Source organism: Eucyclogobius newberryi, unplaced genomic scaffold (genome assembly GCF_026437365.1).
Source record: "Eucyclogobius newberryi isolate DKJ021-1_F unplaced genomic scaffold, fEucNew1.0.hap1 SCAF_22, whole genome shotgun sequence".
NCBI lineage: Eukaryota > Metazoa > Chordata > Actinopteri > Gobiiformes > Gobiidae > Eucyclogobius > Eucyclogobius newberryi.
In genome coordinates, this window is record NW_027315857.1 from 15,625,004 (window position 1) to 15,913,361 (window position 288,358).

The 288,358-nt window shown below is 40.9% G+C and overlaps 7 protein-coding genes, 2 long non-coding RNA genes and 1 other non-coding gene across 24 annotated transcripts in view; 2 read left to right on the forward strand and 8 right to left on the reverse strand.

Annotated features, from left to right (window-relative positions):
* Window positions 1-7,343: 7,343 nt before the first annotated feature.
* Window positions 7,344-27,011, reverse strand: LOC140371908 (transmembrane protein 151A-like). Of its 2 annotated transcripts, none has more exons than XM_072459143.1 (6): window positions 26,765-27,011; window positions 10,940-11,275; window positions 10,481-10,615; window positions 10,077-10,216; window positions 9,962-10,005; window positions 7,344-8,837 (listed from the first exon to the last, which is right to left on the reverse strand). In XM_072459143.1, the coding sequence occupies exons 1-6, from the start codon at window positions 26,831-26,833 to the stop codon at window positions 7,684-7,686; spliced, it is 1,878 nt and encodes a 625-aa protein (XP_072315244.1). In that variant the 5' UTR covers window positions 26,834-27,011; the 3' UTR covers window positions 7,344-7,683. The 2 variants fall into 2 exon arrangements, with proteins under 2 accessions (XP_072315244.1, XP_072315245.1); XM_072459144.1 differs by having other exon boundaries at window positions 7,346-8,841; window positions 9,966-10,005.
* Window positions 27,012-32,062: 5,051 nt separating this feature from the next.
* spag17 (sperm associated antigen 17) lies at window positions 32,063-49,356 on the reverse strand. Its single transcript, XM_072459448.1, has 49 exons — window positions 49,156-49,356; window positions 48,310-48,450; window positions 48,176-48,235; window positions 47,966-48,107; window positions 47,748-47,879; window positions 47,456-47,659; window positions 46,766-46,947; window positions 46,548-46,691; window positions 46,399-46,468; window positions 46,224-46,330; window positions 45,951-46,148; window positions 45,231-45,329; window positions 45,006-45,153; window positions 44,717-44,926; window positions 44,595-44,632; window positions 44,401-44,514; window positions 44,175-44,329; window positions 43,998-44,101; window positions 43,860-43,915; window positions 43,535-43,768; window positions 43,337-43,451; window positions 42,265-42,375; window positions 42,070-42,174; window positions 41,874-41,986; window positions 41,517-41,607; window positions 41,221-41,384; window positions 40,754-40,844; window positions 40,498-40,655; window positions 40,292-40,415; window positions 39,279-39,592; window positions 38,263-38,445; window positions 37,225-37,334; window positions 36,501-36,631; window positions 35,614-35,747; window positions 35,298-35,501; window positions 35,098-35,211; window positions 34,975-35,026; window positions 34,814-34,898; window positions 34,692-34,742; window positions 34,523-34,616; window positions 34,334-34,433; window positions 34,220-34,259; window positions 34,063-34,121; window positions 33,494-33,630; window positions 33,250-33,428; window positions 32,814-32,874; window positions 32,576-32,738; window positions 32,257-32,361; window positions 32,063-32,151 (listed from the first exon to the last, which is right to left on the reverse strand). Exons 1-49 carry the CDS (start codon window positions 49,243-49,245, stop codon window positions 32,126-32,128), a joined length of 6,042 nt encoding a protein of 2,013 aa, XP_072315549.1. The 5' UTR covers window positions 49,246-49,356; the 3' UTR covers window positions 32,063-32,125.
* trnag-gcc (transfer RNA glycine (anticodon GCC)) lies at window positions 45,816-45,886 on the reverse strand. The gene has a single exon. It is a non-coding gene; the product is annotated as a tRNA-Gly (tRNA).
* Window positions 49,357-51,905: 2,549 nt separating the features above from the next.
* On the reverse strand, window positions 51,906-53,756 carry LOC140372001 (DNA damage-inducible transcript 4-like protein). The gene is made up of 3 exons (XM_072459243.1): window positions 53,586-53,756; window positions 53,348-53,467; window positions 51,906-53,071 (listed from the first exon to the last, which is right to left on the reverse strand). Exons 2-3 carry the CDS (start codon window positions 53,436-53,438, stop codon window positions 52,581-52,583), a joined length of 582 nt encoding a protein of 193 aa, XP_072315344.1. The 5' UTR covers window positions 53,439-53,467; window positions 53,586-53,756; the 3' UTR covers window positions 51,906-52,580.
* A 10,104-nt stretch (window positions 53,757-63,860) lies between these two features.
* Window positions 63,861-72,098, reverse strand: LOC140372168 (uncharacterized). The gene is made up of 11 exons (XM_072459449.1): window positions 72,029-72,098; window positions 71,174-71,203; window positions 69,230-69,316; window positions 69,073-69,159; window positions 68,764-68,958; window positions 68,293-68,346; window positions 67,956-68,003; window positions 67,783-67,881; window positions 67,412-67,436; window positions 67,246-67,328; window positions 63,861-64,146 (listed from the first exon to the last, which is right to left on the reverse strand). Exons 1-11 carry the CDS (start codon window positions 72,096-72,098, stop codon window positions 64,133-64,135), a joined length of 792 nt encoding a protein of 263 aa, XP_072315550.1. The 3' UTR covers window positions 63,861-64,132.
* Window positions 72,099-75,832: 3,734 nt separating this feature from the next.
* Window positions 75,833-177,492, reverse strand: LOC140371761 (protein phosphatase 3 catalytic subunit alpha). 4 transcript variants are annotated; one of them, XM_072458969.1, is made up of 16 exons: window positions 177,155-177,492; window positions 128,073-128,273; window positions 112,407-112,531; window positions 110,711-110,822; window positions 109,618-109,763; window positions 107,613-107,752; window positions 103,554-103,631; window positions 98,426-98,520; window positions 86,375-86,500; window positions 85,210-85,281; window positions 83,331-83,357; window positions 81,596-81,680; window positions 80,660-80,757; window positions 79,508-79,537; window positions 77,248-77,455; window positions 75,833-77,191 (listed from the first exon to the last, which is right to left on the reverse strand). In XM_072458969.1, the coding sequence occupies exons 1-15, from the start codon at window positions 177,213-177,215 to the stop codon at window positions 77,253-77,255; spliced, it is 1,599 nt and encodes a 532-aa protein (XP_072315070.1). In that variant the 5' UTR covers window positions 177,216-177,492; the 3' UTR covers window positions 75,833-77,191; window positions 77,248-77,252. The 4 variants fall into 4 exon arrangements, with proteins under 4 accessions (XP_072315070.1, XP_072315071.1, XP_072315072.1 ...); XM_072458970.1 differs by lacking the exon at window positions 83,331-83,357 and having other exon boundaries at window positions 177,155-177,491; XM_072458971.1 differs by lacking the exon at window positions 79,508-79,537 and having other exon boundaries at window positions 177,155-177,491.
* A 2,260-nt stretch (window positions 177,493-179,752) lies between these two features.
* On the forward strand, window positions 179,753-229,339 carry LOC140372169 (B-cell scaffold protein with ankyrin repeats-like). Its single transcript, XM_072459450.1, has 13 exons — window positions 179,753-179,797; window positions 180,316-180,705; window positions 182,092-182,258; window positions 182,343-182,481; window positions 182,556-182,698; window positions 183,687-183,801; window positions 185,921-186,117; window positions 195,442-195,505; window positions 195,690-195,896; window positions 226,219-226,379; window positions 226,447-226,593; window positions 228,329-228,368; window positions 229,248-229,339. The coding sequence occupies exons 1-13, from the start codon at window positions 179,779-179,781 to the stop codon at window positions 229,337-229,339; spliced, it is 1,881 nt and encodes a 626-aa protein (XP_072315551.1). The 5' UTR covers window positions 179,753-179,778.
* A 311-nt stretch (window positions 229,340-229,650) lies between these two features.
* On the forward strand, window positions 229,651-230,403 carry LOC140372092 (uncharacterized). Its single transcript, XR_011928519.1, has 3 exons — window positions 229,651-229,868; window positions 230,102-230,181; window positions 230,279-230,403. It is a non-coding gene; the product is annotated as an uncharacterized lncRNA (long non-coding RNA).
* Window positions 230,404-279,843: 49,440 nt separating this feature from the next.
* Window positions 279,844-286,049, reverse strand: LOC140372086 (uncharacterized). The gene is made up of 3 exons (XR_011928518.1): window positions 285,871-286,049; window positions 284,191-284,413; window positions 279,844-279,979 (listed from the first exon to the last, which is right to left on the reverse strand). It is a non-coding gene; the product is annotated as an uncharacterized lncRNA (long non-coding RNA).
* A 1,617-nt stretch (window positions 286,050-287,666) lies between these two features.
* Window positions 287,667-288,358, reverse strand: part of LOC140371727 (nuclear factor 1 B-type-like) — an 80,617-nt gene continuing 79,925 nt past the window's right edge. For all 11 annotated transcript variants that reach the window (XM_072458926.1, XM_072458933.1, XM_072458925.1 and 8 more), the window contains one exon: window positions 287,667-288,358. This exon is cut by the window's right edge. The gene's annotated coding sequence lies outside the window, so the exon portion shown is untranslated.

The following is a 288,358-nucleotide window of genomic DNA, read 5'->3' on the forward strand; positions in this document are numbered from 1 at the left end:
ACGTGCACCTGCAGCCTGACGTGCACCTGCAGCCTGACGTGCACCTGCAGCCTGATGTGCACTTGCAGCCTGTTGTGCACCTGCAGCCTGACGTGCACCTGCAGCCTGTTGTGCACCTGCAGCCTGACGTGCACCTGCAGCCTGATGTGCAGCCTGATGTGTGCACCTGCAGCCTGACGTGCACCTGCAGCCTGATGTGCAGCCTGATGTGTGCACCTGCAGCCTGTTGTGCACCTGCAGCCTGACGTGCACCTGCAGCCTGTTGTGCACCTGCAGCCTGACGTGCACCTGCAGCCTGATGTGCAGCCTGATGTGTGCACCTGCAGCCTGATGTGTGCACCTGCAGCCTGATGTGTGCACCTGCAGAAGGCCACGTGGACAGAACGCCTACAGCGCCCTCTAGTGGACAATTTAAACATGTTTGAAAAGGCCTCCAATAGTTTTTTTCCCCATAAATCTCATGTTATTTCTCTTTTGTAAGCTTTTATTTCATGTTATAGTAAGTAAAAGCGGCATATGTGTGTCTAGTTTTACTGTGATGCATCTACAAACAGTGATGCACAAACTGACATAAATAAAGCAAAGTAAAGGTGTTCTCATGGAGGTATTTTCATCATAGTAAATGGGTTATCTATCAAACAAGATGAATGTAAAGGCATAGCATACTTTAAATGCTGACGATTCATTTGGCTTCACTTGGGAAAAAATTACAAGACCACAAATGATTTAAGCAGCGATGGCAATGCACAATATACTTCTAAAACATTCACGCGTTTTGAAAGACCTCGAGTCATCAGTGGTGCACAGCTTCTGAACGTCTGCGTAAGATTGATGGAGTGGAAGCTGAAAAATGTCTGAATAGTTGGACAAGGACACAGATGGTTCACTATTGGATTGCACTGGATATAAGCTCAAACTGAAGCCTTTTGGGCATTTTATTAGACATGACAAGGAGTTATGTGGCTAAAGTGAACAAAAATAGGTAACAGATCATGGTGTACTGTATGCCCCAGTAAGTGACTATAGCCGCGGGCTGTTTATGTGTTATGGGGGTCAAAGGTGCATTATGTCACTTTTCCAATACATATATCGGCTCTGAAATAGATACAGATCTCTACGGAAGCTGCTTTACCTGGAACTTACCAAATTAAATGTGTTTTATTGCTAAAAAATGTCCTGGCAATTGTGTAACGGTGTTTGCCTCTCCACAGATCTGACCTGTAACTTGGCCTTCACCCGCTTGTCTCCATGGAGCTGAATACGTTTAATGCCATACGGGGGAACATTAAGTAAAAGTACAGATGTTTTTTGAAGTACGTGTTTAAAAATATACTTTAAGAGTAAAAAGTAAAATTATTTCAGATTTTGAGAACTGTTAAAGCGTCAAATGAGGTCATTTAATAAATAATAGTGTTGCTTTTTAGTCAAAAGTAGCAATTCAAATCAGTTTCTCAATATTTCTAACAAATTTAATATATTTTTGTTTGTTTGTTCAAAGCCAGGACTTGAAATCCTATGTGCAGAATGTCACCATGAATGTGCCAACCAATAACCCCTTTATTCATACAAAAGTACTTCTACTTTTCAGTCCGGTTGAAAAGTAGTGGAGTAGAAAGTAGATACCTGCTCTCAAATGTAGTGTAGTGGCAAAAGCAAAAAGTATCCACTGTAAAAAATGACTTAAAGTACAGACTCCTAAAAATTTTACTTAAATACTTTCCACCAGTCTGATCCTATGAATGTTTTTTATTATTTTTATTATGACACAAATGAAATAGTCTTCTGGCAAATTCTGTCTTCTAAATGTTTAATCGTGTGTTTTGTAAAAGTGCTCCGCCCCCTTTCAAAAGAATAAATATATATTTAGCACTGCATAATAGATCAAGTACAAAGCCACAAAGTCCACAAAATAATATACCAAGCATTTTGACTTTATTTGTGGATAATTAATTGTCATCATCATAGCCAGGACGAGCCTCTGTGACACTGACAATCGCATTTCACTTTACATAGTAGTATTCAGCTTAAATATTGAGGATGTTTTGCTCGAAAAAAGGTGCTTTTAACAGAGAAGCCCATTCCCGGCTTGTACACACGGTAAAATAATGTACCATCGTCACGTGACATTATCATGTGATCCCAAAGGCTGAGCAGAATGACGACACTGTGACCGAGGGAAGTCCAGCCGCGTCGTTTTTGAAAATATACTGCATATACTGGTCGGGTAAAACATTCTGAAGCAAGAAAAGTGGACAAAATATGATCTACACAGGATGTCCAAAAAGTGCAGCTCTCGGAGGGTGTTATATGCTATAGGTGTGAGTTATATTCTAGTGAAATGCAGCTGGACTTCGCTCACAGTGTCCGTCACGACTGTTAAAACAAGCCAATGACCACAAGAGACAACAATGCGCGTGTCTTATATTGTGTAGTGTCAAGTATGAGCAGAAACCGTCACATAATTACAAAGTCCACAGAGAATTAGCTCTTGATGTGAAGGAACAAAAGAAAAACAAACAATAAAAGTGAAATGGTTGTGGTCAGAAATGTATAAATAAGTGGTTGGTCTGTGTGAGGTTAATGTTGTATTGCTTTTCAGACTACAAACTGGACTGTGGTCAGATGGGTTCGGTGCTAAGAATGAAACTACGCTGCCCCCTAATGTTCAACTAAAACGACAGCGGAGACAGAGCTGGGGTCGTTGAGATGTGAGCCGTCAATAATCGAAATGGTTTGTTCCTGAGTATTGCTGTTTTGAGTTCCACGGTTCACTGACACAAAGCAAACAGAGATCATTAGAGGGACTGACTTTGTGTAGATGTCTTTATAGGGGTGAGAATCATTTTTGGTTTTGAATGTAAAATGTGCTGTAAATGCATGGAATAGAAAGTGTGGCACAGGAATGTAGCATTAACTTAAATCCTGAGAACTGAAGTGGGCAAAGTGGGATGCGAAGGCAACATTTCATGCTCCAGCGAGTTTGGAGACAGACATTATGTTCATTTAAGTCTAGTCTAAAATCAGCTCTTTAGCACTGCAAAACCTAAACATTTAGCCTTGGTTTAAGTGACTTGAATTCAGAATAAGTATTTTAATTAGAGTAGTTATCACTAGCTTTGTAGTAATTGCTTGAATAGAGCAGCAACATTTCTGACTGCTTCCAGTAGTAGTCTGAAAAAGTGCAGGAAGTGCAATATTCTTACTTCATTAACAAATTATTGCCATTATTATTATTGAATTAAGAAGAAACGTATTAAAATAAGTCAAATCGTCAAGTACATATCCAATATCAAATACATAACTAGTCAGAACTACTCAAATTAAGATGTATATATTGTATAAAAGTCACTAGAGCTAAGAGATCTTTGCAGTGTGGCTGTTCTGTAGCTGCTGTAAGTGGAAGAACATGCAAAAGCACATCATATGTATCTGTGTAAGACATCATGGCCATGGAGTTTTCTTGGCACACTCGAAGCAGCTGAAGACACAAGTGAAACAATCAAACAATGTAGATGTATAAAGCAGTGGACTGTGCAGAGTCTGTGGGTCCAAACCACACATTTCACTTAAATGATTTAAGAATCTATTGCCTCTGGACCAGTACTGATCTTTCCTCTGCAGCCTGTTTTACACCACCTCTGCAGCCTGTTTTACACCACCTCTGCAGCCTGTTTTACACCACCTCTGCAGCCTGTTTTACAGTTTTACACCTGTGCAGCCTGTTTTACACCACCTCTGCAGCCTGTTTTACACCACCTCTGCAGCCTGTTTTACACCACCTCTGCAGCCTGTTTTACAGTTTTACACCTGTGCAGCCTGTTTTACAGTTTTACACCTGTGCAGCCTGTTTTACACCACCTCTGCAGCGTGTTTTACAGTTTTACACCTGTGCAGCCTGTTTTACACCACCTCTGCAGCCTGTTTTACACCACCTCTGCAGCCTGTTTTACAGTTTTACACCTGTGCAGCCTGTTTTACACCACCTCTGCAGCCTGTTTTACACCACCTCTGCAGCCTGTTTTACACCACCTCTGCAGCCTGTTTTACACAGTTTTACACCTGTGCAGCCTGTTTTACACCACCTCTGCAGCCTGTTTTACACCACCTCTGCAGCCTGTTTTACACAGTTTTACACCTGTGCAGCCTGTTTTACACCACCTCTGCAGCCTGTTTTACACCACCTCTGCAGCCTGTTTTACACAGTTTTACACCTGTGCAGCCTGTTTTACACCACCTCTGCAGCCTGTTTTACACCACCTCTGCAGCCTGTTTTACACCACCTCTGCAGCCTGTTTTACAGTTTTACACCTGTGCAGCCTGTTTTACACCACCTCTGCAGCCTGTTTTACACCACCTCTGCAGCCTGTTTTACAGTTTTACACCTGTGCAGCCTGTTTTACACCACCTCTGCAGCCTGTTTTACACCACCTCTGCAGCCTGTTTTACACCACCTCTGCAGCCTGTTTTACACAGTTTTACACCTGTGCAGCCTGTTTTACACCACCTCTGCAGCCTCTTTTACACCACCTCTGCAGCCTGTTTTACACCACCTCTGCAGCCTGTTTTACACAGTTTTACACCTGTGCAGCCTGTTTTACACCACCTCTGCAGCCTGTTTTACACCACCTCTGCAGCCTGTTTTACACAGTTTTACACCTGTGCAGCCTGTTTTACACCACCTCTGCAGCCTGTTTTACACAGTTTTACACCTGTGCAGCCTGTTTTACACCTCTGCAGCCTGTTTTACACCACCTCTGCAGCCTGTTTTACACAGTTTTACACCTCTGCAGCCTGTTTTACAGTTTTACACCACCTCTGCAGCCTGTTTTACACCACCTCTGCAGCCTGTTTTACACAGTTTTACACCTCTGCAGCCTGTTTTACAGTTTTACACCACCTCTGCAGCCTGTTTTACACCTCAGCAGCCTCTGCACAGTCGTGCACATGGTGCTTCAAACAAGAGTGAAATTCATTCACAAATGTGTAAACATGTCAGAATTCACCAACTGAATAGCAATAAATGAATGTGGTAGTGGTTTATACAGACACAAGCGAAATGAGGAGAATGTGAGCAGTTTGGTGTTTCAGTCTAAAAGAACGATGCGCAGGTCGAGATGAACAGTTCTAAAAGTAAAAAATAAGTCTTTGTCCGTTACATTTGTCCTGTTTTGCTTTCAGCTCTTCAGACTACAGTTGTCCTTGTTGTGGTGGGTTTTTCCATCCTCTGAACGTGTTTGTCCTGCGTTTCCTTTGTACCGGGCTCTGCCTCTGCTCAGATGAGACTCATTACACTGTGTGTGGTGAAGTCTGAGTCCTGTACAAACTGGGCCAGGGTCCTGTTCTACTTTTCTTTGCCACAGTTGCATTTCTGGAGCGTCCTGCGTTCCTGCTGAATCCAGTTTAGCTGCATGTTGTTAAGGCCGTGCATTCACTGCACTGTGCTTTTTAGTGTTGGGTTAAACATATGTATTTATTTGTTTATGTTTAATCAAAAGGGCAAAGTGGCTCAGTTTACTTGGAGCAATGCTGGAAATCCAATTGCCTTCTGTTAGAATAATACATCTACAGTCAAATACAATTGATTTGACAGTAAAAGAATGGTAACTACACATTTACAGCCACAAATACCAGTACAGTATAAATCCCCATCAGGAACTCATTTGATTACAGTAAAATACCAGTAAATGGTTAGTTGATCAGAGACCAGGCTCACAAACATCTTGCATTATTCCCACAGCAGGTTTCCTCTGCTTCAGTAAGACTCTGATCAGCTGTTACAGGGAGCGACTGTGGAAACATATTTTACAGTGTAATTCTTGCAACAACAGTTGGCAGTAGTTCACCGTGTGACGTACGTATCTGATGTAGCGCACATGCACAGAAGCACACTGGAACCGTTCTTAGTCCTCAGCTCATCAGTTGTGAAGTGAAACGCCCCTTAGTGGTGAGCTAACACTTGATGTCAGCTCCTAATGCATGGGCTTGTTCCTGGGGCGCTCCATTTATCTAATGGCATCACATTTGCTACATTGGGCTGCTATGATTAGCTGGTGCTCTGCACCTACAGGAAGTAGCATGCACTCAGTGTCAGCGCAGGCTCGACTACATAAGGCCTCGTCTCAGAGCTCGGGTCTGTTTGCAGTGAGAGGAGCCAGTGGTCACTTTGGATCTTCTGCAGCCATTATTGATCTCTGCTCTATGTGACATCATGAGCTTGAATGATACTAAAGTATTTGTCACACAGTAACAGCCATGATTCAGTAAACGCACAGCATGTAAACTACAGTAAAACTACAGAGGCAGATAGTGTAAAAACACATTTGAAACAGCCAGTGTTGGCAACCTCTTGATCCAAGTCTAGTCCAGTCGTAAATATAGCTGTCCTTTCTTGGCCTAAATAGCACATATTCTCATATATCTCTGTTTGTGTTTAAGGGGCAGACATGTCGGAGCTGCAGTGTGTGGAGTGAAATCTGAGCCTGCGTCTTCTCGTTCAACAGTAACAGCCAGGATCTGATCGGCTGCACTCTAAAAGCAGGAAGTGAAGGGCGGAGCTCAATGGTCAAACATTAAGGATTATTGATTATCAACAACTTATTACAGTCTGCCAGGATTTCACAGGCAGAGTCTTAGAAACACTACAGATTCACACATATAAATGTAAACCAAACAAATGTCACTCATCAATTGTGTGTATTTTGGAAAAGCAGCCAGGAAATTAACCAAAAAATGAGCTGCAACTAATGGCTAAAAGCACTGCACGTCACAATGTGCTGATGTTTGGTGATATTAGAAACTATGCTGCAATACCAGCACCAGACTGCATCCTCCAGAGGTGTGCATCCTCCAGAGGTGTGCATCCTCCAGAGGTGTGCATCCTCCAGAGGTGTGCATCCTCCAGAGGTGTGCATCCTCCAGAGGTGTGCATCCTCCAGAAGTGTGCATCCTCCAGAGGTGTTTGTTTCACTTCTGCTGTGTGTGGTGCATTAAGTACTTTGTGTAGCTATAAGGGTCCCATTTAAATCCAATATATTAGTATTAATTGTAGGATCAAAAGGTTGCTTTTCACTGGTTGTTCATCACCTCTCCTCAGTGTCTTTGCTTTGGGAAATCCTCTTTCAAACTATAATCTAACCCTATCACACTTTATTGTTGATTTGATCTACTTCATTTGTTTTAGCACATTCAAAGCCCTTTTTAGTCACTTCAGAATCGATGGTATTCTGCCTTAGCGTGCTGGTTTCCTGTGGTTCTTTATGCATGGGAAATGACATTTGCCCATGTTATCACATTGGACTCATTGCAGCAGTGCTTTATCCAGTCTGAAGTCCTTCTGTGCACACTTGGATCACCTGGTCCCTCTCTGCAGCAGTGCCTCACACCACTGCTCTTTTAACCACTCCTCCCACTCATTGACTTGCATAGATTTGTCAAGAAACAGTTTTCTTTCATTTCTCCTCGTCTTTTCCTTTCATCTAAATCTTCGGACATTCTTTCTGTGAGCCGCCTCTGCTTTTCTCTCCAGTGCTTGCAGTTCCATAGACTCTTCTCACAGCCTTAGAGTCAACACGACTTACTCCATGATCTCGTTAAACCTGTGCGTTTTAACTCACTGATGTGTGGTGTGCAGTCTTCCTGCTGCTTCCCCCTTCTCCGCTCACACGTGCTCCTGGCTGCGCTGAATCACATGTCGTCTGCGTGGCAGCTCTCCTCTCCATGGATGATGAGCACAGGGAAGAAGAAGGCCTCCTGATAGGACGGAGGACGCTCTCTGTCTCCGTCTCGTCTGTCTGAACTGTCCTGCTCCGTCTCCTCCTCTCTCTCCTGACCTGTCCTCCCTCTGTCCTCTCTCATGCGCACCTCTTCCTCTGGCTGCTCCTCCTCCTCCTCTCCGTCTGCCTCCAGAACTCCTCTGGTCTCCTCGTTGTCCTGTCCCTGTCTGGAGCCTAAGCCTAAAAATCCGCTGCCCGCTCCGTCCTCCCTGCTGCCGGCCAGTCCTCCGCCCATGCTCCTAGAGTGGAACAGGTTGTTTTGTCGGCCGCCGCCCAGACGTCCCAGAGAGAAGCCGCTGCGACTGAGCACCAGCCTGCCTGCGGGGCCCGCGGGGCCCGCGGGGCCTGTGCCCCCCTGTCCCGCCGCCCGTATGCCTGCCACAGTAGCGTTGAGCAGGGCTGTGGTGCCCATAGGAGCGCGCAGCCTGGAGGGCAGACTGGAGCTGGAGGTGGTCCTGCGGCAGCGCGGGCAGCTCTGCAGGAGGTAGGCCGAGTTGAAGAGCACAGGCAGGGCCAGCGCTGGGGCGTGGCTGGGCTGGATGGGGGTGGTCCCGGGGCCTGAGAGAGGGGTGCTAGCTGTGGGGTTGGTGCCCGTGCTGGACTCCAAGTCCATGAGCAGAGCCTCAGAGTAACTAGGCACCAGCTGCTGGTTACAGCGGATGTGCCACTCTAGCTCTGTCATGTCCACAGTGTTGACCCGTGAGATGGCTCTGTAGCTGTTCCCGTTCAGGCCCATCCCGATGGACACACCCCCGTTCTCTGTGTCCGCCCCGTCCCGCACACCTCCCCCCAGCCCCCCTCCACCCACAGAGTCCTCGTCCTCTCCGAACAGTTTCTCCACGTGGTAGTGCACATAGGCCGTGCGGTACTCCGACACCACGCGCAGAGGCCATGACAGCAGGAAGGCCGAGGCCAGCCAGAACACTCTGTGCCGCGAGAACCAGGGCGGGTGAGCTGGGTCCGGGAACGCCAGGATGTGCTCCCGGAAGTCCACGTTCTTCAGGTGCATGCCCTCACGCGCCTCCATGTAGTCGTCCAAGCCCTCGTTCTCTCCAAAAAAGCGCGCTCTCTGAAACAGCACATTATGGGGATTCAATTATTTTACTTCCTGTTACTTTTGGACCTTTTCCATTAGTACCTACATGACTCCACTGTACTTCAACTTACTCAGCCCTGCTTTAGTCAATGCTTTGTAATGACCCTCTGCCCCTTTGGGCCAAATCAAGTCAAGCAGGGACTCAAAGTGAGGTCCACAGACCGTCAGACACTGATTAGGTAAAAGGCTAAAATTTCTTGTGAGTGACTTCAGTGTGGAGCAAGATTTTTTAAACATTAGACAAAAAATGCAGAACAAACATATGAAGAAAGTCTTATAAGATTCTCGTGATCCTCAGGAGCAAAGACTAAAAAATCATGGTGAAAAAAGACCACACTTTATTACAATAATAAACAAAAGTTGAGCTAACATCAGCTATTTCTTCTTCAGAGTAAAACCACTCGCTTCAAGACAAAGTCTTCAAAACAATCAGAGCATTGCGTTCCAAATCCAAACTGTATTATCATTTTTGAAATGTGGTGCAGTGGTGCAGATAAAAGCTTTTAATGGACAGAATGTTGATGACGATTAACTGTACAGGAAGTGAGTTTACTGTGGCTATAACCTGCATCAGCTTTGCAGACTCTTCCAGCGCGGAGTTATAAACACACTCACTCGCCTAATGTTTTATTTTTGTAAAGAACACTTCAAACTGGATAAATGGTGATGTTTTGTGGACCGAGTGTCATTGAATTGGGGAGGAAAATACAACAAAGACATGGAGGAGAACGCTGTAGTTCAACTTGTGTTTGAATCCTTCCTGTTTTAGTCATTCCTTAATGGTTTATTGGCTTTATTGGCGGTTGCTGTAGCAGTATTGCTGATACTTCATAGTTACGAGATCGTACTGTGTAGCAGTTGTCATGTGTTTTGGTGTTAGTCTGTGTAGCAGTTGTCATGTGTTTTGGTGTTCGTCTAACGAGCAGACATCCTTTTGAGTCACAAATCATTTGCACTGTTTCCATGCCCACTTTTACACAGCACCGCTGAGCCCCAGTTGTAATGGAAATGTAACCAGGGCTGAGCGGGGCCACGAGCACAGAGTAAAGTAGAGTAGAGCTGAGGGTACTAATTGAAAAGCTACATTTGTTACTTGCCTGAGTGAGGTAGGCCGCTTCAGCGCGAGCACTGGAGAAGCTGCACAAGCACAAACACTTCTTATTGTTACGCATTAATAGTTACGTCTGTAGAGTCTGCGTTAATCTGACCTGAAACACTTGGTGAAGCGCAGGCGCACGGCCGGGTGCAGCGGCAGGTCCAGCAGCTCTTTGGACACGTCTTTGACTCCGTATCGAGCGTAGTCAAACTCAGAGCTGGAGGCGTGAGTGTTGACGCGCTCGTGGTAAACCTGAGGCACAGAGGGAGCGGTTTGGGAAGAGTACTGTTATACAATGTACTGCCAGTAGGTGAGTACTTCTAAAAGCATGATGTCTAAAGAGAATGGTATTTGTCTTACTGCGCACAGCTGTTTGCACACAGCCCCGCAAAACTTCACTATGGGAGAAATTAAAAACATGCATAACACATTATCAAAGCATGCAAAATCATAAATTAAGTGCTACAGAAAAGGTCATGACTACATGTACAGGCGTGTGGCTCCGGGTGGTGGCACCTGTGTGGTTGTGTAAGCGTCTCCGTTTCGGTAGCGCGTCACTTGTCTGGTCCTCCTCACATAGTGATAACTAATGGCCTTCCACCAGATACACGGAGTGGCCTGCTGGAGGCGCTGCACTCGCTCATACACCTCCTACAAGGGCACAATGTGGGAAAAGGTTTCAGAATCACTGAAATATCAGCTATGCTTTTTGTTTCACGATGCTTAATGACTTCAACAAAAGTATTCAAATATTCTTTTTAACTAAGAGTCTGGAAACACAGACCTTTGGGCCGCATAAATAAAGTCAAATAAATGTGGAGGTGGAAAATGGCCTGAAAAGTGAAATATTTATTCTGAGAAAAGCTCATAATGAGCAAAGACAGAGGGCAGTCACTCATTACAGAAATGTAAACACTGTGCTCCTCTGTGCGCTCAGCAACAGCTTTCACTAAGATTCTCAGTTTTGTGTTATACCTGAAACTCGGCGTGGGCCAGCATGGCAGTCTTGGAGAAGCAGTGCCAGCACTCCACCAGGTAAACCACGTAGAGCATGGCAAGGAAGGCCAGTGGGATGTAGACATAGCCACTGGAGCAGGGGCTCTCCAGGTGCACAATGTCGCTGTAGTAAGCGGCAGCAGCAGGGTCATCATCGGCCCCCAGAGGCAGAGAGGAGCCCAGCACCGGCACACGGCACAGAGCGCACCAGGCCAGTGTGGCAAAGCAGCCGTACATGAGCAGAGTGAGCAGCAGACACTTCCAGTGGGACTCACGACACAGCGACAAGGCCAAGGACTGCTGCTGCGGCCGCTGCTGTGGACCAGACACACGCAGCACATTAGAGGGATTAAAGACTTATTATTATTCACATTCTTATGTTACATTTGTATTTCAGAAGTGAGTGACGCATGTACACTGCTATTGAGTTAAAGGAAGTAGCTCCACTTTCCCTGCACTGCCCTGGTGCGTTTGAACCATATAAACTGCTTGTTAAACAAGTGTGTAGTGTTCCATGTTTAGCAGAGGAAAGCATTACTCTGTCCAGCTGAAGCCGAGATCCTCTGGAGCGGCCGTCCCGGAAGTGCAACTGATCTCACACACACACACGCACACACACACACATACCCGCACGCACGCACACACACACACGTGCACACACCCACCCGCATGCACGCACACACACACACACACACGCACACATACACGCGCACACACGTGCACATACACACACACCCGCATGCACACACACAGACATACACACGCACACACACACACACGGGCACACACGCGCACGCACACGCGCACACATACACGCGCACGCACACACACACACACACACACACGCGCACACACACACGCGCACGCACACACACGCGCACACACACACACACGCGCACACACACGCACACACACACACACACACAGAGTTGAGGCCTCTCTAAGTGCAGCCTCCTCCTGCCTCACACTACATCATATTAGAGCTCTCAGGCTGAGCAGACGCCGCCTCTATCTCGACTCTGCAGCCAGGAGCAGCTCAATTATTTACAAGAGCAGCAACTTCTCCACTCTTCTACGCTGAGGAAGCCACAGTGTAGGCAGTCACAGAGGGCACAGAGCAGGTCAAACTGGATCACACCATGTCCAGCGAAGGACCTAAACCAACACAAGAATGAAAACTATCCCTAATATGATTAAACTTTTAAATGCACCAGGAAAATGTGTGTAGTATGTACATTGATAAATCATTCACCAAATAATAGTTGAAATAACGCTGACAAATCTAATCAAACAATATACCGTACTTTTCAGACTTGCTGCTACTTTTTTCCCACGCTTTGAGCCCTGCGGCCCATAAAACGGTGCATCTAATTTATAGATTTTTACTGGCTAACTGCCACCGGGGGGCACTTTAACAGGAAGCGCAAGCATTTGACACATTGTAGAAGACGACGTCAGTGGACAGTGGTCACTGTCCAGAGGAAACGTCGTGTTCTCTGTATTTTAAGATTCCAAACGCTGTGTGTTGTATTCACAGAGAAATGAGTCTAATGAGGAAGTGAATCTAGACGCGGCAAAACCCAAAGACGCGGAGTGTGGACGTGTGATATACGGCGCTCTGCAGTTTACAACCTGCCGCATTGAAATTAGACTTTCTTGGCTATACCTGACCCACAAGTCAAAAGACCCGTGCATCACGACTGTGGACCATATTTCTGTGCAAATATCTCATGTTACAATGTAACACTCGCTCGATAAGTACGAGCTCAGGAGCAGATGAACCAGATGTGAAGACACAGACACAGGTAAATCAGCTCAAACAGTCATCAAGGACAGAGGGGACAGTTGGGGCAGCTGTGATGTATATTCACTCAGAAATTAGTATAATAAGACCCACGCCGTGAGACCCCAGTTCAAAAGTCAACCAGCACATCACTACCATGTTTATTTATGTGTAAATATCTCATGTTACAAAGTGGGCACCTTCGGCTTATGGACAGGTCCGGCCCATATATGTACAATTTCTTGGTTTTTTTGTAATAAGGATAGCTTTCATTCAGGAGCGCTTTATAGCCCAAAAAATACGGCACACAAAAAAAGCATGTGTGGAGAGAAGAACTTTTGATGTGTGTTTTTGACTGAAAAAATATTTTGTTTATCCATGGCTTTCAGAATGATGAGAAATGATGACCTTCACCAAAGCAATGAACACATTCAAACTCAAATATGTTATCTTTTGAAAGGGCAAACGTCCTCAAAATGTCAGAAACAAGGCTTTACAAACCGTCAGATAAAACGCAGAAAAGACTAACTCCATAAGCTGATGACAAAACTCTTGGCTGACACCGATGTCCTCTCTCTCCTCCAGTGGGCCTGTGCAGTCAGCAGTCACACACACGCACAACACACACACACACACACATACACACACACAGGCACACACACACACACAGCACACACACACAGGCACAGCACACACACAAATACACGCACACACACACGCACAGCACACACAGGCACAACACAACACACACACAACACACACACGCTCAACACACACACACAGAACACACACACGCACAGCACACACAGAACACACGCACAGCACAACACACACACAGAACACACACACGCTCAACACACACACACACGCACAGAACACACACATGCACAACACACACACACACACGCACAGCACACACAGAACACTGATGATTTATCTGATAGGTACCACTTTGTTAATGTAAACAAGAGCTCCTCACGATGCTCTAAAGTAATTTACGGTGTGCCACAGGGTTCGGTACTCGGTCCAATTCTGTTTACTCTTTATATGCTGCCATTAGGCAACATTATCAGAAAGCATGGCATTAACTTCCACTGCTATGCAGATGACACTCAGCTGTATTTATCAATGAAACCTGATCAGAGCGATCAAGTAGACAGACTTAGTGCTTGTGTGAAGGAGATAAAAACCTGGATGACACTTAACTACCTGCTTCTTAACCCTGAAAAAACCGAGGTCATTGTGCTTGGCCCTAAGCATCTACGAGACGCTCTATCTGAGCAGATAGTCACACTGGACAATGTTAGTGTAGCCTCTAGTTCTACTGTAAGAAATCTTGGAGTCTTATTTGACCGGGAGCTCTCATTTAAAGCTCATATAAATCAAGTCTGTAAAACAGCCTATTTCCATTTGTACAACATAGCCAAAATCAGAAGAATCCTGCCTAAAAGCGATGCTGAAAAACTTATCCATGCATTTGTAACGAGTAGATTAGACTACTGTAACTCCCTGCTTGCAGCGTGTCCTAAAAGCTCCATAAAAATCTTTCAACTGGTTCAAAATGCAGCAGCAAGATTACTAACAGGAACAAAAAGAAGAGAGCACATTACGCCAGTGCTGAAGTCTCTTCACTGGCTCCCCGTCGAGTTTAGAATCAAATTTAAAATTCTACTCTTGACCTACAAAGCCATAAATGACATGGCCCCATCCTACCTCAAAGATGCTATAGAACCATACCATCCAAACAGAGCTCTTCGCTCTCAGAATGCCGGCCTTCTGGTGGTCCCAAGAGTCTCTAAAAGTACTGTAGGAGGTAGAGCGTTTAGCTACCAAGCTCCTGTGTTATGGAATCAGCTCCCGACCCATGTTAAATATGCTGACACAGTCTCTTCATTTAAGTCCAGGCTTAAAACGTTCCTCTTCGAAATCGCTTATGGTCAGACTAGTTAGGAACAGAAACAGAAACCCACAGCTTTAGCTACGCTGCCCTAGGAGTAACTGTGCTGGGGGAAGTATGACAGCTTGAGCACTATCCTCTTCTTCTTCTGACTACTTATGCTATCAAACAATATTTATTTTTTAATTCCACTTGCAAACTGTTCACCGCCTTCTTTTTCTTTCTCTCACTCCTGAGGACCTGTGGACCCAGCTGTCCCTCTCCTGGTCCCTGCCCTGTGTGGACGGTCCCTCATCTGCCTGAAGAGTGGGTCCAGCTTGCCTCCGACGGTCCCTCATCTGCCTGAAGAGTGGGTCCAGCTCGCCTCAGTCGGTCCCTCATCTGCCTGAAGAGTGGGTCCAGTTCGCCTCAGTCGGTCCCTCATCTGCCTGAAGAGTGGGTCCAGTTCGCCTCAGTCGGTCCCTCATCTGCCTGAAGAGTGGGTCCAGTTCGCCTCAGTCGGTCCCTCATCTGCCTGAAGAGTGGGTCCAGTTCGCCTCAGTCGGTCCCTCATCTGCCTGAAGAGTGGGTCCAGTTCGCCTCAGTCGGTCCCTCATCTGCCTGAAGAGTGGGTCCAGTTCGCCTCAGTCGGTCCCTCATCTGCCTGAAGAGTGGGTCCAGCTCCAGTCTCCCTCGTGTCCGTCTGTCCGTCTGTGAGAGTCGGATCTCTCCTTCACTGGAACTCCTCCAGGTTTCTACGCTTTTTTCCCAAAGAGGTTTTTTTTGTAGTTTTTCCTGGCCGAGAAGGAGAGTCTAAGGACAGAGGACCCTGGGACATCGTCCCTCGCCACCACAGACATTGTCTGACTCCCTCGCCACCACAGACATTGTCTGACTTCATCGCCACCACAGACATTGTTGATTCATTTCTCCCTGTGGCCCTCAGAGGCAACTGTTGTTGTGATTTTGGGCCTTACAAAAATAAATTGATTTGATTTGAACACACACATGCACAACACACACGCACAACACACACACGCACACACGCACAACACACACACATGCACAACACACACGCACAACACACACACACACGCATAACACACACACGCATAGCACACACATGCACAACACACACACACACGCACAGCACACACACATGCACAACACACACACACAGAACACACACATGCACAACACACACACACAACACACAGAACACACACATGCACAACACACACACACAACACACGCACAGCACACACACACGCACACGCACAGCACACACGCACAGCACACACACACACACACGCACAACACACACGCACACACACACACACCCACACACACACACACACGCATAACACACACACACTCTCCCCTCTCTCACTATGCAGTTGTAATTGTGTGTGGTGTCTGAGCACAGTCCCTGACACACACACTACGTCCTCTTCACTACAGTCACAGGACGAGGAAGAAGGATGTCTCATGGGGGACACTGATATCCACCAAATGTCTCACTGAGACAGATAACCGTTATTTGCCGATACTGATATTATGATTTTAAAATGAACAGCAAAGTCTACGAATGTACATTAAAGTGCGCATGACAGGTTTTTATGATTTTACAATTTTGACTTTTGTTGTAAATATAAATTATACTTTTACGCCGATCGAGTAGTTGTTCGTGGGGAAAAGTTGAAAAATGACACAGATCACACAAGAGACACCTAAAGTTTGTGTATAATTTACAAAAATAAGAAACAACTTGTTTGACCTTCTAAACATTATGTTTATTTGTCAGATGAGTTTTGTCTCAGTGGTTGCTGGGTAATTTCCTAGTGTGACATCATCAATTACATACAGGAAGTGAAATTACAAACCTAAACAAATTTCTATTCTGGGATAAAATTTGTACAACAATAAGCACAATTTTAAATATATTTATCTTAACTGGATTTTAGTTCAATGATTAGTCCAGTCACGGTGAAGCAGGCAGTAGTATCATTACACAATATCATTCTAAACCTGATTCAATAAGAGGGAAAATATATGTAGTTAACATTACATGCAGATGAAAAGATCTTTGATAAACATAGATAAAAACTACAACAAACTGATCATAAACAGTGTATGTAGAAGTCACAAATGTTTCCTCTCAGACTATTTCAGAGGCAAACGCCCGCTCCAGGATCTCCTCACAAAATCTATCACTACAATGTCTTTTGCCAAATGTTCTGTCTCTGCTCGAACTGTCTCTGAATAAATGAAGCCAAAAAGGAAAACACAAACTACACGGTGCAAAAGTGTGAAATGGCTCATTCCCTTCCAGCTCCGGCTCTGGTCCAAGACTCATTTCTCCAACACAAAGGAACCATTAGAGAAGAGGGCCACGGGCTCAGGGCACAGTTTAACTCCACATATTGTCAAAGAAGAAACACAGACGACTTGGCCAAACTGTTTTAGGCAAACAATGGGATTTGTCTGCGTGGGCTCCAGTGTGGAAGCGCTCAGAGTAAATACACAGCATCAGACAGAACACCGAGCAGCTGAGAGTCCAGTCCATGTTCAGTGTGAGGCGCCAACTTCAACTAAGACGTTTACGAGCATTTAGGAGTTTATCAGACCAAATGTTAAGATCAAGGTTTGGTTAAAGTTAGAATCAGCATGGTGTGTGTGTGTGTGTGTGTGTGTGTGGATGGGTGTGTGTGTGTGTGTGGATGGATGGGTGTGTGCGTGGATGGATGTGTGTGTGTGTGTGTGTGTGTGGATGGGTGTGTGTGTGTGTGTGTGTGTGTGTGTGGATGGGTGTGTGCGTGGATGGATGTGTGTGTGTGTGTGTGTGTGTGTGTGGATGGGTGTGTGTGTGTGTGTGGATGGGTGTGTGTGTGTGTGTGTGGATGGGTGTGTGCGTGGATGGATGTGTGTGTGTGTGTGTGTGTGTGGATGGGGGTGTGTGTGTGTGTGTGTGTGTGGATGGGTGTGTGCGTGGATGGATGTGTGTGTGTGTGTGTGTGTGTGGATGGGTGTGTGTGTGTGTGTGGATGGGTGTGTGTGTGTGTGTGTGGATGGGTGTGTGCGTGGATGGATGTGTGTGTGTGTGGATGGGTGTGTGTGTGTGTGTGGATGGGTGTGTGTGTGTGTGTGTGGATGGGTGTGTGCGTGGATGGATGTGTGTGTGTGTGGATGGGTGTGTGTGTGTGTGTGGATGGGTGTGTGTGTGTGTGGGTGCGCGTGTGTGTGGATGGGTGTGTGTGTGTGTGTGTGTGTGTGTGTGTGTGTGTGGGTGCGTGGATGGATGGGTGTGTGTGTGTGTGTGCACGCGTGTGTGTGGATGGATGGGTGTGTGTGTGTGTGTGTGTGTGGATGTGTGTGTGTGTGTGTGTGTGTGTGTGTGGATGGGTGTGTGTGTGTGTGTGGGTGCGTGGATGGATGGGTGTGTGTGTGTGTGTGTGTGCGTGGGTGCGTGGGTGGATGGGTGGGTGTGTGTGTGTGTGTGTGTGCACGCGCGTGTGTGGATGGATGGGTGTGTGTGTGCGTTTGTATGTGTGTGTGTGTGGCAGACTCTACAAAAAAACAGCTGATGGCAGATCTGAAGTGGTGTCTAAGGTTTACAGAGGAGGAGGAGGATGCCAGAGGTCAGAGGAAGACCACCAGACAGTTTGAGATGATACTGTTCAAAGTCTCACTTACTTCATTTTGGTGCCAGACTTTGAAGCGGTTACTTTTATTTACAAGGGGAAATTATTTTTGCAGCAGTCTGAAAGAGGAAACAAGTTCGTTTGTGATCTTAATATCGGTATTGGCAAATATCAGTTATCGGCCACAGTAAGACATATATCAGATATTGGTATTGACTGAAAAAAAGTCATACAGAACCATCCCTAATTCGATGCACACACTGAATAATATGGCCTGTGCATGTTTAAAACACATTTTTTTTTTTTTTTTCAGATTTAGACAATTTTGTGCTAAAATATTGAAAAATCAATATAAGAGGAAGGATACTAAATTTGGTGATTTATGTGATATTAGAATTGATATTGAGGGCTGGTGTATCAATATATTGTCAATTGACACATGAATTGTTTTGATGATTAAAAATCAGGTTCAGGTAACTTTATTTATACCCACAGATACAGTTGGTTTGCAGTTAGACTTGGCTTCCATACATAAGTTTTACAAACAATAAGTAGGTCATAAAAAATGAAAGAATGCATCAAAATAGACTAAAGACAAAAACATTACAATTATCAACAAAAGGAATTACACAGATACACAACTAGGGTGCAGATTAGCTTTTTAAGCAAAAAACTAGTGCTGTAACGGACCGAGGTAAGTGAGAGAGAGGTCCAAACAAAGGTGTGGGAAGCCCCCTCATATACAGGTACACCGGGCAATGGACATGTGCACTACAGACTCTTTAGTCGGTTACAGTACTAAGTCATGTACTCAATTCTCCATACCAATTTTGCAACCACAATGATTTAAAAATGTATTTTTAGACAATAAAAACTGACATTTTCCCACACAAAATAATAATAGATAGTCTTATCGATACTTGCTCAAGTTTGTATATATTTTTTCTATACTAGTTTTAGTATTGATTAGTATTAGATTTTCTATACTAGACAATCCTAAAACAAACTGCTGCAGGGATGAAACTGTTTCTGAAGCACGTTGTTTTCCATCTTGTGATCAGGTACATTTGTCCAGAGGTTTGTGCTTAAACAATGGCCATGGTACTAAAGCTGCCTCGAGTACAAGGACTTAGGGTTCAGCTGGGTTTCTCCCATCTCCAACCATGTCCAATCATGTCCAAGCATGTCCAATCATGTCCAACCATGTCCAACCATGTCCAGCTGCATCTTGTATTAAGTTTGTGCAGGTAGTGGCTTGACAAAGAAATACTGTTATTCAAATGCATTAAACTACACAAGACTGGCCAAATACTCATGTCCTAGACCTGATTTAAACTACTCTGAAGGAACCTTCATCTGTGGTGGTGACTTTAACCTCCACTTTCAGCCAAATACATCAGTGGGCTAAATTAACAGCTCAATCTGAAACATGTTCTTTACTCATGGTTATAAATCAGGTACAGGCTTCTCAGTGTAAATCTCCTGGCTCCTATTAGTCCTACTAAGTGTTTAGGCTTGTGGCATAGAGAAAACACTAACACAACTGTGACTTTTCACTCACTATCCCAGTCTCTCTTCCCCTTGGGACCTATTAAAATGTCCAGCACTATCCATCCATCCATCCATCTTCTGCCGCTTTATCCGGGGCCGGGTCGCGGGGGCAGCAGTCTGAGCAGGGACTCCCAGACCTCCTTCTCTCCAGACACTTCCTCTAACTCCTCCGGGGGGATCCCGAGGCGTTCCCAGGCCAGCCGAGAGACATAGTCTCTCCAGCGTGTCCTGGGTCTTCCCCGGGGCCTCTTCCCGGTGGGACATGCCTGAAACACCTCCCGAGGGAGGCGCCCAGGAGGCATCCGGAACAGATGCCCGAGCCACCTCAGCTAGCTCCTCTCGACGTGGAGGAGCAGCGGCTCTACTCCGAGCTCCCCCCGTGTGGCCGAGCTCCTCACCTTATCTCTAAGGGAGCGCCCAGCCACACGGCGGAGGAAACTCATTTCGACCGCTTGTATCCGCGATCTTGTCCAGCACTAATTAAATAATATTACTGAGCCTAGTCCAGTTCATTTTCTCGGTCACAATTGAATAATTCCTTTAATGAGAGGAAAGAAGGTCTTGGATAAGTCCGATGATGGGCTGTGAGGAAGAGACTTTCCTGCTTTCAACAGCCTCACTAAGAGAAGCTTTAGAGCTCAAATATAGCTTAAACAGCTGGTCCCATCCTAATAACACAGATAGTCTCCAAGCCCCACAGATCTAAATGACCTCCTCTAGGTAAAGTTTTATCACATGCCATTTGCTCAAAGTCACACAAGGGGAGACAGAGCAGGAGGCTTATGGCTCTGTTTGTGACGCTGGGGGCGCAGGGACATTTGTTTAGAATGATCCAAATAACTGTAGTTCAGTAGAAGACATTAGACTAGCTATAGGCTACATGCTGCAAATAGATGAGCAACTTATTATCAACGGCAGACGTGCTGGTAATACTTCAGTACACAATACTCAGACTGTATTAGAAGTAGTACACTATATACTAGAACACTATAACTACAACGTTCTTACTTATGGCTCCAACACATCTTTCCAAAAACAACCATTATAGCTGTTAGATCTGCACTCCTTCAAGTAGTCTGGTCTAGTAGTGTTGAATATTGAAAATGTATCCGATATTAGGCACAAATATTTTTTCTGCACTGAAAATATCAGTTATTGGCCACAACAGTAAGACATTTCGGATATTTTATCGGCCTTAAGAATTCACAGGACCATCCCTAGTATTTAGAATCAAAGACCACAGCGACACAGGAGTTCATGCAAAAACAACTGTACAAAGTGTATCAGTAAAGAGTGTAATGATATGTTTGTGATACATAAATTAGATTAAACTCACGGGTCACTCCAACATCTTTGGCTAACTCATATCTACAACATATCTTCTCCTCTTTGCTGCTGTCCGTATAAATCATTTGAATCTAAATTATAGTCGACTAATAAAAATGTTGGTCAACTAAAACAGGATAAACCGATTCATCGTCTAAAGCAGGGGTCCCCAATCACCGGACCACTGGAAATAATCTATCAGTGACAGCATCTTCTCTGAAGTAACTTTCGCCTGTTACTCATGACACGCTAATAAGCTCGTCTGTGGATTTATAATGAAAAGCCTTATAGGAAATTGACAATGAAATCCATTAAATATAATGGCAAGTATATTATATCTCTGCTCTTGTTCTGCGTGATAACATAACTGATACGTGCATTAAACATGATACGTCATCGCGGATGCGTCGCATCAAACACGCTGCCCAAAAGTAGACCCACAAGCCAGCGAAAATGAGTGAAAAACAAAAGTCTTGGAGAGCATTTTTGAAAAGGGGAAAAGGCTAAGTGAGGAGCAGACGAGGAGCCAGCGGGGAGGTTGGAGGACTTGTCTCCTGGGCCAACATTCTGCAACTGCTACGCGATCACCTGTTTTTACTTTTACAAGAGTTTGAGCACTACTTCCCGTGTCGTGACGGCAACAAGACAAAACTACGGAGCAGACTTAAACACACTGTGGGTGTCATTGTCTCCCATCACTCCAAGATGGGACCACCTCATTGCACAGAAACACACGCAGGGCTCCCACTGATTCAGCGTGAGGTCATTTTTATGCACTCATTTTTGCCATATTCAGTCAGAAGAACAGTGAGGACACGTGTAACTGTACGTTATGTTACTCCAATTCGAATCTTTTGGTATGGTACACTTAATAATGTACAAACGCGCCTTCCGAGCTGAATCGAATGGAAGCCTAAGCCCCGCCCACTTCCGCGCAAGTTAACCTGACCGCGACTTAACCTGGCACACCGATCCGTGAAAATAAAACCTACCGTACATTATTCCGGTCCGTGGGGCAAAAAGGTTGGGGACCCCTGGTCTAAAGGACTAAAGGATTACAGCCTTAATACGTAGATTGTTATTTTACATGTTCATTATAAAACGCAAAATTTTAAATGGCTTAAAGGCGCAATGGACGATTTTTCGGCGATTTGAGAACTCAGGCGGAAGTGCACATGCGCACTCCCCCGTGCGGACTGATACAACACACACGTGCGTTTGTTTATTAGCGCGACGGATCGCATCACATCTCTCGTCTCCGTAGATTTTTGTCTTCTTCTGAGTCAGCTCGAACAGTCTTTCTCCGTCTTCATTTTGCCCCGTACACTGAGGGAACTATATTATGATAGATCAATGCGCTTAGACACGCGGAAACGTGGGGACAAACCGCACGCGGCTGCAGGTGAGCGGTAGGTGCGTTTTATGATTGATACGTGGCAGGACTAATCGGCAGTCCACGCCACGAGGAAATAAGACTCAGATTTGGGCCAAAAAAATCGTCCATTCAACCTTTAAAAGTAGAAATAGGACCACTGACTTAGTGTTAAAAAGTGCAGCGCTGATGACCTTCACACAAAATCCACTGCTTAACTCAACAACTTGGATTTTATTGTACATGTTTTTATTTTTGTAATATAAAGCACAATATAGATTTACTCAAACATGCATGAATCAATCAAAATACAACTTTGAGTAAACTAATGGTGAGGGAACACAATAATTCAATCAAATAAAAGTTTATTTGACATATGTCCTTTTTAATGTAAAGAGCTGTTCCATGACTTTATCAGAATACAATCTGAACAAAATAATAAAGACCTAAACTTTGCGGAGATTTGGATTCTGCTTTGTACTGTATTTGTTTGTTGCTGGGCCATGATACATTTTTCAGCCTGTGTTGCTTTTAATGTCGCTGTCAGGCTCAGAAGAACAGAAAGAAAAATGTCCCTTACTGACCATCTATCTCTGAAGTCACACATCGGTTCACCTGCGCCACATCTTTTCCGCTAACAGCTCTTTAGATCATTACTGTAAATGTGTTTTGTGTTCTTTTTCTCACAGTTTCCTTTTGATTCAGATGACTAGGTGTGCCTGGAGTGTCTATAATTAGCACTCGGAGCATGTGGGAGGCAAATGAAGTGAGAGAAGAGGAGTGAAGGCTCGCAACACGCAGAAAAACACCAATTGTAGATACTATTCATTCTGCAGGCAGGTATCTATTAGCCCCGTCATCACAATTATCCAGTTCAGCATATCCATTAGCATTTGGAGGCCTCGGCAAACAGTTATTGTATGTGGGCAAATGTGTGTTTACGACAAATCACTTGGATCACTTTATTCATCTCCACGTCTTTTGTGTTTGTGTTTGGTACAACGTAAACTCATAAAGTCCACGTTTGCTTCAGCAGTTGTTGAACAGTGGGTGGTAAAATGTGTAACACTTTATAATAACTACACTTATTCCTGCCTATATAAAGCATGAACAAACAATTAAGGTAAAGATATTATAAAGTGGTACCTTGAAATTAATGGATTGTTTTCCCCACGGAGGGCGTTTCCGCAGATACCGACCGTATCCATGATCGGTATTGACAGGGCAACAAGGGAAAATGTAAGGCAGGATGACAAGGTGAGATGGAAGCAAATGCAGCAACCCTAGCTTCACTTAACTCCACCATGAGCTGATGCCCTGAACTGCTGTGCGAAGCGACAGCTATTAGTTGTTTTATTTTGGACTTTTTCAAAAGGTCTTCAGTCATCCTCTGTCAAACTTAACTTATAAATTCAGATAAAAGGAGAATGCTTACGTCAGGAAGGGCCTCCACAGCAATTTTTGACTGACTTGCCTGACATTTAAAGGTCCAGGCAATGCGGCTGGTACTAATCAATTTATTTTAGCGTCAGTTTTATTTTGTGTCATTTAAAACTAGATTGTACTTTAATAATTACACTTGTATAACCTTTAATTACCAAATAATGAAATGATAATTACCAAATGATGAAATGATAATGAACAAATAAGAAGGGGTGGTTTGAAAGACGTCTGAAGGTGGTGATTACGAGCCAAAAAAATCAGAAAAAAAGGAGAACTGGTAGATTTAATGTACCATCTACCCTCTGTTTACAACGCTTCCCAAAACCATTGTAGAAATCAAGCCAATCACAGTCCAATCCGTCAACTGCCAAGGGGAGTACAGCACAATAGCTGTTAACGACCCGAGACTGGACAGGTAATCAGCAGTGGGGCGGCCGGCGTACAATAGGTGGATAACGAGTGGTTTCAGGCTTTAGCTACTCACTTTGGGCAGGACTAATCCAGCTGAAAACACATGCGTTTGCGGTGACGTCATACAGCCGGGACTTCCCCATAGCGGCCATTTTAAAAGGGGCACGCCATATATTAAAAACCAACACGACTGTGTCCTTTTCTACGGCATAATGAGCTACGAATACTTCGATAACGGCAAACTAAGGTACACGACAAAGCTATCATTTCTTGGTCAGTCAACAGAGCAATGTCCTAACAGATTAAGCAGGTTTTTGGCATTTTGGCCTCATATTTCCTGGATTTCGTATGTAGTAGACGTGCTGTTGTGCCCCTTTCAAAATGGCGGACTCGGTTGCCACTGCACAAGTTCCCGGATGTGTGAAAGCATGTATTGTAAACATTCTAGAGTCTCAGATCAGTGCCTTCAGTGCCAGGATGACTGCCATTGAAACGTATAATCAACAAATAGTTTACTAAGAATGATTCACGCTTTGTAACTACTTAAGTCGGTAGCGTGCTGGGACTTTTACGGATGGGCAAAAAGACTTGGGGTGTTCATCAATATTTAGTGGTTGTGCACAAAAGTGAAAAGAAAAACCTCCATACAAAGGTCAAGTATGGAAGCCTGCTCTCCTGCGTGAAGGGCAAACGCTCGTCCTACTGAGCTAAACCATCTTGCCTGTCTAATACGGGATAGATTGAATAGTTTCGCATCACCGATCAATTAATTACACAAATTAGATCACTTTATTATTAAAATGATTGCGAATGAAATGAAATGTATTTCTATCCAACGTCTAATCATGAGAAAAGTGAAGAGAGCAGTAACAACTAAAAGCTAGTTTATAAGTAAGTTTGTTGTTGTTGCTTCGCTCTCCTCTGCACATGCTCAGTTCGTACAACCATCCAAGAGTCCCACACACGTTTATTTAGAGTGGTTTGAGGCTGTGTGGTCCTCAGAGCGCATACACAGACCTCTAAAAGAAGCCGCTGTCCGTTCTGGCTCTAAAAGCTCATGTTGCAGCGTGGGAGAAGAAGAACCAAGCTTTCCATGCAGTACTGCTCAGTGGCCTGTAGTGGCCACCGCAAAACACACTGTGCCTTCCAGCCAAGCTTCAGCAGCCGAAGCGAGGGTAAAACAGGCTTATTTGGATGTATTTCGGAACAATTTTTGTATTAATCTTATTAGTTAATCACTGCTTACACCAACTGCACACCACTGACTTAATTAATACACTAATCCTAACTCCTTACCACTCAATAAAGTAGTTATTAAGACAGAATTATCTTTAATAAAATGTATTATTCATCTGTAATGAACAAATACTTTAACAAAATAAACTATGGTGACTGGAGGATTCAATGGGAGAATTTGCTGTGTCAGAGCGGGCACAACTTTGTTTTATGGGTGTGAGCGCAAAGTATTGTGTGCTGTAAATATTAATAATGAAGCTTCGCCTGCTCATTTATTCCTACAATGAATGCGGACAGACTTATGTCACAAGACAGGAGATATGTGATATTAATATACAAAACGAACACAAAGAACATGGCAAAATGAAACCTTTTGTTATATTTCTGCATTTTTGAAACCGACAATGGACAATTTACTGATCAAGTGTATACATATTGCACACTTTTGCCCCACATGTGCTGACAAGGGTATGTACAGTGCGATTATGACCAGGCAAGCCCACACCCCGATTAACTATGATTATTATCTCCTTTCTACTACTCTTATCATGTCATATTCTGCTACATAAATATCATTCAGCAGCAGTGGGTCGTGTGTTATGTGTGTTATTCATTATAAATAAGTGATGGCGCTACTCACATGTTAAAGGTGCCACTCACATGTTAAAGGTGCCACTCACATGTTAAAGATGCATGTGATGAGACAGACACTACCATTGCAACTACAACATCCAGCTATTCCTGAAGATTAAGAAGGCAGTTTGAACATATATTTGAAAGAGAAAGCCAGAGAAATGCATGTGCTTTGGTGAAAACGGTGTAGTAAGCATGTCATTCATCACGTTATAGTCCGTGAACACTGGTCTCGGGTCTAAATTGGCCAAAGTCCGGAGTGTCCTTGCTCTCGCCGCGGAGGCAGCGCGAGGGGGAAACGTGACTGTGTTTTGACAGCACCGAGCCGCGCAGACGAGGCACTTTTTTATTTTTTTTTCTGCCTCTGGAAATCCACACAATAACTGAGAAATGTCAAACGCAACGGTTAAAAAAAATAAAAATAATAAAATAAAAAAGGACTAGTGTTGGTCATTGGCGGAACGCGCGCGCCTGCAACTGTCGGCGCGAGGCACCGGACGCGCACGAGTCTGATTAAAAATGCCCTTCGTACCTGCTCTCGTCCTGACCCTTCCTCCAAAATGGGCTCTTCTGCGGCGGCCGTGTCCTCGTCCGTCTGCATCTTTCCGCTGCCTCTCCTTCCCTCCCGAGCAGCGAGCTGAGGCGGCTCCCTCCCCGGCGTGCACAGGGACCTCCCCGGCGGAGTGGCGGCGGCGGGCTCGGTCACCCCATCCGCCGCAAGTTGCTCTCCGGTTTCAGCGTGGCCATGGCGGGGCCTGCGGCAAACAAGCCTCGTCCTCTCGCGGCGCTTCTATTGTTGTTCGGTTGTTCGGTGCGTCAGCGTTTCTCCCGCTTCTCCATCGCGTCCTCGCCTCGCTAAAACACCCCCAAAAAACGAGCCTCCGGTGTCGAAGCGCGTGTCCTCCGCTTCACGCCGCGTCCATCCGCCGCCGCCGCTCCGGATGCAGCGCGTGTGCAGGTGCACGTGCGTCGCTCCGCGCGTGCCCGACAGAAGGAAACCCGCTGACGTACAGAGCCCCACAGACACCTGCGGTTACCTGCTGAGGCTGACTTCAGGGCGAGAGCAGGGACTGGAGAGAGGAACAAACATGGCTGTCTCTTTTCTATATTTTGTCATTCAACTTGGCGATGTCCGCATTTCAGTCCTGCTAGTGACGTCACATACCAACACGCCGCGAGCACGCGCACGCGCGTAGGCACGACTCTTTCCCTTCATATTCATACAGGAGTCATGATGCAGGAGTCATGATGCAGGAGTCATGATGCAGGAGTCAGAGTCATGATGCAGGAGTCATGATGCAGGAGTCAGAGTCATGATGCAGGAGTCATGATGCAGGAGTCAGTCATGATGCAGGAGTCAGAGTCATGATGCAGGAGTCATGATGCAGGAGTCAGAGTCATGATGCAGGAGTCATGATGCAGGAGTCAGAGTCATGATGCAGGAGTCATGATGCAGGAGTCATGATGCAGGAGTCAGAGTCATGATGCAGGAGTCATGATGCAGGAGTCAGTCATGATGCAGGAGTCAGAGTCATGATGCAGGAGTCATGATGCAGGAGTCAGAGTCATGATGCAGGAGTCATGATGCAGGAGTCAGTCATGATGCAGGAGTCAGAGTCATGATGCAGGAGTCATGATGCAGGAGTCAGAGTCATGATGCAGGAGTCATGATGCAGGAGTCAGAGTCATGATGCAGGAGTCATGATGCAGGAGTCATGATGCAGGAGTCATGATGCAGGAGTCAGAGTCATGATGCAGGAGTCATGATGCAGGAGTCAGAGTCATGATGCAGGAGTCATGATGCAGGAGTCAGTCATGATGCAGGAGTCAGAGTCATGATGCAGGAGTCATGATGCAGGAGTCAGAGTCATGATGCAGGAGTCATGATGCAGGAGTCAGAGTCATGATGCAGGAGTCATGATGCAGGAGTCATGATGCAGGAGTCAGAGTCATGATGCAGGAGTCATGATGCAGGAGTCAGTCATGATGCAGGAGTCAGAGTCATGATGCAGGAGTCATGATGCAGGAGTCAGAGTCATGATGCAGGAGTCATGATGCAGGAGTCAGTCATGATACAGGAGTCAGAGTCATGATGCAGGAGTCATGATGCAGGAGTCAGAGTCATGATGCAGGAGTCATGATGCAGGAGTCAGAGTCATGATGCAGGAGTCATGATGCAGGAGTCATGATGCAGGAGTCACGATGCAGGAGTCAGAGTCATGATGCAGGAGTCATGATGCAGGAGTCAGAGTCATGATGCAGGAGTCATGATGCAGGAGTCAGAGTCATGATGCAGGAGTCATGATGCAGGAGTCAGTCATGATGCAGGAGTCAGAGTCATGATGCAGGAGTCATGATGCAGGAGTCAGAGTCATGATGCAGGAGTCAGAGTCATGATGCAGGAGTCATGATGCAGGAGTCAGAGTCATGATGCAGGAGTCATGATGCAGGAGTCAGTCATGATGCAGGAGTCAGAGTCATGATGCAGGAGTCATGATGCAGGAGTCAGAGTCATGATGCAGGAGTCAGAGTCATGATGCAGGAGTCATGATGCAGGAGTCAGTCATGATGCAGGAGTCATGATGCAGGAGTCATGATGCAGGAGTCAGAGTCATGATGCAGGAGTCATGATGCAGGAGTCAGAGTCATGATGCAGGAGTCATGATGCAGGAGTCAGAGTCATGATGCAGGAGTCATGATGCAGGAGTCAGAGTCATGATGCAGGAGTCAGAGTCATGATGCAGGAGTCATGATGCAGGAGTCAGAGTCATGATGCAGGAGTCATGATGCAGGAGTCAGTCATGATGCAGGAGTCAGAGTCATGATGCAGGAGTCATGATGCAGGAGTCAGAGTCATGATGCAGGAGTCAGAGTCATGATGCAGGAGTCATGATGCAGGAGTCAGAGTCATGATGCAGGAGTCATGATGCAGGAGTCAGAGTCATGATGCAGGAGTCATGATGCAGGAGTCAGAGTCATGATGCAGGAGTCAGAGTCATGATGCAGGAGTCATGATGCAGGAGTCAGTCATGATGCAGGAGTCATGATGCAGGAGTCATGATGCAGGAGTCAGAGTCATGATGCAGGAGTCAGAGTCATGATGCAGGAGTCATGATGCAGGAGTCAGAGTCATGATGCAGGAGTCATGATGCAGGAGTCAGTCATGATGCAGGAGTCAGAGTCATGATGCAGGAGTCATGATGCAGGAGTCAGAGTCATGATGCAGGAGTCATGATGCAGGAGTCAGTCATGATGCAGGAGTCAAGAGTCATGATGCAGGAGTCATGATGCAGGAGTCAGAGTCATGATGCAGGAGTCATGATGCAGGAGTCAGAGTCATGATGCAGGAGTCAGTCATGATGCAGGAGTCAGAGTCATGATGCAGGAGTCATGATGCAGGAGTCAGAGTCATGATGCAGGAGTCAGAGTCATGATGCAGGAGTCATGATGCAGGAGTCAGAGTCATGATGCAGGAGTCATGATGCAGGAGTCAGTCATGATGCAGGAGTCAGAGTCATGATGCAGGAGTCATGATGCAGGAGTCAGAGTCATGATGCAGGAGTCATGATGCAGGAGTCAGTCATGATGCAGGAGTCAGAGTCATGATGCAGGAGTCATGATGCAGGAGTCATGATGCAGGAGTCAGAGTCATGATGCAGGAGTCATGATGCAGGAGTCAGTCATGATGCAGGAGTCAGAGTCATGATGCAGGAGTCATGATGCAGGAGTCAGAGTCATGATGCAGGAGTCATGATGCAGGAGTCAGTCATGATACAGGAGTCAGAGTCATGATGCAGGAGTCATGATGCAGGAGTCAGAGTCATGATGCAGGAGTCATGATGCAGGAGTCAGAGTCATGATGCAGGAGTCATGATGCAGGAGTCATGATGCAGGAGTCACGATGCAGGAGTCAGAGTCATGATGCAGGAGTCATGATGCAGGAGTCAGAGTCATGATGCAGGAGTCATGATGCAGGAGTCAGAGTCATGATGCAGGAGTCATGATGCAGGAGTCAGTCATGATGCAGGAGTCAGAGTCATGATGCAGGAGTCATGATGCAGGAGTCAGAGTCATGATGCAGGAGTCAGAGTCATGATGCAGGAGTCATGATGCAGGAGTCAGAGTCATGATGCAGGAGTCATGATGCAGGAGTCAGTCATGATGCAGGAGTCAGAGTCATGATGCAGGAGTCATGATGCAGGAGTCAGAGTCATGATGCAGGAGTCAGAGTCATGATGCAGGAGTCATGATGCAGGAGTCATGATGCAGGAGTCATGATGCAGGAGTCAGAGTCATGATGCAGGAGTCATGATGCAGGAGTCAGAGTCATGATGCAGGAGTCATGATGCAGGAGTCAGAGTCATGATGCAGGAGTCATGATGCAGGAGTCAGAGTCATGATGCAGGAGTCAGAGTCATGATGCAGGAGTCATGATGCAGGAGTCAGAGTCATGATGCAGGAGTCATGATGCAGGAGTCAGAGTCATGATGCAGGAGTCATGATGCAGGAGTCAGAGTCATGATGCAGGAGTCAGAGTCATGATGCAGGAGTCATGATGCAGGAGTCAGTCATGATGCAGGAGTCATGATGCAGGAGTCATGATGCAGGAGTCAGAGTCATGATGCAGGAGTCATGATGCAGGAGTCAGAGTCATGATGCAGGAGTCATGATGCAGGAGTCAGAGTCATGATGCAGGAGTCAGAGTCATGATGCAGGAGTCATGATGCAGGAGTCAGAGTCATGATGCAGGAGTCATGATGCAGGAGTCAGAGTCATGATGCAGGAGTCATGATGCAGGAGTCAGTCATGATGCAGGAGTCAAGAGTCATGATGCAGGAGTCATGATGCAGGAGTCAGAGTCATGATGCAGGAGTCATGATGCAGGAGTCAGAGTCATGATGCAGGAGTCAGTCATGATGCAGGAGTCAGAGTCATGATGCAGGAGTCATGATGCAGGAGTCAGAGTCATGATGCAGGAGTCAGAGTCATGATGCAGGAGTCATGATGCAGGAGTCAGAGTCATGATGCAGGAGTCATGATGCAGGAGTCAGAGTCATGATGCAGGAGTCATGATGCAGGAGTCAGAGTCATGATGCAGGAGTCATGATGCAGGAGTCAGAGTCATGATGCAGGAGTCAGAGTCATGATGCAGGAGTCATGATGCAGGAGTCAGAGTCATGATGCAGGAGTCATGATGCAGGAGTCAGAGTCATGATGCAGGAGTCATGATGCAGGAGTCAGAGTCATGATGCAGGAGTCATGATGCAGGAGTCAGAGTCATGATGCAGGAGTCAGAGTCATGATGCAGGAGTCATGATGCAGGAGTCAGAGTCATGATGCAGGAGTCATGATGCAGGAGTCAGAGTCATGATGCAGGAGTCATGATGGGATGTACAGGGGAGACAGCCCCGGACAAACGACTGGAAAATGACAATGTCAAACATACAAAAACTCATTGTCATTTATGTTTTGTTTTATTTTATTGCATTATTGTAGGTCAGTGTAGTCCGAGTTTCGTTGTAGATAAAGATTCAGTTGTAGTCATCATGTTTTGACTATCATCCAAGGGTCATTCTCAATCTGCGGATAATGTCTGAGAGATATTTATTCTACCCTGAGTAGGCCCTGCACACCGGGCGGAACCTCCTGATAAAGGCTGTTTACAGTTGCACTAGATCTGAATGTCGGTGTAATCCCTCATTCGTCCAGGCGTGTTCCATAGTAGAAAAAGCTTCAGTTGTAGTCATCTGGACTCAGTTAGAAAAAATAATATATATAATATTTTTTCTAACTGAGTCCAGATGACTACAACTGAAGCTTTTTCTACTAGATCTGAATGACTCTTGGCATCATTGTAGTTCATTTGAAACAAATCTTGAACAATGACGACTCCTCAAGGACTGAGTTTGGTATTCAAATCTAAAAAAAACAAAAACAATATAATGAACAAAAGTGGACAACCAGGTGGACGACCTGTATAAAAACAGTTGTAAAGAAAAGAAACGTATGACTTCCAAAAGTTACCTGGTTGTGTCGGGGGCTGTAGTGTGACCCTGTTAGAGGGTTTAGATGCTCTGGAAGCTCTTTTGTTGTGCTCTTTGTGGTCCTGTAGCCAAACATCAGAGAGCCGTTCAGAAAGGATGAGTACATTTATTTAAGGAACATAAAATATATGTTTTAACCTCTGCCAGTAAAGACTATCAAATTAGGAGCATCAGCCCATTGTAGGGACTATTTTACTTACCGAGAATTTCAATTGAATTACAACAAATATATAGACATTTGTGATTGGTTTATAATGCGATACATATTATTTAGTTGTTACTGTTGGTTAAGCCTTTAGTTCTAGAGAGGATATTAGCAGTGACAGGCAGGTAGATGATGTCTGTCTCAGTGTGGATGGTGATATCTTGCGTGAGCGGTTTTCCAGTCTCAGTTTCTCCAGGTTGGGCTGAGTACAAGGCGAGCAACTGAATGTGTAGCTCAATGTGTAAACCGGCTGCCACCTGAGAAGGAAATGAACAATAACACGCAGAAAGGAAACAAGCAGATGAAGGAATTAGCATTTAGAGAAGACTTACAGGCCCAGGATTGTAGAGCACACGTAGACCTGTAGAAGGAGGAGGCTGTTTGATATTGAATCTTAGAAGAAAAACAAAAAAACATTTGTGTTAGTTCTAGGACAGGGGTGGGCCATATTCAAATCCAGGCAAGTAACGGAGGGCCGGCCCGAGATCATTGGTGTGAAAAAAATACAATTAAATCACATTAAATATCACTTTTCTGTCAAATATAGGCTATTGAATCTATTATTTAATTCATTCCAGGTCATCTTTATTAAGAATACAAGTGCAGACAGATGTTATAGGGGCCGGATTAAAACATGCCGAGGGCCACATCTTGCCCCTGGGGCCACAAATGCCCAGGTCTGTTCTAGGAAGAACAATAACATCTCCATCGGACACGAGCAGAACCACCAGAAACGTGACATAGTGCACCTTTAAATCTAATACTCACCTGCATGTGTCCACACCCACATTCTTCATGACCACAGTGACAGAGGAGGTCGTTCCCTCCAGCACGGGGCCAAACTCTACACTGGGCGGGTGGAGGTGGAAGCCCCTCACTGTGTAATCTGGGTTTATGAGAGAAATGGTGCGACACCTTCTCCTCACTGGCTCCTCCACAGACCAAAACTAGAAGGAGACGTTCATCATGAGCGAGAGAGGCTTTTACATATTTATTGAAATGAGTGCTGTACCTGGTGATTGGGCACACTACAAGGCTTAGTGGTCTTGATGCACGTGGGCAGTTTGACTTTGGATTTTCTGGGTTGGCCGGTCACATCGACGTTGACAGATTTGTACGGCGCAGATGGAGTCTTTGAAGTGCTTTCCGCTGAAGAGAACACACGGGACATATTCAACATCATATATATCATATTGTGTCATCAAAACATGGAGCTAATTAAAGGTGGTGGGAAGTTAAGAATTCTATGGTCATTATTATTGCTGTAACCGTGTTAAAATGTGAATGTTTTTACCTGGTTTATTGTAATTATCTGTCATTACTGGGCCTATTTATAGCGAAATATAATGTATGTTAGAAAATCTGACATAAATGTGAACCCAACTTATGCCAAATTCAAATTAAGCGTAGCTACTTGATCTATATACATGCATGTAATTGGCTGGCGTGTGCACAGCTTGACTCCGGCTTGTTTGTCCTAAAAATAGCACTTAGAGCGTGTCCTTCAGTGTTTTCAGATGGATTAAAAGACGTGGTCGGAGGTTAATTACAGCGAGAGCAATTCTTCAGTTCAGAACTCACCTGCAGACTGATGAAGAGGGTCAGTGGGGCTTTTAGCAGCGACTTTGAACGCCGTTCGGCTGTAGAAAGAACAGACGTAGGAGCTGTTTAATGAGCTAAAACAGGAGGGATTGTGTTTACAGAAACCTTATTGTCCATTATGAACTGTATATAGTACCTTGGTGACAAAGAGGTTCTTGACTTTGTGGGTTTTGGGGCTATAGTTAAAAAGATACAAAAAGTGTGACGTTAAAGTGGATTGGAGAGTGTGCTCTATTACATTTAAACTTACATGGTATTTTTTTAGGCTTTTCTTTTCTTTCTACTTTAGGTTTTTGCAACACTGGGGAAACTTGATTCCTTGTGTCAGATATTTCTTGATGTAGCAGAGTCTAGAGGGCACAACAAACAAAACAACGTGAAAAACATGTTAATTAAAAACCTTAAAAATTGTATGCAATGCCTTTTAAATACAAATCACCTCATAAAGTGGCAGATTCTCTAAATGGAAATAAGGAACAACAGTGTTCTTTCTCAAAGCGTCTCGGCACGCTTTTTCCTCACACAGCTCCCGTCTGGAAAAATACATTAAAGAGGACACCATTCATCACTTAAACTCCAATAGCATACTGATGAGGCCATTTTTTTACCTATACAGTGCGAGTCTCCCTGTCCATTGTGAATCGCTTCCAATGGCAAAACTACACGACAAAGCAACAACATTACATTTATGTTCTAAAATATACAGCTGTACATTTGCTGTGACCTTTACCTCACACATTCTGGAGTGATTGTGGCTTCAGAAGCTCCAGATTCAACTGGGCCTCCAATCCCTTGCATGTAAAGACTACTTATGTCTAAAAAGAACATCGATTACTATATTATGTTGAACGTTTGGTACACTGAAACATATAAGTGCAAACCTTCACTGACCTGAGATCTGCTTTTCAGTGCTGCACGATGACTCTTCCTCTTCTGCAAAAGACTAAACAATTCACGGTATTTAAGCACATTGTAAGCCTGTAATTTAAAGGTTTTTTTTTGCTCCGTGCTCACCAGAACTAGATTGAGCAGATCACTGGCATGGCCGCTTTCCTTCTCTGAACGAGGGTCTTTAATCCTCATCTGTTCAGATCGTTGCTCCTTTTCCATCAAACGTTCAATGTATTCCTATAGTCACAGTCGCACCAACAATCTAAACATTCGGTGCTCCCAATATGAGTCGACAATATATATTCTCATGTATTTGTCCTAACCTTGAGCTGTGTGTCCAGAGTGTCGCTGAGTGGAGACGTGAACGGCCGGTGCTGCTGCAGTTCCCTCATCTCCAGCACTTTGGGACAACTCCTCAAGGGCAGATTCTGTGTCACTGAACCACCACACCTGGGAGTGAACGACAGAGCCCTACACTGTACCAACACGCATCTGTCTGTGCCAAAAGGAGGGCCGGCAGTCACTTTCTAGGTTGGGGAAATAAATAAATGAAGAGATAAAAATAGGAAAAAGTGTGTAAATGGGTTGGTAGGTTGGTAAGCGCGTGAGATTTGGGGGCGTGTTTGTGGCGAGCTGCACCTCTGCTCTGGGGAAGTCGTTCAAGCTGCGGTTTCTGAGGTGCGGGGGAGTGATGTCGGCCTTTTGTTTTGCTAAAAACCACTGCGACCACATGCTCTCGTGACAAGGCCTCAGGATGGTGATGCCATACTCGTCTGCAATAAGACAATAGCAACGTGTTACCGCCTGACTAAACTTATTCATCTATTTATTATAAGTTCAATACAATCCACTTTTGGTGTCTGTAATCCATAAAGAAAGAGTTAAAGGGAATATGTCGGTGTAATCCCTCATTCGTCCAGGCGTGTTCCATAGTAGAAAAAGCTTCAGTTGTAGTCATCTGGACTCAGTTAGAAAAAAAATAGACGTTTCGACTCTCATCCAAGAGTCATTGTCAATAACAGAATTTAGGTCGGAACTCCGATATCAGAATATCGGAGTTCCCGACCTAAATTCTGTATATTCACTTCCTGTCATTTTTGTACACTCATTCCAGTCAAAGCTTAATTTACACCAAGAAACATTACATTCTAAACCTCAATTCAACAAAATAAATATATCATATATTTTCATTTGTCAAATAAAAAAAATGGTGACATCAGATGAGTTTTTGCCCAGCGTTTGCTGGGTAATTTCCTTGTGTGATGTCATCAATTACAAACAGGAAGTGACGTTTTAAACCAAAATTCTAAACATATTTAACTGCATTTTAGTTTGATGAGTCGTCCGACCTGTCAGAGGCACTTTAATTAATATAGTTTATTAAGCACCATTGAAGATTAGGTTTAGGAATTACGATTTGTTGAGTGATTATTAAGCCTCTATTTGTTCACTTTGAATCATGCTTTACAAAGGCAGGAATCAGTGTAGTTATTATAAAGTGTTAGTTGACAAAGCTGTGTTTGTACCTTCTGTGTCGGGCAGTGGTTCCTTCATGATTGCCACAGTGGGTTCAGAGTAAGCCTGAAAAAGCAGCTCCTCCACCGTCTGAGTGAGGAGCAGTTCAGTCCCCGAGCCGTTTTCATGGGCAATAAAAAGCCTGGAACACATGATATTTATGACATATGTTCTAAAATACTTCTGAACAGCCAATGATTGCAGGACTTTTTTTTTTACTGTAAATAGGCTCAGACTATTGTAGGTGGTAATATAATTCATTAATTTAAAGTGCATATGACAGGTTTTTACCATTCTTTGACTATATGGTGTCTTTCTACCTGTTGTACATAAAAATTATAGTTTTACACCAATCGAGAAGGTATTTGGGGGGAAAAGTCGAAGATTCTGTAGGCAATGACAGGAAGTGACACTCTAGGGACTCGTTCCAGTTAAAGTTTAATTTACACAAAGAAACTACTAAATATTAATTCAACAAAGTAAAGGTGCTCTCATATATTTCTATTTGACAATTTTTTGCCTGAATAATTTCCTAGTGTGATGTCATGGATTACAAACAGGAAGTGGAATTCTAAACCTAAAAAATGTGCGATTCTGTGCTAATTTTTTTGGCAAAATTTTAAGTACATACATTTTAACAGTATTTTAATTGAATGAATAGTCCAACTTGTCATAGGCACTTTAACTAGTAAGTCATTATACAGTTAAGTTGTATAAACAGCTTGGACGTATCACCTTGGGCTGTGTTCATAGCGTTTTTCAGATCCAGTTCTGTCCCCTTCGCCGTCTTTTACACATCGACTTGAAGCTGGACTTAAAAAAGATATTGTCCCGTCCTCCATCACCTGTAGTGAGAAAAACAGACTGAGAGGTTAGAAACTGCGATGTGACACAGCGTGTACTCTTGTAATTTGCTTTTTTTTTGTTGGCGGCGGCGCAAACAAGCTGACACAACCCGCCCCCGTCCTCGAGCTGCCTGCCCCAATCTTTAAATAGAAGTTTTATTACAGCTCTGACAAAGATGCTCGTCAGTATGCAAGTCTTATACTATTGTGCCTCTTGGACAATCGTTTTTTTCAATGAAAGGCGTCTCAGTATGTGATCTGCATTATAGATTTGTTGTGTAGACTGTTTATTTATATGTCTAGCTTTTAATGGTGTTTGGTGTATTTTTCTCCAAATGTATTATGGATATATTGGCGTAAATAAAAATACCAAATTGTTATTTACGTTTTAATGTTTTAATTTGTGCATAGGACTTGTTGATTTATATGTTTTATATGAATAGATTTGGATTGGACATTATAATTTTTCCATTATTATTAGTATTATCTTTATTTTATTTTATCTTTATTTTTCCCTTCCATTCCTTATTAGGAAATGAGAGGTTTTGTCTGTAGGAGTTTTTGTTTATAAGAGTTTTGTTTATAAGAGTTCTTCTATTAAGACTTCCTATAAGTTATCTGTCCTTTTCCTCTGTATCTACCTGCGTTGCAACAATGAAATTTCCCCATGTGTGAACAATAAAGGAATATCTTATCTTATCTTAATTTGAAAATGTCATTATTATAATTTGTTTATATTAGACATTTGTGTTGCACCTCCAGTATATCATATTTAGGAGAATATAAAACAATAAACCACTGAAATACAGGCTGAGTCTATGGTTATATCTATGATTCTGTCTCCTTCTGCTGACGATACGTATGATGGCGTTTTTATGGTCCCATTACGCGCATGAGCTAATGCCGACCTCTCGCTCTCGGCACCGACCTGAAAGAGGTTACCGTCCGGATCCGTCACGTCGCAGGCCACGCCGTCGCAGTGACTCATGGTGTACGTCCCACACCGGCTTATGGCGGCGCCTCCTGGTCGGGGCGTGTCGAGCGGGTCGGACATGTACACGCACTTTCCGTCGCTGTGGATCTGGAGTAAGCCCACACTAGAAGGAAACACCTAGAATGGCAGAAACTACTTTATCTATACATCAAAAACATGTCCATTGAAAGCAAAAATCAATAATATGTAGGTTGTGCAATACTGACTTAACCATGTGCAATACCGTCGTATTCATGTGCAATTACTGTCGTACTCACACGCAATGTCACATTCATGTGCATATAACTGATGTAAATAGAGTGTTTACTTTACCATTATTATTATTAGTATTATCTTCTTACGCTAGCCGTTTTTATTTTATTATTTTATTTTTTATCTGTATTTTTCCCTTCCATTCCTTATTAGGAAATGAGAGGTTTTGTTTATAAGAGTTTTGTTTATAAGAGTTTTGTTTATAAGAGTTCTTCTATTAAGAGTGTTTTTATCTGTTATCTGTCTTTTTCCTCTGTATCTACCTGTGTTGCAACAATGGAATTTCCCCATGTGTGGACAATAAAGGAATATCTTATCTTATCTTATTTTGGTTATAGTCAAATGTAATAACAGTTTATTCTGGGAGTTTAATCTTTACTGCGATTGGTTAAACTTGCTTGTCATATCTTACACTTTGAGATGACCAATAATAGAGAAGCAGATTAACCACAAGAAATCACAAGAAATACCCTTCTTCTCGGCAAAGAAAAAGTACAAAATACCCTGTTTACTGAGAAGCCCTGAATGACTATATAACATCAAAATTGACATATCATCACAGAGTCAGATCACAATTTGATTAGATGTTTTACGGCCCCGCCCGAGCACAAAGCTGTAACTTGGCAGTGAGAGAAACACAATAGCGTGCATCTTCTGCTGCATATAAACTCTCATGTGATGGCAGCGTCTTCTCTCACCTGAAACGCCCCGTCGGTGTTCCCTGTGATGACGGTGCCATCTGCCAGGAAGACATGAGCCATTCGCCGATCCGGATACATGACCACAGTGGCACAGCCCTCCTTCTCCACGAGAACTACTTTCTCTTTGATCGGCACGCCCTCGTTTTCACTGCTTATTCGGCTCCCGGACAAACTTGCGCTGCTGTTTTCGGAAGTGGTCGGAGCTCTTTCCTTATTGCCGGGCTCCAAATCGGTGTCGTCCCCGCGGTCGTCCTCCAGGCTCAGTGGACACTCTGGAGAGGACTTATGAGGTGTACTGGAAGGCCGCTCTCCTAGAAGCCAGAAGATATTATAACATTTTCCCAAAAAATATGAATTATAAAATGTGAATCTGTATTTTGTCTTAAGCTTCTTATACATTTACATTACCCAGCTTATACGGTGCCTATTTACAGTAGATTTTCACTAATATTTGGTTGGTCCTTTAAAAATAAGTGTAAATCTTCTGTAATATGCTGCTTTGTTTAATTACGCACATGTGGTCTATATATATATATATATAAGTGTATAAATGAACATTGTCTCTGTTGGTCCATACTATACATGCGCTCGCACATCCGGGAACTTGCGCAGTGGCAACAGAGTCCGCCATTTTGAAAGGGGCACAACAGCACGTCTACTACATACAAAATCCAGGAAATATGAGGCCAAAATGCCCAAAACCTGCTTAATCTGTTAGGACATTGCTCTGTTGACTGAGCAAGAAATTATAGCTTTGTCGTGTACCTTAGTTTGCCGTTATCGTCTGAAGAATCAAAGTATTCGTAGCTCATTATGCCGTAGAAAAGGATGCAGTCGTGTTGGTTTTTAATATATCGCGTGCCCCTTTTAAAATGGCTGCTATGGGGAAGTCCCAGCTGTATGACGTCCCAGCGAACGCATGTATTTGAGATTTTGCCTGCGAACATTTAACCGCTTGCATGTTATAATTGCTTTACAGTTTATGATAAATGCAGTCAGTTGCGTTCCACCTCTGTGTATGACCAGAGAGTCTTCGTAGAGAGTAGTGATTCTGGTCCCGTCTGTGTGCTCCACCGTCATTGACCCATCGGGGCTTTGCACGGACACCACTCGATCCTCCCTGGTCTGCATCACCTGAGGTCAGTAAGTCAAGGTTATCCGAGAGCTGGAACTCGCTTTGTTCGAGAAATAGGCCTCAAACTGAAGACACATTCACCTCTTTGGTCACTGGGTCTGTGGCTTTAAAAACTAGGAGTCGTGGAGCGGTGGGTGAACGCTTGTGGCTGGTCCCGACGGTGGAAAAGCGGACTCCAGATGGCGTTGTTGTTGACCAAATTCCTCTCTCCGTTTCTTCATTTTCTGCGGGGCTTTGTTCTGTGCGGACGATCAGAATGACACAGAGGTACAGCACTGAATGCAAATGAATTGACACAGTGCAATGATCAAATTGTCATTCTTATTGTAAGTTGAACCTTTTGAGTCATCGTCTTGAGTCGTGTCATCAGTGCCAGAGACGGGCCCCGAATCCTGACTGGAACTCACAGCTCCATCCGCAAACAGCACCTGAGAGACAGAAAGGTAAGAAAGCCTTCAGTTTTAGTTGGAATACTGTACTATTTGTTGTATTTGAAGATTTTGAAGGTTTTGCTGTCCGTAGATACATTTGTTCACTGTATTAAAAAGAAATGTTACACTTGATTTGACCCGTTTTACTTGCATCGCATATATCAAGTCTACAAACTATTTTTAATCTTACGGAAGTGAAGTAGCGCGAGAGAAGAGCCCACCCAAGACACAAAAACATAGATTATAAGTATATATTTTAGTATCTGTAACCAAAACAATGATTAGACCTGAAATAAGTCAAACAATTAAACTCCTTTACCCTCACATTTGGGCCTTTACCCAGCATTTAGTACTCCCTTGCATGTATTTGTACCATTGTGGAACCGTCTTTCATATTCCGGACTACAGCCCCTTGACTCGTGACCAGGCGAGACACTTCTTTAGACAGAGACACATCAGGAATCTCGGCTGTGTTTCCTTCTCCGTGCAAAGGGAAGCTCTGCCGGACGAGCATGCCCAGCTCTTCAGACGGCACACCTAAGACAGGAAGTACGGAGCTAATGTATGAAGTCATTAAGTACACGTCTGTCCCGGCATAACTCTGCGTCGAGGGCACTTTAAACTGACTACCGGTGGTTTAATCTCTAAAAGACAGACACAGACACTGACCTTGTGAATCCTCGCGTAGCAACTGCAACAGGAGGCCATTGGGGAGAGACAGGCTGAGGCTGTTAAAAGGGACTAACCCAGTTTTAACCTCCTAAAATGTACAAAAAACACACAGTTTAAATTAAAAGCAGAGGGGAATTGAGTCATGCAAGTACAGTAGAGTGAAGGTGAAGCGTAGAATACCTTTTTATTTAACAGCGGATGTCAAGAAAATGAATAAATATGATGATTGTGACCATTTTGGAAACGTAATTAAGTTATTTCCAATTCGATATTTACTCCAAAAACGTACAGTGCTGCTTGACTTACATTTGAGTCACATACAGTACTGTTGTCATACGTGCGTGTGTCCCAAACCTGAGCTACTGGCGGTTCTGTCGGACTCGATGGATTCTCGGGCTTGTTTTGTAACTTTGCTTGTGTTTCCTTGACGTTATCGGGGATTTTGCTCGCCGCTGCTTTAACATTCTCTGAAAACAAACAAACAAAAGCAGCCAGTTATCGTCTCTGGCACAGTATCCGAGTACGGAGGAAGTTCAGACGGTGTTAAAACCTGTGTGTTGTCCCGTTGGGCCGTAGCAACTGTACGCAAGGCGGATCCCATTGTCCAGCGCGGCGGTCAGAGAGCCCTGCCTCACTCGAACTGTTCCTGCAGACACTGACACGGAAAAGAAAAGCAGACCGGTCGTTTCAGTTCAAGGTCAAATATAAAGGACGTCCTGTTTCGTACAGAAGTAATACACGAGACACATACCTTTGTTTCCCTCTTTAGGCGTCGTATTCGGTGCGACACTGTGGTTTACATGTGTGTGGAAACTATGGCCGTCCTTTTTAACAACGACTTTCACTAGACTGGAACCTACAGTCAAAAAAGAAAATAAAATAAATTGACAAGCTATTTTTATTCACTATTTACAACAAGCATTACAGTGAATATCAGCTCGTTTCATTCAATGGCTGAAACTATTTATCGTATTAATCACAACCGGTGTTTAAATGGGATAATGTGCGACTAATTTAGTTATCAAATAAGCATTTTCAGGCTTCAAGCGGTTTTGTGACTCGGGCAAACAATTAGCAAATGAAAAACATCACTTTTATTTAATCTGGGTCAAATTTGGAACACATTTCATATTCACAGCCCTTTAAAGACCACTCATTCCACTAAACATAATTACTAAACATAATTATAGTTAAGATTTGACTGAACATCATGCGTAGTTTGTACTTTCTGGATGGACGTGGGCATCAAACACAACACTGAGGATTTGAAAAGACCGAAAAGAAAAATCACATGTATAATAACTCTATAATTGAGATTGGCGGCTACTTAACCTAAATTATTTCACCAAATCAATTTAAGAAATGTCACAAAATACTAAGTTATTGAGTGTCTGCATAATGACACTATATGTTTTTTATTTTTATATTTTCCATATCAAAACTTCGGTAAGTTTCAACTTAACACTAACCGATTTCAACATTCAACAACTTGTACGTTTTGCAGTATTTTCAAAAGCATTAGTACTTTTTCCCCATAGAAATGAATGGGGCATTCAAATTATTATTCTTTAGGCTTTATTCTTTAGACTTTATTCTTTCTGCCACAACTCGGGTATTTTTGACCCCCTGAACATCAAAGAAAAGTCACGGGTCACCAAGTTTATAGACATATTTATTGTTCATTTCACCCATTCATTTCGCTGGTATCCAAATGTTATATTACCGCAATACTGTACTTTTACGCTAGCACGCAGACACTCGCAATGACTTCAGCCATTGCAAATGTTCTAGTTATCAACCATTGCCACTTTTCACACCTTTCACGTAGCTGGCTGTCTCCACGGCGACGCACCCTCCGTCTGAAGGGTAAAGGTGGTGACGCTGACCCGACACGTGGATGAACTCTCCGTCCATGTTGTAACCTGTGAACGCCTGCGGATTGAAACGCACTCATTCTAGGGTCACCTATGAAAAAACACTGTGATCACCGGCAATATTCATCGACGACGTCTCACATATAACTCTTCTTCTTCTTTGCTTTGCTCGATTTCCTTGGTTTTCCCGGAGCGGTCGGTGAGCGTCTTGTCTGAACTGGCCGTGTTGGCTCTGTTCTTCTTCGCACTCGGCTTCGCTTTCTCTTCCTTCTTGTCCTTAGGAGATGTTTTTGCCGGTTTGCCCTTCCCCATCTCTTTCTTGGATTTTTTGGCTAACTCCTCTTCTTTTAGCTTTTCCTGTGCCAGTTTCCATGCCTGTTTTTAATAATAATACGAGTGTCGTCAAATTAAAGTTAGCAGTTCCGCGGAGCGCTTTTTAAATGTGGTTTTGTTCCTCGATACAGACTTTGAGCGACTCTTTCCTGATCACTGGCTCTGGCTCCTTCTCGCTTGTGTCCTCCTCTGGCAAAATAAAAGTATTGCTTGAATACGCGTCAAAATAATTCACTGTTTACAAAAGCTTTAAACGAGCAGCCTTTAGTACCTTTTGGCGTTTCGACAGAAGGAACTTTATTCATTTCCTCCCTGTTAGACTCCTCCTCTTTTGTCCATTCCGAAATTTTATCTGCAACATTTTCTAAATATTTCCTAAAAAAAACACATAAAGAAACAAAATAAAGATTTGATTGTACGATAAAGAAAACGCTGGCCAAATTCCAACCTGAACTTGACGTTTGAGTGCAGCACTACAGCCCAAGACTCTTTGCAATGGCGATCCTCATCCATCAGATTGTGGCAATAAATGTAGAGAACCTGTTTTTTACTTCCTCTGAAAGTGTCCAAGCAGCGGTATTGCTCTGCGGCTTCTTGAAGAACCTACACAAAGACATATTGATGGGTTATTTTCAATCGTTCGGTCAAAAAGGTGTAGAAGCTGCACTCGTCACCTGTGGAAATGTGGCCGGGTTGTGGTGTTCGGTATAGTGCCAGTCAGAAAGGGATCTCTGTCTGCAACTTTGCATCGCTGATAACTCCAAATGAATGGGAACGTTCTTATTGACCTACGTGACGGCAACAAAAACACAAAATAAGGACAAATAAATAAGATATTAAAACATAAAACATATCAACAATACAATACTTTTGTGTTCGTGGCGTCTTCAGTCAGAAATGTTGGACCTTGAAGACAACAGATGTATGAAAATGACAAAATATGACATTATTTCATGCTGTGTTTAGTTAAATTATCATGTTTAATAACACCTTGGTTTTGCAGATGCCAAAGCTGTTGTTTAGCAAAAGACACGGGGTCGTCCCAGGGAATTGTGGTTGTTGTGACCGGAGTGGATCCTAAAGAGTCCAGTGGTTCAGTGGGTTTCAGCAGAACTCCCTCATGGTCCAGCTGAGTCAGGGGCATGCTCTCGAACACACTCTGATCAAGCCAACGCTCCACCTCAGGCCACGAGGCTGTATCTGTGTGGAGTCCATGCATCATACACGATTATAATTAAGGAAGACAACAAGGGGAAATACAGAAATCCATTATGACAACCATTGTAGCAGTAGTATTTTAGCTGCTGTTTGATGGCCATCCAGCAGGAGGCGTTCTTCTGCAGAGCAACAGAATGGATCAGGTCACACACTGGAGACAACCTCAGCATGTTCTTCTCCACCTCCGCAGGATTCAACTCCTCCACTGTCTAAGATGAAACATGAAATGTCAGTCACTTTAATGAGTGTGCCTGTATTTAAAAAAACAACAACAAAAACAGAATACTTTGCTGTTTCTTAAGCGTATTGCCCTTTCATCGTGATGCCTGAAGACCTGAGGGTCTGTAGTTTTCTCTTCCTTTGGTCCATACCTTTCCAAAAGTGTCTAAGAAAGAAAAAAAAACATTATCAAGACGTGAGTATTAATGCAATATTTTCATTGTTTATAGCACCATCTGGTGGGCATTTCTTTAAGTGTCACATAAACAAACCTCAAAAACATTCTATGACATTCATTCTATAACAGTAACTTTACTGTACACATATAGAATGGTGTATTGCGGTGTTGAGTTTGGAGTTGCTGTTTAAAATGTATATGGCATTTAAATTTTGTCACCAGAGTGATTTAAGCCCAGTGCTCACCCCTCCCCCTCCAGGTCATGTGATCTGCAAAAGGCGGCGTGGCCCCACCTCACACGCCACATCCCCCGCTCTGCTTTCTAGCTCATCTCCTCTGTGTTGAAACAGCTCTAGACTTTTCACACTGTTGCTGTTCAACCATTCTGTCCACATGTGTCTAAAGTTTACTCTGCATTCCAGGAAAAGTGACGTGCGAGCGTGCGGCCGGACGCCGCCGGGGAAAAAGGAAATGTGCATTGGCCGGGAATCGAACCCGGGCCTCCCGCGTGGCAGGCGAGAATTCTACCACTGAACCACCAATGCTACAAGAACATGCTGATGGCATATTACCCATAATTCCTTACTGCGGGAAATGCTGCGCTCTTACCTTTTTATCCTCTGGAGACACCATGGCGTTCAAACCGTCCAGCAAGTGCGTTTTCTCATCTTCTGTGTAAACCAGAGGAAGAAAGTGGTGGAGCAGATAGTTGACCAACTGCTGGTCTAAGAATGGGCCGGTGTCTGTAGATTCTTCGGGCTCACTAGGGGGAGCAGGAGGAACAGGCGGCTCTAAAGTCAGAACAACCTAAAAGAACAAATCAAATGAATGAAAATACTGCAAATAAAACATACTCAAGCTTCTATTAAACTGCATACAGACCTGTTCTAGCATGCAGTGCAACATAAGAGGGACAGAGCACGCTTCAGGTGGAACTGTGTCTAGTAGTTTGTTGTAGTGAGACATGTTCACATCAGTCGTGAGTGTTTCTAGACAAAAAACAGACACTTACTGAAGTAGGCTGTGTCATATAAGTTGTATAAGTATATCATTTTACCTTGTGTTGACTGGCTTTCTTCGGGTGCTTGTTTCTTTTTAGAGCGGTTGAGAGGAGCAGACACCACTGGCTAAAACAGAACAATATTTGAATATAAAAGGCAAGAATGAAAGATATACTGTATTATCTGAATGGATGGTGACGTGTACTTCAACAACAGGCTCCGGCGCACTCAGTTTGGGCACATCAATCAGTTTTATTCTGTCCAGATAGTGCTGATGCTGCCGACGCCAGTCCAGAGTATCATAGATGATGCACGCGATGCCTTCGAAAATACTGCTCCCCAATGTTAGCTGTGCGGAGGAGCAAAACTGTGGTCAATTCTGACACACAAAACCGATAGCGTCACAACGTTAGGCGCTCTTACCATATCTTCTGGTTCTTGTACGTTGACAGAAGGTTGACTAACGCTGTAGTTGAGTTCGACCACATCGTGGAGCTGTGAGTCTGGGGGGCCACTGTCCAAATGAGAGCGCAGACACGACCAGAAGACGTCCAACTGCTTAGTCCGAGCGGCAAGTCTCAACATGCGATCTTCATATTCCTCTTCTATGGGACACAACAAATGAGTTCAAACAATGCAGGTTCGTTTATCAAACCACGGCATGTATTTTCTCTTTTCATCTCATTTTATTAGCACATTCTTAATTTATGCATGCCACATTTGACTCTATAGATCAGGGGTGTCCAAACTTTTTTCACCAAGGGCCGCATTTTGACACTTAAACGGGGCAGAGGGCCACAAACAACTTGACAAATGTCGAATTTGTTGAATGACAAAGTGAATCATTCGAAATTTTGCATTTGACGTAATTGCAATGAGCCTCCACACCTTTAATTAGACATAGAACATTAATATTAGGTTTGTATAACAATTTTCCCAATTTCACAGTAAAAAGTACTAGTTTTTGTTGTTTGGGTCGACATAGCAGGAAGCTGGAGGGCCAACACAAATTGGTCTGAGGGCCGCATTTGGCCCCCAGGCCCTAGTTTGGACATGCCTGCTATAGATGTTGCTATCATTATTATTTCATCGTTCATTGTTTTGATGTTGCACCTATCGCCGAGACAAGCGTGCCCTTGTCGGAGATGGTTTCAGTCTCATCGCTGCTCTCAGTGTTTGGTTGTTCTCTCGTCTCCGGTGATAGTTTAATCACGTTGCATACCCGAACGCCGACGGAATCGAGCTCAGAAAATAAATCTGCTTGGTAAAATCCCACCATCAGGACGTAGTGCTGGGGCCCGTCATCTGGCTCGTCATCTTTAGTCGAAAAAAGCAAAAAAAGACAAGGGATATCAATCGTGAATGGTGTCGTTTCATGCACAGTATGTTGTCTATTTCCTGTTACCAATATAGTCAGGAGGGTCCACTTCATCTCTGCGTTTTAGCGAGGTAACCTTCTCCAGCACAGGGGAGGATACCTTTCCCTTCTTGTCTTTAGCTCCACCTTTACCTTTAGCAGCCGGCTTGGCCTTCACCGCTGCAGAATTAACCTTGAAGAAACAAAAGAAAATGCTGTTAACGTTGTTCTCCGACTACATTTACAGTGAATATAGGGTCGTGTACTCGCCAGCTTGTCCTGCTCGGCATCTCGTCTCTGCTTATCGTTGTTTTTTATTTGCAGTAATTGAAATTTGATGAGTTTTGCCAGGAGATTAAGAGGAATCTCGTCCCCGGCGTCGAGCAGCACCTTCGCAGGCTCTGTAACCTGGGAACACAAACGCACCAAAGTTAACTAAATAATACAAATAGAGAACGTATCAAAGGGAGATATACCTCAGAGAACATGGGGACGTTATCGTACTTCTTGTTCTTAGTGTTTCCATATTCATGAATCTGTAATTTCGCAATAATAGACATGTAAGTAACAGCATGATAATATGGAAAGACAATACGGTACGAAAGAGAACCTTAGCTTGGGTGTTGTCCCAGGACAACACGGAGAAAAGTTTGCGGGCTGGTTTCTGCACAGCTGCCACGAGCGCCTGGATCAACGCTTCGTCTTCAGGACAAGCCTCCACCACCAGGGACACGCAGGCCTTCCACGAATCCTGGAACCAACGTGATTATGTTGTTTCAAAATGTGATAACGTTACATCGATCACAAAGTGCATCAGTGGCCCGTCAAATCTGATACCAAGAATAATCAGATAACTCAATAATTAGGTCTTAAAGAAATAGGAAAATCACAAACATATGTAAGTGAATTTAAAACTGCTTTTGGAAGACAATTAATTTTCCCTTTTTTCGTCATCATTATACTTGCCCAAACCCTGCACAGATGTGAACAATCAGAGATAAATCAGATTACTCACATCAGATGTAACTGTTTGCATTATCAATAATCCGATAACTCCAGAAATCAGATATTGATCAGATTTGGGGATTTTGTGCACGTAAATATAGTGACAGTCAACAAAGTGCAGGAAACCATCTTACCACTAGATGTCGTTGTTTTTTATTTCAAGTGTAGTGAAGTTCTACATTTGATATATTTTGAGGAAATGCAACAAATAATGTTTCAAACTATTCATAACACTTATCTTATGATGATGTTGCTAACGTTAGCTACAGCAACTTGCTAATAATACATGTTATTTAAGCTAGCGAGAGTTAATTGGCACGTGTTTTCCACCGTAAGCGAGTCAAAACACGCGGAAATACACGATAATTAGTCAATATTGTAATAAAATAATTAACTGCAAAATGACAACATAGCTACAAAGTATGTGAAGTTGAGATAAAGCCGAACAAACCTCTTCAAACAGTTCATTAGTCAGAGCAGCTTCCCAGTTCTTGTTTCCCGCATCCTTTTTGGCCGAGTTCTTCGCTCGCTTTGGCGCCATTGCAGTTTTATTTTTTATTTTATTTTAATTCACAAAACAATAGTATTTTAACATATAAAGGCATAAACCTCGTCCTGGGTTTGTTTTTGTAATTTCACCTCCGCCTGCACAGCCTGGCTTTGTGCAGTGCGTTACCATAGCGACAACCGAACACAAAAGATGGGCCATCCGAGCCACCGTAAACAACTTTACGTACGATACAACAAAAAGGTGACGTAATAAAGCATTCGCCTTTAGTTATCGTAGATATTTATTCTAGAGTGACGGTGCAATAAAATAACGACACAGTCACTATTAGTTACCGTAGCTCTTTATTATCAATCTTTATATTAACCACGTGTCACAGGGCGCAGCTTTTGTCCGATTTTAGTCATTCAAATTTCGTTTTGTTGCCATTGCACAGCATCTAGTATTTTATATTAAATCAAAAGACTGAACTTGTTGACTAGTTTCACAGATTCATTTTTTGTATAGGTTATGACGTTTTAAAAAAATATTTCGTGTTTCGCAACTAGATGACAGTATTGAGTCCAAAAGCATGTCAGTCACTGCTTTCATATGAAGGTTATTTTGTGTCTTTATAACGATTTTTTTTTTGACATCGAATTTTTTTTACATCGAGTTTAAAAAAAAATTAATCGTATTTATATACAATTAATATTTTTACTAGATACGAAAAAAATCGATGTAAAAAAAAATCGATATAAAAAAAATGTGTAATATAATACAAAAATACAAAAAAAATACAAAAAAAACACAAAAAAAATAAAAAATACCAAATAACCTTCATACTTTCATCAATAACAATCTTTGTAACTTTTATCTCACTGTGAAAAGGCAGAGTACTTAATTCTAATACAAATAAAACGCATTGAGATGGCCACATCCAACACATTAATATATCTGAGAAGTCTTCAAAATGTTGGAAAAACATGACGAAATTGCTTGAAATCTTCATGAAAAGGCAAATATAGGCCTTCTCAGTAATAATGTGAAAAACACCATCTTGTAATGGAAACAGGCTGGTAACAAAATCACAATAAGCTGCAGAAGGCCGTTCCTCCCACACACAAAAAACACAAAAACAAGGCAGTCTGAGTGATCTGAAGTGTTTCTGTCAAGTTTTACAACACTGCTGCAATTGACCTACTTGTGTTTTATTCGCCATTATTTATAGGAGGCTTTGACCAGTTTGGATCGCATTCTGCAAACCCCAAAACAGACAAACGGAAGTGCCAGAGAAACCACAAATCTGACTGAAAATGCCCCTGCAAGGTCATCTCCAGTAAGAGGATAACGTTCATCTGGGATTAGTAACACTGCTGCTGCATTTAGCATAGCAACGTCTCAAAATACCTCTTATTTTAGGGATTACACTGCTGCTGATAAATATGTGCGTGTGACTCTGAGATTTACTTACAAGTGTTTTTTAAAGTAACAAAATGCAAAGTGTTCATAGTTATAACAGGACTGAGCGCTAAGTACAGTAACAAGGCAGTTTATAGCTGTAGTAGTAGTTTAATTCTTATTTTTTATCATTAGTTCATGGTGGTAGGCCAAAGGAAATTAGTTGTTGCAGGTATGGCTCTAATCTGAGGACTGCCAGAACCTTTCGCAATCACAAACAGCCTGTGGAAAATCACTAATGCATCTCCTCACTCTGTTCCTCTGTGGTATCTGTTCGCGTTATATTACCATGTTGTGACAGAATTGAAAAAAACATCTGTACAAAACACATTTCTTTTCCAATATTGACATCCGTTTGCCATTTCCACTGCAAAAAACAGGGTCGTTGCTGCTCCTTTTCTGGCGCCTTCATCAGATTTCCTCGTTCCCAGAGAGAGTTGGGTTCTCAGGTCGAGAGGAAAACAAGTTAAGAGTTAAAAGACACATTACAGAAGCGTCTGGCATTAAAATAAAAAGTGATTTAATGTGAAATGACAGCTCGACCGGCTCCATTTGCAGTACAGTGTTGGTACAGGTGCTGCGACTGCTCTTTGGAGTCAGAGTCATGTTGACGGAGGTCTCAAGTCTCAAGCGATGGTGGCCAAGGAGGTCAGGGTCACTCCAAACCCTCTGGTACTTTTCTCGTGTCAGGGTACAGAGTTACAGGCTGTGTGACCTTTGAGAAAACTTGATACAATCCCTTGGTGCCGTTCTCAGTGGCGTTTTGAGGAGGAAAAGCAGACGAGGGAGTGACACGACACCGCGGCTTTGTCTCTGCACAATGATCATCACATGAGCCACTGTATCTGTGTCGGTCTGAGCGTGAATGACACGGCTGTGCCACGAGTAAACAGCAGTGAGACTTCTGCGCTTACGATGATTTGTACTTGGAAATAGTGGATTTGAGATTTGGCGTAGAGCTGCAAATTGGCAGCGGGGTTATTTGTTTGGCGGATGAAAAATCACCTGGAGACGTGTTCATTAAAAGATGGTGAGAAATGCCACACAAACTGTAGAGCTCACACTTGCTCCTCACTCTCCAAAGGTCATGACCTCTGCAGTCTGCACACAGGTTTGGTGCGTTCAATTAGGAATGCAAATATGACACGTTTGGTCAAATGAACAGAAAGTATTGCAGGGTCTGACCTAAACAAAATGTAGAAGTTGCTGCGTATGAATATATTCAGAGGGTAAAAAAGTACAAATCACATGAGTTAAGGTTTTCATATTTTATTGTCAAGGAGACAAAAACTGGTTTACGGTGAAAAAGTTTGCAAAATTGTGACGATACAAGAACCACAAACAACCTGGACATCCAATCATTGCTTTGATAAAACCTTTTGTTTAAGGCAGTCCATTTAATTGTGTCATAAAGGTGCAAATGAAGGGTATAAAAATAAAATAATCTGTACATGCATAATCTCAAAGTTTAAAGTGTTTCTATCAGTTTATAAGGCATTCCCCATACAAAAAAGGGACAGGCCCCACCTCAGCCCTGTCACTGCTAAATATGTAAATACATATGGCCCCATGACTGCTGCCAGATCAGCCAGATCACCTACGACAGCGTGCGTCACATCCACGTAAAACAAAGTGGATCGTGTGTAAAGTGTCCCCACTAAAGGCAAATCCCTTCCAAACAAATACAAACCTGCATCGACATTAATCTGCTAAATGTACCAGTTAAAATGTGGAGACAATCTGAAGTCAATACAATCTGCTCATACAATTGCACTTGAGCAAAGCCACAGACGTCAGGCTCAAGAGCACAAGGTTCTGACATCACAGGTTCTGACATCACAGGTTCTGACATCACAGAGGAGCCGCTGAAAAGCACATGATATAAAAAAGACACAGTAGAAAAGGAGACAGTGGGAAAAGTGTAGAGTTCAGCCCTCCTCGATCACGGTGCCGGCCGCGGAGGAGTACAGCTTCTTTTTGATCAGTCTGAATCCCGGACTCAGTTTGAGTACGTGCCTAAACGACGGGGCGAAGCAGGACCCCATGAAGAGGAAGTCTCTGAGGCTGGGCCAGGCCGTGCCGTCTTGTTTGAACACCAGTGTCAGCTCAAAGGTGGGCACCACAGAGGCGTCGTACACGATGCGTTCGAGCGGCTTCACGCCTTTGTCAAGCTCCAGGTGGACGAAGAGCACACAGCCCCTCAGACCACAGGGCTCGCAGGAGGCCAGCCTCAGCACCTCGCGGGCGATTCTCCACGTCAGCCGCTCGGGCACCAGCACCGACGAGCAGTGCAGCGCGGTCTTTTTGGAGCGAGACAAACAGGTCTCAAACAACCTGGCCAGCTGCTGACAGGCCCTGTCCTCAGTCACACCTGCACTTCTCTCTGGCTCCACTAGGCTGCGCTCCCAGAAGTCCAGCTCTGTACAAGGGACATAAGGACACAACTGTCAGACCTACTTTACATCATATGGAGCAGGCTAGACTCACTGTAAACAGGGACGTGTCATTCATATAAAACGTGCCATAATGAGGTGATGGTGGATGCTGTGCAGAGGCTGAAGTATGACATCACCCTGAGCCGCGCGCCCCCTCCGTCCTGTTCTGCAGCCGTGCAAGGACGTAAACAAGTGTCCAGCCCATGTCCAGCACAAACACTAGTCCTTTTGTGTCCCTTTGTGTCCCTTTGTGTCCTCACCTTTCTCAATGCACGCCTGGTCATAGCGCCGCTCCACCAGCTCCGAGATGCTCTCCCCGCTCTTGGTCTTCAGTGTGCTCGTGGCGACCATTGTGCTTCTTCACCACCAACACTCTTTTACTGTGGACAAAAGTAACAGCACTTGTGTCAATAAAGACCCAACTCTGACAGAGGGACAGGGGTCTACACGGGACCACTGCTGGCGGCTAATCACTAGCACCAGAACTTTCCAACGTACCTTAAATATTATTTAGTGCTTTAGTTGAGTCTGGTTTCCATAAATAAAAGTACACACACACGTCCCTCTTCCTCAGACACACGTTCCTCTTCCTCAGACACACACAGACACACACAGACTCACACAGACTCACACAATCACACACAAACACACGCACAAACACGCGCTCCGGGTCAGACTCCGGTGCGGGGTCTTTATACTCTGCCTCTCAGCTGACTGGAGGGTTGGACCAATCACAGCGCTCCTCCGGCCCGCCATCCTGATTGGCCAGAACCGGACCTTTAAATAAAATAATGGACCAATCTGGTGAGGCGTGAGCTGCTGTTGCTACGTGTTCTGAGCGAGACCCGCAGTTTGCCCAGTAACCTTTGGAATGAGATGTTTTTTTGGGGAACAAAAGTTGAAATAAAAGGGAAATAAAGTGGCTAAATCTGGCACAGAAGAGAATAAAACCTTCAATGGGTGAATAAATGTACATGCTGATGGGAAGGATAAAATAAATGCTTGCTGACAAAAAAAAATGAAGGTCTGAAGTTTATTTTGAGACACTTTACACTATCAGCAGATTTGGTGTATTCATGCTCAAGGTACAAACATTAAGTGCAATGCGATAACACGGAATATTAGTCTCAGCAAAATATGTTCTCCTTGAGGAATAACTTTATGTATTGTTATAGTTGAAAGCTGCTTTTAAAGTTTAGAATCACTGTAACTGAAAGTAGATGAGGACTAACTTTAATGGATACTTATACATTTAGGGTATTTAGTAGTACGTCATCTTGATAGCAGAAGTAGTAAGTTTCCTTTTAAGCTGGTACTTCATAATAAGCCTCCAATGTTTCACTTTTACCACGGCTAGTATTGCGCCAACTTTAACAACTTTCATGAGCTTTGAACCCGGTTACGACAGCGTTTCCTCATTATTTGTTTATTCAAAGTTGTATTTTCGACTAATTTCTACATGTTTGAATAGTCTGCAACGGAGGCTGGAGTGCTCAGAAAATTCCTGTTTTCACCTATCCCCTATCCCCGCCCACATCCCTGTACTTCGCTGTGATTATTTGTAAAATGTAAAACTGAGTGACACACGTAGGATTTGAAAAAATGAATTAAAAGAAACTGTAAGAACATGTGAATGACAATCCGCAGCTTGTTACGGTGAAATGCCACTGTGAAGAGGCGGGGCTTATCAGTTCTGCAGTTTTCAACAGGAAGTGAATGGAACTGTCGCTCTCACTCAGCCGTTTTGGATCAATTTTGTGATTTGAAATGAACAAAATGTCAAATTACGATCGACTTATGTCACATTTCAACACAAAGGACCTGGAGAATAGTGGTCACATGTCTCCTTTAAGACGATGAAATACTATACTGTAATGTAAATACTGTAAATACTGCAAATGTGAAAAATTGTGACTTGATAGTGCAGGTGGGGCATCGAAAACAGTTGTCGTCCCACTCACTCGGGCCGTCAACACACACTTTTCCCCCCGTGAGTAACAGGATCGGCCCCGTTCTTGCCCTCGGCCGCTCGTCCCACCGGGTGTAACGGGATCCAGTGAACGAGAGTGTTTGTCCCGTCACGTGGGCCGAAGCGACACAGAATCCTCCTCACAGAGCCACACGCATTACTACTGCTGTCCAGGTCCAAATGAGACTGAAGAAATGGCCTCGTAAGCAGTCGTTTGGCTCGGAAAAGACCCAAAAGTAACTAAAGGAGTGAATAAAGTACTTATAATACAGCTAAATGCTACTAATATTGTGTTGTTGTTGTTGTTGTTGTTGCTGCAAGTTGAGATGCATTGAGAACATTCTAGGAGATCGATTGCAGGTAACGCCACGGCGACAATAATGTATATCTCACCTTACAAGTCAGAAAATAAAATATTAACTTAGCATTGCGAGATAGGGTCAGTGCCTGAATGTGAACCAGGCCAAGTCACGGTAACGCAGTGCACATTTTCAACCTCAACGTGCACTATGTAAGCTGCTCTTCTTCTGCTTGTTTCCATGGTGAGGTTATTTCTTTTCTTCGAATGGCGTGGAGTTACAGGTCAGATCTATGGAGCGGTGATGATGGCGCAGGCAGTAAAAATGCAAAGTATTTTAAGGTGTTTTGAGTAATAAAAATGGAAAAAAACATGCAAAATAGGTATGTTTGTTTTGAACACTTATTTCTGGTCTTCAGACAGAGCGGCTGCAGCGCGAAATGGGGCGAGAGAGTGGGTGCAGACATTCGGCAAACAGTCGAGGGGCAGCGACCGCACATGTGCAACTCGCAGTGCCACCAGCGAGCACACAAGGTCGACACGTTTACTGCAATACTGAGGGGATATTCCTTGATACAAGCGATACAATCTCCATGGAGACGAGCAGGAGGCGGATCCATCCCAGAAAAGTGACACAGCGCTTTACATTACGAGCATTAAACGAGCAACGACAGAACATTTAAATAAGTTTTGGGTGAAGTAAAATTCTTGAAGTACACGCCAAAGTATTTCAACATGATATTTGATGTGGATGTAGTATGACATATGGGCTGTAGGGGTAAATATAGGAGCTGGTGTAGGTTTAATCAGGTCATGACCCACATTTGTGTCAATTCTCTCCAAGGCCACTGGACTTTATGAGACTCTGACAGACTTTAGACCCAGAGGCACATTTCACCCTCTCATAAAAACACTTAACAGCCTTTAATACATGTCAAGGGCAAATCGCACGCTCAAACTCTCTTTCTGCCGCTGCCATGACTTCTGTAACTGGAGCCGTCTCCGCTCAGGCCTGTGCAATAAATCATGTCAGAGCTGAACTGTGAACGCTTCAAATCCTTTTAATCGAGACGTTTCAAGACAAAGTGTGTTGTTTGCAGTCTGGACTTTGGTACAATGTTGTGGAAATACTGTTTATACGTATGTCTGTGTTAAATGTGCATTAAGCTTATTGTTAAAAGAAATAGCTTACTTTATTGTTTTTTAATGAGAATAAAATGTAGAATAAAATAGAGATAAATCATTAAACAGGTATAGAAATAATAAAATAAATGAACAATAAAAATATTTTATTTTAATAAATACATTAGAGTCTTTAGTTTTGACATTTTGATGATACAGTTAAAATGTCTAAAACTAGATCTACTTTTCAAATGACTACAACACTCACAATACTTTCTGCTGCAGATACTACAACTTCTGCTATATCCACAGAACTCTGAATACTACTAAGGTTCAAAACTAGTTTCAGTCTTTAGTTTTATGTATTGCTTTAAGTGTATTTGTATATTTGTATTTGTTTAATCCTTTTAATCCATTGTAAAGAGTCCTTAAGTCTTTAGAAAGGAGCTGGTAAATCAAACGAATCATTATTATTATAATAAAGTCAGCTGTTTTTGTTGCTGCTGCTGCTGCTAATGTGACTTTGTGAATTCTGAAAAGTGCTGTGCTTTACTTCACTACATCTGAGAGTAGTAACTTTACTTTCTACAGTAAAGGACTGGAAAGTAAAAAGGACTTTTAATGGTTTGAGGGATTATATTTGTGACATTCTGCCTAAAGGTTTTTAGTTCAAGATCTAGCTTTGAACACACAAGAATAATAGAGACAATAAACACTAAGAATGTGATGATAACATGATCACAATCTCCACACTTTACAGTAAAAGTAAAACGTGCTTAAGTAGACTTGTATATGTGATACTTTTTTGTGAATTTTTCCTCCTGTATCTGTACTTTTACTGTGTAACAAAATGCAGTACTTCCTCCATCACTACTACTACTACTACTAGCATTACTACCATTACCACTACCACTACTGCAACAACCACAACTACAGCCCCTACACCTACAACTACAGCCCCTACACCTACAACTACAGCTACTACACCTACAACTACAGCTACTACACCTACAACTACATCTACTACTTCTACTACTACCACTGCTACTACTACTACTACTACTACTACTACTTCAACATTTTATCTCCTGTATCTGTAGTTTACTTTGTAGCAAAAAGCAATTCTTCTTCCTCCACTGCTACTACTACTACTACTCCTACTACTACTACTCAGAGTTAACCCTTTGACCTTTGACCTTCCCCCTGCTTGTGAATGCACTTGTGATTGGCAGAGGGCAAACGTGCCGTGGCTGATGTTACTGCCGGGCTCTTGAGCTGATCCTCTGCCGTGCCCCACTGGGACGTCAGGTATGTGGAATGGTTCTGCTGACTCGAGCGTGAGCACGAGTGTTAGCTTCCAGCTCACGTCTGCAGGTGACACACATGTGCAACAAGAAGATCTATAGGAGAAGAGTATCTGCTGCAGCGTCAGATGTATGTGTTTGTACCCAATAAACACCACGGACTCTTTCATTTGCCGTTTGAATTTGACATCATGTTATGCATATTTGACATACATTTCTGTCCCAGTGTGATAACGACCCATGAACTGTGGGGAAAGTTCTGCAGCGGAGCACGTGCCAAACAGAAATAAATATTGGGTACAAACACATACAAGACCGTCTGCACTTTGCTTTGGAATTTGTCTGATGTGCATTTATTCTTCTGATATGAAACTGCAGATTATGGACACAACAATGCACAAAAGCAACAGTCTGGAGTTAAAATGACTGAGTGACTCCATCTCCACTATTGGTTTACTAAAATGACTTTAAAGCTGTTTCGTTTGTACAAAAGGGTCATGTGCACTTTTTAATCACATGACCCACGAGTTTGAAACTAGGTCAAATCAGTAAAGAAATATAAACTTGTTGAAACGGCAAAATTAAGGTTATGAACATCATAATCTCTTTTTTTTACACATAAATTATGATGGATGAATTACTTCTCGAGTGCCCTGTACAAGATAAACTGATGCACAAAACATATGCAACATTCAAACCATAAAAACAGGTGCAATTGATGACAATAAATCTGGATCTCCAAATGATTAAACTGAGATGGTGTCGACTCCTGTTTCAGCTCCAGTGCCAACAGCTTTAGAAGTATGAAGAGAGCCAACGTTAAAGTTCAACAGACGAGTGCGATAAGCAGGCGGTGTATCCAGAAGTCCTTTAGAAATACATTTATTACTTTTATATTGTCTGAAATATAACAAACAAGTGAGAAGTCTGGGCACCTCAAGCCTCTTCTGTCCAAACATTTACACCTGCAGTTTGCACGGGTTCCATTCTGAAGAGGCAGTTTTACTCTGAGTGTGAATTTCGTGTGAATATTGTGTAAATATTGTGTGAATATTGCGTGAATATGAATATCATGTGAATATTGTGTGAATATCGTGTGAATTTCGTGTGAATATCGTGTGAATTTCGTGTGAATATCGTGTGCATATTGTGTGAATATCGTGTGAATATTGTGTGAATATTGTGTGAATATCGTGTGAATATCGTGTGAATATTGTGTGAATATTGTGTGAATTTCGTGTGAATATCGTGTGAATATTGTGTGAATATTGTGTGAATATCGTGTGAATATTGTGTGAATATTGCGTGAATATCGTGTGAATATCGGGTGAATATTGTGTGAATATTGTGTGAATATGAATATCATGTGAATATTGTGTGAATATCGTGTGAATATTGTGTGAATATCGTGTGAATATTGTGTGAATATTGTGTTAATATCGTGTGAATATTGTGTGAATATTGTGTGAATATTGTGTTAATATTGTGTGAATATTGCGTGAATTTCGTGTGAATATTGTGTGAATATCGCGTGAATTTCGTGTGAATTTTCGTGTGAATATCGTGAGAAAATTGTGTGAATATTGTGTGAATATGAATATCATGTGAATATTGTGTGAATATTGTATGAATATGAATATTGTGTTAATTTCATGTGAATATCGTGTGAATATCATGTGAATATCGTGTGAATATCATGTGAATTTCGTGTGAATATCGTGTGAATATTGTGTGAATATTGTGTGAATATCGTGTGAATATTGTGTGAATATTGTGTGAATATCGTGTGAATATCGTGTGAATTTCGTGTGAATATCGGGTGAATATTGTGTGAATATTGCGTGAATTTCGTGTGAATATTGTGTGAATATAGTGTGAATATTGCGTGAATTTCGTGTGAATTTTCATGTGAATATCGTGTGAAAATTGTGTGAATATTGTGTGAATATGAATATCATGTGAATATTGTGTGAATATTGTATGAATATGAATATTGTGTTAATTTCATGTGAATATCGGGTGAATATAATGTGAATATCGTGTGAATATCATGTGAATATCGTGTGAATATTGTGTGAATATTGTGTTAATATCGTGTGAATATCGTGTGAATATTGTGTTAATATCGTGTGAATATCGTGTGAATATTGTGTGAATTTTGTGTGAATATGAATATCATGTGAATATTGTGTGAATATCGTGTGAATTTCGTGTGAATATCGTGTGAATATCGCGTGAATTTCGTGTGAATATTGTGTGAATATTGTGTGAATTTCGTGTGAATATCATGTGAATATTGTGTGAATTTCGTGTGAATATCGTGTGAATATTGTGTGAATATTGCGTGAATATGAATATCATGTGAATATTGTGTGAATATCGTGTGAATTTCGTGTGAATATTGTGTGAATATCGTGTGAATTTCGTGTGAATATCGTGTGAATATTGTGTGACTTTCGTGTGAATATCGTGTGAATATTGTGTGAATATTGTGTGAATATTGTGTGAATATTGTGTGAATATCGTGTGAATATTGTGTGAATATCGTGTGAATATTGTGTGAATATTGTGTGAATATAGTGTGAATATTGTGTGAATTTCGTGTGAATATCGTGTGAATATTGTGTGAATATCGTGTGAATATCGTGTGAATATCGTGTGAATATTGTGTGAATATTGTGTGAATATTGTGTGAATATTGTGTGAATATTGTGTGAATATCGTGTGAATATTGTGTGAATATCGTGTGAATATTGTGTGAATATGAATATCATGTGAATATTGTGTGAATATTGTGTGAATATCGTGTGAATATTGTGTGAATATTGCGTGAATTTCGTGTGAATATTGTGTGAATATAGTGTGAATATCGTGTGAATATCGTGTGAATATTGTGTGAATATTGTGTTAATATCGTGTGAATATCGTGTGAATATTGTGTGAATATTGTGTTAATATCGTGTGAATATCGTGTGAATATTGTGTGAATATCGTGTGAATATCGTGTGAATATTGTGTGAATATTGTGTTAATATCGTGTGAATATTGTGTGAATATTGTGTGAATATTGTGTTAATATCGTGTGAATATCGTGTGAATATTGTGTGAATATTGTGTGAATATTGTGTGAATATTGTGTGAATATCGTGTGAATATCGTGTGAATATCGTGTGAATATCGTGTTAATATCGTGTGAATATCGTGTGAATATTGTGTGAATATTGTGTTAATATCGTGTGAATATCGTGTGAATATTGTGTGAATATCGTGTGAATATCGTGTGAATATTGTGTGAATATCGTGTGAATATCGTGTGAATATTGTGTGAATATCGTGTGAATATTGTGTGAATATCGTGTGAATATCGTGTGAATATCGTGTGAATATTGTGTGAATATCGTGTGAATATTGTGTGAATATGAATATCATGTGAATATTGTGTGAATATTGTGTGAATATCGTGTGAATATTGTGTGAATATTGCGTGAATTTCGTGTGAATATTGTGTGAATATAGTGTGAATATCGTGTGAATATCGTGTGAATATTGTGTTAATATTGCGTGAATTTCGTGTGAATATTGTGTGAATATAGTGTGAATATCGTGTGAATATCGTGTGAATATTGTGTGAATATCGTGTGAATATTGTGTTAATATTGCGTGAATTTCGTGTGAATATTGTGTGAATATAGTGTGAATATAGTGTGAATATTGTGTGAATATCGTGTGAATATTGTGTGAATATCGTGTGAATATCGTGTGAATATTGTGTGAATATTGTGTTAATATCGTGTGAATATCGTGTGAATATTGTGTGAATATCGTGTGAATATCGTGTGAATATTGTGTGAATATTGTGTTAATATCGTGTGAATATCGTGTGAATATTGTGTGAATATTGTGTTAATATCGTGTGAATATCGTGTGAATATTGTGTGAATATTGTGTGAATATTGTGTGAATATTGTGTGAATATTGTGTGAATATCGTGTGAATATCGTGTGAATATCGTGTGAATATCGTGTTAATATCGTGTGAATATCGTGTGAATATTGTGTGAATATTGTGTTAATATCGTGTGAATATCGTGTGAATATTGTGTGAATATCGTGTGAATATCGTGTGAATATCGTGTGAATATCGTGTGAATATTGTGTGAATATCGTGTGAATATTGTGTGAATATCGTGTGAATATCGTGTGAATATCGTGTGAATATCGTGTGAATATCGTGTGAATATCGTGTGAATATTGTGTGAATATTGTGTTAATATCGTGTGAATATCGTGTGAATATTGTGTGAATATCGTGTGAATATCGTGTGAATATTGTGTGAATATCGTGTGAATATCGTGTGAATATCGTGTGAATATTGTGTGAATATTGTGTGAATATTGTGTGAATATCGTGTGAATATTGTGTGAATATCGTGTGAATATTGTGTGAATATGAATATCATGTGAATATTGTGTGAATATTGTGTGAATATCGTGTGAATATTGTGTGAATATTGCGTGAATTTCGTGTGAATATTGTGTGAATATAGTGTGAATATCGTGTGAATATCGTGTGAATATTGTGTTAATATTGTGTTAATATCGTGTGAATATCGTGTGAATATTGTGTGAATATTGTGTTAATATCGTGTGAATATCGTGTGAATATTGTGTGAATATCGTGTGAATATCGTGTGAATATTGTGTGAATATTGTGTTAATATCGTGTGAATATTGTGTGAATATTGTGTGAATATTGTGTTAATATCGTGTGAATATCGTGTGAATATTGTGTGAATATTGTGTGAATATTGTGTGAATATTGTGTGAATATCGTGTGAATATCGTGTGAATATCGTGTTAATATCGTGTGAATATCGTGTGAATATCGTGTGAATATTGTGTTAATATCGTGTGAATATCGTGTGAATATTGTGTGAATATCGTGTGAATATCGTGTGAATATTGTGTGAATATCGTGTGAATATCGTGTGAATATCGTGTGAATATCGTGTGAATATTGTGTGAATATCGTGTGAATATCGTGTGAATATCGTGTGAATATCGTGTGAATATCGTGTGAATATCGTGTGAATATTGTGTGAATATTGTGTTAATATAGTGTGAATATCGTGTGAATATCGTGTGAATATCGTGTGAATATCGTGTGAATATCGTGTGAATATCGTGTGAATATTGTGTGAATATCGTGTGAATATCGTGTGAATATCGTGTGAATATCGTGTGAATATCGTGTGAATATCGTGTGAATATCGTGTTGTAACCGCAGTCTCAGTGACTCATGAATAAGGTGGAGAATGGGAGTATGTGGATATTGTTTCAGCTATTATCTCACTGTTGAAACGTCAATAATCGTCTGCGCATGCGTCAACCAGGACGTCTCGAGTTGACTGCGTCCGCCATCTAGAGGGCAATTTATGTACAGACATTGTTGGTCATTTTTAATTCTGTTTGGCTGTGGTTAATCAAAATGATAGTGTGAAAACATGACATAAGAACAATATTTATATTATTTTTGATTCACCGCATGTATTTATTTATATAACAAGAGAACCTTTTCATCAACTTTTCACACTAGTTCAGTCACGTTTCAAGCCTAAACTGTGTGTTCAAATACAATAATGTATTCCTCTCATTTTAGGAAAGTAACTGTGCTCTGAATACCACCAAGAGAAAGGTGAACTGTACTGGGACAGTCACTGACAGCAGTATAAATACCTTCAGAGGAAAGAGTAAACCGGTCCATGGTAGTTTTACATTTAGAGACACTAGATTGTCCTCTAGTGGTAAATGTGGGAATAAGAAAATGTGGTTGTTAAACAATATTAAAAATAGAGTAAGTTTTAAATATTTGTACACCATTTTGCAAAATATTTATTGAGACTTACATTTTTGTGTTTTTGGTGATTTATTAATAGCATATTTTAACTTCTAAAACTAAAATTGAGTTGTTTAATGCAAAGGTAACATTATCCACATTGTATCTTAAATGCTAACTTCCCAAAATGGAAGCCTATAAAAGAAGATGCTAATAAAAAATCAACTTAACACAAAAAACACAGATGGACACAACATTTAAAAACGTGACAGTGATTTATTACATCCAGTGCGTTTGAGGTGAGGCTGTACAAATACAGTAGCTGGGTTTTTGTCAAATACATTTTCAAGGCGAGTAGAAATATTTTCCGTTGTCTTGTCCGTAACCATAAAACAACAATAACAGCATTTTATGATTTAAAAAAAAAAATACAATAATAGAAAAAGTGTTTTGTAGGCGTGGACGGTGGGCAGTCACATGGGCGGGGTCACTCTGGGCCACTCCTCCAAACTGTGCTTTTATCTGGCAGCGGCTGGAACATTCAGAACAACAGAGGGCGCTCATGAGCTCAAGATGATTCACACAGAGAGCCACATGTCAAAGCATAAGACATGTTTTATTGTTTATTTTCTGAGGTTTGTGGACCACCAGAGAGCGGGTGGACCACCAGAGAGCGGGTGGACCACCAGAGAGCGGGTGGACCACCAGAGAGCGGGCGCGACGGTGCAGACGCTACACTTAGAGCCGGTCGTACCAAGATTACCACGACACTGATGATGAAGAAGATAACTGTTTTACAAATACCTGCACCATCACTTTCCTGCTTTGATTTAAACTTCAAAGGCTAAAAATATATCTTGAAAACCGTTCGTTCTTACTTAAAGGCGGTATGGACGATTTTTCGGCGATTTGAGAACGCAGGCGGAAGTGCGCATGCGCACTTCCGCCTGCGGACTGATACAACACACACGTGCGTTTGTTTATTAGCGCAACGGATCGCATCGCATCTCTCGTCTCCCGTAGATTTATGTCCACTTCTGCGTCAGCTCGAACTGTCTTTCTCCGTCTTCATTTTGCCCCGTACTCTGAGGGAACTATATTATGATAGATCCATGCGCTTAGACACGCGGAAACGTGGGCACGAACCGCACGCGGCTGCAGGTGAGCGATAGGTGCGTTTTATGATTGATACGTGGCAGGACAAATGATTTATCCACGCCACGAGGAAATATGATACAAAAATTGCTGAAAAAAATCGTCCATACCACCTTTAATGTTAGCAGGTTCAACTCTCCACGGATCAAACATCTCCATGGAGACGAGCAGCAGAAAGGTTAAGCGCACCTTTAAAGATCCCAAGTACATCTCTTTTTAAATCTCCGTATGAACAGTAAAATTGACCGCAGTGTGAATCCTATGAGAACTTTTCCCACGTTGCTTTTTATACAGTGTAAACTCCATGTTCCGCAGTGAAATTCCTCTGGCGTGACTTGACCGTGGAGAGGAAGGAAGGCCGTCCACCTGTGAGTGCCCATGAGGTCAACGAGCGCTGTGGACATGACCATGAGACAAACAAGGACTGGACACACCGCATTGGACAAAAACGTGTAAAAAATGACATAAATGGGACGTTTGGCTTGATTTGTTTATGCCTGATTTAGATTTCTATTGTTCTCTGTCTGGTCTTGTTCTGTTTTATTCTGTTTATTTTATCTTTTCCCCCCCCTTAGTTCTATTTTTAAACATTATACTTGTTAAAAAAAATCGAAAAAATTGAAAAAATGACAACTAGGGATGTCACAATATTCAATTTTACTGTTATTGTGAGAAAAAACATCACGATTTTATGATTATTCACGATTTTTGAGACTGTGACCGAACAAGAGTGAAATCTTTTACTTCCTGTTCCTCAAGTTTGTGAGCGGCTTTACAAAATGAACAAAATCAAGTTAAATATGTCAAAAAACGACCAGATAATGAAGTTCTTTACAATTTCTGGACGATTAATTGAGTGTAAAATGCTTAGTTTTGCTTCAAATACGGTCACAATGATTATTTTTGGGTTCTTACGATTACATTTCCACCTGAATAATCCCGATTATCGATTAACTTGATCCTCTTCACATTCCTAATGACAACTTTCCGCTCACGACAGCAGCTTTTATTCCATACTACACTTACTATACTGTCCCACATGACATTTACTGTACAATACCAGTGTTTATGTGAGGAAGTCCTATCTCTCCCGGCTGCGCTCAATCACAGGAAAAACCTTCGGCTGCGCGGTCAAATCCCATCAGCCCTTGCAGCACAATGAGATATTAAAAGCCCGCTCGCTCCCCTGGAAGAATCGACAAGACGCGTCCTCTTGAGCGAGAACGACAAAACAGGAACACAAATAAGTGAGTGGTTCGGTCGCTGGGCTCATTCCAGTTTCCAGCGTTGTTCAGTTATTGGGCAAGACACTTCACACACTCTGTATGTACTTCTGTATTCATATATGTTGGACGAAGTGACGACCAGTGGAAAGTGACAAGTACAAAAGTAAAAGTGCTGTAAGTACATTTTTAGGTACATGAAAAACCTTGACTTCACTACATTTGAGAGCAGGTTCTGTACTTTCTACTCCACTACAAGTACAAACGATTAGATGAATGAAGTTATTGGTTAACAATTCTTTATTACTACATATAACGCTTAAATAGTTCTCCAAATCTTTTTTTTCAGCAGGTACTTCAATACTTTTAGTCTAGAGTTTTTATGTGATACCGTTACTTGAGTCATATTTCTCCCTCAGTTTCTGTACTTTGAAGTTGAAGTAACAAACTTGGAGGTTGAGTGTTTAAGGTGAGCTCTGGTAATTTGCTGCATGTCCTTCTTCTCTCTCACCCCCTTCTCATTCACACTAGAACTGCCCTGTGTATTAAAGCCTAAACTCGAGTACTATTACTAACTACTACAGACTTTGGAGTGGCTGAAGAATGAAACAATGTACAATACTTTGAAATAATAGTTAGGGCAGATGTGTCGAGACTGTTTTACACTGAGGGCCGCATTTTGAAATATATACGGAGCCGAGGGCCACAGACGGTATGGAAATGAAGTGAAATGTGGTTTTGACGAGCCTCCACACTTATAATAAGGCTGGGAACATTCATTTTAGGTCTGTATCTCATCCAAATGTGTGGTATTTAGGTAATTATAGCAGAAAGTTTCCATTTGAGAGTAAAAAGTACTACTTTTTGTTGTTTGGGCCAATTTAAATGGACAAAACCCTCTGAGTTAGGCAAAAAAAGAACAGGTTTTAAAGCCCCAGTGCGCAACATTTAAGCCAAAACCAAAAATCGATCAATCCATCTTTCGTTTTTATTTGATTATGGCTATTTTTATGGCTTTAATACCTGAAACTCAGTCATATTTAGCTTCTCTTCCCTGTGATCACTCCATACCACAATCGCAATGTCTTAGGGTTCACGTCGCTGTGTCCCGCAACGATGGAAATAAACTTCTGCTGCGTCTGAACCTTCTTTCAACTCTCGGGCTACTTTAGCTCATTCTACAACAAACATGCTTCCGCCGTCACGGAGAACGTCCCAGAGCGGGGCCTCGGGCAAGCGGCGACAAGACTCACCATTCTCCTCCGCTCCCGACGACTTCACCCCCAGCAGCATGACGCCGTCTTTGGTGCTCTCGGGACGACTCTGGAACGAAGCACTTGCGGAGAGCGAAAGACGTGACATTATTATCGCTTTGAATCCTCCGAAACGAACGTGGACGCGAGCAAATGTCAAACTTACTTCTCAGTGCCGGTGTCGAGCGTGTCTGAAGAAACAAGAACATAGACATAGATACTAATTAGGGTTATTACATCATTATTATCGATTGTAAACGCAGAGAGAGTCTTTCTAAGTAGAGTTTAAATTATATGTAGAGTTTTCTTATTATAGATTTTTTCCAAAGATTAATTATTTTTTGCCAAAACAACTGTATTTTTTCATTAGTCGGTAAAATACAATGGCCCCAAAACAGAACCTTGAGGTACACCTAAATCATTACATGTCAATAATAAAACTTGTGTATTATCAGTATTAACAGAAAGTAAAGCAGGGCATCTAAAGTACACCTTATGAAATACAAGTGTGTACTTTACGCGGGTGTTTTCCGGTACCTGTGTGATCGCCGACCTTCTTGCATTTGAAGTGGAGGACCATGACGACGGCAGCGGCGCCCAAAAGAACAGGCAACAGGATCCACCACAGCTTGTGATCTGCTCCGTCACAATCACAATCACGATTACAGTCCAGCACAAACCAACAGATTTCACGCACGTGCACGACTTACCAGACTTGGCCAGGACGATATTATCTGTGTCAGAACCTGTGTCGGAACCTGTCAAAACAGCATTATGGCAGTATGTTTTTGTATTTGTCATCTAAAGTTGTACTGTATATTCCGGAGTATAAGTTGCACCAGCCAAAAAATGCATAATAGAGAAGAAAAAAGCATATTTAAGTTGCACTGGAGTTTGAAATGCGGTTACAAGTGTGGAAATAACAAATACTATCACATATAAGTCGCTCCGGAGTGTAAGTATATCAGTATAAGTTGCACCCCGGCCAAAACTATGAAAAAAGGTGCGACTTATAGTCCGAAAAATACGTTATATGTTTTTAGTTACCTTGCCCCTGTGTTGTTCCTCCTTTGGCACTCACAATGTTAGTATTTGTAGTCTCTTAAATGTGCATAAAAGACATGATATTAAGACATTATATGAGCACAGTTCATTCATTAGGAATCAGAACCAGAAACAGGTTTTGTTGTTTGATTCACAAACTATTGCTTCAGCGATATGGCGCAACATAAAGCAATGAATAATAATAAGAGTAGTAAAATATAGACTATGCTAAAATGATATGATGAAAAACGTCAAAACAATATTACATTTGATTGACAAGATTAGTGTGTAAATCAGTTGGAATCTTTTTATTCTTTACATTTTTAGGCCCAAACCATTTAACAAAATAAAGAAAGAAAGAACAAAATTAAGAAAAAAATAAATAAATAAAATAAATAAAATAAATAAAATAAATAAAATAAATAAAATAAATAAAATAAATAAAATAAATAAAATAATAATCAAGAAAAGTACCTGTAAGCTTAACTGTAGGCTTAACTGCAGGCTTAATTGTAGGCTTAACTGTAGGCTGAACTGTAGGCTGAACTGTAGGCTGAACTTTAGGCTGAACTGTAGGTTGAACTGTAGGCTGAACTGTAGGCTGAACTGTAGGCTGAACTGTAGGCTGAACTGTAGGCTGAACTGTAGGCTGAACAGGTTTAGGAGTGCCTGAGGGATCAGTCAAAAAATGTAACAGGCAGTCATCATTAGTACTTCATGTGTTTATTTGCATTTATAATGGGTGGAAACTAAGATAGAAGTAATTTAAGATGTTTTTTTTACCTTTTGTTTGTTGTGTCACAGTTTGGACCCGGCCCGCTTCAGCTTTAACAGTTGTGGCCATTCTCTGTGTTGTCTTCACAGTGTAAACTACAAAACAACATGAACCTACTGAACACTGAACTCATAGATGAACACATTTCCAGGATGCTATTCTTACCAGGGATTGTTGTTGTGGGTGATTGGGCTTTCTGAGTTTGCTGAGCTTCTGTCACTGTACGTTGTGCCGCAGTGGCCGTTGTCAATTCTGAGAAAAGAGACAAATGTTAAAGGAGACGTTTGTTGTGTAAAGGATTTGGTTAATTCCTTCAAACGTCATCTCACCAGGTTTCATTATAAAGGTTGGAATAAGAAAGTCTGTTAGGACTGGTGGTTGAAAAAAGAAGGAAACACGTGTGAACAAAAAAAGCGGCTTTATCCATTTGTAAGAAAGGAAGTATCATTAAAACAGAGGCTTGTAAAAGTATTCATACGCCTGGACATCCACATTCACGTCACAACCACAAACTTAAGCACATCGTATTGGCATTTGTTGTGAAGAAGCAACACAAAGTAGCACACAGTTGTGAAGTGGAAGGAAAAGTGTACGTGATTTACAGATATTAAAACAAATAAGTTGGCTGACGATTGCGGAAAGATTCAATAGCGTCCTCATGTGAGTAATCTGATCTCAGTATACATGCAGCTGTTCAGTGAAGAGAGTGTTGAGGAGCATCGTGGAGTCCAAGGAGCACCCCAGACCGGTCAGGGAGAACGCTGTGGAGACGTTTGAAGCAGGGTTTAGGTTATAAAAAGATTTCCCAAGCTTTAAACAACTCGCAGAGAACTGTTCAATCCATCATCTGGAAATGGAAAGAGAATGGCACGTTTATGTATGGATACGTAGACCAGTGAAATGTCTTTTTATTGATTCATTCTTTCCCCCCCTTTTTTTCTGACGCCACTCCCTTATTCTCAACTTTTGCTCCTGAAACTTAAGCCTCACCAAGTCTTGCACGCTCTTGAGTTTTTAAATGTATTATTATTTAATTTAATTTGTATTTCCCGTATAATTTGTAATTTATCTTATAATTTTTTTTCTTTTCCCCCCCTCTTCCGGTGTTATAATTATTGTTGAGTTTGTATGTTTTATGTTCTGATGAAAAAAAAAAAGAGAGTAAGAGAATGGCACAACTACAACATACAAAGACATGGCCGTCCACCAATCACCAGTCTGATCAGAGATGCAACCAAGAGGCTCATGGGAACTCTGGAGGAGCCGCAGAAATCCACGGCTCAGGTAAACTATTAGTCATGTACTACACAAATCTGGTGTTAATGGAAGAGTGGACAGAAGTGTAGGAAAACGGTTGTAAGAAGTCTAGTTTACAGTTTGTCAGGAGCCGTGTGGAGGTCACAGCGAACACGCTCTGGTCTGATGAGATCAAAGTGACTTTTTTTTGGGCTTAAAAGCTCAAAACTAACACAGCACATGAGTCACTATCCCCACTGTCAAACATGGTGGTGCAGCTTCATGTGGTGGAGCTGCTTTTCTTCAGCAGGGACAGGGAAGCTGCTCAGAGCTGATGGGAAGATGGATAAAGCTAACCCTGCCAACAAGATGAATCGTAATAATCTTATATTTTAACCTATATGGACTGGTTTTGTTTGACAGAAAAGTGCACGTAATGGCACTTTGTTCATTTGTGAATGGTAAACATGTGCTTTCTGACCACTGGATTTAGCACAATTCAGATTTTTCCGCTTTTTCCACTGTTGTGAGTCATTTTTTAACGTTGTGACAGCTTTTGGAGAGAGATTTTCCCGATTGAGATTGATTGACATGTGAAGAACTCAATGCAGATGGGCCAGGTTAGGATGAATCCAAATAGAGGGCAATCTTGGAAGAAAGCAAAAGTAAAGTATTGACCCAGAGAGGCTGAATACTAATGCTGCACTTTTCACTTTCTTATTATTTGTCATGTATACTTTTCCTCCCACGTCACAACTGTGTGCCACTTTCTGTTCACTAAAAATGCCAATACAATTTATTTAAGTTTGTGTTTGTGACAAAAAGTGTAAAGTTCTACTATTAGAGTTCATTCACTTCACATCGTTCACTCACTTGTTGAAGGTGGTGGAGTGTCTGAAGTCACTGCAAAGAAAAAACAATATCACTTGGATACTTTAACAAATACTCTGTGGATACTTTAGACAGAGAACGCCCTGGACATATTCATAAAAACACAAAATTACCTAAAATAATACAGATTAATCCTCATGTTTATGTATAACAGTTAGTGGGCAAGGGCCTGTTGTCCTCATTAATAAGACTGCACAGAAATAGATAATTTATTGAACAAAATAAAACCATTTAACAATCCAAACTAAAATCCTGAAATGTTGATATTAAAGGTGCACTATGTAACTTTTCTCCCTTAACATGTTATTGCTTCACCTGGAATCTCTCTTGGATTTCATTAAAGGGTAGTTTATTACTCCAAAATACCTTGAAAAACGAATGGCCTGATGGAGTCACGTGGAACATTCCAGGCAAAGCTATTTCATTTCCAAAGAGACAAGCAGGTGTGATGAACCCTTTCCTAGAGAAGTAACATATTGCACCTTTAATATTTGTTGTTAAAAAGCCCCTGAGTTTTCAATAAAATGTGTTTTACCAGCTTCCAGTCAGTTTATAGTCCTGGAGCACGTTGTGATGTCACAGGAAACATCCACAGTGCTCTTCGCTGTCATAGATCTTACTTTCTTCTTCTTCTTTGGTGTTTTATGGCGGTGTTTGCAAACCTGACACAATCATAACGGCCTATTTGGAGCGTTCCTCTTTGGCTCCTCTTAAAAGACAAAGGTCCAAAGTGTCAGGCTGAAGGTGACAAGACGAGATGGGGCTAAGTTTGGAGCTGGATTTCCTCTAAGACTGAGAGAAGCTGCATCCTGCCCTCTCACTATTATTGTCTCTGACCAGAACGCTCTTTGTTTCCTGCCTTCGCTGACGTCAGAGGTTGGCACACACTGGCCAAGCCCACGTCCATTCAACCCTGCAGTTACGGCGCGCTAAATATGCTAATGCTAACTGTGCTAAAGCATCCTGGACACTGGGAGCGAGGGAATTATGAAGTCCATTTAAAGGGGTGTGGCATTAAAACCTATCGATCTCCAGTAAGACAAGCAGGTCACGCCACAAGGCCAAGTTACAGGTCAGCTCTGTGGAGAGATGAGCCCACTGTTCTTTTTAAATTTGGAATTTTAAGCAATAAAAACATTTGTGTTGAATTAAAACAAGATAGATAAGTTGTCATGCTGTGGAACAATCAAGGCAATGAAATAACATCACCATGGAGACAAGGAAAATATACGTACAGCAACTTTAAACTCCTTAGTTACAAGGAAGAGGAAGAGCTACGCTACACGAGATGTTTCTATTGTTGGATTTGAAACTTCATAATATAGAATAGTGTCATGAGCAGAGTTTGGACAGTAACACTGCATAGTAACAGCAGCAGTGTTACTTTTAACAGCAGCAGTAGTACTTTTAACAGCAGCAGTAGTACTTTTAACAGCAGCAGTAGTACTTTTATGTGGCAGTATTATCAAACCAAAGGGAGACAAGGCTCTATCTCTTGTCCGGTCCACCCTCTGACCTCACAGTTGAAAGTGATTTCTCTCAACAGGAAAACAAACTAAACCCACCCTTGTTTCGGTGAAGCCGAATGATACTGACATTTTGTGGATGTGACTTTAAACTGGAGTTAAAATAGACCGTTCTGGTAACGCCGCATTGTTTTTTTGTTGTACCCATTTGTATGGTGCTATTTTTGAAGATACGATAAAAAAGTACACGCCCTGTATACGACTTTCTTCTTACAGGGGCTGACGTTCCAAGACAATTTGTATCAAGCTATTATAGAATCCAACACTAGATAAAGGATACGATTATATTTCTCAGTTTACAACATTCTATAGGCCATCATTTGTGGATTTTAATTTATAAAACTACTAAAAAGCTAATACAGAAAACTGCCCCCAGCGATCATTCAAAGAGTAAAGCGTCTTACAATAAAAAAATTAAAAAGAAGGCTTAATTCATTAGTAAAAAGTACTTTGTGACAAGATTTTAGTTGCAAAATTTGAATCATATCACATTAAAAGGTCCAGTGATTCATAATGCACTTATAAATCATATTTTTTCCCACCAGTTACTTCACACAAGACGTCTTATCTCCTTCAGGATGAGAGGAAATGCACTGATGATATGCAGGGCCCTGGGGTTAGACTCAAAGTTGAACTGCTGATCTCGATCGTTTCCAACACCAAAAACCAAACAAACTTCACTCCAACCTCAAATGTCTATACTAAATAAATCAACGACATCGATGGTTTCTCAGTCACTTTTTACCAGACGCAAATCCAATTTATATATACATTTTCACCCCGTTTGAAAGGTGGGACTTACCTGGTTTTGACACTAGGGCAGATGCGAGCAGCAGCAGCACAGCCCCTCGGACAGTCTTTGTGCTCATTTTGAAGCTGTGATCCAACAAAATCTTCTCCCTCCGACTTAAACCGAGCCGATAGACCAGTGTGGAAGGTGTCCAGACTTGGGCACTGCTGCTGCTGTGGCGGCCGAGGCTTATTTTGGCACTTCCTTCAGATAAAGAGGGGAGGAAATACACTGGCTTCCCTCCCTGACGAAAAGAGGGAGGGGAGACCAGTACAAGGCGCTGGAAATCTCAGGAATCTCAAGCACAGGAATTCAGATTTATTGTTCATATATTCCTGTTACGGAAGGTATGACAAAGTTTATATATATGAGTATATTCACTAATGGATTTGCCTCTGTATATTAGAGGGTATGTAGGAATAATATGTTGGCTGTATACGTAATATTGACTTTTGATTTTGTGTGAGATTGTTGATGTGTGTGGTACACCTCAAACAAACATGGATGACACTTCAAGTCAAACTTTGTGTCATTAGCTTCTTTTTTTGTTTCTGACGAATGATAAACGTTTGTTACATTATAGATTTTTTCCAAAGATCAATTATTTTTTGCCAAAACAACTGTATTTTTCATTAGTCGGTAAAATACAATAGCCCCAAAACAGAACCTTGAGGTACACCTAAATCATTACATGTCAATACATAATATTGACCATTTGATTTTCTGAGGTAGCAACAGCAAATCTAATATCATAATAGGAGATGTGTGTGGTACACCTCAAACAAACATGGATGACATTTATAAATTACTCAAACCTTGTGTCATTAGCTTCTTTTTGTTTCTGCCGAATGATAAACGTTTGTTACATTATAGATTTTTTCCAAAGATCAATTATTTTTTGCCAAAACAACTGTATTTTTCATAAGTCGGTAAAATATAATAGCCCCAAAACAGAACCTTGAGGTACACCTAAATCATTGCATGTCAATATTGTGTATTATCAGTGAGTATTAACAGAAAGTAAAGCAGGGCATCTAAAGTACACCTTATGAAATACAAACGTGTGAGTGGGTGATTTGCTGTGGTGACCCCTAGTGGAAAACCTACATCTACATCACTACACATTCTTTCTGCTTGAGTTTAGCCCGCCCACATTATGTCCAAGGTATTCTACATAAAACATCTTTAGGAAATAACCTTGAATGAATGAAAACAGGAAATATGTTAATCAAACGTCCACACAATGCCTTTCTGATTCGTTCCGAAAACAAAAATGAGTCAAATTGTTGAGTAATCTGTGCTTTTCAGGAGCAGACTGGCACTAACACACCAAGGAATGTCACTGTTTATGCACTCATGAAAAGGGATGATGAACTTAAGTAGCTGACCCGACCATCAATCACGAGGAGTAATAAACAAGCAGTGCTCTTTATAATTTAATTGTCTAGTCTCTGCCAATTTTGCTTTATTTTCCCCGAGGCTGCCACTGCCCACAGAGCTCCAAAAACAGGATGTCGTCATTTGAGTTCCTTTGTGTGAGAACAGTAACGCAGGGGCCAATGTGGACAAACTGCAGTGATTAAAATACAAACAGGTTGAGTAATTACATAGGTTTAGTAATGTGTAAAAGTACTACTAGTCTGAGATATTGACTTAAAAGTGAAAGTGTAGTACGAATAAAAGTAATTGTGCTAATGGTAGATATATTTAGGAGTTGAAGTGAAGTACACATAGAAGTATTTGTGCGAATAGTAGACATATTTAGGAGATAAAGTGAAGTACACATTAACATTTCAACAGTCTTTTGTTTTTCAAAGCGGAAGGCCATAGATCCTCGTGTTATGTTTGTGTTCACATATTTCAACTCAAACTTGGCTTACTTTTGTGTCTTTAATCTAAGACGTTATTAGGAAGGAAACACCTTTAGTTGTGAACTTGCCAAAGAGCGAATTCCTACACTGCAGGATCTGTACAAAAAGAATACAACATGGTTACAAAGCATGTACAAGCTATTTCACTAAAGTATAAGTTGGAAATATATTACCGGTACATTTACGTTTTATTGAACAGTACAACTAATATTTCTGAAGGTTCAAAAGCGTTCAGAATCCTAGGTAAGCTGCCTTATTTGCCACCACAGTACTTAATAATCAAGTAAGTACAAACAAGTGTGTACCATCTATAAAACTGCAGAGGTAAATCCAATACAATTACGTACAAGAAAGTCCCTGAGGTATTTGGCGAGTAATATGCAGATTTTATTGGACACGTTGCATATTCATGATGTCGTCTGTGGCACACATACACACATAACAGTGCATCTCATCAAGTTCATGCACACTTTTATTGAACAGTTATATAAAATACTTTTTATAGTTGCAAGTGCATGCCTCATCTGCCAACAGTTTCCGCAGTTAAATTACAAAAAGCAAGGCTTCATGTCGTGTAGTGAATTACTTGGGCACTTAAGCAGTTCTTAAAAAAGATCTAAGTATTTTTTTTTTTCTTGTTTAAAGTACGGAGCAGTATCAAACTTGTAACTGATATACAAAGCAGATTTCCAAATAATAACAGGACATTTCGGTGGCACGATTTTACAAAACAGAACAAAAGATGTGGTTGTAGTTTCCAAACCTGTTATATGGACACAGCTAACAGCTAATCATGCATTTTTGAGTTCCACATGTAATCACACAACCTCACAAGAATTGTCAAACATGCGTATTTGGACTGTGCATTGACAAGCGCCTGTTAAAAATACAATTCCCTCATCCGTCTTTAGATAATGAAATGCTTCAATTACAAAAAGAAGGCGTAGAGCGTCTTGGTGGTCGTTGTTTAAAGTACGCAGGATACAGTTCCAGTATATGTTCACTAAAGCGCAGTTCAAAACAGGCCTCCACAGCCAAACTCTTCCAGATTTTCTATTTCTGTCCATTGATTTTTATAAAACATGCATAGGCAGACACTCTATTATTATTGTAATATTTTTTACACAATATAGGTTCTCTATTTTTACTTTGTTCGCAATACTTAAAAAGAGAGAAATTAACACTCAGTTCCAGCAAGCCACAATAAATCTACCCCCCCCTCCCGTTCGAAAAAGACAAAAATAAACATATTTGCAAATGATAGATAGGTAAATGTAAATTCCAGTTAAGAAACTCAAGAAAATAGGTATTCATTATCGAGTTATTTAGCCATTGTACAGAAAAATCAGGTCAAAGCACACACCAAAAGAACCTGAGGTAAGCAAGAATATGTACAAAACCATAAAACGATCCATCGTTTGGCATTTCGACAACATTGCAACATTCTTTTTAAGACTGCCTAAATCATTTCAGAGCCATTTTATAAGAGTAGCAAAAAAAGTTATCAATAAATAGTCCTTATTTAGTTTGTACACCCTTATGTTAAAAACATGATCTCATGTGTCCTCTTAGTGCTGTATTTTGTAAACGTACAATAGTTAGTAAGAACAACTTTCCTTTTGTTGTACATGGGTCTTTGAAGAAACGTAAGAATGAGCATTAACATGGTACTCTCTCTGTCTCTGTCTAACATACTGTGAGTGGCCCCGCCCTACGGCCTGACAACAACCAATGAACCGGGGAGAACTTAGAGATGGACTAAACTAAGATTGAAGGCATATCCAGGGCAGTGAGGCGGCCCCCTGGAGGCGGGGCGGCTCACTGGAGGCGGCTCAGCGGAGGCGGCTCACTGGAGGCGGCTCACTGGAGGCGGCTCACTGGATGCTGCTGCTGACGCTCGTGCTGCCTTTGGGCTCCGTGCCGTTGGTCTCTGACGACAGGGCCTTGTTGAGGGAGTTGAGGCTGGCGTCTGACGGCAGGGCGTCCCGGCGCGGGGGCATCCTCTCATTGATCCGGTCCAAACCTTTGGCCTCCGCAAAGCTCGTGATCTTGTGTTGTGGAGAGAAGCCCTTGATGGCTGTTGACACGTGAGAGAGAGAGAGAGAGGCGATTCATGTTGAAACCATCAGTCTTACTTTTGGGCTTAGGATTGACAATGAGGGAAACTGTATTTTTTGTAGAAAGTAACAACAGCACCTAAAACATACCTTTGGCTGGTCTCTAGAGAGTTTATGCCCTAAAAAGATTCCACAGATCCACAACCCTCACCTTGAAAGACCTTCTAAACATTTTATTTTATATTTTTGTTTAAAATTACCCATTTTAAAATTAAACTGATTTCAATTTATTGTTTTCACTAAAGTGATTAAAAGGTTTGTTTACTCCCAGGGCCGTCTGAAGGTATTTGAAGGCCCTTCTCACATAAAATGAGTATTGAATTAATCCCGAGCTAAAATTACATCCAATATAACAATATATCAGGTAAAAACAAGTTGTTTTAATTCAAACTGAAAGCTAAGACTGTTCAGTACTATTTTAACAGGATGCAGCCCTTACGTTAAGAGGGCCTGACAATAATTGCATACCTTTTACTTATTATAAAAAATATAGAATTAAATTGAACTCAGTTGTTTGGACAAAGCAACATCAGAATATATCATCAAAGTAACACTGTAAAATATGAAACTATTTACTGTATATTAACACTACTACTACTACTACACACATAGACTACCTAATGAACCAACTACACAGGGGTGGACTCCCCTCTACTGTCTACCATGGGCCCCGGCCTTAGGGTGTGCAGGTCTGCAGCGTGCACCGCTTAGAGCATCTTCCAATGAAATACTTTAGCGCTTTCAATCTTATACAGTTCTTTTTTTTGAAGTGCAAGGCCTGTGGCACAAGCCCTGCAGACCCCCAGGTACCGTGGGCAGAGTACATCACAGATTACTGAGCCAAAAGAGGAAGAGGAGGATGAATAATTAGGAACACACTAAGACAGAGGGGACACCAGAGAAGCCCACCAAGACATTCACTTCCACAGAGGACTGGACTGAGCCCACAGACACACACTGCACCGGTGCTAACACTGTGATGTCTGCTGGAGCATGCAGCAAGGGGCAAGGGGGGCTGATGGGTAATCGGAGCCGGGTCCCATTTACCGGGCCGGAGTGTATAGAAACAGAGGTATATAGAGCGATGGGAGGGATTGATTGGAGGGTAAATTGGGATTGTGTTGCTGCATAGCACGGTCAGACACAGGTTATTAGCAGCTCACAGGAACACGACACAGCAGGTCCACATGGAGAAGCAGACTCCTCTATGGGGCTGGAGAGGAAGTACTGGACACTTCATGTAAATAGCAGCTGCCATGCCGCTATTTAGCTCGCAGTTGAGCTTGTTCTTGCGCTACCGGAGGCAATGGACGTCGAATTGTCTAGGGGAAGCGGTCGTGAATTAGTTTTTTCGCTACCAATTTGAGAGGTCTACGGTAAAGTGGAGGTCAAAATACTGCAACAACAATGCACAACTGCTTCTGTCATTTTCAAAGGGGAAACGCGACTTTTGGTTTCGTAGCAAGAGAGCTGCGCGGAGTGAGAGCGGCGCAGGAGGCACGGTTACCACGGTTACCACAAGACAATCAGATTTGTACGTGTAGAAAATTAAGATTTAAATGTATGCAATAATAAATGACACAAATAATACAAATACATTTTATTTGAATATTTACGATCCAATAATTTTTCACAATTGATCAAAATCATGAAAAAAATATCACCTGCATTTTTACATTTAATATCCAAGAATGTAAAATAATCCTGACATAAACTGGTCTAATAGATCCATGGTCTAAACCTGTGCCCCGTGCGCGCCTTCACTCGAAACGCAACGCGACTGCTCCGGCTGTCGAATGCGCGCCAAGAAATCCTTCCCCTTTAAAACAGATGTGAGCAGAAGGTTCTGCCCTGCACGTACTTACTGGTCCTCCGCTCAAACTAAAGCCACGTATCCAAACACCCAACACACTCTACTCAAGCACCAGCGAGATGGATGGAAAGGACCCGGTGGAGCGCCCCCTGTCTATTGCTATGGGAAGCAACAGAAGAGGGTGGCCAGACCCATTTACCTTTTTCAGCCTCAATAGCTTCAATAGTAGCTGAAGGAGAAGAAGAGGGGGGTTGCAGAACGAATGAGAGAGAGTGAGCACGTGTTTCATTTTTTTGGTCCCAATGAGCAGCAAAAGACAGCCAACGCCCACAACAACAAGTCAACAAAAGTCAAGTCCACACGGTTATGACGAGGTGTGTTAGTGGACGAGGGGGACGAGGAGAGGATGGGATGAGGTTTGTGTGGGAAATGTGTCGGACCGCAGCTGCCAATGAGGGAGAAAAGTCAAGGTGGCGGACGGAGAGACAGGGAGACGGAGCCACACGAAAAGACAGAAAGTACAGTATGAAGTGTTTTATAGACACGTAAAAGCAGGAGAGCGGGTGGATTCACCAGTTTATCATGAAGAAATGAATCAGGGAAAAAGTACACATGTTATTAAATATTTTTGTGTTAAAAATATTTAGATTTGGATGAGCAGAAGGTGAAATAAACAGCATATTTATGGTTACAATAATATAAGTAACAATAAATGCATGAGGAAATCGTATCATTAGTTGATTTCAAAGTTACTTTGGCTCAAGTAGTCTGAAAAAGTCTAAAGACTGCCTTTTCAAAAGTGTACATGACATGAAAGACTTTTGGAGTTATGATGGGGTTGAGAAGATAGAGTTATGTAAAAAAAATAAAATCACAAAATAATGAGGAAAAACCTTTGGTCTAAATATGACCTCAGTTGAGAATCACACATTTGGATATTTGCTTTGGATTTTTTTTTTTAATCTACAAATTTAAAAACGCTTCCAATTCTTCCTCGCAATGTCTCGTCAAATATCAGTCGTCAAGTGTGAACTTCAACATGGGAGAGTAAACTATACTCTTTATTGGAAAGCAAAAAACACAACATCAAAATACTTGCACAGCTGGATTATACCTGCAGTTTCTGGGAGAGAGGAGAAAGAAAAACATAGAACATTTGAGAAAAACACGACAGGAATGGCATTATCGGAGTGAAGCATGTCAGAAGGGACATCTGCACTGACTGTAGAGTGTAATCTAAATATCATCATCGTGTCTATGGTAACGGGAGCTTTTCTGCCGAGCGAGGGACGCGTCGTTCTGAACTGACTATCGCCGAGGATCCGCGTCGTAGTTGCAGCGACGATCTTACCGTTCTCTATTTTCTCCTTCCCTCCGGACAGCACTCCGCTCGGTAACATGCCCGTGGGGGTCAGGCCCTTCAGGGTCAGCACGCTCTCGCTCTCCTCTCTGCAACGAAAACCACACGGGATCATCCCAAATGTGCACGTCGACACGCTCATGCTACGGGCGATTTACTGTGTCTGATGATTCCCAGTCATCCGTGTGGTCACAACGCTGTAAAGTGCAGTGGATCAATGAAATGTGCACTTTTTAAAATGCGAAAACCTGCTTTGTCTGTAAATGTACTTCATCAAGACGGTCTCAAGCAACAATTTGGATATTTTTTTCTGGATTAGGGATGTCACGATATCAAGTTTGAGTGTTAGTATCAGTAATAGTAAAACGATTATTAGCGATTATTGAGACTGTGACTTAAAACAACAGTGAAATCCTACATTTTCTTTCATTCCTGTGGTCTGTTTGTGAGATTTAACTTTCTGAATGACAAAATAACAGCCAGATAAAAAAACATTCTTTACATTTAGGTCGACTTTTTGGACTATATCTAAACAAAAAAGACTTAATTTTGCATTTAAAATCACGATTACGATGATATTGTGACTTGACGTCCCTAAACTGGATCAAATTGAGTAAAATTCTTATCTTCACACGCTAGTTAGTTACAGCCCTTTACTGTGTGTACAACTCCACAAGAATGCTTCAAGAATACTATGGAATATTTAAAAAAACTATGTATTTCAATTAAAAAACTACTACTGTGTCTTACTTCCTTTAGCCTTTTTTTCCACAGTTAATCAAGTGTGTACCACTTCTTTGTTGTTGAAATGTTCATTGTGGATTGTGTATTTAGTTGTACACATAATGCAAGTGTGTGATGAGTAAGTTATTCATTAAAATGTGCTGCACACTTTGAGGTACTTCGGGACGTCCTGTGTGAGCGTACCTGAGCACGGAGAATACCCTGGCCATCTTCCCAATGGCGCGGATCTTGTTGCGGATGACCTCCTTCCGGGCCGAAGCCGTGGCACCTGGAGGGGTCAAAGGTCAGCACGGTCAGACAAACACGCTTCTGGGCTGGGGGGGAAGTGTCGGCCGTAAATTTCTGAATTTCTCAACCGGGCCGGGGGAAATCGTTGACTTCTAACTTCCAAGACGCAATGTAATATCTTGGGGTGAATTTAGAGACCGAAATGATTCCAATCTCACGTTTTTAGTCAGAAATGTGCTAAATGTGCCTTTAAATGTCTTGTTGAGGTTCAGGTTTTGCATTAAAAGTGAAGCATTTTGACGATCTTTTTACAGTGAATCGCTTCCAAACATATTTAATCTTCTATATTTAATTATATTTAATCTTCTTAATTAATTGTCCGGCTCTCTTTCAAATGTAGATTCACACATCACTGCAACAAATCCCAGCATTCCTTGCGCTCATGCTGCCTCTGCTCAGATGTGGACGGGATTTCCTTCAGAGTGGAACTTATTATTATTATGATTATGATTATTTTGAGAGTCTTTTTGGAAAATGAGTGAAGTATGAAGCAGAAGAATTAGAATGAGATTGAGGTGATGGAAGGACAGAAGTTAGATGAGCGTTATTATTATTATTATTATGATTTTTTAGCTATGACAGTCACAGTGCAGGGAATTATTATCAGTGTGTCTATTAATATTAGTTACGGACATTTTAGTGTCACAATGATTAGTGACAAAGTAAAATGTCTCATTCTATAAGTCAAATAGATTCCTCTTGTGACCAGCTTAATGACATGAAACCTTCTGAAATAAAAGTCAAGTTAATAAATTACTAATAGATTTATAATAATAATAATGATAATAATAGTAATGATAATAATAGTAATAATAATAATAATAATAATAGTATAAGTAAACAATTCAGGTTTACTTTTTTTTTGAGAAAATAGATTGATCTGAAATAACTTCTATATTTTTAGTGTGTACAATTATATTATGGCCTCAATAATCATGATTATCGATTCACTGAATAATCTTGACATTCCGAAATGAGTGAGGTCAAGATTATTCAGGTAATCAATAATCCTGATAGTTAAGGTCACATGTAATACTAGAAAATATCATAATTGTGGCATTTCTATTGTTTTTTTAAATGCAACTAATGCACTTTGAATAATTTAGTTTGAGAATTTCTACTCAAATAATTACGTTTGACTTATTTTGCAACAATTTTACTTCCCACAACAGTTTTCAGGATTATTTACGTCTAAAGATTCTGTCAACGTACAAGTCAAGTATACAGTAAAAATGTACCAGTATGTACACGCCGTGTTCAATACACATTAGATCATTCTAAATAATAATAGGCTTTGATTATTATCATTTTTTTCAACTAAACTAAATAATGAGCATTGACAACCACCATCTTCTCCATCTAATTCCTCTTTCCTGTGAACTACATTTTAACAAATACTATGGCTAACGTTATATTTCATCTGTTCAAACTCGAGTCATTTCTCATGCTCAGACGCCCTGCGATGTACACACAAACGTTTGAACGTAGCAGAAAGTGTAGATCCAGAGTTAAATCCAACATAAAAAGCGTGGATAAAAGGCATTAGTGAGACGGAGAGGGAGGAGCAGGCATCGCCACATCCAGCTAAACACTATCCTTGTACATGCCACTGATTCTCTAGAGTCTGTACCTTTTTTAGGGGGATATATTAGCTGTCCTTCTCATGAAAACACCCCCAGAGGAAGAAGAAGAAGACGAAGAAGAAGAAGAAGAAGAGGAAGAAGAAGAGAGGACAGACAGATCAGTGATGGCTGCAGAGCGACAGAGGAGGCAACACAAAGAAGCACCACAGCAGTGAAAGGGACAGTTAAAAAACACAAATGGCTTGAACTTAAAAGTCTGGAAAACAGAGAGAAAAACAAAAATAGAAGTTAGATGAAGCAGAACCGAGGAAGTGATCGCATATGGACTGGAACGGTGAGGAACGAAACATGTGAATGGCATCTTTGAAATGAAGGAGAAAGTGCAATAAAAGGTAGAAAAGAGTCAAACAGAAACAGAGGTGGAAAGTAGCAGTAAATGAGACTCTTATTTGATCTTCTTTGGTGCTATTGTGAGTGGAATCAACAGTAGTAGAAGTAGATGTTGCAGTAGGTTTTGGGTATAACAATAGAAGTACAGAAGTAGTTGAGGTAAGTAGTTGTTTTAGTAGTGTACATGTCCTGCTTTAACGTTAGCTGGTTCTGTCCCAGCAAACAACAAACTAGAGCTAGAAATGAGAACTGTGCTACTGTGTGTGTTGTTTGATTTCCTCTGGGTACTAATATTAGATAAAGAAACAAATATTTATTTGGGTAAATGGTGTTTACCCAAATAAGGATTACACTTTGAGATAGTGGTACTAGCAGAAGGAGTAGTTCAGGAAGGATTCTAAACTTCAAATTCCATTCAAATACTTCTTACCATGTGAAATTACGAACGGGACAATAGTAGTAGTAGTAGTAGTAGTAGTAGTAGTAGTAGTAGTAGTAGTAGTAGTAGTAGGGGTGGGCAATATTTTGAAAAAAAGATGCAACAGATTTGAATATCGAGAATATTGTTTATAGTTTTAGACATTTTGCAATTGTCTGATAATTAAAACCTCAATTCATAAGTTTGAGCACATTTCTGCTTGACATAATATCCTCTGTCTATTGTTATCAAGATAATAATACAATAAATAAATAAATAATAGAGATACATTTTTGTCAATATGGCCCCACCCCTAAGTAATAGTAGAATTTAAAGCTGTGTAAATAATCACATTTATTTCATTACTCCAATAAATCAAAAAAATATGTTGGAAGTAATTGTTTGAAATAATTGCGATTTCAATTCATCCTAATTAGAATTGTTTGCCACATTGACCAGCCGTAATAAAAAAGTAGAAGTAGTGATAACAGTCACGACAACTTGCAGTAGTAGCAATATTAGTCGTAGAAGTTATAGACACACAAGTTGTAGTAGTAAAAGTAGTAGCAGAAGTAGTAAATAGATTTGAAATTGTCGATAATAAAGCCACAGAGGTGAGTGTACTTCAGCAGAGGTTGTGATAGTAACAGTGGGATATTTGTGTTTAGTTTGTGTACTGGTTAAAACAGTACTTTATTTGACATGTATTCAAATATGTATAGTTCATAGTACTTTGAAAAAGGTCACGAGAGCGCGAGAGGAGAGCGATTCTGAACTAATGTGACCGCGGCTGTTATTTTTCCGGGGATTGTCATCTTTCGGTGTTTGTTTAAAGAGTTCCCGAGACTCCGCCCCTCCGCGCTGGTCCCAGAGTGCATCGCATCAGACAAAGAAGAGGAGAGGATGAGGTCACTTCCTGTTTGGGGGTCGAAAGGTGAGGTCGCAGAACGTTAGACAGGACTTGTACAAAGCAACTGTTATGCAAATGTGTGAGAAAAGTATGAAGTGTGCGTTAATGAAGCTGTAAGTTAAACATACAGAAAAGATAAAGAGCTTTGTGTTTGGTGAAGGCCGCCCTCTGCTGGATAAGAACGGCACTGCTGCTGAATGTGTCTTACCGTCCAGCTCCTCTTCGGTCGTGAGTTCATCGTTGGAACAGATGCTCAACACGTTCACGAGCATTTCAGTCACTACAAAATAAAAATAAGGATTAGCGTATTTAAAAAAAAAAATATTAGCATTTGAATTTTTTTATATAGATTTTTTGCAATTTTTTAAAGTTTAAAACATACAGCAAGAGAGCAAAATTAGGAATAATAATAATTTAAAAAATTTGCAAAAACAAATCTACAAACAAAAGAAAAAATAAGGATAAGCGCATTAAAAAAATTAAAATATTAGCATTTTTATTTTTTTTATATAGATTTTTTGCAATTTTATAAAGTTTAAAACATACAGCAAGAGAGCACAATTAGGAATAATAATAATAATTTAAAAAAATATGCAAAAAGAAATCCAAAAACAAAAGAAAAAATGAGGATAAGCGCATTAAAAAAAAAAAAAATAGCATTTTGATTTTTTTATATATCCATCCATCCATTTTCTACCGCTTGTTATATATTTTTTGCAATTTTTTAAAGTTTAAAACATACAACGAGAAAGCAAAATTAGGAATAATAATATAAAAAAAATGCAAAAAGAAATCTACAAACAAAAGAAACACAATCATGAAAACTATTAATAAAAATAATACATTTAGGATTATGGTGAGCTCAAAATTAGACATTGGAGAATACAATTGGACGGCATTTATTATTAAGACATTTTGTTTTTTATGTTAAGCAATATATTATTTTTGTTTGTTTGTTTCATCTCTACAGTAAATTATGAAAGATCTTCTTAGAAAATACTAATACTAATAGTTATTGTTAAAATCATAAAAATTGTACCTTGGCTGAATTGTTTAGACTTTGCGTACACATTTTGTTACCTTTACACACAAAAAACAAAATGGCATTGCTTTAGATTTCCAACTCAACATTGCAGGTTTAAATGATTGAATAGTGAGCTAATCATCTAAACATAGAAGAAAATCACTACTTCCTCATATACTTGATATTCTAACACATTCAGCCAATTCCGACACGTCCTTTATTCACATTTTGAACCCCGTGGCTGATAAATGTTTAGGTTTTCTTGAGGCAAACGCATTTCCATTATCGAGCGGCGTAGGTGAGCGCTCATCAGTATTCCGCGGTCAAATGGTGGGTGTATAAACGTTACCCTTTTCTCCGACAAAAGGCAGGGACCAGGTGAACACGTCCATGAAGTTGGGGAGCCAGTACGGGTGAGGCGAGCAGTTGAACTGTCGGATGTTCATCACGTTGTTCTCGTACTTGAGCACGGCCGCTGTGGGGGAGAGAGGCACGTTTACAGGTGGGATCTCACGCTACAAGTATAATGTGAACACGCATCGCCCCGAGGAGTCATTTGTACGGGACGGAGAGCAGAGGGTCAATAGAAAACACAATTTCAACACATTTAAAGGCATAAAAAAGGAATAAAATAGTGACAATACGGTCCAGGTTAGATAATAGACCATTCAGCTGTAAGTATTACTATGGTCTGATATAAAAACAAGTCAAAACAATGTACTTTTGATCAAAATATACTGTGATTTAAGTGGTTTCAATGTCATCCATCCCCATCTCTTTGTTACTGAATACCATACATTTTAAATTTAATGATTTTATTCAAATTAAACCACATCAAACTATAATCACGACAACCTTTACTATTACTGATACTAATAGGCCAGGCTAATCAGTACAAATACTTCTGTTACATGTACTACTGCCACTAACAAATATAGACTATGTACTTCTACTACAGCGAATGCAATTACTAATGCATTTTCCATGGCTATTTTGGTATTTTTCTAATACAACACTAATTAAGTACTAATAAGCACAGTGAAGAAAAAAAACAAGACCAGAGAGAAAACGAGAGAAAACAGATATAAAATAAAAAATCCAGCAGATTATAAATAATATGAAGTACTAATTAACTGAATGACAGACATGGATATTTTGTCTTAGGTTTTATTAATTGTCATTGTTGTTTTGCATGTTTGATTTATTATATTACTAATATTATTTAATTATCATTAAAACAACAAGAAGAAGAAGATTCAATGATATTATTACTACTGCAATAGCTGCTACTTCTACTTCTACTAGTTCTACTCCAGCAGTTACACACTACATCTGCAGCACTGATATGAGGCCGGAGAATATAAAAACCATGATTAAAGCTCAGAAAAGATCAATTTCCTGATAAAAACTATTCGAAACCAAGCAGCAAATGTCCTCACTCACACCTCATCATTTGATCGTGCATAAAACAACGCTTCCAATATATTTCCTGTCGGTGTCAAATTCATTTTCAAGCATTAGAGTCGAGCTGCTCCGCGGGCCGCCTACACCTTGTTCTGTTCTACCAGGCATTTCCTAACACACTCCACATATACAGGGCCAGTCCGCTGTGTTTTGGGTCTTTTTTAAACACCTGAAGGCCAAAACAACACAGAAAAGAGTGGAGATATACTTGTAAGTTTCATTTCCTTAGCAGAGTATTGAACCAGAGCCTAAAGGAGCGTTCTGTACGTGTTTTAATGCTGTGAAAAGATTAACATGGAGCAAATTAAGAGCTGTGCGTTTTAAAAACTCCCAGAAGCTTTAGCCGTTTACCTTGGCTTGTTCATATTAATTGGCTTTGTGTACATTTAGTTTGTTTTAAATGGGTGAAGTTAGTATATCTGCAAATGTGTCTATGAAAATAAAGCAATGATGGTGAAGGTTTGAGGCGAAGGTAAAAGCAGTTTGAGATGAAATAATGGACATTTAAGTCATTTAAATTAATTAGTTTATTTTTGTTGTCTTTGTCTCTCTTGATGTAAAACATGTCAAAGTGAAAACTGAATGTGGTTAAGACATTGCAGATTTGACGTGTTACTGTAATAGACAATTTTAGAAGTATAAAACATTTAGCTTTAACAAAAAAAAGAACAGAACTCTTCAATTTGGACTTTTAGTAGTGCATCGGTTTGATTTATTTTAAGTTCTAAACACATCTAGGTGTAATAATAACCCAAATAATGAAATATTACTCGCTGAACTAACACAATCAATAAGAATTTAACTATTACATGCATTTAAGAGCATGGTTATATTGGTACAGCATGGATTATACCAAAGACAAACTACAACCTTTGTCATTTTCTAATCTTACACTTGCCCAAAGTTGAGTTGCTTTTGAATATTATGCTTTTCTAATTTGTTTTCTACATCAGTCTCTACAAAACCTGCAAAAAGCATTCATTTTGCGCTAAATATCATGATAATTTGCATGACTGACGCAGCAGTTTGAATGAAAATGTTAATAAATACAGAGTACCGGGGGAAATAAAAAAGAAAACCAACAATATACTCCATCAACTTAATAATACAATGGCTGAATTAACACTTCAAACCTGCAGCGCCAACAAAAAGAGCTGCAATTTGTAGAGAGCAAATACAATAATCTATGGTTGTTTTTCCTCTGAGTATGGATCGGCCCGCGGACTCTGTCGTTTGCAGGACTGAACACATGGCTCAGCGTTTGGGCCGACGCACTTCTCATCACAACCAACAAACGGGCCATTACTCAAAGAGGAGGGAGGGAGGCTTCGGGCGCCGGGCAACAGTTGGGACAAGTCTATCCAAATGATGTCTGTCTGTGTCTGTAAAGTACATGGAACAGCCCGTAACATACTTCGTGGAGAAAAGCGTTCCACAATTATGAATGAAGATGAACACAAGCTCTACATACGACAATCCATCCACCAGCACAGGAAATATAGACAAGACTGACTAAGATGTTAAACCAATGGAGATTTTAAGAATCAAAGAATTAAATACTATAACCATGTTTTTCCCTGCAACTTTTTAAACAAATTTGACTCTTATTTATTAACAACAATGAACTACACTAGACTGACTTAATACTTCACAACAACAACATTTTTTTTGAATCTTTTGCCCATTCAAAACATAGACACAAAAGATATCATATTTTGTTTTAAATTGTTAATATCTAAGTGCAATTTTTTTATGACTCTACTGCCGCGTAATGAGAAGTCCGGGATTCATTTGTGTCACCAACAGAAACATTGACAGCGTTTGAAAGGGCTAACATTGAGATTTATTCTTGTTCACCTTCTCAAAAGCTAAAGTCCCACTCTTTTTACTTTAGTTAGCTAACGTTTCACGGATAAACAGACCTTCTTTTTACACAAATGTATTGCTGTTATGAAAGAAAACCTCTAAATATAGTAAAGTTGAGTCATAAAACACAAACGTTTAAACTAAATGAACCAATCAGCAGATTTTTGGTGCAAAAGTCCGGCAGCAGTGTTCATGTGCATTTTTTACCTCAGAGGTCATTCCTGATAATAATAAACATGATTCACTCACACAATTATTGAAGTATGCTTATAATATCCATGGAGACGTGTGCGTGTGCTGCTGTGCTGTGCAGTAGCCTTGTGTGTATAAAAGGGTCATGTAAAAATCATTGAGAAATACGAGAGAAATAAATAAAATCAGATTCAGATACTTCCAGTTGGATCTGTATCACCGATTTAAAAATGTTATAAATGTCATCACAATCACAGATACAAATGGTTCAAGCACACGTCTTTGAAAAGTTCAGCTCTGTCAGTTTTGATCGCACACACTTTCCGTTAATGCCTGTTACTTTTACGTGTAACTAAAACAAATAGTCCCAAAAATACACAAATACAACTCATCCATCATCCTTGGCCTTTTCTTGGAGCTACAATGAAAGCTGCCCTTCTTCGTGACCACATGTTGGCAGCGCTCTATAGTAACAGGCATCCAAAACACTGACCACAACATGCCAGATCTGACCTCCACCGTGATTAAGACTACGCCAGTGCAACGCGAATATATTTAGATGTGGGGACAAAGAAAGAGGACACCGCGGGCTGCCGCTGGATCGCCACCAGGGGGGGATTTTCCTCGGTCGGGAATAGCAAGTCATCACACTTGGCATCCCGAACGGCTCTGGACCCGGGGCCTCGACGCAAATCAGGTCAGGCGACTTCCTGCTGCGTCGGGCTGGACTCGGCATGTGTCAGTGTGAGTGATGTGGCTGACGCTAAAGCTAATATAATCAAGAACGTCACTCGCTCACTTTTCTGACATGTGCTATTTTTACACAAACCGGAATAGAAAAGTGTTAAGAAATGCACTTAAACATAGCTATCAAGAGAAAGTTAATATTTATGTATCTTAAAGTAAAATGTCATACTAGATTTTGAGTCTCGATAGATTTTGAAACCATAATTATAATTAAAACACCTTTTTATACAATTTAATGACATTTTAACACATAATATTACCGTAGTTTCTTCTAAAATCACATGGTCTCAGTCTTGCGAGTTCCAATACAGATACAATCCTAAAACTATTAAAGAAAAGGTCCAGCTTTGACCTTATATTGCATTTCTTTGTTTAAAAATAAATCAATCAATTTTTTCAATTTTTTTTTGTTTTTTACATCCAAATACAAAAAAAAATCAGCTAGTTAATACTTTTTTTGTTTGTTTTTGTTTTGTTATATTCCCTACATGTCATCTTGTTTTTAAATTAAATTCTACATCTTTTTTGTCATTACTGGTATCACAAGACAATAATAGTGCACATTATAAAAACATATATTTACTTGTTTCCACATACTGTACAATGGAAGCACAAAACAATTACTCTTGGTATAATACATGCTGTTGTTCTTCCTAATATGAATATGTGCGATTGAGCGGTGCGCTGTGATGTGGCGGCGGTGGGTGTTTGTGAGTGCGCGTTGGCGTGTGCAGAAGCCGGGGCAGTGTGGGTAGTCGTTGCATAAACATCACAGAGTTCATAAACAGGCCGCAGGCACTTGAGAGAACGCAGCCGTGGATTGGGAGCCCGGGGGAGGAGGGAGGAGGGGAGGGAGGAGGCGAGGGAGGAGGCGAGGGGAGGAGTGGAGGAGCAGGTTAGGTCCCCGCTGTAAAACCAAATAGGATTCCCTTTAAAGGAACACCCGGCCGCCCCGTGCGTCCTAAACATAACACTTGTGGTGAGCTGGAAAGCACAATACTACCGCTACTACAGAGGGAAACAAACACATGGGAATCATAGCACTCTAGTGAAATACTCGAAATACTACTTGATTTCAACTCAAACCTCTACTTTAAATGATACATATGAGATAAAACGGACTTATATGCAGTATTAACCAGGTTATAATGCTGTTCCCTCAGGATTACTTTGCGCAAAGTTGTATTTTGCATGTTTGTGTCCTACATTACTACATTATCCTGCGTTCAAAGCTGCTCCTGTTTTCACCTAACCCCCGTCCCCGACCACCGCTCTGCACTCACTTGCATTATTTAAAAAACAGACACCAAATTAGAAGGTTATAATAATGTTACAAAGCCATTTTTCAACAATAGAAACACACAAAAGAGGTGAAATGCCACTATAAACTATATATATAACATAATGACCTATGTATGTTATAATTGAATCCCAAATACCCCATAAAAGGAATAATAATGTCTACTTTAACTACTACTGGTATGACCTAACCTATTTCTGTTACAAATACAGTGCATACTACAATAACATAACGACTGACTATTAACTTTTATCTTTCTTTTTTCTTTTATTTCACCACCAATAACATTCCCGCAACCAGCAATGCTACGTAAACAGTCGTGATTACATACTATACATAAATCCAATGTTGGGAATGAGGTCATTTTCCACACAGTAGCCATTAGCAACGGTGCAGTACCAAAAAATCCGGTTTCTCCTCTGAAAACCGAGCTCCACTTTGCGCGTCCGCCACTAGGGGTCTCCATCACTCTGACGGTGGCTGCAGCAGGGCTAGCTGAGGCCACCACCACATCCTGCTGGCATGGTAACACAGATCTGAGGTGGCCGACGCCCATCTCATGCATTATTCATGAGGGAGTGCCTGTAGATGGTTTCCCCTGTACACCCCCCCTCTCTCTGTCTCTCTCTCTCTGTCTGTGTATGATTAGGGGGGTATTCCCAGTGTCCTGTGTTAAGTGCTGAGTGCATATCTGTCCTCAAGGTCTCATGCATCAGGTTCCAGTGGGTTAGTATTCCACACCACACACGCTACATTTAGTCCTGCTACTGTTTCATACGGGGACATGGGGGAATATAGAAGCCGTAGATACATCGCAGATCCCAGATTTGGAGACATTCTTTTGGATTGGAGGAATCAGACGATCATACAAACCGGGCGCGTGATAAGCTAGCACTCAAAAGATAATTGCGAAGTGAAATGAGTATGTATTGTTTATTTACGGTCTCAATAGCAGGGAATGGGCGGGCGATGAGCCAGTTGTCTTGATTTAAAACAAGTGCTTTGAAGGCTATTCTGAGATGACAAAGATACTGGCAGATGGTGTGGTTATATTATCAAAGACACCTTCATCCATATGATCTCGGATTTGTGGATATGTGTTTTTCCAGTTTCTTTCTTCTTGTTTATTGCCCGTTTACTTCAGAGAGTATTTTCTTAAATGATGACCTTTAGAAAGAAATGAAAAATTGGTTCTTGTTCTTGTGTCGTATGATCAAATATACATGCGTATATCCGATACGTATCACTTTAAAAATATATATAAATAATCTAAAACCTAAAAATGGCATGTCATCTTAATAACAAACTAAACTTTGTCTCCCATCCCACACAGCAATCTTCAAAAGGATCGATTCAAAGTTAGTAATTGGCACAAAACTCTTCTTTTTCCTCTTGTTCGGTCTTAATTCTACCCTGTAATAAAAGTTTCCCCTGCTTCTTGTTTACAGGGAACCCCAGAGCTGGCCCGCATGAGAGCAGATGGGTGGGCATCTGCAGTCCTGGGACACTTTTCTCCTTGGCTCCGCACGCTTCATGAGAGGACGGGGGCGGGGGGCCGTCCTGCTATTTTTCCCAGTGACAAGGCCAGCAGCCAATCAGACCACTCCCTTTCCCCCTGCACTTGAAATGGACACTCGAGAACCAATCGGGGGGAAAACATACGAGAGTTCTTGTCGTGTACTAATCATTGCAACGTTGTACAACAGTTATACCGTTAAAGGCATTGCTTTGTTGCAGTGCTACGCTCAAAAAACGACATACTATGCTCCTTTGCTAGCCTTCTATACAGACAACATTCAAAACTGTTGTATCTAGGTATAGTATTGCGTTGCCTGGGATGTTATGTAGTTGCCAAGATACAGATCAGACCTGCGAACAGTAGGAATACATGTTTTTTAATGCGCTTTTATAAATACAAAAACACCACAACTGAATACGTGTAAAGAAGGATAAGCTATAGTAAATAATACCATGTTGTTTTACAAAAAAATAGCAGTTAATAAGACACATAAGGCAGCAAGTAAACACATCGTAGTCAAAGTGGATGTATTAGAAGCAGGAAAAATAGGTAGAGAATGAAAAATACTCAAATGAATGTCTTGGCTTGGCAACAGGAAAAGATAATGAGCAGAACTGCAGCTGCTTTGACTGATAAGTGCAGTCATTACAGAGCAAGCGAGCTCTACTGCGTTCCATAGGGCCGTAAATCCACTGAATTAAGTTGGACGAAAAGACTGCGACATCTAAATCAGCCTGTGTGCCAGCTAGCCTTTATGCTAACCGCAGCGCTAGAACCATTAGGATGCAGTTGGTCAATAACGATGCAGTAGAATATTCCACTGATACAAAACCACGAGCGATGGCCAAAGAGCGTGACTGCCAGCTCCTCTGTCTTGTGCTGCGTTCAATCCACTCCACACTCCAGTCAACTCTAAGATCTTTAATCCAAAAACATCAGACAAAGGATGATGTTGTTTGGATTCAAGTTTTAGGCTTTAATCTTAACTAGTTCATCAACAGTTTACGCTTTTGTTGGCTTGACCTTTGCGAAAAGCTTCCCCTGGTAATTCATGTAGTCTGAAAAAGAATTTAAAATAAAGAAAAAAATAAAACAGTAGTTAATATCCATGATTACAAATAATAACAAATTACTTTTTGGTAACACTTTAAAATAAGGTTTCTTAGTAAACCATTTATAAAGCGTTAATAAGGACTAGTTATTTGTTTATTATCACTTATACAATTACTTTCATTTGTAAACGGCTTATAAAACCTTAGAAATGTTAGCGATTAACTAAAAGCGGATGTGTGTTAATAAACCATGAACAAACATCAATAAGCTGCTTATTAAACTGTAACAACCAATTGAATGTGATAGATGAACAACAAAATAACTAGTGCTTTTCAATAAATTATAAAGTGTCTGATAAGGAACGATATTATAAAACATTAACAAGTTTTTTGATCAAAGATGTGTATGCAATGTGCAATATTGTAATAAACTTTAATCCACACAACAACAACAACAACAACAACAACAATTGTTTAAAATCCTTTCCTCAGATCTCTCTAAATACATTTCTCAAACCACATTTGTTACAAGAGAACTAAAACAATAAAAACAGAGAGTTAAATGAAATTGTAAAACCAGCTGCTGTTGTATTGCATTCTTTTTTACCGCTGCTGTTCAGTATCTTCCACTTTCCTTTTCTGTCCCAGACAAAAGAGTTCCGGGGCGCAGACTGACAGCACGTCACGGAGACAAGGCTAGAATTGATAGCCACAAGTTTGCCTGGTGTCTCGTCCAACCTCAAGCACAAACGCTCTTCTTGCATGGCTTTTTTTTTTCATGTTTATTTTGGCCAACTCCCCGAACCGGATTGATGGATTTCGCCGATGCTCCGCCCTCCCCCTTTTCGAGATTTATGTGACCGTTGGATCGGCCATCAATCACCGGGCACGCTCAGTGCAGAGCCAGGCCCAGGCAAAAAAGGGCCAATTCATTACATAGACTTCAAACCACACCCACATGAGTTATTAGAATGGCATCGATTGGACTCGTTAGCGGCGTGCATTTATTTTCATCGATGAAGGCAAATATATAGATCGAGAATCACGTAATGAGCATAAATTCGGTTTCAGATAAAGGCTATGGGCAGTGAATATGAACGAATGTCGTGTCATGAACAAAACAAATGACTAGGCTTCAAACAGGCATTTTTTAGTCAAGCTCGTGGTAAAGTTGTTGCGTGTTCGGTGTTCAGACTTGTCATTGATGGGCAATTTTTAAATATATGGTTCTGAAGGTTCCTACTTCACTGCGATTGGCTGAAACCACTTGTCACTCACTCAGGAACATAATGAAGACTCAACTCAACGTAGAAGTAGGTGGGGACGAGTGTTTGTGTTTGAGAGCTACAGTAAACAGGGATGAGAACGTATGTGGATGCTAAAAAGAGGAAATACATAACATCCTTCTCTCAGTTAAGGGGTAAATGCTCTCCAAAGTGCGTCACAAAACCCTGAATTCACTTTCTGAACAATCTAATAACATTTAGAACACGAAGAACAGAAAACTGGCATCTATTTAGGCACAAAGAGCATTTTCACACCTCACCTCTGCGAAACATTTGGGTTGCTTTTTCAAATGTCATAATCAGAAGTTGCTAAATCTGTGAAATCAGAAGTGACAATGAGACGGAGTGTAGCTGGAGGGGAGGCTCTCAGCAGTAGGTGAGTGTGATTTTCAAATCTTGACACATGAAAAACAGATTTGGAGGAAAATGCGGCTTTTGAAGCAGACAGTGACTGATGGGACTGAGGGAACGCGCTCTTCTGCAGAAAAGATAAAGCACCCACACTTTCAATGTTGTCTCCAGTATAATGGTTATTACAGCGAGTGCACAACCTCTCTGGAGGAGGGTCCGTCACCTGCACTCACTTTGACTACTAATGTTCCACAGAATGACATTAAACGTGTACATTTCCACAGCGCCAAACAATTACAGCTCCATGGAGATGGGCGTCTGGTGGACCCCGTACTAGACAAGTAGTCCTCCTTTAAATTGGAATTAAACAACAACTTTAGTGTAGCTGATGGAGCAAAAAGAAGATTCAATAAAACTATTCCAAGTGTTCAATCTTGTTTCTTTTCAATCTTTTAGTTTTAAATCACCATCTCCTTATTCATTTGTCAAACTTTTATCTAAATTCTGTTTGCTATCAAAACAAAAACAACTAAAAGTGGATGATAAATAACTTTCTCCAGCTGAACTCAGACAAGACTGAAATAATCGTCTTTGACCCACAGAAACAAAAAGTGTTAGCGGTCACCTCCAGAGTCTCGCTCTAAAACCAACAAATCAAGTTAGAAATCTGGGGGTAATAATGGACTCAGACTTGAACTTTAACAGCCACATCAAATCTATAACATCAGCAGCTTTTTACCATCTAAAAAACATTGCCAAAATCAAAAATATATAGTGTCTAAACCAGATTTGGAGAGACTTATCCATGCGTTTGTCTCCAGTAGATTAGACTACTGTAACAGCCTCCTGCTGGTGCCAGAGTCAGGACTAAACATGGACCGCCCTCCTGCTGGTGCCAGAGTCAGGACTAAACATGGACCGGCCTCCTGCTGGTGCCAGAGTCAGGACTAAACATGGACCGGCCTCCTGCTGGTGCCAGAGTCAGGACTAAACATGGACCGGCCTCCTGCTGGTGCCAGAGTCAGGACTAAACATGGACCGGCCTCCTGCTGGTGCCAGAGTCAGGACTAAACATGGACCGGCCTCCTGCTGGTGCCAGAGTCAGGACTAAACATGGACCGGCCTCCTGCTGGTGCCAGAGTCAGGACTAAACATGGACCGGCCTCCTGCTGGTGCCAGAGACAGGACTAAACATGGACCGGCCTCCTGCAGGTGCCAGAGTCAGGACTAAACATGGACCGGCCTCCTGTTGGTGCCAGAGTCAGGACTAAACATGGACCGGCCTCCTGCTGGTGCCAGAGTCAGGACTAAACATGGGCCGGCCTCCTGCTGGTGCCAGAGTCAGGACTAAACATGGACCGGCCTCCTGCTGGTGCCAGAGTCAGGACTAAACATGGACCGGCCTTCTGCTGGTGCCAGAGTCAGGACTAAACATGGACCGGCCTCCTGCTGGTGCCAGAGTCAGGACTAAACATGGACCGGCCTCCTGCTGGTGCCAGAGTCAGGACTAAACAGGGGGAATCAGGAACAGTCTTCCTTAAGATGTGAGACAGGCTTCTACTCTGACAATTAAAATTTGATTTAATTTGAATTTTTCTCTTATATATCTTTATCTGTGTACAAATTGTGCTCTACAAATAAACTTGCCTTGCATAATTAAATGGTGTTACTGAACTTTCTGCATGCACTGAGAAATGGAGACTGTCAAATTCTATTTGATACTAAATATAGTACCTAAACTGGATAAATTACATGGTAGCATTATTACCATAGTTAAAAGTATCAAAATCGAGTGCCAGGTTTGTGACAACACTATTGGGGACAAACATCAAAAGAAGACATGACAATATGCTTTCTATCTCAAAATCTAACACTACACTGGCCATATATCTGTAGTATCATGTAATATAATGTAATATAATAGCAATAGCAGTAGAAATAAATACCAGCACATATAACCTCTGTTATATCACTGTGGCGTTTCATCAGAAGACACTTTCACACAGCAGATCCATCCTTCACTCCTCCTCTGTCCCAGTTCCATTTACTGAGTCCTGCCATCCTAAAACTGTCCCATCACTAAAGCTGATGTACGTTCTGCTCCCGAGGAAAGTGCTGACTCACAGCAACACAACACTGTGGTGGGGGGCGGGGCCACAGTGAGAGTAGTGGCACGTTGAAATTCTTCAGTATCTACAATAGCAGTTTATGGAGTCGTTTGGTGCTTTTACTTCTACTTAACTACATAAACATTCACCCATGCTGTAAGAGATGTCCTGAGTATTGGTTTCAAAATATTAATGTTGGGAAAATTAGACACAGACTATTGTCCTGATAAAGAAGATTGATACTTTGTTTAAAATTGTCTTAATATTTCAAAAGAAAGCCTACAGAACCCCCTCTCGACTACTTTAACACTACTGAAGGTTTTTAGCTCCATCACTCTCTCCATGAGTTGAGAGATTGTCCAGTCTTTGTGGCCAAATCCACTGATGCACTAAGGATTTCATCTGGACCATAATCCACTAGAAAAATCAATGTTTATCTTTGAGGAGCAGCACTTTCTTCACACATCAGAACTTTCCGAAGCAGAGACGGATGTGACTGTAAGTATCCCGCATACCTTTGTTGTTGTAGACGTCTAGGTAATTGGGTGCGGAGAAAATGGTAATAAGGGAGGGGAAGCCAGTGGTCTGACTCTTTCTGTACATGCGATATCTGGAAAAAGAAAAGAAAAGATGTACGACCAAAAGTTAGAACCAAGCAATCATCTTAGAACTGCCAAACCTGTAAAATATCCAAACATTTTAATTAAAATGTTTACATGTTACATTGTATTATGCATGTAATTATTATTTACTTACTATTTTTTCAATTGTATTTGTATAAATGTATTTTTTCAATTTTTTTGCCCATTGACATCCCCCCTGGATAATTTAAACTAAAGTAGCGCACATTTTTGTATACATTTGAAATATAGGTAATTCAAAAATTTTTTTTTTTCAGAATCCATAAACATTAGAGGGGGATATGTCCTTTTATCTCTTTATTTTATTCTATATATTTATCTATATATTTTATTATATATATTTATCCTCTGTATCTACCTGCGTTGCAACAATGAAATTTCCCCATGTGTGGACAATAAAGGAATATCTTATCTTATATTATTACTGAATATAGCATTGTTTCCCCCCCCTTTCAATCAACTCACTTAACCTATATCCTTTTTAAAAATAAGTTTGTGTTTTATTATTTAGGCCATCTTTAGAATGATTAATTGTATTTAATTATTAACGGCTGATATTCTGAGAAGCGACATTACAAACAGAACAAAACACACAGCTCCTGCTAATTCAAAGTGAAACCTTAGTCCCCGGTTACGACACGACACTTGGAGATTGCATGCTCCCGCTAACCCACTGGGATACGATTAGCGTTAGCCATTAGCCTTATTTTCACAAACTCTGAAAGCACGAGGGAACATTCCACACGCCTCCAGAGGGTGAATCCCCGTGTTTTGGTGATGCCGGCCCCGAGGTTGTCCCCATAAGTCACTGGCTTGTTTGTTATGGGCCCGTGTGTCACCCAAATGGATGATCGCGCGCCAGTGACAACGGCATGATTTATTTGTGTACCTACGCTTTCAGAAAGTTTCCCCAAGATGAATGCAAACTGAAAGCTGCTGCTGCTGCGACTGAAATATGAATTGTAACAGAATTGAAATGAACAAATCTAAAGTGGTTGCTGTTGTTGAGGTGATTTAATGGACAAAATATCCCTTATGTTGTAGTTTAGACCTTTACAAACATGTTCTGCAGTGCATCCTTCAAATGTAATACATGTAGGAAACTGTGCTGAGTGAAATTTGATCAAAAATAATTGTCAAACTAAATTGCAATTGGATATGTATATTTATTTAATTTTTTTATGTAATGTTTTTTGTTTTTTTTTAAAGGTTTTTGAATATGTAAAATAAAAACAAGAAACATAACCAGAGGTAGACAACTTAAAATAAAATAATAAAAATAATAGTAGTAGTAGTATTAATAGAAAAACAATTAATTATATCAATAGTAATAATAAATATAGCCGCAAGCGGCAATGATCGGCCCTCGCCACGCCGCCGCCACACCGCCGCCACGCCGCAAGAGGAGGGGGCGCTAACGCGCCCCAATTGTCCTTTTATTACGCCTACTGCTGAATCTGTGACGCTGTCACATCTTCTCCCCTTTGTTTTACCATCAAAAAGCTATTTTATTTTGAATTCTTGGCAAAATGTGCGGCTTTGCCGCACAGACACCGTGACTCTTTGAATGAAAATGTGGATAACTTTTGATGGTCCACCCCTGAAGATGAGTCCCACCAAATTTCAGGTTAATAGGGCTGACGCCCTGGGAGGAGTTTGTGAAAGTCTAAAGTGTAAACATGTTCTGGCGATTTCCCCATTGGAATAACATGAAAGGTTTCGGTCATCGTTGGGCAACGCCATAACAATTATGACATGGGTCTCATTGACTTTTTTGATGGGGATGCTAAAATTGAGTTGTGTGTCAAATTTCATATAATTTCGCAAAACTAAACATTTAACCTCCATATAAAATCTGTAGGGGGCGCTGTGGCGCCAAATGAATTTATTTCACTTCAAGTAGGTTTAGGGCAAAGAGTTTAACAACTGATTCTAATTTGATGCAATTCGGACTTTATCTGCGCAAACGGCAGAAATTTTAAATATGGGAGATTTCTGAAATTTTAGTTACAGTTTGCGGCTTCGCCGCACAGAGACCGTGAGAGGTATCAATGTAATTTGGATAACTTTTGATGTCCCACTCCTCAGTAGCATTTTCACCAAATTTCAGCTTTTTAGGGCCAACGCCCTGGGAGGAGTTCGTAAAAGTACGACGTTTGGAAAAACTCCGAAGTCATGTTTAGCCATTTTTGAAGCAATATGGCCGACATTTGGTTCGGGGGACGGCGTTGCCGTAATAATATTTTTTACTTCTCTTGTCACCATCTACCTCTGCGCCAAATTTCATGATTCTACGATCAGATTTTTTTTGGGTCATTTCCCATCTCTCAATGCATTTTTGGTACATTTGGTGGCGCTGACGCGCCAATTTTTTTTATTTTAGAAAAGGGAAATAGCCAGAATGTAGAGAGGCACGATTTTTAGAGGTGTGCAAATTTTTGTGACTTTTCGTCAATGTTCACTGGGTGAAAAATAGGGGGGTTGGTCCCGAGAAGAAGAAGAAAGAAAGAAAGAAAGAAAGAAAGAATAATATTCCGATGCGAAAACAATGTTTCCCATTTTTCAAATATCATAAACTATACATTTTCGGAAAGCGCTCGCGCTTTCCTACCTCATGGTGTGGGTCCCTGGTCACTGACGGGTACTTTCGATAATTTTGAGTGGGCTCCGCCCACTTTGTGTTTTTGGCCCTCTATACAGTAATAATGTTCAATTTTTGCATTACATGCTTATATGCACGGAACATGCAAGAGATGGGGAACGTATTCGTGAGCTACTTAGCGCAAATGAGTGCTTTATATGGGGATGACGACCGCTTCGCGGTCGTCATCCCAATGTAAAGTGCTCGTTTAGTGCGAACTTTTGCACGGGCTTCGCCCGTTTACAACGGTAATGTTCCATTTTCCTACAACTAATTAGTATGCACGGGGCGTGCATGAGTGGAGGAGTGCGTTAGTGAGTGTTTGGAAGTGGGCGAGCGCTTCGCGCTCGATTTCGTGCGCACTACGTGCGCACTTTCGCAGCCGTGCTTCGCACGGCCTTACGAGATTAATAGGCCTCTCGCCAGCTTGTGGCGCTCGGGCCTAATAATAAATACAATTAAGGCACAGTAAGTCCAATATTCAAGTCCCATTTAGTCCAAAGTTGATCAAATTTGTCCAATTCCATATTTATAGTAGAAAAAGCTTCAGTTGTAGTCATCTGGACTCAGTTAGAAAAAAAAAAATAGACGTTTCGACTCTCATCCAAGAGTCATTGTCAATAAAAGAATTTAGGTCGAGAACTCCGATATTTATACTATTCTGTGGTAAGTCCAGCCCATTGGGAGGAGAGGAAAGAGTTGTTTGTTACAACAGAAACTTACCCTCTTGGTATCTACCGAGCCTATTCAACCCTTTAATGGGCTATTAGTCTCCCCTTTGTCTTTGTGAGACACTGGCTCACCCACCCTGAGTACCTGATTAACATCTAAATGTCCTGGTCCTGGTCCTCTACCTCTCCAGGGGTTCAGCATCCCATTGTACACTACAGGAAGATTGAATCTTAGACCTCCGTTTCTGTTTAAAGAAGGTTTTTCTTTTTTAACAAAAATAGCTTCCTTAACTCCTCTTTCAAACCATCTTTTCTCCCTGCTTAAAACCTTCACCTCACCGTCTTCAAACGAGTGATTAGAGGCTTCAAGATGGAGATGCACGGCGCTCTGTGGTCCTTAACTTGTATTTCTTCTGTGCTGATAGAGCCTCTTGTGTAGAGGCTCTATCAGCAGACGGTATCAGAAGACGGTGACAACTCTTTCCTCTTCAGGAAGGCTCCTCCCAATGGGCTGGACTTACCACAGAATAGTATGAATATCGGAGTTCTCGACCTAAATTCTTTTATTGACAATGACTCTTGGATGAGAGTCGAAACGTCTATTTTTCTAACTGAGTCCAGATGACTACAACTGAAGCTTTTTCTACTATGGAACACGCCTGGACAAATGAGGGATTACACCGACAATTCCATATTTAGTCCGAATGTCATTTGTTCCATTTGTCTGATGTTTATTACAATTTCGTTCAAGTCCTTGATCGTCTGTGTTTGTGTCACTTATATTTCTAAAACCTTTCAACTCGTGTGGTGCGGTGTGGTTGCTGAAAGACGACTGGGGACAGTGTCTCCGTCGGGGGCGTGGAGCGGGGTCCCATGTGACCGTGCTGTGGGAGTATGATGGTAAACAACAGTGTAATGTGTTCTCCCACCAACTCGACCTTTGCTTAAGAGATAAACCAGGCTCTCCCACCCACCTGTACAACCTAAAGCTCACTAATGCAATGCAATTGTGATATACATAAAACTGTGGTTCATTTATATGCAGATCAGCGCTGTGCATTTGCTTTTATTTTTTACATCGATTAAAACCCCCCATCTTTATACACTTTAATAACAACTAAACCTGTCCTCAAATATAAATGATGTCAGTGTGTGAATCTACAGCTGTGCCCTGGTGACCCCTGAACTCTGACTCAGGCCGCCTCCATCAGCTTTTACTAAACAGTCAAAGATGCTAATGCTGTGTTTAGCGCGGCGGTCAAAGGTCAATGTACGGCTTTGTAAAAAGTTATGAGTTCTAAAATGAGGTCAGTACTGGCGGAGGTGAAGAATTAAGCACTAATCCACAACATCGGTGCAAATCTTCCACGTTTTTGGCCGACGGCGGCTTCACGAGACCCCGGAATCGGCCAATTTAATCGGCAAAACGATGAATCGGTTGAGCCCAGATGCAAAAAACCCTGTGGAAGTCACGTTTCTCTCTTGCCACGTTTATTCTCACGGTCAATGTCATTTTATCCCTTCTGTCTAACACGACTTTTCCTCAAAGTTGAAAACGCGGCGGGCTGTTGGGGGAAGCTTTTTATTATTTCATCCTTCTGCTCTGAATCACTCGGCTGTGTGACGGCCAGTGTAATGGGAGAATGGGAAAACAAAACAAAAAAAAACGCAAAAATGTCAGCGTACTCACCCTGCATCCTGTGCTTCATGGGCCCGGATGATAGATAATAAGTTATTGTGTTGTAGAAAGTCACAGACCGCGGGGTAGCTGTGGAACAAAGAGAAACGCATTAGCTTTAGCCGCACATCAAGAGAAATTGCAGTCGGATCATGAAGGGCGATCAATGGAAATAACTAAATAAGTCGGACCGCGTATCGATTTCGCCCGGAAAATAGAAAGAGAGAGAGAGAAAGAGTGGATGCGCAAACCTAGCTCAAAGCTCAAAAAGACACTGTGCCGTAAAAAGACGCTTTTGTGGTGGATTTTCTGTGTAAAATGACAATAACAGTAGAAGCACTTTAAGAACACTGTATTATAGCTGTGACGGCTGGTTTTCTTTTTGAATCAATCGAGTCGACTACACTTTTTAGAGGAGAAAGAAAAGGTTTGTCAAGGTTTACTGACACAGAACGACTTAACAGAGGCGGAAAGTTCAACGTCGGTTTTACGAAGAGAATTTAATGTACATGGATTCCAAATTACGCTTAACAAACAGTGTAATTATTTTGAAGCAGTAGCAGCAGAGGATTTGGTTGTAGCGGCAAACTGATATTATATTCTACTCCAAATAATAAAACTACTTCAGCGTTTCACAATTTTCCATTCCATAACCTTCACCTCACTCTGGCGTTTACTGCAAAGCGTTCAAAACAAAATCTGCCAAACTTTGAAGTAAACGATCCTTTCACAAACACTAAAATACCAAACTCAAATACGCAGTTGGAATAGGCAAGGTGAAAAACACAATTAAATCTGAAGTGGATTCATGCGGAGCCGTGTGATAGACGCGAAAAATGGATGGAGTGCATCAGAAATGGTCAAAGAATGTGGGAAGAATTCAAAATAGGAGTGTTGTTCACAAATGTTGCAAAATAAAAGATAAATCTAACTTGAAACACCCGTTCAATGTTAGCATACATGTAGTTCTTACCCCTTCCCAAGAAAAGGACAAACAATTAGTTTAAAAGAGGTTAAAAGGAGCCTGTGAGACTATTTCAGCTGCAAGAGTAACAGTTTGCACACACAGTGGCCTTTACAGAGAAAGGCATAGTAGACGTTTCAGTCGACTGCCTGCAGCAGATGTAGACACGAGCCATATGGAGAGTTTCACTCTGCAAAATACATTTCGGTCTGGTTTGTTTTGTGGTAGTTTTCACTTTGGGGGTATTTGCCATCTGCTCAACTACAGGCTGTAGATTTGAACCAATCCAGCAAAGTATTCTGTATTAGGTACAATAATAACCTCACTTTACACAACAAACTGTCATGCCTGCGTATTTTGCCAACTTACTGTCATGTATATTTATTTGGCCTGAGTCAGCGCGTTTTAATCCATGACGTCTTCTTCAGCGTTTTCAAAGTCCATATATCTTCATTTTGATTCTGTTAGTAATAAACTTTTGTATTTAACGTCATATTAACTGCTTAGCTTTTCACTGCGCCGGATGCTAGCCCTTTTCATGCCAGCTACAGAAAACACCAAAGTAGTAGAAAAGTATAAACTAATTGATTTCACTTTTCTGTTATTTTCACACACCAGTTATTTGCATGAAAATATTTGCTTTGTTGATGTGTTTGATGTGCGGCATTTGAAACCGCCATTTCACGCTCGAGTTGAGTTTGTTAAAGTGTTACGAGCGTGACTACTGCATCGGAAGGGAATAATTGGTCTCTTCAAGCCACCGACATGCAAGAGTTGAACCGGGGCGGGGTCTCGAGCAAACGGCCCGGGTTAAAACTGTCATAAAACACCCGTGCCGGTGTGATGCCAATTAGCCGCTGTGTCCTGGGCAGATGACGTGGACAACGCAGAAGACAAAAAGGAGTTCAAAGGTAATGGCAGGAGGTTAACTGGTGGGGTACAAGTATGTGGCAGTGTACTTAGGAACGCAGAGAAATGTCACAGTTAAAAGAGTTAAAAGAAATTGGAAAAATGTTGCAAAAATGTTGTAAATTCACAATATTATGTTGTTCTATCCTGTATTTTTTCATTGGTCATTCACCGCATGCATTTGAGCAAAAAATAATAATGTAATAATGTCATTTTGGCTTTTAGTTGAGCTAATTTAGTATCTGAAAGTAACGTTAGTATTCAATTTTAGGGGTTTCACAATATCAAATTTGTTACGATTATTGTGAGAAAAAACATCACGATTTAACAATTATTCACGATTATTGAAACTGTGAAATCTTTCATTTTCTTTCATTCCCGTAGTTACTATTCCACATATATTTGACTAATTTTACAAAATTGAACTTTCTGGAAGACAAAATAAAGCTAAATGTGACAAAAACAGCCAAATTAAAAAAGGTTTAATTAAAAAAGGTTTAATTTGGCTGTTTCAAGTGTATTTTTTGGACTATAAATTTAACCAAAACGACTTAATTTTGGTGCTAAATGCTAAATGTCAAAATTTAAAAAAGAGCATCAGTACTTCCAACATAGAGTCAATTTACCAAGAACATCATGTATCCTGACATTTAGTAGGGGTTTGGTACATAAAGCGTTTACCCAGGTTCAATCGTGTAATATTTGGATGCTACTTAAACTTAACAATAAACGTAACCGATGAAAACAACACGCAACCATCAAAACTCTTGAATTCTAGCACTTTTCCTCCGCAGCCCTGGGACCAATTGCTTACTGTGCAGCTTGTAATGAACGCAGCTAGCTGTGAAGGCATTTACAGAGCGCCACTGCCTCACGGTAATGTGCTGCTTTATTACATTTTGTGACAGTGGAAACCCGCCGGCTCCGAGCGTTTCTTCTGCTCGTCGACTCTCTCGGCTCAATTTGAGGGAATATGGGTTACGTAAATACTGGGACTGGTCTTCATGTGTTTAAGCACATTTTGTTCTGACTACAGCCGTTCTCCCACTCAGCTGCACCACATCACAGAGAAGAAAGGAGTAAGCCTATCTACCAAATGTATTAGCGTCACAAAATATGTATTGTGTTCAGTTATACGCTACATCAGACTAGTACAAGAAGTCTGTCAATAGTGTAAAGTTGTTTATTTATTCCAGACAAAAAGTGAAAACTGCCTCCTGTTATGCAGTGGTGTTCACATTTATTCTGCTAATTGGGCTTTTTACAGTCGCCAAACTTAAAACTTGCCCACTTACATCAACATCAGCAGCACAATCTCAACTCATCCTGAACAAAATCGAATCTACATAAGGTAAAAATCAGGTCTCACAATATTCCAGCCCCAATTAAGTCTACATTTTTTACATAATTATGCTACTCAAGTTCCTTTTTTAACAAACGTTTTCACAAAAAGATTGACGTGATGGAAGATCTTGATATTGCTGCATGTAACTAAATATACTTTGAATCACGCATGTTTGGTTTCTATACTTCTATACTGCACTAACCCTAAACCTTAAACCTAAATCTTAACTAACCCTAAAACCTAACCCTTAAACCTTAACCCTTAAACCCTTAAACCTAACCTTTAAACCTGACCATTAACCCTTAAACCTAATCCTTAAACCTAACCCTTTAACCTAACCCTTAACCTTAACCCTTAAACCTAATCCTTAAACCTAACCCTTAACCTTAACCCTTAAACCTAATCCTTAAACCTAACCCTTAAACCTAACCCTTAAACCTAACCCTAAACCCTAACCCTTAAACCTGACCCTTAAACCTAAACCTTAACCCTAAACCTTAAACCTAAACCTTAACTCTAACTCTAACCCTTAACCCTAACCTTGATCACTCAACTTAACCTAAACCTAAACTTAAACCTTTTTTAACCCATATCTGAACTTCAAACCATGTTGTTGATCAAAAAAACAAATATTTTTTTAATCATGGATACTTCATTTTGTCCTCCCTTTAGGAGGCAGGTCTCCATGAGTTGAGTGTGTACACAGATGTGATAAATACCCGCCTACAAATCCATACAGAAAAGCACACGCACACTAGAGCAAAGGAGGACGTGTCTCGCCCAAGGACACAACAACAGCACCGTCAGCTTCATAATCGGTCATAAAAAATGCATTATCTTGATTTGACCGCACCTGTAGAAGTAGGAGCAGCCCCGGACTGTGTTGTGTGTGAAATGCTCTTGGCTCTTCTCGTTGCCGAAGTCCTCGAGGGGGTCGGACCACAGCAGGTCGCACATGGGCCCGTACGCTGGAGGCTCTTTGAATCTGTCTAACTGTGGAGCAGAAGCACTGTTAGACCTGCAGGTTATAACGGCTACAACAATCTCATGTCTTATCAATAAGGATGTCACGATATAACATTTTACTGTTGCGATTATTTTGAGAGAAAACGTCATGATTTAACGATTATTCACAATTATCGTGACTGAAATCTTTCTTTTTCGTTCCGTCCTGTGGTCTGACATGTTACTATTCCTCATGTTTGTGATCGGCTTTATAAAATAACATTTCTGAAGAAAAAAAAAATATTTAAAGTGCCTCTGACAGGTAGCTTGAACCACTCATTGAACTAAAATGCAGTTAACATTTTTATAATTTTTTTCAAAATTCTAAATATAATTATCTTATCTCAGAATAGCACATTTTTTAGGTTTATAATTTCACTTCCTGTTTGTAATTGATGACATCACACTAGGAAATTACCCAGCAAACACTGGAAAAAAACTCATCTAATGTCACAATTTTTTTTATTTGACAAATAAAAATGTAATTGATGTTTAGAGGGTCAAAAAAGTGTACAAATTAGACATAAACTTTGACTGGAATGAGTAGCTCTAGTGTGATTTCACTTCCTGTCATTTTCTATAGATTTTTCAACTTTTTCTCCACAAACACCTACTTGATTAGTGTAAAACTATAATTTATATCTACAACAGGTATAAATACACCAAATAAAGTCAAAATTAAAAAATCATAAAAAACCTGTCATATTAAATATAACAAAAACAACCAGAGAAAAAGGTTATTGACATTTAGGTCTATTTTTGGGACAATTATTTTCTAACTAAATAACTATTATTATAAAAACTAAAATATTTCAGAAGTCCTTTTTCATTCACTCTAAATCCTGGTGCAAAATGTTGCCAGATGTGGTGTCAAAAATAGTATTTGTTCAAATGCAAAATATGAAAAACATGTATTACACCTTTCTTCTGGATTAGAATGGTGTTGTGCGCACTGCCAGCTTGAGCCGTGTCTCAAACAAAAGCTCCAGTATTACAGAATGGCCAGCGTGATAGACACTTGAAAAGAACAAATTGTATTATGCGCGGCCTCTGATTGCAACCACAGAATCCAATTGGAATTATTGAATTAGTCTGAAAGCGGGATCCCACCCCTTTGTGTTTTTAATCAAATCCATAGAACAGGCCAGAGACAGTGTGGTCAAATTCAACAATGAATCTGGAATCGGAGCTAAGGTAAACGTCATGGATGAATGTAGTTCAGGCATTCGGATCTCGATCTATAAAAAAACTAAACGAAAAAATAACTTGAGCAACAGTAGATTAATAATTGGATAAATCAATTTGATTTCGAGACACTGACCACAACAGACAGGGAACAGTTTTTAAGATGTTCTGACTAGGGATGTCAAGAGGTTAATCGATAATTGTGATTATTCAGGTCACAATATAATCGTAAGAACCAAAAAATAATGACAAAAATGACAATTTTAGGAGCAAAATTAAGCATTTTACGTTCAATCTCTCATCCAAAAATAGACCTAAATGTAAAGAACCTTTTTATTTGTCCGTTATTGTCACATTTAACTTGATTTTGTCTTTCAGGAAGTAAAAAAAACTTGAGGAACAGTGACATGTCAGACCACGGGAATGAACCAAAATGAAAGATTTCACTGTTGTTTGATCACAGTCTCAATAATCGCGAATAATAGTTAAATAAACACGTTTTTTTCTCCTCACAACAATCGTAACAGTAATATTTGATATCGTGACATTTTATAAGATAAGATAACGTCAGTCCTTTTGTATTGTGGTCATGAAGTAGCATTCTAACAGGTTTAAAGCCAGAACCGTGCTTGTTTCATGAAATGATCGAGAAAAAGGGGCTCACATACTTTCCTGATGTCGTCGAGATTTGTGATTTCTGGAGACAGGCCGCCGTGTACACAGAGGAACTGCTGGTTCATAAGCGCAGCCAGGGGAAGGCAGTCGAAGGCGTCCATGCATGCGTCATACACTTGCTCCGAATACTTAATTCTACCTGTCATGTGGGAAAAGGGCGAGAGGGAGAGAGGGCCGGGTCAGTCCTCAGTGCCAAGTCAAACAACGGCGGCCTCGTGTACAGGCCCGGTGTGCTCGCAGCGGAAGAACGGGAGGGAGGAGGGCTCAGAAAATATCCCAAATGCATTTAACCACAACCATTTCACACAGTTTGACTTCCAGCCCGTTCTCAAACTAAACAAACGAGCGGAACTGGGTGGTGTAGACTCAGACCTGGCAGTGTAGAACAGATACCGTATTTTCCGCACTATAAGGCGCACTTAAAAGCCGTTAATTTTCTCAAAAAACGACAGTGCGCCTTATAATTCAGTGTGTGGATTAATTCTGGTTGTGCTTACTGACCTTGAAGCGATTTAGTTTGGTACACGTTTTGTTTCGCTTAATGCGCCTTATATTCCGGTGCGCCTTATGTATGAAAAATTATCGAAAATAGACAATTCAGTGACAGTACGCTTTATAATCCAAGTGTAGAAAATACGGTATATGGGTAATTTTGGGATAAAATCACTGCAAATGTTGTCCTTCATTTAACATTATTCACGTGACAAGTGTGGAAGTGGCAATATTATATGTCGAGTGTAATATGTTATTCAGGTGAAACTCTTAAATGTATAATTTTGCCATTTTTGTTGTCTGAATCTTGTAATTGAAATGATCTGGGTTTCAATACTGGATTCGGGAAGATTAAAAATGTTAAGTATCAGGACAAATTGGAGTTACAGTAAAATCCGACTTTGAATTCTGCTTTTTTCAGTGTAAATATGACATGAATGTTTCTTGCTCTGCGTTAGTGGCGCGTCAGTAGATCTGAAGGAACGCTTTTACAGAGAATAACTCGAGCTTCAGAATGTCACAGGCTTTCCTTTTGGTGTGGAAAAAATCTAAGATCAGGAGGCAGGAAGTACAAATCAAAAAGGGGATACTTACATTCTTGCTTAAATGTGAAATACTCTGTTAAATGTCTACATTCATGATTCCCACGCAGCAAAAACAGTGTTTTGGGGTAAAGGATCTTTAAGGCCCACAAGTACAGCACACACTGCAACACAAAGACAGACAAGGATTTAGAGACATTTGTGAAGGAAATTCAACAAGGCAGAAGATGGAACCATTTCATCAAACTCAACACTGTATCAATGTGCATCATAGGAGATCCAACCCATAGAGCAAAAAAGATAAGATGTTTATAGGGTTTATAACATTTTTTAAATAAATAAAATAAAATAAATAAAATAAATAAAATAAATAAAATAAATAAAATAAATAAAATAAATAAAATAAATAAAATAAATAAAATAAATAAAATAAATAAAATAAAATAATACATTAAAAAAAATGTTTTCTGTGAATGGAAAGAAAACCCCTAAAATATAGTTCCAACCCTAAACCTACAATTTTGATTTGAAATTCCATAATCAAGAATCATGATCTACCTGTTCACGACATGTTCGAATTAAATATTGATTTTACTGTTTGATTTATTCTTAAATTACAGAAACAATGGACATGATGGTCACGTTGTTGATGTTATCATTTAGTGTTTTACTATCCAATCTCATTTGGGTTGCCAGTTCCTCCAATTTAAACCTAAAAGGCCTCTCTTTCTGAATCTCTAAAGCCCGGCACCGCAGCATCACTGAGCTCAGCGAGAAGGCTTGTTTGAGACCATCTGTGCAGGACTGAGCCCGGCCTTTCACTCTAAGGTTATATATCCATTTGAATTCAACAATTACAGCAAACGAGCGCAAGGAATGTATTCCGCTGAGACGATGTGCAATTTGTGTCCGACCGGTTGTTCTTGGATTGTGAAGTGTCCGGCTTGACTCAAGCCGTTTTTCACCGCCGACTCGTGCTAATCATCCAGCTGAGGCACAGTTAATTAAAGGTACGCGTTTCGAGTTCAGCCGTCTGCCGCCTGCACGTATCCATGGCGATGTTAAACCTATCTCGCTTGTGTCTGTTCAATTACAGGTGATTAAATGCTCAAGAATACCATTAAAAACATGTCTTTTTACTGTGAACCTGGTTCCTTCTTCACAGATCTGACCTGTAGCCTCCATAGATAGACAATTTAACGTACGGTGGAATATACATAGGCAAAGCAATAACATTTAAGTGGAATATTCTTTCTAGTTATGTTATCACCATGAATTTCAGCTTTTTCCTTGCAAGTTTTCATAAGTTTGATGTCCCTTTGAATGTGAACTCATTACCAGATCCATTGACGCAAATTTTCGTTAGCTTTGCAGAAATACTTTGGTCATATAATTAGCAAACCCAGTTCTTCCGTTTTGTAGCTTGTGGATATGAGTTTCATTTGACATTTTCCTTAATATTCCAAAGTAAAACATCTCCTCACATAGATGACTGCAAATATCCCAGCTGCCTTAGATTCCAGGCAAATTGCTATGCTAATATTAAACACACACTTTCTGCGTAACCCCGGGCTACACTGTGACATTTGCTAGTCAACATTTTGAGTTATTACAAAAGCCTATTACCTCTCCGATAGTTTTCTGCCTGATTTCATCTAAACTCAAAGAAAGAATCTATTAATAAACGCTACTTTGGCACGTGTCACAGTGGATCAGGCTCAAAAGACGCCAAACCGAAACAGACTTACTTCAATACTGAAATACCCTCTGTCTACGTAGTCCCCGAGGAAAAGGTAGCGCGTAGTTGCTGGCGATCCTCCCACTTCAAACAGCTTCATCAAGTCAAAGAACTGCCCGTGGATGTCTCCGCACACTGGGAAATAAGAGAAACATGTCAGCATATAGGCTATTTTTACACAGATAGAAGAGGATTCAAAGCAGTGAAGAGACAAGTAGCTTTTTACGAAATGTGAGAGTAAAGTGGTTTGTTCTTGTGTTTGTCTTTGTTTCAGTTTTGTTGGTTTGTCCTGGTTTAGTCGTCCTGCTTTATACAAATTGCAGATCTATCTTAGCTCTGGTTAAATGTGCACTATGCCCTTTTTCTTGCTTGTCTTCATTTGACTGGAGTGTTCCACAGTATGGCATTAAACTGGAAATGAGCCAGGGACGCCACAAGGCCGAGTTATGGGTCATATCTGTGGGGCGGCGACTACAATCACAATCTAGACACCAGACATTGGAATTGAGCAAATTTACAGGTTCAATGCTGTTATATGGAACATCCCTGGTAAAAAAAAGTTACATAGTGCACCTTTAAATTGCCTATGACAGGTTGGACGACTCATTAAGTTTTATATATTTAAAATTTTGCTAAATTTTTTAAAAATATTTTCCCAGAATAGCTCATTTTATAGGTTTACAATTTCACTTCCTGTTTGTAACTGATGACATCACACTAGGAAACTAATCTAATGGTACAATTATTTTTATTCGACCAATTTAAATTACATTTTTGAACAATTTTGTTGAATTCATGTTCAGAGGGTCAAAAAAGTTTATTTTGTGTCAATTATGCATAAACCTTGTCTGGAATGAGATGAGTGTCCCTTGTGTGACATCACTTCCTGTCATTTTCTACAGATTTTTTTACTTTGATTGAACTTGATTGGGGTAAAGCTATAATTTCTATGTACAACAGGTATAAATACACAGAATAAAGTCAGAATTAAAAAAAGTCTTAGTAGGTATTGCTTTAGTTAAATCCTCCTTCAGTCCTAGTTCATTCCTTGTTTAGTCCTGGTCTTAATCTACGGTAAATTAATTTAGTCTTGTTTCAGTCAGTTTAGTTTTTACATCTGTATAATTAGAGATGGGCTTTAAATTCAATCAGATGTCGTGCTTGGAAACCACCACCATTTTCTGCTATGATACAGAATTGCACACATGATATGTGGTTCTTTGACAGGTGATTAATACAACATATTTCCACTTTACGTTGGATTAATCATTTGCAAAGCCATGTCGGCAAATACAGTTGCACCTTTATCAACGTGAGGAAGTGCAGCGTGCAATGAACATGGCAATAAATAATGCTATAAACGACATTCACTAGCAAGGACCACGACCCCAGATACGATGCAAGGTGTTTATTGGCAGGGGAGAAACATGAACAACACGAATGTACAAAGTTGATGCCGTTTTGGGTCTTCTTGCGATGAGGGCTGAAGGCTCCCGGGCCTCGATACCCCCATCTAGGAGATGAATTAGAATAGTTTAAAGAGGGTGGGAGGGAGGGGCACGAAAATCACGAACACAGGTGTGTGTGATCTGGATGATTAAGTAGTGTAAGCCGCAGGAAGGGGCGTAGGAAGGGGCGTGGTCCTGCTCCCGAACTTAAGATAACATACTTATCTCCATTTAGAGCCAGTCACATCATATGATTTCTGTTCGCCGGGGGACATCTTTTTCACGTCGTCTCACAACAGTGGCAGCACAAGCACATTATATATGCAAGCGATTTCTATTGAACAGCAGCTCTTATAGATCAAAAAAAATATATATAGGAGAAAAAGGGAGCAAAAATATAGTTATTCACGTGTCATTCATTCTCATCTCGTGCAGGTAGTTTTGCAAATTATCCAAATAATAAATTATATCAATATACACAGGAATAAGTGATATAAAGTTGGATATCCCAGCTTTAACTTATAGCTACAGTATGAGAAAAGTCTAGTCATGGACAGTCATTATTTTTAGGAGTTGCATGCTTCACGAACGGCACTTTAAGCACACCAGGAGCCGACTGAAGTTACTTTTTGTGGAGTGAAGCGAAAGCTGCAGACTCGCAATAAAGGGTTATGGTTCAGACAGTCTTGTGTACGCCCACAGTCAGGTGTCTGAGCAAAAAAATCTGCCTTAAAGCGCCAGAAAAGATCAAGAGTCGTAAAATGTACCGTGCCGACGTTTGATCTATCCAGTGATTATGGAGATTAGAACAGCAACAAGTCCATCGCTAACGAGGAAGCTCAATTTCCCCCATAAGACGAGAACAAAACAAAAAAGATTAGCAAGTTAGAAATTAAACAACATTATATATAAATGTATTTTCGGATGGTTTAGTTGTGTTCCTTTCTTACGTTCACCATACTTAGAGTTCCATGACCTCTATAGAGCCTGTGGCCATGGTTCCTATTCTTCTGCGTTCATAAGAAAAGGGATGATGTGAACTGGACAGCAGAAGGGTTTCTTGCTCCCACCACATCCTCTGCACAGATGTGTCCTTGCCAAGTGCACTAAAAGTTCATGGACTCGCACTACTGGAGCGCTCTCAGCTGCACCATTTGTACACTCCGAGCAACACATCTGGCTTTTTATAGTCATTTTAAACAGATAATTGCTGACAAGCGGCACTGGACTTGAAGATTACATCATGCTTTTGTTTCATAGTCGGCTAAAGCGTGCTGTAATTCAAAAGCGAAAAAGCTGGTACGATTTGACTACACACAATTTTCTGTTCTAGATTATTGCGGTATTTATAAAGACATGTGTTGCTGCCATCTAATACATGATTTTTAAGACTGACATTTTTTAACAAAAATATCACGATAAATGATCATATTGAAATTACTTCATGCCAATTGCACAATAACCCCATTATATATTATATATATATATATATATATATATATATATCCTTTTTTTTTTTTTTTCCAAATGAACTATACATTTTAAAAAGATTGAGCTGCAATGAATACAATTAAAATTAAGTAATTAATCAAGTAAATAAAATAAATAAACTTTATTTGGCCCTCTACTGCTAAAATTTTTATGGATTTCACTTTTTCCGTGAGTGGAAAGAAAACTCCTAAAATGTTGTTCCAACTTCCATTTATTGAACAATAAGTCAGAATAGTAGAAAAAGCTTCAGTTAAGTCAGAATAGTAATTATTGTTACAGACACAATCACAATTCAAGATGTAAATTGCATGTTCAATTATAATTCTTTATTTAATTTTTTTGATCGTTAACTAGTATTTTAACAAAAATCACAAATGACTCAACTCGAATAGGCCCAATAAGTCTCACAGGAGTTGAAAGGTCAAAGGCCATTATTGTCGTTAGTGGCACTGAACTATTAGCATACATATGGGGTTAGCCACATCTCTAAAGGTTAGTTTAGGGGGTTCATTCATTTGCTTGCATAAAAAGTGCCAAAATTGGCTCGATTTGTGAGGTTGCATAAGCTCGCAGGTCAGTAAATGCCACATGCTATTAGACGGCAATTAATGCATGTCTTTGTTCTTGTCTTAAAGCATTCCCGCCTTCAGTAAACACGCTGGAAATTCATATTAGCCGAGATAGCCATCAGCTTTGTACAAGTGCATCGGAGTGACAGAATGATAAGCGCGGCATGTTGGAATCAAGACTATGCATCCAATTAAGTAATTACTAACACAATGATTAGAGTGTGAGGAAGCAGAAAGGCTTTTTCATCTCTCTGGGGCATTATCGGATGTCTGTATGAACCGCAATACGAGTCAATGTAAAAGAAAGGCGGAAAAAAATCCTTCAGAAAGGGATAGCCAATTAGCGGTAGCGAGAGGACAGCAATGGAAGAGCAATTAAGTGGAGTTATGAGCCTCAGGAGACAGCTCAGAGAACGCACCGCTGCCTGGGTGTGTCGTAAACCTCACGTTAGCATTTGTCTTTTATTAAATCCACACGATGTGACCGTTTCAACTCGCAGTGGGGGACGGGACACTTCAGAAAGCTAGTCTCCTTATGTCCCATCTCTAAGTGAGTGTCTACTAGCTACTCCCATACAGCTAATGCATCTCTCGACGGCTGTCTATTTTACATCCGTACTGGGCTTCTAAAAATCAATTATTACGATACAACGTGTTCACAAATCAGGCAGAGCATTATGACTACTTGGCCAATTTGTAGCATTTATTCAGAGCAGACACATGATCTTTTATTTTCTCTTAATATTTGGTCACGACAGCTGTTTGTAACTGATGACATCACACTAGGAAACTAATCTAATAGTACAATTATTTTTATTTACTAATTTAAATTACATTTTTGAACAATTTTGTTGAATTCATGTTCAGAGGGTCAAACAAGTGGTTTATTTTGTGTAAATTATGCATAAACCTTGTCTGGAATCACTTCCTGTCATTTTCTACAGATTTTTTTACTTGGATTGAACTTGATTGGGGTAAAACTATAATTTATATGTACAACAGGTATAAATACACAGAATAAAGTCAGAACTAGAAAAGTCTTAGTAGGTATTGCTTTAGATTAATCCTCGTTCATTCCTTGTTTAGTCCTGGCCCTCCAGTTCACTTTTGGTAGATAAGGACCATGGGAGCACCAAAAAGAGCAGCCATTTTGAAGATGTTCAACAAAATATTGCATGATCACATCAGCCTCTGGACTATTAAACTAACCGTCCAACAACCAAAAGTGAACAAGTAAACTGATAATATCACAATATCACATGTACACACCGTCTTGGCAAGGAGAAACTTATTTAAAAGCAAAAATCACTTGTCAAAACCCTTCAAATCCTGCGTGTCCTACATTTCTCGCTTCTAGCACATCCGATCTGTTGAGAGAAGTAGTGGAGACAGTCTGTCATTCACTTTACCTGTCGATGACTCATAGTCTTAGTCATTATTGTTGTGGTTGTTCTTTGCTATTCCACTCCCCGTCCTTGGAAAGCGAGCCGGGAGTTACCTTGAATTAACCTTTTGAAAACATGATGAGGTTGCATCACTGTTTTCCAGGCTTGTTATTTAGTTCAACTTCAGCTTTTATCATTTCTGACTGGATTTGAGGATTTGTCATTTGCAGAAAAAAGGTGCTCTTTTGTTGTCTGTTTTTTTAATTGTTTTGGAAAACAAAGAAAGACAAATACATAAATTCTGAGTTGTATTTCATATCTTGCAAACACATTTTTACGTTTGGTTTAGTAAGACGTGCCAAACAATCAAACTCATTTATTTTATTGTAATGTAACAATCAATAGTTTTAATGTTGAAACAGAATTATACCTGACGACTTGTTAATTAGATATTTCCAGTAACTTCAGACTGAACTGCAGTACTACCTGTTGCTACACTGTACATGTCAAGTCTTGAGAAGTACCAACAGACAAAATCTCCCAATAATATTCATCAATCCAAATGATAAAAGCCACATCAATGTTTATTTATGATTCCAGCTCCATCATAATTGATTAAAATGAAATGACAAAAGACTCAAAAGCGCCCGCATGCTTTCCGTTGGTCATTGCTATGGAAACGCCTCATGCGCAGGTCACTCTTAACAAAGGCGTCTTAAATCAGAGAGAAAAGACATATCTGCAGCTGACCTGATAAACACCTCACACGATCTCCAATGGCAACAATGCAATACATCCTTTGTGTGGGTCGACAAAGGAGCGTGACGCAGGAGGGCGCGCTCCTGTTGTGATGGCTTTAACGCTGCATTTTATTCATGTACGAAGACTGTATGTATATTTAGTAATGATACTTATAGACAAAGCGCTTGAATGTTTCTATTAAACACAACTTAAACGACAATTGAATAACTTATTGAAGACGCCGACGATCGTAATTATCCAAAAAGCAAGAATATGACCTCGATGTAAACTCTTTTAAGACGATGTCGAGCAGTAAAATAACACTTTGTTATTTTAGAAAGTACAGCACATACTACCATAATTGTAATTTGTGTATTGGCATTAAAATCTAACGTCAATCGAATATTTTTCTCCATTCGGATGAACTAAACACTCTGTTGAGGCCCTGCTCGCTCAGCACTCTTGATGCTCGCCCAGCGGGAGAGCCAGCAGTGAGGGAGCACCTTTAACACCTGTCAAACACACTCCATGTCGGCGGCCCTCTGCGTCCGCCTGACCTTTGAGAAAACGGTCACTCGAAAAGAGGAGAAACAGCTGAGTTTACGTGGAAGAGGAAGAGCAAACATTTAGAACGACAGTCGTGAACCGTGCACGCCGTGACTGCCCTCGGGAAAGTTAAGTTCATTTGACATGAGACACCCACACAGGTTGAAAAGTGAAATGATGCGTGCGGTGCCAGTATGGTATCCTGATGTACGTTTGCTTATCAAATGCAGAGGTGTGGCGCTGGAGCAAGTGGAAAAATCAAAAGATACTATCATATACTAATACTAATTAATATACAATACTAATACTATCATAGAAAAAGCTGCAGATGGACCGCAGGAAATCAGAGCTCGGCTGGGGACGGTAAGATGAGCCCTGAAGTCACTCATGTGGCATGATCGAGCTTATAATCAGAGCACAAAGTTAAGCTCCTGTGGCTGTGAGGCTTGGACCCAAACGCTGCAAACATGCAAACATCAACTAACAAATATAAACATGAATAAAAATAATCATTATGAAACTAACTTAGAAACAGAAGAGTGCTAATTAAATTCAGCAAAACAGAACAGATTGTAGCTTAGATTTGAACACTGTCAGAGTGGAAGCCTGTCTCACATCTTCAGGAAGACTGCTCCAGATTTTAGCTGCAGAAAACTGACTCTGGCACCAGCAGGAGGCCGGTCCATGTTTAGTCCTGACTCTGGCACCAGCAGGAGGCCGGTCCATGTTTAGTCCTGACTCTGGCACCAGCAGGAGGCCGGTCCATGTTTAGTCCTGACAATGGGCACCAGCAAGGGACCGGTCCATGTTTAGTCCTGACTCTGGGCACCAGCAAGAGACCGGTCCATGTTTAGTCCTGACTCTGGCACCAGCAGGAGGCCGGTCCATGTTTAGTCCTGACTCTGGCACCAGCAGGAGGCCGGTCCATGTTTAGTCCTGACAATGGGCACCAGCAAGGGGCCGGTCCTTGTTTAGTCCTGACTCTGGGCACCAGCAGGAGGCCGGTCCATGTTTAGTCCTGACTCTGGCACCAGCAGGAGGCCGGTCCATGTTTAGTCCTGACTCTGGCACCAGCAGGAGGCCGGTCCATGTTTAGTCCTGACTCTGGCACCAGCAGGAGGCCAGTCCATGTTTAGTCCTGACAATGGGCACCAGCAAGGGACCGGTCCATGTTTAGTCCTGACAATGGGCACCAGCAAGGGACCGGTCCATGTTTAGTCCTGACTCTGGCACCAGCAGGAGGCCGGTCCATGTTTAGTCCTGACTCTGGCACCAGCAGGAGGCCGGTCCATGTTTAGTCCTGACAATGGGCACCAGCAAGGGGCCGGTCCTTGTTTAGTCCTGACTCTGGGCACCAGCAGGAGGCCGGTCCATGTTTAGTCCTGACTCTGGCACCAGCAGGAGGCCGGTCCATGTTTAGTCCTGACTCTGGCACCAGCAGGAGGCCGGTCCATGTTTAGTCCTGACTCTGGCACCAGCAGGAGGCCAGTCCATGTTTAGTCCTGACAATGGGCACCAGCAAGGGACCGGTCCATGTTTAGTCCTGACAATGGGCACCAGCAAGGGACCGGTCCATGTTTAGTCCTGACTCTGGCACCAGCAGGAGGCCGGTCCATGTTTAGTCCTGACTCTGGCACCAGCAGGAGGCCGGTCCATGTTTAGTCCTGACTCTGGCACCAGCAGGAGGCCGGTCCATGTTTAGTCCTGACTGTGGCACCAGCAGGAGGCCGGTCCATGTTTAGTCCTGACTCTGGGCACCAGCAGGAGGCCGGTCCATGTTTAGTCCTGACTCTGGGCACCAGCAGGAGGCCGGTCCATGTTTAGTCCTGACTCTGGGCACCAGCAGGAGGCCGGTCCATGTTTAGTCCTGACTCTGGGCACCAGCAGGAGGCCGGTCCATGTTTAGTCCAGACTCTGGCACCAGCAGGAGGCCGGTCCATGTTTAGTCCTGACAATGGGCACCAGCAAGGGACCGGTCCATGTTTAGTCCTGACTCTGGCACCAGCAGGAGGCCGGTCCATGTTTAGTCCTGACTCTGGCACCAGCAGGAGGCCGGTCCATGTTTAGCCCTCACTCTGGCACCAGCAGGAGGCCGGTCCATGTTTAGTCCTGACTCTGGCACCAGCAGGAGGCCGGTCCATGTTTAGTCCTGACTGTGGCACCAGCAGGAGGCCGGTACATGTTTAGTCCTGACTCTGGGCACCAGCAGGAGGCCGGTCCATGTTTAGTCCAGATTCTGGCACCAGCAGGAGGCCGGTCCATGTTTAGTCCTGACTCTGGGCACCAGCAGGAGGCCGGTCCATGTTTAGTCCTGACTCTGGGCACCAGCAGGAGGCCGGTCCATGTTTAGTCCTGACTCTGGGCACCAGCAGGAGGCCAGTCCATGTTTAGTCCAGACTCTGGCACCAGCAGGAGGCCGGTCCATGTTTAGTCCTGACTCTGGGCACCAGCAGGAGGCCGGTCCATGTTTAGTCCTGACTCTGGGCACCAGCAGGAGGCCGGTCCATGTTTAGTCCTGACTCTGCACTGTACAAATGGGCTTCTAAATGTCCAAATCCAATGCTTCTTTTACTAACTAACATTCTATCGGTAGATTCAGAGCCACTATATTTTTTTAGTGTACCCTGCCTACAGCAGAACGAGGTGAGAAGCAAAGAGCCCACATAAGAAGAGAAGGTGGGAGTGTTTTACCACAGTCCGTCCTGGCTTTGTTGTGTGTGTGATTTGAGTGGTCTCCCCCGGTAACAGCCACAGCAGACCAGCAGGACCGCAGCTACAGTGAGTGGGCAGCGGCATTACACAACCCAGCCTCAGAACCTACTCAGGCCACTCCAAAAGACAGCAGCCTGAAAGAACGTCTAATTGTGCAGATCTGACGGTGATTACATTTGCAATTAAAAAAGAAAAGGGAAATCACAATTCAGTTCACGGCGCACAAACGCTTTGAGGAGTATTAACAGTGGCGAGTGATACATGCGTTTGACTTGTTCGCGGTCGCGTAAAAGACAGGGCCAGCAGGTTCTGCCGCCAAGCATGGACGTGGTAAATCAACCTTTACAGTATCCAGATCAGCAAAAACAAAGAGAGCAAACAAACACGCCCGCCGCCCTGACAGTAACCTCTCGCTTAAGAACAATTCAGTGCCTTCTCCTCCCTTGTTAACCGCCGTGACAGCTCCCGCTCGTTCTATCAGTGCGCCGCTGATATCTATAAGCTCTATGGGTTTTTCTCTTGTTGAGGTGATGGCGTAAGAGGCCGCTGAAAAGGGTCTAATGGTCGGGCGACGTAGCACAGAGCAAACACTTTCACACGTTAAGCAAGCAACTGCCATCCACTTCAAGGACCACGCAACACCTCACTAAGATGGAGTCAGAGAAGGTCACTTTAGATGTACTTCAGAGTGTATAGATAGCGGAACAATATGTGTAAATTGTGCATCAAAGTCATTACCCTAGGGTCATCAATGAGTTTCTAGTGATAAAAAGTTACTATCGTCGCCATGGCAATTAACAAAGTCTATTAAATGGCATTTGTAACGCAAAAAAGGCTGAAATATGTGTATGAATTGCACCTGAAATCTACTTGTACTGCACCAGAGTGATTAGAGATGATAAATATAGCAAGTAATATCGCGGCAAAAACTTTGTAACATTTATATTTTTGCTTCATTATTGGCCTTTGTGGTGAAATGTAACCTAGGTAACCAGCACAAACCAATTTTGTGTTGAGTGATACTGTGTTTGGGGGGAAAATATTGCAGTGAAGTCGGTGTTGCTACCACCACGGTGTTGTGCGTTCAATTCCCGGTGTCGAATGTCTACAACCTGGTCCCTCTCTCGTATCATGCTGCAGTGAATAAAGCATTTGGGTCAGAAAATCTTTAAAACTATTTTTTTTTAAAAGAAATTGAGGTTCAAATCAACAAACTTCAACAGACGAGAAAAACCCTAAAAAGTTCCAATCCATTAAATTCCCCTCTTCGTTTGTGATGACAAAAATAAAATATATCACAGTTAATATCTTAGAAGAAGAGGTGGGCACTGTATTTAAATTTAGATAATATGATGAATGTTGTTTTGAAGATATGCAAAGTTTGAATATAGAATATCTTTGAAAGTATAAAATGCTAAAAACAAGCAAAGGGTTGATCAAAAATGAAAAATGTTATGCTGTAAACTTGAATAAAATGTGAAATATCTGCCCTTTTGTGATTAATTTGACAGATATTTTGCATTTGTCTGATGCTCAAACCTCAATAAATACCATTAAACACATGTTTCACTACATTTGTTGGATTGACATGCTATCCACTGACTATAGTTATCAGAATACTCCAAAAACAGAGATATTCCCTTTTGTCAATATCACCTTACTTAGCAGTTTACATGTACATTCAACCCCAAATAAACATATGATTTCATTTAGGTAACAGTTCCCTCTCGCTTTTTACCCACCGCTGTATTCAACATGTGACACTGTGGACTGAGCGGCCCGTGTGCATGAACTGAGCGAGGGTTGGCGGTTGCCTGGTGATGTGCGCGAACTCTCTGCCGACTTAACTTGTGCGGAGGCCACGGGAGCAGCTTGTCCTCTGCAACCTGTTCGCCAGCAGCCCCTCCCTGCGCACACAAAAACCCCCACCTGCCATCTGCCCCGACCAGGAAGTGACTGGGCCCGAGCGCCGACATGTCACGCCGCTTTGCATGTATGATAACTATTTACATACTAATTTGTTGACCGTGAGCGATGCGCTGGCTGGTGGAGGGGAAAGAAGAGAGGGGGCAAAGGGGCCGACGTGGAAAAAGATGAAGAAAAAAAAAATAAAAAATGATACAAAGACGTGTATTATGGGGAGTTGACGAGGGAAACGCAGCTGGCGGAGTGGAGAAGAATCAAGCTTTGGTCATGTTGGAATGGAGAAGCTACAGTTTGATGCCATAATCTAGATGGCAAAGGTGTATATTCAAGGGCTGCAGCGATTAAATGACGATAAATATAATGACTGCAGCCGTATTTTGATTATAGTGATTGTTAAACACATCAAACTGATTCGATAACAAAGCATTATTACATCAAAATGTCAAAAAAGAAAAAGCTGTTTCAGATTTTCATCAGTAATATATTTTATTCATAAGTATTCTCTATTTAGAAGCCTTTAGTCAGCATATTCCAACATGAATTTGGTTGATAATGTATTTAAAAAGTCTCAATAGAAATCATTCTTTGACTAGTCCACTAATCGAAAAAATGATTGACTACTACTAATAATTGACTAGTGAGTTACTGCCCTGGTATATTAATTTGTGCTTTTAATTTATTTTAACAAATCCTGAAGACATATGTTACAGTTATGCAATTTTAGCACATATTCATAATTGCGACTTCAAAATATATCAAATATTTATTGTATTTTTTGATGATTCCTCCAGGCTTGAGTTGTATTCCGGAGAAAGCACAGGACAAAAACACAATTTAATCAGCACTTAACAAAGATAAAAGTAAAAACCTGGATTAAAAAAGAACTTAAACAGAACTAAACCAGAACAACACTTTAAGTAAAAGAACCAATGAAGACAAAGCCAAGATTTACAAACAGCAAGGATTTTTTTTTTTACAATTTAAACAAGATTCAATAACATTGTACCAAAACTCTCAACTGTAGCCTGTCTGCCGTACTTGTACTGTCACGGCAGTTTGAGAAACAGCGGTGTGTTCCACAAAGACACGCTTTATGGTAAGAGTGGAGCGATCCAGGCTTGAAAGGGTGATGCATGTGTGGGAGTGGGAGTGGGAGGGGGAGACGGAGGGGACGAGTGGCGACAGGATTACTGGTCCGACAAGACACAAGCGCACACAGGTATAACATCGTCTCAATTCTGAGGAAGGAAACACAGGACAGACGATCCTGTGAAATGAATATCGCAAGGTTTCAGAGGACATCGCAGCAATTATATAAACGAGTGTATGTCAATCCAACAGAGATGTGATAAAACATGTCTTTAAACACCTTATACTCTTGGTTAGGGTTGTGTGGATATTGTCCGCTAGTGGTGTTTCAGTTCATGGCGATTTGATTTGATTCCGATTTTTGAGGTGTTGATTGCACACACACACACGCACACACACATTCTGGTGCAGCCACTTGCTTCCCTGGAGAGTGCTCTAGTCAAGGACCTCCGTGAGCAGCTGGAGCGAGTGACAGCCGAGCTTGAAGATCAGGTCCAAGTCACCAAGTCATTGGACTAGAAGCTATAAGACTCAGGAAAGGCCAATCTCACTCCTCAAAAGAAAATAAACCAGCTGGAAGTGCAACTCATGGCACATAAGGAAATCCTCTGTCTATATAATGCTGCAGTACAGGACAATGTGCAACTCGAACAGGAAGTTGCCGACGCCATCAGAGTCATGAAGAAGAAGAAAGACGAGCTTAAAGAGCAGGACATTGTAATGACTGAGCTTGATTTCCAGAAGCGCGAGAAACAAAGAGCAGCTCAAGCCACTCGCTTAAAAAGACTCCCAGGCCCAGTGTTTTTGTGATTTGTGTTTATGTGATTTCTGTCATCTCTCTGTGATTTGAATTCATTTTTCCCTTGTTGTGTGAAGCACTTTAAATTGCCTTGAACACAAACTGTGCTCAACAAATAAACTTGCCTTGCCTAAAACACCTCCAACCACTATCCTAAAAACAAACAAAATAACCGTAGTATTTACTGAATATGATTTCAAATGGTTCATTGTTTTACTTGTCAAACCCGTATTTGACCGGCCAGCTACTGGTAAACCGGATTTACAACGTCAGTTATCTTCACGATCACCTTATAAATATTTGGGTGGGACCAACACAAAGCTATTATTGAATATTAATCATGCAACTTCTTTTCTGGCTCTAACTTCAAACACAGAGCTTATCAATGCCACAGAAAATAGGCCACTGTAATACTAATAATAATAGTAATAATTAATAAAAAGTACAAGAGATTAGAATGTGACTAATGTAGCAAAGTCCAAGGACAGACACTTTTTGAAACCAATATTAGTAGATGATTATGGTTATCCAAATAAAAACAAAACACATGAACAAATAATTGCAACTACAACTTCAAAATGTTTAAATCCCGCCAAAAACCTCTCAATCTAACCCTATAAAGCATTGTACGGGTTTGACAATTTCTCCCTCAGCATGAATAAAGTGGTCAACCAGACCTGTACGAGTCCATCTCTCATCACCATGTCTAAGCACCTTGCATTCATTATCGTAACTTTGGGGACAACCATTTGCTGTATGGATGAGATTTAAGGAATAATCAGTAAACGATGGGTTGCCAAAGACGCGTGGACGAGGGCTCGGCCTGTGATTACGACATCAAAGAGGCCTAATCACAAAGTCTAATGTGGAGACCTGCCACTGGAGCAAGCAGAAACAACAAGAGAATCCACTACAGTCTTACAGTCTTACAGTATATTGGTACAAGAGGGAGTACCAGGCTAGAAACCCAAAAAATTCTGTATTTTTAGTTTCATCTATCGCCCAAAAAATAGTCATAACTGTAGAGACGTTTTTTTTAATCTGGCTGTTTTTGTCGCATTTAACTGTATTTTGTCTATTACATGAGGAACACTAACATGTCAGAGCACGAGAATGAAAGAAAATTAAATATTTCCCTGTTGTTTGGTCACAGTCTCGAAAATAAATTGAAATTGTGAATTATCGTTAAATTATAATGTTTTTTCCTTACAATAATCGTAACATTAAAATTTGATATCGTGACATCCCTATATAGCCCACTAACATATGTATATATTTGTTTTGTTAATTTGATTTTTTTGCTGATGAAAACAAAACCCGTTTTATATTTGACTAAATCTCTGGATATTTTCACCGCCTAAAATACACTATAGAGTAAGAAAGCAAGTATAAAAATCCCAAGGTGCTTTGCATGGAAAAATGAAAATAGGGAAAATAAATGAAGCAACTAAAAGCTTGTGCCTTTAACTGCTCTTTAAAGCAAATACAATAAAACAAAAAATGGAGGAATGGGACCAGTTCAAATGTGTAGAGATTTTCTTTTGTGACCAATTATTGTCATTTTAACAAGGCCCAAGATTCTATTGAAGTTTTTCCTTATTTATTTTTTTCAAAAGTACATTAATACTCAGGAATATATACTCAGCCTCTTGTATCTTTATTGCTTTATTTCTTACATTTGAACTTGCTCTGTCTTGCTAGTGCCCATGAGACATTTCCAGTTCGTCCCCATTTCAGATGAGTCTTAGAAGAGACTGGGCGCACTAAGAAACAACTATATTTCCTATGTGTCATATGTCAGTAATTGATGCCAATGTAGGAAATATGCATATTGTTTTTCTAATATAACAGGCAAGAATGAGCTCCAACCCCGCAGAAAATGTCGAAAATTGTGTTGCAAATCATCTCGTACGTTTGCAGTATTTACCGAAATGGGTTTCGCAGATTTGCAAAGGTTAGGAGACATTTTCCAAAGAAGCACTCTCTTGTGATCCCCTGTCATCACATTAGTGTCTCAAATTGGTCAAAGCCGGGCTCATGAGTTTCCCGAAATACACAGCGCTGTGATCCGCGCAGGGGCTGGAAGGCACAATGACTCACTTAATTAAGAACATTTACTTTATTCTGCTTCAACAACACAGCAACTCTTTGAACATGTTTCTGTCCACTGCAGCGAGAGTTTTTTGAAAGCCGTGGTCATAAACTACACAGGGAATAAGGGGTGGAGACGTGAATCCTGTTGATTTGTTATTTCGGCTTCCAGACACAAAGGAAGTCTGTCGTTTACCATCTTTTTTGAAACAGAAGGCATCAGTTCGAGCCAGTTATGTAAAAGCAATTACTGCTCTTTACCTTGGACGCTCCAAAATAAAATTGGCCGCGAGAAAACAAATTGATGAAAATTGTAGTCAATCTCCCCCGTCTTGTTTGCTTGGTACTTCTTGTACCAGTGGCCCAATATATTAGACAATCCAAATCAATCTGTGGGGTTACAATTTATGGGATGGAACAAATAAAATTGTCATATTGTTTCTGTCCAAGCTAGAAATGTCCATATATAAAGTGACGGATTATTGGCCCAATGTCACAAAAAACTCAAAAAATGAATTTCTATCTTACTGGCGACTCCTTTGACATTTAGAAAAAAAACTAAGCATTTAACAGAATCCCTCAAATATTTAGGTGTGGTTCAACATAAAGACTTAACTTAAATTATGATACATTTTCTTCCACCAAAGTCTGACTTCTGCCACAAATCACATGTTCGATCTGGATCCTTCGATTAATAGCTTTTTCTATTGATGTAAAATACTGTTAAAAGCCCAATGTGTAACTTTTTAGCCAAAAAATAGTCACAAATAAAAGCATGTTTTATGTTTTGTTGCGTCCTTTTCACCTGCTTGTCTCCATGGAAATGACGTCTACTGTGTTTGAATGCCACTCGTGTTCGGTTGTAAAGATTAGACTGACCTGTGACCGGAGCCTCGATGTCCAGCAGGTTTTTCTCTGCTCTCAAAATGGCCGCTCCTTCCCCGATCAGCCTTAGGGCCACCGTCTCCTCCACGCGGCCCTCCTTCGTCAGATGGGCTTTGAGCACATCCACTTTGGGCTTTCCATCACTGTCGAACACCTCTTTAGCCGTCAGCCGGTGACTTGGGGGGAACGGGACAGCTGGAGAGAGAAAAGAAAGAGAAAGAAAATATTACATCCTGGTTTTAATTATAATAACTTACATTCAAATTAGTAACAATTGCTGGCAAAATCTTAGGTCTGGGAATCTCAGGTCTCACTGTTTTTTAAAGAGCCCAATACATTTGAATAACATTTCTCTTTGTTAAACCATGACCTGCACAAACTCAAAATGAAATATGCCCATTTGAATCATTGAAACAGTGTAAATGTCAAATGGTTTGTGTAAACAACTTTCCTTTCTTTATACAAGAAAAACAATTGTAGTGCGGTCACAAAGTCATTCAGGAAATTATACCAAAAATGACTAGGCTAGACAAAGGTTTTCTGCTGACAATAATAAATAATCTTAAGATTTAAAGGCGCCGTACTTGATTTTTACAGTTTTGAAAAAAAAAAAAAAGTCCATGTACCCAATATTTTGCATGTAATTAAGTATCTGTTTTGCCCCAGCATAGATATATTGTAAAAGCGTCTATTCAGGTCAAAATGAGACCGCTTTCTCTGCATTTACTTATAGAGCATTATATCATCTGTGTAGTAGGAAGTGCGCCGTTAGCATGCTAATGTTTGTTAGCTTTACCCAGGATGACAAAAGTTGTGAATTGAACCGCTGTAAAGAGTTTAAAATGAAATGTTTTTTTCACGTTTCAAAGCAGTAAAAATCAGCTACAGGAAACAGGCCCATACAAAAAAAAAAGATGACACAAAATGCACCGACGATGAAGGACTGAACTAACATTGTATTGGACATTTGTGAAATGGGAAAAAAATTACATTCGGACTTAATTTGAAAATGGATACATATGACAGACTTTGGACTAAATGGGATGATTTTGTTTCTTTTGCTTTATTATTTGCTGGATGTCTACTGTTTTTGATTTATGTCTGGTCTCTATCTGGTCTATTTTTTTTCTTTCAATGTGTTTGTTTTTTATGTGTTGCTAAATAAAAAAAATACATGAAAAAAAAGGCAATATAAAAAATAAATCAGGTACAGGTATTATACTAGAGAGTTAAATCTGACCCATCCATCAATGCAACAACAATGCAACATTCAAGGGAAACCAAGCACAGCGCAGAAACCAACAACACTGTACATTTTACTGCTACATAAGTAAAAGTATTCTTAAGTAACTCTACTCTTACTTCAGCACATTTCTGGTCCCTCAATGCGCCTCTGCCACTGATACATTTCCCTCCGCTAATATTTAAAGAGCTTTCATTGACAAAAGGCTTAAGAGGACGCCTGTTTAGCTCCGCGGCAGTGAGCGCGAGCGTTTAAGCGGTTTGATTAGCAGGTACTTTGGAGCTTCAGGGGAGCAGCACCACACGGGAGCTATGTTCATACCTCCCACCGAGACCATTAACCTCTTCGCTGCTATGAATGATTCCTCTTCAATATTCATAACTAACAACGCACTCTATTCCAAACCGAGCTCAGAATTTGTCTCGTAAAGTAGGACGTGTTATGTCACAGCAACAGGACAAATCTATATAATTTGAAATTTTAAAAGGTACATTTTCATTTTTTTTTTTATATTTTCAAAAGACAAACGAACGGCAAACAAACATCTATTTTATTACTTTCATTGCATCATTTTAGTGGCATAGAAATCTGTGTGTTAATGCATGTACTTTCTGTAATGCATTCTTAGTCCTCCATCTGTGCGTAATTCATCCATCAAGTTTATTATAATCAAGTTGTTTGTGGGCACCCAGCGACAAAATTATAAAGCCCATGATATAATGATGTTTTTTCTGAATTTTCATAATGAACTTTATATAAAAGACAACAACCTTTCAGCACAAATGAATGCAATCGTGTACGGTACATAACCGTCGCTTTCCGCAGCCTCGATCCCATTTTAATTTCAAACATTGTACTTTCCGAACTAATACCAATGTTAGACTATTTCTATGCAAATAACCAAGCGCTCGTTACATCGACTAAAATGAAAGAGCTGCGCGGCAGAGTTTTCAAAAGACCCCATGTCAACGCCATTATAGTCGCCGATGTTAACTGAATAAAAGATGTTGGGAGTTTTAAATTGACACCATTATTAGCATTTGCTCTGTGTTAATGTTTCGTTTCTCCGCCAATGACACATCACAGGTACAAAATAGAACACGGGGAATTTTCAAGCGTTCAAATTGAGTTAGTGGTTTTAATTAACATGTACTTGCAGGCTGTGCACACGGCACGGACTCGCTAAGCCCGGGCCCAGTAACGTTGATGGGTTAGAAGGTCCCAATGGTGATATCAGCTGAAATTAGAGCTGCATTTCATCGGAGAGCTGAAGACCCAAGATACTTTCACTCAACTGTAGGATTTTAAAAGAAGTAATAGGTGGATTTCATACAGTGGATGGATTAAGCAAAACATTATGACACTGACTCAAATCTTATAGCAGTTTGGATTAGTGTGTGGACTATTGTTAGGCCATTTTGAAATATTATTTAGACCAGTATGTTGATTTGCGTTGTTGTTCCCTTGAAATAAAAGACAATTTGACATTTCAGTTAAATTAAGCAGAATAAGCTTTACATGTTGCAAGACAATGTTTATCTTCTAAACAGGTCCATTAAAAGTTTTGGAAAATGTTCAACTCAATCAGTACAAAGTTTTTCAAGCTCTACAAAAAAAAAAAAAAAAAACACGTCTCAATAACATGATTTTATACAAAGAATAATAATAGTTGCTTTAACTTCATGTGTGACACTCAACACCATTCATATCATCAATACTTGCTCAAAGGAGTATTTAGATTAACACCGATAAGTATCTGTGTATATTCTTTGGCTTGGAGGTCTTTCGGTGACCTCCATCCCAGATAGAGTTACAGAGGCCCCAGAACAGCCTCCTCCAGAGCACCTGCTGTGACACTCTAACCCCGGAGCCGGAACTTAGGCTTCTGGACTCACCACCGAGGGGCCACAGTAGTTACATTCATGTCAACCAGCCTGAGACATTTTGCACCTCTACAGCGCAGTCTAGAACGCGCACTAGAACATACTGTACAGAGCAAATGTCCAAGAAAGCTGTGGCGAGTCAGTCTACAAATATCAAGAAACAAAAAATAAAAAAAACTAGGGATGGTCAGAAATGGATGGATCCGATGTTTAGCTTGATGTCACTTTTATAGATAGACTTTTTGGACCTATCTCGTAATTGTGAATAAATAAAGGCCAAACGTACGCACAAACTAGAGCACTTTAGTGTTTATTTTTCCATTATTATTATTATTAGTAGTATTATCTTGTCTTACGCTAGCTGTTTTTATTTTATTTCATATTTTATTTTTATCTTTATTTATTTTTCCCCTCCATCACTTGTTGGGAAATGGGAGGTTTTGTCTATAGGAGTTTTTGTTTATAAGAGTTATTGTTTATAAGAGTTCTTCTATTAAGAGTGTTTTTTAAACTTCCTATAAGTTATCTGTCCTTTTCCTCTGTATCTACCTGCGTTGCAGCAATAAAATTTCCCCATGTGTGGACAATAAAGGAATATCTTATCTTATCTTTAGTAAGTATAAGCTAATATAATAATAATTTGTTTGTATTGTGCTTTTCAAAATACTATAAATACACACATTTAGCGGAATTTGCTTTGTTTTTCTGATGTCGCATGGGCTATTTGATCAAATGTTGTTTATGTAACCTTAGTTCAGAAACAAAAATTCTTCTCACAACTCCCTTCAATGTCTGCTCACTGCTAGTATAGCCTACCCACAGCGTACTCTTAATGAATGACTCATGTGAATTTGTCGGAGCAAAACTTTATCATCAAACAAACTTGCGGTTCCTAATACCATCTCACGCTGTGCTGTCTAATTAAGCATGGGGCTGGATAACATGCAAACCCCAAAGGTACACTAATAGCTACACTTTCTCAATATCAAATCTACCCAGCCACAAAACGTAACCACAAATGAAAAAAAAGATGGCAGCCGTTTTTTAATAATAAACATCAACCAAACTATGGCAATTTTCTCAACATGCAAAGACATTTTCAGTTTATATGTTAGTTATCTAATTTGGTTTATGACCGGTCTGAAATGATCAATTAAGGGTAGAAAAGTTCAAATGGTTTCTAGTCACAGCCAGATAACGTGTAAAAAAAAAACAAGACAAAAGGTTATTAAAAAGAAACTTGAGCTTTAGTGCGCTGGCTGCTAGCGTTGCAGAGTTCACTTTTTAAAGAGATGAAAATGTCTCAGCAAATTGCCATTTCCCTTAATAATGAAAGGTGATTATCCACAGCCTCATTTTAAAAAGGGCATTCAGTACCTTCGTCAAGTTCAATAACTTAATTATATTTTCCCAATTTGAGCAGATATTTGGGCCAGTCGTTCGAGCCTTAGCATTATTTCTTCTTTTGTTATTGCCCTACATGTTTCACAATCTATTCTTGTTTGCAAATAGACTATTAAGGCTACGCTTGTCAATGAAGAACAAATTATTTGCTAATACAATATTAGAACACCATGAAAAAAAACGAAACAAAACTTGGATTCAACTAAGCAAATACAGTAGTTACGAGCCTCCTACTGAATAATTGCTGCGTAGGTGATGATCTTTCAGCTGCAACACGGTATTTAAACCCAACTGATGCAGCGAGCGGCTTCTCATTTCTGAAACATGTGGAAAGATGAATCCCGTGGTCATGGATGAGATGTCAGTGTGTTTGAGAAGGGTCAAATCATTGGCATCGAGCAGAGAAATCATCTAAGGAGAAGAACAAATGTACTCCAGATCTGAACCCCAGTGAGAGTGTCTGGGACGAGCTGGAGAAGGCTTTGTGCAGCGGTCACTGTCTCCATCATCAACACAAGATCAAAGTGAGAAATAATGCAACACTGGAAGGAAATAAGAATGTTAATGTTGCAGAAGCTTATTGCCACAGTGAGTATGCTGTAATCAAAGCTAAAGGTGGTCCTACCAAATATTGGAGCTCCTTATTTTCTGGGGCGACTTTTCTTTTGGACTGGCAGTGTAGAATACCATTTGTTATGATAATTTAGCCACTGTTAGCATACAAGATATGTATCTGTTCAGGGGTAAACTGGACCTATTAAAATTATGAATGTCTGGATAGGGTATTGCTAGCTTAAACCTTAAAAATCATCTAAAGTCTAGAAAGTAGAAAAAGCTTCAGTTGTAGTCATCTGGACTCAGTTTGAAAAAATAGACGTTTCGACTCTCATCCAAGAGTCATTGTCAATAAAAGAATTTAGATCGAGATTGACAATGACTCTTGGATGAGAGTCGAAACGTCTATTTTTTCAAACTGAGTCCAGATGACTACAACTGAAGCTTTTTCTACTATGGAACACGCCTGGACGAATGAGGGATTACACCGACATAAAGTCTAGAAAGGATTTTTTTACATCGTGCTCAGTGTAAAAACAAATTGCCCGTGTTCGATTGACGGTAGAGCTGTAGAGCTAATAGCTAGATCGACAGATTGAGATCGAGTCATGTGAAAACGTCAATTATTCGGGTGGGTTTTTGAATGGCGAGGTCTACAGTTTATCCCCTTCATTAAAAACATGTTGGTTTTGAGCAGATGTCAGACTTTGGAGGAAGCAATGTGAATATTATTTTGTGTTGAATGGCACAGCTTGTTCATGACATCATTAATAAAAGCAATTTTTACAATGTTTGGAAAGACAAAATAAAATGGAGAAAATATGGAGGAAAAAAATGTCATATTTCCACATCGCCCAGCCCTAGCTAACGGGGACCTACAGCGTACACAGCTTTTTCACTATTTTCAGATCATGAACTTTTTCCCAGCTCAAACTTCTCCGTTTTCTTCAGTTACTCTCTAGCAACTCTCGCTGTGATTGGTCAGAGCTCAGGGGGGAGAAGAGCCCTACTGAGCATGTTTGGTGGACAGAAAGCCGCCGGATGTACCTAGCCACTAAAGGCTAAAATGGCGACACACACCAATGAGTTCCGCCATTGACTCAGGCTTGTTATGCATTGCCATATTTCTAATCTTTAATGCCATTGGATAACCACTAATCAGAAAAGAACATGACCAATAACGTGCCAACACAAAAATTACACAAAAGAGCTGTGGAACAACCTGATAAGCTGCTGGGTCACTACTGATAAATACATTTAGGCTAAATTTAGAATACTAAAGAGTCAGAATACTTTGGAATGAATGCCAAGTTCAGAATTTAGCTATAAACGAGCTGAAACACTGAACATGTTTACAAGATTTGAAAAGGAAACTGAAATTAAACCATTACTAATCTTTATTTATCGGTACACACCTTCTTTGTTGCTAGCATAACAGTTCTGGTCTCACCAAAACTACTACCATGAGGTCATACTGACAAACTACCTTTAAATTTGAACAGGAAACATAACATTATTATAATACAGAGTAGGCCATGTCACATTTCTGGTTGGTGCATTGGCAACCTCTCAACACATCTCTGCATTTCCTCGTCCTGACAATGGAAACAGTGTGAACTTTTCCTCCCGTGGAATTTCTAACAACCCTCTCATTAGCAACAAGAGTAACACCCAGCGCTGCCAAAACATTACACGGCACAATGTAATAATAGGTTGTACAATGTTGAAGTGAAAGCGCTTTTCTTTCCTTTAATAATAATATAAAATTGCAAGGGACAGGGCACATATTTAAATATTGGTAAATTTAGCAACCAAGTATTAATTCAAGCAGGATTGGACCAGGTTTGAAGAAGGTCTAAATCGATGAATGAATATAGTGGGTCCAAAAATGACAATGACCAAATGGTGCACAAGAAAAGTTACTTAGATTGACATTGTCGGTGTAATCCCTCATTCGTCCAGGCGTGTTCCATAGTAGAAAAAGCTTCAGTTGTAGTCATCTGGACTCAGTTTGAAAAAATAGACGTTTCGACTCTCATCCAAGAGTCATTGTCAATAAAAGAATTTGGATCGAGAACTCCGATATTAATACTGTTCTGTGGTAAGACCCACCCATTGGGAGGAGCCTTCCTGAAGTAGAAGGAGTTGTTTGTTTCAACAGAAACTTCCCCCTTGTATCTACCGAGCTAGCCTATTCAGAATCTTAATGGGCTATTAGAATCCTCTTTGTCTTTGTGAGACCCTGGCTCAACCACCCTGAGTACCTGATTAGCATCTAAATGTCCTGGTCCTCTACCTTTCCAGGGGTTCAGTAACCCATTATAAATAACAGGAAGATTATACCTTAGCCCTCCATTTCTGTTTAAAGAAGGTCTTTCTTTTTTAACAAAAATAGCTTCCTTGACTCCTCTTTCAAACCATCTTTTCTCCCTGCTTAAAACCTTCACATCACCGTCTTCAAACGAGTGATTAGGGAAGGGAAAAGGGAAAAGGGAAACTGAACAGAGAAGGAAGGGTGTTTCTATCCCTTATGTGTCTGGCCTGTCGGAAAAACTGCAGAGAATTTTTAGACAACACGAAGTCCCTGTTTATTTTAAACCAGGAAACACTTTAAGACAAAAACTGGTTCACCCTAAGGACAAGTTGCAGACTCAAAAACAGAGCAATGTAGTTTATTCGATCCAATGCAGTGAAGAAAGCTGTAAAGAACGGTACATAGGTGAGACAAAACAGCCTCTACACAAGAGGCTCTATCAGCACAGAAGAAATACAAGTTCAGGACCACAGAGCGCCGTGCATCTCCATCTTGAAGCCTCTAATCACTCGTTTGAAGACGGTGAGGTGAAGGTTTTAAGCAGGGAGAAAAGATGGTTTGAAAGAGGAATCAAGGAAGCTATTTTTGTTAAAAAAGAAAGACCTTCTTTAAACAGAAATGGAGGGCTAAGGTTTAATCTTCCTGTTATTTATAATGGGTTACTGAACCCCTGGAAAGGTAGAGGACCAGGAATTTAGATGCTAATCAGGTACTCAGGGTGGTTGAGCCAGGGTCTCACAAAGACAAAGAGGATTCTAATAGCACATTAAGATTCTGAATAGGCTAGCTCGGTAGATACAAGGGGGAAGTTTCTGTTGAAACAAACAACTCCTTCTACTTCAGGAAGGCTCCTCCCAATGGGCGGGTCTTACCACAGAACAGTATTAATATCGGAGTTCTCGATCTAAATTCTTTTATTGACAATGACTCTTGGATGAGAGTCGAAACGTCTATTTTTTCAAACTGAGTCCAGATGACTACAACTGAAGCTTTTTCTACTTAGATTGACATTGTCATTCCTTACTTACTTGGGCCTCAGAACTCCTGTTATGGACACGATAAATGGATACTTTTGGAATGTGCTAGAAAAAGCCATCACTAAGAGATGGATGACACAAGAGCCCCTGACGATCAAGGACTGGACTGACATCATCACAGAAATTAGACAAATGGAAACAAAAACATTCAAACTGAACTTGGAAATGGACAAATTTGAAGGACTATGGACCAAATGGGACTTTTTTTTACATTTTAATTTGTAGTTGATGTCTATTTGTATTAATATTTTATATGTTGCTCTCTGGTTGTGTTTGTTTTTGTCTTTTATGTTTTATCCCATCCATCCATCCATTTTCTACCGTTTGGTCCCTTTCGGGGTCGCGGGTGACTGGAGCCTATTCCAGTGACTTCGGGCCTTAGGCGGGGTACATCCTGGACAGTGGCCAACTTGTCGCAGGGCCAACACAGAGACATAGACATTACAGACAGTTCACGTCATGTTTTATCCTTTGAATAAAAAATAGGTTAACTAGGCTAGTGTACCTTTAAGACAGGCTACACCAGAGCTAAACATAGAGTAAATTGCAGATGAGATACAAAGTAATTCAAAACCAAGTCCATAGTAGGTCTAGACTTGGAGTAAACCAAACCTAAACAATGTGTAACCCTGGACTAAATCCGGTCTGAAACAAGCCTAGACCAGGACTACCAGGAATCAAGTGTTTTCAAGCACCGTCATTTCAAAATAGTCAAGTCAATTAATAGTCTAAAGGAGTAAGGAGAAATTACATCTACTGAATCAATATGCGCCAGAGGTGAAATTGAAAACTCCAAAATTTAATTCATCTCGTAGGGCAGACTGCTGACCCGCGGCGATGTGGCTGGAACTCACGGCTGGATTCAGAAAACGTATCCATTAGTAGTGCACTTTTGCCTTTGGTTAATTCGACAAATTCTGAGTTTGCTCGTGTTATGTAAGGAGGGGGGAAAAATCAAAACAACCGGCCTTTGCACACAACTGGAAAGGAAAATAAAGAGAGGAAAGAGTGAGTAAAAGAGAAGAGTCTTGGAATTGAAGTTATCCGTTAATTTGTCTCAGATTAGCATTCTCATTTCCAGGCTACAAATTAAAGTCATCCATCAGGCAATAGATCTGAAGACGGATCAAGGACTAAACTTAGAAAAGCCTGAGGCCATGTTCATTTTTTTCTTCTTAAATTTAGATTATCTTGTGCTAATCATTGGTGTGTATAGCAAAAACTAACTAACTAAAAAAGGTTGTGGTGCTTGTGATTGTTTTGCCAGGAATATTTCAAAAGTGTGGCATTAAACTACATAGTGGATCTTTAGCCTTGCAATACACATAGGACTAGAACAAAGCAATAAACCTAAAAAACTCAAACAAATCAAGAATACATAATAAATTAAACTACGTACAAGCCACTTCATCTCGTTTTATACTGAGTTTATTAAATCCAGGACTAGATAACATAACTTTACCACAATATTTGTGTTGCCGTTTTGTAAAACCTACATATCTGGACTCATCTCCCTGTGGAGCAAGACAGCAGGAGGAAACCAGCCAGAAAGAGGAAAACAGAATAGTTCAGGAGTTAATGCTCCGTCGATGCATGTGCTTGGCAGAGCTTGAAAAACAGCAAAACTAGAGCTAAATCAGATATAAACCGGACTAAACCAGCCCTTGTTGTAGAATGTTGTTAATGGTTTGATCTGGCAAAATATCTTTATTTCTTGCTAATTTATATCATTGTCCTGTTAAAACACCTCTGACTCATTGAACTTAAATGCAGTAAAGATAAATACATTTTGAAATTTGCAAAAAAATTATGAAATTGTTATCCCAGAATATCACTTTTTTTAGGTTTAGAATTTTACTTCCTGTTTCTAATTGATGACGTTGCACTAGGAAATTAGTTACTTAAATTACTTAATTATTATTATTAGCTAACACTGGGAAAAAAACTCTGAAAATATATGAAAGTGACTATATTTTGTTGAATTAAGGTTTAGAACGTCAAAAAAGTTGTTTTGTTTGTAAATTTACTAAATGATGCATGAACTTTGACTGGAATGAGCGTCCCTAGTCAGTGTGATGTCACTTCCTGTCATTTTCTTCAACATTACCATATCTGTTTGTTGGTTTATAGTTTAGTAGTACATACAGTATTTGAGTCAATTCAGGCCAAACACAGACAAAATAGCTAAAATTTCAAAACTAACTGCACAAACATGGCATAAACACAGCCTTAGATGTGTCAACTACAAAATGAATCTTGACTTAATTTGACCACAAACTGTACACAACTGGAAATTGACAAAACTACAGTTGCAGCATTCAGTGGCGTTCTGTCGCGCGGTTGTTTTGAAGCGGAATGGCAATGGCAGTTTTGCCTGAATGCTTGCGTTGCCTTTTGAGAAACACGCAGCTGTTGAAATGTTCAGGTTGGTGTAGTTCACGGCTAATGCTCTGTCTCTCTGCGGAGGGAGACAGCAGGAGGCTCACAGTCACACAGAGCTGGACAGATCGGACTAATGAGAGAGAGAGAGAGAGAGAGAGAGAGAGAGGGAGAGGGAAGAGAGAGAGAGAGAGAGAGGGAGAGAGGGGGGAGAAAGAGAGAGAGAGAGGTGGGAGAGGGCTGGAAAGAGTGTCAGAGAGGTGAGTATACAGCACTTAACACAAGTAACTAAACAGCGCCCATTTGGAAGCAAAACGTAGACTATACAACTCATATGAGCCACAGGGTTACTGAGGACATGCGGTTAAAAAAAGATTCTTGCATCAAAGAAATTGCTAGAGCAGTAGTAAAGTATCACAAGAAAATATCGATACTGGGGGGGAAAGAAAACCTTGAAAACTTCACGTGCAGGTAAAGGACACGCACAAGTTTTTGTCGGTATATGAACAGGCCATGGCTCATGTTCAGCTCGTTCTTCTCCAGAATTCCAGGCTGCAGAGGCCAAGCTAGCGCTGATTCGTGATTTGGTGCGGGCGCTGGGCTTTAGATCGGGACCATTTCCATCAGAGAGAGGACGCGAAACTTTAAATCAACTGGATTTAGACAATGGAACAGGCATGCCATTCTGTGAAGCTCATTCTGCTTTCTCAAGGCATAATGATAAGCCTTGAGGAGCAAAACATCCAAACCTGAACCATCATGTAATTCTACATGCCCTCTCTTCAAACATCATCATAACGATTGTATAAATGATAAAACTACTAGAACGAAATCAACTTTACCGTCACCCCTCACGTCAATGCTAGTGGTTTATTTTTACTACTATTTATTACCATTGATCGAGCACTGGGAGCGTGGCGATGGCGCTTTACAGAGGCGGGCGTGGGCGGGACCCGGGTTTGACATCGGACATGTTGAGGATGCCCCGTTTCGCCAGACAACTGCATTTTTTAAACGCCTCCCCCGAAGATTCAGCAAAGAGAGTGGAGACCTCAGCAACAGCGAGGGGAAACAAAGACTTGACAGCTCTGTGATTCTGCAAGCGAGACATTTACAAGGAACGGCCGAATAAAGTCATCCTTCTCGCAGTCCGGCGTTCTAATCGATTTGGGCAACGCGTTTGACTCCACGTGGCGTTGGGTTGATCGATCATGGATATGTTAATATGAATGTGAATTGTGTAAAATATGAATGCCTCAAAAATGCACAATAATATGTCCAGGAGCATTGAATTAAATAACTGGCGCAAGAATCAAGCATTTCAGTGTTTGAAGAGGTTTTAACTTGAGGTAGCAGGTTGTTGTTGTTGTTGTGTTGCATTTAATGGCGGTTGGCAGGCAACTGAAAAGGTGCATTTACCGCCACCTACTGTAGTTGTACATCTTCTGTAGTTGTATCCTTTCTGTAGTTGTACATCTTCTGTAGTTGTACATCTTCTGTAATTGTACATCTTCTGTAGTTGTACGCTTTCTGTAGTTGTACATCTTCTGTAGTTGTACGCTTTCTGTAGATGTACGTCTTCTGTAGTTGTACGTCTTCTGTAGTTGTACATCTTCTGTAGTTGTACGTCTTCTGTAGTTGTACGTCTTCTGTAGTTGTACGTCTTCTGTAATTGTACGTCTTCTGTAGTTGTACGTCTTCTGTAGTTGTACGTCTTCTGTAGTTGTACATCTTCTGTAGTTGTACGTCTTCTGTAGTTGTACGTCTTCTGTAGTTGTACGTCTTCTGTAATTGTACGTCTTCTGTAGTTGTACGTATTCTGTAGTTGTACATCTTCTGTAGTTGTGCGTCTTCTGTAGTTGTACGTCTTCTGTAGTTGTACGTATTCTGTAGTTGTACGCTTTCTGTAGTTGTACATCTTCTGTAGTTGTACTCAGTCTTAATTCTGTTAGATCTGAGTGCTGCTTTTGACACTGTCGATGATGGGATCCTCTTACAGAGACTAGAGGACTGGGTGGGCATCACTGGCACTGCCCTAAACTGGTTAAGGTCCTATCTGGAAGACAGGAAGTACTTTGTTGAAATTGGTAGCTGTGTCTCAGACCACATGACCCTGACCTGTGGAGTGCCCCAAGGGTCAGTCCTGGGTCCCCTTCTGTTCAACCTCTACATGCTGCCGTTGGGTCAGTTGATACGCAGTGAAAATGTGCCCTATGTTTCACTGTCGGCAGGTGACTATGGACCAGTAGATTCACTCTGTCACTGCATCCAACAGATCAGTTTGTGGATGCAAAACAACTTTCTCCAGCTGAACTCAGACAAGACTGAAATAATCGTTTTTGGCCCACAGAAACAAAGAGAAAGTGTTAGCGGTCACCTCCAGAGTCTCGCTCTAAAACCTACAAACCAAATTAGAAATCTGGGGGTAATAATGGACTCAGACTTGAACTTTAACAGCCACGTCAAATCAATAACATCAGCAGCTTTTTACCATCTAAAAAACATTGCCAAAATCAAAAATATAGTGTCAAAACCAGATTTAGAGAGACTTATCCACGCGTTTGTCTCCAGTAGATTAGACTACTGTAACTGCCTGCTCACTGGTCTCTCCAAAAGAGCTGTAAAACAGCTGCAGTACATCCAGAACGCTGCTGCTCGGGTCCTGACCAGAACCAGGAAGTACCATCACATTAGTCCTGTTCTCAGGTCTCTGCACTGGCTCCTGTGGCTCAGAGAATAGACTTTAAAGCAGCTCTGCTTGTGTACAAGTCTCTCCATGGCCTAGCACCAAAGTACATCTTGGATTTGTTAGTGCCATATGAACCATCTCGGACTCTGAGGACCTCAGGGACCGGCCTCCTGCTGGTGCCAGAGTCAGGACAAAACATGGGGAATCTGCGTTTCAGTTTTATGCAGCTAAAATCTGGAACATTCTTCCTGAAGATGTGAGACAGGCTTCTACTCTGACAATGTTCAAATCTAAGCTAAAAACAGTTTTGTTCAGCTGCGCATATGACTGAAAGGATTTTTTCTTTGCACTCTTCTCTTTTGTTTGTGATTTTATTAGTTTTTAGTGTATTTTATTAGAAAATCAGTTGGATTGATAATTTTTAATTTAGTTAATTTTATTGTAGTTAATTTTCATCTTTGCACTCTTCTCTTTTGTTTGTGATTTTATTAGTTTAGAAAATCAGTTGGATTGATAATTTTTAATTTAGTTAATTAGTTAGTTAATTGTATTTCTGTAATTTCTTTGTGATTTGAATGCATTTTTCCTGCTGTGAAGCACTTTGAATTGCCTTGTGTATGAAATGTGCTCTACAAATAAACTTGCCTTGCCTTGCCTTACATCTTCTGTAGTTGTACGTCTTCTGTAGTTGTACATCTTCTGTAGTTGTACGTCTTCTGTAGTTGTGCATCTTCTGTAGTTGTACGCCTTCTGTAATTGTACGTCTTCTGTAGTTGTACGTCTTCTGTAGTTGTACGTCTTCTGTAGTTGTACGCCTTCTGTAGTTGTGCATCTTCTGTAGTTGTACGCCTTCTGTAATTGTACGTCTTCTGTAGTTGTACGTCTTCTGTAGTTGTACGCCTTCTGTAGTTGTACTTTTTCTGTAGTTGTACGTCTTCTGTAGTTGTACATCTTCTGTAGTTGTACGTCTTCTGTAATTGTACATCTTCTGTAGTAAAAAGGGAGAGAAAGATACAGAGTAGAGAGTGAAAGAGGGAGAGGAAAAGGGAGAGACATATAGAGATCCCATGAAGACTGGATATTTACTTAAAGAGATTGTAGTAGCAGTAGTAGTAGTAGTAGTAGTAGTAGTAGTAGTAGTAGTAGTAGTAGTAGTAGTAGTAGTAGTAGTAGTAGTAGTAGTAGTAGTAGTAGTAGTAGTAGTAGTAGTAGTAGTAGTAGTGTGGTGTGAAAATACAACAACACGTTTTTACTCTGTATGCCGGCTTCTAATATAGCATTTCGAAGGCCAAAAAAATGCAGTTCGAACAGGAACTATCACACAGAGATGTGTTGCTTGCTCAGACCGTCCGTGGTCATTAATCTTTGTAGTATTCATGGAATTCTTTCGCGGTTGTGGAGGTAATTCAATTTTTATACACTAGGGTTGGAGTTTCCGGCACAGGCAGCATCTTTCTGCAACAAATAAAATGGAAACACTCCTCCTCCTGATCATGAATAAGGCAGTATGCAAGCAACAGGACCGGAGTAAAGCAGGGCCCACGCCACTATTTGCCTGTTTTATGCAGCACATAAAGAAATACCCGGAGGCGCGTTGGCAAATGTGTTGCTGCTGCTTTAATGTTGCATTCAATAACATAGTGTAAAAACATAACACGGCTGGGGGCAGTAGGTCATGATGCATTCAATGTCTGAGACCAGAGCAATGGCCCTATCTGGCAATGCTGAAAACAAAGCCTATACAAATGTTCAATGTGAGCCGAGTACAACATACAACATTTAAAAGGTTGTGGTACATTTCACTGTAAACATAAAAATGAGGCAGTGTCTTTGGTCAGTGCACTGTAACATTTATGAGTATGAAGAGGTTATTGCTTCGCCCGGAATGTCCAACAGTAGGATATCTCCATGGAGACAAGAGCCAGCAGTGAGAACGCGTGTTTTTCTTTTTTTCTTTTTAGTATTACAAACACAAACAAACAGAACAAAACCAGAGAATGAAAGGCAAAATTTAAAAAATAAGCAGCTAATATGCAGCTCAAAGAATAGTCCAGTAAATAAAACGTCAGTCAGGCATATGTCAGCCCAGTAAGTTTGTCCATGTTTAAGTTCAACGTAAAAGTCAGTTTTTCCATTTTGTCAATGTCCAAGTTATTTCAGTCAGTACTTCCCTGTGAAAAATGTGCTTTTTTCTCTCTTTTCACCAAAAAACTGTACTTTTAAACTCTATTGTACTCTATTGTAACTTTTTAAAATATTGTGACGTGACATTTTTTGCTATTCCTCTCAAACTGGAAGTGACCTAAATTGTAGTTTTTTATTACTATACACACTATTCTTATACACATACAAAAAATTACACAATGACATTCAATAACCTGAGGCATTTGGTATGCAACTGAAAACCATAAGACAGTGTGGGCAGTCTGAAGTAAAGGTATAGTACATATGCAGAAGCAATACCATTTCAAAATGTCTTCAGAGAACAGTTCTTTAGTTTATTATTGCCTGACCAGGACCACACACTTGTACAATACTTTACAAAGCATTATGGTCTATTTCTTATGACTGGCAGACAAACATGACAGCTTACAAGTAAAATAAAATATATATATATATATATATATATATATATATATATATATATATATATATATATATATATATATAAATAATCAAAACAGTATGGATTTCACAAGAATCAACAAGTGAAGAATTCACTCCCCAAGCTCAGGAGCAAATGAACCAGATGTGAAGACACAGACACAGGTGAGTCAGCTCACACAGCGTACTCAAGGACAGAGGGGACAGTAGGGACATCTGTGATGTAATTTATTGAAATCCAACGCAAACGCGAGAAATTAGTCTAATTAGGTCCGCTGCAGACCCCCGGTTAAAAAAACAACCGGCGTAAATATAGTACACTACCGTGTAGTATATGTGTAAATATCTCATGTCACAACATGGGCACCTGCGGCTTTTTGACAGGTGTGGCCCGTATATGTAAAATTTCTTGTTCTTTTGTACATTTCGAGCGGCTTTTATTCCGGAGCGTTGTATAGCCCGGAAATTACAGTACTTGGCATACATAATGCAACAGATTGAGATCATATGGCCGTCTTCGCTTGTGACAAAAAGTGCAGCAACTCAACCATGATATTCAGCGACAGGCAATAAATAATTTGCAATATTGTATGCCTGGAATAGATACTGCATTATCATGTATGTGGCAGGTTTTAGATGGGGTTCTTGCTCGACTAAACCTCCCCCTTTCAACCATCCAGAGAGGACCATGGCGTTGTCAATCAATAATTCATAAAACCACACGCCTCAGAAATCATATGTTCCTTTTATGCGATGAACGGGGGCTGAATTCAGCATGTTGACGCCTCCAGTGCACAACACGTCTAATCAAGCAGGATTAAAGCAATATGAAGGGGACAAAGATTATTCTTAGTCAAAGATATTAATGTGGATTAATCCTTATTGTAATAAATTCACAGGGAGAATAACTTATATGAAAGTAGTTTGATATAGAATGTGACTGAGAACTTTTTAATATTGGAAACAGCAGAGAGCAAATATGCACAGCTATACTGGGATGTTCACTAAGCCATGAGATTAACGACTCTTTATCCTCTGCAGCCTCAGTCCTTATTCACTAGATCCAGAAATGTCCTCTTTGGTCTTCTTCTCTGCCAACTATATACAGTATATTTGTGGGCGGATATCAAAATCATTTATCGTACAAAAACATAGCAGTTTTTTTAAATCACTTTTTGAATACATGGTTTCTTGTAGTTTATTATTATTTTTAAAATCAGTTTAAGCTGATGTGGAGCAACAAGCATGATCTACTACATAGAGTTGTACCTCGGTGAATGGAGAAGAGTTCCTATGCATTTAAGACAAAACTTAAAGGCGGTATGGACGATTTTTCGGCGATTTGGGAATGCAGGCGGAAGTGCGCATGCGCACTCTCCCATGCGGACTGATACAACACACACGTGCGTTTGTTTATTAGCGCAACGGAGCGCATCGCATCTCTCGTCTCCCATAGATTTCTGTCCACTTCTGCGTCAGCTCGAACTGTCTTTCTCCGTCTTCATTTTGCCCCGTACACTGAGGGAACTATATTATGATAGATCCATGCGCTTAGGCACGCGGAAACGTGGGCACGAACCGCACGCGGCTGCAGGTGAGCGGTAGGTGGGTTTTATGATTGATACGTGGCAGGACAAATGATTTATCCACGCCACGAGGAAATATGATAAAAAATTTGCTGAAAAAAATCGTCCATACCACCTTTAATATTGAGCTGATATGACGTATTGTATGTATGATAATATGATGGTATATGATATTGCCAAGGTTTTACACATATTGGAGCAAAACAGAAATCCCTGGTGTCACCTATCTTCACTAGTCCAAACGATGTCTAATTTCTTAATGAAAGTATCCAAAACATGCAATAGCTCTAAAATGTGAAAATCCCTCTATCGCCTCTTATTACATTCAATCGTACCAAGATGAGAATTGAGAAGATAAACAATAAAGTTCTGTCCATCTCAAGTTTAAAATAGTGAATATAAATCGTCTTGCGTGTATTAGGTGAATTCAAAAGACGTGGGGGCTTCAGGGGAAACCACTGGAGCGCACCATTTGCCTTCGTGCATTCGTAAAGACACAAGGTTGCTGTGAACAAAAGGCTTAGCTGAGTGTAGCTTCGAAGCCCGGAGCACTCAAGTCTGTCAATTATATCCGAACGCTGCGCACGGGGAAGGAGTGGTGGGGTTTTGAGGCTGTGGCAGGATGCTGGACGACCGCGAGATGTGAGACCAAGAAAAGACAAGAAGATTGGACGTTTGCCATTTCTCTACTGCGGGCAACTTAAGACAAAGTACAACTGTAGCAGACTGTATTCATCAAATATTTAGACGGGGAAATTAACTGTAGTAATGTGGCTTGGACCTAATGGTTTGATGAAATATTATGAGGGGGTTTTTGTGTTGGATTTAACAGATTTTCCAGAAGTAAATGGTCAAAGTTGGATGTTTCTTTTAAATAGTGTACATAGCGTCCGTCATTGAGTGATATCGGTTTCAGTCCAAAACCACCGATATCAGGCCGCGATGTTACGTCCTGGTAATGAAAGAGTTAAGTCTACGTTCAGAAACAGGAAGAAAACAACAGCTCGGAGGACAGAGGCTGCTGTATACTAACAGAACAGACTTTAATCCTGTTTTGAGTCAAAAGACCCAGCAATGACCGTTACAGGCTTTTAAAAGCTCTAGAAAAGTGTTGGATGAAATTTATCATTGAATGTAAGCGTGATTATTTGACTAGTTTTCCTCTAAAATGATCAGTTTAGACCTGTTTACTCCAAATAACTTGTTTTTAAGGAGAGCGTCTGAGGAGGAGAGACTGTCACTGCTGCGGTTACAGGAGGCGGCGCAACACGAGGATGACACACAGACTTTAGAGGTTCAGAGAAACACTTTAGTCTGAGAAATAATCTCAATAAAACTGGAAATTAACTGAATGGAAAAGTATGAAGGCTAATTTGACTCTAATAAAGAATAATCATGTTAAAGCCAAAAGCCTAACTATATCTAAACATAGTGCTACATATGCATTACCAAACTTTTTCACTTTTACCCCCAAAGAAAGGTATTATGTGTTTTAACTGGTTCTACACATTTTTAATTAATTTCATCATTCCAGAATAAAAATGTGTTTATAGCTAGTATATTTCTATGATAAAAAAATGATTGTTTAAAATAACTATAACAGCATTTTAAAATATCGGTCTAATATCGGTATCGGCCCAACATTGCCATATCGCTGCATCACGAATAAGAACCACACTTGAATTCTTTGTTTATTACAAAAGGTCGAATGTTTGCTTCATATATTGTTAATGTTTTCCAGAACAGAGCAAACTTGTACATTTTGTGCTTTTTTACGCTCGAACAAGAACGATCCCAGGCGGAAGGTAAACGATTTAATATTAGCAAGTTGTTCATCACAAAGCGCTCTGGCACAGACAAAACAGTACCCCAGACGCGTATGCATTAAGTATTTACACTGCATTCAATAGTAATAATAATAAGATAAGATAAGATATTCCTTTATTGTCCCACATGGGGAAATTTCATTGGTGCAACGCAGGTAGATACAGAGGTAGATACAGAAGAACAGATCACTTATAGGAAGTCTGAAAAACACTTTCAGTAGAAGATCTCCTATAAATAAATAAAAACATCCAGTGTGAAAATCATTATGCTTGAATGTTTCATTTATGACCGTCAAACAAATAACCAGCGGTACATTCGGGGCTGTGTGTTTGTACTCTGCGCCCCGTTTCCAAGACCGCCGTTAATTGTGTCCTTAATAGCTTTAATCTAATGCTGCCGCTTTGAATTGTTCATTATTTATGTTTTACAGCGCTTTAAAAACTCATCATCTGCCGCATGGATTCGAGCTTTTTTACATTGCATCTACAAACAGGGAATATTAGATAAAAGTGAGTAAAAGGGGGTTGCCAGGGAAACAGCGCTGGTGGAGTTTGCTATGTTTCGTGCATCAAAATGTTGGGTTCAAATGAAGCGCCGGCAGCATGTGGCAAAGCTAGATACATGTGCGAGAATCCCACTGGAGTTTCAAGGGCTGCAAAATATAGTGTTGATTGTTTTGTTGTTTAGCGAAGATCAGAAAGTGTAAGATCAAATTTGAATGAAATTGTTGTATTATTTTATCAAAAAGATCAATGTGCAATGACTTCAGTTATTTAGTTAGTCGTTTACAGGGTTGTGCATTCAAAAACAGTTTGATCAAATCACAATTCGGTCGTTCAATGATCGGCTTGAGGCAGTTTATTGAATAGTTTAAAAGTAACAGAATGTCTCCCTCATTTGAGAGATCACACTGCAAGTTTCTGTCCTTTTCATTTTCAATCTGCTCTTTTCGCAGGCCTTTTCAATATTTTCTCTGGACCACATAGCCACCACTTTGCTATTATTTGGTTTTCTGAGTACAACCTGATCCAAACTTGGACTATACCAGGTCTGTATTGGGCAAACATGGTCTAAAATTAGACCAAACTGGGTCAAAAATGAAACTAAACCACGGATCAGGTAGTTCTGAATAATGAAGGGCGACATTAAAGGAGACGTCCTTATTAAAAGGATGATTAAATATGTATTTTCAGGCCGTTTGAAGTGTTTGTTGTTTGTCCCTGCTGCCTCTGGGCGGAAAAACAGCCTTGCAACATTGACCCGAAGACAAATATCATGGAAAACCCTTTTTAAAGCGCTTTTTAAAACATTGGCAACCTTAAATGTGATTATACTGCCTTACTTCAATGAGGAAAAAGAACAAAACAAAACAAAGGAAACCACAACCAAAAGCACTAATTAATGTTGTCGATGAACGGCTAATTAAATACTTGCAACAAGTATTTAATTAGTTATCACATTACCTGTCATTACGATGCCACTGACAGCCATGGAGTGCAGTGACACAAAGCTGCAAGCAATGAAAGTAATCTCCAGATCGTAATTACTCAGATGGACGGGTAATGTACTACGACAATCTTGCAATACAGGAAAGGCCTCCATCTTGTCTATGTCTGTCTGTGTTATCAAAGGCCATCAAAAAGGAAGAAGAAGCCTGTGGCGTTTGGTTCTAAAAGCGAGCTGGAGCGAGCGACAAAACGATGGAGGTAATCTGGACAAGCTTTGAGCAGCGGAAAAGGCTCTTAGTTGCATAACTGTCCCGGCGATGCTGTTTTAGCGTGGGGGGATGATATGGATGATGAATGCATGGACGGATATTAAGTCAGATTGATAGTGTTGTGTAGGTGGGATGTTTTGGTGGACATAAGCTGTAAAGAAGGTTATTCCTGATTTTGTTGGTGGTAAAAAGTGCAAGAAAGACAAGGTTGAGCAAAGTTTGCAGCGTCGGGGAAAATAAAAAACAAAAAAATATTAGAAATGTGGTATTACACTGGGAAATGGACGGATTATAGTTGATAATTGATTTAAATTATTTAACATCTGGAAAATTTTAAGAATTAGATTGATCAAGTTTTAAATATGAAGGTTACAACAGTTATAAACTTTTGAAACACAGAAACACCAACTGATATTTATTGTTTATCATTGAAAATCTTTCAAATTGGGTAAATTATATCAAATCTTTTCATTTCCCTGTGAACTAGTCGAGGAAACTACTGTATATATCAACAATAAATATCTAAAAATGTGCACTTAACAACCTAAAAATGATAATATACTGGAGGTGGAATGTTTTAGGCTTTGCTAAAGGGGACATCCCTGATTCTAATGGTGGTGGTGGTGGTGGTGGTGGTGGAAGGGCGTGCTGTCAATGCTGGACCCGATCAATATCACAGCGAGAGGCCGCGTGGAGGACTTGGGGATTGCGCCTGGCAAATGACTACAGTGATTTGGGAACATGGGGGAGGGGGCATGAGTCAGGCAGAGAGGGGGAGATCAATGACATGAAAGTGCAGCAACAATCCGCTTGAAATATGAAATGAAGGGGGGGAGGAGACGTGCTTGTCAATCTATCGCGAAAACATCCAAGTGCCAGACTCTAGCGTCCACAGAAAGCTGGCCTCTGTAGATCTGCACAGAGTTACAGCCAGGGCCCCGATGACAGCCAGTCAATTTTACTGCACAAAATCCATTAAGGATGCACCGCTAGTGAAATTCGGGGCCAATAGCTGAAGCCTAAAATCACTATTTGGATGACGGCCGATGCTGACGTTGTTGTTCTGACTGCTCGCTCGCGAAATGGCACAGGGCTAACTCGGACTAAATGCTCGTGTACACGGGAGAGGTTTGGGTCATGAAGCTAGTCTCTGCTGCTGCCTCACCTGCGCAAGCTGGACCTCCACTGCCCGGCTACGATGGGCTCAGGTCGACCAATGAGCGTTCAGCCAACTGCTTTGAAACTCAACTCTCCACCCTCGCAGCCCTCCTCCACCCTAGCACACCCTTTGTAGAAATGTGGTTTTATTTTCATCGCCATCAGTGTGTGTGTGTGTGTGTGTGTGTACACAGTGGCTGGCAAAAGTATACCCTTGAACTTAAATAAATATAATTTTTCTGTGAAAGAGCAACACAAAGCGGTACACAGTTGTGAAGTGGAAGGAAAATCATACATGAAAAATTACACATCCTAATTAGAAAAAAAAGTATTAAGCCTGATGGAGAGCGTTTGTGAACAGAAGTTTTCAGATCTTGCCACAGATTTTGATTGGATTTAGGTCTAGACTGTGACTGGGTCATTCTAACACAAGTTATAAACCATTCCATTGTAGCTCTGGCTTTATGTTTAGGCTTGTTGTCCTGCTGAAGGTGAACCTCTGCCCCAGGCTCAAGTCTTTTACAGATGCAAACAAGATCTTCCAAGATTGCCCTGTGAGCAGCTTGCCTGTCCCTGCTGAAGAAAAGCAGCCCCACAGCATGAAGCTGCACCACCATGTTTGACAGTGGGGTGTTCAGAGTCATGTGCTGTGTTATATATTTTCACCAAACATAGCATTTTGCTTTCAGGCCAAAAAGTTCAGTTTTGGTCTCTTCAGCTTTTCTGTCCACTCTTCCATAAAGGCCAGATTTGTGTAGTGCAGGACTGATAGTTGTCCCTGTCCACCTGAGGTGTGGGTCTCTGCAGCTCCTAGCCTTATTACTATTGATTGATTTTATTTTCAGGGCATAGGCCTAGATAAATGAATTTGGTGGGCCAGCAAGCTGGAATATACCAAACCCCAGGTTGAGAACCACTGCTCTAACGCAGTGTTTAAGGTACACTTTTTTGGGGTATATAATGGGGCAAATAAGGTCCATTTGTGGCAGTATCTGGTTCTTTAAATTATGCAATGGTGATTGTTTTGCTTTCTTCTGCAGAATTTTGCTCAGGACTAGAGTTGCAACTAACGGTCATTTTCATAATCAATTTTTTCACTTAATTCATAAATTATTTAGAACGCTAAAGTAGTGCGATGAAAATATTTTGACCCAAATGAAGCTGAAGTGAAGCTGTTTGAGGACCCTGGTGCAGCACATTTAAAGAATAAAAGCGTTTTTATCAATTTATCATCTTCACATTTCACATTTTCACTGCATCGTTTTCATGCAATTTCACGACAACGACAACCAATGGAACCTATGTATAATTAACGATTATTCGATTACTAATGCTTATTTCAATAATCGATTCTTTGCGATTAATCGATTAACTTGTTGCAGCCCTACTACAAAATTGTAAATTATTGAATTAAACTGTAAACTGTACATTTTCCAAAGGCACACTAGTGTCACTGGTTGAAAATCGAAGCTCTAAGGCATATAGTCTTCTTTTGAGTTTCTGAGTATACGTGTTTGAATAGTCAAAAATCGATTTCCCTTAGGGTTGCGCAATATGGTGATAAAAATCCAATAGTGGTCTGACCCCTGTGATGGTTACAATGCAGGACTGCTTACTTTTCATTTCAACGTGAAGTAAGCAGATAGTAAAAGAGTAAACTGTAGTAAATTGGGTGAACTCAGATGCCGTGTCTAAGCCATAGCCTTACCAGTGAGCGGCACGGCACACATCAGGATTTGTAATGATTAAGTTTCATCTATTTGCCGATAGTCGTTGTCAACACAGAGCAGCACTGAGAAGAAAATCCCTCAAATCAATAAAAGTGCTGTGTTCTAGTATGTTCTACGTAAGACAGGAAGTTAATCAAATGGGCTTTAGCATTTTGACCACTTTCCTCTCTTCATGCACAGTCATGCACATAGGTTTTGCGAGACATCATTCCAGTCCATCATTATGACGAACAGGTCCCAAAAATCCGTCATGAGCTATTTTTATCACCGTCATTATATTTATACTGCAACAGGTGATACATGTCAGGCGTCTGGGGCTTTTAAAGGCAAATCATAAATCACTGTCTGGCTATGAAGTTATATTTATTTGTTAGAGATGTAAAATAGGAATTTAATATGTCTTGCTTTAAACCAAACTCAGAAACTGGACTATTTGATTGCTTTGTGTCGGTCTGGGTCTCTGCAGAGCACACAGACACTCGTCAGTCTCCTCTCCTGCACTGCCACACTCCTCTGTACTCCATCTTGTACAAACTAGTGCAAAACGCAGTAAAGCGGGAATATTCAGTGAGTTTATGCCTCTGCACGTGCACGGCAGATGAACGACACGACACATTCAAACCCACTGCAGCCACACGGACGCACTGTTCTTTGTGTTTGCATTATCTACATGTGTTTCAGTCCGTTATGATTTACATGAATGTGTCAGAGCAACCGCACCACTGAAAGGCTGGATTCTGGAGAGAGAAAGGTGAACTGCACTGAGGGAAGTCCGGTTTTAGTTCAGTCTCGGCTGATGATATGTCAGAGAAAGCTGAAATTTGTTGCATTATTTGAAGTTGTGTTGATATCCTATGTAATGTGTAATCTGTAAATGACGATTCTCTGCTAATGTAACATCTGTGCAACCTATTATTTTCATCTAAATACGCACAAATGGGCTTAAACGTGCCAGTAAATGTCATGATAAGGTTCAAGTATTGTACAAAATGTCAAATTAACATCATAAGTGCAGAAAATACAAATTGCGACATCATATCATCATCATAAATACCTGGTGTTTCTCTCTTGGAAAAACACCAGGTATTTTTCCAAGAGAGAATACAGTCGTAGTAGATTGTACCCTACAGCAGCAACACAAATCATCACGCTTGTCCCTTTTTCCTGCAACACTTTGAGGACAAACAACCCATGTTCCCCACACACTATCATTACTCAGTGGTCAGAATGATGCCTAGTCGGTGCGCAGTATCAAGAGCAGGGATACGTTTGGTTTCCCCGTTGCGTAGATGTTTTTTCACTGTTTTCGGTGTGAAATATATGATATATATAAAAAAGAAAAAGAATAGAGCAAAGCTGAATTCACAGTTGGCAGCGACATCAACACTGTCTGGCATTTCCTTAAAAGCCACAGTGACAGCCCAAGAAGAAGACGTTCCTCGCTCGCTTTTTTGCTTTTCCTGTAACACCCCCCTCCTCTCCCCCCCTCCCTTCCCCACAATACCATGACACAGGATTAGCTTTCATTAGAGAAGGCGCTATAATCAGCTTTAAAGCATAGCGAGTGATGGAACAATAAAAAGGATCTGGAAGAGCGAGCCAGCTGCTTGAATATTTGATCTACTGTATATAGTGTGTGCCTTGAATTTTGTCGAAACTTTAACTGCAATATATTCTTTACCAATAACGTAATGGTAAATAGTAATGATGTCAATGATCATTTAGATCCATCTCAAGTCAAGGCAGTAATCATACAAATGCCAAGGCATAACTAACATAACTACTACTACCTGTTTAAACCTATTTTGTTTAAACAGGTACTAGTTTATTAGGCCCGAGCCCCAGCAGGGTGGAGGGCCTATTGCTCCCGCAACGCTGCCGAAGGCAGTGTTGCAACTGTCTGACCAAACATGCGGGCACAGCCCGCATGTTTGGTGCCCCGTCGACCCTGGCAAGTACAGTGAACTAGCCCATGCTATGACAGAAATAGTCAACAATGAGTGAATTGGCGTAGCCCATTCACTCATTGTTGACAACAGCAGCGCGAAGCGCTGCATTCCTCCAAAAACCCTCCTGGCATAATCCCGTACACGAGAGTCCATGCCGCAGGCATGGGCCATGCTTGTATCTGCTCAAATCAATGGAAGTCTATGGGGCGTGGGCGGGGCAATCCCGACGGAATAGGGAGTGACGAGCGCGTAAGCGCTCGTAATGATGATTCCACCCCATGGCGGCATGGGGAAAGCTTAGAGCTTTCAAACGATGTATAATTTGTTGTTATAGTGGAAACGGCTATATTGTTTTTGCTAAAAATATATATATTTTTTTATTGTTCTTCTTCTGCGCTTTGAGCTCTAATTTGACCCCCTGAACATGCTCAAAAACTCACCAAACTTTGCCCAAAATTCAGATTTTTTTTGTTTTTTCTGGGCCATTTTTTTTTTTCGTCAAAAAATGGCGCGACAGCGCCACCGACAAAAGTCAAAATACATTGCGCCTATGGGAGACGCCCCGAAGTCAACTTTGTCGTAGAGCTACGAAATTCGGGACACGCATTCCTCTCGTGAGGACATTTTTTTTTTTTATTGTGGCCACGCCCCCAGACTTACCCTATGCCCGCCATCTTCCTTTTAAAATGAAAACACGCTGAGTTAGCCATTTTGTTCACGTCAAACTTTGACGAACTCCTCCTCGGGCGTTTTGCCCACTGACTTCAAAATCGTTGTACGTCCTCTGGACAAGTGGGGCATCTAAAGTTATCAAAATTTTTGAGATACCTTTTACGGTCCGTGTGCGGCGCAGCCGCAAAGTTGGACAACTTATTTTGGGATATTGCTAATCTAAAAATTGCTCCCATTTGATCAAAACGAGTCCGATTTGGACCAAATTTGAATCAGTTGTTAAACTTTCCAGTTTGGACCAGTTTAGGATGACAAAATTGAAATGGGCGCGATAGCGCCCCCTACAGAGTGACCTTTACATTAACATTGAAGGTCAAAAATTAGTTTTACCAAAATGTTCTAAACTTTACCCAAAATTCTATTTTGCCGTCCCGATCAAAAAAGCCACATTTTTACGCTTCACACTTTAACGAACTCCTCCTAGGGCGATTGCCCGATCAAGCTCATATTTGGGGAATATCATCTACACAAGCGCGGCATCAAAAGTTATCCATATTTTGATTTTAAGTGGTACGGTCTCTGTGCTGTGTAGCTTCAAATATACTGTCACAGATGGGAAAACGCCAAATCCTTGAAATGTTCACATTTATGCTTCACACTTTAACAAACTCCTCCGTGGGCAATAGCTCGATCAAGCTTTACTTTGGGAAATATCATCTACACAAGGGGGGCATCAAAAGTTATCCATATTTCTTCTTTCTTTCTTCTTCTCGGGACCAACCCCCCTATTTTTCACCCAGTGAACATTGACGAAAAGTCACAAAAATTTCCACACCTCTAAAAATCGTGCCTCTCTACATTCTGGTAGTAGAAAAAGCTTCAGTTGTAGTCATCTGGACTCAGTTTGAAAAAATAGACGTTTCGACTCTCATCCAAGAGTCATTGTCAATAAAAGAATTTAGATCGAGAACTCCGATATTAATACTGTTCTGTGGTAAGATCCGCCCATTGGGAGGAGCCTTCCTGAAGTAGAAAGAGTTGTTTGTTTCAACAGAAACTCTCCCCTTGTATCTACCGAGCTAGCCTATTCAGAATTTGAATGGCCTCTGATGCAGTAGCAGCGGTGAGGATCAGACTGCAGGAAGACACCACCCTACAGGAAAGGACCAAACTGACACCTGAACACATATGTAAACTGTTGGACATCTGTCTGAACACCACCTACTTTCAATTCCGGGGACAATTTTACAGACAGATTCATGGCTGTGCCATGGGCTCGCCCGTCTCTCCCATAGTGGCCAACCTGTACATGGAGCACTTTGAGAAGAAGGCACTGGCCTCATTCTCAGGCATAGCCCCAAAACTGTGGCTTCGCTATGTCGATGATACGTTTGTAACAATCAAGGAACAAGAGCTGGAAACCTTCTCTGATCACATCAATGCTGTGGACCCACATATCAGGTTTACAAGAGAAGACGCTAAGGAGAATCGCTTGGCCTTTCTTGATTGTTCCACGATCAGAGGAGAGGACGGGAAACTCCAAATAGAAGTATTTAGGAAACTTACACACACAGACCAGTATCTGCTCTTTGGCGCCAACCACCCACTACAGCACAAGCTGGGTGTGATCAGAACCTTACAACACAGAGCTCAAGGTGTGCCCACCAGCTCAGAGGGCAAGAAGAAAGAGGAAAAACATGTCCGAAATGCCCTCTCAGCCTGTGGTGACCCCGCTTGGGCTCTCAACAGAGTGAAGAGAACCAAGAAGCAGGACAAAAGGGAAACTGAACAGAGAAGGAAGGGTGTTTCTATCCCTTATGTGTCTGGCCTGTCGGAAAAACTGCAGAGAATTTTTAGACAACACGAAGTCCCTGTTTATTTTAAACCAGGAAACACTTTAAGACAAAAACTGGTTCATCCAAAGGACAAGTTGCCGACTCAAAAACAGAGCAATGTAGTTTATTCGATCCAATGCAGTGAAGAAAGCTGTAAAGAACGGTACATAGGTGAGACAAAACAGCCTCTACACAAGAGGCTCTATCAGCACAGAAGAAATACAAGTTCAGGACCACAGAGTGCCGTGCATCTCCATCTTGAAGCCTCTAATCACTCGTTTGAAGACGGTGATGTGAAGGTTTTAAGCAGGGAGAAAAGATGGTTTGAAAGAGGAGTCAAGGAAGCTATTTTTGTTAAAAAAGAAAGACCTTCTTTAAACAGAAATGGAGGGCTCAGATTCTATCTTCCTGGTATCTATAATGGAATACTGAACCCCTGGAAAGTTAGAGGACCAGGACCAGGACATTTAGATGCTAATCAGGTACTAAGGGTGGTTGAGCCAGGGTCTCACAAAGACAAAGAGGATTCTAATAGCCCATTAAAATTCTGAATAGGCTAGCTCGGTAGATACAAGGGGAGAGTTTCTGTTGAAACAAACAACTCTTTCTACTTCAGGAAGGCTCCTCCCAATGGGCGGGTCTTACCACAGAACAGTATTAATATCGGAGTTCTCGATCTAAATTCTTTTATTGACAATGACTCTTGGATGAGAGTCGAAACGTCTATTTTTTCAAACTGAGTCCAGATGACTACAACTGAAGCTTTTTCTACTATGGAACACGCCTGGACGAATGAGGGATTACACCGACATACTCTCTACATTCTGGCTATTTCCCTTGTACCAAAAATGCATTGAGAGATAGGAAATGACCCAAAAAAAATCTGATTGTAGAATCATAAAATTTGGCGCAGAGGTAGATGGTGACAAGAGAAGTAAAAAATATTATTACGGCAACGCCGTCCGCCCAACCAAATGTCGGCCATATTGCTTCAAAAATGGCTAAGCGTGACTCGGGAGTTTTTCCAAATGTCGTACTTTTACGAACTCCTCCCAGGGCGTTGGCTCTAAAAAGCTGAAATTTGGTGAAAATGGTGCTGAGGAGTGGGACATCAAAAGTTATTCAAATTACATTGATACCACTCACGGTCTCTGAGCGGCGAAGCCGCAAACTGTAGCTAGAATTTCAGAAATCTCCCAAATTTAACATTTCTACCGCTTGCGCAGATAAAGTCCGAATTGTGTCAAATTAGAATCAGTTGTTAAACTCTTTGCCCTAAACCTACTTGAAGTGAAATTAATTAATTTGGCACCAGAGCGCCCCCTACAGATTTTATATGGAGGTTAAATGTTTAGTTTTGCGAAATGATATGAAATTTGACACACAACTCAATTTTAGCATCCCCATCAAAAAAGTCAATGAAACCCATGTCATAATTGTTATGGCTTTGCCGTAGCGATGACCAAAACCTCCCACGTTATTCCAATGGGCAAATCGCCAGAACATGTTTACACTTTATACTTTCACAAACTCCTCCCAGGGCGTTTGCCCTATTAACCTGAAATTTGGTGAGACTCATCTTCAGGTGTGGCCCATCAAAAGGTATCCACATTTTTATTCAAAAAGTCATGGTCTCTGTGCGGCAAAGCCGCACATTGTGCCAAGAATTCAAAGTACAATTGCTTTTTGATGGTAAAACAAAGGGGAGAAGATGTGACAGCGTCACAGATTCAGCAGTAGGCGTAATAAAAGGACCATTGGGGCGCGTTAGCGCCCCCTCCTCTTGCGGCGTGGCGGCGGCGGCGTGACGAGGGCCGATCATTGCCGCTTGCGGCTTTAATTTATTATTATTTTTCCTTTCTAAAATCTTGGTGTTGCCCTGAAATAACAAGTTCATTACTCACTGAAGTTGCTGTGATGAACGGCACAGGAAAGTGTTTTTGAACTCCAGTAAACATAAAGGTCACAGACGAGCTGGTTTTGTTTGGATAGCGAGCGACTTAGGTCTGAACCAGCACAGAAGTACCTTTGTGTGAATGCTCCTCTGTGTTTTGGACTGGCACATGCGTCGGGAAAGAGTGACGAAAGAGGCCTATCCAGAACATATGTCCCCACAAGCCCCGCACAGCACCGGGCTCTTTAAAGGCCAGACGCCTCTTCACACGGGGTTGTTCAGGCGCTTTCCTGAGTGAGCAGTGACATGTGGATAAGTGCTGGGCAGGCTCCGGTCCGGCCAGCTCAAAAGAGAACACACAGGCAAACCTCACAACAGTAACCTTATAATGACAAGCAAGTCAAGCAAAAAACTATAAGCAGGCTTCTGCCATCGTTGGAAGAGTTCTAAGGATTTAACAGAGTCTGATGCTTTTGTCATATACCAACAAAGGTTATTCCAGACTAAAAACATGACAGCTTTTTGTTTTTAGGTTGTGTTCTCAGACAAAGCCATAAACAAGTGACCAAAACTAATAAGGTGGATGCCTCGTTGGAGAAACTCTGACTATGGTTTTGTGTGCTCATTCACAGCTTGCCTCAGAGATAATATGCCTCAAGAGGCGTGATCGCACCTCCCAAGGAGGGCTCATTGGCAGCCGAGATGTTGGCATTTTTAGAATGCATTCACTCGATGCATATGGAGGGGATGAGCCGGTCTATATTTGCACCCGCACTCTGCTAAACATACCAGACCAACCAAGACCAGACCAAGGCTGACCCAAAAAGAAAAGAGCCCCGACAGGATATAATGCTCCTCACCATTCATTAACCTGGCCTCACTCACCTCAGACACACAGGGTTACCATCGATTTAAAGGCAATGGTATGATCCCAGCGCCTAGTGAACCAGGGCAAACCCTTCATACACAGGAATAGCCACAGCACATGTGAAATGGCATTCCTCTTTGGTGTGTCAAAAGGGCAAGGGTGGCTGGAGAAAGCAAACAAGCTTGAAATTGATTTCATGTGCTTTTTCACTGGAATAAATATACAATGACAGTCAAACATGGGGCAGTGAACAAAAACACAATTCTATCATTGAATAAAGAGAGCACGAGTGTTGCCATTTCAGCCAGAACGCTGTGGTTTTTGGGAGACAGGTGGTGAGGCAGTGGGGAAGCACAGCCGGACTCCTCCTCTCACCTCGGCCAGGACAAGCCTCTCGGAGCTGTTAGTATGGCCGGAACCACTTCCTTCTCCCCTTTCCTCCTCTCTTCCTCCCTCCTTTTCCTACGCCTCACCCCTCTTCTCCTACCCCCGCTCATCCTCCTTCTCTCCTTGTCTCCTCCCCTTCACCATTCCCCTCTCCTCTCCTCTTCTCTTTTTACCAGCTCTCTCCTCCTGTCCCGGCCTGACTGAGTGGGTGGGTGTGGTTGATCCTCTGCCAGCAGGATGCCTCACTGCTAGCACTGGACCAAATGCTATGGTGCTGGTGGAGTGGAGGTCAATAAATAAAGAGAATAGGAATTCTGACTCAGCACAGGCCATAACTCTGGCCCAGCCACACACTCATAAAACACACCCGCCCTCCTGCCTCGCCGGCTCCTCCTCAGGGGCTCCATATATCAGGGGGACACTGTGACGGAGTCCCTGAAGTAGCTGCTATTATGCAACCCTTGTGGGCTAAAAGTGAGTAAAGTAAATCATCCATCTCTGCCGTTAGGTTGACCTCTATATTGCAGAGAAAGCACTTTCAAAATTCACAAGAGAGCATTACACTGAAGCCCCCATCTGTGCAGGCTTTACTGGCAGGGAAGATTAAAGGCAGTTAGTGCACAGCTTTTGAAGCCATCTCCACAGTCAGCACCCAATCAAGCACAGACAGTAGTAGTGTGAGCTTTTAGAAACCTAGCCAGGCTGCAGAGGGGCGGCCACTTTCACACTCCTTACCCCCGCTGGTCCACACAGGTCCACACAGGGCAGAGGGGTCAACGTCCCTGACAACCAGGTCAGAGACTGAAGCCCGTAGCACAGCCTGCTGACATCTCCTCTGCCAGAAGGAGTCCATAGTCCCATCTGCTTCTCTCATTGCTCTCTGAATTGTAAATCTTTATATATTATCAGCCAGCTGCTGGATTCCATCCCTTTACATAGGTCTTAAACATCTACCCATTAACTATTACATTTCATTTTTATTTCTGCCCTACATTGTTCATTGTAATATGTCGCATCGGATCACCAAAGCAAGTTCCGAGCCGGTGAATTTTGTTCACTGACAATGGCAATAAACCTTCTGATTCTGACATTGTATATTTAATAATCCATATGCTGCATCAGGCTTTTTCAGGTATTATTTGCTTTTACAATTAGCAAGACTCATGACTTAATCTGGAAAGTACATACATTCTCTTTAGTTGACTGTTTTGTTAATGCTTTGTAATTGTGATGATGATGATGATTATTATTATTATTATCATCATTTGATTATTATTATTAAAAAAATAAGAGTAAACGAGTTATATTTCACCATAAGACACCATGATAGGTCAACAGTCTGATGTGTGTCTCGATTGAACGCCCTCAAGGCTCGCCACATACCGCTGAGGGATCACGTTACGTTCTATACAGGGAGGGAGCCCAAACCCAAAGAGTGTTTGGATCATAAAGTATGGGCCAGCCACAGATCATCCACCAATAAAAAGTGAATAGGAATGAAAGGAATGTAGGTGTGAATGGTTAGTGAGTGTATAACAGACAGAGGCATGCTTCAGTACATAACAGATAACAGAGAAACTATTTGGAGATGAAACAATACAGCGTATCTTACATTTACCCTGGACAGCGCTGAGTGACAAGAGCAAGGAGCACACCAAGGAGGAGAGCCTCGGTGGAGGAGCTGTCGGAATTTTTCTAGTCTTCAGATACTGTGAGTCATGGCCGGGACTACCTACCGTAGACAACAGTCATGGTGCGGCGTCATGTGGGGGGAGGGATATTGTAACAAGACTGTAATAGTAAAGAGAAGGCTGGTTTCCTCCGGTTCGATTCGGAGGTTTAGCTCGCCTTTGACTCCTGGAAGGCTTCAGCACCAGATGACTGAACAAGAGGAACATGGCACGAGTCAATTGAAAACAAAAACGGCAAAAAGAGGAAATAATCGGTTCTCACCAAACAGACTTGATATTGTGCTAAACCGCCCTATTTACATTGATGGCAACTTTATAAATTGATCTGACATGGTTTGGGGGCTCCAATCAACCCAAAACACACACCACAGGTACAATCCTCTAGCTAAAGTCCAGACCAGGCCAAGCTAAAGGATCGGCAATGAATGAAGGATGATGAGCCTTGATAAAACTTCTATGCCTATCATTTGTCATGTAATATTTACATATCAGTACTGCCAAGCCTCTGGAGTTAGAAGAAACACAGAATATATATATATATATATATATATATATATATATATATATATATATATATATATACATCCCATGTGCATACAGGCACAAATCATTTTAGTTCAAATTTGCAAGGAGACAGAATCTTTGGCTGGTTACAGACTTTCCGGGAAATTTCATCAAATTCCAGACATTTCTTGCCAACAGTACAACAAACAAACCTCCCTGGCAGAAATACTGGAACCACAATGCAAGAGGATATTAGCTTGGTGTAGCCACATCTTTGACACACTGGAGATGTGGTGGTTTTCATTAAAAACAAAAAACAATGACCTTTTTTTTTTTTTTAATAGTTCCCGGAGTCAAACTGTATTCAATTTATTTCACCATAATAAAGAATCTAGAATACTGGGACAGAGTAGTAAACCCAGATTCAAAGCATTGTTTAACTTGAGGCAATTATTCTACAGATAATGTAATACGTTACAATATTACTAAAACAAAGGGAAAACATGAAAACTCCACAAAGAAAAGCTTCACCGCGTCTGGTAATTCAACCGGTGACTTTGTTGCTGTGATGTGCCGATTCACATTACAACACGGCCGTTATTTCCTTTCCCATAAATGACTCCCATAAAATTTCATCTAAAATCTATTCATTTCTTGCCACCAGTCAAACAAGCAAACCTTATAGAAAGAGGTAATAAACTTGCTCTAACCACATCCCTGACACTTTGGCGATTTTGTTTTCATTAAGACAGCGTTCGATGGAAACTGAAGGGTGGATTTTTCTTCCTCAAGGCTGAGTTGACATTCCTGGGAACTGTCACCGCACAAATATGAAAGAAAAAGAAAGTCCACACGAGCGCGTGTACGGGCACGCGTTCACAACAATGATGGCTAACTAGCGCTTCGAGTGAGGCCGCCGCCGTGCCAAGACAAGATCTCTCCTGTGTGCAAATCAATACGGCGAGGGTTCACAAACTGCACTTCGCGGCGGTAAAAGATGGCAGATACGGTCCCCGAACCCCGCCCCCTTGAACGAATCGGCAGCGGGAGGACGTTACAGATCAAAAGATTGGTCGTGGGTAAATACATGGCTCCCCGGCGCTGTTTGAACGGACGTATAATCGATCGGGAGTCGTTGGGGGGCGAACGCTGGCCACCCAAATCACGATCGGGCCGAGTCATCGACCTTGGCAACGGTATCGGGCCTGTGCAACTGACGGAGAAAAGGGTTTGCGACTGTCTAGAACTGACCTAGTAATTATAGATATAGATAGAAATTATTCAGACTGGGAATCGCTGCAGGGCAAACAGTGATTTACAAGATGATATTTGATTGTCTGGTTGTGGTTTAAGGTAGTAGACGTAATAAGTGAGAGCATTTAAGGCAGCTATTGCTAACAACAAACTACCACGTTATAACGTTTTGTCCTAGGAAGTCCGTTTTTACATTCCATTTGATTTGGTTACTGCTTTTACATAATACTTTCCAAGTATTTCCCGGCCCTGGTGTACAAGACGAGCGTCTCATTTGGGTCCAGTGCACACCTCTTCACTTGCACAGCGCAGTCACGACTTTGGTCAGCCTCTGTACAGTGTGTTTTGAGTGAGTGGGTCAGGCTCTATCCCCCTCTCTCCCTCTCTCTCCTTCACCCTCTTAACTCTCTCTCTCTCGCTCCTCTCCACGTGGGCGGTCTGCTATCATCTGCTTCAGAGGAAAACTTAACCCGTACGTGACCGTCCGATAATTTGGAGATAATCAAATTGTGTTTTTTCTGACAATTGTGATTAGATTTTAAATGTATGCGTTCTAATCAGGATACATTTTAACCACATCCATGAGCTTAATGTATTGGCCGTTCAAAGTGTAAAAAAACACACACTATTTTCATTTGTTTATACTTACAGTTAATAAAGACCTTTCTAAATGTATTCATAATGAGAGGTCTGAGTATATTATGTAACTAGTTTGGATACTAGTCTTAGTATTGATTAGTATCTGGGTTAAAGTTTTGATTCAGGGTTAAAGTTGTGATTATGCAAATTACTTTTAAAGGTAGCACATTAACAATGCCAAAAAATATGGTACATAGTAATGTTTTTGTTCATATTTTTGTACTAGTTTTACAGCCGAATCCAATAAACTTGTAGAACGTAGCCAGTCTTATAAAGGCTCAGAATAATTCCCTCGGGATCGACCTTGATACCTCGCCTCTATATTAAATTGGGAGGATGGGTTACCTCTTGTTGAACACAATTGATCCCAAACAACACTAATAATAGCTGAGCCTTTCCAACGGTGGAAAAAAACGAACAGAATAAGATGTCAACCCAGTCTTGTCACACATGCTAATTTTACCGCGCTACACTTTGTAAGGTCAATTATGGAACAAGTTGACAGAGTTATCCTTGATGCCGAATTCAGCCACTACCGCTCGCGGCGGCGGGTTACTTTTCAGCCAGGTGGTCTATAATTAACGCATGTGAATGAGAGTAAATAAACGCACCTCCAGCTGTATTTGAGTAGCTGGAGTTCCTCTCTCACTTTCCTGTACAGCGGGGTACTTGTTAGCTTGTCGCCGATGACACCTGAAAGAACACAAAGTCCTCCCAAGGTTGCCGACCGCGATCAGCGAAACGGCATAGCGAAAACGTCTATTTACCCATCTGTACTGTAATTAGAAGTTCCTCTAATCAAGCTAATTTTCCCTCATTTGGTTAATGGACCAAGGGATTAAGTCATCGTTGCTAGACTGAAGGCAGCACCTGGATTCCACCCTTTTCTTGTAGCTGTGGAAACTACAAGCTTTAAAAAAAACAACAACTCATATTTGTGTTACCCCGTTGCCCTTTAAATAACACTTGATTAAAGGCATTGATTTGTCTGCCAATAATAAGCTGCTGTGTAAACATGATGAACCTTCAGCGCTACTCGGGAGTGAACAAGCGGTAAGTAAAAAGGTGAGGGAGCGAGGTCACGCAATAGCACTTCAAATGACTGCCAGGCCAATACACAAGGCGCCTCATATCAGCCGCGGTATATTACACTTAAAGGGACTCGGTGGCTCTGTGGTTAAGGGAGCTCTGATTGCAGAAATGCTGAGGGAAATGTCAAGTCGTTCAACTCGCAAGACCTTTGAATATAAAAAGCAAGTTTTGTCACAAGCAGTGACAGCCTATAAGACATACGACCTGAAATAAAAAAAAAAATTAAAAAAAATCAAATGTTATCAGGTTGAAAATATCTAACAAAAAATATGAGGCAAAAGGGCTTAAGGCTTTTAGTCGTTTAGACAATTATTCGATCAATGGTGTCATAGTCGGCATATTTGATAGTTAATTAACTGTTTTGGGAGGATTATAAGGATTGATATAAACCACACCAGAAAGAAGAATGCGTGAAGTTAATTAGCTGGAGTTAAGTGTGACCTTCTGCTAATCTTTTGTTCTTTTGCTGAAATATAATTAAAAATGATGCATCTGCTTGTGCGACATATAACAGTTTGGATCGAAATCTTTTTGACAATGCAAGACAAACGCAGAGAAATACATTTTGTTTTAGTGTAGATGTTTAATGGTAGTGTGCTGCAATTTCTAATGCCCCAGGTCACCCTTGAAAAGTGGTTTCAAGCTCAATGTTTTTGTTTTTTTACCTGGTTAAATAAATTGATAGAGATAGAAAGATATGTTGCGCAGCTTTCACCGCAAACAATAAAACTGGTAATTCATATCCATCAGTGTTCCTCAAAACCAGTGTTTGCTGTAGGCGAGCAGAAAGTGCACGGCTTGTATATGAATGCCATGTATTCCTCCACAGATGCCCACGTATTAGAAAAAAAAAAAAAAAAAAATCTGCATATTCATCACTCTTTTATGGGACCGGCAGCTCGCAGCATTTGCATCCAAACGTGTTGCGTTCGCGTGCGAGTGGGCGCTTTCGACAAGTACAGATGCTAGCGTGATGCAAGACGGCGAGGAGGCAAGGCGATCGCTGCTCTAGACACACAACGTGACATATTGTGCGTCCCCTTCCCCTCTCGTTCTCCCCCAAGAGTACATGTGTTTACTCTTCGGGATGTCACGCAAGTATCGACACCCTCCCCGTAGTGACTTTTCTATGTTTACTAATCCACCATTTGCAGGCGGGCCGCAGATTGCACTTGGCTTGTGCTTAAATATGTAAGGCAGAGGGCATCCACGTTTGCATCTGTCTTACTTTTGCCACCGCCTCGCCGACTGTAGGCCTTCTATTCGGTCCCACTGTCTATTTCACCCACGTGGCCCCGCTATCATCGTCTCTTGAAGTGGTTTGCGGTTCTGGACGGGGCTGTGTGTTAAATCTATTGAAAACATGAACAAAGCTGGCTGCAGTTGACACAGATGCTGTGCATGTGTATTAAAGGGTTATTTTCTTAATCTGTTAAGCTCAATCGTTTGCCTAAAGAGAAACGTAAATAGAGATCAAGCGGAACACCACATGTTGAATGTTGGTTGTATTAATATTAGTGTTCAGCCGAATGTATAACCCTGTATGAGGCAGAACAGCGCTGCATTCTGGGCGCGTGTCAGTGATTACCTTTACCAAATGGTTTCAGCTACAAATTTGAGGATAAAATTGTTTGTTTTTTACACAGAGGGACAGTTTCCCTTTTTTTCATCATTAAAAGGTTTATAACATAATCAGTCAAAATACTTCTCAAAAAAAATACAAAATATATATTAACAATTCAAAATGTAATAAAATTGTGAATTAATCCTACGTTTTCATTATGATTTGCAGCTTTATGTTATAAGCCAGTGGTTACAAATCGAGGAAATTGTAAGAGCAATTGAAACTTTTTCCTTTTTTTGGAGATATATTTTCCTTTTTTTATATATACAAATACACAAAACAACACAGAACAGAACAAAATGGAATGGCCAGAGAGTATACTGGAAAAAAACAATACCACAGACAGACTTGAACTAAACACAAATACAAACAAAATCATGGCATGATTATATTAAAACAAAGGTACTGATACTTGAATAACGCACAATTTTAAGTGACTTTCTTGAGTTTCTGGAAAAGCTCTCCAGGACTAATGCGATATTATTACAGTATTTTGCTCTTATGCCGGATCATGCACAAACATTGTCACAATTCAAACCAAAATTCTGCAAAACATTTCCATCGCCTAATGCATATAGTTCTACCGACCAATCGCTCAGAGACGTACGAGAAAAACTATTTGATTTTCACGGCTAAGATCATCCCTGGCGGTTCAACAAAAGGCCGGGAAAATAATTGAAAATCTGAAATAGTGGTCTGCATCGGGCTCGTATTTCTAGCCACTTGTGCACTTTCATTGGTTTTCCCTTCGCAGGCTGCCTATACTCCTACACACTCCTCTCACCAGCACCAGCCAGCTCAAATTGGTCCTGTTACTACCATTACTGTGGCATTATGCTCCTAATTTTAAGAGAAAGTCCTCTGTGTTTTGTAAAATGTCAGGTGCCCCTTTTATAGTGAACAGGGACTATGTTTCTTTATAAAGGTAGTCAGAGTTTCTTATTACAGTAGTAGTAGTTCAATAGTATTTAGGGAACAGTAATAGGACAAGAGAGCTTAAAATATTGAAAAATACTTATGATTTGCTGTCTAGTTTTGTGATGGCGTATTGATTTGTGATTTATGTCTTCAAATCTGTATTCAGCTCACATTTTCCATTACGGTAAAGTTATATTGTTGTCACATTGCAGCTCTGCGATTAATTTTTTGGACTTGAAGTATTTCTTCTCATACATTTTGCATTAGTGTAGAGGTAAGTATGTTCTACAAAGTAAATCTAAATGGAGTATAGAGATGTCAAGACATTTTTTGTTACGATTATTATGAGAAAAAAACATCACAATTTAAAGATTATTCACGATTATTGAGACTGTGATTAAACAACAGTGAAATCATTATTAGTTTTACTTCATTCTCGTGGTCTAACATGTTACTGTTCCTCATGTTTGTGACGAAACTTTCTGCAAGACAAAATAAAGTTAAATGTGACAAAAACAGCCATATTAAAACAAGTTATTTACATTTAAGCCTATTTTTGGGACGCTAGATTCAACTCAAAAGACTTCATTTTTGCATCTAAAATCATCATGACTATTATTTTTAACCCCAATGCAGGATGAGACAAATATTGGGACAAAACCCAGAACTAAACAAGACCAGGGCTAAATATAAACTGTGATCAAACTGCGACCAAACAAGTACAAGTGTTTAGGCCAAATTCAGCTCTGTTTACAGTATTTGTACATTGCATGCTAATATAGAGTCAACAGCGCACATTGGCCCTAAAACACATTCACATTGACTGGCTGCTAATTGAATTGAGTCACTGTTAAGCTAATGATTCACCCTCCCTGACATTACATTTGAATTATTTCTGCTAAAATATATTTGGCAACAAAACTAGAACGGCTGATGCCATTTATATTTTGTATTACTATTATAAATGGACTGGAATAATGATCCAAGAGTGATCCGGGGTTATACGGAGCTGTAGCAAAAATCAAACAACTCCAAACTGAAGTCGAAAAAGGAAATCCAACCTTTCACTAATAATAGTTTAGAGCTGCCAATGACTGGACAGATGAACAGAAAGTAGACAGAAAGTCTGTATGTAGTAAATGCTCCAATTCAAAAGTAATCTGTAGAAGCCTTCCATTGTTGAAACTTTTGACTTATTATTTATATTTGTTTGGGCCATCTTATCTCATTTAATGGTTAATCAGTTCATCAGTATGGAATTAGTTTGTACTGACAAAGAAAAACTAATTTTCTTTAGTAAACTGAATGTACAGAGTAAGACCAAATTAGACGTATATTCAAAATAGTCAAAAGTTTTGAAAATCTGATACTAATGCATATAAAAGTTGGATTTTTTAGGATAAAACAAGACCATTTCTGAAAACTTTTACAATGATCTTGAGCTTTATCAGAACTTATATATAACCACATGGTAACATAAATAAGTACTTTCATTTTGTGGAGAAAATTACAGTTTATAGCGTTTAAAAAATAAAATAAAAGTGTGTTTCTATCATAAATCTGATATTGAAACAAGTACTGTATCCCCAACAACTTGCACATTTATCTAACATATGCACATACAGTATAGGCCTGTTACAATAATGAGTATATTGACATATTATTCAATACAAAATAACAAAAACAGATTATATTTAATAGTTGAGTCATAGAGTAACTTCTAAAACTATTGCAGTTAATATTTTTTTAATGATATTATAGATTTAGAAAAGGCTTTATAATATTATTAGCAATATGACTGTTTATGGTGACATTTCGTTATATCACACTCTGTAATTCATTATTGTCACAGGCCTTTGCACGTATTTTCAGGCTTCAAAATATCAGATTTTAAAAGATATGTATCGAAGCGCAATCTTTTTTCCCTTTGCATTAATGTCCCGAGGCATGTTTGTTTACATGTACTTACCGCTGCCCCCACAGACCTCTCCATGCACAGCTCTGGGATCCGGATCAGAGGTGAGGTCGCACATTTTCTCCGGTATACCCCTCCCTCCCTCGCTCCCTCCCTCCCAGCCTGTACATTCAATAGTCCATCCTCTCCTCCCCCACAGCCCGCCGCGCTCAGGCTGCTCAGTGTGTAGTTACATGTGCTGCTGCAGACACCATATTGATTGACTTGTGACTATGCGCGACGGGCTGCACTCAGGGATCTAATGACACTGAACTACTCCCAACACCGCAGCTCCAAATGGCTTTTGTTGGGTCGCTGCTGCTTTCATGTGAGGGCCGTGTGCCGAAAAGCAAATAGTCTCGGTCTGTTTACACTGGGAGGCTGATTTCACCAAACACAACAGAAAGGCAGAGGGGCCTGCTGTGATCTATGGCCAACACATGCCACACTGGAGGCAGCACAGGAGAGGGATGACAAGGCGGAGACAAAAATATATATAGTATGATGGTGGCTTGGGGGAAATACAATCAAGATTTTTTAAACTTGTTCTAAACTGTCTGTGCTGGAATTGAGATGTGTTTTATTTCATGGGGACGACATCAGAACGCATAGTAATTGCCTAGTAATTCATGGGAAGACACACAAACCGCATTGCATGTCTGGAATTGTACGTTTGGGGATTAAATCATATATACACATACATATCATCATTATTATTATTCATATTGTTGCACTCAAGTCACAGTGCCACAGGGAAGTCACAGGATTTCCAGTGTATCACTCTGCGTAGCAAGTGAAAACTATACTTCTGTCAAGAGGAAAAATGTTTTACGCCACTCATCCAAGTAGCTTCTTCAGTTCATCCGACAAGGCCCTGGTAGCTCACGAAGACCTTAAATATTTGAAGAAGCTACATGGATGTTGAAACGTCTTCTAACGCTTCAAACTTATTTTCTTTGATGGAACCTACATGTACAACTAAGGTATTACACAGACATGTAATCGGCATAACTATTTTTAGAGTTTAGACTATTCAAATTTATAATAGAGTAGTATACAAAGAAATTCTTCCTACCCGAGGGTCATTAACCTAATCTTAAACAAATCAAGAGAGATATGGATAGAAGAGAAGCGGTTGTATCCGATTGCGTAGCAGAGCAGGTGAAAATCTCTTTATTTCAGAAACAATTCTAAAGGCAACCTGGCTAAACAGATTTGCTGGCCCTGTTTGCTTTTTGAGACTCGCATCCATTTGTTCACATGAATTAGCAAGAGCAGTAGCTAATGCATGGAGTCAGATTACAACCTCAGCGCAGAGCCGCCTTTATCCCACTATATGGAGCTTAATCTGACCAAATCCAGCGCTTTGCTTTGCCCCAAATCCACAACACAGCCTAATTCCCCCTTAATCTAATGAGCGGAAAAGGTGCACTTAGAAAGACAAGAGGCGGCGCAGGTAGATGCGGCTCGCTCTGTTGCAATATGTTCAAACCACGTCAGCAGCTGTGGGGAAACAACAACCTATAGATGTCACACTTTGATTGCTTGTTTGTTCATTGTCTTGTCACTTCTCGTTTGTCCGTGGAGACTTTCCAGGTTGACTGGTCGGAGTAGATGGAGTAGATGGCTGTCAAAAGGATGCTTAGGGGGGAAAAGGTAGTCAGTAGTTAAAGCGCATGACATTTGAGATGACAGGTATGTGGCACGAGGGTCGGGGAGGAGATATCAATGACTGACTAGGGCTAGTTTGGAAAGGTACGGCAGGTTAAGAATAATGCTGATATTTTTTTAGTTAGGAGATAAATGCTCTTGGTCAGCGTCTCAAAATAATAGAGTAGAAGTAAAAGTCGTACTATTGAACACTCTTCAATACAAGCCGCACCAACTACATTTATTCAAGGCCGCAGGTGTCTACGTTGTAACATGAGATATTTGAACAGAAAATGTTTTGGCTTTTGACCCGTGATGGGTATGACGGGTTATCTGCGGGTCGGGTTGGGGCGGATTATAAAATGCAGACTGCCGTATTGCAAGTCCGCGTTCCACGGGTATCTTTGCGTTTGGATGTGTCTAAATTCTGTTCCTCATAAGAATCATTTGTCCATAAATATGAGTTTGTTTTGTAATAATTTTGAAGCTTAACATAAAGAGAACACCTCTGAATAGTCCCTACTGTCCCCTTTGTCCTTGATTTCTCTGTGTGAGCTGATTTACCTGTGTCTGTCTGTCTCCACATCTGGCTCTGCTCCAGCGCTAGCACTTAGCAGTGAGCAAGAGAGAGAGGGAGCTTCCTGCTAGAGTGCTCCTAGTTAGCCGGTAAACACCTATGAATTAGCTGCATCGTTGTATAGGCCGCAGGGTTCAAAGCGTGTGAAAAAAGTAGCATCTTATATTCAGAATTGTATTGTTCCTATTCGCCTTATTCCGGAAGTTCGTCTGGGCGCCGCCATACGCCACGTAATCTTTCTTTTGGTTGTAATAGTTAACATAGGGCTGTCGACTTCGAGAGAAAATATGTTCTACGAAGACTAAAAAGCCGTTGTTGTCTTGTTGTTCACATGAACACAGGGCATTTTACACAAATCTATCTACTTTAGAGCATATTTAGTGGCAATACTTTTCCCTCGTTCTACGTTTAAACCAATGGAGTTTCCACTGGACCAGAAGTGTGATAACAACGGCAGTGCAGTTCACAAAACTGTGAAACAAACATTTAATCATAACTTCAAGCATCACCAAGTACCTAAACCATTTTCACACGGAACTGCTGACAGATTAACCTCATGCTTTCCATTGGTTTTATTGCAACAGATTAACATCACTTTGACCACAGACAATACCTTCAAGTTAATCGTCAAACTAATCTGTGGTTTGGATGCATAATGAGGCCGCATGGTTGTTATTCTTTCTCTTTCTAGGAAGACTCTAGGAAGAGTAGTTGCTGTGATAGGTTGCCAAATGGAGTAGTAAAACTATACACAACATCATAAGGAAGGATTTAGAATTTACAGAAAGAAAATAAAGAATTTACAATGTTATATTTCCAATGTATTTCTTAAAGAAAACATTTAAAAAACAAGTAGATATAAGTGAATTAGAGAGTAGATAGATTGCAAAAAAGTACAGTAGTAATAACAAAAATAAGTGTTTCTAAAAAAACTTAAACAGAAAAGGGTCAATTCATAATATAATTTTCAGTTTTATGAATGTTTGATCAAATGCAAAAGGGAAAAAAATCGACTGTGTAAATCATAATTTAAAAAGTAATGAGAAAATTTTATACTAAATAGAAAAAATACATCTGACTTGCAAATCACATAAATATGCTGGACTGTATTATACTATATGATAATTGAGCCATACAGGCACAAAGCAAGGTCATTCACAGCTTACAGCATAACTAGGATAGAGTTTACATCTATGTAGTAGGGCTGCAAAGATTACTCAAGTAAATAGAGTAATTTGATTATAAAAAGTTTTGATTATTTTATTGCCTCGATGATTCATTTAATTTACATATTTAATTAAAAACACATGAATCTGCGGCGCTTGGAGCGTACGGTACGACTTGTGACGCTTTAGTTTCACACAGAGCTTGTTCCGCGCTGACCTGCAGCAACTATAGCACAACAGAGAGAGAGCTGCGTGTTATAAACTCACGAGTGTGACTGGGAAGGGTTTTGTTGTGTGAAAGCCTGGTGTTTTGAGCTGTAACTCTGCAGACATTGTGCAGCGTTAGCTCTGTGTGCCGTTCACTTTAGCCTCTGTGTCTTCGCCTTGTCATCGCAGACTTTCTGTTTCATACTTGTGGCCCTCTGTGCTCTTTCACAAACAAACTCTGCTTCCCAGTCACACTTGTGAGTTTAAAATATGCCGCTCTCTCCCCTGTTGCGCTTTGAAACAGCCAATACATCCATGGAAACAGCACGAAGGACCGAGTATGAAACAGAAAGTCTGAGATGATGTTTTTAAATAGTTTACGAATATACAAAAGAAATTATGGATAACTCGATTAATCGAAGAAAAGTATTGATGTATTACTCGATTACTAAAATAATCGACAGCTGGAGCCCTATTATGTAACTTAATGTTTCCTTCTATAAATGACTGCGATGCATCCAGCTGGGCTCAGGACGGGCTCAGGACGGGCTCAGGACGGGCTCAGGGCGGGCTCAGGGCGGGCTCAGGACGGGCTCAGGGCGGGCTCAGGGCGGGCTCGGGAGGGGCTCAGGGCGGGCTCAGTGTGGGCTCAGGAGGGGCTCAGGGCGGGCTCAGGACGGGCTCAGGGCGGGCTCAGGGCGAGCTCAGGGCGGGCTCAGGGCGGGCTCAGGGCGAGCTCAGGGCGAGCTCAGGGCGGGTTCAGGGCTGGCTCAGGGCTGGCTCAGGGCTGGCTCAGGGCGGGCTCAGGACGGGCTCGGGGCAGGCTCAGGGCGGGCTCAGGACGGGCTCAGGGCGGGCTCAGGGCGGGCTCAGGGCGAGCTCAGGAGCTCAGGGCGAGCTCAGGGCTGGCTCAGGGCTGGCTCAGGGCTGGCTCAGGGCTGGCTCAGGGCGGGCTCAGGGCGAGCTCAGGAGCTCAGGGCGAGCTCCGGGTGAGCTCAGGGCGGGTTCAGGGCTGGCTCAGGGCTGGCTCAGGGCTGGCTCAGGGCTGGCTCAGGGCTGGCTCAGGGCGGGCTCAGGACGGGCTCGGGGCAGGCTCGGGGCGGGCTCAGGGCGGGCTCAGGACGGGCTCGGGGCAGGCTCAGGGCGGGCTCAGGGCGGGCTCAGGGCTGGCATTGTGCCACTGTCACCACCAGTGAGTGTCTAGCCTGCGCACGTCTGAGCACGAGGGGCCTCGGCTCAAAAGTCAAATGTCACATGTTATTCATCCCGACATGTACAGACAGACCCTGCTCCACTAAGGGGTTTGCATGCGGTGTCCATCCTGAGGGACGCAAAAACAACATTTCCCAGCATGCCATAGCAGCTGGTGAAATGCAGTGCACAGTGTATTAGACTTGAGTCACTGAATTGTATTACATTTCTCCTTTTTACTCAGGTAAGTAATGCTTATTTGAATGTTTAGCGGGTTGAGTTTTGGGGATAGGATGCTATCAACTTCAAGCAACAGGCATGGACAAATCATAATTCTTATTTATAGGAAAGTTGCCAGGTAAATCAATGACATGGCATATTTTGCCCCAAATGCCCTGCCTGTCACACATATTGTGAGGGTGAAGTACCTTGCCTAAAGACACAACAAAACAATACAAATTGCTTTGCTCGTCTTGTCCCAGGAGTAAAGCAGGTCTGTCAAAACAACTCAATATATATTGTAAATGACATCTTTATTGTGATTTATTTCTCCAAGAGTGCAAACATGATCAGAATGACGCGGCTGCCCTGCCTCAGCTGATTAAACTCTTGTGAGTAATTACTATGCAGCAGTTGCTTTCCGGTGCGTTACGGTAATGCATGGGGAAAACAGGTGGATGCAAAGCACTTACGATAAGTTGGACTGACACTTTGTCGCAGGGCAAACAAGGCAATAGCTGAAAACAAATAACTTCACACATTTGGCCTGCAGTTATTTTGGATTTGTGCTTTGTACACAGCTGCTGCTTCTGTTGCCATAATACTGATGCATTACCAAAACAGGGGCTTCGCAAAAACTCATGTGTAGACAAGGCAAATTTGTCCCAAGAGATTTTTTTTGGATTAGGATCATCAAGTTGGATTTGGGAACAAAATTATCACATGATTTATAATTTGCTTGCTAAAAATGTGCTTTTAGCTCATGTCAGCACGCACAACTCAAGTAATCAAGATACATATTCCATGGGGCTGGGTGTATTCTATCACATATTTATATTAGTTCAGACATTATATTACTTTAGAAAAGCAGAAGTAAAGAATCTACAAAAACATATTTAAAATTAAATCATTGTTGTGATTGATGAGTCAAACAAAGAAAAGACAAAAAAAATGTCTCAAAGTAGTCACACATGAACTATGAAAAGACAAAAAAACTACTTTTTATGTTCTTTATTGACCATATTATCTAATGAAGTTGCGGCCTCTACAATTTGAAAATAGTTAATGTGATTTAATTGTCCGGCCTTATCTTCAAGAACCCCTGACAGCGTGCATTGGCCGATCAATACGTTTTAACCTGACGAGCACAACAGACCATCGCTAACTGCAGAGAAGGGAATCCAGTAATGAGGCATCCGCAATAATGACATTTCCTTAGCCATTTGACATGACAAACAGATCTTCAAAGCACATTTAATCAACCTCATAGTGAATGTTCTTTTCTAAACACCGAAATAGATGCATTTTAGTTGCTGGAGATGGTAATATTTTATGCACAAACGCTGCTATCAAGCGAAGCCACTGACACACAACAATCCAGTCGCAATGATAAGACAAGTTGTCAAGCGTGCGAGCCAAATGTCCTGCATGTGTTATAGTAGGAGATTATTCTATTTTCAACACAAACTTTACTATTTGATGCCAACAATCCGTCATTTCAAATAAACAACTGGAGCTGCGAGAAATGTGTTAAAGCGCTCTGCAAAACCCTTTCAACTACTGGCTCTGGAACAAGTGGGTCAGAAGTACACTGTGTCATGTGTAATAAATGTGTAATATGTCAAATACAGACAAAAATACCATCCAAAAGCGTAAATAGATGCTTTTTTTGTGTGCACAGGCAGACATAAAACTAGGCAAGCCACATTACTTCTATTGCATGGGCTTGGCTGATCCCAATCTTTATGGCTTTCTTATGGTAGACAGCAAAGGTGGAATGCCCGACCTGTAAACATAGACTAGTGCCACCCCATATGGCATGAATCCTCCAAGAATGTGCGCTGACAAAACACAAACTGACTGAACTGCAGGCTATTATGCAATTGTGAGGAGAGAAAAAAAGCTAGTCTTAGAATTGGAAAAAAAAAAGAAAAGAGTAAAAAGCTTGGTGATGCATGCAACATGAGGGAAAATCGCCCTTGGCTCCAATGCAAGGATTGTGCAATATCTACACGCGTAAACTGCCCAGCTGTGAGTCAAAAGGAATCTGGAATATCTTGCACATTTTTTGCCTCATATTCTGCTGGCAACGACGGGGAAAGCGTAGTGTCGAGACAGCGGGCAATAAGACAGGGCAAAACGTCAAAAGCGGCTGGTGCACGCTAGATTGTGCTTTTTTTTGTACACAAACTGTGACTTGGCCGCACTTCCTAGTTGAGTGCCGCTGTCAAAAAACTCGGCTAACACCCTTCTTCCTCCGGTAGCAACAATCCCGGCCACACTTGGGGGTCTGTGCGCGCTGCGATCACGGGGATCCTGCAAAATCTGCGTGCAAGAAGTCCCCATATATGAGAGAAAGAGAAGAAGAAGAAGAAGAAGAAGAAGAAGAAGAAGAAGAAGAAGAAGAAGAAGAAGAAGAAGAAGAAGAAGAAGAAGAAGAAGAAGAAGAAGAAGAAGAAGAAGAAGAAGAAGAAGAAGAAGAAGAAGAAGAAGAAGAAGAAGAAGAAGAAGAAGAAGAAGAAGAAGAAGAAGAAGAAGAAGAAGAAGAAGAAGCAGAAGCAGAAGCAGAAGCAGAAGAAGAAGAAGAGGGGAGACGTGGTCCAAACTCGTGTCGTTTTACGCAGTCCCGTGTGCCGCGTAGAGAAATGATCACACTTACATTTGACCGCCCTGTCCGTCGTGGATAACTTCGGCTCATCATTCGGCTTGTTCTCGGACATTTCCAGCGTGCTAGAATTATTATGCGAGAAGCGGGGAGTCGGGAGAAAAAACAAGAAGAGGAGCGGGAGACCCTGCGGTGCGGTGTGCGCGGCTCTCCACCCGGCTGGACAACTCTCTCTTCGGATATAACCGAGGGAAAGAGACCCGCAGTGATCTCACTCGGTTCTATCTGCGGCCAAAAATACTCGCGGCGGGGTTACGATTTCACTGGTGCGGCCGGAGGAGCTGCTCGGTCTGATTTACTGTTACTCTGTATCAAGTTGTCGGAGCGCAGTGCGCGCAGCCGAACATGTTGATGCGGCACGTCCCGCCCACATGTCAGAAACGCGCGCCCTGATTGGCGGAGAGGGGGCCAGGCTCCTTCGCGACGGGAGCGCGTGTGGTTTTATCAAAGGGGCTTCGTATGAAAAGCTGCATGAATAAGTCCTACGAGACGCGTCTGCCCGGTGTTTACGCGCAGAGGAGGGAGGAATTATGAATTAAAGGCATATTAAATTACGTACATACATCAGTGCCGTTCACGTTCCATTTATTATGCAGTGTATAAACATGTCATAATCACTTATTGTGCATGATAATTTCGTGGCCTTGTATTCATGGTCTGATTGCTTCTGTTGTTTATTCAGATATTTCTTTCTATTCAAAGTATTTTCTAATAGTTAAATAGTTAGAAAAAATCTATTCTATTACGGTAGATATTTCTGATTGCATATTTTGTATTCTGCTGTTATGTACTCTGCTTTGCAACACTGGAATTTCCTCCTTGTGTAACAAATAAATATTCTTATCTAAGACTTGTATCTTTTGTCAATATTCTGCAAAAAGAAGAATACATTATATGCATTTAATTTGTATAATAAGCTAACACATTTGCTCATTGGCTTTAGCACATCACACATCTGCTTTTAGTGCACTATTGTTGCTTATTTGTTTATTAGTGTTTAATATTCTAGTTCTATAGAATTTTGACTTGAACTAAATACATCAACGTCTGTAGTCGACAATGGTATTTAAGTTAGTTCTTATTTCAATGATTACTCCTACTTAATAATTATACAGTCATAATAAAACTATAGGGCATTCATTATTTCTTAAAGCTTTACAAAAGTCCAGATTTATTTAAAACCAATAAAAAAGATACAACGCTTGATATTAACTTAACCAGCGCTCCCTGCTGAAAAAAGAGAGCAATGACTTGGCTGCAAATGCAACCTTCATTTGCATAGACAAGCCAAGTTCTGAGAAACTACCACTGTGGCACTTTTCAGGACAACATGCAAAGCTGGAGACGCACTGGGGGACACTAAAATACTGAAATATAAATATATAAGTATGAATAAACAATGTGTTGAATGGGTCCAATCTAATGGAAATGTTTGTGATTTGGTAAACAGGAATGCTACATCTAATTGAAACAAATTGTGCTCCTTTATGCAGTGTAAAAGTTCCACACAAATGTCATAACAATAATAAAAAGAAATAAAGGGAGAAATAAAGAGAGAATAAATAAAAATGAAAATAGTAGCAGTCAAGTAGTGGTTGTAACTGCAGTAGATACAGTTGTAGTTGCATAGTAGTAGCAATGGAAGTAGCAATTCATATTAAAACAATGAATAAAGAACCACATCTACTTCTACTCCAGCTCAGTCTGAATGTCTGAAATGTGAGGGTCTCTTTGGGGGTTTGACACTGTTCATTTGCACAAGAATAAAAAAAACTCTTCATTTCCACCTGCATATTTCCCTTTAAGACTGAAAGGATATGAAGGACGGCAAACGGCTATTAAGCTGGAGGTAGTATCGCCGGTGTGGTATGTGTCAGTTGTTTGGCAGGTGGAAACGGTTAATGAAGCAGTGAATTTTTTTGAACATTTGTGTGCACCGGGGACTCTGCGGGTCAAGAGCGCTTCTCCTCCTTTTTATCCGCGCCTGTAGTGGAGACATTTACAGCAGATCATTACCTCCAACAAGCCCGAGGTTCTGCACCCGAAGCGTCCGACTAAAACTTAATTAAACCCGGGTCAGTCGGCTCCGTGACTAAACTTTCTCACTTCCTGCCATTGACTGTCGGTTTGCCGCTCTGTGTAGTCCGTGTGGAGTCCATGTACAGTATATGAAAATGATATGCAAAGCAGGCTAGTAAATTGATATTTTAATTACTGAAATAATGTAATATATACTGCATTTTCAACTGCTGCTGCTGCTGCTGCGACCTCTGCTGTCTGTCTGGCGTCTGTCTGGCGTCTGAGTTCACATTCCCTGCTCCTGGTTTGACTTGTTTTCCCCCTGTTCAAGTCCTGATCTAGTCCAGGTTTTGTCCCAGTTTAGTTTCTTCAACAGATTTTTGAGAGCACTGAAAGTACAAAACTATTAAGTAAGCCACAAGCAAAGCATCTATAGAAGTCACTCCAAGGTTATACATATTGCCAGCTGTTACTAAATAAAGTCCCCTTGTTCTTTTTTACCAACAGGAAGCTGGGTCTTATCTAAGCTCCTCCTTCACAATGGACTATTATCCACCACTCTCTATGGGAAACGCTGTCAGATAAACTGCACTGAAGACATGAACCACACAGGTACAGGTGCTCTAGCATTTGTTTTTCTTCCAATAGATAACTTATTATCACCTTTTTCATATGCAGTAGCAGCAACTATGTCATTGAATATATAGATGAGTGAACGCATAGTGAGAAATGTCTTATTTTTAGCTTAGATAATTATGGGTTGATTTATAGTTAACACAAATCCATATGGTTCTTGTTTTGTTCAGGTTGATTCATTCCTGTTTTGGCTTAGTCTTGGTTTTATCCTGTTTCCAGACTTATTTAGACCTGATCTAGTCATGATTTATAAGGGTCCTGTTTGGTCCTGGTTTGATCCCATTTTAGTCTTGATGTACACTTGATTTGGTCCTTTTCGAAGGTCCTATTTTAGTGCACATTTAGTTTTGTGTGGAAGGGTAGTCAAGATGAGCAAAATCAACCGAACTATATAATACTCTGCACAAGCACAACTGAGCAACATCTGATCATTTATTCGTTGTGTTGGCTGTTCTTGTAACCATTCTAGCCTTTGACAGCAACATGCGCTTTGCTTCCAGCTCAAGAGGTTCTAATCATCTATGAGAACTCATCGCAGCTATGGGCAACTTACCTACAATCCATCCTCAGCGCCGCTATCCCGCCCAACTCCATCTTCTGCTACAACATCGGAACTGGCAAAGGGGAAGACTTTCTCCAGTTGGGCCAGTACACCTGCAAGCTCCTAATCCTGTCCAAGGGCTTGGTGGAGGAGCTGTGTCAGACGAAGCGGTTCTTTTTGGCCCGCGTTCTAAGCCCTGCGTCCCACGTTGTCGTGCTGCTTTGTGGGGTGGACAGCCTGAAACCACTCCTAGACCTGGTGCCATTAAACGGAGAACAGTGTCTGCAAATATCAAGTGAACAGGAGCCACAAGAGTATCTGACTGCTGTGACGGATATTATGAGAAAAGGTAGGCAAATAATGAAATTTGATTCAAATTTTTGTCATATTTATTAGTGAGACATATTTACATGTACTGCGTAGTTTATTTTATTTAACATCAAGGTTTTTGAAGAAATAAAATGAAAAATATATATGTGCAAATGCAAGATTGATGGGTTAAATACTGTCATACTCTACAACATTCAAGGGTAAAACGCTCACTACTTTCTGGTGAGTGTAAAAGCCGTTTCTCCCAAACTGTTTATCAAATTATTTTCTACCGACTTGTGCACGAGGAAGATTCAATATATCTCATCCCCAGCTGCAGACCCTTGTCAGGTACCACAGCATGTCCTTATCTGCCCCACCACTAAATTATACTCTGTTTGTCCTGTCCTGTTATTTCCATAAAATCGTAGTTGTTTTATACAGAAAACAATATACACAAAAGGAACATCTGATGCAAATCGCTGGCCCCTTTTTTGGCTGTTGCAACTGATTACACATCGTGAGCCATGCAAATTCAAGTGGTCCCTGCGTCACTTCATTGCACTGGCACACTAGAGTACTTCATGCCAGGGACAGACTATAAACAGTTACATTTTAATCCACAAGTGCCATCTCCTATTCAAACCTGAAGAAGCTTTTGTTTACCGCATGCGCCACACATCCAAATAACGTCTACTTCATTGCTCTCACATCTGAATAACAAACAAGCCCCCAACGCTCTTTGCATGAGTTAAGCGAAGTGGAGAACACAATGTATTTTAATGGCGGCTTGTTATTTGGAGCTTGGAGTTGTGTCATACTGCGAGCATATTTTATATAGAGTCAATTATAGAAAATATATATAGAAAATCAATTAAATAAATGTGAGAGAGACAAGTTTACTGACTTAACCATGTGCAATACCGTCATATTCATGTGCAATTACTGCCGTGCTCACATGCAATGGTGTCATTAACTGATGAGAATAGAGTGTTTATTTTTCCATTATTATTATTAGTATTATCTTGTCTTACGGTAGCTGTTTTTTTATTTTATTTCATGTTTTATTTTTAATTTATTTATTTATTATTTTTATTTTATTTTATTTCATTTTATTATTATTATTATTTTTATTATAATTTTTTTTTTATTTTTTCCTTCATCCCTTGTTGGGAAATGGGAGGTTTTGTCTATAGGAGTTCTTCTATTGAGAGTGTTTTTTAAACTTTTTAAACCTCTGTATCTACCTGCGTTGCAACAATGAAATTTCCCCATGTGTGGACAATAAAGGATTATCTTATCTTATCTTATCTTAAATGCGATACTATGGGGAAAAAAAGATGAGCAGATTGCCGATTGCCACCAGAAAAGTTACATAGTGCACTTGTAACAAAAAAAAAAAAGAGTTGTGAACAAGTGGCAGTAGGAAACTTAACGAAACACATTTCTCTTACTTTATATGTGTCTCATCTTCATTGTCCAATGTCAGGAAAACCTTCAGGAGTCGACCAAAACATGTCCCCAAGGCAATCAACTACCAGCTACAATCTTTCATCCACAATTGCTCTTGTTCCCTCCAGAGTTCCCTGTGGGGTGAGGCACTAATCTCGTCTACAGTAGCAGTTATATATTACCATACTATCCATTGTACAGTCTACCAATCCGTGTACTTCGTAGAGCCCCGTGGAGGTGTTTCTACTTCTGAAAAACCAAAGTGTGGCCAATGTCACTGAGCTGGAATTCTCCAAAGAAAATCTAACAGTCAAAGTCAAGCCAAACCAATGGAGTGACAGCGTCGTAAGCGTCAACGCCCCAGGTCTGAGAAATAATGTTAACGTGCGTGGAGAAAAAAAAAAACACTTTGGATATAAATGATGCTTGTTGTTACAGATTTCCCAGCAGGCATAGTGAAAGTGTCTGTGTTAAGTAATGGAGTTGCACTGAATAACACAGTGTTATCGTACTACAGTCGCCTGGAGGAAATGAGCCGTCTTCTGTCTTCAGAGTCCGACCCGGTCCAATTCATGTGCCAGGTACAGATGCTTTACACACAAAAAATCTAAATCTAAAAAAGTATTACTTAGTTTTCCCACCATTCCTAATTAGAACAATCATTGATCATGTATTAATCCTTTAACGGTGATTACAGGCCATTTTGACTCCCTTTCCATTCTTTTTTGGGCTTGGGAATGGCAATAGTATCAAATGAAACTCGTTGCGGCTGCATTAAAAACCCTAACGTAATAACCACCACAAAATGAGCAATGATGATAGAACAATTAATTAAATTAGGGGATTTTGCTACAGGGGAAAAGGAGATTTGATTTGACTGTACGTTGCATCTGTCTGGATTCCATTGAAATACGTTACATGGCATTACATTGGAATTCAATATTTCCATATTTCATAGGAAAAGCACAGGCGTATCTGTATTCAAAGCATGCGATGGCAGAGTTAGAGACGACAGAGGCACATTTCAATGCTCCAGTCTCCACTCCTGCACACTGAATGTTAGGTTACTAAGTGACACATGATTATGTAACGCGGTTATAGAAATTAGTCCATTGGCGCACCCAAATTGTGGCTTATAATGGACTCACTTAGCCATTAGGAGAAAATGAAAGGAACACAGATTGAAAGAGTGGACTTCTGATGATGTGTGTTGTGTTTATTGACAGGAAAATAAAAAAAAGCCCATCAATTTTTTATTTGTATTCTTTACCCATAAATACTTGGGTAATTTTACGACTTTTCAACCACATTTAAGTTACAACCTATGCCAATAACAGCTCATTTGGCTTTCTGATAATCACATAAGTAATTAATCAAGATTTATAGGTAAAATATTTGATTTGGACACATGTATTTCATATCTGGAGGCGCGGATAAGTAAGGTTTTGTAAAATACTCATATTTTTAGTAAAACAAAGGGTACTATGACCACATAATGTACCATATGTTTTTTTTCTGTCATTAAAATACACCTTCAAAGTGTAACAGTGTGCTGAATGTGGACATTAGGCTCTTCATGCGCCCTCTGTGGAGAAGTTGGATCAGATGTTCTCTTCCATGCTGCTGAGGAGAATGCCCAGCAGAGGATTTCAAGGACTGCAGTGGGAGGGCAAATCTGAAAGAGGTACGCCACAGCGGGGGTCTAACTTTCAACTGAACATGAAAAACATCTGCTTCGAATCACTGCAAAGGGATGAGGGGATGAAGGGTAGGCTTGGTATCGGGAAAATCGTTTTTTTTTTTTAAATAGTAAAGTTATAGAGTGCACTCAAAATGTTTTAGGTCCCGAGTCGTGATAGAGTGGTACCAGGATCGGCAGTGAAATGTATGTCAAAATAATGTTGAAATTAGTATTGCAAATGATACGGCGAAAAGTAAAGTTTAAAGGGCTCAGAACAGAGTCAATTCTTCCAAAACACTATTCTGTAAGGAGCTGCAACAAATTTTGTAACTCTGCACAATACATCGCGTCATCAAGTGTCGATATCGTAACAAAATAAACTAAATAAATCTATGTAAATACTGTATATTGCAATAACATCCAAGGTCCTCCATCTGAGAAAAGTCATGTTTTAATAAAGGAAAAAACAGGCTGATGTTATCAATTATTTTCCTTATTCAGTCTAAATTAGCCTAGATATCGTTTAGGACTTTCCTCTTTTATTTTGACAGCGTTTTACTAATACATAAAAACATCTAATTCCACTGAAATTATTGTTAAAAAAATTAAAGCATCTTTGGGTATCTAGACAAGCGCTATACAAGGGTTACTACTATACTACACTACAACCACTACAACTACAACTACAACTACTACTACTACTACTACTACATTACCATAACAAAGATATCACAATACTTAACAGCCTTAACACATTTATAATATCGTTCAGCCTGTTTATTGTCATTTATGCACGTTAACTGTGAATGTGAGGACAGAACCATGGCATATTAGACTAGACTGATGTAAAGCTGGCAGGAGTGAAGAGTGGGGAGGGACATACAACATAACTTAGCGTACCAGGAGACTTTCATGTAGCACCTGAAGTAGAACTGATCCAAGACACACAGAGAACCCATCCACAAACCATAGTCCATTAAAGAAATGTTTGTCTGTGTACATTCATCTTCTCAAATGGAACAAAACCTGATTTTATGGACCATTTAAGTGCATGTACAAAATGTCCCTTTAGATTGACACTGAATGGGATGTTTAAGCACCCATTATGCATCAAAAACACTGCCAGTCATCTTTCTTTCTGCACACACATTATCCACTATGAGAGGCCTGCATTACTCCCGGGCTCATTCTGTGGCAGATTGATGGCTTCATCAGCTCCGAGATTGATCATTAATTCTGCTTAAAAGGGCAAGAGGAAATGTTTCCAAGACAAACAGGTCAATATGAGCCTCTGAGCAGCTTTGTCTCCGCGCTCACGTCACATTAGAGCGATTCAGAACCATCACCTGAAGGAGGAAGTGTGGCGTAATGTACAATCATGCAACTGCCCAACCTCTGATGGCACTTTGTTAGTAATGCCCATTTCAATTAGGAGGACGGATTTACTTTCCACACAGCCATTATTCATTATTCAAGTACCCACAATGCACCACTTTGCTATAATGCTGCACCTTTGGAACATAGCGGTCAATGGTAGTAATTGATAAGGCATTTTAAAATATTAGGTCTGCATATATAGATACTTGTTGTACATTTACTCCATATTAGTATTACTCTTTTACTTAATTCAACATTAAAATATAAAAAATAGATATACATTTCATAGTTGTTCAATGTAGCTACCGTATTTTTTTTACTATAAGTTGCACCTTTTTTCATAGTTTTGGCCGGGGTGCGACTTATATTAGTTACTCCGGAGCAACTTTTATGTGATATTGTTAATTTCACACTTGCAACTGCCTTTCATACTGCAGTGCAACTTATATATGTTTTTTTCTTCTCTATTGTGCATTTTTTGGCTGGTGCGACTTATACTCCAGAAAATACGGTATTAAGACTTTTGCTTTGGTGATTTGCTGCATGTCCTCCCCCAGTCTCATCTCCATTTCAAGCTATCCTATCCTGTCTAATAAAGCCAACGGGCCAAAAAAATCCTTAAAAAAAACTCACTTAATCACTTAATCCCCCTCAGTATACTTCTACTTGAATATTTGTGAGTAATTACGCTATCGTACAAATGTGCATTACGAGTCTAAACTGCATTCGTTGGTGTACTCTCCAGAAAGCCATGACTCAGAAGTACCCACAATGCTTCACTTGGCAGCCCAGCATGGTTTGAAGAGCCTGTCGAGTGTGCTACTACAATGTCCCTGCGCAGAGAGGGCAGTCCGGACAGCCAATCGCCATGGACACACGCCGATTGAGATTGCGTTGCACCATGGCCACGCCGAGCTTCATGTGTTACTGCAGGAAAAACTGGTAATAATAATATAATATCATAATTTACACATGCTTAATCTAATTTACACATGCTTACAGTCTTGTGATAAGTAGTGTTATTATCCTTTATCTACAATGAAGCTACTCTAGCCTTCAAAATGCCAATATGAGAGGGCAGGTTTCATGTCTGTGGTTTGTGAGCTAATTTAAAGAAAATATAGGGGTATTGCCCGCTATTTTTGACATAATAGAACAATATTGAAGGTTTTTGGTATCTGCAAAATCCAAACAACAGTATGGTGGGACTGTTGACGCCGTTGCAGCAGGAATGCCTTCGAGCATCAGCAGTGTGTAGAGTAAGTGGAGCTTCATCAATAATAAAGAGCCAGAGAGAGCAGAGAGGTGTGTGTGTGTGTGTGTGTGTGTGGGGGGGGGGGGTGACCTGGATCAGACCCCGGCCCCTCACCTTCACCCAGCCTCAGAGAAGACGGGAGCGCTAAGTGGGCGGACACTTTGGCCCCGCTCTCATCACTCTGGGGTTTCTAATGGAACACCCCAGTGAGGAAAGGCCTGCTTGCTCATGCGTGCACTGGGGCCGGGCGAGCGCACACTCAGCATACACTCAGGGAATTAATGCAGCCGCTTCTGTTGAAATTTTCCAGTATAATGTTTAGCATTTACTCATGCTAATCTGAAGAGGTCTTTCCTTGCCTAACCCTCCATTTCCCGCTTTACTTAGAGAAACACAAGAGCAACCACTTGCCCACTAATGAGTCGCAATCTACATTTAATAGATCCCGTACATGCACACATCCGCTTATTTGATAACGCTAGAGGACACTAGCATTATAATTTTCTTTCCAATGCTAATTTCATAAGACGCTAAGGACATGAACTTGAATGGGAAAGTTGAGCTGACACACAAAACATATTTTGTTTGAGCCACAAACCTGTAAACCCATAATGTAAATCTTTTCATTCATAAAACGAAATTCATGTGAATGAAAGCCTCACCACAAAGACAACAGCGTTTAATATTGAACAATAAAACACATTTTTTCATTACACTGGAGGCTATTACAATGAAAAAAAGACTAGGCTGCAATGAACACAAGGGCTGCATGATTTCAGAAGCACAAACATAGTTATATTATGAAAAACACATGGAGAAAAGCAGTGAGTGAGGCCACTGTACTTGTCCACTGGTGGTTTCTCCAACAGGCCTCAGACTACTTTAATGAGCTCGTAGCACGTGCACAGTATATTGTGACAAGTAAAAGAAGCTGCATAATTGGCCAAGAATAGAACAAATACAGTCCATAATAACTGAAAAGAGCTGGTCCTTTACAACCTACATCAAGCGTTAAATTAAATCAGTTTGCGAGAGGCAGCGTGCTATAGCTCAGTGATTCAGCTCTATAATAGCTGTTACACCGCATTTACCCGCGCCGTGCAAATCAAAACTTTGTCTGACGTTAACCTATGGAGAATTGTCCCTCGAGGTACATTAGAGCAGTCTACAGCTGTTGCGAATGTTCATAATGTTTGTATATCGTCATTGCAAAAGGGGCTAATAGGAAGTGAGTGTGATGAGAGCGGGGGCCTACAGTGAGCTGACAGGAGAGCACAGTCAAACACAGGTCGCCCCACTGGGACCAGACCTTCACTGCACTGGTTAGACACACTCGGGTGACTGACATTTCTGTGTGGATTTCATGAAAGACTAATTACATCCATGCCAACAGCTAGAAGCGACACAGGGTTAAGGCTTGTGCTAGTGAATAAGCAGAGATTAAAATGTTAAATGAAAAGCAGCACATGCAATTTCCATATATACTATTTAGTTTCACTGCAGTGTGTAGTGGTGTAGCGTTTTAGGAGCCCTCCAACGTAGCAACCTAGCTATCTAGTCAGTCTGGGCAAGGCATTTAGGGTTTAAATAAGACCGCTGTGTGCTGTCTGCATCCAGTAATAGAGCCACAATCCTGGAAGTGTCTTTAAGTCAAACTTGTGCTGCTTTATGACCAACAGGTTTGGTCCTCAGTGTTCAAAAATCAATTATCATCTGTAAATATGTTGAACGTCTCTCTCCACACCGCAATACAAAACACAAGCTGAGTTATCCATTAAGAAATCTTGACATTGAATTGAAGAAAAATTGCACTCAATACTCAAGGGATATTCTTGATGTTAAACTCTCTCCATGCCTCCCGTTGTTTAGCTCTTCCTAACCCATTAGCAACGTTTCCCACCTCCAATTAATCGGGCTGGTGCTGGGTGATTCGGCAGAAGCGTTGTCAATAAGCACTGGATGGATGGGTCCCCAGCTAGCTCCTCGCTCAGCCTGAATCACTCACTCAGAGCAGCGTCAGAGCCACTGGTCCACGCAAGCACCGAGCTCCTTTGTTAATTAGCTGTGAACTGCTCCAGCGAGGAAAAGTTGAATAATTCAAGAGCATAACTGGAATACAAATATAGAAATGGCTGCGCTCCCGTTCACACTGTTTATGTCCTCCGCCCGGAATATCGAGCCGCCATGCGGTAATTACCATCAACATATCCACAACAACACATATTTAATATTTTAATAGTGGGTTGTAAACTTGGCTCATCGACCAAGGCACTACTCTTTTCTTCAAAGGTGTTGATTCTAAATTTATGATGATTGTGTTAACAAATGCTAAATCCGGGCGCAAATGCTGTATATAGCAGTGGTCTTCTGGGTTGCGGGGGCAGCAGACTTCCCTCACCCCAGACACTATTTTCAACTCCTCCAAGGGGTCCCGAGGCGTTCCCAGGCAAGCCGAGAGACATAGTCCCTCCAGTGCAGTCAGGGGTTTCTTGACGCAGTCAGGGGTCAGAGGGTGTCTGCCCGGGGCCTTTTCCCCGTGGGACATGCCTGGAACACCTCCCCAGGGAGGCGACCAGGAGGCATCCGGAACAGATGCCCGAGTCACCTCAGCTGGAGGAGCAGTGGCTCTACTCTGAGCTCCTCCCGTGTGACTGAGCTCCTCACCCTATCTCTAAAGGAGAGCTCAGCCACCGCTTGTATCCGTGATCTTGTCCTTTCGGTCATTACCCAAAGCTCATGACCATAGGTGAGGGTAGAACGTAGATTGATCGTTAAATCGAGAGCTTTGTCTTTCGACTCAGAGATTCGACTCAACAGTCCGATGCAGCGATCCAACCGTCAATCTCACGCTCCATCCTTCCCTCACTTGTGTACAAGACCCAGAGATACTTGAACTCCTCCACTTGGGGCAAGGACACCCCACCCACCTGGAGAGGGCAAGCCACCTTTTTCCGGTCGAGAACCATGGCCTCGGATTTGGAGGTGCTGATTCTCATCCCAGCCGCTTCACACTCGGCTGCAAACCGTCCCAGTGCATGTTGCAGGTCCGGGTTTGATGGAGCCATCAGGACAACATCGTCTGCAAACAGCAGAGATGAGATCCTGTGGTCCCCAAACCGGACACCCTCCGACCCCTGACTGCGTCAACAAATTCTGTCCATTAAAGCAATGAACAGAACCGGTGACAAAGGGCAGCCCTGGAACAGTCCAACATGCACTGGGAACAGGTCTGACTTATTGCCGCCAATGAGAACACAGCTCCTGCCCCGGACCCCATACTCCCGGAGCACCCCCCAAAGGACATCACGAGGGAGACGGTCGAACGCCTTCTTCAGATCCACAAAGCACATGTGGACTGGTTGGGCAAACTCCCATGAACCCTCGAGCACCTGATGGAGAGTATAGAGCTGGTCCAGTGTACCACATTTTTAACCGTTGAGTTTTAATAACAAAATAGCAGGAAATCGAATAGCTTTGTATTAAATCTAACTCCTTCAATCAGCAAACTAATGTAATTGTCAAAATACATCCTAAAGGTGCAAAGGAAATACAAGAAAATAGTCTTCATTGAAATTTGAGGACTTAGTCTTTCCCACAGTTTCTCCTCCTGTGGCTCAGTGTGTCAGTCTTCATTTCAGTCCTGTGCGAGTTCTGATTTAAAACTTGTTAAGTCCTGGTTTAGTTCTGGGTTGGTCCAGGTCTGATTGTGGTGCTTTATCTGTCCTACGCTGACAGCTCCTCCTCCGCTCTCTGTAACAGCCTATTCCTGTCACTAACTAAAGTAGCGAGTTTTATTTGTTTTGTTATTTTGCTTGTCTTCGAATTAAAACATTGCTGTCGTGATCTAAACACGGCAACATTTCCCACGCGCTTGTTAAGTCAATTTAGAGGCTTGCAACTACGTGACTACTGGGTGTATTTTGAAAGAAAGAATAAAAAGTGCCATGGAGCTGGTTATCTCATTTGTTGCAGTCTCTACATGTCCAGCTCTATAAATAAGCCTAGTGGTGTTTTGGTGAAACACTAAGCTTTGGTTAGAACAGGTCCATACGGGCACCTGAGAGAACCCCAAAGGGCCCCCAGGGGCCCCAGGGGCCCGCGGGCACCAGGATGATGACTCCTGGTAAATAGAACCTTGTTTTAGGTTCTAATTTTAAATATTTCATTTAAATATTTTAAATATTCAAATGAAAGTTTTTAAGGTGTACCATGTAACTTTTTGTTGAGGTCCACCACCTGACTCTCTTCATGGGATAAACTTCTATCTCCATGGAGACGAACAGGAGGTCAACAGAGGCAACTCTGTTCACTGTAATAAAAGTATATTTTTATCCAGGAAAACACCTGTAATCTAATAAAAGCGAGGTTGAGGAGTTTAATTTCACACTGTGGAACATTCCAGCCAGGCAAAGCGATAACATCTCCATGGAGACAAGCAGATGGTAGACCCCCTGCGAGAAAAGTTACATAGTGCATAGACTTTGAATAAATGTGTTTGACATCAACTGCATAGAGTGGTATTTATTATGAACAAAGGCTTATCATTTTGTTTGTTATTTGAATACCAGTGCTTCGAAATAGTAGGTTGAAAAAAGGATATAGCTCCTAGACTTTTATTTGAGCTTCTTTGAATTCAGACTCACCGGTCCTTTCCCATCCCTTTTAACACCAATCCTCAGTCTAGAAAAAAGAGAGCTGTTTTGTCACACATTATCAAGAGAGTTCTTTCAAAATACCCCAGCAAATGTTTAGTTTGAATTTCAGAGAACATTTCATTGGAAACACTCCCCTCAGTAAATCCAGTTTTCAAACCTTTATTAAAAGTTTGGATTGTGCAGGTGGCATCTCTCACAGTTCAGCAAATATTAATATAATATTAAGTAACATAAAGTAAGATGTAAGATTCTCTCTAAAAAACATTTTAGAGAGAATCTTACATCCACTGGAAGCATTTTCCTATTCATGGGTTTAAATTTGTTTTTTCTTTTCTTTCATCATTCAAAATATATATATATATATATATATATATATATATATATATATATATATATATATATATATATATATATATATATATTATATTGTTTATTTTTAGTTGCAAAAGGAACAGCACTAGATTATTACTACTATTATTACCACTCTGAAACCCATGGATTATCCAGAGTTTGGCAAGTTGAAAGTTTAGTTTAATGTTAAGTGTTTATACATGAATTCAGCCCGTTGCTTTTTTTTTAGCCCAGTAAAAATCCTATAGCAATACTAAATTACGTTTTATAATAATTTTGTGAAAATGAATAAATGTAGCAGAAGCTGTTATTTCAATGGTAGCAGGTGTCACAGTGTTGCATTCAGTCATGTTAGTTAGCACCCATGGTAGTAGCAGTAGCATTAGCAGTAGTAATAGTTAACCGTAGCTGCAGTAGTAGATACTGACGGTCACATGCATAACTACAAAATAACACATGCGGGACAAAGTGGCTTCAAAGTAGCTGGCGTATTCATAGCAATAGTTATCAAATATGTGGCATAAGTAGAAGCAATAACATCTGAGTTTTACTGATAGTATGGGGCGACAATATTTGAAGTAGCAGTGTATTCTAACACCAGTGGAGCTAAGTGGCTTCAGAGCACTTTTGCAGTGCATACAACACAATGACCATTAGTTCAAGCCGGGGATAGATTCACGCTCTCGCTGTTTCGCTGGGTGAGATTCAATTGAGATTACCGCTGTTCCTGGCGAAGTGAATTTGCGCTGAAACAAGCCCGGAGCTCCTGCCGCGTCGTACATCTGTAAAACCATTTAGCATCTGCGTGGTTAGTAAATAAAGCCCGGGCATGCCAATCGGTGAGGAGGACTGCACAGTTGAACATACCAGGCAACGCAGCGTCCCTTTTCTTATAATTTACTACACGTGCTGCGTTGGTAATTATCCAGTCCTCTACCTGTTGGGCCGTACGCTGAACCTCCACTGTTAAGTAACGCGGCCGATAAGTCATTGGCGGCGAGAGGAATCGAGTAATGTGAGGGGGGGTTGTGTTGCTTAGGAACTGCAGATGGAGCCAAAGCCTGGTGTTGTGTGAAAGATCGCTTAATCAAAGTCAGACGCATGGCATACCGGTACATGGTACATGATTGACAGGGAAGACAATTCACCGCCTTATTTTGAGGGTTGGAATACATATGCGCGTTTGGAAATAATTGATTTAGCTTGCGAAATGGAATGCGAATTATCATCTGTTTGCAAAATGTATAAGTGCATTGCTTCTTTGATTAAAATACTCTGGATGAATATGTCTGACATCACTTATAGCAGAGAAGAGTCAGAAGAAGAGTGGTCATGGTACTTTATTTACATGTCGCTGTATTATGAACAAAGTCTAACCATTCGTTTGCTATTTCAATACTTCCAAATAGTAGTTTGAATCTTGCTGCCAGTTTATGCAGTCCAAAAAGGGAGTTCCTGACATTCTATTACATTTTATACTCCTCAGTCTCAGTCCTGCTGTTTAGTCACACATGAGAAAAAAAGGACTACTACTTGAAATAAATATGACTACTACTTATATGTCCTATACCTATATTAGTTACTTCACCTTAAATGCGAAATTTGTTCATTCATGTTATGACGCTACAATGCAATCCAGATATATACAGAAATATGATATCTTATACATAATGTGCAATAGATTTGTCGGGGAAAATCACTTTAGGGAATCACTTTAGGGCCTTGGAGGGAAAAGATTCTGCTGCTGTGGTGGAGATGTGGGCCATGTTGCTGAAATGGCAAATGCAGGAAGAGACACTATGTACAGTGTATGATTGTTCTATGCACACAGGCTTCATACGGGTGCAAAAATATCACTTTTATTGCATGGGAAAGTAAACTGCAACTTTCTGTTCTTTTTTCCCCCCACTTTTTTGTATTGTGATTTTAATTTCTTTAGTTTTTCTTACTCTCAAAAACAGTGACTAGTGTTAACCCTTTTAATCCGCTTCCTGTAGAATTGGCCCAAACAGCATCAAGTACTGCATTTATTTTCTGGCAAGCTTTAAAACCCTTTTATAAAGTTTTTAGATTGTACTATTGAGGTTATAAGTCTTGAAGCTCAATCTAACCTGTGCTGAATTCAACCTTTTGAAATGTCACTGTTTTAACCACTTTTATGGCCCTGATCGACCCTCAGCTTCATCTGTGTTTCATCACGCAGCCAATGATATAAAAAGTTTGGACACCCCTGCTTTTAATAATCATTATCTGGATCATAAACAGACTATAACATTACCATATACTAAAAATACAATACAATACGAAAAAGTGTGAGCAAAAATTCTTCTGGCAGCCCTGATCCACCTCTAATTCAACAATAATTAAAAACCGGGGCGTAAAATATGTGCGAAGTATTGTTATCTGTGATTTCTACACTGCGTCAGTAATTCGGGCCAGAGTTGCTCACCAAATGACATGCTTGTAGTGAGAGGGGAAGATGTCTGATTTCATAATTACCCTGATCATGCCCCGGACCGTACACCCCTCAGCATGTTATTAGCAAACGTGCTCGGCTGCTCTGACAGTCGAGGAAACTGAGTGGATGTTGTGATAAAGAACATCTCTGTATCATTCCTTCAAATTGCCTCTAGGTGAGCCGAGCCACAGCAGATATGGTGAGAAATGTCAACGTGAGACTGTTAAACGCACTGAAATGACAAAGTCAATGAACTAGTTTAGAATGTAATCCAATGGTTCCAGTTTAAATTTAGCACATTTGTTAGTCCTACTTCTCACTACAAACTGCTATTGCTGCGGCGAATAACTACCAATATTGCCATGGTTCATTGCAGTAGTACTGGCAGTAGATTTAAAAGTACATGTACAATAAAATTTAATTTAATTTGAATTTTTTTAATACAAAGCATTAATATACACTTTTAAGTTGTTGTATGTTTTATGTTGTTGTACCAGCGTTCCCTCATCATTAACTTACTGACATTTGTATTTTGATGGGTTCATGTATGTTTGAGTAATCCTGTTATTGTCCTGCATTTGAGTTTTCCCCTACCCCACCTCAGTCCAGCAGTTTTGAACAGGAAACCAATGGACATGTTTCTATTATTAAGGCGCATCCACAACAGGACAGTAACGCGTCTAAACTAGGGCTAAACCAGGTCTAAACCAGGACTAAACTAGGTCTAAACCAGGTCTAAACTAGGGATAAACCAGGTCGAAACTAGGGCTAAACCAGGTCTAAATTAGGGCTGAACCAGGTCTAAACCAGGTCTTAACCAGGTCTAAACTAGGGCTAAACCAGGTCTAAACTAGGGCTAAACCAGGTCTAAACTAGGGCTGAACCAAGTCTAAACTATGGCTGGACCAGGTCTAAACTAGGGCTAAACCAGGTCTAAACTAGGGCTAAACCAGGTCTAAACTAGGGCTGAACCAAGTCTAAACTATGGCTGGACCAGGTCTAAACTAGGGCTGAACCAAGTCTAAACTAGGGCTAAACCAAGTCCAAACTAGGGCTGAACCAGGTCTAAACTAGGGCAAAACCAGGTCTAAACTAGGGCTAAACTAGGTCTAAACTAGGGCTGAACCAGGTCTAAACTATGGCTAAACCAGGTCTAAACCAGGTCTTAACCAGGTCTAAACCAGGTCTAAACCAGGTCTAAACCAGGTTGAAACTACGGCTATACCAGATCAAAACTAGGGCTAAAATTGGACAATACCACAAATGACTGACTCTAGAAGCAGTGAGACGCACAGCTTTAAACCCAGTAGTCACTATCTTTCAACTGAATGCATTCCACTTTTTATTTAGCCCATAGCTTTGTTTGTATTTAGAGAAATAAGTGCAAACGGGTGAAGAGTGAGAAGTGACATTCAGCAAATTCTCGCCCATCTCACTTTGCTGAGTGTCTGTCGTGCAGCCTAAACAGCAACGATTTGGATGCATTTAAATAAGCTCCTTGGATATGACGGAGTTGTAAGACAGTCGTTTCTGCTCTGTTGTTGCAGAAGACGATCGGCCCGGGGGACGACGCCGCAGACTCCAGCGTGTACGAAATCATGAGCGCCGCAGGTACGAGAGAATGGAAAATGAAACTATCGTCAAATCCTCTTCTTTTTTTTTTCTTCAATCTGTGTGCATCATTCTGGTTCTCATTTGAACAGCTCCTCTCACGCTGACAGTCTAAATGTGTAGTGGCACTTGAGAAAACAGCATGAACTTCACCAGAAACGAGTGGTTAACAGTTTGTTCACAGGGAGCGCTTCCATTGCGAGCAGTCGGAAAGAGCAGCGAGAGGGCGACGCAGGGGAGGGGGTGGAAGAAGACCCCTACACCATGTTCGGGCTCAGCGATGCGTGTGACGCCGCCGAGAGTCGAAACCCGGCTGTGGCGATCGCTAACCGGCCCCCGGCACCCGCGCCGCGCCCGCAGAGTACCGAAGACAGGATCAGCTACGTTAAAGGTAAAACGCGGTGTGACCTGAGGGGGCTTCTCACCTGGATGTGGAGGTTTGCGACCAATTAACTTTTCTACAATATTAGGCTTTTTAAGTGTGTGTTGCACTTTCTGAAATTGCTTTAAAATGCAATCATAACGGAACCCGGGATGCCTTTAGAGATCATCAACAGCCCGTTTGTGTTTATTGTAAAATCAATCATCTGGTACTGGGAGCCAGACTTTCATTTTAAAAAGTTGTTGATACTGAAGAACTTATATAGGCAAAAGTGCCCTTGAAATCAAGAATGCATTAAATAAGCATAATAATCCAACTTATTTACCATTTATTTAGCAGAAATGTCTTAAAACAAGATTTAAATGAATGAATAGGTTAGATTTATACAATTTAGAGTGGGTTTAGCTTTAATTAATCACAGTTTATAATTTGTAAAAGTGGAAAGTTACCTGCATAATAAGAATATAAAGTTAAAACCAAGCTTGCAGTTGCCAGACTGTGGAATATTATAGCTAAAGGACCAACATTGCCATGGAAACAAGCAGGTGGCCCTCCTCCAAGCCAAGTAAGCCCCAAGACTCCAAGCCCACTCACAGTAAAGACTCTTTTTATACAGTTTTAGTCCAATAACACCATCCAAAATGAAAAACATGCTTATGTTTTAGTCAATTTGGTATTTGGATTAAAAGTTACGTACAACGCTGTCAACATTTTCAAAATCTGTCACAAGAATTACCAGACAATCCGATTCTAAACTGCCATGAATGCAAATTAATCTTTTTTTATTTTTTATTTATGAATGCATTTGATTTATTTATTTAGTTATTTTATTTCATTTATTTTATTTATTTATTTTATTCAAAACATGGACAGTGCACAAATAACATTAATCTCCAAGAGAAAAAACATTTAGCTACAAGCCAATTTACATTTCCTGGGGCAGGTTTAACAAAAAAAAAAAGAAAACTTCAAATAACAGCAAAAAATTGGAAGAAATTAACATGGTAAATAATATAATTGATTAGTAATGAGTATTAAGTTAAAGGCAGTAAGGCAAGGCAAGGCAAGTTTATTTGTAGAGCACATTTCATACACAAGGCAATTCAAAGTGCTTCACAGCAGGAAAAATGCATTCAAATCACAAAGAAATTACAGAAATACAATAAAATTAACTAAATTAAAAATTATCAATCCAACTGATTTTCTAAACTAATAAAATCACAAACAAAAGAGAAGAGTGCAAAGAAAAAATCCTTTCAGTCATATGCGCAGCTAAACAAAACTGTTTTTAGCTTAGATTTGAACATTGTCAGATTAGAAGCCTGTCTCACATCTTCAGGAAGACTGTTCCAGATTTTAGCTGCATAAAACTGAAACGCAGATTCCCCATGTTTTGTCCTGACTCTGGGCACCAGCAGGAGGCCGGTCCCTGAGGTCCTCAGAGTCCGAGATGGTTCATATGGCACTAACATATCCAAGATGTACTTTGGTGCTAGGCCATGGAGAGACTTGTACACAAGCAGAGCTGCTTTAAAGTCTATTCTCTGAGCCACAGGAGCCAGTGCAGAGACCTGAGAACAGGACTAATGTGATGGTACTTCCTGGTTCTGGTCAGGACCCGAGCAGCAGCGTTCTGGATGTACTGCAGCTGTTTTACAGCTCGTTTGGAGAGACCAGTGAGCAGGCCGTTACAGTCTAATCTACTGGAGACAAACGCGTGGATAAGTCTCTCTAAATCTGGTTTTGACACTATATTTTTGATTTTGGCAATGTTTTTTAGATGGTAAAAAGCTGCTGATGTTATTGATTTGACGTGGCTGTTAAAGTTCAAGTCTGAGTCCATTATTACCCCCAGATTTCTAATTTGGTTTGTAGGTTTTAGAGCGAGACTCTGGAGGTGACCGCTAACACTTTCTCTTTGTTTCTGTGGGCCAAAAACAATTATTTCAGTCTTGTCTGAGTTCAGCTGAAAGAAGTTGTTTTGCATCCACAAACTGATCTGTTGGATGCAGTGACAGAGTGAATCTACTGGTCCATAGTCACCTGCCGATAGTACAAGTGGACGAGTATGGTACACTCTTTTTCAGCGATATTTGAACCTTAACCAGATTTTTTTTTCAACATTCACTACCTGTTAAGCGTTAAAGAGAGGTAGAAGCAGCCCTTTCGTGAATGTGTACAGGCATTTGGGTTTTTGGAGCGGTGTAGAGCAGACGGCGGAGAAAGTGAAGTTTGTTTTGATCCCATTAGCCACAAGAACACGGCTCGCACTGTGCTGCTGCTGTAACAAACCGAGCGCAGGAAGTCAGGCGGACCCCGAGCTTCAGAGGCTGCTGTTCTCTTCAATTTAAGCGCCATGAATATTGGATTAGATCGAAACATCCAAAAGTGACGGGTGTTATTAAGGGCATGAATCATTAAGAGACCCTTTTTCATCGAGCAAGTGTAAACATTTGAAACTGTGTCATCTCCAAAGATCAAAGCAAATCACTGAGACAAACTTGTAGTCGTGTTATGGAGGCAATTCTGTAAATAAATTAGATAACAAACATTGGTCTGATAGAGGAAATAGTATGTGTAGGTTATAGGGGCGAAAAATATTGACAAAACTATCGATATTTTCTGATAACTATATTCAGACGATATTTTAACAATGCATCAGATGTGCCAAAATGTTCCTGTAAATATCTGTAAGTTCAAATATCACTTTATACTTTTGTTTGGGAGATTACACTTTATTTTATTTTATTTACGGATAACATTAATCTTAAAATACCTGATTTAGCTACAAGCCAATTTCCATCTCCTGGGGCACGCTCTATTCTAATTGACAAACTTACGATATTATACATTTTCAATATTATATCAAAATGCAGTATTTCTTTAACAAACAGCATTCGTATTCAATAAAAAAAAATCAACACAAAGGGACAGGCTGGATACTAGATGCAGTGTCAATACAAACATCATATTTTGTATTTCAACATTTCAACACTTTGATATGATATTAGTCAAGTAGTAATGAGTGTTTTTAAGTAAACGTTAGTTCACTTACCACATTTTCTGCAGTCGTGGGATTTGATATTAGGCCATTTTGAATACTGTTGTTGTAGTTATGCAAACGCTTCCTTTACCGTGTTACTACCACTGAATGTGATACAATCGCTGCTATAAATATACATAAGGCCAGTTTACATGTACTACTACTGCTAGTTCTACGACATGATGCAGTAGGAGCATTAAATTACCTTGCTTTTTCAGTTTTGCACGACTTCTCTGCAGTGTTGTTGATGTACTTTTGTAAATTCGCCTGCAGTGCTGTTCTTTTTATGAGTTCTTTATGAGATTGAAATATCAAGAAATGACCTTGCTGTAAATGATTAAAAGCCTAATCTAAACAGAAAGCGCCCAGCGTCCCCGAAGACGGTATGAAATCACTAATTACCCGCGCCCAAAATAAGCGGTTTCTTGCTCAAAAGGGCCTCCCCGGCGAGTTGACTAAAGGACCAGTGGACTACCCCCAAATCCACTCTCTTTCTCAGCGGGGCCGCCATCTGCAACCAATTTTGGCCTTAGCAGCAAGTCAGCCAGAATAAGTCATTACACATGTTTTCCATCGTCCCTGTCTCCAGAGCGCAAAAGAGAAAGAGAAAGAGGAGAAGAAGAAGAAGAAGAAGAAGAAGACGAAGAAGAAGAAGAAGAAGAAGAAGAAGAAGAAGAAGAAGAAGAAGAAGAAGAAGAAGAAGAAGAAGAAGAAGAAGAAGAAGAAGAAGAAGAAGAAGAAGAAGAAGAAGAAGAAGAAGAAGAAATTAAAGCCGCAAGCGGCATCCAACGGCCCTCGCGGGCCGCAGACTTGATAAAGATGGCGCCCTTATTGTGTGTTGAATTAAAAAGAACTTGACAGACGGCGACACATTGGACATGGCCAATCCAGTGCAAATGAACACAAGTGTCAGTCAAATGTGCTGCTCCGCCGCACAGAGACCGTAGCACTTAGAATATAAATATGGATAACTTTTGATGCCCCACTTGTGTAAATGATATTCCCAAAAATTAAGCTTGATCGAGCTATTGCCCACGTTGGAGTTTGTTAAAGTGTGAAGCATAAATGTGAACATTTCATAGATTTAGCGTTTTTCCCATTTGTGACAGTATATTTGCAGCTCCTAACTTTTTATGCCCCGTTTGTGTAGATGATTTTCCCCAAATATGAACATGATCGGGTATTCGCCCTAGGAGGAGTTCGTTAAAGTGTGAAGCGTAAAAATGTGGTCATTTTAGAGATTTCGCTGTTTTCCCATTTGTGACATATATTTGCGGGTCCGCCACACAGAGACCGTAGCACTTAGAATCAAAATATGGATAACTTTTGATGCCCCGCTTGTGTAGATGATTTTCCCCAAATATGAGTTTGATCGGACAATCGCCCTAGGAGGAGTTGGTTAAAGTGTGAAGCGTAAAAATGTTGTGATTTGAGCGATTTCGCGATTTTCCCATAAGGATAACATGGAATTTTTCTGTCATCGCTACGGTTACGCCGTACAAAATATGACTTTGGGTCTCATACTTTTATGATCAGGATGGCAAATTAGAATTTTGTGCGTAATATCATGTCCTTTGGAAAAACTCTATTGTTTATAGGCCACTCTGAAGGCCAAAAAGTCAGAATTCAGGGAAACGTTTGCGGCTCTGTCGCACAGAGACCGTAAAAGTTATCCTTAAAATTTGGATAACTTTAGATGCCCCACTTGTCTAGAGGATGTACACCGATTTTGAGGTCGGTGGGCAAAACGCCCTAGGAGTTCGTTAAAGTGTGAAACAGAAAAATGTGGATATTGGAGAGATTTAGCGACTTTCCCATAGGGATAACATGGGAGGTTTCCGTCATGGCTACGGCTACGCCGTAAAAATTAAGGCATAAGTTTGATTGGCCTTTTGCTCGGGACCCAAAAATAGAATTTTGGGCAAAGTTTTGAACATTTGTGTAAAACCAGTTTTTGTCCATCAATGTTCACTCAAAGGCAACTTTGTAGGGGGCGCTATGGCGCCCATTTCAATTTTGTCATCCTAAACTGGTCCAAACTTGAAAGTTTAACAACAGTCCTAATCAGACTCGTTTTGATCAAATGGGAGCAATTTTTAGAATTGCAATATCTCAAAAATAAGTTGTCCAACTTTGCGGCTGCGCCGCACACAGACCGTAAAAGGTATCCCAAAAATGTGGATAACTTTAGATGCCCCACTTGTCTAGAGGACGTACACCAATTTTGAAGTCGGTGGGCAAAACGCCCTAGGAGGAGTTCGTCAAAGTTTGACGTGAACAAAATAGCTGACTCAGCGTGTTTTCATTTTCAAAGGAAGATGGCGGCCATAGGGTATGTCTGGGGGCGTGGCCACAATAATATTTTTTTTTGTCCTCACGAGAGGAATGCGTGTCCCGAATTTCGTAGCTCTACGACAAAGTTGACTGCGGGGCGTCTCCCATAGGCGCAATGTATTTTGACTTTTGTCGGTGGCGCTGTCGCGCCATTTTTTGACGGAAAAAAAACATGGCCCAGAAAAAACTAAATTTTTCGCCGATTCTGAATTTTGGGCAAAGTTTGGTGAGTTTTTGAGCATGTTCAGGGGGTCAAATTAGAGCTCAAAGCGCAGAAGAAGAAGAAGAAGAAGAAAGAAATATAGCCGCAAGCGGCAATGATCGGCCCTCGCCACGCCGCCGCCACGCCGCAAGAGGAGCGGACCAATTGTCCTTTTATTACATCTACTGCTGAATCTGTGACGCTGTCACATCTCCCCTTTGTTTTACCATCAAAAAGCTATTTTATTTTGAATTCTTGGCAAAATGTGCGGCTTTGCCGCACAGACACCGTGACTCTTTGAATAAAAATGTGGATAACTTTTGATGGTCCTGAAGATGAGTCTCACCAAATTTCAGGTTAATATGTCTAACGCCCTGGGAGGAGTTTGTGAAAGTCTAAAATGTAAACATGTTCTGGCGAATTCCCCATTGGAATAACATGAAAGGTTTCGGTCATCGTTACGGCAACGCCATAAGAATTATGACATGGGTCTCATTGACTTTTTTGATGGGGATGCCAAAATTGAGTTGTGTGTCAAATTTCATATAATTTCGCAAAACTAAACATTTAACCTCCATATAAAATCTGTAGGGGGCGCTGTGGCGCCAAATTAATTTATTTCACTTCAAGTAGGTTTAGGGCAAAGAGTTTAACAACTGATTCTAATTTGACGCAATTCGGACTTTATCTGCGCAAACGGCAGAAATTTTAAATATGGGAGATTTCTGAAATTCTAGCTACAGTTTGCGGCTTCGCCGCACCGAGACCGTGAGAGGTATCAATGTAATTTGGATAACTTTTGATGTCCCACTCCTCAGTAGCATTTTCACCAAATTTCAGCTTTTTAGGGCCAACGCCCTGGGAGGAGTTCGTAAAAGTACGACGTTTGGAAAAACTCCGAAGTCATGTTTAGCCATTTTTGAAGCAATATGGCCGACATTTGGTTGGGCGGACGGCGTTGCCGTAATAATATTTTTTACTTCTCTTGTCACCATCTACCTCTGCGCCAAATTTCATGATTCTACGATCAGATTTTTTTTGGGTCATTTCCCATCTCTCAATGCATTTTTGGTACATTTGGGGGCGCTGACGCGCCAATTTTTTTTTATTTTAGAAAAGGGAAATAGCCAGAATGTAGAGAGGCACGATTTTTAGAGGTGTGAACATTTTTGTGACTTTTCGTCAATGTTCACTGGGTGAAAAATAGGGGGGTTGGTCCCGAGAAGAAGAAGAAGAAGAAGAAAGAATTAAAGCCGCAAGCGGCATCCAACGGCCCTCGCGGGCCGCCAGCCTTCCGACTCTGCTCTCTGCATTTTACAGAGTTGGCGCTAACGCAATTGTCTAAGAACTAAGACAGTGACACATTGGACATGTACAATGCTGTGCTTAACCAGTGCAAATGAAGACAAATATCGGTCAAATGTGCAGCTCCAGCGCACAGAGACCGTGACACTTGGAATAAAAATATGGATAACCTTTGATGCCCCGCTTGTGTAGATGATTCTCCCCAAATATGAACTTGATCGGATAATCGCCCTAGGAGGAGTTTGTTAAAGTGTGAAGTGTAAAAATGTGGTCATTTTAGAGATTTTGCGGTTTCCCCATAGGGATAACATGGGATGTTTCTGTCATCGCTACGGCTACGCTTTACCAAATATGACTTTGGCTCCCATACTTTTATTTTGGGAATGGCAAATGAGAATTGTGTGCAAAATGTCATGTCATTTGGAAAAACTCTTGTTTATAGGCCACTCTGAAGGCCAAATAGTCCAAATTCTGCGAAAAGTTTGCGGCTCAGCTGCACAGAGACCGTAAATGTTATCCATAAAATTTGAATAACTTTTGATGCCCCACTTGTATAGAGGAGGTACACCGATTTTGAGATCGGTGGGCCAAACGCACTAGGAGGAGTTTGTTAAAGTGTGAAGCGTAAATGTGAACATTTCAAGGATTTGGCGTTTTTCCCATTTGTGACAGTATATTTGCAGCTCCACGGCACAGAGACCGTACCACTTAAAATCAAAATATGGATAACTTTTGATGCCCCGTTTGTGTAGATGATTTTCCCCAAATATGAGCTTGATCGGGCAATCGCCCTGGGAGGAGTTCGTTAAAGTGTGAAGCGTAAAAATGTGGTCATTTTAGAGATTTCGCTGTTTTCCCATTTCTGACATATATTTGCGGGTCCGCCACACAGAGACCGTAGCACTTAGAATCAAAATATGGATACGTTTTGATGCCCCGCTTGTGTAGATGATATTCTCCAAATATGAACTTGATCGGACAATCGCCCTAGGAGGAGTTCGTTAAAGTGTGAAGCGTAAAAATGTGATTTGAGCGATTCTACGATTTTCCCATAAGGATAACATGGGATGTTTCTGTCATCGCTACGGTTACGCCGTACAAAATATGACTTTGGCTCTCATACTTTCATGATCAGGATGGCAAATTAGAATTTTGTTCAAAATATCATGTCATTTGGAAAAACTCTATTGCTTATAGGCCACTCTGAAGGCCAAATAGTCAGAATTCTGGGAAACGTTTGCGGCTCCGTCGCACAGAGACCGTAAAAGCTATCCTTAAAATGTGGATAACTTTAGATGCCCCACTTGTCTAGAGGACGTACACCGATTTTGAGGTTGGTGGGCAAAACGCACTAGGAGGAGTTCGTTAAAGTGTGAAACATAAAAATGTGGTAATTTGAGAGATTTTGTGGTTTTCCCATAGGGATAACATGGGATGTTTCTGTCATCGCTACGACTACGCCGTAAAAATTAAGGCATTTGTCTGATTGGCTTTTGTGATCGGGACGGCAAAATAGAATTTTGGGTAAAGTTTAGACAATTTTGGTAAAACTAATTTTAGACCTTCAATGTTAATTTAAAGGTCACTCTGTAGGGGGCGCTATCGCGGCCATTTCAATTTTGTCATCATAAACTGGTCCAAACTAGAAAGTTTAACAACTGATTCAAATTTGGTCCTAATCGGACTTGTTTTGATCAAATGGGAGCAATTTTTAGATCTGCAATATTCCAAAATAAGTTGTCCAACTTTGCGGCTGCGCCTCACACAGACCGTAAAAGGTATCTAAAAAAATTGGATAACTTTAGATGCCCCACTTGTCCAGAGGACGTCCGCCGATTTTGAAGTCGGTGGGCAAAACGCCCTAGGAGGAGTTCGTCAAAGTTTGACGTGAACAAAATGGCTAACACAGCGTGTTTTCATTTTCAAAGGAAGATGGCGGCCATAGGGTAAATCTGGGGGCGTGGCCACAATAATATTTTTTTTTTGTCCTCATGAGAGGAATGTGTGTTCCGAATTTCGTAGCTCTACGACAAAGTTGACCTCGGGGCGTCTCCCATAGGCGCAATGTATTTTGACTTTTGTCGGTGGCGCTGTCGCGCCATTTTTTAACGGAAAAAAAAATAGCCCAGAAAAAACAAAATTTTTCGCCGATTCTGAATTTTGGGCAAAGTTTGGTGAGTTTTTGAGCATGTTCAGGGGGTCAAATTAGAGTTCAAAGCGATGAAGAACAAGAAAAATTAAAGCCGCAAGCGGCATCCAACGGCCCTCGCGGGCCGCCGGCCTTCCGACTCTGCGCTTTTGACTTGATAAAGATGGCGCCCTTATTGTGTCTTGAATAAAAAAAGAACTTGACAGACGGCGACACATTGGACATGGCCAATCCAGTGCAAATGAACACAAGTGTCAGTCAAATTTGCTGCGCCGCCGCACAGAGACCGTAGCACTTGGAATAAAAATATGGATACCTTTTGATGCCCCGCTTGTGTAGATGATTTTTCCCAAAGTAAAGCTTGATCGAGCTATTGCCCACGGAGGAGTTTGTTAAAGTGTGAAGCGTAAATGTGAACATTTCAAGGATTTGGCGTTTTTCCCATTTGTGACAGTATATTTGCAGCTCCACGGCACAGAGACCGTACCACTTAAAATCAAAATATGGATAACTTTTGATGCCCCGTTTGTGTAGATGATTTTCCCCAAATATGAGCTTGATCGGGCAATCGCCCTAGGAGGAGTTCGTTAAAGTGTGAAGCGTAAAAATGTGGTGATTTTAGAGATTTCGCTGTTTTCCCATTTCTGACATATATTTGCGGGTCCGCCACACAGAGACCGTAGCACTTAGAATCAAAATATGGGTAAGTTTTGATGCCCCGCTTGTGTAGATGATATTCTCCAAATATGAACTTGATCGGACAATCGCCCTAGGAGGAGTTCATTAAAGTGTGAAGCGTAAAAATGTGGTGATTTGAGCGATTCTACGATTTTCCCATAAGGATAACATGGGATGTTTCTGTCAACGCTACGGTTACGCCGTACAAAATATGACTTTGGCTCTCATACTTTTATGATCAGGATGGCAAATTAGAATTTTGTTCAAAATATCATGTCATTTGGAAAAACTCTATTGTTTATAGGCCACTCTGAAGGCCAAATAGTCAGAATTCTGGGAAACGTTTGCGGCTCCGTCGCACAAAGACCGTAAAAGTTATCCTTAAAATTTGGATAACTTTAGATACACCACTTGTCTAGAGGACGTACACCGATTTTGAGGTTGGTGGGCAAAACGCACTAGGAGGACTTCGTTAAAGTGTAAAACATAAAAATGTGGTAATTTGAGAGATTTTGTGGTTTTCCCATAGGGATAACATGGGAGGTTTCTGTCATCGCTACGACTACGGCGTAAAAATTTAGGCATTTTTGTGATTGGCTTTTGTGATCGGGACGGCAAAATAGAATTTTGGGTAAAGTTTAGACAATTTTGGTAAAACTAATTTTTGACCTTCAATGTTAATTTAAAGGTCACTCTGTAGGGGGCGCTATCACTGCCATTTCAATTTTGTCAGCCTAAACTGGTCCAAACTAGAAAGTTTAACAACTGATTCAAATTTGGTCCTAATCGGACTGGTTTTGATCAAATGGGAGCAATTTTTAGACCTGCAATATTCCAAAATAAGTTGTCCAACTTTGCGGCTGCGCCGCACACAGACCGTAAAAGGTATCTAAAAAAATTGGATAACTTTAGATGCCCCACTTGTCCAGAGGACGTACGCCGATTTTGAAGTCGGTGGGCAAAACGCCCTAGGAGGAGTTCGTCAAAGTTTGACGTAAACAAAATGGCTAACTCAGCTTGTTTTCATTTTCAAAGGAAGATGGCGGCCATAGGGTAAGTTTGGGGGCGTGGCCACAATGTTTTTTTTTGTTTATCCTCACGAGAGGAATGCGTGTCCCGAATTTCGTAGCTTTACGCCAAAGTTGACCTCGGGGCGTCTCCCATAGGCGCAATGTATTTTGACTTTTGTCGGTGGCGCTGTCGCGCCATTTTTTAACGAAAAAAAAAATGGCCCAGAAAAAATAAAATTTTTCACCGATTCTGAATTTTGGGCAAAGTTTGGTGAGTTTTTGAGCATGTTCAGGGGGTCAAATTAGAGATCAAAGCGCTGAAGAAGAACAAGAAAAATTAAAGCCGCAAGCGGCATCCAACGGCCCTCGCGGGCCGCCGGCCTTCCGACTCTGCGCTTTTGACTTGATAAAGATGGCGCCCTTATTGTGTCTTGAATAAAAAAAGAACTTGACAGACGGCGACACATTGGACATGGCCAATCCAGTGCAAATGAACACAAGTGTCAGTCAAATTTGCTGCGCCGCCGCACAGAGACCGTAGCACTTGGAATAAAAATATGGATACCTTTTGATGCCCCGCTTGTGTAGATGATTTTTCCCAAAGTAAAGCTTGATCGAGCTATTGCCCACGGAGGAGTTTGTTAAAGTGTGAAGCGTAAATGTGAACATTTCAAGGATTTGGCGTTTTTCCCATTTGTGACAGTATATTTGCAGCTCCACGGCACAGAGACCGTACCACTTAAAATCAAAATATGGATAACTTTTGATGCCCCGTTTGTGTAGATGATTTTCCCCAAATATGAGCTTGATCGGGCAATCGCCCTAGGAGGAGTTCGTTAAAATGTGAAGCGTAAAAATGTGGTGATTTTAGAGATTTCGCTGTTTTCCCATTTCTGACATATATTTGCGGGTCCGCCACACAGAGACCGTAGCACTTAGAATCAAAATATGGGTAAGTTTTGATGCCCCGCTTGTGTAGATGATATTCTCCAAATATGAACTTGATCGGACAATCGCCCTAGGAGGAGTTCATTAAAGTGTGAAGCGTAAAAATGTGGTGATTTGAGCGATTCTACGATTTTCCCATAAGGATAACATGGGATGTTTCTGTCAACGCTACGGTTACGCCGTACAAAATATGACTTTGGCTCTCATACTTTTATGATCAGGATGGCAAATTAGAATTTTGTTCAAAATATCATGTCATTTGGAAAAACTCTATTGTTTATAGGCCACTCTGAAGGCCAAATAGTCAGAATTCTGGGAAACGTTTGCGGCTCCGTCGCACAAAGACCGTAAAAGTTATCCTTAAAATTTGGATAACTTTAGATACACCACTTGTCTAGAGGACGTACACCGATTTTGAGGTTGGTGGGCAAAACGCACTAGGAGGACTTCGTTAAAGTGTAAAACATAAAAATGTGGTAATTTGAGAGATTTTGTGGTTTTCCCATAGGGATAACATGGGAGGTTTCTGTCATCGCTACGACTACGGCGTAAAAATTTAGGCATTTTTGTGATTGGCTTTTGTGATCGGGACGGCAAAATAGAATTTTGGGTAAAGTTTAGACAATTTTGGTAAAACTAATTTTTGACCTTCAATGTTAATTTAAAGGTCACTCTGTAGGGGGCGCTATCACTGCCATTTCAATTTTGTCAGCCTAAACTGGTCCAAACTAGAAAGTTTAACAACTGATTCAAATTTGGTCCTAATCGGACTGGTTTTGATCAAATGGGAGCAATTTTTAGACCTGCAATATTCCAAAATAAGTTGTCCAACTTTGCGGCTGCGCCGCACACAGACCGTAAAAGGTATCTCAAAAAATTGAATAACTTTAGATGCCCCACTTGTCCTGAGGACGTCCGCCGATTTTGAAGTCGGTGGGCAAAACGCCCTAGGAGGAGTTCGTCAAAGTTTGACGTAAACAAAATGGCTAACTCAGCTTGTTTTCATTTTCAAAGGAAGATGGCGGCCATAGGGTAAGTTTGGGGGCGTGGCCACAATGTTTTTTTTTGTTTATCCTCACGAGAGGAATGCGTGTCCCGAATTTCGTAGCTTTACGCCAAAGTTGACCTCGGGGCGTCTCCCATAGGCGCAATGTATTTTGACTTTTGTCGGTGGTGCTGTCGCGCCATTTTTTAACGAAAAAAAAAATGGCCCAGAAAAAATAAAATTTTTCACCGATTCTGAATTTTGGGCAAAGTTTGGTGAGTTTTTGAGTATGTTCAGGGGGTCAAATTAGAGATCAAAGCGCTGAAGAAGAACAAGAAAAATAATAATAATAATAATATTTTAGCAAAAACAATATAGCCGTTTTTACTATAACAACAAATGATACATCGTTTGAAAGCTCTAAGCCTTCCCGATGCCGCCATGGGGTGGAATTATCATTACGAGCGCTTACGCGCTCGTCACTCCCTATTCCGTCGGGATGCCCCGCCCACTCCCCATAGACTTCCATTGATTTGAGCAGATACAAGCATGGCCCATGCCTGCGGCATGGATTCTCGCATACGGGACGATGCCAGGAGGGTTTTTGGAGGAATGCAGCGCTTCGCGCTGCTGTTGTCAACAATTAGTGAATGGGCTACGCCCATTCACTAATTGTTGACTATTTCTGTCATAGCAGGAGTAAGTATGCATGATCCATGCCTTCGGCATGGGCTAGTTCACTGTACTTGCCAGGGGCGACGGGGTACCAAACATGCGGGCTGCGCCCGCATGTTTGGTCAGACAGTTGCAACGCTGCCTTCGGCAGCGTTGCGGGAGCAATAGGCCCTCCCCCTGCTGGGGCTCGGGCCTAATTAAAGCCGCAAGCGGCATCCAACGGCCCTCGCGGGCCGCCGGCCTTCCGACTCTGCTCTCTGCATTTTACAGAGTTGGCGCTAACGCAATTGTCTAAGAACTAAGACAGTGACACATTGGACATGTACAATGCTGTGCTTAACCAGTGCAAATGAAGACAAATATCGGTCAAATGTGCAGCTCCAGCGCACAGAGACCGTGACACTTGGAATAAAAATATGGATAACTTTTGATGCCCCGCTTGTGTAGATGATTCTCCCCAAATATGAACTTGATCGGATAATCGCCCTAGGAGGAGTTTGTTAAAGTGTGAAGTGTAAAAATGTGGTCATTTTAGAGATTTTGCGGTTTCCCCATAGGGATAACATGGGATGTTTCTGTCATCGCTACGGCTACGCTTTACCAAATATGACTTTGGCTCCCATACTTTTATTTTGGGAATGGCAAATGAGAATTGTGTGCAAAATGTCATGTCATTTGGAAAAACTCTTGTTTATAGGCCACTCTGAAGGCCAAATAGTCCAAATTCTGCGAAAAGTTTGCGGCTCAGCTGCACAGAGACCGTAAATGTTATCCATAAAATTTGAATAACTTTTGATGCCCCACTTGTATAGAGGAGGTACACCGATTTTGAGATCGGTGGGCCAAACGCACTAGGAGGAGTTTGTTAAAGTGTGAAGCGTAAATGTGAACATTTCAAGGATTTGGCGTTTTTCCCATTTGTGACAGTATATTTGCAGCTCCACGGCACAGAGACCGTACCACTTAAAATCAAAATATGGATAACTTTTGATGCCCCGTTTGTGTAGATGATTTTCCCCAAATATGAGCTTGATCGGGCAATCGCCCTGGGAGGAGTTCGTTAAAGTGTGAAGCGTAAAAATGTGGTCATTTTAGAGATTTCGCTGTTTTCCCATTTCTGACATATATTTGCGGGTCCGCCACACAGAGACCGTAGCACTTAGAATCAAAATATGGATACGTTTTGATGCCCCGCTTGTGTAGATGATATTCTCCAAATATGAACTTGATCGGACAATCGCCCTAGGAGGAGTTCGTTAAAGTGTGAAGCGTAAAAATGTGATTTGAGCGATTCTACGATTTTCCCATAAGGATAACATGGGATGTTTCTGTCATCGCTACGGTTACGCCGTACAAAATATGACTTTGGCTCTCATACTTTCATGATCAGGATGGCAAATTAGAATTTTGTTCAAAATATCATGTCATTTGGAAAAACTCTATTGCTTATAGGCCACTCTGAAGGCCAAATAGTCAGAATTCTGGGAAACGTTTGCGGCTCCGTCGCACAGAGACCGTAAAAGCTATCCTTAAAATGTGGATAACTTTAGATGCTCCACTTGTCTAGAGGACGTACACCGATTTTGAGGTTGGTGGGCAAAACGCACTAGGAGGAGTTCGTTAAAGTGTGAAACATAAAAATGTGGTAATTTGAGAGATTTTGTGGTTTTCCCATAGGGATAACATGGGATGTTTCTGTCATCGCTACGACTACGCCGTAAAAATTAAGGCATTTGTCTGATTGGCTTTTGTGATCGGGACGGCAAAATAGAATTTTGGGTAAAGTTTAGACAATTTTGGTAAAACTAATTTTAGACCTTCAATGTTAATTTAAAGGTCACTCTGTAGGGGGCGCTATCGCGGCCATTTCAATTTTGTCATCATAAACTGGTCCAAACTAGAAAGTTTAACAACTGATTCAAATTTGGTCCTAATCGGACTTGTTTTGATCAAATGGGAGCAATTTTTAGATCTGCAATATTCCAAAATAAGTTGTCCAACTTTGCGGCTGCGCCTCACACAGACCGTAAAAGGTATCTAAAAAAATTGGATAACTTTAGATGCCCCACTTGTCCAGAGGACGTCCGCCGATTTTGAAGTCGGTGGGCAAAACGCCCTAGGAGGAGTTCGTCAAAGTTTGACGTGAACAAAATGGCTAACACAGCGTGTTTTCATTTTCAAAGGAAGATGGCGGCCATAGGGTAAATCTGGGGGCGTGGCCACAATAATATTTTTTTTTTGTCCTCATGAGAGGAATGTGTGTTCCGAATTTCGTAGCTCTACGACAAAGTTGACCTCGGGGCGTCTCCCATAGGCGCAATGTATTTTGACTTTTGTCGGTGGCGCTGTCGCGCCATTTTTTAACGGAAAAAAAAATAGCCCAGAAAAAACAAAATTTTTCGCCGATTCTGAATTTTGGGCAAAGTTTGGTGAGTTTTTGAGCATGTTCAGGGGGTCAAATTAGAGTTCAAAGCGATGAAGAACAAGAAAAATTAAAGCCGCAAGCGGCATCCAACGGCCCTCGCGGGCCGCCGGCCTTCCGACTCTGCGCTTTTGACTTGATAAAGATGGCGCCCTTATTGTGTCTTGAATAAAAAAAGAACTTGACAGACGGCGACACATTGGACATGGCCAATCCAGTGCAAATGAACACAAGTGTCAGTCAAATTTGCTGCGCCGCCGCACAGAGACCGTAGCACTTGGAATAAAAATATGGATACCTTTTGATGCCCCGCTTGTGTAGATGATTTTTCCCAAAGTAAAGCTTGATCGAGCTATTGCCCACGGAGGAGTTTGTTAAAGTGTGAAGCGTAAATGTGAACATTTCAAGGATTTGGCGTTTTTCCCATTTGTGACAGTATATTTGCAGCTCCACGGCACAGAGACCGTACCACTTAAAATCAAAATATGGATAACTTTTGATGCCCCGTTTGTGTAGATGATTTTCCCCAAATATGAGCTTGATCGGGCAATCGCCCTAGGAGGAGTTCGTTAAAGTGTGAAGCGTAAAAATGTGGTGATTTTAGAGATTTCGCTGTTTTCCCATTTCTGACATATATTTGCGGGTCCGCCACACAGAGACCGTAGCACTTAGAATCAAAATATGGGTAAGTTTTGATGCCCCGCTTGTGTAGATGATATTCTCCAAATATGAACTTGATCGGACAATCGCCCTAGGAGGAGTTCATTAAAGTGTGAAGCGTAAAAATGTGGTGATTTGAGCGATTCTACGATTTTCCCATAAGGATAACATGGGATGTTTCTGTCAACGCTACGGTTACGCCGTACAAAATATGACTTTGGCTCTCATACTTTTATGATCAGGATGGCAAATTAGAATTTTGTTCAAAATATCATGTCATTTGGAAAAACTCTATTGTTTATAGGCCACTCTGAAGGCCAAATAGTCAGAATTCTGGGAAACGTTTGCGGCTCCGTCGCACAAAGACCGTAAAAGTTATCCTTAAAATTTGGATAACTTTAGATACACCACTTGTCTAGAGGACGTACACCGATTTTGAGGTTGGTGGGCAAAACGCACTAGGAGGACTTCGTTAAAGTGTAAAACATAAAAATGTGGTAATTTGAGAGATTTTGTGGTTTTCCCATAGGGATAACATGGGAGGTTTCTGTCATCGCTACGACTACGGCGTAAAAATTTAGGCATTTTTGTGATTGGCTTTTGTGATCGGGACGGCAAAATAGAATTTTGGGTAAAGTTTAGACAATTTTGGTAAAACTAATTTTTGACCTTCAATGTTAATTTAAAGGTCACTCTGTAGGGGGCGCTATCACTGCCATTTCAATTTTGTCAGCCTAAACTGGTCCAAACTAGAAAGTTTAACAACTGATTCAAATTTGGTCCTAATCGGACTGGTTTTGATCAAATGGGAGCAATTTTTAGACCTGCAATATTCCAAAATAAGTTGTCCAACTTTGCGGCTGCGCCGCACACAGACCGTAAAAGGTATCTAAAAAAATTGGATAACTTTAGATGCCCCACTTGTCCAGAGGACGTACGCCGATTTTGAAGTCGGTGGGCAAAACGCCCTAGGAGGAGTTCGTCAAAGTTTGACGTAAACAAAATGGCTAACTCAGCTTGTTTTCATTTTCAAAGGAAGATGGCGGCCATAGGGTAAGTTTGGGGGCGTGGCCACAATGTTTTTTTTTGTTTATCCTCACGAGAGGAATGCGTGTCCCGAATTTCGTAGCTTTACGCCAAAGTTGACCTCGGGGCGTCTCCCATAGGCGCAATGTATTTTGACTTTTGTCGGTGGCGCTGTCGCGCCATTTTTTAACGAAAAAAAAAATGGCCCAGAAAAAATAAAATTTTTCACCGATTCTGAATTTTGGGCAAAGTTTGGTGAGTTTTTGAGCATGTTCAGGGGGTCAAATTAGAGATCAAAGCGCTGAAGAAGAACAAGAAAAATTAAAGCCGCAAGCGGCATCCAACGGCCCTCGCGGGCCGCCGGCCTTCCGACTCTGCGCTTTCGACTTGATAAAGATGGCGCCCTTATTGTGTGTTGAATAAAAAAAGAACTTGACAGACGGCGACACATTGGACATGGCCAATCCAGTGCAAATGAACACAAGTGTCAGTCAAATTTGCTGCGCCGCCGCACAGAGACCGTAGCACTTGGAATAAAAATATGGATAACTTTTGATGCCGCGCTTGTGTAGATAATTTTTCCCAAAGTAAAGCTTGATCGAGCTATTGCCCACGGAGGAGTTTGTTAAAGTGTGAAGCGTAAATGTGAACATTTCAAGGATTTGGCGTTTTTCCCATTTGTGACAGTATATTTGCAGCTCCACGGCACAGAGACCGTACCACTTAAAATCAAAATATGGATAACTTTTGATGCCCCGTTTGTGTAGATGATTTTCCCCAAATATGAGCTTGATCGGGCAATCGGCCTAGGAGGAGTTCGTTAAAGTGTGAAGCGTAAAAATGTGGTGATTTTAGAGATTTCGCTGTTTTCCCATTTCTGACATATATTTGCGGGTCCGCCACACAGAGACCGTAGCACTTAGAATCAAAATATGGGTAAGTTTTGATGCCCCGCTTGTGTAGATGATATTCTCCAAATATGAACTTGATCGGACAATCGCCCTAGGAGGAGTTTGTTAAAGTGTGAAGCGTAAAAATGTGGTGATTTGAGCGATTCTACGATTTTCCCATAAGGATAACATGGGATGTTTCTGTCAACGCTACGGTTACGCCGTACAAAATATGACTTTGGCTCTCATACTTGTATGATCAGGATGGCAAATTAGAATTTCGTTCAAAATATCATGTCATTTGGAAAAACTCTATTGTTTATAGGCCACTCTGAAGGCCAAATAGTCAGAATTCTGGGAAACGTTTGCGGCTCCGTCGCACAAAGACCGTAAAAGTTATCCTTAAAATTTGGATAACTTTAGATACACCACTTGTCTAGAGGACGTACACCGATTTTGAGGTTGGTGGGCAAAACGCACTAGGAGGACTTCGTTAAAGTGTAAAACATAAAAATGTGGTAATTTGAGAGATTTTGTGGTTTTCCCATAGGGATAACATGGGAGGTTTCTGTCATCGCTACGACTACGGCGTAAAAATTTAGGCATTTTTGTGATTGGCTTTTGTGATCGGGACGGCAAAATAGAATTTTGGGTAAAGTTTAGACAATTTTGGTAAAACTAATTTTTGACCTTCAATGTTAATTTAAAGGTCACTCTGTAGGGGGCGCTATCACTGCCATTTCAATTTTGTCAGCCTAAACTGGTCCAAACTAGAAAGTTTAACAACTGATTCAAATTTGGTCCTAATCGGACTGGTTTTGATCAAATGGGAGCAATTTTTAGACCTGCAATATTCCAAAATAAGTTGTCCAACTTTGCGGCTGCGCCGCACACAGACCGTAAAAGGTATCTCAAAAAATTGAATAACTTTAGATGCCCCACTTGTCCAGAGGACGTACGCCGATTTTGAAGTCGGTGGGCAAAACGCCCTAGGAGGAGTTCGTCAAAGTTTGACGTAAACAAAATGGCTAACTCAGCTTGTTTTCATTTTCAAAGGAAGATGGCGGCCATAGGGTAAGTTTGGGGGCGTGGCCACAATGATTTTTTTTGTTTATCCTCACGAGAGGAATGCGTGTCCCGAATTTCGTAGCTTTACGCCAAAGTTGACCTCGGGGCGTCTCCCATAGGCGCAATGTATTTTGACTTTTGTCGGTGGCGCTGTCGCGCCATTTTTTAACGAAAAAAAAAATGGCCCAGAAAAAATAAAATTTTTCGCCGATTCTGAATTTTGGGCAAAGTTTGGTGAGTTTTTGAGCATGTTCAGGGGGTCAAATTAGAGATCAAAGCGCTGAAGAAGAACAAGAAAAATAATAATAATAATAATAATAATAATATTTTTAGCAAAAACAATATAGCCGTTTTTACTATAACAACAAATGATACATCGTTTGAAAGCTCTAAGCCTTCCCGATGCCGCCATGGGGTGGAATCATCATTACGAGCGCTTACGCGCTCGTCACTCCCTATTCCGTCGGGATGCCCCGCCCACTCCCCATAGACTTCCATTGATTTGAGCAGATACAAGCATGGCCCATGCCTGCGGCATGGATTCTCGCGTACGGGACGATGCCAGGAGGGTTTTTGGAGGAATGCAGCGCTTCGCGCTGCTGTTGTCAACAATTAGTGAATGGGCTACGCCCATTCACTAATTGTTGACTATTTCTGTCATAGCAGGAGTAAGTATGCATGATCCATGCCTTCGGCATGGGCTAGTTCACTGTACTTGCCAGGGGCGACGGGGTACCAAACATGCGGGCTGCGCCCGCATGTTTGGTCAGACAGTTGCAACGCTGCCTTCGGCAGCGTTGCGGGAGCAATAGGCCCTCCGCCCTGCTGGGGCTCGGGCCTAATAATATTCCGATGCGAAAACAATGTTTCCCATTTTTCAAATATCATAAACTATACATTTTCGGAAAGCGCTCGCGCTTTCCTACCTCATGGTGTGGGTCCCTGGTCACTGACGGGTACTTTCGTTAATTTTGAGTGGGCTCCGCCCACTTTGTGTTTTTGGCCCTCTGAACAGTAATAATGTTCAATTTTTGCATTACATGCTTATATGCACGGAACATGCAAGAGATGGGGAACGTATTCGTGAGCTACTTAGGGGAAATGAGTGCTTTATATGGGGAAAGCGGTCGTCATCTCAATGTAAAGTGCTCGTTTAGTGCGCACTTTTGCACGGGCTTCGCCCGTTTACAACGGTAATGTTCCATTTTCCTACTACTAATTAGTATGCACGGGGCGTGCGTGAGTGAAGGAGTGCGTTAGTGAGTGTTTGGAAGTGGGCGAGCGCTTCGCGCTCAATTACGTGCGCACTACGTGCGCACCTTCGCAGCTGTGCTTCGCACGGCCTTACGAGATTAATAGGCCTCTCGCCAGCTTGTGGCGCTCGGGCCTAAATAATATTTTTAGCAAAAACAATATAGCCGTTTCCACTATAACAACAAATTATACATCGTTTGAAAGCTCTAAGCCTTCCCCATGCCGCCATGGGGTGGAATCATCATTACGAGCGCTTACGCGCTCGTCACTCCCTATTTTGTCGGGATGCCCCGCCCACTCCCCATAGACTTCCATTGATTTGAGCAGAAACAAGCATGGCCCATGCCTGCGGCATGGATTCTCGCGTACGGGACGATGCCAGGAGTGTTTTTGGAGGAATGCAGCGCTTCGCGCTGCTGTTGTCAACATGAGTGAATGGGCGTAGCCCATTCACTGATTGTTGACTATTTCTGTCATAGCAGGAGTAAGTATGCATGATCCATGCCTTCGGCATGGGCTAGTTCACTGTACTTGCCAGGGGCGACGGGGCACCAAACATGCGGGCGCAGACAGTTGCAGTTGCGGGAGCAATAGGCCCTCTGCCCTGCTGGGGCTCGGGCCTAATGATGTGGTTCAACGATTATTCACGACAAAAACAACAATAAAATCCTACATTTTCTTCCCTTCTTTAGAGACTGAGCTGAAAGGACTTCATTTTGATGCTAAAACTTTCATATTTATTTTAATTGAACTAAAAAAATACTTAAAATGTACTATTTTTTTTTTTTTTTGTATTATTCAAAAAATCTCACGATTTTAATTTTTCAGTCTTTACGATTATAGTGTGACCTAAATCATCCCCGTTATTGATTAACCTAATCATGTTGGACATCCTTATTCATGAATGAAAGTATTGGAATTATGAAGACTGACAAAACATCGATTTGAAAAGTTATTTTGACTTAAAGTAAATTGAAATGGAATTCAAAATGACTACACGTATGTAAAGTGGGCCGTGGCTGCAGAGCATAACCCAGCAGTTTCAGGAGCCGCGGCACGGCCATATAGCCTCATGGCTAACCCTAACCTTAACCCTGACCCCAACCCCAAGACCTAACCCTAACCCTAACCTTAACCCTGACCCTAACCCCAAGACCTAACCTTAACCCTGACCCTAACCCCAAGACCTAACCCTAACCTTAACCCTGACCCCAAAACCTAACCCTAACCTTAACCCTGACCCTAACCCCAAGACCTAACCCTAACCTTAACCCTGACCCTAACCCCAAAACCTAACCCTAACCCTGACCCTAACCCCAAGACCTAACCCTAACCTTAACCCTAACCTTAACCCTGACCCTAACCCCAAGACCTAACCCAGCGCGGTCAAATAGCCCAGCAGTTTCAGGAGCCGCTGCACAAAATAACATGGCAGTTTCGCGGCTCTGTAGACACTCCCTGTAAGGCGTGCTGCCCCTAGTGGTAAAAGTGTGTCATTACTTAAAAGATTATTGTGATGATTCAGGTCACAATAACTAAAAATATAAATCATAACCATTTTAGAAGCAAAAAGAAAAACTATACATCCTCTACCTCTACTTTAGAATAAGGACATCACGATTATCAGGTTAATCGATAATGGTTTAAATAGTCAGGTCACAATATAATCATAAGAGGAAAATAGTAACAATCGTGACAATTTTAGAAGCAAAATTAAGCATTTTTACGTCAATATGTTGTCCCAAATGTTTTTATCAAATATAACTTTATTTTTGTGTTGGTACAGCCGGTCACAAACCTAAGGAACAACAACATGTCAGACCACGAGAATGAAGTCTCTACAATCGCAAATAATCGTTAAATCATCATGTTTCTTTCTCACAATAATCATAACACTGCAATTATATCGTCACAATCCTACAAAAAAAACAGTAAAAACATATTGGAACCTTTCAGCAAACATGGCCTTTTCTTCTCCGATTACTAGACTTCCATAGCAACTCCAAATATATATATATATATATTATTACCAATGATTCAGGCTTTTTACTACATTTATACTACTACTACAACAACTACTACCAGTATCCAACTACTAGGCGATCTACCCAGTGTGGCATTGTCTTGAATCAATAAATAAACCATGTATTGAAGTAAAAACCATGTGGGACGAGTGAAGCAGTACAACAAGTGTGCCTAATAAAGTGTCCTGCGAGGGCACGTGAGGCCGGAGCCACGTTTCATCTACAATAACAGCGCCACTCTCTACTCCGCTCGCAATTTGCCGCTGCAGTGAGCCACAGAAGACGAGCCTGGTCTGTGAGATTGGGGTGAACGGAGTACTTTGAGGTGGGATTACTATTGGATACGGAATTGTGATGCAGTTTTGGTTCGAGCGGGAGCACTGGCGAGGAACGCGGCTGGATGTTCTCATTTGACGCCTTTCCAAATGAAATTCCTAATCACTGCAAAAGAGAATGAGCTTCCAGGATGTATTTATTGGCAACTTTGAGATAAAAGGGTTGGCGATTAGTACATGTGTGGCGACATCTGCTGGTAGAAACGATGTAATGCAAAATGTATGTTGCAACTTGTTCTTTTAATAGTTTGTACTAAACCCTCGAATACATACAATCATACAATCATGTAGTTAAAAGTGAAATGAGTTATGATTACAACCGCCCTCTCGATTAGATTTATGTAGTGCGATTACTAAATTGAAGAGAGGTTTTTGGCAATAAAGAGATTTAATAACCATTTAAAGTCTAATTTTAACTTTACTTGATGTATTTAAACCTGTTGTACGTAAGAATTAAAGTTTTACACCAATCTAGTCGAGATTTGTGGAGAAAACATTGAAAAATCTGTAGAAAATGACAGGAAGTGACATCACACTATAGGACACTTATTCCTGTCAAAGTTTATGCAGAATCTACACAAAGAAACAACTCTTTTGACCTTTAAACATGAATTTAACTGAATAAAGTCGCTCTCATATAATGTAATTTCTCAAATAAAAAAAAATTGACACTAGATGAGGGTAATGGGTAATTTCCTAGTGTGATGTTAACAATCACAAACAAACCTAAAAAATGAACTATTCTGGGATAACATTTGTATGATTTTTAACTGCATTTTAGTTCAATGAGTCGTCCGACCGGTCAGAGGCACTTTCAAGATTGAATTTAATTGTCGATACAGTATTTTGCTACTGTAATTTTTTTAGCCTGTGCATTCAAAACATAATTTTTATTCTCAGAGATTTTTGAGAGAATTACCTGAACAGAATTTCTCTTCAAAGACAAATAAAGTCATTCTGTTTCTGGTTCACAATGATCCACAAACAGAACAGAGGCCAAACTGAGCTGTACTTTATTCCCACTAAACAATGTGTGTGTTGGAGTATAAGCATAAGTCGCACCAGCCAAAAAATGCATAACAGAGAAGAATAAAACATATAAGTCGCACTGGAGTAGAAGTCGCATTTTTGGGGGAAATGTATTTGATACAATCCAAGACCAAGAACAGACATTTAATCTTGAAATGCAATTTAAAACAATAACAGATGAGAGAATATGATGAATAGGTGTACGTATGCTAACGCTAACGCTAACACCTTCAGCTACATGATGCACAGACAGAACTGTGGTAAGTGTCTGGTATGTTAACGTAACATATTAAGAGTTATTCAGATACGATCAACTATAGCATAAAGAACATGCTAACAAAGCATCAGTTTTACCCCAAATCACTAAATCCACTGAATTCGTCTTCCTCTGTGTCACTTCTAAACAACTCCACAACCTCCAGAGGTAGAGGAAGTGCAGATTCTCCTTCTGCGTCGCTTAGAGCCTAGAGCGCCCTCTTGTGGTTGTCAGTGTGAAAATAACAAATAATGTCACATATAAGCACAGCAGAAATGCCAGACTCTATTGTAGGTTTGGACAATTTTCATCTGCTGCGGGCGGACAGAACGAAAGAATGCTTGAAGAAAAGAGGTGGAGGTCTGGCGGTGTATGTGAACACGAGCTGGTCCAAACCCGAACACTGCACAGTGAGGGAGCAGCTATGTAACAAGGATATTGAACTATTGGCTATTGGCATGAGGCCATATTATCTGCCCCGGGCGTTCTCACATGTGATTTTGATTGCAGTCTATGTGGCCCCGTCTGCCAATGCTGAAAATGCTTGTGAAGCACTGCTCTCCTGCACTTGTAGGCTGCAAACACAGCATCCACAGGCTCTCTTCCTCATCTCTGGTGACTTTAACCACGCTTCTCCCTCTTCTGTTCTACCAACATACACCCAGTATGTTACCTGCCCCACCAGAGAGAATAGAACATTGGACTTGTTTTTTGCCAACACCAAGGAGGCTTATTCTTCTTCCCCCCTCCCTCCCCTGGGCAGCTCGGACCACAACCTTGTACATCTGAGGCCTGTGTATGAACCCATCATGCGCAGGCAGCCTGTGGTGTCCCGTGAGGTGAGGATGTGGTCTGCTGAGAGCGAGGAGGCTCTGAGGGACTGCTTTAGCACCACTGTCTGGACTGAGCTTTATGACCCACATGGGGAGGACATCAACACCATCACAGAGTGCATCACGGACTACATCAACTTCTGTTTTGAGAACATTGTTCCCTCCCGGACGGTGCGGTGTTTTCCAAACAACAAGCCATGGATTAACCGTGAACTGAAGGCTCTGCTGAAGGAGAAGAAGAGAGCCTTCAGGTCAGGGAACAAGGAGGAGCTGAGGACTGTGCAGAAGGAGCTGAGGAGGAAGATCAGGCAGGCTGAGGCCGGCTACAAGAGGAGGATGGAGGAGCAGCTGCAGCAAAAGAACATTCAGGGAGTGTGGAGGAGCCTGAAAACCATCTCGGGCTTCAAAATCCCCCCTGCCCAGACAGAGGGGGATCTACAGTGGGTGAATGATTTAAATGCTCACTTCTTGAGGTTTGATCGGTCACCCGCCCCTCCCCCTGCACAGCTGCATGCTCCCTCTTCCACAGCTGGACAATGCCCCGCATCTGTTCCTCTTCGCTTATCTGCCCCGGACCATCAGCTCCCCACTTCGCCTGGACTCACCCATCCCCCCAGCACACGGTCCCCCTGCCAACCACTGACTGTCACAGCAGCACAGGTGAGGAGTGAGCTGAAGAGGATTAAAGTGAGGAAGGCAGCAGGACCTGATGGCATCAGCCCCAGGCTCCTTAAGTCCTGCGCAGATGAACTGTGTGGAGTTATGGAGCATGTCTTCAACATGAGCCTGAAGCTGAGGGTGGTACCACAGGTCTGGAAGACTTCCTGTCTGGTACCTGTGCCTAAGACACCGCGCCCCAAAGACCTCAACAGCTTCAGGCCAGTGGCTCTCACGTCCCACCTGATGAAGACACTGGAGCGGCTAGTCCTGGACCACCTCCGCTCCACCGTGAGCTCAGCCATGGACCCGCTGCAGTTTGCATATCGGTCTGGCATCGGAGTGGAGGACGCCGTCATCTCCCTGCTGCACCGCTCTCTCTCTCACCTGGAAAAGCCTGGTAGCTCTGTGAGGATTCTGTTCTTCGATCTTTCCAGCGCCTTCAACACCATCCAGCCGCTGCTCCTGAGGGACAAGCTGGAGACGGCTGGTGTGGAGTATGACCTGGCAGAGTGGATCCTGGACTACCTCACAGACCGACCCCAGTTTGTGAGAGCCCGGAACTGTGTGTCTGACACTCGGACCTACAGTGTGGGGGCGCCCTAGGGCACTGTCCTCGCGCCCTTTCTCTTCACCCTTTACACTGCAGACTTCAGACATGACACGGACAGCTGTGTCCTGCAGAAGTTCTCTGACGACTCTGCCATCATCGGACTCATCACGGACGACGATGACGCGGATACAGAGGACTGGCGCAGGACTTTGTGGACTGGTGTCAGCGGAACCACCTCCTCATCAACGCGGGGAAGACCAAGGAGATGGTGGTGGATTTCCGCAGACGCCACCCCACTGCCCCCTCACCAGTGAACATCCAGGGACGGGACATTGAGAGAGTGGAATCATACAAGTACCTGGGTGTTCATCTGAACCACAAACTGGACTGGACTCATAACACAGACGCACTGTACAGGAAGAGCCAGAGTCGGCTCTACCTCCTGAGGAGACTCAGGTCTTTTGGAGTGACAGGGCCACTCCTGAAGACCTTCTACGACTCTGTGGTGGCATCAGCCCTCCTGTATGGTGTGGCCTGCTGGAGCAGCAGCATCACAGAGAGGGAGAGGAGGAAGCTGGACAGAGTCATCAAGAAGTCCAGCTCCGTCCTGGGCTGTGCTCTGGACTCGGTGCAGGAGGTGGGGGACAGGAGGGTCCTGGCTAGATTCACATCTATGCTGGACCATGAGTGTCGCCCCCTGCAGGACACTCTCTCCGCTCTGGAGGGCAGCTTCAGTGAGAGACTGATCCACCCTCGATGTGTGAAGGAAAGGTTCCGTAGGTCTTTCCTTCCTGCTGCTGTCAGACTTTATAACAAAAACTGTTAGTATTGAACACTCGCAATACTGACCTAACCTAATACTGATGTGCAATTCTGTCATATGTGCAATTACTGTGAAATTCATGTGCAATCTATGTGCTGTCGTGACACATATTCATGTGCAATTACTGTCGTGATCACATGCAATGGTATTTATGTATTTATTTATTAATTTGTCTATGGGAGTTTTTATTTATTTGTAGGAGATCTTCTACTGAAAGTGTTTTTCAGACTTCCTATAAGTGATCTGTTCTTCTGTATCTACCTCTGTATCTACCTGCGTTGCACCAATGAAATTTCCCCATGTGGGACAATAAAGGAATATCTTATCTTATATAAGTCGCTCTGGAGTATAAGTATAAGTCGCACCCCGGCCAAAACTATGACTTATAGTCCGGAAAATACGGTATACAAAAATAAATCAAAGACAGGTTGACGTAAAAACAACTTGTGAATGTGAATTACTTGGTTTTCTAAAAGTACATTTGTATAAAAGTCAAAGAAGGCGAGGCAACCAGCAAAAGCAAAATTAGAATTGCTTAACAAATGATCCAAAAGAGGTCAGAAATGTGCAGTAGAAATGGAGCGTTAATAAATATGACAGTGGATTGAGTTGAATGAATGATCACAAATGAACGTGTGGACAGGACAGACCCTAAATCACACTTAATGATCGATTTTCATGATTTTTCTTGCGTAAATGAACGTTTGTGCGAGGAACACATTAACACTAAAAAGCCATTAGGTGTAACAGGTAACATGTTTCTGCACAGATGGCTGCGATTACAACCATCAAACTGAATTAGCGCTTCGGCGGGAGCTACGGCGGGAGCTACGGCGGGAGCTACGGCAGAAGCGCGAGCAGCGACGGGAGCGCTCGTGAACCCGCCGTAGACTCTGACTGACAGCTGCATCCATCACCGGGCCGAGACAAAACGAGCAGCACGTCCTCCCGAGACCGCGACTTTAAAAGACGAGAGACAAACGACTTCAGCGACGCCGTAAAGAGAGTCAGGAGAGCATACATACGACACGACGAGAAAACAGAACCACAAAGTCACGATTCGCTATTTACGACGTGGATTTGATAGATTCAAAGTGCTTTTACCGGCCCTTTATCCAGTGCTTACTCGCAATAATTCAATGTTTTAGATTCACTTTCAAACATGCAAACAAATACATTGAAAATCTGTTGCGATGCACTTGGAAGGCAATAGACCAGTTTCTCACAGTCGTCCTTTTTTGGTCAATACTGCGGTTTAAAATGAACTAAATGTTGAAAAATGATTGTGTGTGTTCTCGTTTATTACCAGAACAAAGCATAATGTATCTTATTTAAAGTGCCACCTACAGGTCGGACGACTCATAGAAGTAAAATATAAAACAAAGAATAGCTCATTTTTCCGGTTTATACGTTCACTTCCTGTTTGTAATTTATGACATCATACTAGGAAATTACCCAGTAAACACTGGACAAAAACTCATCTAGTTTTTTATTTGACAAATCAAAATATATGAGAGTGACTTTACTTTGTTGAATTAATGTTTAGAGCGTCAAAAAAGTAGTTTCTTTGTTTAATGTATGCATAACATTTGACTGGAATGAGTGTCCCTGGTGTGATGTCACTTCCTGTCATTTTCTACAGATTTTTCAACGTTTTCTCCACAAATACCTGCTCGATTGGTGTAAAACTATAATGTATATCAAAATTTGAAAATTGTAAAAAAGAAACTGTCATACGTCACTTTAAATCTTGACTTAATTGTGATGCTTTGAAAAACGTTGAAAAAGATTTGTAAATGGGCTGTTTGTTTCTCTGTGCAAACCTCGGGCAAAGCAGCAGAAGCAGTTCTGTGGCTCTGAACACGAAATCAATCAACCAGATTCTGTTTTTAAGTTTGGAAAGAGCTAGTTTAGAATGTGTTTTACAATTGTTTAGTTAATTTGCTTAAAAAACTGTGGGCTTGTCATGGAAATGTTGTTTCTTGGACCAAAAAATTTGTACATTTATAACAAATATTCATTCTTTAGTCGTAATATTGTAGTTCTAATCTTTTGCTATGATTTTGTGATTATATTGCCCTTCATTTTGATTGGCCACCACAGGAATACATGTTGTACTTTCTTTTAAATCACTATTTCTAACACGCACAGTAGGACAATCCCCCGACCGGCCGCTCAGATCTGGAGATGTTGTCTTAGCTTGACGGGCGGCCCCAGTGGCACTGATGGACGGGTCAAATGCAGAGTATCTTTAGGACGGACAGTAAACCCTTGTGTCGAAAAGGGAATGCGTTTAGAATACAGTACATTTTTAAAGTTTTGTGCACTTTGGAGTCGTAAGATTGTTAAAATGACATGTAAACAGCTGAATCTAAAACGAGTACGATCGAATTTCTTTATAATTATGGTTCTGCTGATCATATTTAGCAGTTTGCATGTCATTTAAATATCTTTTAAGATTCAGAAATCAGATAATAATCATGTTTGGGGTGTGCATTAGGGATGTCACGATTTCAAATGTTAGTGCGTCGATTATTGTGGGAATAAACATCACGACTAAACGATTAATTCGGGATTATTATTAACCAATAATTAGCCATTAACCAATATTACCATTAACAGCAATAAAATCCAACATTTTCTTCCCTTGTTGTTTTCACGTCACTGCTCCTCGATGTGCGACCTGCTTTATGAAATCAAACATACTGAACGATCAATTTGACATAAACAGCAAAAAATAAATGCATTTTACATTTAGGTTTATGTTTTGGAGGAAAGGCTGAGCAGAAAAGACTTAATTTTGCTGCTAAAAAGGTCACATTTCTTTTAATTGAACTAAAAAGTACTTGATTTAGTTCATAAATTGTCACTTTTCTATTTAAAAAAATGTCTAAAAATGTCAGTATAATATTTTTTTAGTCTTTACGATTATACTGTGAACTTAAATAATCACAATTATCTATCAACATAATAATCTTGACATCCCCAGTGCGCACGTGAGCAAATACGTTTCAAATCTGACGCTGCTCTTTCCCGTCAGCCCAATTTATAAATTAAAATAAAATAAATAAATAAAATAATACAAAAATAAATTAAATCAAATGAAATAAAATCAAATAAATGAAATAGTGAGCAAATACGTTTCAAATCTGACGCTGCTCTTTCCCGTCAGCCCAAGGTCACCGGGGCAACATGACCTCCCTCTACGATACCTTTGTGGCCGCCGCACCTCCAGGCCTCCATCAGAGGGTCCGGGCGGGTTCACTCCCCGCCGACAACGCCAGGGATCGCGTGGACGGCGGGCAGCGGGCGCAGAAGGGCGCCGTCCGACAGGCAAGACCTCTCACACCGAGCCAATAAGATGAAACCCGAGGCACCTGCGCGACCATCTGCTCCACAGCCTGTTGAAAGAGACAGATTCACCAAAGCGCACGTCGATGCAAGGAAACATATTGAAGAAAGTGGCGTTTGGAGAAATAAGACGTCGTTGTTTGAGGTTTTGCCAGTGCCCGCAGAGAAAGGACGTGCAGGGGACGTGGACTTGACTGTAAATCACTCCGACGACGCGCTTATAGTGCCAGAAGGTTCATTATTGAGGTTTATGCTGTGTTTTTCTTTGGGTTTGGCAATATTTATTATGTGGAGACTCACCTGGTTTAGTCCAGTTACATTTGCCCTGCTGTTCCTACAACACATCCACAAACTGACCTCTCCGACCTTTACCTGGTCATGGATCAGAATCAGAAATATTCACAAACGTATGAACTTGTTTCGGCATTAAGGTGCAACATACAACAATGAATAATGATAATTAAGTGTATCAAATCTAATCTAGGCATGCATAAATCAAGAATTTACTAATAAAAAATAAAATAAACTTGGTCTCAGTATGTACACATTTTACATATTCTGCCTGTTTTAACACTTTAGCATTTTGGGGAACTATTTTTCATATATGTAATCTTATTTTACTCAGTTTTTGAAAAAATAGAAACATAGAACAAGTAACACGGCCAGAGAGTTAAAAAAATAATAATAATTGATCAAATGAAATAATAATAAGGCACAATGACAAAACAAATAAAATTACGACATAAAAATTCCATCATTTATGTCCCATTAAGTCCAAAGATATCCATTTATTGTGTCCATGGCAGGAGCTTTGAGGCACAAATACACAGTTGTAAAGTTCAGAGGGATGACTCGTGACGTGAGCACAAATTGTAGACTTTTTTTTTTTCAATTTGATATCATATATATTTATCGGTGGATTCTTAAGTGTTATTTAAATAAGTTACACTGTATTACCAGAAATATCAGTCAAGGTTCTCACCTAAAAACCTATTTAATTCACTATTGTTGTTGTTTTTTAATGGAGAACAATCAAAAGCATCAAAACATCCTTCGAATTTAAAGATATGAGCAGTGCAATTCAGTATTTTACACAACAGGTTTGCTAATCTAGGTAATATATAAAAGTCAGTCTCAATCTCAGTCAAATATCTACTAGCCAAGGCTACATTTATGCCTGAAAATAAATTGAAACAATTACCAACGCTTCTTACCAAGATACACTTTCTGTCCACGGTCCATGTGCATCTTTAAAATGACTTTAGGCTTAAAAATTGGAGTAAAAAATGGGAATAAAAACAAAGGAAGCTCAACAAGAAGTAGCATGCGCCAAGTAAACAATGCTTGCCTGCGTTGCCCCCGTGTGGCGAAGTTCAGATACTACAACAACTTTCAGATAATCAGCTCCATTATAAAATAAATAAAATAAATAAAATAAATAAAATAAATAAAATAAATAAAATAAATAAAATAAATAAAATAAATAAAATAAATAAAATAAATAAATAAAATAAAATAATGGAAAAAAAAATCAAATCAAATGAAATTAAATTAAATAAATGAAAAATAAATCAAATAAATTAAAAATAAATCAGGGGGAGTCAAACCATTCAAACTAAACTTGTAAAATAAATTCTCCTGGAGTGCGGGTAAAGTAGTTAAAGCCGCTGCATCATTCTTCTGCAGTGACAGTAAAGCCTCTCTCCCTCCTGAAGGTCTAGTCTTTTGTGGTTCACATTTACAGTTTTTCCACTGAGCCACCATGAAAGTATGAGAGATTTACGAGCAACCCTCCAAAGGCTCAATTTGTATCTTTTGTCAGCATAGAGAACATATAATAACACAGGCCAATTTTAAATCTACCAGATGAAAAGAAGTGCTTGGATTCTGCCGTGGTCTGGTCAGTGTGATTCATGTTGACGCTTCCACAGGAGAGCGCCATCAACAGCCAAGCAGACCATAGTTTTTATGGTAAATACACTTATTCTGTGGGTATTTAACCTCCTTTTATTAACGTGTTTATGATCACATGTTCCGCATTGTTCATATTTTTAACTGACTGACGAACATTTTTCATCATTAAGGATTAACATGTACTTTTCTTGAAAGTCCACCACCGTCTGCTTGTGTTCCACGGAAACACTATGACATTTAACTCATCTATCTCCATGGACACAAGCCAGTCCACGTTACAGGTCGGATCTGTGGAGTAAGAATACACGTTGTTTGTTTTTGAGCAGTAAAAAAAAACTATAATTGAATAAATGCCGAATAAATACATTAAATGACAAACTCTGGAGCATTTCAGGCAAACGGCAACATCTCCATTGAGACAAATCCTCCACCAGGAATGTTACATAGTGCAGCTTTAATAATGTCAAAGGTGGTTTGTTGAACAGTGAAAGCAGTTTGGTGACGGTTTACTAAAAGCAGATAACACCTCCTTCTAAGATAAAATACGATCAAGATTCAAATTCAAAAAACAGTTTAAGAACAGCAATATGCGATAAAAAATAATCTAGATAAGTGACTTTTACAGACTTAAATCTATCAAACACTGTGCGATAAGGTAAAATAAATGATGTACAATAAGTAGCTTTAACTGTGATTATGTAAAGCGACGATTTATTTACAACTTTGCTATAAAAAATGATCAATTAAACAGTTGAGGTCAAGTTCAACAGATGTAGAAACACAACAGACCAAGAGTAAAAGTGACAGACTGTTTATTATATTACACGGATCCATATGTAACAAACGCATTGTGTTTAACATGTCTGCGCTGTCACACGTATGGATCTGCTACAGCCTTTGCCTCCTGTCAATTAATCGCTGGGTCACCTTTTTTAGATTCTGACCACCGCTCGGACATCGCCTGGCTCAGCGATTCCCAATCTATAGAAGCCAAAGAGCTCCAGACTACTAGACCGCATGAGTTATAGCGCATAACGACGAGATGGCTCGTTAACAGCTCCTATAAAGTATTTCATAATGATAACTGTTCCCGTAACATCTCACTTAACCGCAAAGCAATTATCGTTTTTAAAAGTGGAGCTTGTAAGGTTCTGGAGAGGTCGAGGGACAAAATGTTGGAAACCACAGGTCTAACTAAGCGTCACAAACTGGTGCTCGTCGTATTCAGTCAAATACTTCATCGTTACCCTTTTTTTTTTACAACACTGAGGGGAAATAGTTTGTGATCAATCTGCATTATACGCGGATTAATGGCAACAATATGACGATCACGAGGCCGTAAAGTGCTTATGTTTAGCATCTGGACATAAAAACTAGTTTATAAGGTTAAGTAAAAGTTTGTATTCTAAAAGTTTAACTGCATTTGCTGGTCATGTAGGCTTGTTTACAGCTATATGGATAAAATATGATGCCCTTTATATGGGTTCATTATATTGCAACTGGCTTATAACTTTCCTCTCACCGCAGATAAAATCAACATCGTTCATCACACGCCAAGTGAGTCTTTATAACTTATCTGAGAGGGAAAATGCGCGTTTGCACGCCTCTGTAGTTGCTCTAGTCCTAGCTGCAGCGGTTGGGAATTAATCCTCAGGGAAGTGTTATTCTCAAATCCCTGGTGCCATGTTTTATGTAGCTAAGTTTCAGAAGCTCTAAACGGGAGGCTTTTGTTTCTTTATACGCTGCAAAGTCTGCGCTCGGCTGTACATTTTGTATAATTTTCCCCTTAGGTGCCGTGGCGAATGAAAGCAGGGAGAGCAGCCAATCAGAGAAGGAGGATTTTTACAACAAGCCCCTTAAAGGACATAATGTAAGTTTGCTTTATGTATGCTATATAATAAACGGCTATTCCATATGTTAAACGTGTATGTTCAAACCATTAGGATAATATAACATCTGTTTCGCAGACTAATTTATTTAGGAAAGTTGACAAACGGTGAAGGTTTGGCCCCGACTACCTCTCTTCATCGGCTCGAAAAACATGTATTTTCTACATTTAAAGGCCTTGTCTGTAATAGATCATGTTAAAGAGCAAACAATTAAGTGGGAGAGATAATGATTACTTTATGCCTGATGTATAGTAAAAAATAATCTGATCTACAGTATTTGAATAATGTCATGTTCTATGTATGAAAGGTGAATTAGTAGAATTTAAATGACGAATAAGCCGTGGACATTAAGTTTTTACATTATGACTATGGATGTTATGCAATAATTGTGATCATAGAGGTCACAATATCATCGTAAAAACTAAAAAATAATATTAAATCGTGACAATTTTAAAAGCAAAATTGAATCTCTTTAATACCTCTAAATGTAGGGTTGGTTTTTTTTGTCTTTCATAAAGTTTGGTTTTGAAAAAGCTGGTCACAAACTTGAGGAATAGTATTGACAATGGGAATGAAAGAAAATTCAATATTTCCCTTTTGGTCATGATCTCTTTATTGTGAATAATCATGACATTGTTAAATTGTTTTCTCACAATAATCATGACACTAAATTGTATATCGTGACATTGCTAATTGAAACATGGTAAGCTAAATATCATTGCTGTATGTTTTCTAGCATAACTACACACCTTACATTATTATTTTTTTACGTTTTACAATTGTTCAACATTTTCTTTGAGATAAACAGAAAATAAAATGTATATCATTCCTATCCAGATGATTGATCGTTTATTTTGTATTATTCAAAATCTGTCGTAAAAAGAGCCGGGAAACGACGACGACAACAACTGTATTATTTAGAAAGATAACTTATCCAGGGCTTAAATAGCAAGAGAACTGACTCTTTCCTTTCCAAACTGACAAAGATCTCTGTCCACTAGAGGGCGCTTTACCTCTAACTATTTCCACTTCTCCATCCATCTGTGTTTGTGTGAGAGAGAGAGAGGGAGACATCTGGCAAGCACAGAGGCACCTGCTGACCTCCTGATGGTCCGGGAAGACAAGCTATGGAAAAATATACCCATACATGTTTATGAAAAGCAAGGTTAGCCCTCCGGTCCTTTCTTTAGGACGCTTCTGATTCCAGTTTGCGCAAGCCGCGAAATGTCAGGGCCAAGATAGACAACACAACAACAAGCACACTTTTCAAAGCAAAAGGGAAAAAATGTGAAAACCCTACACGATTTTGTAAGATCTCAAAAAAAGCCCTTCATGGTGCCACTTTCATGAAGTGTGGAATATGCTTGTCAAAAATCTGAATTTGCTGCGATGCACACAAGTATTCGCGGCGTTGGCACCGGCAGATACCAGTTTTGTTGGTACAGCGCGGCCTCTGCTTGCCTGAATGAATGAATAAGAGGCGCATGGGGAATTCTGTGAATGTGCGGCTAAACCCAAGTCTTGCACACACAAAAAAAGAGAAAGGAAAGGGAGAAAAAAAGAGGCTGGAGATGTGTGCCAACTTAGCAGCTGGGTACACGGCGGGCACATTTCTGTCCTCAATCATGCTCTTTGTGAATAATATGTATTAATGCCGTGGCGCTACTTAGACCTGCCAGTTAGCCTTTGGAGCTTTATCTGGCTTCGGGACCCCATGGCATTCGGAGACATATGTTTGCCTGTCACCTGCTGTGTATATTTCTGTCACGGCCACTGCGATAGGCCGCGATTCATCTCCCTATGCAAATATGCCAGAGCCGCCATGAAGAATCAGGGCCCGGTGCAGTGGCAAGGGGGAGACAGGGATCCACTGTGCCTCCCACGCCGGGGCCCCCGCGAGCTGGTGCATCTCCGTGCGGGGCATCAAAGAGCGGGGATCAAAAACGCGGCCGGGGCCTTTCAAACGCGGTGCACTGTACACAGCCTATTACTTTATCATCCGACGCTGCATTATTTACATGTACGTGCCATTGAGCTTTGAATTATAGGCAACATATTTGGATTTTCTGTAGGTCTTTTCTGCGTTTCAAACGTTGATGTTGGATTGATTGTGTGGTCTTGTCTGGGATGAAAGAAAGCGTATCGCGTGAGTGATGGCTGATGCCACGGATTTCTGTTGTAGTCAAGTAATAATACGATGGCAAGTATTGGGATATCGATGTGATTCTGCATTAAAATGCATTGCAACGCCTCGACTATTCATATTTTTAGTGTGGCATTAATAAAGGCTGAGCAATTCAACAGATTTCAATTACAATTTGGATTATTTACTATTATTACTACGATTTTTTATTTTTATCCTGGTTAATAAAGATGTAACAGAAAAGTATTGATCATAGAGTACTTTAAAGAAGCAGTGAACATGCCATCCCTTCATTAAAATTCACGCAATCTAATTTTTCATTTAAATATGCCGTGATTTTATTTTGTATGTGTGTTTAGTTGATTGTGTTTTTCTTTCGATTTGTACTCTCTGGTCCTTTTGGGTTTTGTTCTACTTCTGTTCCTGACCCCAATGTTGAGAATGACTGAAATTGTGTTGTTGAGTAAATCAACACCATTTTTTAAGTACTTTTCCGCATTGTCTATCTCACAATTTAACGATGATTCGCGATTATTATTAACATCGCGACCAAAACAACAACAAAATTCAACATTTTCTTCCCTTCTTGTTTTCTTAACACATCACCGCTCCTCGATGTGCGACCTGCTTCATGAAATCAAACTTTCTGATCGATCGATTTGACAAAAACAGCAAAATATAAAAGCATTTTACATTTAAGTTTACTTTTTTGAGGAAAAGCTGAGCGGAAAGGACTTCATTCAGCTGCTATAATTGTCACGTTCCTTTTAATTTAATTAAAAAAGAACACATTTTTCATTTTTTAAAGTTAAATTTACTCTTAAAAATGTCACGATTATCATTTTTTGTCTTATTATTACCATTAACATTATATTGTGACCCAAATCATCACCATTATCGACGAATCTACTAATCTTGACATCCCTATGCATGAGTTACACACGCTTTCCACAGCTTTCTCCCCCTGTGGTCAGGCTCGGTCAGATAACCAGACGATTACACAGCCAAACGCATCAATAATAATATTAAACCGCAGCTCAAACTGGTCTTCATCCAGCTGATAACACGAAAACTCCATCCGCCGCCTCAAGTCTACTCCGCCGTGGAAGCAACTTATCAGGGCTAACTAGTGCGCTGAGAGAGGCGGCCCAAAGCGTTCCAAACTTCCTCATCAAATGCACCGACACACACATAGACACAGACACACTCTAGAGGGGCTTCGCAGTGGTCCCCTCCTCGCCAAGGCCTCTCCAGACCCATGCAGGATTAGGCCAGAGGATTGTGCACAGCTGCGCCCCCAACATCCGCGATAAAAATCAGGCAATTTCACAGTCAGTGGCATTCTTTCATCCTCTAATCCAGCGCTAACATACAGTATGGATGGACCGGGACGCGATGGGAACAGGCTGTGCCGAGCTGACCTCCTTCGGGCCATGTGTGAACATCTAGTACCGACCGCAGACACTAGACAGCGAGCTATTGAGGGCTTCTGAGAGTTTTTACTATCAGCAGAAAGATGCAGAAGATTAGAACCGGCGAACAAGTCTAAGAAAGTTGAATGCGCACTATAGAACCCGTCTGCTTGTCGGAGATGTTACTGTTTTGCCGGGACAGTGATTTACAATGTACTTTGAGCGATTTAAAGGTTGACAGGTTTTTATAAGTTTCTAATTTTTACTTATTTGGTGTAAATATACTTGTTGTTAATATAAATGATAGTTTTATAACAATCGAGTAGCTGTTTGTGGAGGAAAAGTAGAAAAAAATCTGTAGAAAATAACAGGAAGTGACATCACACTAGCAACACACATTTTGTCCCAACTTTGTGCATAATTTACACAAAAGAAACAACTTTGTTCACCCCTTAACATCAGTTCAACAAAATAATAGGAAATTCTCATGTATTTTTAATTGTAATATTTTTGTTTTGGCCCAGTGGTTGCAAGCTAATTTCCAAGTGTGATGTCATCAATTACAAACAGGAAGTGCACCTAAAAAATGTGCTATTCTGGGATAGATTTTTATAATTTTGTTAAATCTTAAATATATATATTTCTAACTCCAACCTGTCATAGGCACTTTAAGCAATAAAAACATAATTCAACAAGTACTCAATAAATTTGACCAAATGCGATGAAATAAAACTGGAGTAACTGATTTTTACGCCGCAAAAGGATGAAGTAGGTGTTCAAATCTGTGTAAAACTGCTCTCACGAACCCTTTGGCACATTGCTGATTTCCACATGCATTAATTGTAGAAGCGTGCACAGTTTCAGAGCTTTTTAAAGAGTTTTAGAGAGTTTTTAAGAGCATTTTTCAGACGGTGAAGTGAAACTGGTGTGGACCACCCAAGCACAGCCAATGAGAGCGCTGCTTTCAGTTCTTACTTTACACTTTCTTACGCCAAAATACTTAATCATTGCATGCAGGCAGTTTGCAGCAGCATCATTTTTGTCACAAAGTCCCGTTTTTACAAAATACTCTTGAAATGAAAAAAAGTCAGTTACCTTAGCTTTAAGTTCACAACTGTTTTCACTGCAGCTATTTAGTCTGTCATACTCACATGCAGCATATAACTGATAATAGTGTTTATTTTACCATTATTATTAGTATTATCTCGTCTTACGCTAACTGTTTTTATTTTATTTTACCTTTATTTATTTTCCCCCTCCATTCCTTATTAAGAAATGAGAGGTTTTGTCTATAGGAGTTTTTGTTTATAAGAGTTTGTCTATTAAGAGTGTATTTTAAACTTCCTATAAGTTATCTGTCCTTTTCCTCTGTATCTACCTGCGTTGCAACAATGAAATTTCCCCATGTGTGGACAATAAAGGAATAACTTGTCTTATCTTAGAGATGTTATTGCTTTGCCAGGAATGTCCCACAGAATGGCATTAAATGAACCACTCTTACATCTGTTCAACTTCTACGTTTTATCACACAGGACAGCTCTAGCATGAAACAGAGAGAGAGAGAGACTGGGTAGACATTCAACAATTGGTCAAGACTGGGAATCAAACTCACAACGCAGTGGTAGCAGCCACACATGTGAAACACCTTATACCGCCGCACCACCGGCGAGCTTGTTAATAAACTATTTTATTGGCATTCTGTGGAACATTCCAGGCGCAGCAATAACATCTCCATGGAGACGCGCAGACACGTTACACACTGCACCTTTATGGACAGCAGCTGTACGAGTCATAGAAGTTGCACGCTTTGTTTTTCCGCCGCAGTAATAATATAATAGGCCGGACTATTGTTGAACACGTCGCTACTTTCATTACCTAACTGCATTATTATCAAAATGTAAGTCAATTATTCATATAAACTAAGGTTCTTCGTCACTGATTCTCAATAATGATTAATTGTACTTGAATAAAATATGCTTGACTATTATTAGTATTCATTTGTTTCTCTTCCGTGTCTCTGAACTCTGCTATAATGTGAGGGTGACAGAAGCCATGGGAAAGACACACTTATGTTGATGAATGTAAACTTCAGAAAGCCTCAGTCTCCGCCTCATCCTAAATTCTGATTTACGCCCGCGGTTAAGCACTTCTCTGACAAGGGGCACTGCGTTTTTTAGATCCGCTCCTCTTTGAAACGCCTAATGGATGTACGGGAGATAATTAGAGCAAAGTTAGTCTTGGTTTGATCTGCTGAATCCCATTCTGTTTTCCCTGCGCCTCCCTAAAAAGAAAGGTCAAAGTTGAAAGAGTGGGGTTCACGCACGCCCATGGGAATCAGAGGGAAGTGTGCGACTGCGAGACGCCTAATTAATTTATGGACTGTTGACAGAGTATAACTGCCGCACAGTCCTATCTTTGTGTAACAATATTTGGCACAATAATTCATTCTAATGGCATAGTTAAGATCTGCTACATGAGATAGCTAAGTGTCATTATGTGCTGGGATTATTGTTTTGATGTCCATGATATTGGTGGGTACTAGTACTCGGTTACATACAAATATTTGTAAGTAAGATTTGTTGCAGATATAATCTAAAAAGCAGCTCGTAGGGTTAAAAAAAAAGAGTGTGCTGTCTGCATCTAAATAAAGCATGTTTATTGTCCGCAAACAGGGAAGTAATGCTAGCAGTTACCACGTTAGCATGCTAGCTGTACTTAGTAGCTTGATGACAAAACTACAGCATGGTGGTGAATATTTAGATTCTTAGGATAGCGTTAACAAAGTGAGGGATAATTTTGAACAGCTAAAATAGTTTAAAATGAACTAGTGATATTCCTAGTGAACGCTCCTTCAGAAATAATCCCCCCTTTCTAATTTTTTACTCAATCCTTTGAAAATACCAGATTTAATTCGTTACTCCTAGGTAATATACTAATACTTTTTTACTCAGCTCTTCTTGAGTAATTTAATGTTGAGTACCTTTTTTGGCCTCTATGATTGCTTCAGAATTAGGTATAAGGCTTGAATCACATGAAAATGCAAAATAATATATGATAAAGGAAAGTGTTAAATAGGGTAGGAGGATGGAATGAAGACCTTATTTTTATGGTTAGATTTTTATGAATTCCCATGATGAATCTATACTGGAGAATTTATTCATACAGCCATGAATATGGATGTAAACTAAGCATAAGATATCATACAGTGCACAGTGCTTTAAAAAACCGACAATGGAGAGATGCATAAAGAGCTGGAATTTGGTTCTCAGTTTTGAGTCATCAGGGAACATATGATTAGGCTGTGTTCACAGTTGATATGGGCCTAAACTGAGCCCATTTTCTTCCTGATGTGGACTTGGTTTTATTCTGTTTTAGTTGTTCTTGTTTAGTCCTGATCTAGTACAGGTTTTGTTCTGGGATCAATCCAGGTTTAGTCCTGATTTTGATGTGTTGAATGTGAAAGCATGAACACACCCTAAACCTACACATGCCCTGATGCTTCTCTTTTATATTTAAAGTTGTTTTATGCCTATCAGGCCTCTTTGGCTTGTAGGACACCTGAGGCCGTTGACAGGAATCTTTCGAAGAGGAAGCAGAGACTGAGAACTCGTTGGCTGACTCGTCCATCACCCAAGCTGAAGTCAATGGGTCCGGAGGGTGTGTTCCAAATACAGAGGGATCACACTCCTCAGCCTCCCCGGTAAGGTCTAAAGGAGAATCCGATAGTCAAACCTCGGATTCAGGAGGAGCAGTTTTTCGTCCGGGTCATTACCCGGGAAGACCCAGGTAACGCTGGTGGGACTATGTCTCTCGGCTGGCCTGGGAACGCCTCGGGATCCCCCCAGAGGAGTTGGAGGAAGTGTCTGGGGAGGGGGAAGTCTGGAAGTCCCTGTTTAGACTGCTGCCCCCCGCGCCCCGGCCCTGGAGAAGCGGCAGAAGATGGATGGATGGATGTTTTAAATATGAGCCATACGTTTGTGAAAATGTAACTGCTAATAAACTTGACAAAAAGAGAGACCAACTGACTTAATATTTAATGTGTTTAATACAAAATTAAATAAAATTTTCTTAAAAACTATTTTATATTTATCTCTCTGGGCGGAGTCCAGTTACCGTGGGTTCTCTCCAGGTTCTCTGGCTCCTCCCACCATCCAAAGACATGCATGTGTTAGACAAAATTAGCAACTCTAAATTGGCCCTAGTGAATGAATGTGAGAGTGAACTGTCTGTAATGTCTGTGTCTCTGTGTCAGCCCTGCGACGAGTTGGCCACTGTCCAGCGTGTACCCCGCCTAAGGCCCAAAGTCACTGGGATAGGCTCCAGTCACCCGTGACCCCGAAAGGGAACAAGCGGTAGAAAATGAATGAATGAATGTATATTACTTATAACACTCGCTCCCTCTTTTTCTGTCTTTTTGTCCCTCCTGCTTTCTTTTCTACTTCTAATTCCTTCTGTTTTTCTGGGGAAACAATCCTGAATGGCAATCCTTAAATACTCCAATATCACCTTGTCTACCATGATTATTGTTTTTAATAAATTCCTATCTTTGCTAGCGAAGTACTGTAGTCACTCCCCTCTCTTCCCTCACTCCCCTCACTCCCCTCTCTTCCCTTACTCCCCTCGCTCCCCTCGCTCCCCTCACTCCCCTCGCTCCCCTCACTCCCCTCACTCCCCTCGCTCCCCTCGCTCCCCTCGCTCCCCTCGCTCCCCTCGCTCCCCTCGCTCCCCTCGCTCCCCTCGCTCCCCTCGCTCCCCTCGCTCCCCTCACTCCCCTTGCTCCCCTCGCTCCCCTCGCTCCCCTCGCTCCCCTCACTCCCCTCACTCCCCTCGCTCCCCTCGCTCCCCTCACTCCCCTCACTCCCCTCGCTCCCCTCGCTCCCCTCACTCCCCTCACTCCCCTCGCTCCCCTCGCTCCCCTCACTCCCCTCACTCCCCTCACTCCCCTCGCTCCCCTCACTCCCCTCGCTCCCCTCACTCCCCTCGCTCCCCTCACTCTCTTCATGCAGTCAGCTAATTTATAACTCTTAAAAAACGAGGCTCCGCTTTGCCTTCCACGGAGCACCCCCTCAGTCCTGCATCTGCTCCGGACCACAGGTAAACCCTAACCCTTTACCCTCTCACTCCCCTCTCCATCTGATCAGGAGCCAAATGCTGTACCCTGCAGTGCGCCCCCTGTCAGCAGACCCCGGGAACAGTGCACAGGGGCCGACTGAGACTCCTACGCTTTTGGGGAGATTAATAGTCCTCCTCAGTGCAGGGCCTTTGTGCCTGTGGCAGTGCCCAGGTCTGCCCGGGCTGTTGGGTTAGCAGGGGAGCTTAAGTCCTTCGCAGGTCAGTGTGTCTGAGAAGGCCGCCTCAAAAACAACTCACGTCTCGAGATGAAGTTTACAGTGTCTACCAATTCTGTATTAATTAGTTTGAACCTGATTTAAGTACGTCTTTAAAACATAATAATAAATAGTCTTATAGCTTATAGAAAATACAAACATGAATTCAATGGGCCGTGCTCACTAAAGCATGTCTCGGTGGCTGTGCGGCCCGAAAGTAGTGTGATACAGACTCATGTACCATGTTATGACCAATCAGCAAAAGCAATAATCTGTTAGCCCAACAAATACTAACCTACCATGAAATCAATGTGCGACCCCCAGGTTGAGAACTATTGCTGTAAACAACGGCCAAAGCTCGCCTGATTTATATAATAGAGAATTTTCCACAAATACAATTATAATTTTATTAAATATACATTAATACTGTCCATTTCTTTTTTGGACCTTGCATATTAGACTTTTTTCCCACAAACTGCCACTTGATGTTTATAAAAGATACAACTGACGTAGCCAAAAACACAGAAAATTATAATTTATCAAATCTGGTCTCGTGGTGATGGTATACTTAGCATTAACAGTGATGAAAATCTAGAGATCTAGTAGCTTGTATAAGAGGAAGTTGAGGAACTGTCCTAATTCTGTGGCAGTATCTGAACCCAAATCTCCTTTTTGCAGACATTAACCCGCTCGAATCACAGCTGAACAATCACCGCGGCGACCACACTCGCCTGTTTACCGCAGTTTAGTTTGGATTATGGATTAATGCTCAAATGAATGACAGCAAACAGGCTAACGCACATATCATATTTACCCAGCCGCTTTCTGCAGGGGGGGCGCTAATCATACGCAAATATGCAGGTCAGCACACCGAGCACTGAGCAGCGCTGTGGCTTTGTCGGCAAACTTAGCCGCTTTAGAGAGGAATCACCGTATTCTCTCACACACTTGCTACACCAAAACACAGCCAAGAATACTACTGGTGATCTACGCTAAACTAGGCAACAAAATGTAAGAAAAAACATGGAATTGTAAGATTTGCAGATACAAATTTTGTGATTTATGTTTTCAAATCAGTTTTCAGTTCACTATCTTGACAGAAACATTTTGAGTACTGCTAAAATGAAACAAGAATCCTGTGCATTTAAGAACATTTTTGTGTTTTAACACATTTTATTAGTTTCAAGTCTGTGTGAAAGTCCTGTACACATTTTAATGAACAAGCATTTCTGTCTGATCTGTACCATAGTGACATTAGCTTTACCACTAGTATTACCAGTACTCAACACAGCACTGGACTTTTGCATTAAAGCATTTTGATGACTGATAAACATGCCCCTCTTAAAAGAGTCATGGTCAAAATTTAAATTATCCCTGGTTCTGTCCAGACGCTGCATTATCTCGAAAACGTGACAAAGCCTGGGCAGAAGCCACGGCAACCAAATCTGCAGCAGATTGGCTACATTTTTGTCATAAGCGCAATAAATATGTCTCTACTGTTCGTAAAGCCAAAAAATCGTACTATGTCAAAACTTTGATGGAATCAAAGGGCAATCCTGCAAAATCTTGGCAAACGGTTAAATCCTTATGGCAAAATTCTACTCCCTCTTTACTAAATTACATTATTAAATATGTTGCTCTCTATAGATCCAAAAAGTCCACTGGAGCTGACGCCCTCGAACCTAGGTTACTTTTGTTATCAGCCCCACTAATAGTAAATTGTTTAACTCACAATACAAACCGAAAGAATCCCATTACTATGGAAAACTGCTTTTGTTCTCCCTTTGCTCAAAGGAGGCCAGAAAAATGATATGAATAATTTCCGTCCAATCTCAAAACTATCCTGCCAAGCAAAACTCTTGGAAAAGCTAATAAGTGACCAGGTGCGTGCTTTCTTAACCAAATATTCCATTTGAAATATTTACCAGTCTGTATTTAGATCAGGGTATAGTACTATCACAGCTGCTACCAAAGTTATAAATGATATTGATATTGCATTGGATAATCATGAAGAATGTGCTGCTGTTTTTGTTGATTTATCAAAGACCTTTGATTCAGTAGATCCCTGGATTATCTCGGATCGTCTGGATGCTTTTGGGTTCGATACAAATTCAAAAAAATTGTTTGCAGATTACCTCACAAATCAATCTCAAGCCGTTTCTGCTGATAGCTTTCAATCTGAATTTTCTCACCTTAATAAAAGGTGTTCCTCAAGGCTCGGTCCTTGGACCACTGTTATTTACAATTTACATAAACTCAATTGGGCATAATCTAAAACACAGTAGCCTCCACTTGTATGCAGATGATGCAGTTCTGTCTGCTAAGGCTCCTTGTGCACAAGTGATACAAAATATTCAAGAGGATTTTCACTCCATCCAACAAAACTGTGTTAATTTATAATTAATTCAAATAAAACAAAATTTATTCTGTTCCCCAAAAGACACTCTAGTGACCCAAAAAGGTATCTATTCTTACCCTTGATGGTAATCTGATTGAACAAGTACTCCATTACAAATACTTGGGCATCTGGATCGATGATAAACTCTCCTTCAACAAACACGTACAAGAGCTGACGAATCATTTTAAACCAGATTGTCTTAATGTGTTTTCCTCTTAATTGTAGAAAACACTTAATCCAGTTTCAGCTCTAAGGTTCAGCTCTGAGGTTAAGCTCTAGGGTTCAGCTCTAAGGTTAAGCTCTAGGGTTCAGCTCTAGGGTTCGGCTCTAAGGTTAAGCTCTAGGGTTCAGCTCTAAGTTTCAGCTCTAAGGTTCAGCTCTAGGGTTCGGCTCTAAGGTTAAGCTCTAGGGTTCAGCTCTAAGGTTCAGCTCTAAGGTTCAGCTCTAAGGTTCAGCTCTAGGGTTCGGCTCTAAGGTTAAGCTCTAGGGTTCAGCTCTAAGGTTCAGCTCTAAGGTTCAGCTCTAAGGTTCAGCTCTAGGGTTCGGCTCTAAGGTTAAGCTCTAGGGTTCAGCTCTAAGGTTCAGCTCTAAGGTTCAGCGCTAAGGTTCAGCTCTAAGGTTCAGCTCGAGGGTTCAGCTCTAAGGTTAAGCTCTAGGGTTCAGCTCTAAGGTTCAGCTCTAAGGTTCAGCTCTAAGGTTCAGCTCTAGGGTTCGGCTCTAAGGTTAAGCTCTAGGGTTCAGCTCTAAGGTTCAGCTCTAAGGTTCAGCGCTAAGGTTCAGCTCTAAGGTTCAGCTCGAGGGTTCAGCTCTAAGGTTCAGCTCTAGGGTTCAGCTCTAGGGTTCAGCTCTAGGGTTCAGTTCAGGTTTTCACCGTTTGAGGTCTTGGGACGGTTTTTATCAACACAGACAGGAAAAAGGCTTTCAACCACTTTGCTCCCTCCCTGTGGAACCCTGAGTATGTGTAAGTGAGTTTTTATGTATTTGTTAATTTTATTGAATGTTTTATTTGTGTTTTTGTGTTTGTTTATTCTGTGTTGTGTTTTAACAGGGACCCAGGAAAAAGATAACTTTTCTCATTGGGTTTTCCCTGTATAAATAAATAAAATGAGCGTATGAATGAAGTGCAGCTCCAAACTATGAACTTTCCCCACTAATATATTTTATGCATCCGCCCATGGCCTGAAACCGTTTTAATAATTTTTGCTTCTCACATGGATGCAGGTGAAGGTTTTTGATTCTCGTCATGTCATGCTTCCAATAGTGCAACACACACACACACACACACACACACTATAGTAAAGGTGCCAGTGTGTGAAGGGATCAGCCAATCACAGCGCTCAGCTCAAGTTGGACGCAGGCCATGCAGTTATTAAAAGCTACGGGTGAGCTTTGTGGCTTGCCTTTCCTACGCTCTCAACACTTTATGAAAAAATCTTATGAAACACCACAGTGCTAAGGAGAAAATATGTGTGATTTGGTTTAATTATGGCTTATACTGGGGGTTGTGTTTATGACATCTAGAATGTTATTATGATTATTTCAGATGGACGTCAGGGGTCTATAACATGTGGCATGGTCTTTGAATAGTCTTATTTGTAACATTTGTAATTGGCATAACAAATCTGTTATGAGCTTGTGACTCACAACAATCACGCCTTTATAATTTAGTTTATTTGTCCAACTGGAGAATACTATACACTTTGTTGTTTGCCATGGCCATCCTTGTTAATACAGAATCCTGCCACATCTTGGAGGCTAAACAACATTGGGCTGGGGATGGGAGACCACTGGGAATACCAGATGCCACAATGGGGTGGCAGTGATTCTTGACAATGGGTGCCCAATGTGGGACCTGTGGCCTAAACCTGGCCCTCCAGGGGACTCATTTGGCCCGCAAAGTGTTGCTGAGATTGATCTACTTTGATAAAAAAAAAAAAGCCAGGCAAAGAAGACCAAATCATTTCCCAAACATAACAAAAAATCAATCTAATCACAAATATCTTTGCACACAGACTTGGATTTGAATGCAGCACATAATTATGTTTTGGCCCATTGAGGAAGAAGGTTTGGGCACCAGTGCTCTCGACACACAAGTATGAACGTGGTGTGTGAGTGAATGATTGGCGGTCGCAGGCCCCAATGGCGCACATTGGCATCGTCACTTCCGTCAGTCTGCCCCGGAGCACTTTACTACAGTAGCATACCACCACCAACTGTGGAATGAATGACACAATATAAAGCACTTTGGGGGTCTCGAACGCGTCTATATAAATCCAATGTAGTAGTAGTACTAGTACTAGTACTAGTACTACTAGTAGTAGTACTAGTACTAGTACTAGTACTACTACTAGTAGTAGTAGTAGTAGTAGTAGTAGTAGTAGTAGTAGTAGTAGTAGTAGTAGTAGTAGTAACTCAGCAATTACAGATATTACCTTTGGAAAGTTATGACATGGCATGAATCCATTACAATGATCATGTTTCCCGGTGTACAAATGAGGTGATCAGGAACCGTGTTGTCCCCTGAACATGACTGATGTCTTTATCCCGCGTCTGTCTGTGTCCGATTAAAATCTTCACAGTTATTATTTCCATAAACACCATTATGCGATATAAAGGCACAGTATTTCCACACGGGGGACTACAGGGAGAACTCAAGTGCCTTTGATGAGATGAGCTCACGTTTTCGGAGGGGAGCGGCAGCGTGCTCTTTGCCTGTAGCCAAAAACAGCCTAATTGTGTTTTGTCCCATATGTGAATTATTATTAACGACGATTCATTTACCACACTTCCTTTGCCAATTTCCTAAATTAAAAAAATACCATGTTGAGATTTACTGCGCGCACCCCCGCCTCCCTCTCTCTCTCTATGTTTTTTTTCTGCAAAGGCTTCCAGCGTCTCCACGGCAACCTCCAATCAGCTCGGATGCTAGCGTGTGTTTGGCGCGAGTGTCGGAGAGGCGCAGGTGGAGCACATATGGAACAATGGCCAAGCGAGAAAAAAAAAGGAAAAAATAAAAAAAAACTGGTGGTGCCGCCTGTGTGTGCCAGCAGTGCCCATTTTAATCCCGGCGTTACCTTCTAGTGCTCTCTGATGGAGACGTTGTGCCGCAGACTGGTGCTGGGCCCGTGCCAGGCTTCACTTGACAAAGGCCCGATGCGCTCGTCCTGCTTTATAAAACAGTGTCTGCGATTCACCGGCTCTTCATTATAGGCCACCACTGTCACTCCAGTCCCGCTATGTCCTTCACGGGGAAAGCGATGACCTTCTCAAGATGGCGCTCGCTTAATGTTCACCGGTGGATGCAAGGGAAGAAAGTCACTGTTAGTTATTAGAAAGTGGTTTGTAACTAATAGGCGGTTCTAAAAAATCCAGACAGGAGTGTTTTGAAGGGAATTTGCGTGTGTGTTAAGAAATATATGCCAGTTTTTCCAGCTGACCTTGCACAATAATCATCTGACCAGGTCATCGAAGTTTCTGAGGGAATTCAAATCAATTGTTGGGTGTAATGAATGCCAGGCTACTTCAACTGTTTGACCTTACGTTCACTGGGTCCTAAGTCGAACAAATACACCTATAGAAGTCAGCGTCAACACTGCAAACACTGCGGAAATACTATGGAATTAGTACCACATATGCAATAAAAAGCAAAAAAATAAAGGTCTTGCAACTGCTTTATGACTAGGGAAAACATTTTAGACATTTTCAACAGTTTTTAAAGAAATCAATATTGTCTAAAGATGATTTATATCACCATTATTCGTTTCTAATAGATTCCATTTACACAACAATGCGCATTCTAAACTTTTCATCAATGTCACCTGTCAATCGGTCCCTCCACAGATATGACGACACTGTAGTTGATAATGACTTTTGTCCCTCCTATGGCTGAAGTAATTGGGGCTGTAATGTTATGGAAATCGCCAGCTTGTGCGGTAAATAAATCAATCATCCAAGGGGGCCTTATCTATCACTGCACATTTAGGCAGTCAGCTCCTATGTAGGTTAATTAAAGCACAATGGCCAATGGAGAAGAGCTGGCACCAGTCCTGCCTATGTTAAAGCCCTAGGCCCCGCTGCAGCCAGATGAAATTTGCCCATTCTAAACCAGCAGCACCCACCGCCCCCGCTCCCCAGCTGAATACATAAATCATCAGTTCGGGCCTCTGTTTCGACCCTAAAAATTCCATGAACAATAGTGTTTGTCCGCAAAATACCCAACATAATTGCTGGACGCTGTTCAAAGCAAACATGGTGTTTCTTTTGCACTTATCTAAGGGGCATATAGCGCAGATTTTCCTTTTTTCTTTTTCTTTTTTTTTATGAGTCAGTTCAGCTGGTTTTGGAACAAATCAATTAAGATGTTGTGCCACATGGATAGAGGGAGGATAACGTGTGCCACAGCTGATTTGCTTTAATGTTTTGGTCTGAGTGCGGAGATAAGAGTGAGTGGCATCTGTTCCAAAAAAGAGGGAAAGTAGAGATTATAAAAGTTTGAAGGAGGTGTGTTTCGAAACAGGACGCAAGGTCAAACCAGAATTTACAAGCGACTGTGCGGCTATGCTTGTGCCAGACCCAAGAAAATATATGAATTAGGGCATCTGGGATAAAACGTGTATGAATAAAGTATGCGAATAACTACAGGGAAAGAACATTTGGTGGAGACTCAAGAACACAAGGTCAAATCATACATTCATTAATGTACTCATATCCCAAGTAGGCCTAGATTGGAAGGGCATCTGGCCTTAGTTACCGGTACATACAAACTAAGGGAGCAGAGGATTTGTCGTGTTGACCTCAAAAAGGACAAGTCAAGAGCAAAGAAGAGGAAGCATCATTATCTAATAGACCTCTATGGAATTACATGGCTTTGTTCCAATGATGCCACTGGCCAAGCAGACCTAAATATATACCTATAAATAAAAACTAAATAAATATATATCAATATCACTAGTAAGTCAATCATGTTAACATACAATTCCGGTTGAATATTGAGTATTGAGAACCTTTTTTGTCTTTCTGACCAGAATTGCATGCCTGTAACAAAAAAGGATTTCCCCTTGGATTGATGAATAGATAGACTAATTGTTATTCCGTAAATTGAGTGAGAGAGAACATCACTCTTGTCAGCAAACTTATCTCAATTGGATCTATGCGAATCGTCCTTGTAAAAATCAATCGGGAAAGGTTTTAGTCAGCAGTCCTGCCATCCCATTTGCAGTGTGGCTGACGCAGGCTTGTCCTTGCGGCCCTCTCCTGTCACTGATAACTATATCTCGTTATCCGTGTTGTTGGGATCCGCAGAGGTATAACGCTCATGGTAAACAACTCCCTCCATCATACCGCACCTCCGCCAAACGCTCCTCACCCACAAAAGACTGCTCTCTCCAAGGCTTGAAACGCAGCCAAGACCCCTATTCATGCCTCCGTGTACGGCAGATGTCTGAGTTAGCCTATAGAGGGTATACATGCACGTATGTTACAAGAGTTGGAGCCATCTGCACGTAGAAGAGAGGAGAGGTGGCGTGTTTTGGCAGAGAAATGCATGGACGGTTTTGGAAAATGGTTGCGTAAATGTGCTCAATGACTAAGAGACGTCACGGGCGCCATGCTGTTGTGTGTTGTAAACACACCGGGCGCTGACGTCATGTGTTGGTGTTGGAAAGCTGGGGGGAAAACAAGTAGGATGCAAAAAAAATCAAGATGGATGGTACGATTGTAATTCTTCTTTGAGATTTAGGAGGCGATGTGGATTGCGGCGTAAGAAAGAAGGCCGTCTGGTATCAAAGCTATATATGCCAAACTAATATGTAGATCACGGCACATTGTAAGGCAGAAGATTTGGTTTTGAGATAAATAACTAATTTAGACAGAAAAGAATGAAAAGACAGACAGAAAAGAAAAGACAGAAATAGACTAGACATTTATTTACAATTTGATTTATAATTTTAGACAATTAATAAAATATCTCATCTGAAAATCTGCCCTTACAAAGATGGCAAATATGTTTATTTGTCTAATTCTATTATTATTAAAAGGAAACTTGACTTAAAACTACATAAAATGTATACCTTATGAAAAAAACATCACGTAACATATATTATATTTATTAACGTGTGGTGACAGGGCTTATGAATCGTGCAGTACTTTTAGGAAGCAGTTATTGCACACCGGGTATTGAAAGTACAGCATGTATCTGTGTAATGTTTTGAGTGATTGACTGCGTAATTGGAAGAAAGCAATTGGAATCTTAAGTGGCCAATAAAGTTGACCTTTCCTTACCTTAATATGTAAAGTAAACTCAGACTTTTTTATGTGTTCGTGAATGTTCCAAGTTAGCAAATGACCTGAAAGACTTGAACGGTGTTAGAGATTGAATTGCTACTTCCATGCCAGTTTAGACCGCTAATATAGGGGCATAATGTATCCCAGCATGCATTGAGAGAAGAGCACGGTCCTCTATCCCAGCAGTGGTGAGTGGTGTAACGTGGAGCAGGAAGTACACGCAGGAGGTCTCACACTGAGAAACTTCTGCTGCTTCATGGGAAATAGTGGACCTAGGGCAAACGTGTTCTATAAATACATCCACTCCGTTTGATAACACTCAGAACTACTGCAGGACGATTTAGCAAAGAAACAAATATATAAAAACGATTGTTATTTGCTTTGGGGAAGGATTTTATCACATATTGATAAGATTGCATGTTCTTTCCATCATAAAGGTGTAAAATGTGCCAATAAATGTCTTGATTGAGGTTTAAGTCCTGAAATAACAAGGAATATACACTGTAAAATGGAAACCTAATCAGCAGTATATATATATCATATAAAATCACCTTATGCACTTGTTTGAAAGACCAATTTCTTTGATGTTTTACAGACTTTTTTTGTGCGCAGCTTTTTGACATTCGACATTCAATCTATTCATATATTCGTACCTTCGAAACAACAATGTAGACAATAAATCACCCAGCTTATTAATAACCATAAAACATGAACATAGTAAGCTAATTGTGTTGAGGAGATTAATTCGAAAAGCACAATAGAATCACGATAAGTGCTCAGCCCATCGACAACCTGATCCATTATTTAGACAGCAGACGAATCAATCATTACCAAATGTGTCTCTCCTGCGTTCATTAGAAAATCATATAGATTAAATGTTAATCATAGCTAACTCCGTACTAGTGGGCTTCTGCCAAGATGACAGATGGACCATTAATGAAAATAACGAGGGGATCTTAGTCTATACACGGAAACGGAGACGCAACAACAAGCATAACACCACTCTTGGCTCCCAAAAACTGTTATCCCGACTGAAATAGAAGATAATCAGCGCGCATATGCGGAGAAAGTCAGGAAGTAGGTGTAAAAAAAAAAAAAGACATTTGCGATCATTGTCGCGTGGATGAGGGAGTGTTTTTAAGATGTTTTCATACCGGCCGCCGCCACAAGAGAGAGACTGAAATCGGAGGCAACACCTGTCACACGCATTCAGCATCAGATATTAGCACGGTTTCTTTTTACTGGTCTGTGAGCGAGGAATAATTACACTTGTTTTCAAAAACCTGCCTATTAGCGCTAACCTGCTTACGTCGGACATCTGTCTCGCAAAACCTTCACCGGTATAATTGGCTGCCTCTGCTCTGCACTTCAGGCAGCGGCGGTGGCGAGGCAAACTGGCGTGACAGGACATCTACAGGCGCTGGCGTCAGATTGGGATGATGGAATTAGCGAAGGTCTAAAACACGCAGTAAAAGACAAACTGATGTTGAAGAAGTGTAACGTGGAATCTTGGCTTTTTACATATTTTTTTTGTTTTTGATCGAAAGAAAATGTGTGTATTTTATAAGAGGAGTGTGGAGGGTCTACCACAGCAGGGCATTAAGATTACAAGTCAGATCTGTGCAGAGGCAAGCCCACTCACAGTAAATACATAGCTTAAAGGTATACAGTAACATCCCAGGCAACGCAATAACATCACCATGGAGACAAGCAGGGGTAAAACTCTCCATCAGAGTAGTTGCAAATGAAAGTGTGATTTAGCATAAGATATAAAGAAAACAAAGAAATTGCATTCAATTATTTTAAATTTTCTTGTGGGTAGGTGTGTGTTCTATATATACGAATAAAAAATAACTTGCATGGTTGCTATTGTGTTGCTATGTTCGTGCCAGTATAGACTAACATCAAATATAAGCTTGTCTTCTTTTAACTGGGCTGTGAACGATGGTATGAACAGAGTTGGGTGAGACAAAATTCCCACAAGACGAGACGAGACACGAGATATTGGCCACAAAAAGACACCATTTCTTCCTAATTTATAATGGCCTCTCTAATTTGCATTCATAGCAATTTTGTAGAACTTCTCTTTGCAAGTGTAGCTTCGAAGAGGGGCAACTCACCAGCGCTAACCCTTTTTTGTTCACGCATGGGGGGGAAAAGTCTCACCAGATCATTCTACACGTGTACACAATCTTGGCAAAAAATACGCGTGAACAGCAATTTTCTCTGGCAAGATCTTGTGACACGAGATTTTGTCCCATCCATACTTTCTGCTTACGTTGGACATCTGTCTCGCAAAACCTTCACTGTTCTAATTAGCCGCCACCGCTCTGCACTTCAGACTATGGCAATGGAAAGGGAAATTGGCGTGACAGGACATCTACAGGCATTGGCTCGCGACGCGCTGACATACAAGCGAGTCAAACGGCATTGTACCGGATGAAAGTTGAGGCGAAGAACGGCACACATATGTCCATGCGCAGTGCTAGTCTGATAACATATGTTGGGAACTCGGGAGGCGCCGGGCAGGAGGGAATTGGACTGCGTTTGAAGTCAACTGCCGTATTAAGCTTGAGACGCGGCGGAGATGCTCTCTTGTTCAAAGCCGTGGAAGGAACCGCTGCGGGGAACGTCCAAACATCAAGAGCTGACCCCGGCGCTGTTTCCCCTGCCACCTCCTGCCGCACGTCCCCGTCCCGCCACCGTATGCCGCCGCCGTACCCAAAGACAAGGCAGCCCCGCGCCATCTGGCTTCGCTTTCGGATTCCCCGGACTCATATTGGGAATCCGAACTATGCCACCTCCAGGCCCCTCCAGTCCCCTCTGGGTCGCCCCTGCGCGGAGTGTTGGCGAGGACGAAGGAGGTCTGCGCTCCCAGTGATCCCAGTTGCCCTTTTCCTTTCTAATCCCCTTGTGATGGTTCCAGCGTGAGGCTTTTAAAGCAGAGGGGAGCGGTCGATAGTGTTGGGATGAAGAGGAGAGAGGTTCACCTGGAGTGGGTGAGGGCTTTTCATGTGTGATTTAAATTGAACACATCAAAGGTCCAAGGATTGAATGTATGAACTGGATGGATTGTTTGTTTGTTTGTTTGTTTGTACAATAGTGTTTACTCCAAAATAAAATGTTTTGACGTTTTTGATACTATGGCCCTGTCCCAATTTCCACATTTTCTGAAAGTACATGAGATAAGGTAAAACGTCTAGCTGCTAAACTGCAGTTGATTTAATGTGAAAAGTCACAGGCCAGTTTTAATCATTTGTAGAATTGGCTGCAAACAAATAAGAACAGTGTTTAACGCTTTTATAATATTATACAGGATATTTTATTTAAAAGTCACCCGTTTGTTAAAAGGCCTATGACCGCTTGGATGACTCATTGGACTAAAATGGAGTTAAGATTAATATATTTCACATTTTGCAATATAAAAAATGTATTCCAATAGAAAATGTTTTAAGTGGATGATTGTACTTCCTGTTTGTAATTAGTGACATCAAACTAGGAAATGTGCAGCCACTGGGTATGTCTATTTATTAGATTTTTTTTTATTTATTTGACAAATAATATTAAATGAGAGCACCTATTTTGTTGAATTGAGTTGTTTAGGGGTAAAAAAAAAAAGTTGTTTCTTTTGAGTGAATATGCATAAACTTAGGATGAAACGAGTGTCCATGGTGTGATGTCACTTCCTGTCCTTTTCAACCAATTTTTCAACTTTTCCTCAACAAATAGCTACTTGATTGTTGTAAAACTATAATTTATATTTACAACAGGTATAAATATAACCTTTAAGGCATTCCTTTCCATTTCAAGCTCTGCAGGGGTTCAACAGTGAAAAGCATTGTGGGAAATGTAGGTGAAATGTATCTTAAAATACAAATATTCTCCTTGTTGTTAACACTCAGTTGTTAGTGTTATTAAGAACTACTTTAATGATGTAATTTGTGAGCTACAAGTATTTCCTTGGATTAATCAAGTTTTCTAAAGTCAAACTCTAAATGTGTTTTTGTTTTTTTTGTCCCTTCAAAATATTGTGTGTACACTTAAATAGAAAAACAGAAGGTGACAATTATTACTTGTTTTGGGAGAATATCTCCATTTGATAATAAATAAAGTTGGCACGAAATAGGGTTCTGCGGAAAAAAAAAACTGGTGAGATCTGGAGTCAGGCTCGTGAGATTTATGATAATTATGTTATTACGTTATAGCAGCCTCGTTCCCACGTTAGTTTGTTGTCTGCTCAATGTGTTTTGAGCAGATGAAGGAGGCAAGGAACAGTGGTGGCCTTTACAGTATACGCTCTACACAACTGTCAGCGATTTCACACTCCCTTTGTGCGCTCCTCTCCCCTCCTCGTCTATGGACATGGCCACAGTGGGGACTCAATTCCCAAATAAGTGACGAATCAAAGTTGGACAGCACCACCGCTGAGCTCCATAAAGGAGGCAGCCGGCCCCAGTGCACCGTATACCAGATGGACAGTGGGTGACATCTCCAGACAGCCACTTGGCCACAGCCACGGCAACAAATGTATACTTAAAAGTAAGGCTGCACAATAACGCAATGATCAATATCGAAATTGACTAAATATGTCACAGTAACACCAAGTTTTTAAGTAGTTTTACAATGAAAATGTTGAAAAAGGCAGATTTTTATTCATAATTTTCTTTGGATAGAGTATGACACATTAAGGAATATATTTGTTTGAATATAAAATAATTGTGTGATTGTGTAATATCAATATTCCTATATCAGTTACTTAAATTCAAACTGTCGATAGTTTTTTTCAGAAGTGTTTTTCCCCTCTTTTAGCTTTATTAGGTGGCAAATGGGGGTGGCGAGTGGGAAAAGACATGCAGCAAGTTGTGGGAGCAGTGAATGAGCGCTGCGGAAAGCATTGGTTTTGGTCACAGGGGCTCAACTTTTCAATGTATTTACTTTTATATCAGGAACAAAGTAAAATCATATTATTGGGTTTCAGTTTCCCGTTAAGTGATTTTAAACTATAAATGGCAAACAAACAAATCTAAATAAGACATTTTGGGGCAATTGGCCTCGTGTTTCGCCATTCTCAAACCCATGGATACGAGTTTTGGATGTACTGTATATACCGGTAGTGTGTTCTGCTTTCTACACTGAAGTCAGCTTTAAAATAACAAATAACAAACAACACATTGAATGGAAGTTGTGGTTGTGTGGTTTTTACAGCGATAGCAAAGATACAAAAGTACGCAGTGATAAGCAGGCAGGTTGCTCCAAACAGACAGATCTGATCAACAACTGCACCGAGATGAAATCAAAGTGGAAGAAGCATGTGGCGCGAGGCGCTGCCAGAGCTTTTCAGTCCTCCCCCACACAGGAGCAGCAGAGGCAGAAGCAACAGCAGCAGCAGCAGCAGCAGCAGCAGCAGCAGCAGCAGCAGCAGCAGCAGCAGCAGCAGCAACAGCAGCAGCAGCAGCAGCAGCAGCAGCAGCTCGGGCCACTGGGAATCACAGTCTCACTTTGGACTACAAAATATAATGCAAAAAACACTTGTCTTCTTTATACATTTAAACAGTTTTCATCCCTCATAGAGCCTGAAATGATGAGGGTTGTGACTTGTCCAAAAAGACTGCTTTTATATAAATATTTGCCACTTATTTAGTATATTTGCTTCATGAATAAATTCAGTTTTTCAAGTTTAAAAGTAACTTTTCTGGGAGTGGGTCAGTTAGCTTAAAGGAGACATAATGTGCTTTTTTGTTAGGTACTTAGTAAGGTAAGATAAGATAAGATAATCCTTTATTGTCCACACATGGGGAAATTTCATTGCTACAACACAGGTAGATACAGAGGAAAAGGACAGATAACAGATTATAGGAAGTTTAAAAAACACTCTCAATAGAAGAACTCCTATAGACAAAACCTCCCATTTCCCAAAAAGGGATGGAGGGGAAAAATTAGGATGTCCATTTGTTCTTTAGAAGTCTTTTTTTTTTCTTTTTCCTTTTTACAATGTTGCTTATCGTTTGTTTCTTTGTTGAGCACTTTGAAGGCTTGTGAATACCCGAATACTTTTGTTAAGTAGCAAAACAAATGAATCTTTTGTCCCTTAGCCACAGAAACAGTGTCCAATGACTTCCTGTTCAAAACAAAACAAATAAGCCCCGCCTCTTCTTCGTGGCATTTCACCGTAACAAGCAGCACTCTTTACCTGTTTTTATTTCTGAAAAGTGGCATTTTAGAACCAGGCATGTATCACTCGGAGTTTTCATTAAGTACATGGATCTGGGCGGGGATAGGGGATAGGTGAAAACAGGACTTTTCCAAGCACTAAAGCCTCAGTTGCAGAACAAAACAGGATTAACTCAACCACGCATGACTCCCATCGAAATACAGCTCTGAGCAAAACGAATGATGAGGACACACTGTTCAAACAAAGTAAAAGCTCATTACAGTAGATTTTTGCACAATATGTACACTTAAATGTAACTGCTGTGCCAGGAATGTTCCTTAGCATGGCAAAAAACATATGTATCTTCAATTGCAACTTAATTTAGATTTTATTATTGATCACGAATACCTCTGGAGGAAAAAATGAGTGAGCAAGATTATTTCTTTAATCGATAATCATGATTATAAAGGTCATAAAAGAATCGTAAGAATCAAATAATAATAATCGGGACAATTTTAGAAGCAAAATTTAGTACCGTATTTTCTGGACTATAAGTCGCACCGGAGTATAAGTCGCACCAGCCAAAAAATGCATAATAGAGAAGAAAAAAACATATATAAGTTGCACTGGAGAATGAAATGCGGTTGCAAGTGTGAAAATAACAAATAATATCACATATAAGTCGCTCCGGGGTATAAGTATATAAGTAAAAATAGAAGTTTAAGTCGCACACCGGCCAAAACTATGAAAAAAGACGTACAGTCCAGAAAATACAGTATATTCATTCAATATTCAACCAAAAAAACAGACCTAAATGTAAATAACTTTTTTGTTTGGCTGTTTTTGTCACATTTTTACTTTTCAAAAATGTCTATTTCGTAAAGACGGTCATAAACTTGAGAAACAGTGACACGGGAATGAAATGATATGAAAGATTTCACTGTTTAGTCACAGTTTCAGTGACGTTTTTTCTCACAACAATCATAACGCTAACATTTTGATATTGTGACAACCCTGCTCTCCATAGATCTGACTTGTAACTGTAAGCCTGGTGGTGTTACCTGTTGGTCGCCATGGAGATGAATAAGTTATTGCCATACTGTGAAGAACCTCTCTACACAGACGCTTAATGCACCTTTAAGTCTACGACACATCTTATTTTAGTCCAAAATCCGGCCTTTCAATCCTTGTTTGGATTTTGACATTGCTTCAGTAGAAAGTGAATAAAAATCTACATTTATTTGACTTTCTGTGTCAAAAAGGCACATTTAAATAAACATAACATTATTGAAATGCTATATATTGAATAGAACTTTTCTTCCCTGCTTTGGATGCTTAGATCTGATTACACATTAAAGAAGACATAAGACGGAGGCACATTAAAGTCATGGATATTCTTCCTTAGCCTTGCCTTTTTAGTAATGCCCCCATGTACTTTTAGCTAAACATCGCCCTGTTTATTCAAAGTAGTAAATCAATAGTAAAGGTCACATCAGGAATTTCTGTGTGCTGGAGCCGTGCCAGTGCATCTGTTTAAATCTTGGAGCACTCTCCTTATCGGTGTAGGAAGCCAAGATCTGATAACCCCCATTTAAAATGCTCCTTTGCTTTGATTTACATCAGTAAATATTGCATTTTCGTTTAAACCGTATCTGCACAAAAAACAAATTAAACAGGAAGCGTATAACAGGGTTTAGAGCCCCTGGTGAAACTTTCTGTATGCCATATCTTTGTACAAGACAAATTATATAGATTTGCTTTTTTAGTAAAATGTTAGGTTTATTTGGCCTTAAAGGAACCGTGTGTAGCGTCTGCTCTCACTGGTTTAAAAAAGGAACTAGAATCACAACTGACAGAGTGTTGCCAGCGCCAATAGAGACACATCAAAGTGTTTCACAGGCGAGACTCGGCGTCTGAACTGGCAACACAGATGAGACTCATGTGAGGCTCATTCTGCTTTATGATTGGACGATCGTCTTGAAAACCAAAACACCAAATTACAACAGACAATCTGGGCATCGTGTCCACTGTTGATGCAATTAAGAATAATTCAGCATTCAAAGTGTTATCAGCCAAAGCTACATTTGATTTGAACATGTTAACTTTGTATCTGGGGGCATAAGAAATAAATAAAAATGTCATAAACTTGACTTATATATTATATAAGTCAAGTTTATGAATATGATTTATTTATTTTTAATCAAGTTTTTTTTCATTTTTAAAGAACAAACGTTTATGACATTTATCAATCTTAAAGGCGGTATGGACGATTTTTTGTCGATTTGAGAACGCAGGCGGAAGTGCGCATGCGCACTCCCCCGTGCGGACTGATACAACACACACGTGCGTTTGTTTATTAGCGCGACGGAGCGCATCGCATCGCTCGTCTCCCGTAGATTTCTGTCCACTTCTGCGTCAGCTCGAACTGTCTTTCTCCGTCTTCATTTTGCCCCGTACACTGAGGGAACTATATTATGATAGATCCATGTGCTTAGGCACGCGGAAACGTGGGGAAGAGTCTGACGCGGCTGCAGGTGAGCGATAGGTGCGTTTTATGATTGATACGTGGCAGGACAAATGATTTATCCACGCCACGAGGAAATATGACAAAAAAATTGCTGAAAAAAATCGGCCATTCCACCTTTAAAATAATCTTACATATGGTTCCAAACAATAACACAATAAGTAAATAATCAGTATTCTGATCGATTAAGCCTATATTGACAAAATCATTTTGATCATTTAAGGATAGCTTTTTTAAGATAATCCATCTCTTTTCAAAGTTATTAATGTATCAACCAATTTATAATGAATAATGTGAATGTTGATGAAGTTATTACATTCAGGAGAAGGCCAAATACGTAGGTTATAGCCCTAGTATTGTATTGCGATAAATGGATTTGGAGAAGTTATTGGGTAATGGAAGTACTACATAAAACACGATTAAAAATATTGTGCATTAAATAGGAGTCAAACATTTCATTGATGATATTTGAATATTCGCTAGTAATATTTGTGGCAGGATTTAGCCCATTTCCATCTCGTCTCAACAACTTCACGTTTTGCCGTATCCGTCCACATCGAGTGTAAAGAAGAGTTAAAGCTCACGTCATTGATTTTACATTTCATACCACTTCCTGCAAAGAGAGCTGTGCGCATCTGATCCTCTAATCTCCCAATGCCAGCTTTCACTCAATGTCATCTGCCAATGAGCTGCGACCAGGAGCCCATCCCGCCTCTGGCACCGCCACGGCACCCATCCGGCTAATACCCCAACCGTTGCTATAGCGACGGGGAGAGGAATCAAATTTAGGTGGCGTCCACAGCTGCGCGGCGCACCGAGGGATAGACATGGCAGTGTTCCCAGAGTGCACCTGGATGGAATCAAACAGGAAGAAGTGGAGAAGTCTAATCTGCGAGGTACAGAGGTGGCAGGCTGCCCGCCACTTCTCAAAAGTATGTCCGGAAACAAGAGGAAGCGCTCATTGCACATCACATCTTATTAAGGATCTTGTGAAATGTGCAAACTCTTTTTTATATAATTAATTATTATCTTTTAGGTACCTACATTTTCTAATTATTCCATTAATACTGAAAACACTCTTCGAAATTTGTAGATGCGCTGAAGAAAAGGCAGCGAAAATAAATAAATCGGTGTTTCCACGCAAGCTTTAACTGCTATTTTGAACCTTTACTTATCAGGTTCATCACAGCAGCTGACACCCTCACATGTACAAAACAACACTTTGTGAACATTTGGCTCGGAAACGCTCTCGCCAAAGCGGGAAAACAAAACCGGCGAAAAGGCGTAACGAGCTCCTTCACAACTGACATCCTGTATCTTTGTAATCATTGAACCGGGCAAATCGCACATTGTTAATATCGCGCGGAGTTCACACAACTGTAACATCATCTTAGCAATCAGAAGGAGAAGCTAAAAAAAACACACAAAAACATTTCGGGTGCCAAAAGTTGAAGTATACAGATCTTTGGAAGGACGCCAGGCTAACATTAGCACGCACCAGTCATCAATAAGTCAAATTATATTGCTTGGTTTGAAGAAAAAACTCAATCGCATGTGCCAAGTTATGGTCAATATGTGTACGATCCCCACAGATATGTATGGAACGGGGACTATTCTGGTATTGAAGGCTGGATGTGCAAACTAATTAGCAGAGAGTTCCCGGTAAAGGCCAAGATCCCTCAAGTCTTGAATTCAACTACAGAGGAGCAGTCAAATTGAAACCATTGAAATCATTCAAAGTGGGTTCTCTTTTCTGTTCTTGGCATGCGGGCTTGGGATTTCACGTTTGACTTCAAAGACGGACTTAACTGGCGGGTGCGTGTGCTAATAAATGCACACATACGGTTTAATTTAAAAACAAGCCAAGTTTGTACAGAAAACTAACACGACAACTGTTCAGGGCCCGTTTAAACGTACAAAACTGTGCGAAAATGTCAAGCGTTTAAGAGAGGCTATGAAGAAACAAAGCGAAATCAATGAGTATATTATATCTGCAAAGGCATTGGACCTCTCAAAATATCTAAGATATAGAGGACATGATTCAAATATGATCAGCAGTAAATAACCGGTGTTTAGTGGGGAAAATTTGTCTTGAAATGATAGAAATCCCTCAAACCAAAATGCGCGATTACGTCCCAAATGCATGAAATAAATTGTGGCTTCTCGGGCTCCTCCCCCTCGTCGTTGTGAGCCAAAAAACAGACGCCGGTGCCACCATGTTGCCAGGGAAGATGGTCAGCTGTGCCAACAGGAAAATCCACGCTCAACCTAAACTGAAGTGTACACAAAAAAACGACGAAAAAACACAAAAACGAGAATCAAAATATTTCAAAATTTCAAAAACGTTTGGCACAACCGTCGTAACCTTCTTCGTAGGATCGAAGGTGAGCTGAAGTACGCGTCCGCAGAGTGATCTTTAGGAACCGAGAGTGTGTTGTTTTTGGCAGGATGCGAGTTGGCAGAAGAAACCGAGGCGCGAGGGGGAAAAACGTGCGGGGAAATTAGAGGCATGTTCGAGGCATGCGAACAAGTACATGTAAAATGACTTAAGAATGAAAACATGAAAATATGCAGAAAACTTGGCTTCGGTTATTGCATGACATGGCGGCATTTAGAGAGAATTTATATTTTGCAGGTGAAGATTCCTGAATGTTGCCAAGAGCGCAAAGGAATTACAGCACATAAAACTGCAAACTATCAAAGAAAATGTGAACGATGAAATAGAAAAGAGAGTGTAAATAAATATGAGGTAGAAATTAATAATAGACAATAAAGTGGGGCATTTTGGGGCATTTAAAAGCACAAAATTCACTACTATGTTAACGAGAAGAGGCAAAAGGTGTGGTCCTGCTACGACAAATAAACGTATTTGATTAGAAACACACAAAAAATGAAAAACAAATGCACAACTTCAAATGTATTATTCTGACTGAAGACTGAACAAAGCAGACGCAATAATGCTGTTCAAACAAATCATTTTATCCAGGGACCGAGCTGGATAAACGCAACTGAAGTGCTTTTTAAAAAGGCGAAATTAAAAGCTAGATTAAAGCCATTACTGCTGGAAGGTTCGAGACGCGTTTGACGCACCATTCCGCTTGAATATGAAATCAAATAGCTGCCCGCGTGTGCGTCTGTACGGCCTGTGGGAACGGGCATATCTCTGGCCCTCACTCTCACGCCCCGTGTGAACACTCATCACTAACGAGGGGAGCGCCGACACCGTGCCTGATTGTTTTAGAGCGAGCACCCCGAAGGCACGGTATCGCTCAATACGGGGGACCGCGGGCCTGTTCCCAGTCATACGTCCACTCTCTTGTTGATCAGCTGCAACAAAGAGATCATTAGTCCAGGCTTTGGTCCTCTTCTATGGGCTAATTATGAATGGGGGGCCCGGTAGTAATAACTCAAGGGTCCACAGCGGCTTAAAAAGAAAAAGTGTGGATTTCTGAGGTGACGTTGTTCCCATCTGCCTTCCCCCTCTCCTCCCTCCTCCAGGACCACCTGCCTGAAGATCTGACCCACGTCAAATGCCACGATGGATTACGCACAAGAGAGAGGCAGAGAGAGAGAGAGGCAACCGGAAGCATATGGGATTTGTTATAATGAGTGGCATGCATTGGTCGTAAAACAAGAGGATTGCCTGGTTATGGCGCACAATGGACCGACGGGTAAAACTGGTTAACGAATGGTAATTTCAGCGGCATCTACAGCTTAATTAAGTCCATTCAGTGAGAGAGGGAAACAGGTTCACGCCGTGTCAGGACCTGTGCACATACGTGGCTGCGGCGTGTGATTTATGGAGAGGCTGGAGAGCAGATTAAACGTGGATGTGGGGTTTTCAGCGGGATGACCTGGCCCTGTACTAAGTCATGCAGTAATTATACACTTCTGACATCTGACTTGTAGTATTGATATTGATGTGTTCTAAATGTGCTTTTGAAAGAAGAAGAGGAATCCACGTCTCTTTCTCAACTATACATCGATATATTACCATCATTCTGACACTAAATAGAGGCAGGGCAATTAATTGACATTGAATTGAGATGTATTCAAATTTTCTATTGGTGTGAGGTCAGTACAAGTATGTGGTTTGGTGCAGAATTCAGACATTTTTGTACTTTTTAAGTGTGAATTTTGCCGTTTTGTGTATTTAACGGCATTGATTGAAAGTTTGTATAGTCTATGTTCAAGAAATATATATTGAAATGCATTTTGTTTTTAAGGAAAGCAAATAAATTATTAGAAAAACCCAAAAAGATCATACCCCTAACCCTAACCCACTAATTACTTATTACTGCTACTATTATTAAAAAAGGTCCAAAATGTCATAGCATTTACATTCCATTCAAAAGCATGATGCCTTAATGAAGGTCACATCAACACAGCCGATCATTATCTCTAAAACTTTATTGAAACTACAACTATTTATACCACCACAACTGAAATGATGATTAACACATTGTAATTCTTGTAGTTTCTCTGCGCTAATCAGCTACATTCAGATGGAAAAAAATAAAACTAGCGTGTCTGGAGCTGCGCGTAGATGTATATGCCTAATTAAACTATAATTTATGTCAAAGCCAGAATAAGAGAGCCACAGATGTAGGTTTCGGATGACTTCTTACCTCCTGTACGTCGCATACATTAAGTAACTGATGGAAAAATGGCAGTAATTACACCATATACGTCATGCATTCAGCTGTGCCCCAGTGCCTTTGTCCCACACTGATTACTGTACTTGTATACTGTGTAATTGTTGTGACGCCTGACATTGAGGCGATGATTGCTTCCGCCAGAAGAGGGCAGTATCCATTTTCTTAATCATATCACCTCTGTAAACACTTCTGCAAGTTTCAAAAGAGGAATGCAAAATAAACGTGACATCTGATGGGATCAACAATTTTTCCATTTTTTTTGTATTTGTGTTTGCATTTTATGTATTTGTATTTGATTTATTGTTGCCCTTTTAAGAGTCTGACGTGTAAATATTAAAAGGATGCGTCGTAAACTATCTTGGAAAGTGTCTCTGCCCAGAGCCAAAGTTACAGTCATTATTTATGGATGCACAGTATTGTATTAGGTTAGGTGGCGCAGTAGTTAGATAAACATTACTTATAAAGTATTCATCAATTATAAGATACAAAGATAAGATTATAATGGATAATAGATAATTGGTGAATCACTAGACTGATTGGATAAAGAGCCTACACTACAGGTCTCTATGTCTCATATAAAAATGTAGAGTCAAATTCAGAACAAACTTGCACAAATGCTGAAAAGTGTATGAATGTTGGTTTTTAATTGGATTCTGAGAGAATTAGAAGCAGAGATGCGTACTTATTCTTTCATATTAACAGCAATACGTAAGGCTGAAAGGATTTTATTTGCGCTTTGGCTGTTTTGTGGTTTCTTTGTAATTTCAATGCAATTTTTAAACTTAAACTTGCCTTGCCTTAAGTCATTTGCTTTGATATTTTTTTCTAAATGAGTCTCATACAGCAAACCGTTAAATATCATTCAGTTTTGCTTAGTATTGTCAGTATTTCAGATGCCCGATTTGAAATTTTGTAATACATTTGAACTTGAAAATAACAAAAATAAATACAAATATAGCCGCAAGCGGCAATGATCGGCCCTCGCCACGCCGCCGCCACGCCGCAAGAGGAGGGGGCGCTAACGCGCCCCAATTGTCCTTTTATTGCGCCTACTGCTGAATCTGTGACGCTGTCACATCTTCTCCCCTTTGTTTTACCATCAAAAAGCAATTTTATTTTGAATTCTTGGCACAATGTGCGGCTTTGCCGCACAGACACCGTGACTCTTTGAATAAAAATGTGGATCACTTTTGATGGTCCACCCCTGAAGATGAGTCTCACCAAATTTCAGGTTAATAGGGCTAACGCCCTAAGAGGAGTTTGTGAAAGTATAAAGTGTAAACATGTTCTGGCGATTTCCCCATTGGAATAACATGGAAGGTTTCGGTCATCGTTACGGCAACGCCATAACAATTATGACATGGCTCTCATTGACTTTTTTGATGGGGATGCTAAAATTGAGTTGTGTGTCAAATTTCATATAATTTCGCAAAACTAAACATTTAACCTCCATATAAAATCTGTAGGGGGCGCTGTGGCGCCAAATGAATTTATTTCACTTCAAGTGGGTTTAGGGCAAAGAGTTTAACAACTGATTCTAATTTGACGCAATTCGGACTTTATCTGCGCAAACGGCAGAAATTTTAAATATGGGAGATTTCTGAAATTCTAGCTACAGTTTGCGGCTTCGCCGCACAGAGACCGTGAGAGGTATCAATGTAATTTGGATAACTTTTGATGTCCCACTCCTCAGTAGCATTTTCACCAAATTTCAGCTTTTTAGGGCCAACGCCCTGGGAGGAGTTCGTAAAAGTACGACGTTTGGAAAAACTCCAAAATCATGTTTAGCCATTTTTGAAGCAATATGGCCGACATTTGGTTGGGCGGACGGCGTTGCCGTAATAATATTTTTTACTTCTCTTGTCACCATCTACCTCTGCGCCAAATTTCATGATTCTACGATCAGATTTTTTTTGGGTCATTTCCCATCTCTCAATGCATTTTTGGTACATTTGGGGGCGCTGACGCGCCAATTTTTTTTATTTTAGAAAAGGGAAATAGCCAGAATGTAGAGAGGCACGATTTTTAGAGGTGTGCAAATTTTTGTGACTTTTCGTCAATGTTCACTGGGTGAAAAATAGGGGGGTTGGTCCCGAGAAGAAGAAGAAGAAGAAGAAGAAGAAGAAGAAGAATATTCCGATGCGAAAACAATGTTTCCCATTTTTCAAATATCATAAACTATACATTTTCGGAAAGCGCTCGCGCTTTCCTACCTCATGGTGTGGGTCCCTGGTCACTGACGGGTACTTTCGTTAATTTTGAGTGGGCTCCGCCCACTTTGTGTTTTTGGCCCTCTATACAGTAATAATGTTCAATTTTTGCATTACATGCTTATATGCACGGAACATGCAAGAGATGGGGAACGTATTCGTGCTCGTTTAGTGCGCACTTTTGCACGGGCTTCGCCCGTTTACAACGGTAATGTTCCATTTTCCTACTATTAATTAGTATGCACGGGGCGTGCGTGAGTGAAGGAGTGCGTTAGTGAGTGTTTGGAAGTGGGCGAGCGATTCGCGCTCGATTTCGTGCGCACTACGTGCGCACTTTCGGAGCCGTGCTTCGCACGGCCTTACGAGATTAATAGGCCTCTCGCCAGCTTGTGGCGCTGCCTCTCGCCAGCTTGTGGCGCTCGGGCCTAATAATAGTCTTATAACTCTTGATTCAGTCTTATTTCATACATTTGTAATAGTTGAAAGTCCGGTCTCGGGCCTCACAACTACAGCCTATGAGAACATGTTTAGGTATTAGCAGTCCGCTCAGGTCACTCGTTAAAATGCAAGCTTTAATTTGGGCCCCTGTGCATGGACGTCCGGAGAGAAAGGAGCAGCTAATTTGAAAATAATCTAGAGTGGCACCCAGCTTTTGTGAGCGATGACATCATTCTCACGCGGTCTCCCAGAACACGGCCCCCAACATTAGAACAGAGTTATGAGTATCGCCTCGGGGCAACACATACTTTGTTGTCTTTAATCCCCTAAAATTCCTGGTTGGATAGAGAGTGTGTGATTTACCGGTGCAATGTGTGCTGCAGTAGGTTACTTCAAATCTGCAGTCAAACAAATGTACTTTCTGTGTAATAGTATGAAATATATTGCAAAGTAAGAATAGTGCAAATACTCAATAGAATGTGTAGAAATAACAATTTTACCAGCTACTACTACAACTCTAGCTACTACTTGCATTATGGGCTACAGGTACAACAACGTCTACTACAATTACAAATCTTATTATCATTGTGTCAAAAGTGAATACAACTACAATTCAATATTTCTATCACTTATGTTGATTTGACTGTTCATTGCTCTTACTGCTACTTAAAATGTCTACGATGGTACTTAACGGTGCTTAAAGCTTGAGTACCTGATTTTCAAACCATGAAAGGAGGAAGTATTTACATTTTATTATTTTAAATTTAGTTCCTAGCTTTCCCAAATCCTTTAGCACATGGCTGGTATTGACATGCGTTCATTTTTTGGCCACTAGCACAGCTTTTGAACAGTTTTTTCAAACGTAAAAGTGAAGCGGTGGGACCACCGAAGGACAGCCAATCAGATCTCATCCCATATGGCTATTTCGATAGTTTGCAATAGATAAAATGCTCACAATGTTTGGCTTTTACAATATACTTCTGGGGAGAAAAACCTGAAGTTACTAATTTATGAGAGAAAAAGTTGGGTGATGCATCTTCAATGTAATGTTATTTTATTTTTTTCCTTTTTTTTAATTACAGCCACTTCTATGTCACCACAACAACAACACAACTTTGTATTAACTTGCTTTTTTCGGCTCTAACAACTGCGAGTAACTCTATTTGAGCAAATGATAATACAATTAAGTCAATAGATGCTACAATAGAACTTATAATACTTGTATTGCTATTATGATGATTGATACACTTCTATATTTACTACGAGTATTATTGCTACTATACGGCTAACATTTGTACAACTCTTACTCCTTGATAGGGAGAAAAAACATCTATTTACCTCAAAATGATCATCATAAATGTACTTTTATGTCATTTTCTTCAGTAAAACGAATTACAAAACGTAGCTTCTCTTTCTTCTCTCATGGTTTGCGGTCACTCATGTGTCAGTGCAGCATGGTGAGGACAGGCCTACCGTCTCAATGGCACAAGCTGGTTTTGATGTGGATTCAATGGCCTGGAATAACTGGCTCCTGAAGAGCTCTTGTGTCAAACGGTATCTGTGACAGCGAACAGAGGAGACGGATAAACATGCTGCATTTAACATGTGGACATGACGCTTTCATACATCGCGCCATCTGCACCAAAACAACCACGACTTCAAACAAAATGTACATCAGATTCAACTAGAAAAACGCCACAATGATCTATGATGATTCTCAAATGTTGTACACCAAATGCCAGCTATGTTTCTATGTGTTTCCAAGAATAAGCTGTGGTGAAAGATGTGCGTAAGAACAAAAAAGGATTGTGCTTTTTTTGAACCGGTTATAAAGCAAAACTACACCAGATTTTAACCAAATTCAACCAGGAGAAAATCAGAATCCAGGACTAATCCAGCTATACAATTATACAAAAGGGACTAAGGAGGCAAGCTGTTTTTAGTTAATTGATCTGGCAACCCAAAGTGATCGGCTTGGTAACTCCGTTGAAGAAAAAGTCTCAAAGATAAGTCATCTGGCCAATGATTAAAACAAAACAAAACAACAACGTTATTTACAATGGAACCCTGCTGGACAAATGAGGAATTACACCAAATCGGCTCGATAACTATTACATGTAATCTCTTATTATGATTGAGAATAACTCTTTAGCATAACAATAGTTTTCTGGAATATTAATTTGATTTGTTTTTTTCAAACACAGTAGGCCTAACGTTTTAAAAAATATACTATATTTACATTACGGTTCATGGGTGTCCTGTTACTGAGAACCCTTTTAAAATATATCCTATTTTGTTTTAAACTGTAAATCATGATCGTCGTCGACAGCCTTCATCCTCATCATTCCGACACCCATGGAAATCAATGAAACCCCTGCGTACCACCAGCCCCACCACATCTTGCGAACCCCTGCTCCTGGAAAACCTTAAAACGTCTCAACTAAGAGCATCCACCTCCTTTTCCCTTTGAATCGTCCTCTGCTTTGTAAAATTTTTTTCTCCTCTACACGTTGGGGTCAAAAGTCGTGCTCAACCCAAGGCCCTCACCTTCTTCCTAATGAATTCCCAGGGTCCACCGGTCGTCGGGACCTGCGGGCGCTCCCCGTACAAGCTCGCCAATGATCACACCTTGGGGGGGTCGAGCGAGTGAGCGTGGGGGCGGGCGGATGGAGAGACGGAGCAACCTAGAAGAACCACTACTATTACTTCTACTACTACTACCACCACTACCAGCAACCCCCCCAGATTGGAGGCAGGTGCACAGGCAAATCAAGCCTAATTAGCCGTACCTTCTGCTAGTGTATACCACGGCCAGATGGATCCTCGCCCTCACATGTTACCTCACATCAGATGGCGCTTGGAGGAGGGAGGAAGAGAGGAAGGGTGGTGGAGGTGGTGGTGAAGGGGTGGGTGGGGAGGGGGGGGTGCTTCGCCGGGTGGCTCAAGGGGTAACGGGGGAAGAAGAAGGTGCTCTGGAGGGCTACTCCCGCTTGTGCGTTCGGTGCATTGCTTCCCGTCTGAGGTGCCCCAGAGCGAACATCCTCCGCGCCGCAAATGCCCCCGTAACCTCGCCCCCCCCCCCCCCCCCCTCCGGGCTCCAGAATGCACAGTGAGGCTTTCCAGAGACTTCAGCAGATCTGACAGAGAGCAGAAGGAGATTTACTTGTGAGGTTGTGAGAATACACAATGTCAAGGTTTTACAATATAAAACAGGGTAGGCTTGTATCATTGTTATACATAGATTCATTTCATGAGATAAAAGTGACAAAACAATTTAAATATCTGTCTATTCTCTTAGAAAAATTGTATTAAATAAAAAAAAAAAAAAACATTTGTAGCCAGGGATTCTAGTTATTATCGGAGTTTAAAAAGTGTATTGAAGGGGAAATGTGTCCACTGTGTCCGCTGCCCCTAAATCAAAATAAAAGGGGCAATATTTAACTTGTCTGGTGAGTCTATCGCCATGGAGATATTTGCCTGAAATGTTCCACAGCATGGCATTTAATATCATGCTTTTTATTGTTTCAATTACAGCTTTAATGTTGTAGGACAGGCTTTTCCAATTTTCTAATTTTGACTTTATTTGGTATATTTATACCTATTGTTCATATAAATTATAGTTTTTCACCAATCAAGCAGGTATTTGTGGTGAAAACAGAAAGAAAATCACACAAGGGACACTCATTACTGTCAAAGTCTATACATAATTTAAAGATATATATTTTTGGACTCTAAACATTAATTCAACAAAATAAAGTCGCTCTCATATATTTTTTTCTTGTCAAATAAAAAAACAAAAAAACATGACATTAGATTAGTTTTTGCCCAGTGTTTGTTGGGTAATTTCTTAGTGTGATGTCATCACTTACAAACAGGAAGGGGAATTATAAACCTAAAAAATGTGCTATTCTGTGATAACATTTTCATAATTTTAGCAAAATTTGAAATATATTTATCTTAACTGCATTTTGGTTCAGTGAGTCGTCCAACCTGTTAAAGGCACTTTAAAATAAAAAAAAACATGGGCTTCTTACTGTGAGCAGGAAATAGAGAAGTATAATGCCATTCTGTGGAATATTCCAGGAAAACCTATAAGATCTCCATAACATAGAGCCCCTTTAAAATTGTTAGTGTTCTTCCCAGATCAGATTTTATGTTGATTTTTTTTGTAAAGAACAGTAAACAAAGTTAAGAAATAATTTAATAACAAACAAAACAAGGCCAGAGAGAGAACAACAACAACAACAACAACAACAACAGAAATAAATCAAAAGACATCCAACAATACAAAACTAAAGCACACGTAAACCCATAAAATTGTCCCATTTTGTCAACAAATTTGTCCATTTTTTGAATGTCCAATGTCCAATATAAGTCCAGTCAATGATTGCGTCAATTTGCGTCGCCCATCTTCGAAATCACAGCTAATTTCAACTAAAATGACACGAAGAAATCTGCGTAAATAAAAAAGAAACATAAAGTGTGCTTTTGTGTGTGAATATCATTCCACATCTTATCAATAAATAAAACTGTAGCCTTGACATTTGAATGACAAGTTGTACATCACCCTTGTCAAGCCAAGCGTGAACTCTGTGCTAACTTATGGTTGTATGGCCCTGTCCCATATGAAATACTGCCTATAGGCACAGACATGTCAGGCCTGTCCCGCGATAGAGCTAAACATACTCAAGCAGAAGTTCACGGCTGTTTACTGAGGCCCTCGCTGCTCTTTCTGCCAATTCTATGTAAAATAAGCCGGGAGCATGATATGTCACGACGTCCCCACAGGTAGGTGTATCATATGACCCCCCCCGTCCTCATGGTTCTCGACACCAGATATCCTACAGCTAATTGAGGGAACGGTGCAATTCATTGGTCCACATCCCAGTGTCAACACCTTTCCTTCAAGGTAGAGGCGGATTTGTCCCCAGACACACGAGGGGGGAAACGCGTCAAAAGAGAGAGGCCACGTGCAAATTGATGTTGTCGAGGTGATGGGGAATATTACACACGTGCTTTTCAACGGGCAGAAAGCCTGTCAGAGCTAAATGGGTTTAGGATGGTGGAATTTCCTGAGACCTCTAAAGGTGTCAAGAGTCCAATTCAAGGAAACATCTGTTAACAGAGATGCCCTCGAGGGAAAAGGGTCCAATGCAATCGCTGTATAGAACAAGCTTTAAATGTAGAAATTGTATAAAATAATGAATTATCTATATTTGCCCCTCCTAATATTAAATATTACATTATGTTGTTTTGTTGTTTTGTTTATTCTCAAGCCGATTTTCAACTCCAGCAACGCAAACGCCATAACAAAAATAAACATAGGACATTTAAAATGTATGAAAACTATGGAAGTGCATTAAACATGTATAACAGTTATTTGTCCTGTCAGTAAATAACTGAACCAGAAGGTGTTCAAGTTTTTGTTTGAGCACAGTTGCAACATGCCTTGGGGGAGTACAGAACAGGGGCAACATAATTTAAATACTGAAAAAGTTGAAGAACATGTCACAATTTGTGCACTTGGAATTACTAGCACACAAACTATCAGAAATAGTTTATTATTACATTTGGATTAAATACCACTGTTTTTTATCATTAAACACAATATTTTCGTATGTATTTTAGAGTCTGTATAGTCAAGATAATAATTACAATTATAAGACTATTTTTTTATATTCGACAAGTCACATTACTGTATTGCTCGTTGTTGCCCTGCCAGCATATCATAAAAAATAAACAGCCTATATTTGACGACCTGTAAACCTTTCAAATAGGACTTTATCATTTTATTTTGAAAAATGTGTCCCTATCCCTTTAAAACTATATGACACCAAGCTACATAAACTAAATGAAGCGTCCACTCCGGAAACTTATTCAGCAGAAAGTCCAAGGATAAAGAAGTCACCGGCCTGGGAACATCGATTGGAAATTGCAATGCATTAACACCTCCAATGGCCTTTAAGTGCTTTATCCAGATAATGAGGTCAGCCACAGTTTTATGGCTCCAATAAGTGGTGTTTTGGCATGTCATAACGTGCAATGAATCAAAAGTATATATTCTTAAATTTAAAACGGAGGGGCATATGACTAATTTTGGGGGTTTGTCAGTCTGGGGTGGGGATAGGGAAATTCTTAAAAGGGTGTTGAATGAGGGCAGTGGTACAATGAGGACTTTGTGCAGACTTTTGGGGTGGGAGGGGGCACTGAGCTGGCTATGGACTGCTGCATTATGGGACTGAACTGAAGGAACTGGTTTGGAAAGAGTCGAAAGAGTTTTGGGCCTAAGTTCTCCCACAACAGACTTAAATAGAACTATGGGGGGTTAAAAGACACTGGAATATGGCAGTTACTTTCCTTCAGGTCAGATTTAAAATGGACTTTATTAGTTAAATACGAAATATTTGGGTAAAACATTTGTAATCTTTTTTATTCGCCGTGGTTATAGCTCTTAACACACAATAAGATGTGAATTTAAGAAAAACCAAGACAATATTTTATGATGGTGATGGCAGTGGTGAAGTAATTTGAATTAAAAATCTATTCATACCAATATTTTACTGGAGAAATACATTTAAAATAAATGTGTGTTTGAGGTATTTTTGGGCAGAGTGTGCGCATGTCCCACCAGTATCTACGGGGCCCCCCCAAGAGTGCTGATTTGATTTGATTGGTGACCTGTAAAAAAATGACTTTGTAATTTTTAAGCAATAAATAAATATGAAAATTAATGTAAAATATATCCTTTATTACCGTCCATGAGGAAATAGAATATAATAAATCAATAAAAGGCAAGATGTTCAAATAATTTCTTTCACATTCTATCATTATACAAGATGTCATAATTATAATTGTTTTAAAAATGTTACGGTATTGTACTGTAAATTGTGGCATTGGTGTGGGCAATCTAAGTATTTTGATCAAAATAAATTCATCTCTATTAATTGTTCTGAAAATATAAAAAAAATATAGCCGCAAGCGGCAATGATCGGCCCTCGCTACGCCGCCGCCACGCTGCAAGAGGAGGGGGCGCTAACGCGCCCCAATTGTCCTTTTATTACATCTACTGCTGAATCTGTGACGCTGTCACATCTTCTCCCCTTTGTTTTACCATCAAAAAGCAATTTTATTTTGAATTCTTGGCAAAATGTGCGGCTTTGCCGCACAGACACCGTGACTCTTTGAATAAAAATGTGGATAACTTTTGATGGTCCACCCCTGAAGATGAGTCTCACCAAATTTCAGATTAATAGGGCTGACGCCCTAAGAGGAGTTCGTGAAAGTCTAAAGTGTAAACATGTTCTGGCGATTTCCCCATTGGAATAACATGGAAGGTTTAGGTCATCGTTACGGCAACGCCATAACAATTATGACATGGGTCATTGACTTTTTTGATGGGGATTCTAAAATTGAGTTGTGTGTCAAATTTCATAAAATTTCGCAAAACTAAACATTTAACCTCCATATAAAATCTGTAGGGGGCGCTGTGGCGCCAAATGAATTTATTTCACTTCAAGTAGGTTTAGGGCAAAGAGTTTAACAACTGATTCTAATTTGACGCAATTCGCGCTTTCCTACCTCATGGTGTGGGTCCCTGGTCACTGACGGGTACTTTCGTTAATTTTGAGTGGGCTCCGCCCACTTTTTGTTTTTGGCCCTCTATACAGTAATAATGTTCAATTTTTGCATTACATGCTTATATGCACGGAACATGCAAGAGATGGGGATCGTATTCGTGAGCTACTTAGCGCAAATGAGTGCTTTATATGGGGAAAGCGGTCGTCATCCCAATGTAAAGTGCTCGTTTAGTGCGCACTTTTGCACGGGCTTTGCCCGTTTACAACGGTAAAGTTCCATTTTCCTACTACTAATTAGTATGCACGGGGCGTGCGTGAGTGAAGGAGTGCGTTAGTGAGTGTTTGGAAGTGGGCGAGCGCTTCGCGCTCGATTTCGTGCGCACTACGTGCGCACTTTCGCAGCCGTGCTTCGCACGGCCTTACGAGATTGATAGGCCTCTCGCCAGCTTGTGGCGCTCGGGCCTAAAAATACTCTGTCTCTGAGAAATGCTATTGGAGAAAAACGTTCTCTGTTAAAACAACTGCTCAAATCAGGCCAGCTGAAAACTGAATGGAAACGGTTACATCCAGAGTGTTTCCAGAATATTCCATCTTCATTTTGACACATTTATCAACATTTCAAGCTGCTTCTGCTGGAGGTACCTCTCTTTAACTGTGAGCTAATGAAGAGGAACCGACACCACATATGGGGCTCCTCTCTCCCTCCGTCTCATCCTCAGCTCCGTGGACCATATGGGAACGAGTGGATGAGAAGAACCAAAAGCCCATTTCCCCATGGCGTCCGAGAATCAAAAAAGTCCCCCGTCTCTTGTCTTATGTGCGCTCCCCTGGGCACATAAAAGTGAAGGTTATACTGTTTAATGACGAGTTCTTTGAGTTCCATTTAGAGGCAAATCTTCATTGTTAATCCGCCGCTTGTTGCCAGGTTTTTGAAGACGCATGGAGCCATATGCCGCGCTCGATACCTTACATCTGAACCACGGTTTTCAGGTTTGTCATTTTGATGTGCTCTGCGAGTACACAGGCTGTTAGCTATTTTTACGGCATTATTAAGACAAGCAAAAAACGTGCCCTGAGGTAGAGCGATTTTTAAATATAACACAGTACGGGTGGATAAACCGGACATGATGTAAAAATGCTAACAAAATAGATGATTTCTCCGATCTAATATTGACTGGATGTTAAATTCTCGCTTTAAAATGTACAGTACAAAATGCGGCTTGCTATGGGAAGGTCCTCTAGAAGGTTCCGCAGTATGGCATTTAACTTCTCCATGGAGACAAGTAGGTGGTGCTAGCAGGCCAAGTTTTAGGCTAGATCTGTGGAGAGGCGAGCCAGCTAACAGAAACGCTTGATTTCTTTAATGAAATTGAAAAAATGCAATATAGATTAAATATAGGTTTAATGCCATACTGTGAAACATTCCAAGCCAAGCAATAACAAGACAGGCAGGTGGCGGACCCTCACTATAAATGTTACATAAGCTCTCCTTTAACCAAGCTACGATTTGGAGAGAAACCAGGACTAAACCACGTCAAACCCGGACCACCATGCTTAAATTAGGACTTAAAATAAACTAGGATTTACCTGGGGCTAATCAAGGCTTAAATTAATATCAGATAAAATGTAACAACCTGAAACTAATCAAAGATAGTGTAGGATATTGGCTGTAAACCAGGACTAAACCAGCACCGACCAATCAGAACATGACTAAAACGCAAATAAATCAGGGCTGAAACGACCCCTCGTCATCACCTTCAAACGTCACCGCAGCTTGAGAACCCCTTCACCTAAAAAACACATTTACATCTCACCACTTCAGTACTCACAGAAATGGTTTAGTTGAGGCGGATCCAAAACTGCACAGGAGAGCGCTCAATCACAGGCCAACGTGGAGCCTGGTCTGGAAGTCATTAACGTGAGTACAGGCCGGGGCTACAGTAAATGTTCAGCAGGTGAGGTATTCCAAAACTGTAATCAACTTAATGTTACTCGTCAGTCTTTTAGGCCTATACGCAGCGTTAAATGGAATGAGGTGATTCATTTTGATAAACTTACTATAATTAGTAGCAATGGGCGGAACAAATGCAAATGTTTATAAGTATTTGGCTTGACGTTGCACTGATTTTAAGACCATTTGAGCTATTTTAGACAAATATTGAAGTACGCCGTGAAAACAGAATTATTACAAAAACAGAATTTATGTTGTTTTAACTGTGCATTATTTAATTCGTATCTAGACCAACCTTTATTTAACCAGGTAAGAAAACTCATTGAGATTGAGACCTCTTTTGCATGGGTGAACATGGGTTATTGAGTGCAATTACATTACTCTGCTGACAATTTGTCTGTTTTTTTTTCTTTTCTTTTTTATATAAATAGGGGGCAAATACGGTGAAGGCATTTTTTTGGCTGTGTAGAAAGTAAAAATGCATGTGTGGACTAGTCTTGACTAAGACTTCGGACTCGACTTGGCGGCCAGCGACTCTGGACTTGACTTCTTCAACTTGAAATGACTTGAAGCTTCTCCACTCTTTCCAGTTGATAGTTGAAGAAGTACTTTCATTGTTTCATTTTACAGGAAGTGACTTGAACATTGTGACCAGAACCTTTTTTTTTTTTTAAGAAGAACCATTTATAAAAAACATATCCTTGAAGTAGTGGACTTGGACTTGACTTGGATTTAAGGCCAAAACCATGACACTTTCAGTACTCAAGACATGCAAAACAATGAAAAAAACAACAACAAATTAGGCAAGAAAAAGATAAATTAGTAGCTATTGAGTTATTTGAGTTGAAGTACAAATAACAATCACAGTAGCGATAGTAGTAGCAGTAGCAGTACTCAGAGTGATGAACTAATTTAGCCTCCATGAAAACACCACTTGTGCTTTGGTGCAGGCCTGTGTTGTTTGTTTATCATAAAATTCTTGGGGTTAACCATGAAGTTTACAGATACCAGACGAGCCTTGGACCACTCCTCTCCCCATTACGGCCCTAAGGCAGCTGCCCCCAACATAAACAATTATTCCTGCCCTATTTGCACAGGTGGGAGTTCAATATGAAGGTGCCACAGTCCATACATTACCCCATTCATCACATGATTAGATTTTCACGATGTAGATTGGCTTTTCCCATTGGTTGTCGCTTCAAATAGACAAAGCCCCTCCTGCTTGATTCCGAAACCGGCACCCCCCCATCTTTAGCTTGCATACCTGCCAACACAGCCATAAAGAAATTAGCGTAATCATCAAGGCAATTAACATCAATAATCGACAGGAGTGTGTGAGGAGACTGCTGTGATGGACAAAAGAGCGTCGCTGCGAGTCGTGCCAGTCTGAATGAGGACTTGTTATCGTGGTTAAAAGGTGGCTAATGTGTATAAAGCGTAGGCCAACACCGTAAACCAGGAACGACTATAGAAGGGAAGTGAATAAGGGCCAGCGCAGGACGAAACCAGGGTTAATCTACAACTAAACACTCAGTGCTTAAAGGGCCTATGACAGGTTTTTATGATTTTCTTATGTTGACTTTATTTAGTGTGTTTATACCTGTTGTACATATAAATGATAGTTTGACACCAATCGAGCAGGTATTTGTGGAGAAAACGTTGCTTTAGAAAATGACAGGAAGTGACATCACAATAGGGCTACTCATTCCAGACTAATTTGCACAAAAGAAACAACTTTTTTCACTCGCTAAACATTAACATCAACTAAATAAAGTTGTTCTTCTATATTTGATTTGTCAAATAAAAAAAATGTGTGACGTTAGATGAGTTTTTGCCCAGTGTCTTCTGGGTAATTTCCTAGTGTGATGTCATGAGTTACAAACAGGAAGTGAAATTGTGGGATTTTCTTTTAATAACTTTTAGCAAAATTCTAAATATATATATTATATAATATATTTATCTTAACTGCATTTTAGTTCAATGAATCGTCCGACCTATAGGAAGCACTTTAAGGTCTGATAGTCTTTAGAATTAAACTCTAAAGTCATCTAAATGTTCACATGACCAAATCAACTATAAACAGAGACTAATTTAGGTGCAAGAAGGAATAAACCAGGCCTAAAACAGGACTACACATAGGACCAAACACCTGATTTGAGTTCTTGATTTGAGTTATGTTTAGTCCTTGTGATTCCCCAATTCGAGCACCGAATTTGTGTCAAAATTCAATCCCCAAAACGTCGGCAACAAACCATATCTAATTGTACTATATATATTTTACGTGTATTTATCAAAAATAAACAACATGAAACTTTGATTTATCGTGAACTCTATTTAACGGGCAAACTATAAGGCTACAACTGATGGAATAAGCCATATCTACCCGCTTTTCCTTTCACGACACTTTCCTGAATGGGCCATTGTTGCACTTGCTACAGGTGCAAGGTGTAGCGGGCGACGGTGCAGGAGCGGAGGTGACTTCACGTAGAGCGGGCGGCAGTAGGTAAAGCCCCCCGCACACACACACACACGCACACACTCCAGCCCCCTCCGTCTCCTCCCCTGTTTGCCAGGAGTTGCACCTGCAGCTTATTATCCAGCCCTTTAGGTTGATAATGTGCGCAGGTGCCAAAGTGCCACAGCACCATTGTAACACAAACAACAGGCAGCGAAATGGGCACACGCGCTTACAGATGTGCAATGATTAATTAATGTACGTACCGCGGGTAAATGGTAAACATCGCACCGACTGTCCTTGTGGCGGCAAAACACAAAGAGGCGCATATGGCAAGAGATTTGTGAGATGAAAGAAAAACTGGGATTGGTTTAATTATTCAAAAGGTGAACAAAAATAGTGTTATTCTAATCTGGTTTTGAGTTGCTATTTGTTGTCCTGTGCGGTGGTGTTATGTAGGAGAAAAGTTCCATTTGTTATTAAAGTTTAAAAGATGTACTGTGTCATTGTTCGGGTGGATATTCTGCCACCTGCTTGTCTCCATGGGCATGCCCTTGCTTTGCCTGGAATGTTCCACAGTATGGCATTATGTATCTCTGAGGAGACAAGCAGTTACAAGTCAGATTTGCGGAGAGGCGAGCCGGTTCACAGTAGCAATGCATGTTTTTCAAGACGTTCTTTTCGTAATAAAAACTCTTGAATGCAGGAAATATAGATTAGGTTTAATGCTATACTGTGGAATATTTCAGACATCTAACAGAGACATTTGGACCTTTAAGGACCTTTAAGGCCTTCTTCTTCCCAGCTGCCAGGACAATGCTCCAAAGGTATCCATCCACTGTGTCCATGGCGGGGGTTTGAGGCCCAAATACATTATTCCAAAATGTAGTGGGATTGTGGTGTCAAAAAGGATTTGAAAAAAGTATTATAGGATTATATTTGTTCATCCAGTATTTTTGTACAGTATAACAGTCCCAAAATCACATGCTAGTTAACTTTGTTTCATTTCATTCTCAGAAAACATCATAAATTAATAATTGATCAAGGTAATTTATTATTGCCATATTATTACTAAAAATAGCCTAAACAATTGAAACAAATAAATAGAAAATAAATAAAAGAAATCACAGCATGAAAAACTGTCTATTCATATTATTATTTTTTTATTTTAAATGAGCAAATCTTACCATAATCCCTCCATAATGTATGTATTAAAACATTGTATTTTGATATTAAACTGGTGGACATTCTATGTATTATCCTTTCAAAAGTAAAATAAACTTTCCTTGATAATCATTTACTACAAAACTGAACTATAGCAATATATCCAATTACTTATTTTCAGCAGCTGTGTTTGGATAGGATAGGTCTTACGAGAGAGTAGGATGTAAAACTTTTCAAATAAAGCTAATGTTGCCTGGTCCAGAGGGTAATCAGAGTAAATTGCACTAAATTATCTTTTCTTTTCCCTGCGGAGGAACTGCATTTAACCCGTCCCAGTATCGCAGAGCACCGGGCTGCCACTGGGAGTCACCTGGGGACCTAAACTGGCAACTGAGCTGGTCAAGGGCACTGACTGGAGAATTAACCTAATATATGTGTTATTGCAGAGGGGAAACCGAAGCAATGAGGCAGCACTGCGAACAAAACAAAAGCCAAATCCACGTGGAAAACATGACTGCAGAAAATCAGTAATGTGACCAGACTAGAGCGCAAAGACACTATTTATTATGGGAATCAAGACTTATACGACTTATTTTACACAATGCCACAACATAAGCATTTTCTATGGGTAAAAACTAAACTAGACGAACTAGACTTCTTCTTTTTATTGCCATTAGAAGTCAAGCAATGTGTAACTGAGATGGGAAAGTAGCTCCAAAGAGAAATGATATTATAATTTGCGGTGAATGCAGCTTGACCACTATGTTTTGTCAGGAAGAGGGCAGCTGCGGCTAGATTCCCACTACCGGGTGTGGTCAATTTATAAGTAATACTAACATATAGGCTCTGATTGTCTAGAAAAAGCACTATAAATTCAACGCATCATTATAAACAAATTAAATTTAGCCAATCTTATAATGTCTTATGCCTCAAAGCAAAGATTTTGGCAAAGATTGTTTCGCTATGCTTGTTTTTGTTGTTTATTCCTCTCATCTTCTAAACACATACGCCTTTGAATAAAGTTAATAAAAGTTTCTTACAACTTACAAAGACGTCTTACATCTGTAATACCCCACTTTTTTCTCCCTCATAATGCATCAATTCAGTTTCTCTCCCCATTTATAGACGCTCTGTGACTAAAATCGAACTTCTACATGTTGTCTTTTACTGATTATAAACGTTTTTAGAGCCCTGCGAGTCACTAAGAGCGGATTGACTGTTCTGTGGCGGTCCACCCTGCTTCACTTCGCCAATCTGAGCATTTAGCAATCCCACTTATAGTTTGCGAAAGCTACAAACAAGTTAAATAGATTCAAATACATACTTTGTCATTTCACGGTTGGAAAATCTGGTTCGGCAGCTTTGGGGCACGACATTAGCGTTTTACAAGCCTCCACAAAATGGCTGACATCTACCACTTAATAATCCAATCTTTCTCTCTCATCCTACACTTTTACTACCCAAGCATCATTTTTCTCCAGTGAAGCAGCGCGGCCGGGCCTGTGTCTTTCGCCCCGCGCCGCATCGACGGCAGCAAACCGCACCCGGGGGCTCCGGAGAGAGGGCTCCGAGACGCTGACCACAGGCACCCGGATCCAGGCTACAGCGACAGATCCGCGCGGTGGTGACATCTGCTTTTACTCAGCGAAGAGCACTGCAGCACTTAATAAAGCGTGTAATCACTCCGCTGTACGTCGGCCGTGCAGACAAAGCAACACGCTGCACCATTTTTTTATTTCTTTCACGGGTCTGTTTTTGTTTATTGTCGCACGTTGCTTTGTCTGCGACCGCGGGAAGTCCTTCTAAAGTTATTGTATATGTACAGTGTAGACGTATATCAAGCGTGAATCATTAAAATACAACTCTGAGTAAGCTAATGGCGAAGGAACGCGGTTATAACAGCAAAAAGCTCATAAAAGTCCATTTCACATAATATGTCCCCTTTAAAAATCTGTGTTGGCGCATAACTAAAACCAGACTGGAGTTTATGATTGATCACATGTACTTAGCACACAAGCAACAAAGCCATTTACAAACTATAAAGGTGTCGTTCTTGCTTCCTGTATACACCTGTGTGCAATTTACACGGAGGAGAGCAGGAACATATTTGATCTTGTGGCCATGTGCAGCCGCAACAAAAGCATCTATTGTGGGAGACATGACAGCTGAGACATTACTGTACGAGTCCTGTCTCGGATCTGCTGTAGTCCTGGTTCAGTCCCATCGCTTTGTTCCGGTTTAGACTTGAGTCTTTAATAGTAGTTTAATCTCGGCTTAGTTGTGTTCTGGTGTTTCTGGTGGTAACATTCTGGATACAATTGAAGTTGGGATGATCCGGTTTAGTCTTGGTTAAGTCCTGCTTGAGTCAGAGTTTGGTCCTGGTTGAGTCTGTGGTTTAGTCCTTAAGTCAGTCCTTAATTCCGACTACATTTTGGCTCAGTTTTGGGCTAATCCTGATATGATTCTGTAAAACCAAATGATGTTGTGGTTTAGCGCCGATATTATCCCTGTTTAATCCTGATTTATAACAGGTTCAGCCCTGGTTCCAACCGAGTTTTGAACACAATCATTTGCTAATTAGAAAGCTTTGTAATCGCGAGGTTCATTTTCTGCACCAAATCTCCGGCCCGATGCTGGCTTTTGCAGGGAAAGTCTGAGGCAAAACTCCCTCTTACGCGTGTTCTCTGCATCGCGTCTCGTATTTCAGCTAAACTGCCTTCCGCGCCAGGGCCAAGGAATGCATCAAGCGCCATAAATCAGGCCGCTTGATAGGAACTTGGCGGCGCAAAAGGGGCTGAGGCCACAGTACAGTAAAGATGTTTTAAGGTGAACATTACCATCTTACCAAAGGCAGGAGACAGGGAGGGGAGGGAAGGCATAACTTTGATTCAGTGGGGGGAGTTTTGTCCAATTGACACAGCAATGAAAGGCCTTCTCACCTCTTTTAGCCCGTCCGCATTCCTGTACTTGTGAATGACTATGATCTCCCGGGCCTCAGAAGTCTGGCACTGTCTTGCATTTATATTTATATGTATTCTGGACTCGGGGAATGGGTCATCTGGGGTGAGGAGTGTGCACAGGTGGGTCTGCTTGGTAAAAAACCCCACAAAAAGTAAGCATGACAGAGGCATTTTCACAGCTTTTTCTTAGTGGTTATCAAACTGTAGTATAGGTACTATATCAAGTAATAGTTCAAGGGGTTCAAGCGCTCATCGTGATCGGTTTGAACCCCTTCAGACCAATGCATTCTGTCGAGTTTGTACCCTCGAGCAACACACATAGGCCCAAGTATGCTATAGAGGGAATGTGGAGAGCTTGCAGTCTAGTCTAGAAGTTTGTTACATATAAAAAGACAACTTGACGTTTAAATTATTCAAAAATTGCCCAAAAAGGGTTGCAGAGATGAGGAAGAAGGTGCATATGTGCAAAGAGATGTGGAAGTGTATGATTTGTTCGTACATTTTTAGTAGGAATTCCTTGTTTTTAAGTTTTATAAAAGAGGCCCGGGGCAGTTGTGGCGGTAGAAGTAACTGGAATTAATGAATAACGACTCACTCTCTACACTGCAGCGCCTTGAGAATTGTCAAGCGCAATTCGAGTGTAAATCAATATTGTTAATAAAAATTGCATAATTAATTGGCATGTTTAGTGTTGTTGACGACATTGAACGAGTGTACGCATGCTTATTTATTTTCATATTCATGTATTTTGCTCTTGTGTTTCTTTGTTGCTTTTCACTCACTTAGTCGAATTTTAAAAAAGGTATGAAACGGAATGATATAGTGATTATATCAGGTTTGGCACTGGTTTAAGAGAATGCTATAGGCTTTTTAGGCTGCTGCTGTCCTGACCAGGCCATATAGTCTTATAGTTTTACATTTTATTCAAGTTTTGTTTTTATCTGAAACCATTTTAGTTTTATCTCTGTACTATTTGGTGTGTAATAGACTCATATACAACATATACAACATATACAACATACAGTCCGTGCAACTGGGACTGCAGAACCAACCCTCATCTCAAAACCTATACTCTTTACGAATGATAATGAGCATTCACTTAATCTGGTATAGACATGTTAATAGAAACATACTGAAACGTTCCGCGCATCTCGGGTCGACAAATATTTGACTACGTCCCTTATTCACTGTAGAGGCCTGCGTCTGTTTGCAAAAATGCACTTCACGAGGGCCCTGGGAATAAAACAAGGAGGGCCGTCTGAAGCGCACTAGTCTTAAATAGCACTTTGAGCTGCGCCCGTGTATTCCCACACACATTTGCATAAATTTCATAGTCTAAGCCATGCACTGCGGCTGTAGCGTGTTATTAGTCTGTGTAGAGGTTGAGGGTACACTGGAGCTTGTTGTTATCTCATTCAAAGCACCCTGGTATTACACCCAGCGGACAGAGGTAGGCCCTAAGACCGTGGGATAAGAGATACACATTAAAGCGTGTCTGTTCGGATGTAAGTAAAAGAAACAGGTGTTCAACTTTAACTGGTGTGCGTGTGTGTGTGTGTGTGTGTGTGTGTGCGTGCGTGCGTGTGTGTGCCTGAGAGAGAGAGGAGACGATGAAAAGGAGAAACGAAGAGGGAGACAGACAGAGAGAGAAAGAGGAGAGGGTCGAAGAGAGAGAAAAATGTCTTATCTTTTAGTGAATACATTAGGATAAATGAAAATAAACCAAAGATTAAACCTGGACTACATTTACAGACAACAGCAGGCAGATAAATATTACCTCTAAATCAGCAAAACGTATTATTGGAAATACTGTGCATGTAAACAAGTGTGGAACTCAAATGTCTATCCAAAAACTGGACAGAAAGGATCTAATTTCCTCACCAAGTACAACCAGGATATGCCTTTATTACTGTAGATAGATACCGACCTCATAGTTTCAAAAGTATACACGGAAATGACACTATTATAGTTATATATGAGGTTATGTATGATGTTTAGCACTGACCCCTAAGTCCCAGTTCTGTCCTGATACGACTTGATAGTTTAGTTTTGATTTTTGTTTCGTTCAAGCACAGTCTTAAGTGTTTTGTTTTGATTTGAAAGCAGTTTAGCCATAGCATGAGGTCATCTCTATATTCCTTGGTGCGTTATAGACTGAAATGACGTGAGGATAAATGGATAACGCACGACCCCAGAGTTGGAGAAGCAGGAACATATGTGCAGGCTAGGCTAATGTGCGCGTTTGTATGACTGGTACACAGCGCGGCGGTGGGGGTGCTAGTGTCATTGAAAAGTGCTTCCCTGTTCAACATGCTGGATTAGCACCAGCAGTTTCCCATGGACGGTCCCCTCCCGGCCCCCTGCCCATTTGCATAAGGCGCAGACAGGCGGAGATGCCACAAACAAACCTGCACATACAAACACAATGCTGGATGCCTCTGTCACACAAACTCCTTTTTCTTAGCGGTTTATTCAGAAGGAGCCCACCTGTGTGCACTCAAGCCAAGTGCGGCCACGGGAATAATGCGCTTCTCAAAGTACGACTTGTCAACGGACGGAATGAGTTAACTAACTCTGGGCTGCACAATGGGCCAAACAGGGACAGGAAAATGCACTTCAGTGAGACCAGCGCCAAACGTGTCAAATCAGTCAAAACATGTCTTTAATTTGATTTCAGGGTTCAAAACCAAATAAAAACAGAAATAAAATCACTGATAGAAGCTTTTTTTTGTATCTTCATGTCTTATGGGATTGTGTGAGGCAAAAGTGCTGTATAAATTAAATTACATATTAATGTATTAAGTTTTTAAATTAAGGATTTAGCTGATAAAAAGTAGTGATACTTCTGTTTCTGATTTTTATTTTATTTCTTCTGCTGGTCGACTGAATGTCTGTAATTTCCCCTTGGGTTTGAATAAAAGTAGTTCTGATTCTAATTAGTTAAATCTTAATTAATTAAGCATATTTGTAGTAAATATCAAGCGTTGCATAAATATATAAATATAGGCTAGTGGTATTAGTTGTAAATTTTATGAACTAACTTTGTAACGAGTAATTTCTCTTTGGCCTCATTGTAAAACTCTCTGTTACTTGTCAGACTATAGTCCGCAGTGATACATTGACAAAAGCAATTGGAAAAGTAAATAAAAGAGTGTAAAACCAAATAAGCTTCAAGATCATTTCTGGTAAAAACATTCATCACGCTATAATGTGAGAATACTAAAATAAGTTTAGTATTTAGCATCTTAAAATCTCAAGTGCCCATGACTCACTGAACAAAAATGCAATGAAGATAAATATCATTCAAATTTGCTAAAAAAATATTGAAAAAAATGCACAGAATAGCAAATTTTTTTGGGTTTATAATTTCACTTCCTTTTTGTAATTGATGACATCACACTAGGAAATTACCAAGCAAACACTGGACAAAAACTCATGTCACAAGTTTGAATATTTGACAAATAAAAATATATTAAAGGCGCAATGGACGATTTTCTGGCGATTTGAGAACTCAGGTGGAAGTGCACATGCGCACTCCCCCGTGCGGACCGATACAACACACACGTGCGTTTGTTTATTAGCGCAACGGATCGCATCACATCTCTCGTCTCCCGTAGATTTCTGTCCACTTCTGCGTCAGCTCGAACAGTCTTTCTCCTTCTTCATTTTGCCCCGTACACTGAGGGAACTATATTATGATAGATCCATGCGCTTAGGCACGCGGAAACGTGGGGACGAACCACACGCGGCTGCAGGTGAGCGGTAGGTGCGTTTTATGATTGATACGTGGCAGGACTAATCGGCAGTCCACGCCACGAGGAAATAAGACTTAGATTTGTGCCAAAAAAATCGTCCATTCCACCTTTAAGTCACCTTTACTTTGATGAATTAATGTTTAGAGTGTACAAAAAGTTAAATGATTCATTGACATTGACTGGAGTGAGTATCCCTAGTGTGATGTCACTTCCTGTCATTTACTACAGATTTTTATTTAACGTTTTCTCCATAAATACCTGCTCGATTGGTGTAAAACTATAATTTGTATGTACAGCAGGTATAAATACAAAATTAGAAAATGGTAAAAACCTGTGATACGCACTTAAACATCACGCTAACTGAAAATGCTCCTCTGCTACTGTCATTACCGTAATTAATGATATAAGTGGCACCTCCTCACCTGCTATTTTGTGATTATATTTCTCTGTAGTGAAGTCATGATCCCTGCATTGACCATATAAATTCTTCCTGCGGTCATAAACCAATCAGATTCGGGCCGTAATGACTTCCCGCTTAAGTGCATTAGACTTTGATGTCACAAGAGGATCACATTAATTCATTACCTGATTCCTCCAGAACAAGATGAATATTAAAACCCTCCCATAAAACTCGGGGATGTGACAGACTTCTTTGTGCAAGCGTTGGCGTGGGTCCAGCGCTACAGCCTGGTCAAGTTGGCGTGAGGATACGTGGTGTGCTTTTCTCCTCTCCTCCTCTCTCCATCTTCTCCTTTTCTGGTGCTCAGTCAGAAGGAGGACCACTAGGCGATGCGTTACTTCTTCAAAACTGGACAAACACAAAGCCAATCAACAAATCTCCCGTGCTTGAGTCGTCCGTAACATAATAGAACCAAATCATCGTCTATTTAGCTTCGTCAAATCGTTGACAGAAGGCCTTGATAAAAGAGAGGGGAAAATATGTAGGTTACAAGACGCTGCCAAGACCCTCACCGACTCCTATTGAAGCCAGATGTTGACTCAACTGGCCAATTTTGATAAATGGCATAATGATTACCATTATAGATCGGGTAATTTTATATCAGCGGGCCACATTGTTGGGTCGTTTTAATGATAGCCAAATGAAGTCTGGTTTAATGCCCCGGGCCAGGTGGTCTTCTATGAACTACAATGTGCAACAACAACAGTGCCCTGGTCTCTACCTTCAGGCAGAGGTGGGATGAGTGGACAGAATTACACTGAAGTGGGAGTATTGTTCAAAATGATGAGGCTCAAGTACCTGGGAAAGGTAATTGTACTAATATTTGTTTAAGTAGATGTAAGAGGTTTGTGCTAAAAAGGCACTGAGAAACTTTTTGGATGTCAAATGTATGATTTCAGATGCAGATAGTGTGCAAATGAGGATGTTATCAATGTCACAACATTAACAGTACAATTGTATAGAACAGGGCCAATTTTTGTTGGCTCTCCGACTTCCTACTAAGTTGGCCCAAACAACAAAAAGTAGTACTTTTTACTTTAAAATTGGAAACATGTCTGATGTTATGCCAGCCAAATATCAATGTTCCAAGTCTTATTATAAGTGTGCCATTTTGACATTTGAACAATGTCAAATGGGTTAGCACTAGTTTAGACCTGGTTTGTTCTTGTCTAGTCCTAGTTTAATTCTGGTTCAGTACTGGATGGGCACTTAGTATGGGCAAAGTTGGTAAATCATTTAGTATGTTATTTCTCACAAAAGTACAATCATCAATTTATTGAATCAGTGCTGGGGATATTTTGTGCGGCATCGTTTTTTGTATAAGCGGCTTTGAGTTTCACAAAATGCACATATTGTAATAGAACGGCTACAAAGGAAGTAGGTTGAAATGAACCATGAACAGACTCGATTCATAACGAACAAATGGTTTATTAGGAATGATTAAGGCTTTTTAACTACTTCATGACCAGCCTAAACTTGACTCCTAACCTTTCAAGTAAGTAGTCACTGCACCATCCTTAATAAACAATTTCTTCATTATGACTGAAGTCTGTTTATTAAAACTAAAGCAGGTGTAGTTATTATGAAGTGGTACATTATGTAAAGAGGTCAGCTTAGTGCACGAGGCCTACGTGGGCACCAGTTGTCGTCGACACACTGCAGCCTTAAACCCGTTGCACAGCTCCTTAATGAGACTTTGCCTGCTTATCCTAAGTTTTGCCTGTTCCCTGTTCTCAATTCCATTAGAAAAGCTCATTAGACGAGTGCTTGTTCGTAAGTGACATGGTGAGCCACATGGATCTTACCTTGTCCAACCCAGTGTAGTCCAGCTCCAGGCACTTGTCTTCCTTTCCTCTGGGATTGAGGTTTTACAGTAGATTAGCAGCAGAATTACAGCGAAGGCCCCGTGGGTATGTGGGGTCATGAGAGCCCTCCAGGACACCAACACTAATGTTTGCTTTCAGGAAAGATAGTCACAGACGCACTTCTGAGAATCAAAGAAATCCAATTAGTTTAATACTGAAGTAAATACTGCTCTGATCTGACACTGTCCTCGCACAACCTCGCAGCGCTAACCTCGTTTTCACTCTTAGCCCAATTTAACGTGATGGAAAAAAAAGTGCACGTACAGTATAAAACTTTACCCAATCAGAATATGTCCATAAAACTGTCCGGGGAACTGAAAGTAGGAAAAAGACAAATGCTAAAGAGATAGCCTAGCTTGCACAGCTGACTCTATAAGATAATAAGAATAAGATATTCCTTTATTGTCCCACATGGGGAAATTTCATTGGTGCAACGCAGGTAGATACAGAGGTAGATACAGAAGAACAGATCACTTATAGGAAGTCTGAAAAACACTTTCAGTAGAAGATCTCCTACAAATAAATAAAAAAATAAAAATAAAAAAAAATGTTCTGATATGTTAGCTAGATAATGTTCTGTGAATTAGCTTACTTTAGATCTAATTGAATGTTTTATAAGAAACCACATGCAAATTATATCAGAATTAGCTTACTTAAAGAGATATGCTAATGTTAGTAACTGCATTAGCTCCACAGTAAACAAGAATGCTAGTACAGCTAAACCTGCTTCCCGTTGACCTTGTCTTACAGTCACGTGGCTATTACCTCACTCCACCCCTGCTCCACCGGGTCCAGTTTGGCCTCTTTTAGCCTCTTTTTGCCTCAGACTTCTGTTGTTGAGGAGAAATGGAAAACGGTACCTAGGTTAGGGTTATATGCAGCTATATTGTATGCTGTAAAACCATACATTTATGCTCAATTATTGGGGATGTGGAACCTGAACAAGTAGCCTATGCTAGTTAGCGTAGCCCCCGTTCATAGAAAAGGGGGAACATAAGTACGCACCCATGGAGAAAAGTCCCGCTGCTAAAATATGCTATAAAGTAGATTGATTTGTGTAAAATGCCCAATGTTCATGTGACCATAAGTCAACAATGTACCAATTCTAACCTTGAAAATTACTTTAGTCTGTGTATAATTAATCTTCTCTCATCTTCGTTGGATGCAGCTCTGAGGCCAGAAACTTCCGGTATAATGATAGAAAACAGCATCAAATACTTTAAAATGTCAAGAAAGTGCATTTAATAGCCTCTGATAAATCCTCTAAGTCTTAAATTGTAAAAATATATTGTTGTATAGATCAAAACTGTCACATTTACTTGCAAATGATGTGCACTGTGTTATTAAAAGTCTGCTTCCTGTTCATGTTCATAGATTGTTTTTGCTTTGCCTGGAAAGTTCTACAGTATTTCATTGAACATCTTTCTCTCCATGAAGACAATCAGATGATGTGAGGGATCATATCTGTGAAAAGACCCGTCGCAGTGATGTATTTCATGGTATTTTTCAGCCACAAATATACTTAAAATAAAATAAATAGCAAACACGATGTCAATCTATACAGTTAATGCTGTGTATTCTGGTTATGTACGGCTACGCTACAGCCTCAAACTTCCATTTTCTCTAGTCTAGTTGTTAGTTGTAGCACCATCAACACTTTATTAAGTTCATAAACCCATCTCTGAAATGTTCAACCAAACTACCATTTAGCGCGACATCAAAAATGCAATGACACATTTCTGTAGCATAGCTCATTTTATTGTTTAAACAGTTTTGCATAGGAAATATATCCACTTCCAGTAATTGACTGCAGTACAAACAGCTGCTAGCAGTATAGGCTGGATATAACAGTAACAATCACAAAAAGTTGAGCCATTATTTACATTGACTTTAATCTTGTGGCAATTTTAGCCCCTGCACCAAATGTAACCAGCTTGGAGGCGCTTGCCCGTATTAGCTTGGCGTTTCTAAAATCAATAAAAGAAGAAGGGATATCAAGGCCTTCACTATAGTACAGTTCACATTGGACACCCGCGGCTCCTAAACTGTAAATGATAAAGACAAAAACAAAACAAAAAACGATTCCCAAAAAAGTCATCTAAAACGTACATTCAGATACATACATAGACCTTTGCACACTCTTGCAGTGTAACTACAATCACTACTGGAGACAGTTTACATATTGTTTAGTTGCTGTTGTTGTTGTACATATCCACCTTGCATCATAAATACACGTGTGCGCAGAGGGAAGTAAAAGTGCCACAAGACCCCAAATAAAACCAAAGTCAGCCCCTACAGAAAAAAAGGTGACTTTTCTATTAAAAAGAAGGTTATTTTCCACCTTTCACTGCACTGTTAGCATTATCATGTAGCATTTACTCAAATCCCCTAGAACAGAAGTACGATTTTAAGCAAGCATTATGTGGGC

Coding starts and splice junctions, on each gene's coding strand:
- LOC140371908 (XM_072459143.1), bottom strand. CDS start 26,833: ATGCAGACGGACGAGGACACGGCCGCCGCAGAAGAGCCCATTTTGGAG. Junction 11,276..26,764: donor AAGGGTCAGGACGAGAGCAG/GTACGAAGGGCA, acceptor TCTGGTCCACAG/CAGCGGCCGCAGCAGCAGTC. Junction 8,838..9,961: donor GGCCTACCTCACTCAGGCAA/GTAACAAATGTA, acceptor TGTTTCAGAGAG/CGCGCTTTTTTGGAGAGAAC.
- spag17 (XM_072459448.1), bottom strand. CDS start 49,245: ATGGCGCCAAAGCGAGCGAAGAACTCGGCCAAAAAGGATGCGGGAAAC. Junction 41,385..41,516: donor GCTACGCGAGGATTCACAAG/GTCAGTGTCTGT, acceptor TTCCTGTCTTAG/GTGTGCCGTCTGAAGAGCTG. Junction 35,027..35,097: donor ATCTGCTCAATCTAGTTCTG/GTGAGCACGGAG, acceptor TGAATTGTTTAG/TCTTTTGCAGAAGAGGAAGA.
- LOC140372001 (XM_072459243.1), bottom strand. CDS start 53,438: ATGGTCGCCACGAGCACACTGAAGACCAAGAGCGGGGAGAGCATCTCG. Junction 53,072..53,347: donor CCAGGCGTGCATTGAGAAAG/GTGAGGACACAA, acceptor TCCCTTGTACAG/AGCTGGACTTCTGGGAGCGC.
- LOC140372168 (XM_072459449.1), bottom strand. CDS start 72,098: ATGGACGTGGGCTTGGCCAGTGTGTGCCAACCTCTGACGTCAGCGAAG. Junction 71,204..72,028: donor AGGAAACAAAGAGCGTTCTG/GTCAGAGACAAT, acceptor TTTTCTTTGCAG/TGACTTCAGACACTCCACCA. Junction 68,347..68,763: donor GCCTACAGTTAAGCTTACAG/GTACTTTTCTTG, acceptor TGCACATTTAAG/AGACTACAAATACTAACATT.
- LOC140371761 (XM_072458969.1), bottom strand. CDS start 177,215: ATGTCCGAGAACAAGCCGAATGATGAGCCGAAGTTATCCACGACGGAC. Junction 128,274..177,154: donor GACGGACAGGGCGGTCAAAT/GTAAGTGTGATC, acceptor TTCTCTCTCCAG/CTGTCCCGTTCCCCCCAAGT. Junction 77,456..79,507: donor AGCTATTGAGGCTGAAAAAG/GTAAATGGGTCT, acceptor ACGTGTCAACAG/CCATCAAGGGCTTCTCTCCA.
- LOC140372169 (XM_072459450.1), top strand. Junction 182,699..183,686: donor CGGTCCAATTCATGTGCCAG/GTACAGATGCTT, acceptor TGTGGACATTAG/GCTCTTCATGCGCCCTCTGT. Junction 226,594..228,328: donor CAGGGGACGTGGACTTGACT/GTAAATCACTCC, acceptor ACGCTTCCACAG/GAGAGCGCCATCAACAGCCA.